General features: G+C 37.1%; 31 protein-coding genes, 1 non-coding gene and 1 pseudogene across 59 annotated transcripts; 11 read left to right on the top strand and 22 right to left on the bottom strand.

The window, feature by feature from the left end:
• Positions 1-11841: 11841 nt before the first annotated feature.
• On the top strand, positions 11842-18629 carry LOC103963697. 6 transcript variants are annotated; one of them, XM_048591370.1, is made up of 14 exons: positions 11843-12046; positions 12211-12333; positions 12463-12541; positions 12630-12733; positions 12980-13106; positions 13186-13280; positions 13515-13638; positions 15572-15652; positions 16352-16450; positions 16544-16726; positions 17120-17260; positions 17366-17422; positions 17711-17848; positions 18284-18629. In XM_048591370.1, exons 2-14 carry the CDS (start codon positions 12293-12295, stop codon positions 18482-18484), a joined length of 1470 nt encoding a protein of 489 aa, XP_048447327.1. In that variant the 5' UTR covers positions 11843-12046; positions 12211-12292; the 3' UTR covers positions 18485-18629. The 6 variants fall into 6 exon arrangements, with proteins under 6 accessions (XP_048447328.1, XP_048447327.1, XP_048447325.1 ...); XM_048591368.1 differs by having other exon boundaries at positions 11844-12046; positions 12251-12333; positions 18281-18629; XM_048591367.1 differs by having other exon boundaries at positions 11845-12046; positions 18281-18629.
• A 1315-nt stretch (positions 18630-19944) lies between these two features.
• Positions 19945-23719, bottom strand: LOC125480341 (myb family transcription factor PHL7-like). 4 transcript variants are annotated; one of them, XM_048591038.1, is made up of 7 exons: positions 23507-23719; positions 22679-22818; positions 21929-22005; positions 21749-21791; positions 21551-21599; positions 21209-21278; positions 19945-20711 (listed from the first exon to the last, which is right to left on the bottom strand). In XM_048591038.1, exons 1-7 carry the CDS (start codon positions 23539-23541, stop codon positions 20166-20168), a joined length of 960 nt encoding a protein of 319 aa, XP_048446995.1. In that variant the 5' UTR covers positions 23542-23719; the 3' UTR covers positions 19945-20165. The 4 variants fall into 4 exon arrangements, with proteins under 4 accessions (XP_048446995.1, XP_048446996.1, XP_048446997.1 ...); XM_048591039.1 differs by having other exon boundaries at positions 21551-21608; positions 22679-22910; positions 23507-23718; XM_048591040.1 differs by having other exon boundaries at positions 21551-21608; positions 22679-22826; positions 23507-23718.
• Positions 23720-28073: 4354 nt separating this feature from the next.
• On the bottom strand, positions 28074-30954 carry LOC103963695 (protein PHR1-LIKE 2). 4 transcript variants are annotated; one of them, XM_009376527.3, is made up of 6 exons: positions 30620-30954; positions 30164-30240; positions 30022-30076; positions 29306-29384; positions 29143-29212; positions 28074-28827 (listed from the first exon to the last, which is right to left on the bottom strand). In XM_009376527.3, the coding sequence occupies exons 1-6, from the start codon at positions 30810-30812 to the stop codon at positions 28357-28359; spliced, it is 945 nt and encodes a 314-aa protein (XP_009374802.1). In that variant the 5' UTR covers positions 30813-30954; the 3' UTR covers positions 28074-28356. The 4 variants fall into 4 exon arrangements, with proteins under 4 accessions (XP_009374802.1, XP_009374804.1, XP_018507010.1 ...); XM_009376529.3 differs by having other exon boundaries at positions 30064-30076; XM_018651494.2 differs by having other exon boundaries at positions 29306-29375; positions 30064-30076.
• A 10980-nt stretch (positions 30955-41934) lies between these two features.
• Positions 41935-45660, bottom strand: LOC103963700 (probable galacturonosyltransferase 4). The gene is made up of 9 exons (XM_009376537.3): positions 45501-45660; positions 45369-45406; positions 45232-45279; positions 44959-45082; positions 44648-44844; positions 44146-44417; positions 43585-43942; positions 42833-43408; positions 41935-42510 (listed from the first exon to the last, which is right to left on the bottom strand). The coding sequence occupies exons 1-9, from the start codon at positions 45625-45627 to the stop codon at positions 42235-42237; spliced, it is 2016 nt and encodes a 671-aa protein (XP_009374812.1). The 5' UTR covers positions 45628-45660; the 3' UTR covers positions 41935-42234.
• Positions 45661-48393: 2733 nt separating this feature from the next.
• LOC103963702 lies at positions 48394-51243 on the bottom strand. 3 transcript variants are annotated; one of them, XM_048591073.1, is made up of 2 exons: positions 48797-51243; positions 48394-48671 (listed from the first exon to the last, which is right to left on the bottom strand). In XM_048591073.1, exon 1 carries the CDS (start codon positions 51185-51187, stop codon positions 50573-50575), a length of 615 nt encoding a protein of 204 aa, XP_048447030.1. In that variant the 5' UTR covers positions 51188-51243; the 3' UTR covers positions 48394-48671; positions 48797-50572. The 3 variants fall into 3 exon arrangements, with proteins under 3 accessions (XP_048447030.1, XP_018507012.2, XP_048447029.1); XM_018651496.2 differs by having other exon boundaries at positions 48394-49255; positions 49593-51243; XM_048591072.1 differs by having other exon boundaries at positions 48394-49741; positions 49837-51243.
• A 1311-nt stretch (positions 51244-52554) lies between these two features.
• On the top strand, positions 52555-55271 carry LOC103963703 (ras-related protein RABB1c). The gene is made up of 6 exons (XM_018651497.2): positions 52555-52905; positions 53047-53186; positions 53355-53437; positions 53898-54102; positions 54218-54286; positions 55025-55271. Exons 1-6 carry the CDS (start codon positions 52860-52862, stop codon positions 55115-55117), a joined length of 636 nt encoding a protein of 211 aa, XP_018507013.1. The 5' UTR covers positions 52555-52859; the 3' UTR covers positions 55118-55271.
• Positions 55272-55900: 629 nt separating this feature from the next.
• On the bottom strand, positions 55901-61911 carry LOC103963704 (probable galactinol--sucrose galactosyltransferase 2). 2 transcript variants are annotated; one of them, XM_009376543.3, is made up of 14 exons: positions 61267-61911; positions 60947-61179; positions 60496-60586; positions 60196-60244; positions 59989-60080; positions 59449-59556; positions 59245-59376; positions 58188-58598; positions 57787-57928; positions 57623-57690; positions 56966-57100; positions 56639-56853; positions 56440-56528; positions 55901-56316 (listed from the first exon to the last, which is right to left on the bottom strand). In XM_009376543.3, the coding sequence occupies exons 1-14, from the start codon at positions 61599-61601 to the stop codon at positions 56032-56034; spliced, it is 2385 nt and encodes a 794-aa protein (XP_009374818.1). In that variant the 5' UTR covers positions 61602-61911; the 3' UTR covers positions 55901-56031. The 2 variants fall into 2 exon arrangements, with proteins under 2 accessions (XP_009374818.1, XP_048446882.1); XM_048590925.1 differs by having other exon boundaries at positions 61272-61436.
• A 2391-nt stretch (positions 61912-64302) lies between these two features.
• Positions 64303-68036, bottom strand: LOC103963769 (subtilisin-like protease SBT5.4). The gene is made up of 11 exons (XM_009376625.2): positions 67832-68036; positions 67628-67737; positions 67409-67506; positions 67108-67272; positions 66858-66963; positions 66091-66628; positions 65843-65937; positions 65505-65750; positions 65299-65413; positions 64958-65171; positions 64303-64859 (listed from the first exon to the last, which is right to left on the bottom strand). Exons 1-11 carry the CDS (start codon positions 67913-67915, stop codon positions 64303-64305), a joined length of 2328 nt encoding a protein of 775 aa, XP_009374900.2. The 5' UTR covers positions 67916-68036.
• A 7729-nt stretch (positions 68037-75765) lies between these two features.
• Positions 75766-78278, top strand: LOC103963705 (glucan endo-1,3-beta-glucosidase 6). Its single transcript, XM_009376546.3, has 2 exons — positions 75766-76361; positions 76963-78278. The coding sequence occupies exons 1-2, from the start codon at positions 76012-76014 to the stop codon at positions 78095-78097; spliced, it is 1485 nt and encodes a 494-aa protein (XP_009374821.1). The 5' UTR covers positions 75766-76011; the 3' UTR covers positions 78098-78278.
• On the bottom strand, positions 78265-79611 carry LOC103963706 (uncharacterized protein At4g26485). Its single transcript, XM_009376547.3, has 3 exons — positions 79260-79611; positions 78963-79161; positions 78265-78818 (listed from the first exon to the last, which is right to left on the bottom strand). Exons 1-3 carry the CDS (start codon positions 79486-79488, stop codon positions 78533-78535), a joined length of 714 nt encoding a protein of 237 aa, XP_009374822.2. The 5' UTR covers positions 79489-79611; the 3' UTR covers positions 78265-78532.
• Positions 79612-80665: 1054 nt separating this feature from the next.
• LOC103963707 (DNA-directed RNA polymerases IV and V subunit 4) lies at positions 80666-83999 on the bottom strand. Its single transcript, XM_009376549.3, has 11 exons — positions 83817-83999; positions 83585-83711; positions 83431-83490; positions 83233-83298; positions 83033-83119; positions 82799-82910; positions 82607-82684; positions 82446-82479; positions 82288-82356; positions 81037-81141; positions 80666-80946 (listed from the first exon to the last, which is right to left on the bottom strand). The coding sequence occupies exons 2-10, from the start codon at positions 83658-83660 to the stop codon at positions 81067-81069; spliced, it is 657 nt and encodes a 218-aa protein (XP_009374824.1). The 5' UTR covers positions 83661-83711; positions 83817-83999; the 3' UTR covers positions 80666-80946; positions 81037-81066.
• Positions 84000-84749: 750 nt separating this feature from the next.
• Positions 84750-91870, bottom strand: LOC103963709 (BTB/POZ domain-containing protein At5g47800-like). 10 transcript variants are annotated; one of them, XM_048590966.1, is made up of 7 exons: positions 91398-91870; positions 88227-88298; positions 87534-87713; positions 87245-87314; positions 86476-86880; positions 85619-86356; positions 84750-85494 (listed from the first exon to the last, which is right to left on the bottom strand). In XM_048590966.1, exons 3-7 carry the CDS (start codon positions 87590-87592, stop codon positions 84895-84897), a joined length of 1872 nt encoding a protein of 623 aa, XP_048446923.1. In that variant the 5' UTR covers positions 87593-87713; positions 88227-88298; positions 91398-91870; the 3' UTR covers positions 84750-84894. The 10 variants fall into 10 exon arrangements, with proteins under 10 accessions (XP_048446923.1, XP_048446922.1, XP_048446926.1 ...); XM_048590965.1 differs by having other exon boundaries at positions 87534-87680; XM_048590969.1 differs by having other exon boundaries at positions 87534-87680; positions 91504-91870.
• A 2613-nt stretch (positions 91871-94483) lies between these two features.
• LOC103963710 (pentatricopeptide repeat-containing protein At5g04780, mitochondrial-like) lies at positions 94484-99178 on the bottom strand. The gene is made up of 2 exons (XM_009376559.3): positions 99043-99178; positions 94484-96843 (listed from the first exon to the last, which is right to left on the bottom strand). The coding sequence occupies exon 2, from the start codon at positions 96755-96757 to the stop codon at positions 94883-94885; it is 1875 nt and encodes a 624-aa protein (XP_009374834.2). The 5' UTR covers positions 96758-96843; positions 99043-99178; the 3' UTR covers positions 94484-94882.
• LOC103963713 (protein phosphatase 1 regulatory inhibitor subunit PPP1R8 homolog) lies at positions 97171-99874 on the bottom strand. Its single transcript, XM_009376562.3, has 2 exons — positions 99043-99874; positions 97171-98558 (listed from the first exon to the last, which is right to left on the bottom strand). The coding sequence occupies exons 1-2, from the start codon at positions 99486-99488 to the stop codon at positions 97736-97738; spliced, it is 1269 nt and encodes a 422-aa protein (XP_009374837.2). The 5' UTR covers positions 99489-99874; the 3' UTR covers positions 97171-97735.
• A 323-nt stretch (positions 99875-100197) lies between these two features.
• Positions 100198-106266, bottom strand: LOC103963712 (C2 and GRAM domain-containing protein At1g03370). The gene is made up of 9 exons (XM_009376561.3): positions 105325-106266; positions 103793-105025; positions 103231-103413; positions 102767-103050; positions 102525-102641; positions 102099-102361; positions 101629-101794; positions 101106-101378; positions 100198-100987 (listed from the first exon to the last, which is right to left on the bottom strand). Exons 1-9 carry the CDS (start codon positions 105671-105673, stop codon positions 100799-100801), a joined length of 3057 nt encoding a protein of 1018 aa, XP_009374836.2. The 5' UTR covers positions 105674-106266; the 3' UTR covers positions 100198-100798.
• A 1914-nt stretch (positions 106267-108180) lies between these two features.
• Positions 108181-111965, bottom strand: LOC103963711 (farnesyl pyrophosphate synthase). Its single transcript, XM_009376560.3, has 12 exons — positions 111595-111965; positions 111228-111252; positions 111004-111119; positions 110776-110862; positions 110545-110661; positions 110372-110460; positions 109633-109684; positions 109172-109267; positions 109028-109072; positions 108850-108939; positions 108683-108754; positions 108181-108591 (listed from the first exon to the last, which is right to left on the bottom strand). The coding sequence occupies exons 1-12, from the start codon at positions 111703-111705 to the stop codon at positions 108463-108465; spliced, it is 1029 nt and encodes a 342-aa protein (XP_009374835.1). The 5' UTR covers positions 111706-111965; the 3' UTR covers positions 108181-108462.
• A 1828-nt stretch (positions 111966-113793) lies between these two features.
• On the top strand, positions 113794-117359 carry LOC103963715 (phosphoglycolate phosphatase 2). Its single transcript, XM_048590948.1, has 11 exons — positions 113794-114025; positions 114205-114272; positions 114431-114523; positions 114614-114685; positions 114759-114830; positions 115860-115919; positions 116003-116055; positions 116202-116299; positions 116401-116500; positions 116789-116892; positions 116992-117359. Exons 1-11 carry the CDS (start codon positions 113932-113934, stop codon positions 117087-117089), a joined length of 912 nt encoding a protein of 303 aa, XP_048446905.1. The 5' UTR covers positions 113794-113931; the 3' UTR covers positions 117090-117359.
• A 5173-nt stretch (positions 117360-122532) lies between these two features.
• LOC103963716 (serine/threonine-protein kinase D6PKL2) lies at positions 122533-127100 on the top strand. Its single transcript, XM_009376567.3, has 3 exons — positions 122533-122994; positions 123693-124757; positions 125770-127100. Exons 2-3 carry the CDS (start codon positions 123826-123828, stop codon positions 126659-126661), a joined length of 1824 nt encoding a protein of 607 aa, XP_009374842.1. The 5' UTR covers positions 122533-122994; positions 123693-123825; the 3' UTR covers positions 126662-127100.
• Positions 127101-134304: 7204 nt separating this feature from the next.
• Positions 134305-137867, top strand: LOC103963717 (phosphatidylinositol/phosphatidylcholine transfer protein SFH1). The gene is made up of 11 exons (XM_009376568.3): positions 134305-134492; positions 134609-134637; positions 135308-135391; positions 135513-135566; positions 135690-135767; positions 135903-135956; positions 136110-136169; positions 136238-136333; positions 136615-136716; positions 136870-136950; positions 137242-137867. The coding sequence occupies exons 1-11, from the start codon at positions 134438-134440 to the stop codon at positions 137527-137529; spliced, it is 981 nt and encodes a 326-aa protein (XP_009374843.1). The 5' UTR covers positions 134305-134437; the 3' UTR covers positions 137530-137867.
• Positions 137868-138287: 420 nt separating this feature from the next.
• LOC103963718 (WEB family protein At1g12150-like) lies at positions 138288-140784 on the bottom strand. The gene is made up of 2 exons (XM_009376569.3): positions 140148-140784; positions 138288-140001 (listed from the first exon to the last, which is right to left on the bottom strand). The coding sequence occupies exons 1-2, from the start codon at positions 140361-140363 to the stop codon at positions 138418-138420; spliced, it is 1800 nt and encodes a 599-aa protein (XP_009374844.2). The 5' UTR covers positions 140364-140784; the 3' UTR covers positions 138288-138417.
• An 8970-nt stretch (positions 140785-149754) lies between these two features.
• LOC103963719 (probable acetyl-CoA acetyltransferase, cytosolic 2) lies at positions 149755-153268 on the bottom strand. Of its 2 annotated transcripts, none has more exons than XM_009376571.3 (14): positions 153125-153268; positions 152900-152998; positions 152615-152788; positions 152417-152522; positions 152078-152216; positions 151702-151779; positions 151548-151613; positions 151052-151137; positions 150847-150946; positions 150655-150765; positions 150526-150567; positions 150322-150408; positions 150135-150238; positions 149755-149953 (listed from the first exon to the last, which is right to left on the bottom strand). In XM_009376571.3, exons 1-13 carry the CDS (start codon positions 153162-153164, stop codon positions 150149-150151), a joined length of 1218 nt encoding a protein of 405 aa, XP_009374846.1. In that variant the 5' UTR covers positions 153165-153268; the 3' UTR covers positions 149755-149953; positions 150135-150148. The 2 variants fall into 2 exon arrangements, with proteins under 2 accessions (XP_009374846.1, XP_009374845.1); XM_009376570.3 differs by having other exon boundaries at positions 150153-150238.
• A 622-nt stretch (positions 153269-153890) lies between these two features.
• LOC103963720 (DNA oxidative demethylase ALKBH2) lies at positions 153891-155674 on the bottom strand. The gene is made up of 5 exons (XM_009376572.3): positions 155407-155674; positions 155017-155133; positions 154747-154939; positions 154342-154522; positions 153891-154253 (listed from the first exon to the last, which is right to left on the bottom strand). The coding sequence occupies exons 1-5, from the start codon at positions 155644-155646 to the stop codon at positions 154214-154216; spliced, it is 771 nt and encodes a 256-aa protein (XP_009374847.1). The 5' UTR covers positions 155647-155674; the 3' UTR covers positions 153891-154213.
• A 381-nt stretch (positions 155675-156055) lies between these two features.
• On the bottom strand, positions 156056-158996 carry LOC103963722 (protein C2-DOMAIN ABA-RELATED 11). Of its 2 annotated transcripts, XM_009376573.3 has the most exons (4): positions 158839-158996; positions 157913-158057; positions 156965-157060; positions 156056-156628 (listed from the first exon to the last, which is right to left on the bottom strand). In XM_009376573.3, exons 2-4 carry the CDS (start codon positions 158021-158023, stop codon positions 156341-156343), a joined length of 495 nt encoding a protein of 164 aa, XP_009374848.1. In that variant the 5' UTR covers positions 158024-158057; positions 158839-158996; the 3' UTR covers positions 156056-156340. The 2 variants fall into 2 exon arrangements, with proteins under 2 accessions (XP_009374848.1, XP_018507015.1); XM_018651499.2 differs by lacking the exon at positions 158839-158996 and having other exon boundaries at positions 157913-158829.
• Positions 158997-159724: 728 nt separating this feature from the next.
• LOC103963723 (sister chromatid cohesion protein PDS5 homolog A) lies at positions 159725-172440 on the bottom strand. Its single transcript, XM_009376574.3, has 34 exons — positions 172113-172440; positions 170566-170769; positions 170281-170462; positions 169646-169772; positions 169329-169547; positions 169008-169224; positions 168773-168918; positions 168540-168685; positions 167763-167912; positions 167592-167640; positions 167320-167511; positions 166624-166806; positions 166133-166287; positions 165919-166045; positions 165666-165815; positions 165511-165570; positions 165150-165286; positions 164910-165027; positions 164622-164756; positions 164331-164530; positions 164002-164158; positions 163768-163914; positions 163277-163357; positions 162743-163171; positions 162519-162665; positions 162318-162425; positions 162111-162190; positions 161847-161898; positions 161659-161745; positions 161498-161535; positions 161280-161342; positions 161042-161190; positions 160367-160788; positions 159725-160266 (listed from the first exon to the last, which is right to left on the bottom strand). Exons 1-34 carry the CDS (start codon positions 172203-172205, stop codon positions 160216-160218), a joined length of 5001 nt encoding a protein of 1666 aa, XP_009374849.2. The 5' UTR covers positions 172206-172440; the 3' UTR covers positions 159725-160215.
• A 1563-nt stretch (positions 172441-174003) lies between these two features.
• On the top strand, positions 174004-175773 carry LOC103963724 (tRNA (guanine(9)-N1)-methyltransferase). Its single transcript, XM_009376575.3, has 3 exons — positions 174004-174496; positions 174936-175295; positions 175427-175773. The coding sequence occupies exons 1-3, from the start codon at positions 174092-174094 to the stop codon at positions 175646-175648; spliced, it is 987 nt and encodes a 328-aa protein (XP_009374850.1). The 5' UTR covers positions 174004-174091; the 3' UTR covers positions 175649-175773.
• A 290-nt stretch (positions 175774-176063) lies between these two features.
• On the top strand, positions 176064-176135 carry TRNAT-CGU. The gene has a single exon. It is a non-coding gene; the product is annotated as a tRNA-Thr (tRNA).
• Positions 176136-176341: 206 nt separating this feature from the next.
• LOC103963725 (nuclear transcription factor Y subunit B-3) lies at positions 176342-179005 on the bottom strand. Its single transcript, XM_009376577.3, has 2 exons — positions 178883-179005; positions 176342-177219 (listed from the first exon to the last, which is right to left on the bottom strand). Exons 1-2 carry the CDS (start codon positions 178950-178952, stop codon positions 176432-176434), a joined length of 858 nt encoding a protein of 285 aa, XP_009374852.1. The 5' UTR covers positions 178953-179005; the 3' UTR covers positions 176342-176431.
• Positions 179006-180488: 1483 nt separating this feature from the next.
• LOC125480478 lies at positions 180489-187658 on the bottom strand (annotated as a pseudogene).
• Positions 187659-188529: 871 nt separating this feature from the next.
• On the bottom strand, positions 188530-189724 carry LOC103963772 (trihelix transcription factor GTL1). The gene is made up of 2 exons (XM_009376627.2): positions 189690-189724; positions 188530-189400 (listed from the first exon to the last, which is right to left on the bottom strand). Exons 1-2 carry the CDS (start codon positions 189722-189724, stop codon positions 188530-188532), a joined length of 906 nt encoding a protein of 301 aa, XP_009374902.2.
• Positions 189725-189747: 23 nt separating this feature from the next.
• LOC103963726 (nudix hydrolase 2) lies at positions 189748-192738 on the top strand. Of its 2 annotated transcripts, XM_048590944.1 has the most exons (9): positions 189748-189988; positions 190254-190319; positions 190433-190570; positions 191042-191119; positions 191221-191271; positions 191367-191401; positions 191943-192051; positions 192210-192412; positions 192524-192738. In XM_048590944.1, exons 1-8 carry the CDS (start codon positions 189821-189823, stop codon positions 192408-192410), a joined length of 846 nt encoding a protein of 281 aa, XP_048446901.1. In that variant the 5' UTR covers positions 189748-189820; the 3' UTR covers positions 192411-192412; positions 192524-192738. The 2 variants fall into 2 exon arrangements, with proteins under 2 accessions (XP_048446901.1, XP_009374854.1); XM_009376579.3 differs by having other exon boundaries at positions 189749-189988; positions 192210-192738.
• A 6035-nt stretch (positions 192739-198773) lies between these two features.
• LOC103963728 lies at positions 198774-201023 on the top strand. Its single transcript, XM_009376582.3, has 2 exons — positions 198774-199163; positions 200359-201023. Exons 1-2 carry the CDS (start codon positions 198785-198787, stop codon positions 200691-200693), a joined length of 714 nt encoding a protein of 237 aa, XP_009374857.2. The 5' UTR covers positions 198774-198784; the 3' UTR covers positions 200694-201023.
• LOC103963727 (acyl carrier protein 3, mitochondrial) lies at positions 200948-202237 on the bottom strand. 2 transcript variants are annotated; one of them, XM_048591155.1, is made up of 4 exons: positions 202082-202166; positions 201723-201850; positions 201406-201614; positions 200948-201304 (listed from the first exon to the last, which is right to left on the bottom strand). In XM_048591155.1, the coding sequence occupies exons 3-4, from the start codon at positions 201601-201603 to the stop codon at positions 201122-201124; spliced, it is 381 nt and encodes a 126-aa protein (XP_048447112.1). In that variant the 5' UTR covers positions 201604-201614; positions 201723-201850; positions 202082-202166; the 3' UTR covers positions 200948-201121. The 2 variants fall into 2 exon arrangements, with proteins under 2 accessions (XP_048447112.1, XP_009374856.1); XM_009376581.2 differs by lacking the exon at positions 201723-201850 and having other exon boundaries at positions 202082-202237.
• A 971-nt stretch (positions 202238-203208) lies between these two features.
• LOC103963729 (SNF1-related protein kinase regulatory subunit beta-2) lies at positions 203209-206862 on the top strand. The gene is given in 5 exon segments (XM_009376583.3): positions 203209-203597; positions 203600-203680; positions 204392-204567; positions 204671-204833; positions 206342-206862. Coding segments are annotated over 5 exon segments (858 nt in total). The 5' UTR covers positions 203209-203486; the 3' UTR covers positions 206669-206862.
• The last annotated feature ends 4220 nt before the right edge of the window (positions 206863-211082 follow it).

Here is a 211082-nt window from a genome sequence, read left to right as displayed (position 1 = left end):
AAGATCGTATTGCTATTTGACGAATTTGTCGTTTTTTAATGTTGATTCTTGATTTGTTCATCTTCGATTGTCGATGTGTTGATTCTTGCAAAGTCGATCATTTTGTCTATTACTCATAATTTCTAGCTGATTTGGCGTGTTCATATAAAAATGGTTATTGTTGCTCAGTTAGCTCTTACACAGTCATCGATCTCTTCATTGATTCCCAGTGTTGGAAACACTGTGACTGTAAAACTTGATGATTCCAACTATATTACATGGAATTTTCAAATGGAACTCTTGCTAGATGGAAATGGAATTCTTGGGTTTGTTACTGGTTCGATACCTTGTCCAAACAAATATGTAGAGTTTGATTCTGCAAATGAGACTGTTGAAAATCCACCAGTGATTGCTGATGCTTTTAAGGTTTGGAAAATTCATGGCAAAGCTTTAATGACTCTTATCACTGCCACATTGTCAACTGCTGCTTTGTCCTGTATTATTGGTTGTCAAACTTCTAGAGAAATGTGGACTAATCTCAAAGAAAGATTCTCTAATATGACAAGATCCAGTATTGTTCAAATGAAAATTGATTTACAGAATATCAAAAAGGGATCAGAATCTATTGATTTGTATCTGCAACGGATCAAAGATTGTAGAGACCAACTGGCTGCTGTGGGTGTGTTGATTTCAAATAAAGATATTGTAATTGTGGCTCTTCGAGGTCTTCGTTCTGAGTATAATACTATCAAAGCTGTAATTAGAGGAAGAGAAAATCTTGTCTGTCTTAAGGAACTTTGATCACAGTTAAGAGCTGAAGAGTCTACATTAGAAGAAATGGTTAAGCAAGCTCCTGTGATGAGTGCCATGTTTGCTAATTCTACTAATCCTAGTTTGGAGATTGGTAGTTGTTCTGGATCCCAGACATATTTTGCAGCTGGTACTCAGAATGGTCCTCCCTTTCAACAGATGCCTCAATTGCCTCAATTTTCTTCATGTCCACCAATGTTACCTTTTCAACCAATGTCATTTCCACAGCCGAATGGACCATTTGCTTATGTGACTCAAATTGGTTTAGGGACATACAATAACTTCCGGGGTAATCAGTTTAAACCAAAAGGCAAAGGAGAAGTTTCATTCTGGTTCTCAACAATATTTCCAGCAACCTTCTGTACATGGCTTTCAGCCATCACAGCAACCTATATAACACCCATGACAAGTGTTTCAGCCTTTCCAATTCTGTCAGATTTGCAACAGGAAAGGTCATACTGCTCTCACTTGTTTTCAACATGGATGCCAGATCTATCATAGAGTTGGTCATACGGTTGCAACCTGTTTTGATAGGAATAACTCTTCAACTCCATCTGTGGCTATGCCACAAACTTTTCCAGTTTATTCTCAGCAATTTCAGTCTCCAGCTTCTGTCATGCCTGTCCATACACAGAATCCTGTCATGCCAGCTTCTAATCTGGCTCCTAATATGAAAAGATTAAATGCATACCACAATGTAGCACACAAATGTCCTATTAATTTTCCTTATTAACAATAATATTTGTCAATTGTAGCATATGAAAATAAGGGTCTTTCCCGCAGAAGATTGTTTTATCTAACTACTTAAAATGTCACAAAAACTGGGCTGCTGTCCCTACTGACCAGCCACCGAAAAATAATTATTAGACTGACTTACACTTATCTAAAGTCTACGAAATTTTATATGCAGATACTAGACACACAGAGCTACACTCACACAAATTTTTGGGATTTTTGGAGTTGATTTACTATTTAAATTAAATCGAACAAAAACAGAACAGAGACAGATTTTTGAGTAGTTCGCAAATTAAGAAAAACGAGTTAGGGGAATTGCTATCCACCACCAAATAATCATGCAAACATGTTATGTTTCATTCAAATTCCTTCTATTTCCGGATGAAGATGCTCAAGTTGGCTCAATGTTAAAACCCAACCTATTACTCTTTCTTATGTAGTATGTTAAGAGAATGGCGTTTTCAACTTAACTTAGTCCCTAACATGCAATCTAGAATGGTGTGTTCATAGATTTAACAAGTAGAAATCATTAAAAACGAAAAGAGTTTGAGTCATCACAAGGCATTGTAAGTACTAGCGTTGTCTTACTTATCCTAGAAATTGATTCACATGTTAATCGCAATTAACAAGTACTACTCTAGAACATATGTAGGTCCTCATTCGACAAGGGCAGGCACACACATATTCATAGCATTAGAATCGTAGATATGCTTACTAAGTATGCATCCGTAGAAAACACAAAAATAATTCATCAATGAGACAAGTAGTGAACCAATTTTCATCCATTCGTAAAAGTAATTCAAACGAAATGTCATAACAAACTTGCAATCATATTCGAGGCTTCAAAACAGCCCCTAACTACTAAAAATTAGCTACACATAATTCTCAAATTAAACCAAAAGAAAGACATGAGTTTGAGAAGATAAAACCGAGAGAAGAGAATGCCAAGATTTCCTCCTTCCTTTCCTTCCTTCCCCAACGCAGCAGCCTTGCCTTTTTTCCTTGCTTTCCTTTTTTTTTTTTCTCTCTCTCTTTTTTCACACTTTTTCTCCCTTTTTGTTGCTGCAACCTGTAGGTATTTTCTTCTTTTCTGCTGCCACAGTTTTGTTTCCATAATTCACCCCACTAACAACCATTTAGTGATGACAATAAGTGGGAGGAAATGCTAAAACAATTGTAACTCTTTGGGCAGCCTTTATGCCCATTACTCTCACTTAATTTTTCATTTCCTCTAATATTTGAATAGGTGTTAGCTGGCTTGTTCTTGGCTGCATCAGTTTTGGCTATTACTTTTATGGGATTTATTGCTTTCAATGCTTTCTTGTCAGTTACAAACTGCTCAGCCTCCTGGGAACCTTTCAGTGTTAGAACGGCCATAACTTTTTCTAGAAAAATGATATTAACAATCCGCAAAATGTTCCAGAAAATAGACATCCGTAGCTTTCCAAGCATATAAGGCTCATTCTCTAGTTCATTCTGAGCTGTCCGCAACTTGCTTCTAAAGTCAGCTGACCTGCACAGGCAGTTTTGACGAATTTATTACTTAAAATTCCACTTGTGTTATTTTTCTTTTCTTTACTTGACAGATCCTACAAAACACAAAAACAAAGTAAATAACTCAAAAATATAAGGAACTAACTAAGAAAAGACAAGTGAATTTGATATAAAATATATATAAATATGAGCTTATCATAATATGATGGCTTCCTCTTCATATAATCTTGCAATGATGATGCCTCAGTCTGTGCCATCAGTTGCAATGACTGCAAGATCCAGTACATCTTCTTCTGCACCTCAAATTGAGTATTGGTTGTTGGACTTGGGTGCTACACATCATATGACCTCTGATTTGTCTTATCTTCAAATGGCTACTCCATATCCATCTTCTGACACTGTAACTAGGGCTATTGGTGAAGGTTTGCATATTGCTCATATTGGCAAATAAAATCTTTCACAATTTTTATTCAGAGTCTCTTTTACATGTTCCAAAGCTGTCTCAACACCTGTTATCCATGCATAAATTATGCAAAGATAATAATTGTAGGTGTATTGTTGATGAATTCTCTGTGTGCACACAAGACAAGGTCACTCAGAAAATTCTTTATCAAGGAATGAGTAACAATGCCACGTATCCACTTCCAGTGCTCAAGACTTCTAAAGCATCTCCATCAGCTTATATAGGTTAGAAAATTAACTCTGCACTTTGGCATTGCAGATTGGGTCATCCTACAAATTGAGTCACTAAGATAGCTTTTAGTAAAGCAGCAATTCCTTTTTCTTGTAATGACACCCCTCACACTTGTACTGCTTGCTTGCAAGGCAAGTTCACTAGGCTACCATTTCCCTTAATGGCTTCAAAATCTGTTATTCCATTTGAAGTCATTCACTTTGATGTCTAGGGACCGGCTTCTAGTGTGTTTATAGAGGATTATAGATATTATGTGTCATATATTGATGAATGTACCAGATATACATGGATATTCCCATTAATGAATAAAGCTGCTGTTTTTGGTACTTTTGTTCAGTTTCAAGCTTTTATTCAGAATTCTTTTTCTACAAATATTAGTGTTCCAAAGTGATGGTGGTGGAGAATATGTGGGTGCTCAGTTTCAAGCTTTTCTTAGGGATAAAGGCATTCAACATCAAAGGTCTTGTCCTTATACTCCTGAACAGAATGGGCTAGCGGAAAGGAAAAATAGCCACATTGTTGAAACGGCTATAACTTTACTTCAACAAGCATCACTACCTTCACAGTTTTGGTATCATGCTTGTGCCACAGCTATATATCTTATAAACAGGATGCCCACCTCAGTTTTGTCTATGAAGTCTCCATTTGAGGTCTTGTATCATTCAGCACCTACACTGGATCATTTGAGGGTGTTTGGTTGTGCTTGTTATCCCTCTTCGAAACCATATAGGACAAATAAACTTGACCCCAAAACCACTACCTGCATTTTTTTTGGGTATGCAGCTCAGTATAATGGCTTCGTTTGTTATTCTCCTCATGATCATAAACTCATTGTGTCTAGATATGTTGTGTTCGATGAACATGTATTTCCTCGATTGCATAAGCTCTCTACCTCTGAGACATCTAGACCTCGGGCATCTATACCCTTGGTGGTACATCCCACTACATTTCATCATCCACCACTGATTCCTATTCCTTTTCCCCTAGTGTTTTCACAAAATGATTCTCCAACACGAGATTCTCAGTCATGTTCTCGGTCAACAAGTGCTCATGTCTCTACTGGTGGCTCTCCACAATTGGTATATGAGTCTGTCTTGACACAAGTGAATCATTCTGAGTTACATCCTGATGTTGCCATGTCTCAAGCGACAATCTTACAACCAGTTTCTTTGGATACAATTAATATTCATCCAATGCAGACTCGATCCAAGTCTGGTATTGTGAAGAAAAAGCAGGTTGCTTATGTTCAAGAAGATTCTGCTGTTATGGAACCTCAGTCCTATTCTGCAGCATCTAAACTTGCTCACTGGAAAACAGATATGCAAGAGGAGATGGATGCTTTGGTTCAACAGGGCACTTGGAGTTTAGTTCCACTTCCTCCAAATAAGAATATGGTAGGGTGTAAATGGATATATAAAGTTAAAAAGCATCCTGATGGTTCTGTTGCACGCTATAAAGCCAGATTAGTGGCTAAGGGATTCTCTCAAGAGGCTGGTCTCAATTACTATGTAACATTTAGCCCTGTAGTTAAACCAACTACAATGAGGCTTATGTTATCTCTAGCTGCTTCAAAAGGGTGGAAACTGAAACAACTGGATGTCAAGAATGCTTTCTTACACATATTTCTTGAAGAGGAAGTTTTTATGGCCCAACCACAGGGATTTGTGGATGTTCATCATCCTGAGCATGTTTGCAAACTCCAAAGGTCTCTCTACTGCTTAAAACAAGCTCTCATAGCTTGGAATGAGAGGTTTACCAGGTTTCTTTTATCTTTGGGGTTTAAATCCTCTTCTGTTGATCCCTCCCTGTTTGTGAAGTCTACTTGCCAGTCTATTGTTGTTCTCCTTTTGTATGTTGATGATATAATTCTGACTGGGAATATTGAGAGTTGTGTACAAGCTGTGATCAGTCAATTAACTAAAGAATTTGATATGAAAGATCTTGGCTTATTGCACTATTTCCTTGGCTTACAAATTGACTATCAAGCTCAAGGTATATTTGTTCACCAGTCCAAGTATATTAGAGATATTCTACATAAAACTAATATGCTTCACTGCAAGCCTTGCATCACTCCATGTCATCCAAATCACAAGTTATTAAATCATGGTAGTCCTTCTGTTTCGGATACTAGTCTCTACAGAAGTATAGTTGGGGCCTTACAGTAGCTCACATTCACAAGGCCATACATTGCATATTATGTTAATCAAGTATGTCAGTTCATGCATTCACCTCTTGAAGATCATTTTGTTGTTTGTGAAACAGATTTTGAGGTATCTTTGAGGCACTATTGGTCTCGGCCTATGTTTTCGACATGGTTCCATGGAGATCAAGGCATACACAGATGCTGATTGGGCTGGTAACCCCAATGATAGGCGTTCAACAACTGGCTTTGTTGTGTTTTTAGGCTCCAATCCAGTATCCTGGAGTTCTAAGAAACAACATACTGTAAGTAGATCCTCTACCGAAGCCGAATATCAAGCAATGGCTACTACCACTGCTGAGGTTGTGTGGATTCAACAATTACTTAAAGATCTGCAAGTTTCTATTTCATCTATTCCCCTACTACACTGTGACAATATTTCTGCAGAACAGTGTGCATATGTTCTTACTAAAGGGTTGTGTTCTCAATTCAATGTGCATTGTTCCAATCTTCTATGCTCGGTTCTCACCTCAATAAGCTTGAGGGGGAATGTTAGACTATAGAGGTTAGCTTAGGATTATGTCAAGGATTATGTATTAGATGTGTGCCATGTGTCATATGTGTATTAGATGAGTTAGTTAAGTGAGGATGAATTTATATATAAACAAATGTTGTAATAATTCTATGACGTATAGTGAAAATATTGACAAGATCAGTTTTCCCTCTCTACCTTCTCTCTCTAAACCTCTGTAAGCTTTGTTATCAAAACCAAGTATCAGTCTATAAATTTTGCGAAGTTTTGAATGCCAGCTACAAGCCCACCATGCTGGCCCCTAAGGGATCTCGAATATTTGATATTTGGTTGGTCTCTTTGTAGCTAATTTTAATTCTTGTCCAATAATCCTACCTTTTTATATCTTTTGTGAAATTTTCATAACTTGGTGTTTGGATGAGGAAAACAAACTAGAAAATTTGGAGAAATGTCAGAATTTTTAAGTTAGCTTACACTAATTCTTTTGTTTAGATTCATAAGTAAAGAAACTTAACAATCCAATTGGAAAATTCTTGGAATTTGGAGGTCATAAATTTAATCGTAGTAATTCCATCATTTTGGAAGAATATTTCCATTCTACTGAATCCAAAAGAATTCTACGTGGTAAAAAATAATTGTAATTCCAGGTTAGCAGTAATAGTTTAACGTAAAGATTCTAATTGACCCTTGCATTTTCCAAGCTGTGCAGGCTTTAGATTGGCGCTAGAAGGAAGTGCTGGCGGTTGCTACATGGAAGACAAAGTTAGATTGGTGCTAGAATTTTTAATTGATTTACTTTATGAAGTTTAGTAGAGATTGCCACCGGTTCTGATATAATACTAAACATTGTAAAGTGATGCTTATGCCACCGGTTCTGATATAATACTAAACATTGTAAAGTGATGCTGATGCAGTCGACGCTCGGTTAGAGGGATGTTGGTTTTGACATCTTTTGTCTGATTGAACACCTAATTCTCCATTAAATTGAGGAGTTCTTTATTCAACGTGATACAAATGCGACTTACATGTCGCGAGCTCCACACTTATCATGTCATCAATTTAATGAAGATTCAAATGATTCGTTAGAAAGAAGAAGAAAAAAAAAAGCATAAATTGATATGCTTTAAAAATCTCAGGGAGCAATGTGAAAATAATTAAAATCTCATGGCTTGCTTTGAAAATAACCCCAAAAATCGAGGGTGTGAACTGTGAAATGTACTTAACATAAATTTTAGTTACAAAGAGTATCAAATTAATCTTTAGGGAAAATTAGAATCCCCATCACTTTTTTAATACTCTTTAGATTAAACATTGGTTCTAATACAAATTTTGATTAGGACGCCTAAACATTAGCCATGTCAGGATTTTTATATTTATTTAGATTACAAGTCATTATTGTGTTTTTTTAATTTAATATATTAATTATTAAATTTCATATATATCCTTTTATGTAGATATATTTCTGTACGTGCCTATTCTTTAGGAAGCCAGTTCTCCCGTGTTTTTTTAATTCGATCCCATCTATGAAAGTCACTTACATGTGAAACAAAAGCTGCCATTGGATGTGCTGCCTCATTACATTCCTGAGGGGCAAAACGAAAATCTATTGACCACGGTTGTGTTAAACATTTGATATCACATACCAGGCCTTCAATCAAAGCCTCATGTTCTTTTCTTTTCTTTTCTTTTTCAAAATCAAAGCCTCCAAACAGAGAACCACATTTCTTAGTTGGCCTACTATATAAATCGATACTAGCCCAATGGCGTCATCCATTTCTAGCTTTTAATCTAATTTCTTTGTATAATCTCATTTTGATAGGAGCTAATGACCAGTGAGCATAACTTTGCCCCCATGCAATTAACGTTACGTACCAAACGCCTTGAATGATCTAATTTAACATTATATCATGAACCAAACGATCATTATGAGTTAGTGTGACATTAAGTAACATACCAAACTCCTGGTACATTACAAGCACACTGTATAACGTTTTTTTTCAGACAAATACGTTTCAAAAATAAAAAACTTTACGTACCAAATGCCTGGAATGATCTAATTTAATATTATATCATGAACCAAAAAATCATTATGAGTTAGTATAACATTAAGTAACGTACCAAGCTCCTGTTACATTACAAACACATTGTACAACGTTTTTCCAGACAAATACGTTTCAAAAATTACTAAAACTTTTGCCTACCAAATGCCTGGAATGATCTAATTTAATATTATATCATGAACCAAATGATCATCATGAGTCAGTGTAACATTAAGTAACGTACCAAACTCTTGGTAAATTACAAACACACACTGTATAACGTTTTTCTAGACAAATAAGTTTCAAAAATAAAAAAAACTTTACGTACCAAACGCCTTGAATGATCTAATTTAACATTCTATCATGAACCAAATGATCAATATGAGTCACTGTAACATTAAGTAACATACCAAACTCCTAGTACATTACAAACACATTGTATAACGTTTTTCCAGACAAATACGTTTCAAAAAAAAAAACTTTATGTACCAAACAATCAATATAAGTCAGCATAACATTAAATGACATACCAAACTCTTGGTACATTACAAAGTTGCAGTCCAATAATGTACCAAATTTAAAATGTTAACTGGTACATTACAAAGTTGTAGTCCAATATGAGTCAGCATAACATTAATAATGTACTAATCATAGCCTTGCTCAAGACCCTCTACTTCTTATACTAACTACGTACGTTGCGGTGTAACTCCTAGCAAGTTGGATGGATCTGAGATCCAATCGAAGCTCCATATGTGATTCTTAATTCGATTAATACTAAAACCCTAATTAACAATTTGGCTAATACACAACATGCATTGACCCTAACGTGTGAATCATGTTTTTTAACTCGATAATAGCTTCAGTTATACCTAGATTAATCAAGTTTTCATCTTCTATTTGTTTTCGTGTAATCAAAACCCTCGACTTCGAAAGACAATCAAAATCAATGCACCCGACTAATGATTGAATAAAAATCAGTAACTAGAACCTGAATACCAACGTCGACCTCGGTACGAAAAGAAGGTTGCTGAAACTTATGGTACATTCATAAGAAGGAAGTGCCACTGGAAAATAAAATTCACTAGAAAAATAACATTATAAATATCCTTAAATTCAAATCCTTCTGATATTCAACAAGTATTCTACTCGAATTAAAACTCTGAGACATAGTTAGCAAGAATCTAGGAAACTTGTGTGCATTTTGGGGTGAAGAAACTGGATACAGCAAAGAGATATGTTAAAGGCTATGGCAAAATATGTAATTTAGGTACGTTACAATGGGTTAATTAAAATACACATGGCACCAAAATTGTAGGAGAATGTTTAATCAAATTGTTAAATTGAACAGATGTTTAATCTAAGAAGCCTAAAAATGAGGGGTCTATATCAAAACGCCCCAAATCTTTATGCTTCTTCTAGAGAAAATAACTCTTCATCCTTGGGGAAAATAACTCTTTATTCATTTTTAGTTTTTTAACCAAAATGATCATTGCGATTGGTATAACTCCTCATATTGGTCTATGAGATTTGAAATCAATATAAGTGGTTCTTGATGATGAACAAATTGAGGGTGGCTTAACCAAACACGTCTTCCTTCCTCTATGTTCTGCTTTGGCAGTTTACTAGTATTAGTTACTTGTGGTTTACAAATCTCACTCCAACACCCTTGATATATGCAGCCAAAAAAGAATTTGCGAAACGGCAAAAGGTTGGATGCTTTCTAAGTCCAATTACATTGCCTTTTGTACATTGCCTTTTGTGATTACTTTTCTAAGTCTGCATGTCTTCTTTCTATTATTTGTTGGTCTGTTTATTCTTCGATCCTATTCTCAGTTCTAGCGAAGAACTTCTCCATCTTCTTCCACACTCATATGGAAAAGTTTTGAATATTTAATTGGTGGAGAACTTCTCTATCTAATATTGGTTGTCCTTCATAAAATTTCAGGGGTAATATATTTTCGTTTGGTGTTTTATTAAATCTTGGCTTGACTCAAATAGCATTCCATGGGCAGTAGTACAAAGTCTCTTTAATTTTGTTTCCCCTGGTGCTCTTCTAATATGATGATGGGTTCTTCGTTCATTTAATTTGTTTCGTTTGGTGTATAAAATCGTCTCTAATTTTGTTTAATAATATTCATTTTATCTTTGTCTTCCATGCACTCAAAAAGAAAGGATCGAAGTTAACGTAGAACTGGTGTATAATCGAATTGATTGTGGGATTGTATATTATTGGTTATAACGAAAGGTTAATATTTCAAATGAAGATAAGGTATGCCGTTCATCTCCTTTTTTTCTAGTTTTAATCCAAAAGTTCTAACTATCATAGTTTATTAATTTTTTTTTTTTTTAGTCAATCTAATTGTTAGAATGAAATCTTGTTTGTTTAAATAGTTTGATTGAGGTTCCTAGCATCATTTGAGGGATTTTACTCATGCACTTATGCATTCAATATCCCACAAATTATGAAATTTAAACATATTCAAATAATATTTTTACAATATAATAATTAATTTAAAATTAATAATATAGTAATATTATTCTTCACATAGTTCTAGCAAAAAAGTAATGTACCCATGAAATTATTAATTTATTTAAAAAATAAATTAGCATGAGTACAAATATTCAGCAAAATAAATATGGGTATTAAAATTTAAATTTATGGGTGCAAACTGAAATTCAAAATATATTGGTAAAAATTTGAAAAAAGGTGCAAATAAAAATTCAAATTTATGGGTACAAATTGACATTAACAAGAATATTGGTACAAATGAAAATTAATAATATATGAAAAATACTAAAAACATATATTTGGAAATGATTAATAAGTTTTTCATTTTTAAATTTGACATATATTTTTTAGTACATCGATATATTTTTACATTACGGGGAGGGGGAGTTCGGCTAAGCCACACAATGGGCAACCTAATTTGGTATCGAATTTGCCATCCACGAGATTTGAACCCAAAATCTCTCACTTTCAAGTGAAGAGGAATATTACCAAACCATAGTACTGAGTGACTAAAATTAACGTATGTTGACATATAAATAATTAATATTCAAATAATAAGTCAAAAGACCTTGATAAAAAATGAAAAATAAATAAAGTTTTAATTAATGAGAAATGAAAATGAATGATGAAAACCTAATTTATCTGTTATTTTATTATTACACTAGTACATGTCCGCACATAAAGTATGTGAAATATTTTACTTTTGTTTTTAAAGTTAAAGGAGAGAGTACGAGAGAATTGGGAGTAGGGAGAGGTTTAAACATAAAAAACAAAATTTTGTTTTATGAAATTATATTATTGTCCTTAATTTTTTTATTGTGATAAAAAAACAAAAATAATTTTTCAATATCTTTCTGTTGATAAATAAAATTTCATTATTTTATATAAATTCACTCAATTCACTTTTATTCTTGCGAGCATATTTTTCTCATGTGCATGTTACTAAAGTAACAGCAAGAGGGTGGGTTTGTTTTGATTTATGATTTGTGGCGTGGTGTCCGGGTTTCTTTGTATACAACTGTAAAGTGGGAAATTGCGGCTTGTTTCTGGAGCTCACGGTGTTTCTGGAGGTTGCTCACGGGGCAATGCTCCTGCCCTAGCCAATAGCCATAGGGTAAAAAGCTCTGCTCTTATTCGCTATTTAGTTGCATTCATAAGATAAAGAGTTGGGTAATGAGATCTGGAATTCTATTTCTGAATTTGATTTCTTTTCCCTCCATATATTTGCTCCTTTCTTTTTGAGGGAATTTTGAAGTGAGGGGGAGTCTCACTTGTCAGGAATCCTCTGCTGTCGTTTTCTTTTTTTGTTATCTGTCAGAGTTATGGGTTGGAGTAGCTTTGAGGGACGCTTGGAAGCAAGATGATCCATCAGTTCATTAATTTTGTCATTCGCCCTCCCAGGTATCCATCTCATCTCATGATGCTTCTTGGTCTCAGTTTCATCGACCAAGATGATACCTTGAACTTCATATTGGTGATTTTTTTGTCTTTACCTTGCTCATTTCTACGCATCTGCAATGTTGTAAACAGGGCAGAGTATAACCCAGATCAATATCTTTGGGAAAGTTTCACGCTTGCAGGCAGAGCATACAAACGACAGGACTTGGAGGCAAGTATGGCCACCAGTTACCGCTTATCAGAACATTCTTGTTTTCGCTTGGCAGCAATGTTAGATTATATGTTTTAAATACTTGCAGCTTACGAATGCTAGGGGCCATACCTTGCGGTGTAGTCATTATCTGCCTTCACCTTTCCCTGATGATGTTTCTCTTCCATGTGTTATATACTGCCATGGAAACAGGTGTGTAATGATTATTTGAGAATTTTTTCTTCCCTTTTTAACAAAGTAAATGTGTATGTGATTATATGCACTTAGGGTGTGTTTTGGGTTCCACCTATACATTATGGTTATAAACAGATTGTTGAAATTATTTTCACTTCTCCAACACAGCTCTCTGGTGTGTTTTAAATAATTGAACATAAGTGTTAAAGGTGCTTTATAGACAAAGAGGTAGAACTGACTCTGTGGTAATGGACAACAATGCAGTGGGTGTCGGGCAGATGCAAATGAAGCTGCTGTAATGCTTCTTCCATCAAATATCACCGTTTTTACTCTTGATTTTTCCGGTTCAGGATTATCTGATGGTAACTATGTAAGCCTTGGTTGGCATGAGGTATGGTGTAACTTTCATTGTTACTTTATGCTTACTTTTCTCACTTTGTGCAGTTTGTAATTTTTTCTTTCCTGCGCAGAGATATGACCTTAAGATTGTGGTTTCATATTTAAGAAGCAAAAAGCAAATCTCGCGTATAGGTCTTTGGGGGCGATCTATGGGTGCAGTCACATGGTACATCGTCTTGTCATTTGTTGGCTCGTCATTAGGTTAACTTGTATCATTGACTCGGATATGGAAAGGTCTTTTGGGATTCTTTAACTTGTTACTGCATTAAAAATTCGTATTGGCTTGATGGTCAAAGATAGTTATATTCTTCTTCGAGCGTAAAGAAACACTTCTACATTTTGCATTCACAAGCATATTTTTGAAACTCCTGAAGTAATTAACCTCATATGTGTAATGCAGCCTACTTTATGGAGCAGAAGACCCTTCCATTTCCGGAATGGTGTTGGATAGTGCCTTTTCAAGCTTGTATGTTCTAATGATGGAACTAGTTGATGTATACAAGATTCGGCTTCCTAAATTTACAGTACAATCTCTCTCTCTCTCTCTTCAACCCCCCCCCCCCCCCCAAAAACCAAAAAACACACATTTCTCTTAGCATCCACATTGTATGATGCATGCAAGACTACGAAGATAAATTCATCATTGCAAAAACTATAAACAAATGCTCCCGCAAAATAATTTTTTCAGCTGGAGCATTAAAGCTTGTAGATTGAAAATGGCATGGCCAGGACTAGCAGTTGACATAATTGGTGAAATATAATTTTGACTCTTGATACCACTAATTAAATTAAGAGCCAGACAAGGTCAACGTTGCCAACCCAAATCTGTATCGGATAATAATTATACAAATGTATCTGCCAACCTACCTACATACAGTAACATACAGCCACACACACTCGACGCCTATTCACACAAATGGGAAAAATGATCTCTTGCCAGGCTGTAGCATATCATGTTAGCTGCACATTCGAACAGAAGCTTACAAAATAACATTCAAGACTTTTGAACGAGAGAAACTACTCTTTTTATATAATTTGGTTATAATATGGAGCTAAAATAAAGAGGCAATGTAAGGATGTAATAGGTACTAATCTCTTTCTTCAATAAGGGGTAATCCATGGGCTGAGATGTTTTAAGACCTTGTGGTAGAGAAAGTGGAAATGGGATCGAAGATATGGAAATGCTGGACTTTAGCTGTATTCTGGGTGGAATAGGTCATGAGATGAACAAGAAGGTTTTTGAAAATTATAGAGGTGAGGGCGTGGAGGCTTTATGTAAAGCAAAGATTTTGCACTTCATTTTAGGCTTCTTCTTCCAAAGGCCTTGAGACGTTGCAATGATGATGCTGTGAGAGTTCTGGCAGAATTTCACAATAATGGGGTGGTTAGCACAATGACCAATGAAGCCTATATTTGCTTAATATCGAAGAAGAGTGACTCTTTGAAGATTGGAGACTACAGATCCATTAGCCTTGGTACTTGCCTTTGCAAGATTATTGCCAAAGTTCCAGCTCTAAGACTTAAGGAAGTGCTCCATGTCATTATCTCTAAAGCTTTGGGAATCTAACCAAATCCATGATGTTTTGGGAAAATTTCCAATCTATTATCTATCCTTATTTAAGATTCCCATGGGAGTGGCTTCAAGGAGGGAGAAGTTGATAAGAGGTTTCGTTTGGACACGTGTGCGACATGGCTTTAAAGAGTAGGATTGGGGGAGGTCTGAGAGTTGGGAATCTGTGGAAATCTAGGGTATGTAGGGTTTGTTGCCCTTGCTAAGGTCAATACTTGTGACATGGTTCAAGAAGAGGACCTTAGTTTAGTTTCTCACCTCAATGGTGCTTCTTGTGTATGTCTGATTTGGAATGTTCTGGTCATTCTTTTCTTCACTGTCTGGTTTCCTTGGGCTTATGGTTGAAGCTGATCAGGAAGATGGTATAACTTGGGTACTTCCAAGGTATTGCTTTTCTCTTAGCCAAACTCATGTTCTGGTTTAGAAGGGTAAGAAAGCTAAGGTTATAAAGGGTTGGTTCACGCAGTGGCAAAGCTATGGGACAGAGTTCAGTTTTTGTCTGCCCTTTGGGCCTCGGTTTCCCCTGAGTTCGGGGGAATTTCTCTCTTTCATTTGTTTAGAATAGATAGGGTCAGCCTTATGGTTTGTATTTGGGTGTTTTAGCTCTTTTGCAGTTAGCTGTGTTTTTTCCTGCTTTCTGTTTGTGGTGGTTTTCTGGACCACTCTTTTTGTTTCTCTTTTCTTCTTAATAATATTGTTTATTTATAGGAATAAATAAAAATTATCCCCTGAAATTCCCAATATCAGTATCATTTTTAAGAAATTATTAGCATTTGCATGGTTGATAAAGCATTAATTGTATTCATTCTGGTTTTATATGTCATCTCTCCAGTCTTAACCCCTCCTTCCTTTTAACCTTAGTTTCTTTATCTCTTCCTTTTAACCAGGTTAAGATGGCAGTACAGTATATGCGTCGGATAATTGAGAAGAAGGCAAAGTTTGATATCATGGATCTTAATTGCTTGCAGGTCTTTCTATATTAATAGTTTTGTTAACATTGGATGAGTTATCATTAGCCCCTTTCCCTGTTATCTCTTACAATAGTTGAAGAGTTACATTGCGGAGTCCACTCTGTTGCCTAGTCCAATTTGAACGTCTATTTTTTATGTTGCCTTTAAAAGACCATCCTTGCAAAAAAAAAAAAAAAAAAAAAAAATACCAATTATAATTAAGTAGATGAACATCGTGTTTCCATTAAACAGACCCAAATGCATTTACTTTTCCATTCCTATGTTGTTAGTAAACTCATGAATGGGAGTCATACCCATTCCTTTCAAATTCTTGATTGTTAGTAAATACAAGAATGGGAATGATACCCATTCCTAACAAATCCATTCCTTGTAATTTTCGAATTGGCTGATCTTTTGCGTAGATTATTCTTAAAAGGAGACTTGATAAATGGATTGACTGGATCATTGAACCACATTACAGGGCCACTAGCAGTGTGTCCCTTATTTTAGCTAAGGGGATCATAAATGTGTCATTTCTCAGGGATGAGTTAGACACATGCTGAACCAATACTTGTTATTTTTAAACTCTCTGCAGCCATTAGATCATTTATATGCATAAGCGTGTGTGTATAATCTACCACTATATATATTATTTTCTGAAAAGAACTTTAATCTACCACTACATATTGAATTCGGTCATTTGTGTAATACTGGCAGGTAGCAATCAAAACATTCATTCCTGCTTTATTTGGACATGCCAAGGATGACAAATTCATCCAAACCCATCATTCTGACATCATTTACAAGTCTTATGCGGTATTGCCCTCATTGAAGGATCTTATCCTTACGTTAAAGTAATATGTTGCACTTGATACAGGGAGAAACAAATACATCTTTGATGCTTTGCAGGGGGACAAAAATATTATACATTTCGATGGTGATCACAACTCTTCTCGACCACAGTTTTATTATGATTCAGTTTCCATTTTCTTCTATAATGTTCTCCATCCCCCGCAAACGTCTTCTCATTCATGTAAGCTTGACAAGTGTTATGGTTTGGGGGATTTGAAGATTGGTGCTGGTTTGGATGAGGTGATTTCTGTTTCATATGATTTATTGTGGAAAACCTTCTTGTGTTACCATTGGTCATCAATTTTGTTATCATGACTGCTAGTATTGTGCAAGCTGACGCTCCAACCAATTTACATATGCTTTTAAGAATCCCGTGTCAATGGACTGTAGCTCTAATCGATACTTCGTAACCAAAGGGCATTTCTCCCAAAATCAAAGTGAGAGGATGGAAGTTAGAGCTTGTGGCAGTCATGCATCATTTTGTTATGGCTCATGTAATTGAGAAAGCCGTTTACTTTGACTATGCCTTATAAGTCATAGCCACTATCTGGGATTGGGAAATAGAGCTCCACTACCATAGAGTGTTACATAATTTCCCGCACTAAAATGAATATGTCCCCACCCCTTTTGTAGGGCTTGTTATATGAGATAATTACTGGAGTTCATTCTGCGGGTACTGACGTGGCAAGTTCATCTTCTGCTCCTCCTGCCATTTCAACCACAAAATGTGTGGGCAAACTTCTTTATGAATTTGCACCAGCGACTACTGCTGTTGTATGTCCTTATTTTCTTTTAGTGTTTTTTTTTTTTACCGTTTGTCTCTCCATATGCTCCATTTTATTGAGTCATTCTGTAACATACTAGTTATTGAGAATGCAGGATTCTGTGAATGATGAAGCTGACACACTTAACAGTCACAAACCATCACATTTAGAGGTGACGTAAACTTTTAGATTTTTTTCCCCATCTTTTCAATTTAGGTCAGTCATCAGAGTAGAAAACCATGGATTGGCAATGGTTTTTAGTTAGCTTGGTAATGCAGATGATAGTTTCTTGTTCCAATGGAGTTTTGTGTGTTCATGTATTGATGAAGTGCTTTTTAAGTCAAGAAGAATTCAGTATACATTGTATTAAAAGACAGATCATACTCGCGGCTCATATGACTTTTCAACTTGTCTGCTTCACAGATTGTAATACTGAAATACTGCAGTTATGGTTTTACAGGAGCAGACTAATGGTGAGAATGTAGAATGTTGTTCATATACAAGCTCAAACAGGGAGAGTTGGGGCAGATGCTCTTCATTAGGAGGCAGTGATGAAGAATCTTCTGCTGATTGCACAGCTGCTGACAGCAGTCATCAGGTCTCTCTTTCTCACACAACGCCCAACACCCAACCTATGACTCTCTTTATAATTCAGATTCCTGTAGAGACTTTTATTTTCTTCACACACCAATTAAAAGTTTTTATTTAATGTTAGCTTCTGTTCAGTGGGACTTGTCAGCATGAATTAAGGTGGTAAATGTAATGTTGTAGACTCATCTAGACCTGGATCCTGGTTCTTATGGTCTATGGGTTTAGTTTACTGGAGAATGGGAAATATTCTATCAGGATGTTTTAGGTACATTGGTCACTTAAAGAATGGGTAATTGTATGTTTCCGGTATATTTATATCTACTGGAAAGTTAATTATACGTAACATACTATTGCGCATTCTTCACGCACTGCGTAGGATTTAAAAAATATATTTCCAAGTTTATGTTTCATGATTGTAAGTTGCCCCTTTTGATTGTAGAAGAACCTTAAGGTGTTTGCGAGGCCTCTTCGATGCATACAACAAAAATCATCAGAGCTAAGAAAAGAGGAAAAGAAAAAGAAGAAAGTTCTCGTTGCTCCAAAGAAGACCAAGAGTGAGAAATTTGAAAAGTTTGAGGCCCTGAGCAAACGACTGCGTCTTTGCATCCTAAAGCGAGTGAAAAATTGCAGACATCCCACTTAGTGACTGCTGTAGTATAAAAAGTGTGTGTAGCTACAATTGTTTTACCTTATGTTGTTGATGTATTCTTCAACCTTGTATGGGTTGTTAAATCTTTTTTTTTTTCTTTTCCTTGTTTAAAATCATTGATTGGTGATGTTCTTATTTCCTTGTCATGGGCCTGTTCTAATTTCTGCGTGCCATTTTCGTGTCACGTAAGGGTTCCAAGAAGATCTATCAGTATCGGGTTCCTATTGCCCTCCGTCTCCCTCACATGTGGCGTTCCAGTGCCATAATGCAATGCAGAGGGAATCTGTTGGGCCATAGGAGGACTAACATGAACAGGTTCGCTGCTGCCACCCCGCGACAGTTTGTCATGTCAGATTCTGAACTCTCGCTACTCCCGCACTCACTACTGATGCCTCCCATCCTACAAAGCGCAACTTCCCATACTACCCACTGATGAGAAATTACTTTTAAACTAACTAATTCAAAATTTGATGACCCCACGCCAAGCTAAGTCGCGCTAGCTTGTAACCCATCAAGGTGGTGGGACATCGGTTCAGCTCGTTTGGCAGGACTTGCTGTTGCAATTTGCTGGCTACAAAAATAAATAAATAAATTTACTAACCCCCTCCCCTGTTTTCACCTGCTTCTCTTTGACTTTTTTTCTTATATTTACTCTGATAAAACATCTGCACGCCATTAAGACCCAGGCTATGGCCAAATTTCGAGAGAGAGGATTCTCGAAGGATCCTCCAATCATATCCGTTCATCGTATATTATGCAGTTAATTTTTGTCAGATACTGTTTATATTAATTTTAAATAAAAAAATACAATGATTTCTAATCACACGATGTACGATAAATAGATGTAATTGGAGGATCCAACAAAAATATCTCAGAGTTTTCCTTTATTAAAGTTGCCTGACACTACATGTGCGTATTTTTCACATACTATATACAAGTCCCGTATTTTACTATGTTGCCTTGATTTGGTTGAAAATTCTCTTGTTTAATTTAAGGAATTTAGGCATACCCAAGCCGTCGCACTACGGATCAGGATCCTCTCCTGAGCAAAGGGTGAGGATTCTCCTGACCAAGTCTATCGGACCGTTAAAATTTTATCCAACGGCTACAAACAATGAGTCTCTAAAAGTTATAATAATTGTAACCGTTTGATAAAATTTTCACGGTCCGATGGACTTAGTTAGAAGGATCCTCACCCTTTGCTCAGGAGAGGATCCTGATCCGTCGCACTACATGTTGAGGCCTACTCTTGAAAGTTCAACACATTTCAGTGCTCGACTTTCTAACAAGAGCACTTCTAGCATAAGTATTTCCTACAGAGGCAATCCCAGCCAAAGCTCTTAGTTCTGGTTGTGATAATTGAATTTAAGTAACTAAGGTCAGCTAAGAATATCCGAAGATGGAATCAGAAAACGCATCTAAAGAATATCTATCTGGCCACAAACAAGAAGCTGTGAAGTAAATAGTAATCGTATTGCAGTAGAGTTACTAATTCCAACCGTTGATCACATCAATGCACTCCATCTAAATAAGGCACAGAGTTCACTGATGTGCTAGAAGCTTGAACCTGATTAATGTGCACACCTGTAATTAGCAACATTCTTTCACTTGATTAGAGTCGAGACATATCTCCCAAGGAAACTCAAAGGCAAATTCAAAACTCAATAATACTAAGCTACATGTCACTGCCTGCATCTTTTTCCAATTGATTTTCATTCCTGAATGAAATCCCGGATGAGGGATGAAACTGCTCCCTAGGCAGGAAAGCTGTATGTCCTTGCTGGTAGGAAGAGTTTAAGCTCGACTCTAGTATCTGGTGTGTAAGCACAGCTTCTGGATCAGTGAATGCTTCACCTATGTTAACCCGTCGCTTCTTTGTCAACCTCTCTACTTTTGGACTCTCAGCTGGAGAACCAACATGACAACCAGAATCTGGAGTTAAGGGTTCACGATGCGATGAGAAAGATTCATCAATGGAAATGCTCTTGGCTGGCACACATTCCTTGGCGGCCTTGTCTTGGAGGGGGCACTCTGAGGTCGGGGCAGGAGTTGCAGGATCAGTCTTGTTGTCAGATTCTGGGCAATTGTCACTTGACAAACGAGCTAAGTGCCCAGAGCCAGGTGCTTCTGAAAGAACTCCACTAAGTCGCTGCTGCTCTTCAATAATTTTCTTCAAGTATTTACCTTGGGCTTCTATCCGTAACTGTAGCTGTCTCTGTACCTGTTGGGCATTTATGAGTTCAGCTTATCAGCCAATACTGGTCTGAATAAACTAGACCTTTCCCCCTTCCCCCTTTATCCTCTATGCATAATATGCAGCAAAATTTGTAGTATGGTAGTTGGGTAGGAGACGGTTTTAACTGATCTCTTTGCTATCCAAGAACTTGGTCATTCAATCTTGCTAAGGATTTCTGACACTATCAACATCATTTTTTAGGGTATACATTGCTTTAAGATAGGTGAATCCGAAATAGCTAATTTGAACTTTGAGTGGCAACAATAACCGTGAAAAGTATATACCTTAAGCGATATAATGCTTTGTAGCAAAGAAAAGATAAAAACCATTTGCAAAATCATTTCTTCTTTTTGATCAAATTGTTCATTGAATAGACATTTTTCTTATCTCAAGTGGATAACATATACATGCTGTTGGTAAATGTAAAACCCAGTGAAAATACATGATTTTATTGGAATCTATATTCGGTCGAGAAAACATGCCTCTAATTGCTCATGTAGTCGTTTCTGCACCTCCATCTGCAGCTTGAGTGCTTCTGTGATTTGCATTCCACTGTGAACAGAAACAGTACATACTTCCTCACATCAATCAGCAAAACTGACAATTTACACAAACTGATAGTTTCACATGCAATAATAATTCAGTAATATTCTATTTTTGTATGCTCCATGTGGCTTAAAAACAGTGAACTAGATATGAATCCTTCAATTTTAAACTTTGACTTCAGATTCCTTTAGAATAGAATACAGGGTTCTGATTGACATGGCCCATATCTTAGCTGATAACAGAAAGAAATGTCGAGTATAAAAGGCAGATCTACTTACGATGAACCATCCAAATTGGAAAGCACATCCCCAGGTTCTTTCTTGTCAGCTTTTTTCCCTTGCATAACATGTGAAGAGAAACACAGTAAGGGTCCAATAATAATTCATCTTTGATAAGCCTTTATCACTATAGAGGACCTGCCTACTATGGAATCCGAATTCACAAATAATTAACACGAAAGAATCAAGTTCACCTACCATCAGATGAGGAGTCTGGTAGGTATTTTGCAAGTCGATATTTCTGAGTGCATCACACAAGCGATATTAGAGGAAACACCATCGAGAAAGAAATGTATCCTCACTCCTTCTCACACCCGCCAAAAATAAGAAGAAAATAAAGGAAAAGTCAAGCATTGGACAGAAGGTATTTTTACATACCTGTAAATGGCTTTTTACATGGTATATGGTTAAACCTTGTACACCCATCACTCTCAACACACCTTTAGGCGTCGCACCTAGAAAAAGATTAAAAGGAAATAACATAAGATTAAATAAACAATATCACTACAGAAAGTGGACAGATGCCTGATGCCTCTATTGGAACTCAGAAATCCCTAGGTCATAATGCATCTATCCTAGATCTTTGGTCATGCAAAATATCATCTTCTGATCTCAACCAAGTTCTCAAACATATTACATACACCACATATGCAAGATCAAGTATGATTTAAAACTGGGACCAATTTTTATCCAAAGAATCATATATGATATATCTGGAAGGCCATTATGGGTCACTGTTGGAATTCACTATGAATTGTGAGCTGAAAAACACTATCAACAAACTAAAAAACTGGTCTTCCCTCAGTTAAATGGAAAATCAACCTGATTTTTTTCTCCACACAATAGGAGAGATTGCTTAGTAGCCCAGGACAAGAAAACCTATTAGATATACATGTCTGGTACAAGAAATAGTTAATTCCATTGTAGTTGATGAAACTATGGAAAATCAATGTAAAGTCAAGTCAAGATTTTGTCTACCTAAGTACAAAACAGGGTCAAAATTTTCCTTCATAAATATCAGCTCCGACTTATATATAGTTTAATTCCCTCGCATCAGCAGATAAATGCAACAACCAACAAAAAAAAAACAAACCCCAGTTGATCAGATTAAAGTTGAGGGTGACTCACGATCTGGGCCACCAAGTTGTGCCACAGCATCAACAAAGCGTTCATGAAGCTCGTGTGTCCAACGCAATCGCTGTTTTGAGGCAAGGTTAGGATTGTTGAGACTGTTTCCTCCACTGACGAGATCCATTGTGTTGATGACACTGTCAAACTGTTAACCATGAACAACAAAGTTGTTGCAGACTAAGCCTGAACTAGGAACATCCTTTAGTGGATACATTTGCCATTTATTTACCTAAAAACAAATGAAAAAGAGAGCCACAAAAATTCATAATGCACAAAAGTAAAGAATAAAAGAAAGAAAATTTAATGACTCATACCGACTAAAACCTTATCTAACACATCAATCAGATGAGAGAAATAATTTCATGCCAAAATTCCAAATAAGTAGCTTAAAATTCTTAAAAGGAATCATCGTCTACCAAAATTCTGTGAATTATACATTCTTTTACAGTAAATAAGAAATAAACAGTCAAACTTGAATATAAGCCTGCAAAAAGGGAAGCATGGCAACTAGACTGTGGTAGAGCTATCTATCCATCTCCCATGACTATTCTACAACACTTGAAAGTATTGATATTGAAAAATTTTAATCTTTCGAAAGGCAGCGAGTTTAGGATTGGTAAGGAGGACCAAGGGCTGCGTCACAATCTCATTCCAAAATGTCACCGAAATTAGGGTTTCATAAACAAGTAAGCTGCTAAATATTATTATGAATTCAGATTTTAGAGAGAAGGAAAAGTATACTTATATTCAATTCATTCATATTTGTTTGTTTGTTTAGGAGAAATGGAGAATTGGCGAAAGAAGAAGAGAAGCGAAGAGACTTACCCAACTCGGACGACGGATCTAGTCTCCTCCATCATATTCCAATTTCCCAACTTTGATCTCTCCTCTCCTCACCTCTCCTCTGCGTGTGTCGCCTCTGTGTGTGGTAGTAGTAATTCAAAAGAATTCAGAACAAGGAAGGAGGTCTAAGTTTTGGAAAAAATGACTCTTTTTCTCAGAGATAGATGGTTTGATCTCTGGTCGTAAGAAAGGGAGAGGGGGGACAGAGAGAGATTCCAGACGGACAAGCGATAGCACCAACCGAAGTATAAAAAGAGCTGAAAAAGATGAGACTTTAGGCCACGACCCTTCCTCGGGGGAAGAACCCAAGTACGAAACTAAGTGGGTAATTGGGCTTAATACCCTTTTACAAACTCACTGACCAAAAGTAAGCATTCTCTGTAAAAAAAAATAATCTAAAAACTCTTCATTATCCACACACTGTTAATATAGACACAAAATTAGTAGATTACTGACACATTTTGGTTTAAAATGACTAGTAAAATTGTATTTTGAAAGCACAGCTAATTTTGATTTGTGTATTTGTAAAAGGGCTAGTAAGCCCAATTTTCCAACGAGTAACAAAATCAACCCCTTCTATCTTTTAAGAACGTCTAATCAAATGTGATTTTATTTTTTCTTTTGTTGTGCATTGAGAAAAATCAATTGTAACGTAAAACAAATACGTATTTGATAAATTATAACTTTAAAAGTATTTAGCGTGTAAAAAATATTCTCACAATTTTTTATGCAAAATTGTTTTAGTTGTGGATAATGACTAAAGTGGACAAGATGTAGGGAATATGGTGATAGTGATCATTGTGGTGCTGGTGCTTGTGATGGTGACGATGGTGAAGCAGTCAGTGATGGTGGAGAAGATGGCGGTGGTAACAGTAAGAAAGTTGTGGCGCCAAAGATGGTGGTGGCAACGGTGATACGGGATGCTAGTGGTGGTGGCATTGACTTGGCAGGTGATGCTAAAGTTGAAAGAAGGTAGATGATGTCATTTATTCAAAATCAATATGTGTATCACATGAATTAAAATATTTATCAAAGTCTATATTATGCTTCTAATGAAAACAACTTGAAAAAAAAAAAAAAAAACTAAATGCTGCTGTCAAATTAGGTCTCTTACTGTCCTTTTATTCAAAAGTGCTCAAGAAAAACAGTAAAATCAAATATCAAAAGAAAATTAAAAACAAGAGACCTAACTCCACCTACCAAGTCTACTGTATTGTTTGCAAATAAGTAAAAAATCAAATATAATAAGACAACTCACATGTGTTAACAAAAGACTGAATTTTTTATGCTGCTTAGTACTAAAGTCTTGTGGTATTCATTTTCACTTGTAAGTAAGAGTTCGATTCTCACCAAAGGGAATTTGAACCATATTTTTGCTAGCCTATTGTGAGGCTTTACCCACTCCTTTACCCCTTTAGTGTAGATAATGTCATTTGCTAAAATAAAAACTATTGAATTTTTTCTTTATGCAAAGGATTCAAAACATGTTTGCTTCTATAAACAAAAAACTCTTGGTCTTATGTCTCGAATCTATTGAAAGATTCATTTTTAAGGCCATCTCCAACTAAAATGGTTAAATATAGCTCTATTAGAATTATAGTCATGTAATAAATTATTTTTAAATGAACAGGGTCAGACCATATTCATATATCATCTCTAAAAGGCTAAACAAAGTCTCTTCAATAATTTATTATTTTTAAGTTCATACTTGAAATAATTAAATTTATTGAATTTAAATTAAATTGCAGCAGATGAAATGTGCCCCAAAAAACAAGTCAAGAGGGGCTACACTTGCCAGCTTGATGCCTCTTTAGTCAAATAATGACATGGTGGGCTCTATTCAATTATAGCCTAGCCATCCGTTAGAGATGAATTTTTGGTCAAATCAAGATAGCATGTTCCATTGGTGATGGTCCAAGAGTATCTCCAAATGAGACGTTAAATTCAAAACTTTAAATTTCAATTTGATGGTTGACTTTAAATATTTTCCTCCCACCCGATATACCAAAATTTATTACTTTATTTCTGTTTTTTTTAACAAAATTTATCAAAGTTGGGTTGTTGTTGGTGTAAAAATAATAAAATAATACTTAAATATGCTAACATTTAAGGTAAGGGAAGTAAAATGTCTTTGGAAGTAGCAAAAACCATATTTGAAGGCAGCGTCAATTTTGCCATCTCTTTGTCCATGCCATCTTAGCCTTATTTTCCATATCAGTTTTGACATCTCAGTTGGAATAAATGGTATGTCATTTGTTACTGTTATATATATATTTGACATTTCCTTTAAAGATAGTCTAATATGCAACCTGCAAACTAGACGGAACTTGAATTCTCAATCCAATAATCCGTAGTCCAGAAACAGTGTTCATGCTACATAACCAGCCTTTGAGTTTCTTGTCTCAACAAGAACAAAAACAACTAACCTCAAGGAATCTGCTTGATAATATTCCGTCCCTTGCCCAAACAACAATTTGTATTTTTTCCGGCAATTTTGTCATCTTCCTTTGCCTCATTTTGGGAGTTGCACCTGTGTTTGGAGTTTACTCTTATCTTATTACAAAACTCATGTGATTCCCACTTGGCCACCTTTGGTTCTCTTCTATATAATTTAATTGTTATAAATACAAGAATTCCACTACTGGCCGGCTTGGAATTTGGAAAAACTAAAATACCATTGTGACATGACAAGCTTGTTTGCCTTGATTATATCAAAGAGACGAAATGGTAATTAGCATTTTGGATGTGTAGTTGCGAGAGAGCAGCACTCTGCTCTATTTCATGAGATCAATTTAATGAAACAATTTCTGTTGTGTTGTTTTTAATTCAATAATGTTGATGTGTTGTTTTTAAGAGTAAAGTTATTCATACCATATTTTTGTATCATATTTTCATAGTATCTTAGGTGACATTTGATATGGATAGTCACATCATTTGAATTAATTAGATTTTTAAATTTAGTTCATTATTTAATAAATTAATAATTAAGAAAAAATATGATGATTGTGGTATACGAGAAGTCTTTCTCCTTCATTTCCTTGGGTTTTGCAAATTTTTCAAATGATGTGGCTGTCCACATTATATGCCACCTAAGGTGGTATAAAAATATGGTATAAAAACATCGTATGAATAACATTACTCTGTTTTTAATTCAAGAAGAGTAATGTTATGCATACCACATTTCTATACCAATTTAGGTGGCATCTGATGTGAACAACCATATCATTTGAAAAATTTGCAAAACCTAACAAAAGGAAGGAAGGAGAAAGACTCCCGTATACTATAATCATAATTTAATTACTAGTTTTTCTTAATTATTAGTTTATTAAATAATGAACTAAATTAAAAAATCTGATTAATTCACATGACGTGATTGTTTAAATCAAATATCATCTAAGATGGTATGAAAATGTGGTACAAAAATATGGTATAAATAACATTACTCATTCAATAATGTCGGTCAATGGAAAATTTTAAAAAGGTATTGATGTATGAAACAAATTTACGCACAACAACATATTAAACAAAGAGAATACGTGACGGTTATTTCATGTAAGTATTCTTTCTTTTAATAATCTTAATAATATAGAAATCACATTCACTTTCTCTTATTCTTATATATTGGAGAGGAAAACAGGTGCTATTTACATTGTAAAAAAATAAGAGTGTATGATTATTTACTTTTTTGTCAGATATAGTAAAAAAAATATTTTAATATTTAAAATCGTATTTAGCCATTCGCCAATTCGTGTCTATGATACAATCGAGGCAACGTAGCTTTTCATCTCATGAAATTTTAGAATCTAGGCCGTCTTGCCTTTTTGTTTTTTCTAATTTTTTTTATTTAGTTAGCTGAGAATTATTGCATTGCTTTTCGAACCGTGATATACTTATAGCTTTCGTCTTTGAGTTGAATTTTTTCCATGCGGTTATGCAGTTTCGGTAGCCTCTGAGGTTATAGCGTTTGCTCCGAGTCAAACATTACGCCAAATCAGAACCACTGACCCCAATGAACGCATTCGTGAGAGTTCGAATTTAAGTTGGAGGATCCAACTCTTTTCTTGCTTTCCAGTAGACCTTTCCATTAGACCAACTCCTTGGAGTTGAATAGTTTATTGAAATTGGTATATAAGACAAATTTAGAGAATGAGTCATTGACGTCAATTCTGAGAGAATTTCATCAAAATTAAGTATGTGAAGTGTCTTGATTTACTTCTTAGAGGTCTCTTTGTGCGTTTCATGTGCTTAGTTTTGACGATAATTCTCACATAGATGGTCTGAAGGACCAGTGCTACACACATATTATCAAATTCAAATACTAATTAATGAATTTTCTAGTTATATTTAATTTGAAGATATTGTATTTAAGAATAATACAAGTGCTATATTAATCTGGTGGTTAAAATCTTCCTTTTCAACCCATGTTGTCACGGATTTCAACCTTCTTTTGTGACTAGATTAGATTAGTAATATCATTTGTAATTAAAAAAAAAAGGCAAGAATTATCCAATATACAAACGCTAGCATTCATTTGTTGGACAACAAAACATGTAAACATTCATTTCTTCATTCAACAGTTCCAATTCAATCCAATCCTGACACTAAACGAAGCCATACACCACAATATTCTCAAGTCTCAACCACTACCGTTCATCATTTAGTTATCGTGTACTTGCACCGCATTATATTTAAGCCACTAGTATGTTGAATTTACAGTTTGAGAGTTGAGACAACTGGCTCACTTTCAATTCCAGCCAACCAAATGGGCAAGAACATATTGTTACGCAAGAGTGAACAAAAGGATCTCGCTGTGGTCATGTTTAAATTCTGCCCTACATGCCATACCTAGCAATCCCACGAGGAGGATCAATTGGGGCTATATTAATCTCTTGGGTTCTCACCTTGGCTTCGCCCCAAACTAAAGATCCATTGCCGGTGTCCAAGCTCAACATTCTTTTTTTCCCACCACCTGGAGATCCTTCCAAGGTCAGTCCTCCAGGGCTCTCATGTGACGTGAGGCAGCTTTCAGTGGAGCAATCAGCTCTCTGGGTATGGATACTAATTGGCAGCTCTTCATCTGGACCATGAACCCCAACTACATCTGTGGATTGCAATGTGTAGAAGCCAAGCATGTCAATGGAGGAACCTTTTGCGTTCTTATTTCCCGACCCATGACATTTATGGCTGTCTGTATCAGTAACTGAACCTCCAATGAATTGATCAGCAAGCATCTTACAAGCTCTCTCAAGCATCGCCATATATCTTCGTTCTGCATCCTGGCGAATCTGCAAGTGCTTCTCAGCCTACAATAACAAGGGTAAAAAGTTCTTACTTCCTGGTAGATGCTAATTTTGGCATTTAAACCATCACAAACACATATCCTGAGCAATACTATGCCAAAAGCAAAGCCACAAGTTAGTCAAACAAAATGCAAAAAGGGCTCAAAATTGCAATTGTGCCTTCCATCTTTAAAGTAAAGCCAAAGGTTATGAACTTATGGTAATCAGGTTCACTTCCAAACACATATGCTTAACTATACCTCCTCACACAAAAAAAAAAAGTCTAGAAAATGGGAAAATAGAAAACACACGCACACAATTCATTTTCACCTACATTACCTCAACTTGCACATGTAATTTACTTTGCACTTCCATCTGTGCTCGCAATGCCTCCTTAACTTCATAACCCCTGAAGATGACATTTTTGGCAAAACCAAACATTTAATGTAAAATGACCTATTAAGCATCAAAAGGTTCTGAGAAAGGAGGAAATCTCTCTTACTCGTTCAAATCAGAAGTTGGCAAATTTGGTGAAGAATTGCCGGTACCAGGGCTTTCTAGAAGGTAGGAAGCTGACAATCCTCACAATGATTGGCAAAACAAGTCAGACACATAATTTAAGATTCCATTCACAAAATACACCTTTTAGAGGGCTTTAAAATAGGCATCAATAAAATATAAAATATGGTTATCCTAGAGGTGGCAAGGGTGGGGAAGAAAGAGCGAGCACTTATTGTTGGAAAGTTGTACTGCATCCTTAAGAGTTTTAAGTTTTTGGGAACACAAGTAAACCAACAAAAATAGGTCCCAGAGTAGAAGATTGTGGGTTCAAGTATTGTTAGTGTAACCTCCCAAATTAATATTTAAACTTAGTTTTCTGTGTTGAGCTCTCTTGTATTACAATGAGGCTGCGTGTAAAGAAAGTGTCGGGGCGAAACAGAATTGTCATCTCACAATACAGAAGAGGAAACTTAGTTGGCTTATCAATGTTCTTGGTTGTAAGGATAAGTTTGCTACAAGTTTTGTCCTTGGTTGTAAGGATAAGTTAGCTACAAGTTTTGAGGGAAGTTCGAGTTTTGTCAAGGGCCTATATGTCAACCTCCCTTCTTTCATACTGTAAAAAACATATTCCATTGGGAGAAAACTCAACAAAACTTTGGGGAACTAAACTAGCACCAAATACGAAAGGGCCACAAAGAAAGTTATACGAAAACATACCATCCTTGGATATATCGGTCATATCCTTCCCTGATTGCTTACCTAGTCTGTATTTCTGAAATGCAGCAAGAAACAATAAGTCGGTACAAGTGTTTGTACTTTGGTAACACCATGATCATTGATTAAGTAAAAAAAAAAAAACCTGCAGGTGACTCTTCAAATGAAAAAGTGTGAGGCCCTTGACATTCATTGTCCGCATAATAGCCTTTGGCGTAGCTTCTGCAAATAATTGAAGCTCTCATCATAATCCTAAACAGGTTGAAGATTCAAGGACTAGCAGCCAACTTAGAATTTAGAAAGCAAAGCAGCTCTGATGAGATCCCTCTGATTCTAATTTGTGACTGAATCACACACGCGCGCGCGCGCGGGCCGCAGGCTAGCAGCCCAAGCCTCAAATTCAATCTTTATTAATTGCTTGTTGAAACAAGCTTCAATTCAATTCAATGTTGTAGTATTATAGGCACAGCCGCAGAGCAGAGGCATAGCACAGACAGAGAAGAAGAGGTGAAAGGGATCTGAGTTCATCTAATCAAAACCCTACCAAATAATAATAAAAAATTAAATAAGTTAAAAGAGAAGGGGGAAAAGGAAGTCTGACTGGAGGAACCGCCGAGCTGAGTGACGGCATCGACAAATCGTTCGTGAAGGTCAGCCGTCCAACGAAGACGGGGTTTGGGATCGGAAGTTAAAACGAGACAAGGATCTCCACCTCCCCTGTGACTGTGACCTTGCATTTGCATATCTTCCCCACCAACCATGCCTCCTCCTTCGTGCATCAGTCCCGGAAACATCTTCCTCCCTCCCTCTCTCTCCCTCCAAATCCTCTCTCAAATCCCAATCTCCACAACCAGAGTTGTTTTTCTCCCCTCTTGCTTGACTGGGACCTGGGCGTTGGTTATGGTAATGGGGAATTTTGTGGATGGTGAAAGATAAAAAGCAGAGGCAAAGGTGAAAAGATGAAGCCGTAATACTTAACTACTAGTTTGGTCCTAAGCTAATTTTATTAAAAATAGGTATAAAAAAATAAAAATAAATAAATAAAAAAAGATGAGCTATAAAAAGTGTTTGATAAAGCAAAGGTGAAAAGATGAAGCCGTAATACTTAACTACTAGTTTGGTCCTAAGCTACTTTTATTAAAAATAGGTATTAAAAAATAAAAATAAAAGATGAGGTATAAAAAGTGTTTGATAAATACTTAAAATCAGTTTATTTTCATAATTTTTGGATGAAAAAAAACTGAAAACATGAAGTACAGCACAGTAGATATAGTTTTTTTTTTCAAAGCTTAGCAATATCAAACCAGCCTGCGTGTTCTCTACGGTCCACTCACAAAAAACACACTGATTTGTCAGGCTCATCTTTCTCAAAGTTTAGTCTCATCCTTCTCCAATGGTAATGAGTTGAGTTTCTTAATACTACCTTACCGAGGTGGGGAAATCGTTAGTGGATAAAACTTTGATCTTTACTATAGGTCTGTTAGTAAAGTGATGATTTGCACACACTGGTTAGCTGTAGTGAGACATTTGAAAAAGAAGTGAAAAGTAGTTTGAAATTAAAACAGTAGTAGCAAGGCCTAAAGGAGATGTAGCAATTGGCTTTGACAAATCTTTGATTTGGAAGTTTAGAGTTTATTGCATTCCTTGGAAGATGATATTGTTCCAATCTTGAAATTGCAGGTATCTAAAATCACTGAAGAAGGTGTGATTATCTCTCAACTCTACTCTTTGAAGACTTTCTGGGGTTTCTCTGCTTTTGAAAATCCAACATTGGCACTAAAGGATCATAGTAGCTGGATGGCTGCACAGCTTCTAAACATGAAACAACCAGCGAGGATCCAAGTTGAAATTTGTTGTGTTTCTGCAGTTGGAGCTATGAACTTGTAACATTGTTTACACCCGGAATATATTTCTTGGCGGCTGGTTGGTTTTTAATAACTTTTTAGAGATAATGCATCATTTTCTTTATTTCTGTATTGCAACATCCAACAAAAATGAACTGATTGTAGTGATATTTAACAGTCATTTGGAATGTGTCAACTATTATAACTGTGAATTGCGTGCAACAATTTGATTTTGCAGCGAATTACGTCGTATTGATACATGTTATGAAGACTAAATATGATTTGTTATGAAAGTTTATGACTAAATATGATTTGTTATGAAAGTTCATGAAATAATACTCTTTAGTGTTTTTTGGATGCCCACTTGTAATATGTTATGAATTAATACCCAAAACCCTAGTGATGACCGAGAAGTTGCCACATGGCAATAAGAAATAAAAAATATATATAATATGAGAAATTCATATAAAATAGGGAAAAATTGAAAAAAATATTCGGAAGTTGCTGTGGTCTTGTTGCAGGGTGCTCACTGTTTTGATGGTAAAAGTTGTATCAAACGAATCACAAAGTGTCACATGGCATATACTGAATAAAAAAAAGTTATCACCGACTCCTTGAATCGTGCTTGTCAATAAATAAGCATAAAACTTCGATTACGAGTTGAAATAGGAGAAGTTCATAAATGTTAGACTGGGTACTTGGTGTTTGTCTTGTTACATGATACACTTGTACAAGTTTTATGATTTGTAGCCTAAGTGCACCTTCTTGGCCAAATACCATGTTCATAACACCAATTTGGCATATTAAATGTAACACATCAAAGGCATCATGTCCTCGGTCGCATACCAATCAATGAAATATTTTTTGGGTTTCTAAATTATTTATTCTGAATTTTATTAATTTCAACCTCCTCCTAAAAACACTGTTCATGGAAGTTGTTAATGCACAAAATCAGATAGATTTTGGAACAACGTAAAATGTTAAGTTTGTGAGCTTCGCACGGTTGCTCCGGTCGCCTAACGAGGATAACATGTAAAGAGATAAATATAGGGAAGCAACCACAAGAGATGTACGTGGTTTACCTTAAATTGGGCTACGTCCACGGGGCTAGAGGAGTTCTGATTAATAGTAAAGAGTTTACACAATGCATAAGTTCAAGTATAATCATCATTAGTGAGTTATAATGACGAGTTTAAGTACAATAATGGAATTAGGGATTAATTCTAGGAGAATGGCCTCATTTTATAGTCGATGAGAGTTTCTAGCTTCTGTCTAGGGTCGATGTGGGACTCTTGGAGCTTTATTACGATGTTAACACATGTCGTATCGTGATTGGCCTCCTAGTTGGAGAGAAATTTTTGTGCTTCGGCATGGGTGTCTCAACACAAATCCTTCAATGGGTCCTTAAAGGTATGAAGTTAATTGGTGCTTTGTAGTTTCGAGATTCGTGAAGTATGGTACAAACAAAAGTTTCTATGATTTAAAAAATCCGATTGATGATGTAATCATTGCCATAGTGTAGAGAATACGATCACGAGCGTTGTTACAATTTTTTTAATATTTTCACACTTGTAAATTAATTATTATGATTTTTTATTTATTTTCAATCTCCTAAAACACTACTCATGAAAGTTTGAAGGGTTTTAAAAATCCAGACGGATCAACGTCAAAGCGTAGAGAATGCGATCACAAGTGTTTGCATTTTTTTTTCTAATTTTTTACACTTGTAAATTAATTATTATGAATTTTTTAACGTGCTTTAGTATTTTGTAGGAAAAATCAAATTAAATTAAAAATTCATAATAATTAGTTTACAGGGTTTGGTCGTGGATGAGAAGATGGCAAAAGAGATAATATAATTGGGTATAAACAATTTTTTTTAACACAAAATAATTAAATTTAACAATGTTAAGTCTTGGTTAAGTTAGAGGACACGTGTCGAAAAAAAATATCAAGGAGACATTAAGGAGACAAATAATTGGGGAGAGCGGATCCATGGCAATAGAAGTAGAGATAGAAAGGAAAGAGAAGGGAGCGGAGAGAGACATTAATGAAAGTGGATGAATAAATGCAGAGAGACGGAGAGACCCAGTTTTACTGTAAGCTTGCTTTGATTGATTTATTTTCAGCCGTTTAAATCATATGTAACGACTTATATTTGTCTGCACTAAGGCCATCTCCAGTCGAGCCGATTATAGGGTCATATGCCAAAAGATAACCTTTTTGACACAAAATCCATCACAATGGAGGTCTGGGCCAAAAAATCTTGGGACCCATCGGGGCAAAATTGTGAAATCCTGTTCTCGGATTTTACAGTTATAATCTACGTATTGATATTATTAAAATTTTGTGTTATTTTTCGGGAATTTATATTAATTTATTTGAATTTAGATTTTAATTAAACTAATTACGAAGTTTGAAGTTTGGAAATTAATTAATTTAAAATATGTAGACCTTTCGAGGTCACAATTAATGTTTTCGAATAAATCTCGAAACCACGAGCGCGTAGGCGAAAACCGTTTGTGAGTCCGGATTATAATAGTATAATTACGGACATTTGAAGCTGTTTTTCTAAACTTTAGATTTTAAGTTATTTAAACTCTCACCTTGTGGGAAAGAGGGTGAATCAGAATAATGATTGTGGACCTATTAGACAAATGGCAGGAGGTCAATTAGGCATGTGTATTTGTGGACCAATCAGAAAATAAGGGGAGGAAGGCAGCAACCAATCAGAGAGGAGGGGGGAGAAAATAAAAATCCCGAACTCTCCTTTAGAGGAACTCTCTGGAACTCTCTTTGTTTTCTACTTCCAGATGATCTCATCAACTCCAAGGGGGAGGAAGGAAAAAGGATTCTCAAAAACTGAAATCCCGAGAATTGTAAAATATTGAGGGGGAAGGCCACACTCTCACTCTTGCTCTGAGGCAAAGCCGCAAAGGGAGAATCTCGTTTCAATTTGCAGCGGTGGTCATTCAATCGCAACAGCAACGACAAAGGGTGCTGGCAAGTGGTGAGATTTTTTTATAAATTTAGAATTCTTTTGATCTGTATGATTGTGGTTGTTGATATTTTTGGGTGCTGAAGAGTGAAACTGTGGGTGCTGGCAAGTGGATATTTTTGGTTGAGTAGATAAATTCATGTATGCTTGCAAGGTGTTTGATTTAATACCCAAGAGAACTTATGCTTAGTTTGTTCTATTAAATTGTTGTAAGTGGATGCTGAAACTTAATTGTTCGTAAACGACCAAATGTTAATGCGGATCTTTATTAAGTTCTATTATTGATAAGGTTATTAAATTGAGTTAAACCAAACCACTGTTTTGTTATATTGATTAACAAGCAAATGGTATTACCTTCTGGATTCAGAGTTCTGTTATATGAAATGCTTCTTTCGTTACCAAGCATTTAGACCTAGAAGAGAATTCTAGTTGAAATAACATCCTTGTTAATTTTGTGCGTATTTGAGTGTGTTTGGTTGGGGTTTAAGAGTTTAGATTTTTTACGAGTATTTATATTCAAATCAATGGTAAACGAACCAATTTCTCTTAATATACATAATTGCTGCTTATACATGTCAAAAAACGGTAGTGGCAAGAGTGAAGAGATAGTGTTTTAAGTTGAAAACCATTAACTTTAGGTTGGTTTATTAAAGGATAGAGAAAGAAGGTTACGAAGCATAGGCATAGAACCTTACGATGTTGATTGCATAGTTGATAAATAATATGTATGTTACTAGTATGAAAATGTGACTTGGTTTTATAATGTGATTTCCATTGAAATGTGATTATATATATATATATATATATATATATATATATATTCAGCCATAGACCTATGTTTATTAAACATGATTTGGCTTGTGTACTGATGATGATCGTGATATGTGCTTTGACTTGCATATTCGAAAGGTGGTTGATTTGCATAGATGGCATGATATGATGAAATGTGAGTGACTTTAATATACGTGACAATGAAATGGTTTCATAATTATGTTTTCTATAAATTGTTAATTTTTATATTTAGCCATTGATAGAGTTATATGAAGTAGGATTTGACGTGCATATTGGAAATATGGTTTGTTTTGTATGATTGACTTGATTTAATGAAAGGTGTGGGCTAGTGGTGGACCGTTAACCCATTGTCATGGGGTTTGTTGCTTCAAAACTTGTTTCACCCCTCGTTTCATTATTTCATTTCTTGTTCCGTTTAGCTTTTATAACTTGAGTAACTTGATTCATGTGTTATTTCATTGATTAATGGTTATGCATTGTGCACCACGATTCCATTGAGTGATGGTCCGGAATCGTGTCTTGGTTCGGATTCCGTTGAGTGATGGTCCAGAATCCTTCCTACTCATTCCACGATTCCGTTAAGTGATGGTCCAGAATCGTATCTTGGTATGGGTTCCGTTGAGTGATGGTCCGGAATCGTATCCTGGGTTGGATTCCGTTGAGTGATGATCCAGAATCCCTCCTACTCTACTCCGCGATTTCGTTGAGTGATCCGGAATCGCATAATTTGACTTGTGGGTTCCTTGGATTCGAGTTCAGCTTCAAAGTTGTAGGCTTCAGCCGAACTGTGTTGCACTATCCTTGCATTTTGGTGTATTGTGTTTTATTGATGATGTGAATGTGGAATTATGTTGATTGTGATTGTGGGCACTATAAGTAGATTTGTTGATCAATGTGGTTAGAGAATATTAGGGGTGGTTCCGTATGGGATACTGAACCGAAAGTAGAATCTCGAATCTCAAACCGAAATCTTTTGGGATGGGAATTTGAAGACCAATCCCAAACCAAATTTTCGGGAATCCCGAAATATTTTCATGATTTCGGGACAAATCGGGAATCCCAAATTAAAATATGAAATTATGAATTATTCTTCAAATATATAATTTAAGAATACATTCATGAACTAGGAATGTCATTTCATTCACATTACCATTTAATCAAATATTGGCATGCTTGATTGTTTTTATCAGAGTCAAAATTCAAATTAATTAAACCCTTTTGGCAATCTGTTGAGAGATAAAAGAATCAAACCTTCTAAAATCATCAGCCATGACAGCAGCAATAATAAAATCCAAATGAATATCAAACAGAACATGAAAGTTATGCAAGGTGTGAGGCATTCCAGGTTGCAGAGCATGAATTAGAAACTACTAGCATCAATTATAAAATAATAATATATAATTTATATGTATAAATACTTATATTTATATATTAATTAATAATATATAATTTCGGTTTGGTATGGGATTCCCGAAATATTGAGAAGCCAATCCCGAATCCCGTACCAAAATTTCAGGAATTTTGGTTTGGGAAATTTTTGGTTTGGGGTCGGGATTTTTTCAGTTCGGTTTGGGATTTTCGGGAATTTTTTCCACCCCTAGAGAATATTATTGTGCTTCATTGTTTGTTCTTTCGAATTATTGCATGATACACATTATAGTATATTGTTGAGATATAGCGATTTGTGTGATGAAAATTTCGAGTGTAGTCAAATAATGAACTACGAATGGCTTGATCCCTATTTAGAGTACGTAGGCGGTCTAACGAGGATGTTAGATGCAGCCATAAAGTCTACGAAGAAATATTGCGTAGTTGGATCTTAAGTTGTGTTTTGCCATTATCCGGTGGCGGGGTATGTTAGAGTTACGGGTATTTGGTGTCATCACGTGTTAATCCTGGACGTATGTCAGGATCGGGGCGTGACAAAAATCTAGCCACATGGCCAACTTTAGCCAACCAGCTCTTTCAGTTGGGCTAGTTGGATTTATTTTTAAGACAAAATTAAAAAAAAGAATTAAATTCTAATTTTTTTTCTATAAATACCTAAGACATTTCTACACCATTTCTCACATCATTTTCATCATTCCATACTATCTTACCTCATTTTATTTCAATTATTCACATTTTATTTACTTCGAACACTCTTTTCATACACACCCCATCTCTTAATTTTTCCAATAATCTTTTTTTTTAATTTTTTTCTATAATTTTCAAATGGCCACATCTTCAAATGGCACTCAAAATATGTTCAGAAGTTTATTCATTAGGGCGACTAATGATATTCAAAATATGTTCAAAAATCTTATTTAATATGGTATTTTAATTCAATTAACTAATAAAATTAAAGAACAAACTTAAATAATAAATTATTGAGGGAGCTAAAAAATAGCCCATGAAGTTGGAAATGATATATAAATATGACCTAATACTGTTCATTAAAAAAAATAATTTATTGCAGGGTTATAATTTGGATTAGGGTTAAACATAGCCCATCTGGTTGGAGCTAGAGATGGCTAAAAGGCCATAGGCCATTTTTAGCCCGTTTTGGTAAAAAAAAAAAAAAAAAACAAAAACAAAAAAACCCAACTCCAATGGAAGATTGGGCCAAAAATGTGTGAAACCCACCAAGCCAAATGATGGCCTTTTTGGCTATCGAGCTAGCTACTTCCAACCACCCTCTCAGCCTGTTTGTTAGGGCCCATCTGTACCCTCTAGCATGCTAACATCACCTAGCAGTTGGATTTTTTTTTTTTTTTTTCAGACAGAATTAGAAAAAAAAAAATTAAAATCTAAATTTTCCATAAAAATACCTTTGGCATTTGTACACCATTTCCCGAATTTTTTTCACGCTTACATACCATCTTACTTCATTTTATTCTAATTTTTCACACTCTATAGTCTATTCCTCTCAAACACTCTTTTCATACACACCCATCTCACCAACATGAAACTTAAACAATATGTAACAATACCAATATGTAAATATACCAGTAAGTAACAAACTTAAAAAGAATAAATTATTTTTATTTTTTAAATAATAAATTATTGAGGGCTATGTTTAACCCATTTCGATTGGAAATAATGTATAAATATAGTCTAACATTGTTCATTTACAATTAATTATTGTAGGATCATAATTCTAGACGGGGTATACTTAGCCCTTTGGGTAAGAGATGAACTAATGAACCGCAAAAGAAGGTCCGCATAGCAGAAAACGCAATGGATAGTAGTCTAAACTTCTTACAAGTTGACTTGAGCTGCTTGGCCAAAAATAGCCCTGCCAAGTTATGAGTCTGAGGGTGGGGCTCTTCGAATGATGCATTTCTTCAAACTAAGAGTTGTTACAAATAGATCATCGGGCATCATTATCTTGGATAAGTTACACAAAACTACCTCAGTTGTAGGTTAAATCACAATCTCATATCTCATATTTTAAATATTGCAATTTATATCGTAACTTATGAATTCATTTTAATGTCAGATCTTCATTAAATTTTTTATCCAATTTAACTGTTAAATTATGACGTGGTTAGAACTGGAGCCTACTCATTCCCCAACTAGAATAAAAATTTATTAATTATTAATAATTTATTAATTTTTTATTTAACAATTAAAATTAATTAAAAAAATTCTCTTCCGTCTTTCTCCCCAAAAAACCTGTCGTCCCCCGTCGTCCTCCACAGTTCCACTTACTCCCTCATCCGTACCCCCGTGCTCCTTATAAACAGCCAAATGGATATGCTCTTGCGGGAATTGTTGCAAATGGAAATGCTCTTGCCCGAAAGAAATGCAGTTCCTCCACACCGACTTCCTCGCCTCAGTCACCGCCGTCACCTCAAGCACTTCAACGTCGGCGAGGACTGCCCAATAATTGACGGCCTCTTCGATTTCTGCCAGGCCTTCACCGACGGCTTAATCGGCACCGTCAATTTCGATGTGATTTCCATTTGGGTCGTTGAATTCTGGGTTTTGACCCGTGTGGAACTCGACGGCGAGCAACGCTGCGACGAAGCGGATGGTGGCGTTGGTGAAGCGGCCAAAGTATTGGCTGGCGAGGTGGAGTTGGAGAGGACGAAGCAGAGGCCGAATCCCGGGCTCGATTTAATTTCCGGGAGGACGGAGAAGACAAAGGAGGTGGTGAAGGCGGCGACGGAAGAAGAGTTGGAGGTGGGTTTCATGGGAATTTTTGTTGGGTAGAAGACACAACCGACGGCGAACGGGTTGGTGTCATTTGTGAGGCGAATGGCTGGGTCGAGTCGGGCGTCGTTGATGAGAGTGAGGTCAATGGCATTAGTGATTTTTTTGAAGGAGTTGAAGAGCGGAGGTAGGGGCGAGGAAGAGGTCGTTGAGGAGAAGAACGATGAGGATGGCTGATGAGGATTGGTGGGTGGACGGTACAGGTCTTTGGGAGGGTAGTTAGCAATGAGGGGAGGAGAAGGGTAGTGGAGGCGATTTGGGGAACTCGAAAATTTTGAGGAAGAGAGGTTTTTTTTTTTTTTTTTTTCTTCTTTTTTAATTCATTTGAATTGTTAAATAAAAAGTTAACAATTAATTAATTTTTTATTTCAGTTGGAATGAGTGGGTCCGTATCCTACCACATCATTATTTAATAGTCAAATTGATACAAATCTAACAGATGTCTAACATTGTAACGAATTTATAAATTAAAATGTAAAATTGCAATGTTTAAAATATGAGTGAAATTGTGATTCAACCGTAAATAAGATAATTTTGTAGAATTTACCTTTTCTTATGTATATATTTCTTCTATCAGTATCAGTATACCCCTATCTTCTACTGATTTTATTTTGGACAGAGACGGTCCAATCCACGGCGTTATTTTGGTTAGAGATAGTAGCCGACTATCCAGGATGGACAGATGAACGTCACTGATTTCTGTCCACTGTCCAGAAGGGACCCGGATGGATCATGGATGCCGTGACCACCCGACCGACAACATCCACTACACGTGATCAATCACGATTTACTTCCATCCAGTTCAGCCTCTTCAAGTTTCAATACAGCCTGTCACTTGCTGGGTCCAAATCCAACACAGCGTTTCAGTTTCATCCCTCGATTATTTTATTAGTTAAATGGATCGCCACAACACCAACCGCTCACCTCTCCCTAAATTAAAAAAGCTACCATATTGATATTGTTACGATTTTAATACGAGTAATATACAATCAAACTAATAAAACAAGTTTCCCTGCTCTCTCTCTCTCTCTCGCTCTCTCTGCACTATGACTATACAGCAGCACTACCACACAGAGAGAAAAAAAAAAAGGGGCTAAATATATATTATATAATATGGCGGTGCTGAAATGATCACTAATTTACAAGTACATGCGATTTCTCCACATATGTATTCGCACTCAACATGAAATACTTAGTCAGGAGCAAATGAAACCGACAAAGGGGAAAAGAAAAATCAAGATGTGTACAGAAAGAATATAGATACAGAGTTGCAGGCAACATTTTAAGGCTTCCAATTCAACACATAAACTGCCTCGCGTAAACTCTCACTCTACGCGAAACCTCTCAACAACCTTGAGATTTTTATTTTCTTTTTCCACCAACACACCTTCAGTTTAGATAAACATCACTGTGAAGGCAACCGGCGAACATCTTCAGTTTGGATAAACAACATTATTGCCGTAGAATCAGCTGACCGCGGAGTACCTTCAATTTGGATAAACAGCACTACGTCGAGCCCGACTGATTACCTATCCAAGTCTTGGTCGACAAGGATTTTCAAGTCTTTGTTGGTAGAGATGATCTCATTAGCCTTCTAGGCAAAGTGAGATGTTACAAGTTATTGGGCTCGGCATATTGAAACGCTGAGTTGTTTATGATTAGATATTCACAAGTTTTTGAGTTTGGCATTCTGACAGTCGAACCACATTTACCATCAGGACGTACATTGCTTTTAAGTACTTGTTTCCGTATAGTTTGTTGCCAGTTTGACATGCTTATACTCTTACGAATATAATCATCGTGACCGAACCCGACGCCGACGATCCATGAACTTCTCAAGACTAGCAACTTTGTCTTCATGCTCTAGAACCCAAAGACTGAGACGTGTTCCTTCCTCGACCGCAGTCGCAAGATCAAGAAGTCAGCAACGCGCTCAACGCGACATCCCCGACCGAGCTCGGCTGACGAGTTAGCATGCCCCGCACACAATTGAATGATGTAATTAACTTATTGATTACACGGCCTGCGTACCACATAAACTTGATAGTTTTAGGGTCAACAACTATACAGCGGCACTACCACACAGGAAAAAAAGGGCTAAATATATATTATATAATCTGGCGGTGCTGAAAAGATCATAAATTTACAAGTACATGCGATTTCTCCAGATATGCATTCGCACTCAACATGAAATACCTAGTCAGGAGCAAATGAAACCGATAAAGGGGAAAAGAAAAATCAAGATGTGTACAGAAAGAATACAACCTTAAAGCTGTTCCTTCAGAACCAAAAATAAATAAATAATCCTCCCAAGAAACAAAGGCAAACCTGTCGCATTTAATAGCAAATTGTCCCAAACAATTCAAAATTACCACGCGAGCCATTCTATGGATTGATGTTGCACTCTCGCATGTACATTTGATCATAGTCAACAAATTTTGCCCAGTAATTTCGGTATTTCGGTATGCCTATCTCAAGCCACGGTTTCATGTTGCCGTTGTAGTGTATAACAGCTGCTCGATCAATTTGCTTCTGGTTAACACTCGGGTTATAACCGAGGCCCAACACATGCCAGGAGCGATCCAGTGGGTATGTGCGTTTCCAAAACGTTATGAGACCAGGTGGTAGCGTTCCCAACTTCCACAGTTGTCTATCATGATTCTGTACACAAAATCTTACGTTCAGACTTGGGAACAATTTAATTCAAGTCACTAAAGTATAGCTTTCATATTAGTGAATGCTGGAGGGGGGCAACAAGCAAGATATCTTAAGAGATATGAAAATATTGGTCTAATAAATGCTAATCCAGTCTCTACAGATCCAAATCTCTGTGTAAGAAGAGAGATGTTATCCTAACACTTTACACGAACATCCGTCGATTCATGTTGCACACACACGTATTAAAATGTCAACGAAATTTAAATAGTCAAGTCAATCATTTTATATTTCCAAGAAAAAAAATATATGAAACCATTTTTCTTACCAGCTTCTGCCATCCGTGGTACACTTCTGTGATGTTTTGCTTCTTCCATTCCTTCAAATCAAATATATTCATTCCATACGCCCATCCGCAAGCATGGGCATCAAAATTCTTTGAGATTAGAGGATTTGAAAAGTTAAGATACCGATCAAAGCGATGGAAGCTTTCTCCACAGGTCTCCACAGCACCATTAACATTTCCCTTCAAGTCAAGGGACCATACCGCAGTAAGATCCTTCTGCACAACTACGTCATCATCCAAGAATAGAACTTTGTTGAGCTTCGGGAAGATCTCTGGAAGGTAAAAGCGGAGATGGTTCAGGATAGACAAGTACTTTGGGTTTCGAAACTTCAAGTTTGAATCAGAATTGGTCCGATGAGTCCTAAAGTAATAATCTATCATGGATGCAGAACCCAACTGCTTCAGAACTGGACTGTAACTCGAATTCAACCATGAAAATTCTTCAATGCTTTGAACCTGAATAGTGGCCTTGCCCGGTGGATTTACCAAAAACCACATTCTCATAGCAGCATAATTGAGCCTGTCAGTGACAATGTGAAAAACATGGTTTGCAGGGTCCTGTCAATGTTCGAAGCAGGGTAGTCAGTTAAAGATGTCAACCAAAAGAAAAGGTCCTAGACATGGACGATAGTTTCTTGATTGGAACTCTAAGGCTCTTTTTACTTAACTTAATATTTTTATTTACTTGCAAGCGGGACAACAGAAAGAACATGAGAATCTCTCTACATGGATACCTTAGCATGGGTGACAGTTGAGTTTACAACCACCGCTGCAGCCAATACATTGTCCGAGAATAATGCATAATGGTACATCCGCGGATCTTCTAATTTCTCTTGATTGGGAAACTTCTGCTGAGAAGAATTTAAGGCATAGTATTCAGTGGTAAGGCGCAACGGAAGACAGTGAAGTCCCTTTGGAAGTGTTTTTGCTGTTAGTTGCGTCAAGAACATAGCCTGCTTCTTGTGCACCCGGAGTTGCTCTTCCATTGAATGGAGCATAGCCCGAAGCTTTTTCACCATAGCAGCGCAGTCGTCTTGAATCTGCTTTCCTTTAGTCAATGTCTGTTCCATTGCCTTCAACTTATCGTAGGCGCTGTATTAGTAGCAATAATTGTTACGGATAAATTAAACAAAACAAGAAAAGGGAGTTTTAGGTGGAAGTAGAAATATAAAAAGATAAAATGTTACATTTTAAACAGGGAACTAATAAGGATATCAACAACATATTCATGTAAACAAAGGAACAAAAGACTTGGGTCAGCTAGCAGTGCTAATTTCTTTAAAAAGAAAACATACTTCCTTGGGAGGTCAGAATCCTTGCTTGCATCCCCAAGAGCTTTTTGAACTTCTTTTATCCGCAGCCGAATCTCCCTTGTGAAATGGGGGTTGTTTCTTGTGGCTGGAAGAGATAGGTAAACCTTTGCCCTGATAAGCTGGTCTCTAAGATGTCGTACCCGGACATCTGGAATAGCCGTTTCATTATTTTGTTTCGCAGTCATAGTTTTTGTGGGTCTTCTTCGATCAACCTTGCTGGAGTTTTGAGTGGATTGTTGTTCTGGTTTTGTTCCCTGAAAGAAGAAGCAGAGACAGAAAGAAGAGAGAAACAGGAAGCATGAATCAATATATTATCTAATTCCAAGTACAAAGGAAATTCAAAAACGAGTTGGGACAAGAAATGGATTCTATTTGTTGCATAAAACATTCACATTTGGCAATTAGAAGTTTGAAAAAGGACAATCATTTCTAAATAGTGAGCCAGGAATAGCATTGGTCTAAAGGGAAATGGAAGAATCGATACCCTTGTCCGAGAGGCATCATCAACATTTTGCTCAAGAACTCCTATTTTGGCATCCAACTCGGACAGAAACTGATTTCCTTGCTCAAGCGTTTGAGTGACCTGTCTGATGGGGTTATCTGTTTGAGACAGATCTGGGTCAGCGGTGGTTGATAACACTCTAGCTGATACATGCTCCGTTGAGTCGACTGACTGCCCATCTAAGAAGAAGTAAATGGAGATCCTCTAATTATAAAGAAGAAATCACAGAAATTAAAAAAGGGGAAGGCAGGCAGGCAGGCACTCGGTTGAGGAGTAAAATAAACGATGATAACCTTGATGTTGAAGAGAGTGATTGGGGTGGGCGGAGGTCCCCTTTGTCTCTGGTAATGAATCAGTGGAGTCGTTGGAATATACGACTCCTACTGGTTCTTTAAGCCTTGTGGTTGTGGATGATTCCTATGCACAAGAAACAAAAAGCATAAATAAAGATCTGAAAGTTGAGTCCTTCATACATGGAAAATTTTCTTTCGCGCGCGCTCACGTCCCAATTGTGTGAATGTGTGTGGTGCTAGAAAAGGAAGAAGGGAAAGTAATTAGAGATAAACCTGAGGAAGCAGATTCAGACGGGCAGTAGTACGAGCAGAATTTGCAGGCTGTGAAGAAATTTAAAAAATTCGAAGACATTAACACAACCAACGAGAAAGAGGTCATTGAGATCGAAAAGAAATAGGGAACAACTTACAAAGGCTGTAACATCTTCAAAGAAGTCGTCGTCTCCAGCTGCAGAGAAAAGAAAAGGAGCAGCACATGGATTTAGGGATTAGGATTAGAAGAAGAAGAAGAAGAAGAAGAAGTTGCTAGATGACAGACTTACAGGAGGAGGAGGAGGACGAGGAGGAAGAGGCCTGGATGGAGATGGAGGCAAGGCGATCAGTGTAAAGAATAATGGGAGCAATCACCGTTACAAACAACATGACCATCACCACATTCCTAACCATCATCTTTTCTAAAAAAAAAGAAAAGAAATGGAAGTCACCGACACGACACCCAGAGGCACTCGCTTTTGGGGAGATTTCTGGGGCAAACAGCCGCCGCAGATCTTCTTAATGCAGAGGTAGTGGTGGTTTCTCCTACTCCTCCGGTGGGTGTTGAATGATCGATTTGGTGATCCTTCCTTCGACTTCGATCTCTCTCTCTCTCCCTCAAAAGGTAAAGTAAGGGTAATGGAATAAAATAAAATAAAATGACTTTTAAGTGGTCGTCGTCTTAAGTTCTAACACAAACAAATAATTGCGTTGCGTGGATTGGTATATTACAAGCAGCGAGTAAAATGATAAACGGACGGGCAGTCGTCTAAGTTCTAGCTACAAGCTACAACAACAACGAAATTGGAAAGATATGAAAAGAGCAGTGCAAACAGAGACAGCAGAGAGACGAACAAAGTCGGCGGGTGCTTGATAAATAAAAATAAAAATAATAATAATAATCTGATGGATGGATGGATGAATATGAGTGATCCACACAAGCACACTTATGACAAATATAAAATAAATACCGCTTCGTTTTGTAATATTACACATTGACCATGAGATTTTGTACGCTTTTGCGTTTTGGGCCAAACTAGCTTTAGCTAATGGAGAACAAAAAGAAAAACAAAGGATAATCCCCGCGCACGAGCAGGCCGCGTCAACAAGTGAGGGATTGCCACGTACGTCAACACCATGACACCCGTGATTGAAGCTGGACGCTGTTTTTCAACTGTTCTAAAAAATCACCGCCTAGCGTCGTCTAGGTCCCGTCTAGGCGTTAAACGGTTGGTTATTGTCCCAATTAATACTTAGATATTTAAAAATTAACAAATGACGCCTAAACCTGCTGAGGCGCCCGTCTAGACCGTCTAGATAAGTGCCAAGCCCGTCCTGACCTGCCTAGGCATTAGCCTAGGTTGCGACTCAATTAAATAGAAAATAGATAACTTTCATTTTACATTTTATTTGTTTTAATAAATTGTAAGAGACTTGTTGAATACTTAAATGAACACACATTATATGCTTGTTACCTATGTTTTCAATATGTTCTAATACTTCATAATATATATATCGTTCCATTTTGTAGATTATGATGAAATTACATATATTTTAAGTATAAAAGACACTTATTTACAAGAAATATAGTAGATTTATTTAAATTCGCCTAGTCTGCCTAGACGCTTGCTTAGACCCCGCCTAACCGTCTAAGCGATAGGCCCCAACCCGCTATCCGATTAGTGTCTAGTATCTTTTAGAACCCTGCTTTTTTCTGCTTGCTTCATTCAATTTGCAAAGGAAATGAGATTATCACAACAAATTCCCAAATTCAAAATCACATCGAAATGGCTCCATTTCAATTCGAAATGCATGCATACATATATATTATTTATTATTTATTAGGGTATACTATCCTCACATCTTTTTTAACTTCATACATACCCTCTTAATTTGCAGTTGTTGGATCGACTGAAATTAAAAAGATCAAATGATAGAAATTAACAAGAGATGTGTGGATAGCACATCCCTATTTATTATTGATATGTATATATAGACTATTAAGCATGTCAACGTAGATACATTTTGTATTAGTGTTATATTCATAGAGAATTGTTATTGGCACTCTACAAATTTCATTTTGCACTCTAAACTTTTTATAATTAGAAAGAAAAGTACATTGTGAGAAGTGCAGAACGAGATTTTTTTAGTACTAATAAACAGTTCCTATTCGTAAACATATATTAACTACCCACATTATGTAAACTATTCTTTACATAATAGATACATTATTAGACTAATAAAATTACAGTATTAATCTCCCCGGCCAAAGACATGAGGACTAGAAGGAATTTTTAACTATGTTTAGGACACGGGACATAACAATAACGACATTATACAATTAGATAAACAAAATTCAATTGTCCTTACAATTATTCAATAATACGTAGCGTCCCTTCTCATATTCCAAACGCACTGAGAAGTCTTGCGAGAACTAGAGTTGTCCTGAGAGAGGATCCTCGCCGGATCCTCTACATTATGCTGCCAATTTTTGTCAAGTACTGTTTATATTCAATTTTAAATAAAAAAATTTATAATAATTTCTGACCGCATGATATACGATAAACGAATGTAATTGAAAGATCCTTAAAATCCTCACAAAGAGAATTCAATCAGGATCCTACTAGAATCGCCCTTGGAGTGTCGGCACAACTAACACTACACTACTCATCAGTAGCTGCTGGTGCTGGGCCATTCCCTCCCTTGCTCCTTCTTAATAAAACTAGTCTAATTACTATTTTGCAAAGGAGATCTCACACAGACCCACGCATCTTGTATAATAATATTATTTTTCTTATCTTCAAACACCCCCAATCACTACAAAAAGTATAGGCAATGCACATAATAAATTATATGTGCATTTTGAGGTAAAAGAGAACCAACATATGTGCCTATAGATCAATAGCAACAATACATCAACTAAAATGGCATATGTGCCCTCTATTGTTGTGTCCTTTGGTCATAGGGCACAATGGTGTTTTGTGCTCCAAGGGGTAAGCACAAATAAAGGCCTTTTTGTACCTATGTTCTGACAAACTTGTCAGATGATCTTCTCCATCCATGTTTGCACAATTTTTGTTATTGTGCCCAATAAGTTCTATTAAAAAAAAAATAGAAATGTAAAATTTTTGAAATAAAACAAAAAATTAAAATCTTTATAAAATCAAAGATGACAGTCTCGGCTATAAAAAACAATCCAATAGTAGAAATGAAATGTCTACAATAAAACTACAGAAATATTCCTCATAAAGAACATATTTACAATCGTTCAAGATACAAGACCAACAAAATAATGAGATTTTCCTATCAATGTATCAATGCATTCCTACATATAGCAGCCCATAACTGATTGTACTCTTTTTCCTAGCTCGGTGGATTATGCAATCACCTTTGGGAAGTCCAAACCAAAGGAAAAATGAAAAAGGGGAAAGGATCACATATTTTCAGTGAAGTTTAACCACCTAAACATTCAATTAACATTGAGAATTCATTAGCTTCATGTATATCTGATAACAATAAGAGTTTCGTTTTCTCCGACAAAAAGAGTAACCATTTTTCTATTAGTACAACTAAATGTCCAATGTACCTTAACAAGACAAGGAAGCAAATCTATATCGACACAGGGAACCATAATCGTAGATGTTCATCCTCTTCTTGGAAAAGAAAGAAATTTAGTAAATATAAGTTTCTTAAAAAAAAAAAAAAATTATTTTATGTATAATAAGAGCAAAACATTAATAGGACCTCTAATAGTGTTGTATATATATATTTCAAGCAAATATAAAACCAAACTTATCAATGGTACATTAACCACTTACAAAGATGAGAAATAGCACGAAGGTAAAGTACACCTCTACAACATAATATTTTCCCATCAATCCTGTAAAAAAATATGTATAATCCCAAACGAAACATTATATATAAATAACAAGTCATAAACAAGTGATAAATTGAAAAACTTGTGTAATAACAGAAGCAAAATTCTCATCAAATGGATAAAGGCAGGGGCCATGTCTTTCTGATCCAATGGATAAACTCGAGCAAACTGGAAAACAACAAATCAAATGTGTGATGTTTGAATCAACAAATGCCTCTACGAAACTGCGATTTACTACTTCTAAATCTACTACAAATTTGTACTTCTAAATCACAGTATCAATTAGTAAGGCACATGAAAATACAGGGCATACAGATAATCAATTTTTGGGGGAATCACGTGAGTCACAAAATTGAAACACAAAGATGGTTTTTGTTTTTTTTATTTTTATTTTTATTTTTATTTAGTGCAGGGAGCCAGTTTTATACCTTTAGAACCTCGTGTTCAACATACAGTCAAAATCTTTGATAAGTACACAATATCAAGAAACGGGTAGGAGTTTTACTTTAGTCTCTCAGGATTCAGGGACTATGAGAGCTTCGCCTTGCTTCAGACCGTCTGATCTGCCTTAGGACGTCTTGTCTCACTTAGATCTGAGAACTGATGGTGTTTCTGTCCATCATCTTTCTCGGATTCGCTATGGATCCATAGAACCTGCACAAAGAGCAAGCATGCTTGAGGTTTTCGCAATTTTGACCTTCAAGACAGCTACTGGACAAGAAAAATGTAGAAGAATGAAGGCCGTTTACCTTTTCATTTCATAAACTACAGGACGATTGTGGTTAGAATCTCTGATTTCTGAGATTCAGTTTGCTTAGACGATGACGGCGGTCCGGTTTGGTGTATGTGACGTCTATGGCTTCGAAGATTCTGGGTTTGATTTCTCAAGCTCGAATTTGGAAGTCTCTGGGTTTTAATTTCCCAGATCCAAGGTGTGGGGGTTGCAGGTTTGGTGTAGGTGGGTTCTGGTTTCGAATCTGAGCTCGCAGAGCGACGGATATGTGGAGAAATAGGTGCATTTTCTTACATTTTGTTTCCTTGGAAGAGTGAAGAAAACAAAAACATTGTCTTTTATTGAACATACATTTATTACATAATATATATAACCCAAGCCAACACAAAGGAATGTTGAAAATAAATCAGAATATGATGATGGTTTCCAAATTTTAAAAAAATGTAGTTTAAAAACTTGAAAGTTTCCATTTTTATTATTCCCAATTGGTCTGGATACGTACTATGAATTGGACAAATAATTACAACCAGGAAAAGGAAAGAAGAAAGGAGATGAAGACTGGAAGAGAATGAACATCAGAAGAGACGGTTACATTGCCGCTGCCATTGCCAGCAGCACTGAATAATAATCAAGCCCCATCAGGGCCTCTGGCGCAACACATGACATGACATCACCCTCCCTGGCTTGTTAGTCGTTGGCCTCTTAGATACTCAACTAGTTTCTGCAGTGACAATTGATCAATTGAAACTTAATTAGTTGGGTTGTTGAAGAGGCTGCTTGAGCAGGGAACTCCAAATGCAATCTTCCCCGGCCTCAGTCTTTGACCCATCATCTTGATTAAGATCTCGAGGTCGCCACAAATCTATCTCAAGCTTGTCCTTTGGAAAGTCCAGGAGTAGGGTATCAGGATGATCAGTCTGATCATGATAGAAGCACTGCTCGGAGAAAGAAGATTGATCATCCAGTACTGCCAGTGGTGATGAAAAATTACCATGTCCAGGAGTAGTACTACTGGTGGTCAAGGTGGATGTGTCGACATCCAGTACTGCCAGTGGTGATGAAAATGCGTCTTCAAAATTCAAGTCCTCTGGTTTGGATATTACACCATCCTTCAGCCACGGAAAATCAAATACTCCTAGTGCCAAGTTGGAATCCGAATCTGATGTCTTATAACTGCTACTATTACCACTAGTGCTGCCGCTGCTGTTGTATTCAAGGTTGTTTTTGAAGTCCAAAATACCACAGTTAGGATCTACTAAATTTGTCTTCGCATGCTTCTCTGAAAAAGAATAACAAGAAGAAGAAGAAGAAGAATCGTTGTGGTCTTCATCTCCTTCTCTTACTCTCTTTTTGCTGTCACGCTCCATGGTTTTTTTCACAAAACCTCACTGCTAACGAAAAATTACCTATATATATATATCAATATCAGAAATATAGAGGATTATTAATACAATGAAACAAACTCATGGCAGAGCAAACAAGTGCAATGCTCCTCTTCTGATCTGATTTTCGGGTATAATTATTACACAATACGTATGAAAGTACTCACCAAAAGATCACGGCTAACAATGTTAGTACTAATGATACAAATGGGAATTTTTTACACACAACTTAAAGCTTAAAGTTGATTCATGAGCAAGGACACATGCTAATTAAAATCATGTGGTGAGCTAGCTAGGCTATACATCAAATTATTAGCTAGATGCTTAATTTAAAAGTGGCAATGGCAACATACGTTTGCATAATGAAATTTTGAGAATAAATAAAACGATGCATGAGTTGAATGGCGGATAAAGATGAACCTTAAAATTGTGACCTTGATTCAAAGATTAAATTGAAGTGGTATTATAAAAAAGAGCGAGAAGGTCTGATTTGATGGTAATGCTGAAACTTTGTATATCAAATCTATCTTACGATTATGAGTGTCATGCAACTGCTAGCGCTATTTAATGAAAATTTTCATCCATTACATACCTGTACTTGTATTGGGCTAGGCTGAGGTTGTATATCTGGAGTTGTTGTTCAATACATATAATTTTTGCTGAAGAAGAATGATGATTACAAACGAGTTTTGCTCACACGCTTACGCGATTTTAAGCTAAACCGTCTCTAACCACACACACTATTCCATTACGCTTTTACCCACCCATATCTCTCTTTCTCTCTCCTTTGCAAGAATGAATGAAACGAAACAGATGGGTTGTGTTAGTTCCTCTTTTTGCGTTTCTTTCTTTTCTTTCTTGCCTCTCTATTTTTTCAGTTTCCAAGTTTCCAAATACCACTGGCAAAGGCATCAGCAAATCCCATTTTTTCTCCTTTGCTTTTTTCTCTTCTTTTTTGTATCCACTAGTTTTGCCACGTCATAAACCCAAAGCAACGTAAGTTTCTTACATTTTCTAGCAATCATGATTTTTTGAACTTAGGATATAATTTGGATCGTTAACAGGGCTCCTCGCAGGTTGTTGCCCTTCACAACTAACTATATGCGAACATCATTAGACTGTAGAACTAAATAAATATACATGAGAGACTTACAGAGTCATATTTGGATTCGAACAAAAGATTGGCGTTAAAAAGTTTTGGTACATTGGAGATGGTATGAAGGAGGAATATTGAGGGTAACCTATGTGACGAGATGGGCTGGAAGAAATGGGCCAGAAAATGGGGGAAGGCCCAAATGGGAAAGAATAATTGGGGTTGGGTAGTGATGTTGGTGGAGGAGGAACTGACAGCAAGGAAGGAGAGCGGTAGCATAGAAGAGAAGACGCTTTGCTTCGCTGTAAACTGTTATTGCTTTTGATTTGGTTTGACCTCTCTCTCGCTCGCTCTCTCTCTCCTGTTTTGTTTCGGTGGTTTTCTTTTCTTCCCCCACCCCCACTCGGGCCACTCCCTTTTCCTTGTGAATTCCTTTCCGTGTACAAATTAATTTACAAGTTTCTATAAAATAAACAACACAGACAGACATTAGTTTTGGAATTAGAATTCAATTTGCGATCAAACTTGTTGTTTGTGTGTGTTTGTTGATAAGACAGGCAGAGAATGTCTTACGCTTATTTGTTCAAGTACATCATCATCGGCGATACTGGTACTCCTCCATAAAAAATAATCTTATTTCTTTGATTTGATTTGATTTGTGCATCAATCCAATTTAATTTAATTGTTCTTCTGTCGGTTTTGATGAATTTCGATTTGGTATTTTCATAAGTGATTTGTTGTTGTGTTGCAGGAGTTGGAAAATCATGCCTTCTTCTTCAGTTCACCGACAAGAGGTTTCAGCCAGTGCACGATTTAACTATTGGCGTTGAGTTTGGAGCCAGGATGATCACCATCGACAACAAACCTATCAAGCTCCAAATCTGGGACACGGTTTCTTTCTTTCTTTCTTTTTCTTACGAATTCATTCATTGTTTCATTTTAATTCATTTTTTTATGGAATTAACGTAATAATTCAGTTCAATTCAATTGCAAGCTTTTCGATTTACGATTTTCCTTGCATGTGAATAAATATGCAATATATTTGTATATATGTTTTAGGCTGGCCAAGAGTCTTTCAGATCCATTACCCGGTCCTACTATAGAGGGGCTGCTGGTGCCTTGCTTGTCTATGACATCACCAGGTATTCTTTCAATTCTAATCTCATTCTCAACATAATAATTTTGTATTCTTTGTTGCACTTTCGCCATGCGGCATCTCTTACTTTGGACGATGGACTATGGACTATGGACACCACTTTGTCATATTCAATTTTGCTTTTTGGTTTTTCGAGGAAGATATAACCCCGTCTGCTTTGATTCACTATGAGTTTCTCAGAGTGTTTTTTTCAAATTAAATTGTTTTTGGAGAAGGTATTTCCATCACTATTCACAAGGAAAATCATATCTCGTGCTTGTTTAATCCAGTTTGGTTAGGCGTAAAAACGCTCTTGCTGTTTTTCCTATTGCATTAGAAAAGTAAAAGCTCAGGCGAGATCCCAGTAATCTACTGGATTCATATGCTAGTGTAGATAATGAGCATTAAGCACTTACTATGCATGTTAAGGCACTGGCAATGACAATAATTCCTTCTTTTACTCTTAGGAGGGAAACTTTTAATCACTTGGCTAGCTGGTTGGAGGACGCGAGGCAACATGCAAATGCAAACATGACAATTATGCTCATTGGTAATAAGTGTGATCTAGCTCACAGACGGGCTGTGAGCACAGAGGAAGGGGAGCAATTTGCAAAGGAGCATGGCTTGATCTTCATGGAGGCCTCTGCTAAGACTGCTCAGAATGTTGAGGAGGTGACAAAAGATTGGCTTTTTGATGGACATTGTTTTTTTAAGGAAACCTTTGATATCTTCATCATGTTTATTTTTTTTCTTGCCTTTATTGGTAACAGTTACGTTTTCCATTCAGGCATTTATAAAAACTGCTGCAACCATATACAAAAAGATTCAAGATGGAGTGTTTGATGTATCAAATGAGGTTAGCTTTGTCTCTTTATGAAATATTCCTTACATGTCCTCCTTATCTTTTACTTGATATTTATTAAGGGTAAATTACAATTTGCAACCTCAAATTTGGGTGCAATTGCAACCCCATACATCATCTTTAGAACATTGCAATGTCATACACAAACTTGTATTTTAGTTGTAATTTCATACATCTGTTAGCCTTTTTTTAAAAAAATGTAGAAGAGGTTTGTGGTATGGGTTTGTAGTTGCACCCAAATTTGGGAGTGCAAAATGTAATTTACCCTTTCTTTTTTAAATATGTAGAAGATTTTTGTGGTTTACTTATGTTCTCATTAGTGCTTTCTGTTTGGGAGGGATGATAAAAGTGTACTTTTGATATGGCAGAGTGCTTTGTGAATGCCAAGTGGAATGATTGACTGTATGGTTTCATGGAGCCATTATATGAATGCCTTTTCTATTGGTTGGTTGCATAATAATTTTCCTCTGATTGCAAATTACGGTTGCTTAGATTTCTAGTTGCCTGAGAATGTGATGGGTAAGCTCACATTTGAAATATATAAAGACGAGGCTGAGTCTCAGCTCATGCTCATTGTATTGACTCTGAAAAAATGATAGCCCGATAGATAGTAACTACCAAATGAACAAAAACCCTTCTTGTGAATGCTGAGAGACAAATTGAACACTTTGTGATATTGAATGAAAGAGAGCTGTGTATGAGCTTATTCCCGATTCCTGGTCTTGTTTGCAGTCTTATGGCATAAAAGTTGGATATGGTGGAATTCCGGGACCATCAGGAGGTAGAGATGGCGCTTCATCTCAAGCTGGAGGCTGTTGTAGTTGAAGTTTGATCTTATTTGCCATGTTGAAAGCAGTTTATCAGGCGTCGTTTACATTCTTGATTTTTATTTTTATTTTGTGTGGTTAAATATGAAGATTATGGATCCTTTCTTTGTATAAACGTCTTAAAATTGAAATACATGTATAATTCCTCGTCATGTTCTAATTTGATTGTAAATTAGTCATTTAAAGTTAGCTTGTTGATTGAAACTGCAAATTGTGAATAGACTGTTACTCGACGTTATTTATTGGTGTTGATCTTGGCGTTTCTATATGTTGCATGCTGAAAACCGATGGTGGCTAATACCTTCGATTTGAATTTTCCCAATCCATGATTGTCTTTCAAAATAACCGAGTCCTGGAGTCGCTACCTAGTACCTAAATACCTAGAGACTATAGAGATGAAATTTGAGCCTTGGGAAAACTTCGAATAACGTCCAATTATCAATGTATGCGGTCGTGATGTTCTCCCATAGTTTCTGTCCCTTCATTCTTCATAAGAGTAGATGTATGTAGACATTACCGCTCACACAAAAGTCCTTTCGTGCAAGTGCTTTTGCATATGGAAGCGTTTCTCGTCTGCCGGGGAAAATCAAAATCTGATAGTTATGAAATCACGCCTATACTATTAGTATTTTTGTTCATACAGTATTTCTTCCAGCCATTCTGTATAGAGCAGCAAAGTATGGGATTTTTTATTGGTATGGAGTACGGACGACTCGGTTGCATGGTTTCCGACCACACACAAAAAACAACCACGCGACATTATAAATTTGAAATGACTATACACACGAATTCAGGTATCGCTTTTTATTTTATTTTTTTCACATACATACGAATTCAAATATATTATTCAAGCTAAGACTGTCTAAGATTATTAAATTTGAATCCGTCTAAACTAAAATACTTAAATCTGAATCAATAAAGTAGAACAATTTTCCAACTAGTTGTGGCAGGAACTGTTACTTTTAAAAGATTGTCGACTTCTTCTCTAAATTCAAATTCCTCTTCGTCTTTGGAGTTCACTGAGCAAGCTTTGGGCTTTAAACTAGAGTAAGCTCCAAAGCTACCTCCTCCTCTTCCCTTAATGTGTATTTCACTGCTAGAGTTATGACTAAAGCACTCAACTGCTTCAACAGCTCCCCCGGAATTGTACATGTTCAATAATCCAATCGCTGCAAATTCAACGTTTTGCTTGTAAACCTGGGGAAGTAGAAATCACGCACAAATTTATAATTGTTTTAACACTAATCAGTGTACTGTTTTACTATACGTACATTACATACTTTTAATCCCAATTCTCAAGAGACACATTCAGAAGCCAACCTTAATAGGAGATACAGTAAAGACATCGCATTGGAGAACTCTTAATGCAACGTCAAATGACTTGTCCTTTGGTAACCGAGACAGACGCCCTGAAATTGTATGAAAAATATGTCAAAATACGTTGAATTTAACATTGGGCGCCGGCGAGATGAATTAACTGGTGTTTTGGTGTGGCAAAAGGCAAGACGTATAATCCTACCTTTTGCGAAGGAATAGACCGCACAATCTCCTGTCCACAGCTTGCCAGAAACCTCGTCGAAATACTCAATATCTGCAGGGGTCACCTTCCCAGACACTTCGGCACTAACTTCTACGGGAACAACTTGTTCTAGACAAGGCCAGTTCCCTGCTCCTTGGCAATTGAAAATGCCTAAAACTCCATTGTATTTGTTCAAATTCCATATCTTTAGAAGGCTACATATAACATCACCAATCAGAGAAGAGAAGATTTGTTACTTGTTAGAAAAATAATATCATATATTATATTGAACAACCTAACAAGGTAATTGGGAGGGACATCACATACCTCTTCCCATCTGTAACGGGGTCAACAAATAAACAATCCCGTGATGGCCTCCCGGGGAATCTAGCTCGCAGAATTGATCCATCAGGAAGTACAAGCCTTTTAAGTATCTCGAAATCATGATGGCCGGGTTTGTCACTGTTGTCAATAGTGGCGTGTTGTGAAGTTAGTCACAGCTACACCATTTTTGAGAAATGATTAAGCATCATGATCCGTCAATCTAAACCCCGGCGGAACTGGTACTTTTAAATACATGCATCTGCATGTGAAGTGCATGCATTCTAACATACAAAGCACAGAGGCCGATAATTCTGAAATGCATTAAATTTTACATTTTCCAGTGAAATCTTACATGTACAAAGTAGAGAAGCTGATAATTGTGGATGACATTCATAATGCCATACAAAAGACACTCCAAATAAAAGAATTGGAATTACTCCAAATAAACTCCTATGCAGTAAATTAGTGAGACCTTCATAATGCCATACAAAAAAAAAAAAAAAAAAAAAAAAAGTTAAAAGACGACATTCTAAGATAATCACTTCATTTGGACACGGTTAAGACTGAGAACAGTAAAAGAAAATGATAAAGATTCAAGCAATGGACTGTCAATTTTATGCCTTCATTAGCTCATGTAATTGTTATTTCACTGTTACTTACCTAACATAGACTCCGCATCCTCCCACAGCTCTAGCAGCAGCATGGAACTCAGCTGCTTCATGACGGCTCTGAAGGTTGTAATTTAATGTATTAAATTCTGCATTTGGAAATACAGCAATAGGCTGAACTTAACAGTACGTAAGGAAGCCACAGCAATGGCATACATAGAACATGTCCCAATCTGGGAGAACAACTTCACCAAGGAATATGCTGTTGAAAGCCACAGCAGCTATGTGCAGTGTCTGTGTTGTTGGGTTTTTCGGGTAGTAATCGTCAGATGCTCGAGTAATAGCACTTCTTTTTGAACTGCAACACAAAATTGGGTGGTTACCTTACCATGGAGAAACCTTAAAGCAAAGAGACTGTTGGTCACAGTTCGCTATGGCTTTCAACAAGAATGATAAACAGGTATGTCTGTAACCTGTACTTAACCCACATAAAAGTAGACATGCCCATCAACTGATGCAATGTAGTTACATGCATCCACTGTATGATTCAAATACTGGAGTTCCTAAGTTTTTCCAAATAAAATTTGATGGGGGCATTGTAAAGCATAAGTACATACTGGTAAATGGAGTCCGTGCTTTGGCCCATGCAGCAGATGATGCTGTTGTCTTGGAAGTGGGTGGCTATGGACTTCTCCAGTGCCTGTTGGAACTGTCTGGTCAGAGATACTCGCCCTCCTAAATCAGCTGATATCGTCTCCAGTATGTTCTGAACATCAACCTTAACCCCATCCACGTTTTGTGAAACAAGATAACCGTGTAGATCATCATAAAACTGATACACCTTTGCAGGATCTATTGTACCAACACCATATTTCTCCATGCAATCCATAGCTAAGTCCCTCATATTTGCCAAATTCCCAGGTGACTGCACTGGGTATCTTAGCTCAGGATTGTACTTTTTAGTTCCAAGAGCATTTGGAAGAAGCCCTCCCCAGTATCCCAACAGGGCATGCCACACATAGACGTACCTGGGAGTTTGGGAAAAAAAAGCAAAGCATTAATGGAACATAAATGCAAAGATTCAAGAGAAAAGATCTAAGAAACATGAGGACATCACAGATTTCACTCTATTTCTCCAAGTGGTAAGTATGTTCGACAATTTCAGACAAACTACACCTCAAACCACGTTATGTCTACTTCTAAATATCAGATACATTGCCGTCACAGCCCCAAAATTGGGTCCGGTATATATCGGTTTTTAAGAAAAAAAGAGAAACTTTGAGGTCTAGAAGAAAACTCATGGTTTTGGGGAAAGATGATAGGAAACAGCTTTCCTTGAAGATTTATGCAGCTGTAAAATGGGTTCCTTGGTGATAAGACTTGACAGATAATTAATGAACAAGTCTATATACCATCAGAGACAGTTTTAAGTAATAAACCAAAGTTCCGAGTTCAATAAATTTTCTTGAAACTTGTACTAAACTCCAATTAATTTGAAAATGTACCATATAAATTAAAGCAGACACATATAACTACAGCTCATAGGGAATTATAGTAGTTGTCCAATATTGTTGCTGAAATTTTCAGGCCGCTGCAGTTTTCTGGTCTGTTTATATTTCACAATATCTGCATAAACTGTGAAGGTAGTTAAAATGTGAATGGTGGAAATCTTACTTAAGACCAAAAGTCCCCTTGATTTCAGATACAAAATCCTTGAGACTACTTGGCGTCTCACTTTCACCCTCTTTATTAGTTGTCCTACGAAACTTGTTATTTTCTTGAATGCTATTTAATCTACCACCAAACCTGCAGTTAGGGGAAAATCAGTAAGCCTGATTGCGCTTTTAATTAATTAGCAAGAAAAGATTGTGGACATACTGTGATCCGTCAACAAATGGCTCCCCTTCTATTTGGAACTCATTTGATGTATCTTGCCATCCATCGTCAATTATCAAAAACTTCGCTGGAGTACCTCCCTCTGATAAACTGTGTAATATATATATATATATGTGCGTGTGTGTTTGTTTGAATGAGATTAGTGCTTAAACAAATGAGTTTTACTGGAGAAAAGATTAAGAGGCAATGTAATTGAGTAAATATGGTGGTAATCATATAAAGAATTCACAGCAACATAACAATTCTGCTGCTTAAACTTGTATGAAGCATCTTCATAATAAACTTCTTTATATGCAAGCTTTACACAGGAAAATAACAAAGTTAAATGAACTTCTAGCTCGACATGATTCTCATCAAAGTTAAATGAACTTCTTTAAATGCAAGCTTTACACAGGATCCTGACCAAATCATTATGGTCTCATAACTAAGATTATTCTAGCTATCAGTGCAATTGGTTTCTGATGACATATCAATTCCAGATCATTTTGAAGGAGACTAAATAAGCGAAGCGCTTAGATTTACCTTTTCAGGCCATCTCTGATTCCTTGAGGATTAACCCCTTGATAAAAGGCATCCCAGGTACACCAGCCAAAGCAATCTAGCATTCCAGGCATCTGAATCAGGAAACAATAACAGGATGTGTTATTGATCAATGATCATAGTTGTTGATGAAATCCAGAGATATTATAGAACTTTGGTCCTCTAGGTCTAAAACATTGGCTGACTTGCCTGTTTGGATTCTCTGAGAGAGAAAGTTCCAAAATGCTTCTCCAAAATCCTGAATATGATAACAAGTTGAAATACTTCAGTCTCACTTCAATAAATTAGTAAAGTAGAAAATGATAAATTGTGAACCCAAGAAGCAAGTTTAAAGGTCTTGTTTCTTATACTACTTACAATACAATGTGGTGATTCACTTCATATCAGAAATTATTTCACTGTAGTATAAAGGTTATGTCATTTTGCTTCTTGATCACTAAGCTAAGTACTTGCTTGAAACTCAAAAATGTGCTCAGAGAGCTAACCTACTTCATAGATTCCTTCATCAGATCGAAAGGATGGTTCCCACAATTCACAAAAACTGCTTTTGGGGATTGGGAGGTAACGATAGCTGGGTCACCTATCAGATTAGATAATAAACTTCATATCATTAGACTATCAAAAGAAGCAATACGGGTGAGAAGGTCAGAGGGAACAAACTCTTCTCTCTGTCTCTTTTCTTTTCTTTCCCCTCCTCCCCCAGTAACAAGCTTGAAAACAAATTCGTGTTGTACATTGTGCTTCATAAGCAAAAGTGCACAAGCACTAAAGCCAAGCTCAATGAAATGTGTGAAAGCAGAGAATCATCCAGTAGGCAGTATCATCATGTTATATCTTTAACAAATATTAAAACCAATTCGTGTAGAAAGAAGGGAAGAAAAAGGAAGACGGTTGATTATAAGCAAAATATTTGAATAGAGATGAATTTATGAATGATTACCACTTTCGACACAAAACTCAAGTTCATTCGATGAATTCCCCTGCAAGCTGCTTCTAAATTCACCATCTAGAACTGGCAAGAATAAGATATAATTAGGAGGAGTAGCTTCTTCGGCTGACTTTGCTTGCAGGAGCAACATCTGAGTTTCAACTGGGATGTCACTTCCTGTATTGCCCACTCTTGGTATCATCCACCAAAGTTTAAATCTAAAAAGACTTAGTAATCTGACATCCCTGCATCACCACAAAAAAGATCAACATACAACTGAAACATGGCGATTGGGGTATGAAATCAACGGTAATGAAGACTAAAATGAATACCGTACGAGTCCAAGCTTAAAAACATGGCGTGAAGAAGCAGTTTCAGAAGTGGCACCGACGAATGCGGATGAGTCGGTCAATGGTGTGACAACCACATTGTCAGGCACGTGTGTCAACACATCGTTACCATTGACACTGAGAATACCATCTTCAAAGACAGGTTTTATGCTCCATTGGGATGCGGATGCGGTGTCACTACTTCCACTAGTGCTGCTGTTAGGACGCACAGACCCCCGTCCCCATCCAAATCCCCGTCCGCGTGAGAAGATGATCCTGTTGTTGATGTTGAGTGGAAGGGCTCTGGAAGACGGAAAAAAGACGGTGGTCTGGAGCATGGCGATCAAAGCAGGTGTGTAGGTGTTTGTGACTTGTATATACTAATAGTTAGCAAGTGAACGTATATAGTATATTACTTCTACAAGCTAGCTAGTGTAACTGTACATTTGGCCGTTATATATAAGAAGCGGGAGACAATGTGGGAGGACCGAGGACTGAGGAGGAGCTTAGAAGGAGTGAGGAGGATATGATATGATATGTGATGGAAGTTGGTTCCGAGATGATTGATTGATTGATTATAATTAAGTGGAGATGGAGCTGAGGGGATGGGGATGGGAATGGGATCAGCCTCCTTAACTTCCACCACTCAGCGCTTGCTGTCCACATTTTACATTCGGGACCTGACCTCACCCCTTTGCCCGTCTGTCTTTCGCTTTCTCTTATTTTTAAATCTTGTATGGGAATTATAATATCCTCTCATCTTCCAAGACAATTCTGCCCTCAGTACTAGGAGAAAGACTTTGTACGGCCACCATGTTAATAATACAATAATATAATATTGTGTAATTTTTTATTCATGTGACATTATTATTGGTATAGAATGTCATGGTGACAATATACTCGTGTCATTGGTAAGGATCGATAGGCATTTATATCCTACCAAATCGGGTTGTTTAGTTTTTTTATGTATTTTTCAACATCAATGGTTAAACTCGTCAGGCCAGATGTTTAACCAAACAAAATGACCTCCATTAATTTATTTTTGGAGAAATTAGGTTCACATCTCTCTTTTTACTACTTCATTGATTAAAACCTAATTCCTTTTCAATTTTTTATTAAGGTCCTTAGGTTTTAATAAACGCTATTAATTATTTCAATAATAATTTTTTTTTATATTTCTAAATACATTCATTTAGTGTTAGAAACGTAACATTTAATATATTTATATTTATGGCTAAATTTTTTATCATATATTTTTATTTTTAGTTTGTACCCGTTTTTAATTTGCAACCTTTTTTTTTTAATTTGTACTAATTTTATTTTCAGCTTTAATTTGTACCCATATATGAATTTCTTTTTGTGCCCATATATTTTTAACTTTTATTTGTATTTGTACCCATACTTTAAATTTATTTGTACCCATTTTTAATTTTGCTAAATGTACCCATGCTAATTATATGTATTTAATATATTAGTAGTTATTTTTTAAAATATGTTAATAATTATGTGGGCATATTATTATTATTATTTTTTTTTGCTATAATTTTGTGAAGAACAATATTACTCTATTATTGATTTTTAAGTATTTATTATATTTTAAAAATATTATTTGAATTTAGTTAAATTTCATAATTTGAGGGACATTAAATGCATAAATACATGAGATAAATATCTTAAATAATGCTAAGGACCTCGATCAAAATATTTAAACAAACAAAGTTTTAATCTAACAATTAAGTTTATAAGGGACCGAAACCAAAATGACCCTTAATTTTTTTTCCTCTCCTTTCAAAAACTTAAGCGCATTAAATAGGTTGAATAAGAGATTTACAAGATATCAATTAATTATAAACTCATTGAAATTTTCATTAGAAATTCAAGCGCTTCACAGAAAGTGTTTCTTCAAGAAACATTTGTGCTTTCCTAAAGTGTTCTATGAGAAATAAGCAATTCTTAGTCTAATATCATATGCAGTCATAAACACTTTTGGCTGTCAAAAAGTGTTTTAAGCCCTTCTAAAGTAAACCCCAACTCAGATTGGATTGTATAAGATAAACTCGCTAAATTTAAGGCATATTAAAACAAGAAATGGAGACCAACTTCCAAATTTTATCGAAATTAATATGGAAGATAAATTAGTCACAAAGAAAACTTATATCATATAGTAAGATATCAAGACTTTATAACTCATCCGTCTAATTCCATCAACTTAAACAAAATGTGAAAGTCGGCTTTATTTTATAGTTTAACATACCTTGAATATAGTGAGTTGCCCAATTTAATCCTAGTTAAGCACCAAAAAATTGCCTAAGATTTGAATCCTAAATTAGGAGCCTCCACCAAATGCAATCGACTCAATATTACCCTTCAAGTACACGTTGTGTGCCAAATGAAATAATAACTCACTATATTCAAGGATTGTGGTAGTAAAAATAAGATTTTTGTATTTAGCTTAAACATAAAATATGAAACTTATTCCTTCTAATTTCAACAAGGGATAAGTTCATTTTATCTCTAATCCTTTTCAATCCTCTAAAAATGAGAACTCATTCACCCCTGATTTCAATTAAATGATCAAATTAATTTTTATAGTTATCCAATCCACTCCAAGCCAATAGATACGTAATGTACTTAGAATCAGCCACTGCTAGTGCTCTCGTGCACAATAATTAATGCTGCATCATTATTTAATTAAATCTTTAATTTATTCCTCGAATTGAAGAAAATCAGATACGTATAATGAAGAAAGAATATTATTCAAGTGAAAAAGAAGGAAGTTAATTTGATAAGATAGGAGGGATGGATCCCCGGGAACAAATAGCATGTGAATTCTTGACCTAGCGGCTAATTAAATGGAATTCAATCATCCCTTGCAGGCTGGGCTGTAATAAATTAGAGCTAGCAAGAAGATAAGGGGGAAGATTATAAAGCTTAAATACAACGATCTTTTAAAAGACTAGATTCCTAGGTAACTAGCTTAATTAATGTGAGAGTTCATGCTGATGATGAGCTGACTACGTACTTAATTATCATGTTAAACTAAACAGCAGCTGCTGAGGCAACTACGAATGGACTCCTGACGTAGTGCTTGCCATCCGACCAGGTAAGCCCTCCAAATACATAATCCCCCTTAGCTACTCCACCTCTCTTAGGCTTCGCCTTCAGTGTCACCCTAAAGCTCTTCTCTTCCCCAACACTTTTAAACCTCAAGACATTAGGCTCAACACTCACTGAAATTCCATTTGCTCGTTTAATACGAACTGCATAGGTACCCGGAGCACCAACATTCTTGAGTCTTCTAGTCACTGTGACTGAACCAGACAATCGAGGGACTGATATCGAAGGGTAATTGAAGTCCAGAAGACTGGCTGACTCGGGGCATTTGTAGTTAGGACCCTCAGAAAAGAGTTGAATCGTTGTCTTGTTATAGCCAATGGCACAAAGAAAGTCCAAGTAATCATTGGCAGTTAGGTCATAGATCAGGCCAGGATCCATGGCACGATTTGGTCGTATATGGCCAGAGCCATAGCTGAATGGCGTTGCCTCAACAAATGATGCATTCATCATTGGATTCACAGTGTTGTCCCTCGTTCTTGCTGTGGAAAAATATAGAAGAACAAGTTCAGACACAATTACAGTCGTGTGCAGAAAAGTTAGAAAACAAAAAAAAATCAAGTGTAATGACGATGATCACCGGTTGTCATGATTGCTGATCTAATTGCAGATGGACTCCAGTGAGGGTAGAGTGTCTTGAGAAGTCCTACGACTCCAGAAACATGAGGGCAAGACATGGAGGTGCCAGATTCCGTGTTAAACGGAACCCTGCGCTTGTCAAAGTCTTGATCTGTAGGGCTGGTTGCTTGGGTGTATGCAGCTATGATATTTACACCAGGAGCGGTGACATCAGGCTGATGAGAATTAATAGACAGTGAAATAAACCAAAGATAATCAGTTTGTCAAAGATTTTTAGCTGCGTACGTACGTGGAAGGAAAACTGTATAAATATCATTTAGTACATAAAGACTCAAGGCAAACCTTGAGGATCTCAGGAGTGATAGTGTTGGGGCCCTGAGAGGAGAATGAAGCCATGAATGGAGCAGGTTTTGTGTTCAGCTTTGCAGTTGGGGGCGTTATAAATCCAAGTGGATCGCTTTAAAATAATGTACAACAATTTAAATGAGAAAATCAACAAATAAAGCAATACATAAATTAAGATCAAGATTCCAAAGAGAGAGAGATACTCTGTAGAATTGATGTAGTTAAAGACAGCAATCCCATCTGTGTAATTGATTTGGGATGCTGGTAGTACGTGAGGATCAGCGATGAGTTCATTGCCACTGGCCTCATCATTGCAAAGAATCATCCCTACTGCTCCAGCTAGTGATGCTTGTTGACCCTTGTCTACTCTTGCACTTAGTCCCCTAAGACAGGCCAAAATCTTACCCTTCACCTTCTTTGGGTCCAATGATCCTCCTAAACAAAGCATGCTGCATGGCGCTGAACGAGTATTACAACTTATTTTAAGGTTGATGTAAATATAGGATAGCTTTTAAAAGAATTAAGGTTGATTCATTCTTACGCATCCTTAGCAGAAGCATTAGCTGCTTTAGCTTGTGCACCGGTTATAAGTGGATAAAATATGTCATCTGGTAAAGGCTTTGAAAGGCTCGTTCCCTGGTACATAATACAAACTAATTAATCATGTGCACATCGACCATGAATAAAAATTTGATATCACTCTTTAGGCGCGTTTCTCGCTGTCTAGAAATATTGAAATTGATCAATAGAGATAAGTGAGTTGATGGATGGTGCATTCTTAGTACGTACCTTGAGACGCATCCCATTTCGGAGTTCAATCATAGTTTCAAACTCTCGATCCAAAGTACTTGCTCCCACGGTTATCATCCAAGGTGCAACATTTGAGACAGTTCCAGCAGCAGGACCAGAGTTTCCTGCAGAGCATACAACAACGATACCATTCTTGACAGCATGGAAGGCACCAATGGAAACGCCATCTCTAAAGTAATCGGAAGGGTCTCCACCAAGCGAGATTGAAAGCACATCAACCCCATCATGTATTGCTGCATCAAAGGCCGCCATGATATCTGCATCAAAGCATTCACTGCCATTGATGGGTGGCCAGCAAACTTTGTAAGCAGCAACACGGGCTTTTGGAGAGCCACCTTTGGCAGTTCCATTCCCCAGACCAAACACATTGGCTCCAGGAACAAAGTTGCCACCTGCAGTGGATAAAGTGTGAGAACCATGACCTTCATGGTCTCGCGCACTGTTTAAGGAGGACTTGACTGGTACCCCTGCATATGCAGCATATCCTTTGTTGAAGTACCTTGTGCCTATAAGCTTCCTGCAGTGGTATCCATGTATATGAAAATATGATCCATAGTGCCGGGACTAATTAATCACCAAATCCAATAATCAAAAAGAAAATTTGCCAAAGACTTAACTATCAGTAGTAAAATTAATCTGTCTGCATTGTGTCATATCATATGAATGGTTGACTGGTTAGCACTTTAGGCTATGAGACCCAGCCAGCCACCAAAGAAAGAAAAGAAAAGCAACTTAAGGAAGGAAACCTGTTGCAAACAAATCCGGTAGTGTGATTCTGGCAGATTCCTTTCCACTTTGATGGAACGGGTCCAATCCCTTTGTCACTAAAGCTCTCTGATTCGGGCCAAACACCTAACACAATCATAACATCATCCTAATACTCAGAATACTAATCGTGAAAATTTAACAAAAATCCAGTAACATTAATAAATCGGAGAATTAAAAACAAAGAAATGAAGGCTGTGCTGCTGAAGAAAGAAGGAAAAAGGTTATTACCAGTGTCAAGATTCCCAATGATTGTATCTTCACCAAATCTGGCCTTTTTCCATAAGGAACTGGGGTGGATTACTCCGTCCTTTTCAAGCAACATAAAGTCCCATGAGTGAGTAGTGTGCAATTTTCTTCCTTGGTTTAAGAAAACCGACACAACTTTTGGATGCTCTACATTTCGTTAGCACATCATATATCAGTATGTATGAACTATATAGCATGCATCACTAATTGATTGACATAAAACTAGTACCAAAAAAAGAAAAATAATTGATACAAGTGTTTAGAGATTGATTGATGTTCATACTTGCGATTTGAGCCGCCTGTTCCTCTTCAAGGGTGGTAGCAAAACCATTGATATGTCTTTTGTACGAGTAAATAATTGCTTCTTTCGCTTTCTCGGTACTGCACATGCACGTAAGTATAAACGATATAATTACAATAATTAACAAGAAACCATGGACGGACGGGACATGCATTGCAGAAATGCTTGTATATATGTGTGTGTGTGTGTGTGTGTATACACCTTCCGAGGAATGATCCGAGGAACTCATGATGAGAATGAGTGACGCGATGAAGATCAGCTTCTGAGACTTGTGGAGCATGTGCATGCGATCCCAGGTACACTATATACGACTACGTACAAATATATACCATCATAAAGAAAACATGATTAATTTTCCAACTTTCAGGAGAAAATCAACATGCATATATACAAGTATGGTTTTACCTTTTTTATTGCGAAGGCGGGAACTTGAAACAGAGAAGATATAACGAAGAACTGGAGCAAAATCGAAAGCTTTCCAAACCACATTTTTGCTTTGTCAACGGTTGGGTTGCTGTTCACTCTCACTTTCTCTCGCTCTCTGATGTCAATATGTTGTCAAATATTCTGACGGAAATTTATTAAGGGCAAAAGCAAAGCAAAACAAGAGGAAGAGGTGTGTTTCTGAGTGATTAGGATATATATACACATAAATAGCAGATATACCATGTTCTGTTAGAATTAAGATTACGACAGCGGAAGGAAATTAATTAAAAGACCTACATCAAAACAATCCCTTCATTGCCAAAACTCTTCTTTTTCGTATTTCTTTTTCGGTTACAATGCCAAACTCTTCCGCTAGTAAAGAGTTTCATTGCATTTTTCAAATAACGAATATCTTGTAACAAATTTTAACCCATCTTTTGAACTTTTTAACTGGATATGTAGCATGATTACAACAGAAAATAACAACCAATCGTAGACTAGGACTACTTGTAGAGGTCCTCAAGTCCCTTGAATCATATATTCATCAACATCGAAATTTGCTCCTTTTTTCTTGTGGTTTAGTACGTTCGAAATTCTAAACGGGTACATTGATTTCTTAGGTTGATTTTCTATTTTTTTTTTTTTGTTTTTTTTGTTTTTGTTTTTCATATCATAATATCATGTAAAATGTTATGTTTTCCAAATTTGCAACAAAATTGAGATGTGACTCGACAAAATATTTGAAGTTGAAAAATTGAATTGTTATTGAGATGTGACTCGACAAGTAAGCCACTCGATGTTGCTTATCTGGAGTCAAGTGAATTCATAGGGCCATTAGATCTTGGATATTGCTTAATATTCAAATGAAAAATTGAAAAATTAAATTGTTATTGAGCGTTACTAAGCCCAATTCATTATACTATTTTCTCACCCACATTATAATCTTCCACATCATAAAAAGTTAAAATTTATATACTATTTCTTCACCTACTATTATTTTTAAAATACCCTCTTATAATTAAAATTATAAACTTGTCTCCTAGAAAAGAGAATATAAACAAATAAATAAATAAAACTAAAATTAAGGACATGATCTTGCTAAACGAACTTATGAGTGCAGATATAATCCTTAAGTAATTGCCGTAGTGCCACCCACCAATTTATATTTGTGTCCTTCAGCAATCTGATATTATGATTTGAGGAACTTGGATTTGCTTAGGAAAGATAATGGTACTAATTGGTTTTAATTGATTCGATGTATAGTTTTTTTATTCTTAGTTCAAAGGCTTATTATATTAGAACCCCACATACTTAATACATCTCACATTTACTTTTTCAATTAAAAGTTATCTTTATACACCCCACGTACTTTCCCTTAATACCCTCACACCCCGCACTCTCAACATACACCCCATATTTTTTTTACCTACACTCCACTTCACCTTTTTTCTTTTTTTTACACAATGAAACCGGAAGAAGAATGTGAGGTTGATAGAACGCATCCATGACTCATTGGATTGAAGAATTTCATTGTATGTACAAAACAACCAATCATATGTGCATCTGTGAGAGCTTTTGGTATCACAACCAAAGAGGCGAGTAGCTTGACTTGGACGCTCCTCTCCTTCCCTTCCTATTTGGGTGTAATTTGAGTCATCATAACGAGAATCCGCAAGTTCTAAGTCCCGTGAAAATCGTCATAACAAGGCAGATTTGTTGATTTCATACATAGATGAAGCTGTAGTGGTACGGTGAATGAAAATCAGGAGCCTATTGATCAATATCCCTAGGCTTTAAAGTTGTGATCAACGTGTTTGTAGTTTCATTGATTTATGTTTGGTACTTAGAGGATGAGATTGGTTTTGAGAGTTGAAGAAAAATAATTGTAAGATATACATGTTAAAGTTGTGATTTGGGGTGTATTTAGATTTTTTATTTAACTTTATGAGGTTAAAATTGTCATTGCATATTAGATATATAAGTGATTTAATATTGAATTTTAATATGGAGTGTATTCAACATTATGTGGGGAGTTAATAAAAAAAACCTAGTTCAAATCACAATTTCATTTTGGGAGGGAGGTTTTGTCTTCAGTTTTTCTGGGTACTGGGTAGTACAGAGAAGAAGAGTGGTGGTGGTGGTGGAGAGGCAACGTAGAAAGGGGGAGGGCCTGGTTGGGATGAAAAGCATTCAGTTTTTTCTATTTTTTCAATTGGAGGATATTATTGAAATTTAAAGTACAAAAAATACCAATGGGTGAACTTAGAAATTTGGTGGTCACATCTAGAAAAGCTCAACAAAAACACTTTATTTATATATTGCTTTATGTCCTTCTATCTAATTTTACAATAGAGAAATCTGACATTAAAATTTTGATTAAAAAGTGAGTAAGATAATAAGACATTAAAATGGACATCGCACTCTTGTTATTTTCCTACTTACTATTATTCCTAAAATAACCTCGAATATTATATTTCCCCATCCACTATTATTCCTAAAAATTAAAATGTTATTTCCCCAATAATGAAGTCTCTTCCGACGATAATCTACCAACAAATAGATGACCCTCCAAATGTTATGTTGCTGTGTGATTCTGCATTCTAATAACTACCATAAATGTGATGACCCGTCCCTAATTTTCTATGTAATTTCTTCCCGACTATGTAAATTGTCTATTATGCCCTTGTAGGCAAGTGACGTCGACGTGTTTATATCGCTTTTATTTTATACCTTGCTATCGCTTTTAAATTGTACACGTTGTTGCGAGAGTACGAGAATTTTTATTAGTGTGAAAACACTATTTCGGATAGATTTTCGATTCTCTTTTCTGTACAAAATCTAAACCTTATCCTTGGTCTTCTTTAAAGCCAACCCGTGCACTCCCCATTATTTCACTCCCTCACCAATCAACTCCTTCAAATCTCTCACCAATCCCATCCATTCCCTCCTCACGACACTGTAACATTCCACATTGCCCAGGGGAGTGGATCATGTGATCCTTATATGTATATTCCCATCCCTACCTAGCACGAGGCCTTTTGGGAGCTCATTGGCTTCGGGTTCTGTAGGAACTCCGAAGTTAAGCGAGAAAGGGGCCAGAGCATTCCCAAGATGGGTGACCCACTGGGAAGTTGCTCGTGAGTTCCCAGAAACAAAACCGTGAATGCGTGGTCGGGGCCCAAAGCGGACAATATGGTGCTACGGTGGAGTCGAGCCCGGGATGTGGTGGGGGCTCGGGCTGAGATGTAACAATTTGGTATCAGAGCCTAACCCTGGCCGTGGTGTGTCGACGAGGACGTTGGGGCCTTAAGGGGGATGGATTGTAACATCCTACATCATCCAGGGGAGTGGATCATGTGATCTTTATATGTATGTATATTCTCATCCCTACCTAGCACGAGGCCTTTTGGGAGCTCACTGGCTTCGAGTTCCGTAGGAACTTCGAAGTTAAGCGAGAAAGGGGCCAAAGCATTCCCAGGATGGGTGACCCATTATGAAGTCGCTCGTGAGTTCCCAGAAACAAAACCAAGAGGGCGTGGTCGGGGCGCAAAGCAGACAATATCATGCTACGGTGGAGTCGAGCCTAGGATGTTGTGGGGGCTCGGGCTAGGATGTGACAGGCACCCAATCAGAAAAGCAAAAGAAAAAGCTCTCTTTCTCTCTCTTCCTTCTCTCTTTCCCTCCCGAAGCTCTCTTTCTCTGCAACTGCAATGAACGAGCACCAAAGCTTGTAGATTGAGCTTAAAAACCTCACCATTATGTTCATCTCATCTTCACAAACTCAACCATACCAACCAACCTTAGTTTGACCAAGTTTTGGGCGTTGAACTCAGAAGGTCCGAACTTAGTGAGTTTGAGTTCATCAAATTTCAGGCCGAGTTAAGGAGTTTTGAAGCTCAAGGAAGCTTTCCCACAACTTCCCGAGACCTCTAGGACAATTTTGAAGAAGCTTTGATGTCGAAACAACCGAGTTTCGAGGAGTTCCCTTTTGGTCAGAACTTTCGAGGTGATTTCCGACCACCTCCGTCCACTTTTTGAACTCCAAAAAGGTATAACGCGATTCTACTCTTTATAAGTTTCAAATCCATATAAAGTAGGTCGAAAATGGTTGAGAAATGAAAAGGTTATGCAAGTTTGAAATTTTTCTAGAAACCGACGAGATTTGAGTTGCAGACGGCAACGCCGGCGGCAGAGGATGACAGAGCTCGCCGAAGAAGACAAGGAACATTTCATCAAAGTTGACAGAATATTCTAACGGCGTCAGGTAACGTCGTTAATCTCTATTAAGGTTTTAAAAGAATATTCCCAACGGAGTCAGTCACACTGACTGCACGTGCCTACGAGTGGGGTCACGTTTGGCCATGCCTTGGCCGGCGCATGAGGGCTCGAGCGAGGTCCAAAAATTTATCTGAAAAATTGTGTAGGTTCATGACGTCAAGTAGATCGATTTCATGTATTTAAACCCTAGGTTTACGCAAACTATGAGGGTTTTATTTAAGTTTCTGTATATGTGCTTTAATTAATTCTATTATAGTTATTTCACATATAAGGGAAACGTTTCCCGAAGATGCATGGGGCCATGCTAGACTCGGGGGCTACGACCCTGCGACGTACTTGTGAGTGGGCAGTTTTATTTTGTACCTATACATATTTATAGTTTCCCTAAATGCGTAGTTCACTTTTACGCTTATATTGCCAAGTATTCGTTATTGTGATATTAAATGTGATAAATGCTGCTATATGGTTAGGATGTTACTGTCATGACATTCATACATATTTGTACATGCTCATATTGCTGCACCGGTGTTAGTACTCACCCCAGGGCTAGGACTAGTCCTTCACGTGTATATTCACATCGCACCATTTGCTTACCTTGGATCCAAGTTAGGTGTCAGTTCTGTTGGGCATATTGCATTGGGCAATCCAACTTGTATGTGACCGTGCTTCTGCACTAGCCTTGACGTGATTGTAGTACTAGAGCGTATTGATTACACCCGGTCCTGTTCATATCAGAGATCATCTGTTCGAACTCGTGTGTCAGCTTATACATGATACAGGGGGTCCCCGCAAATGTAACATATAACTTGTACTGCACATTGGTGGCGCATGCAATCAGCATTCCACGAAATCATGGCAGAGTATATACTGGATTTGTGTCTGGCCCCATCAACGGAAACTATGCTTACATTCAACTAGAAGTGGTTGCCAAGGCTAAAAATGAAGTTGACAAGAAAAACGGCCACAAACGGGCCTAGGTTAGGCCATCTCTAATGGAGATGAATATAGGGGCCATATGTCAAGTTTTAGCCCGAAATGCCATAAAACCCAACTCTAATGAAAGGTTGGGCCAAAAACAATTAGGACCCACCAGGCCAAGGATAGCCAAAAGGCTATCGAGTTGGGCACATTGAGCCCTCCCAGCAGCCTGTTTGGGAGCCCCTAGCCAACAATTAGCTGACGCCAACTGACATCAGTAACAACGGCTAGCTAACATCATCTAGCCGTTATAATTTTTTTCTTTTTTTAAGGACAAAATAAAAAATAAAAAAATTCTAATTTTTTTTCTTATAAATACCCAAGTCATTTCTACACCATTTCTCACATGCTTTTCACCCTTTCATACTATCTTATATCACTCGAAAATCCTATCCGAAAAATTATTAAGATTACAAAAAAATAAGAAATATAGAGAGTTGCTCATTTAGCGACACATGTCACTCGAAATCCTATCCGAAAAAATATTGAAATTACATAAAGATAAGAAATTCGCAGGCTTATTCATTGAGCGACAAGTGACACTCAAAATATGTCTTCATAACCCTATTTTAATATGGTAATAATTCAATTAACCAATAAGTTAAAGAACAAACTTAAAAATAATAAATTATTGAGGGGCTAAAACATAACCCTTTTCAGTTGGAGTTGATATATAAATATAGTTTGGTATTGTTCATTTAAAAATAATTTTTTGCAGCGCTATAATTTTGGACGGGCTATGTTTAGCCATTTTGGTTGGAAATGACCTTAAATGGTCACCAACTAGCCTGATTTTCATATATTGCAACAACGACTAAAATCAACCGTGCATGCTTGCACCATAAAACAAAAATCATACTTGTCTTCTTCCTCTGAGAAATTTTTCAGTGTGCTTAGAACAAGGAATGAACACAGGTTGATACACTATATGTAATCATATAAGTGGGAAATTTTTTTATTTTTCAAATGTCTCTCTACATGTATAATGACCGTACTACCCTGTATTTCGTCCACATTAAAAAATCTCTCATCCAGATCGATCAGGTTTTGATAGTGATCTACACTTTGATGTTTCCAACAGTAACTAATTAATTATTTATCTCTACTGATACTGTTTTTTTATAGCTGTGTCGTTTTTGTGATGGATCAGCTTTCCCTCAAGGGATTTTTACTTGAAACTTTCATTAATTTGAGGTTGTTAATTTGGTGTTCCGGCCGGGTTCTCTTCTTCTTCTTTCAAAAAAAAACAAAAAAAAAAAAACTCTTAATATGTTTGAAGGAATGATATATATATATATATATATATATATGATAATATTACTTCTCTCTCTTTAATATATAAAGAAAAAACAAATCACCAATTGCTTTTGAGCCTTTCTCTATCAGCCAATCACCGTAACTGGTGGCCGGGGAATGAAATCCTAGTTCTCGTTTAGCATTTGCAACTTTACGGGGCCTAATTTGTCTCCAGAACATATAAAGTAGCTCAAGAGATAAAAAGAGAGAAATATTCTAGACCGAAATAATTAACCTCCACTAGCTGCCACCTTTTAAATTAGGATGGTAACTGAGACCCGTATTTTAAAATTTGTAATTCCACTATCAATTTCGAGCTATGCAAGTATTTTTCTTTTATTTATGTTTTTGTTTTGCATAAAACTTTCTTAATAAATACATTAGGGACTCAAAATATGATAACACTGTGTCTAAAGATTTTATAACATTTTCTTTAGTAGTCATGAAAGATTTCTTGCGAAAACTCAAAGGTCACATTTTTTTTTTTTTTTATAACAATCAATTTTGGGAATTTCTACAAAAAAATTATTTTCATGCAAGTTTTGCCACATTTCAAGCTTCGTAATAGTCTTGTGGAACATTTTGGAGATTTTTGGACCCCTAACTATCACTTCTAAGCTGCATTATGAAAATAGTTTTCCATTTTCTAATTTATAAATTCATAAAAGATGCTCCGAGGACTAAAAAAAAATTGTAATACTTTGAGTGGGACATCCTACTAACCTAAGTAATTTAAGCATGCTTAAGGTGGCCTCACAACACCCGCAGATAATAAATTTCAAATGTACTACTTAATTGAAAGTCTACACTACTAGGGTTTTTATTTTTATTTTTTATTTTATTTATATATATATATATATATATATTTAAGGGGGACAATTGATGATAAATCACGGTTATCCACTTACAGAGACATTTCAGCATCCCCCTGACCACAAGTCTGTTTTTCACACCAACCGCGGGTATCGAATTCGAGACCTCCAATTTTTAATTTTAAAGAAACCTCGTAATCTATCATTTACCACTAGACCATAAACTCGTAGTTTTTACACTACCAGGCTCGTTACTACACAAATTGTTAAATGCTCGCTACATCGTTTTCTTCACATGGCACATTAGGCATCTGCGTTAGGTAGTTGGTTTTACTTGTCATTTTGAATATTTTCATTTACAAATATAACACCACCGAAAGTTGAAGGTTGTGGACACGGTGGCATCCAGAGAGCGTTTGCCACTTTGCAGTCGGCGGTGGCACACTGGCTGCCGACCAGTGGAGGAGGGTATCTAGGTAATTTCAAAAAGTGCAACATCAACATCAGCACTGCTATTTATATCTATCTAGTATCATGGCAGCTTCAACTTTACTCTCTTGTCTGTGATCTGTTGCATTCTCCCACTCTCTATCTTAATATATATCTAGAAGTACCAGCTAATAACAACGTAGAGCGAAAAATAAACTCACAACCACCTACAATACAACACACTCTCAGACTCTCAGTCTCTGCCTAGCAGATATTGAGTTAATGAACCCAGGTGGGGAATGAATGAATGAATAATCTGGTTCATAATTGTTGGGGTTTGATCAGATTGTTTATTAATCTGACAAAATGTTAGAAGCCAGGAGGAAATGGAGTTGGGCATTTGCAGCAGCTCTGCTTTCTCTAGTGGTGGTTTGGAGGGCGGAGTCAGCCATAGGAGTGAACTGGGGCAGTGTGTCCTTCCACAAGCTCAAGCCTTCCGCGGTGGTGGATTTCATGAAAGACAACAAGATATCAAAGGTGAAGCTTTTCGATGCCGACCCAGATTCTCTTCGGGCTCTCATGGGCAGCGGCATCCAGGTCATGGTTGGCATCCCCAATGAGATGTTGGCCGCCTTGAGCTCTTCCACCGACTCCTCTGATTTGTGGGTTCGCCAGAATGTGTCCAGATATATGGTTAAAAATGGTGCCGATATCAGGTGAGGCCGAGGCCCCTCCTCCTCCTCTTCTTCTTCTTCTTCTTTTTCCGTATGCTTTTTTCATTGTGTGTTTATTGCAATTGTTACTGAGAAACGGTTGGAGAATAAAAGGAAACAACTTTTTACATGTGTGGCTTTCACTGGTTAATAAAGGGCAGATGGTATGTTTTTGCCACCCACCATCCCTTGATATTAATGGATATTCTTTTTCAGCATATTTTGTTAAGTTATAATCATGATCTTATATCATATTACATTCTTCTTCTTGTCAAGTGATGAGCTGAATCTGTGCTATGCTGCCTGTGAGATATGAGCCAAAAGAGAATGTATTTATTTATGTTTAATTTCCTACAAGATACTGGCCTGTTAGGTTATTTATTTATTTATTTATGTTTTTCAAAATTTTCAACAAGATATTATCTAAGATTAGAGAGAAACCAGTTCGATATAACAACCAGTTTGTTGCCAAAACTTTGCTTCTTTCACTTGATCACAATGCTAGTCCATGAATCAAATCCTTCTTCTGCGTCTGTTTATATGTTAAGTTGTTGCTTTTGCATCCACACCACATCTAGACTTATTTCCTTATGACCAATGACAGGTATATTGCAGTAGGAAATGAGCCCTTCCTTACAAGTTACTCAGGCCAGTTTCAGTCTTATGTCATGCCTACACTGCTCAATCTACAACAGTCCTTGGCAAAAGTGAATCTTGCAGGCTACGTCAAGTTAGTCGTCCCTTGCAATGCCGATGCTTATGAGTCCTCCCTTCCTTCTCAAGGGGCATTTCGACCTGAACTCACTCAAATTATGACTCAAGTTGTTTCCTTTCTCAATTCAAATGGTTCTCCTTTTGTAGTCAATATCTACCCATTTCTAAGTCTCTATGGAAGCTCAGATTTTCCTCAAGACTATGCATTCTTTGAGGGGACTAGCCATCCTGTTACAGATGGGTCCAATGTTTACTCCAATGCATTTGACGGAAACTTCGACACGCTAGTCGCCGCCCTCAGCAAGCTTGGATATGGTCAGATGCCCATAATCATTGGGGAGGTGGGTTGGCCCACAGACGGAGCCATCAATGCAAATCTCACTGCTGCCAGGGTATTCAACCAAGGTCTCATAAATCATGTGCTGAGTAACAGAGGAACCCCTCTAAGACCAGGAGCCCCTCCCGTGGATATATATATTTTCAGTCTGCTTGATGAAGGGGCAAAGAGCACACTTCCAGGAAACTTTGAAAGGCACTGGGGGATCTTTTCCTTTGATGGCCAGGCTAAATATCCGTTGAACCTCGGTTTGGGCAGCACAGGATTGAAAAATGCAAGGAATATTGAGTATCTCCCGTCTAGGTGGTGTGTGGCAAAGCCGTCTGGAGATTTGTCTGATGTGGCGAACCACATGAAACTCGCGTGTAGTGTTGCAGATTGCACCACACTCGCCTATGGGGGGTCATGCAACGGAATTGGAGCAAGGGGAAACATCTCATATGCGTTCAACAGTTACTATCAGCTGCAAATGCAGAATGAACGGAGCTGTGATTTTGACGGGCTTGGTATGGTCACTTTCCAAGACCCTTCGGTTGGTGAATGCAGGTTTCTTGTTGGCGTTACTGACACTACGTCCAGACCTAGATCTAGATATAGTACTAGTTCTAGTTCTTGTTATCAACTAAACCGGAGGTGGATCATTGTGTGGATGTTGATTTCATGGGGGGCTTGGGGTTTTGTAATGTGAAAAGAGGTTTCTCAAGTGGGTTTTTCAGGGTCCCCTCTTCTGAAGCAGCTTGTAATATTTAAGACTAAGCGTAGGTGATTAAATACTAGTGTAGTGTAGATTACTCCCTCATTTAGTGGGGGGGTGGGTGTGTAATTCAGGTATTATCATCATGTAAGACATTTGTATTGAGGTACCGTAACTTTACTTATATATAATTTAATTTATAGTAAAGAAAATAGAGTTGACTTGATACGGACATCAGAAAGAATGTCACTCTTTCCTTCGACATTACATGCATCCTGCTCAATCAGTCCTAGTGACAGACAGGGAGTAGACAGACAGACACGGACACAGGCATCAGAAGCAATATTATGTTAACAGCGGGGCAGGGCAGCCAACACCATTGAAAATTTGAGACATTACAATGGAGATATGATGATGAAGGCTGATTAATCAAGGCAGCCTGATTTTGAACATGTAAGTAGTGCAATCGCCAAGGTGGAAGGGGGCGTCGGAATCGATGCCGTGGCCTCTCTTGTTGTGGTAGCCGGGATAGTCGTCCATGCAGAAGGGCACAGATCGATCGATTTGCAGGCCAATCTTGTGTGCCTTCCTGACCAAATCCCATTCGTTGTAAGGATGACCCTCTTTGTGGGTTATGTGAATCTCTCCTCCACCCTCTTTTCTCAGGAGTAATTTGGCATTTTTGAAGAAACCCTTCACCAATCTCTTGTTCAACCTCATAATCATAATCATAATCATAATCACAATCACAATCAAAATCAAAGATCAAATCAAACACGATCATCATCAAATCAAATCAAATCAAATAATGATGAGATGATAATAAAAAAAACAAGGCAATAAGTAAAGAGATACATACTGGATCTGACAGAAGCTATCCTCGCGGAAGAGAAAGCCAACATGAGGGAAGTTGTAGACGATGCGGTCAAACCTCTGAGTGGCGAGGAAGAAGTGTTGGCTCATAAGCTGGGCGTCCACTCCGTAAATCACGATGCATCCCCTTTCTTCAAGCTTCCTTACATTCTCTATGGCGTTACTGTACTTGCCAGCAATCTTCTCTGCAAAAACAAGTAGTCAACAAAAATGGTAAACACTTGAATTGAATTGAATGGTGGTAAAAGTAAAACAAGAGTAGGAAGAGGACGGAGGTAGTAACCCTGGGAATCGAGAGAAGTGGCAACCATGTTGCGGGCAGATCCAAAGCGAGTGGCCAAAGAAAGAGAGAAGGAGAAGTCTCCTTCGCCCACCAGCAATATCCTCTGCCCAGACGAATAGTGCTTTCTCCATTTCTCTTCTGAATCCGATTCTTCTTCTTCTTCTTCTTCTTCTTCTGTTTCTACGTCTGCTTCCCTCTGTTCCTTGTAATCTTCTTCCTTTTTTCCCATTCTCTCTGAGGAATCAATTACCACACAGATGATGTTCGTTTGTTTGCCCAGAAAAAAGAAGATAGAGAATATGGACTTTCTCACTACCCAACTCCACTGCACTTTCCGTGTTTTTCGTTCTTTTTTTCGTTGGGAAGTATTATTAGAACTCCAAAAATCTTTTTTTTTTTTCTAAATAAAAAAAATTTGGAATAGAAAATGAGATTTTTGAAGTATCAATAACAATTCCCTTTTTTTTTTCCTTTGTTTCTTTTTCTTTGGCATATTGTTCACTTTCTTCCATCTCGTCAAAAGTTCAAATACCCACCCCAAATCCTAGCAAAAGAGAAAGTCTACAGCCGCGAATTATCTCTTAGTGTTGATTTTTTTTTTCAAAATTAAAAGGAGAACAAATGATAACAAACCACAAAGCCTTACAATCTGCCATTTACAATTGCACTACTAGCTCGTGGTTATCACTAAGTGTTGATTAATGTTTTTATTTTATATTAGTAACACATCACATAATCTACAAATTTGATTTAAAAAGTTGGTCTACATAATAAAAAATGATTGGGCCTAATTAAGAAAAACAACTTACATAAAACGTATTCACCGTTATTGTAACATTAAACCAAGATGCCAAACAGCGATAAAATCCTTTTAAACAAGTTCTCTTGATGAAGAAATTAAGTTGGGCATTGCATTTAACCAAACAACAAAATTGGGTCAAGGAATTGACCGTATGGTATTTCCGTACGACCAAGTTTGTTTTGAGTTTGATGCTATGATACAACACAAGGAGAAAAAGGTGTAAAAATCACTGTTCAACCAAGTCTAGTAATAGTAGACCCTTGTTTAGTTTGACCGTTGATTCTATTTAATTTATTTAACCCAATGATTGAAAATAAAAACAAATGTTTGCGAAGCTAGAGAAAATGTAAGAAACACTTCCATGTATTATAAAGCCTCAAGGCAACAAAATCCAAGCAGTTTGAGTGACTTTCATCATACTTTCCATTGGGAGATGCACCAAAGGAAGCCTCTTTTATTCATAAAAATTCATTATTTTCTTCAAAACTAAGTCACAAACACCATCGCCCTTGCGCAAATTGAGTAAATTTAAGTACGATGCATCAATTGCTTCCTTCTTTTTTTTTGTGTTTCCAAATCCTTTTTTTCCTTCATTCCGTCAAGAAACCAGCCAACGATCTCTCTCTACTTGTATTAATGTCAAACTCATTCAATCATCCAGTAAACTTCATATTCATCAAAGCACAAAATAGAAGAAAACTACTGCTGATAACCAAGCCTAAGGAGAGGCTATGGAAAGGATTTCCGCAGCATCTCAAATTCCATAAAGGTCATATACAAAACCCAACGACCATTAACAAATACATTAACAAGGATGATTGTTAGTGCCGTGAAAAGTCCGTAACGCAAAATCCCTCCATTATAGTGTCATTTGCACCTAGCAGCCTGTACCAGTTTACATAATACCCAACTAATCATTCCGCATACAAGACAGGAAGACAAGGCCATTTAAGGTTGAGTTGAAAATTAATATACCTTACGAAGGATTCTCATGTAACGAGGTTCTTATGTTGCCTTTTTAAACCTCGTCAGCTCACTTAAAACATCTTTGAGTGGTTGGCTGAGCGTGCTTCTTTTAGCCTGGAGGAAAAACATATATGTTGAAGTGATTGGAAAAGCAAAGATAGTGTATAGACTTAGGTCAAGGGAAAATTGGCAACCCCAAATAGCTTCGGGCAAGGATGCTTGAAACACAAACGCAGATAAAAACTCAGGTAGGCAGAAAACTAAGAAGTCAATTCAGTAGCTTAACAGTTCCATTGGCAACCTAATAGTTCCGCACTATAATAGGCAGCCAGAAAGAAGAGGGAATTTGGGGAAATGAAAATATCAAAGAGATCAACAAAAAGGGAGTTACGAGTCCTAGCCCTCAAGGATCAAGAAATAATATCCATTCCCATAAGAGAAATTGGAGCATTGGTCCCCAAATTTTAGACAAATGGCAGCTTTGGTTCGTGAATTAAAAATTCAAGAGTGTTGGTCCCTGAACTTGTCACAATGTGGAGCAACGGTCCTTTTGAGTAATCCTGTTAGACCTTCCATCCCTTATTTTCCCCTTTAAACCTTTTATGTTGGATGAAAGTTCTAACGGAGTTCCCCAAAAGGACTATTGCTACACACTGTGACAAGTTCAAGGACCAATACTCACAGATTTTTAGTTTAGGGACCAAAACTCCAGTTGGGCAAACGTCCAAGGATAAATGCTCCAAATTTCTCTGCCTACAATGGCATGTTTACTTCCCCCTAAAACATGGGTTTTGGAATTATTCCAATTCTGGAATCCCCATGTGTTAGTAACATACATGGAATAGAAAATAGTATGGGTTCCACACTAAAATCTATAACCCAATGCCTGAAAAATCAGAATCAGATTGACTCGGAGGAAAGGGAGGGGGTGCAGTTGATCCCACACCATCCCTTCTTTCCTTTCCCCGATTCATGACTTTCCCCATTCGAAGTGAGTAACACAGCAACAGATTGGAAGATATCAATTTTGGAATAGAAATTAATCCAAGGAGTGAATACCACATATATCTTTTTCAGCTTTTACATCAAACACAAGCAAACCTCTGACAAAATTAGAAACAGAATTGAGTTATTCCTGACTAGAACTAAAATTGAAATAGAAAAGAACATCAGGATGCTTAAATTACAATTTCTATCTAGATTATTCAATTTGGCCCAAAACAGAAAAATGCATACATTTTATTAGGAACAATATCATACCTTCAAGGATGGTACTAAAGCAAAAACTTCATCTGTGGTTTCTGGACAAACATTGGCAATCACACATATCTGTGGCAAAAATAAAAAATAAAAAATAAAAAAAATCAGGGACCAGTCCTCAAATTTTAAGAACTAATACAGAAGTTTGAGATTATAACCTCGCCATCTTTGACACCATATTTTTTTAGTGTCCTGATATTCAAGTTAAGGGTTCAAAGCAGAGAAAATACTTGTATACACACACGTATAAACATCAAGAAACAAATCAAGAATACTAAAACATGCACACACACACACGCGCTGAGCAAATCAAGGATACTCAAGAATGTGTCTCGCAGACTGGGGATGAATATAACGGCTGGAGCTGTTTGCGTACTGCAGTCCCTTGTCGAATGATCTGAAAACAAAACCATTTAGGACACTTCATATACAGAAAATTAACATCAACTGTTAAATAAACTATTTTCTCAATCACCATTCTTTCATTGAGATGATAAAACTTGATTCTTACACAGGGATTTTAATAGTAGGATCTTTTGACAACATGACCATCTGCTCCTGGATGCCTTGTAATATATCGGCAGCCTCACAATCCATCATACATTTGGCACTCTTTGGAAGTTCTGCATGTATCAACAAAACTGACAACATTATAGTACTTAACAACAAAGATTATTTTCAACGTCTGAGACTGAGCTGTACTCTTATCTTAAGTATTTGATATACAAAATATCAAAGTGCTCACCCTGCTCAATTTTGAGCTCCAGTGGCTGTGGTTCTTTCTTTCTACCATTTCCGATGGTGTCTCCTTTCCCCCCTTTGCCCCAATCAGCTTAAAAATCACAGTTTGCAAAAGAAAGAGAGAAATATAATAAAATCGAGGTCTTTGACTTCAAATATGCAAGTGATGAACATGGAAATTCAGAATTTCAAATAATATTAAACCTTTCCCTGAAGCAGCAGATCGGCTATCAAATTTTGACGAAAAGTGTGATTTGGGTTCCCGGGAACCTATAAATACAAGAACAAACATTTCAGATGTTGAAAATCGAAGACGATAAGCACATGCATGACACACAAGATCCGCTGACTAAAATGTGAGACTAATTTAATAGGAACAGATAGAGTTTAGAGAAACCGTACCTTCAGAATCGAACTGAACTCGTCTTCCCTTCTTGGACTTTGTTGAGCTATCATCCTTACCTACACAAACCGATGGAATGCGATTACCTCATTTCTTTTACAAACAAAAAACACCCGATAAAAAAATGTCCAAGAAAGTTATGAAAGAGCAGACCATCCTTTGTGGTAGGAGGGGTAGATTTCAGCGAAGATTTAGGCAAAGAAAACCCCTTTCCTCCTTTCTCCGACATCACCACCACTGAATGTAGCTAATTAACACCCTTTACAAACTATTATATTCACTGTGTAAAATTAAAACCTCACAAGGTTAAAAATTAAAAATTAAATGAAGAGCGAGAGAGAGAAAAAAGAACCCTAATCCAATCCCACGAAAAAAGAAAACCCACATTTTAAACAGAATCCGTGGAAGTGTACCACCGGGGAGGGAGGGAGGGAGGGAGGGAGGGAGCGAGCGAGCGAGCGAGCGAGCAAAGGAAGTCAGCGGCGGAAAGGGGAGGACCGCAAGTGGCTTCAGAAGTGCTAAAACTCTTAATTCGGGGTTCTGATTTGTTGATCTTCTTCGCTGGCTTTATGTTTCCTGCTTGGTTTTCACCCTGCCTGTCCTGAATGCCCTCTTCAAAAGCCAGACGTCGTCTTTAAATGAGGACAACTCTGTCATTTCACTCCTATTTATTTTATTTTTAGCACCTCTTGTAATTCATATGGCGCTGATGCTCTCAGTAAATTTTTTTCAAGAAAAAGTTAAAAGAAAAATCAATTTTTACATTAAATGGTCAATTCTGGTACTATTTATTTTACATTTTATTTTGTCTTTATCGTCAAAACTTAAAGTTTTTAAACTATTTTTATTAAATTTTTTTTTTTTCAATTGAGTTAAAGACACATTTACTTACAAGTACACTGAGAGCACCTTTCCGGCTGACAAAGACTTTCACCTGTTGTGTATAAATCAAAGAAATCAAAATGCCTCAATAAAATTAACGAGTTTTTGACTCCCAAATTCAAACGATTAATTAATTTTTTGTAACATATTCTATAGAATGAGAATTTGAATCATTCAATATTATCTATATTAAGGGGCGAGGGAAGTGGGCTAAACTTTGCAATAGACTAACCTAAATTTAGTTCAAATTCGCCGTTCAGGAGAATCAAACAAGATTTCTCACTTACAAGTGAAAATAAATATCACCAAGCCGTAATACTAAATAGCATCTTTGCATGGTTTTAGAGTCTTCTTCTTATGGTTGGTAAAACCATACTGACATTGGCGCCATGGCAAGAAGCTCCCACCCTTTATGTTTAGAGTATGGCACAAACGGTGGAGAGGACTCATCATAAGATAACATAGTTCAGAACTGAAACATTTTCTCCAATTCCAGAGGAATAAGGAACAAACAAAAAGAAAAACTTAATTACATGAAGTGCAAAGGAAACGAGGATGATTGATGTTCATGTACGTTTTTGCTATCTATCTTTGCCTTTGTCGTGGCCATGGTCCGGCCTACTTCCCCTTTGGATCATCTTCTTAGCGTCCAACTTGCTCCCTGCACCTGCACATCCAGATGCTCCTCCTCTTACGATTTCCCTTCCCATATTATGTCCTTGATGATCTACTTGTTGCGTTTCTAATCTGACACCCTTTCTTTCGTTTTTCAATGCCAACTTTCCGCCTGATCTTTTGTTTTGCATTTGCAGCAGTGGATTATCTTTCTTTCCAGTGGTACTACTACTGAATTTATCATGAACATTTGCTGCTCCCAATTTTAGCTTGTGACTATGACTATCCGATTCTCTGCTACTTGGCGTTGTTTGTTTTCCTGGCTCATGGGACTGGGAGGGTGTTATTGGCAGTGGCTTATGTTTATGACGATCATGAGTTGCTGCTGCTGCCTTGGAGTTGGAACCTCTGTCTCTCTCTTGTTCAAAGAAGAGGACTTGCACAACAGTCCTCAGTGGTAGCCGCTCATTTTTCACAGCATGAGTGCGTACCTCAGGCGACAACTTCTGGCAGTCTAAAATGCGGCACAAGCGTTTCTTGTCTGCCTTGCTTATATCACCATGCTCCTACTTATTAATACATATGTTTCATCAAATGGATTAGTCAACCAGCATTTAGTAATTAATTATACTCATGAATTCTAAATGGCAATGGCATTCACTTCGATTAATATACTACATACTTACATACCTTTAGATAAATGTTAATAGCCTTGTAGATGCCGTCATGGTCTTCCCTTGCAATATCTGGCAAAGCTTCAGCCAGAGATACCACTTTTGAAACTGGCATGTTGACATCCCTGGCAACAACTTGAAGGTACGAATCAATGAGTTTCCCAACCTTTCTCATTGTTCCTAAAACCTGAGCACTTCTGTCCAATTCAGAAGCAGCTGCAGGGGATTGTCTTCTCCATAGCACCAAGAAACTTTCTAACACTTCCAAAACCAAGTCAATATCGTAAAATTCCGGGTCAGCAGGCGAGTTTGAAGGAAAAATCAGGTCATCCACCGTTGCCTCTTCGAGTTGTAGACCAGACCTCCTTAACAGGTCAGTCTTTGTCACTGGGGACACTCTCAAGTAATTGGCAATTACAGTAAGCCTTAGCAAGAAACCAACAGAAACTGCTCCCTTATCTCCGGGAATCATACTCACAATGCTATCAACAATTCTTCGATTGTTTTCCATGAGTTCCTCATCTATTTGTGGAGGTGTTCTTGTGGTATCTGGCAGCCAACGACAAGCATAGACGTGCAAAGCTTCCCCAATGAGCTGTGGTGGCAGCACATGCGTGGCTCTAACAGCAGTAATTATACATCGAAACAGGTCTACATCAAGATCTGATATATCCTCAGTCCACCAATCCTTTGGGACAGAATGATGTTGCTTTTTGGTGTAGCCAGGTCTGGTATAAGTGTAGGACCACGCAACCTGAAAATTAAAATTGACTAACATTACTTAGTTTGAGCAAATCAGTAAGGAAGAATAAAAAAAAAACGATTGCTGACAGAAGAAGCATAATAATAAAATATTCATGAACATTATATGACCTTTGCTGGAGGAGTAAGGATTTTCTCAACAATTGAATCAATGCACTTTCTGATGATCCCAAGATTCTCAGACCACTCAGGCAACTTCACTGTAGTTTGTAGTGCAGTAATGGAGTCTTTCCAACCTTCAAGAACGCATGAATTGAAGAAAGCCTCGAGTTTTGGAACAAAATTTCCCTTCTCTACTGACTCGGTCATTCGGAGGAACTTAGCAGCACAAAATGCAGGTACAAAATTATAGGCGCTGAGATTAATCGTTATTCCGTAACAGAACTTAGCACACATTTCAAACGCATCTTCACCTCCTGGAATATCGTGAAGCTTTATGCTGACCTTTTCCAAATCACCAGAGTCAGAGCAAAGCCGTTGTAAGAGGCCACATTTTGGAAGAAGTGGAAACTGCAGCTAACAAAAGTACAATTATCCCTTAACCAAGAGCAAGCACTTGTGTATGTATAGTTGTATACATGCAGAAGAAGTGCTAGCTGTATTAGTTTGCTGTATGATTTTATAAAATTCGGAAAAATAGTGAAATGTTCATTCTTATTGAATGTTTTTCCTTTCCTTCCTTTCTCCAGTACTACAATCATGCACTGAAGATTTTTTTTTTTTTTTTTTTTTTTTAGCTTCAAAAACACTGAAGAATTCTAAACAGGAATGCACAGGAAGTACTGATCAGCAGAAAAATTGCACATCCGTGACTACATGAGAAAATGAAATTGGTGCATTTCGACAAAACATTATTCCTTGTAAATGATGTGATCATTACCTTATGGAGAAGATAATGGATGTTGTTAATTTGTATGACAAAGTCGCTGGGTACATCCGAAATCACGGTCCTGCACACATAGTGAATGCAAAATCAGCTGAAATAATACTGTTGCGAGGACAGTACATAAATCAAGAAATTCAATATATAAAACCAAAGCACAAAGTAGCAATTTCATTATGAACGTGAGCTGTGAGGACGTACGTGTGAGGAAATTGATTCTATGCATACCCATTCAATGTCATCTATGGAACAGCGGTGGGAAAACAAGTCATAGCTAAGCTAGTACCTGGTAGCTTCTTCGGTGTAGAAGGTGTCCGGCTTGGTTCCAATTTTCATAAACTTCATTGTCAGATTGGTACTTTCTTTTAACAAGAGATGATAACAGGTTCTCCCTTCAAAATACTTGTGCAGCAATATACCCTTTTCATGATTTCTGAAAGAGATCAGCTAAAATCCCAAGGGTATGCTGTATATGTTTGAAAATAAGAAATATATATGGACAGTGCATTTTGGGAAAAGTATCTATTCATGCGTGATATGATTGAATCATAAACATTTCAGTAAATGATTTATAGATATTTTTCCAAATTCAGGGAACCAAAACTGTAAATTGCAAGGATATCTGGAAGGGAGATTTTAATTAACTAGCCAGCTAATTCACCAGACAGACCAAAGCAATTTATGTGGTCAAATCCAAATATACACATATTTTTTACCAAAAAATAACATAAATATCTAGTTAATGAAGCTGAAATATCAACTAATTAGTAATAATTAGCAGTTAAATGGTTGCAAATTATGAACAAGTGCTGAGGTAGGACGCTGATTTTGATTGTTTCAGAAGCCGAACCAACATACAAGTTTGAATCGTCAAAATCCACAAATTAAGATAAAAATCATGGAAATTCCATCTATCTATATAAGAAATTTAAGAATATGATTAAGTTGGGAATTAGTAGGGTTTATGGCCCTTAGTTACCTGATGATCAGCTTTCGTCCGGCCAACAAGGTGTCAAGGATCCACCAACATCAGCATACATTGTTAATCCACCTGCAACTCCTCCAATTTATACATACATAAGATATAAATATACACACACGGGGCAAATAACTAGTACAGAGAGTTTTCCTAAATTGCACTAATAATAATATAATAACAACAAATTAAAACCAAGAGGAGTTAATTTTGCTCTGAGAGTAGTCAGACTCGATCAGCAGTGCATCTGTGAACTCTCAAACTACTCTCATTCAACTCTTTTGTGTTGAAATTTGACACAAGGAAGTAAGGATGCCATGCAAATTATTTTTAATATTTTATATGTATATATTTGTTTAATTTGGAACTTACACCGTTTGTGGATGTATTTGTATTAGTGGACGAATTGGATTAATGAGTGGCTGAAACTCATTTAATTATAAGGAGGTGAAACGCGGCCACTTGGACTCTACACTGGTGACTGACGACTGCTAGGAATCAGTTGCATGCAGTGCAGTGAGCGAGCGAGCATTATATATATAGGATATCCAGATCCTCTCCTGAGCTTCTCTATGCCGATCCAGCGGACCACATAATTGTGACCGTTGATCCAAATCGTGCGGTCATGAATCCAAGTTTTTTCCCCAAATCAATTTTTTTTTTTTTTTTTTAACTTCTTTCTTCGGTATTTCATTCCTTCTCATCAGTCATCACTTTCCTTCTCTCTGTCATGTTCTGCTTCTCTCCCCCAGATGGAATGCTCCTCCGCCTCCAACTTCAGCACCATGTTCCAGCCGCCCAATTGGTCCATTAGCCCCAAAACCCCCTCAAATTCCTGTTGAACGCGACTGCCGCATCGGCTCCGACGACTAGCGGCGCCAAGTCACTGACCCATGCTTTCTAATTCGCCATCTAGCTCGACCGGGGTTTTTTTTACCAGAAAAGAAGAATAATTGCGTTGTTGAATTTGGATCAAATTTCAAATTGGGTCATCAATTATTTGTCTTAATTTTGTTTGGAATTGAAATCTTCTGTCAAGAGCAATTCGACGCCTCCATGTTAGGAGCATTCTGATACATAGGAAATGTTGTTGTTGAATGCGGACAGCCACATCAGAATTGAAATCTTCTGTTCGGCACTTCCCAGGGAAAGAGGAAGAAAATAGGCCATTTTGCATAGAGAAGCTTTGGATTCATGACCGCACGATTTGGATCAACGGCCACGATTATGTTGTCCGCTGGATTCGCATAGAGAAGCTCAGGAGAGGATCTATATTCATATATATATATATATATATATATATATAAAGAATTGTTATTAGCATTCAAAAAATCACATTCTACACTCATCGTAAATGTATTTTTCTTTCTAATTATAGAAAGTTTAGAATGTCAAATGAGATTTTTGAAGTACTAATAACAATTCCCTATATATATAGGGTTGTTTCTCTTGTATATATAATTATACAGGCTCTTTATGCAAATGAATTCTCATTTTTTTTTTTAAATAGAAATCATGTGTGAGAATTATTTCACATCGAACTTTAACGATATAAACTGTTTGAATAAGACTAGTTTGGATCATTAAAGTTCGGTAAAGTATAAATCCCACAACTAATGCTTATTTTTATAAAAAAAAATGCAACCCCTTCACTTACAAGCTTCCTATTTGTGTATATATAAAATATTATATACCGAGCGTGTTCCAATTCCTAGTCCAACCCAACTCAACCTCTAGACTCATGACTCGCATCGCATGACCTAGTTTATACTGTTAAACCACTTTTGGCCTGGATATATAGATATCCTTGAAAGAGGAACCATATATTTAGCGCTAATGTGGCACTACAAGCAGTACTACTATCCTTGAAAGAGGAACCATATATTTAGTGCTAATGTGGCACTACAAGCAGTACTACTACATTTTTCTTATTCAGATAGGAAAAAACCCTACATTTTTTTTTTCCAATTAGCAAGTCAGAAAGAATAATACAAACATTTTTGTATAAAAAATAGAATATTAATTAGTTCATATGTATATATAGTCTATCTATCAGAAAAGAGAAGCATCGGTCGCAAGAAACGTTAGCTGATTAAAGGTAGCATGGCTAGAACACCATAAACAATCTACTCTCTACTCATATGACTTATGACGCCAACTTTGTTGAATACATATAAAATTATAATATATGAGTGAGCATGGCCTCTCAAGTTGTATGTGTATATATGTACAGTACAGACGAATATATATATATAGAAGTTTTAACGAAAAGTCTACGGTATTGTGTATTTTAACAAAAATTACATTTTTACGCTAAAAAGTTAATCATGGTACTATTCATTTTACCCTTTATTTTGTCCTTATCGCTAAAACTTAAAATTTTCAAATATTTTTTATTAGTTTTCCTTAGATTATAAATAGATACGGGAGGGCGGAGACCATTTAGCTATTTAGGGACGGACTCACTTTTGACATTGATAAAGAGCCCCTCCACAAGCTCCATATATAAGATGGTTTTGTTCATTTCTTTTGTCCATATATTCAATTGGAATTTCAATTTTTTTCCTCATCTTTTTAGCTGACTTGTAAATAATTGTTAAAGCTCGATCTCCTGCCTTACAGTATCCTTTGGACATTATGTATTTATCCCTTAGCAAAGTAAGGCATAATCTTTCCTTCATCTCTGAATAACAGAACGGAAATGCACTAAAGTTATATATAAAAGGTGACCCAAGGCAACAAGGTTATCCGTTTTTACGAGGGATAAAGGGAATGTTTATCGTATGCAGCTTTATCTTTACTTTGCAAAGAAGATGTTCCACGACTCGAATCTGTGACATTCCAGTCATAAAAGAGCAACTTTTCGTTGCACCAAGGATTGCCCTAACTCAAGTTATTTATCTTAATAGACACACAAACACATAAGAACTTTTCAAGTTCATTATATCAGGATAGGGTTAACTTGCAAGCTAGTTTGATGATTAAATTCTATGTATATATGTCACATAATCACACTCCAGTTTCCCTATGTTTATACTAAATAGCATATATCATTAACAATATCGAGTATAGTAAATGGGATTGGGACGACTCAGCTACTCTATACATACACGGCCAAAACTATTCCAATGAATGGTAACTAAGAATTATAATGATCAAAAGGAAGGTACGTACCGCAAGTAAACAATTGAGCTGAAGGAACATTGTTGGCTTCCAAGGCAGCAACAGCAGCTAGCACTAATATATACAATCGATCGGAAAAGCAAATTAATTTAACTACCTTCAAATGATTCCAAGCGATCGAGTGGACTGATCGATGGATTGTAGAGAGCAACTGTATAGCTGCGCAACCAAAATAGCAAATCCGATGTTTAATAATTTCTGATGAGAAGCCATTCAAGTGCGTACTAGCCAACAACAAAGAGCGAGCGGCCGGGGCTTTAACGTGATGAGATGCAGCAACGTGAAAATATATACAATAGGGTATACATCTCATGCATATAATCCCCAGAGACAGAGAGAGGGAGAGAGTATGAGAGACGACTAATAACTTTCTATTAGCTAGCTAAGCTTGGTAGCTAGAATCAAGTACTACTGTGACTGCTGTGAGTGTGAGACGGACACCAACGAGAGACAGAGAGAGAGAGTCTGTCTGCAGTGTGTGTGGAATTGGTTGGGATTAATCAACATGGTAATGTATGAAAAGAGCATTATTCATAACATGCATGATTTAGGATTTGATAATGCTATAGAGACTAAATTTGTAGACAAAATTTACAAACTAAATGATGTGTCACTAATAGGATTGAGCAAATTTATCAACGTTTAAGTAATAATTCAATTATCAACTTTCATATCATTTAGTTTGTAAATTTTTTTATACAATTTTAGTTTCCTTAGTATTACTTTTTATGAAATATGATAAACCGCTTAAATTAATAAATAATGATAGAAAAGGGAGGATCGACAGGTCTCTTCTGGCGATGGGGACCTAGTGCTCTATCTCTGGTTGAATTATTAAAACTAGATTAGAATTGAACTAATTAATTACGAAAAAGCAAAGCAATATAATATATGTGTAAGAAGATTGAAAGTGGGAAGTGAGAATGCCTTAAAGAAACAAGGAAAGTAAAGAAAAGCTCAAAAGAGTGCTCCTACTAGTAGTCCATTACTGAAACATCGTGCTCATCGCGTGGGACCAGATCATCACATCTTGCTGATTACTCTAACTGATTAAGCCTCCTCTGCCTAGCTTAGATACTAACATTATATTCATCTCTCCGTTGAAATTGAAATGAAAGGAAATAATGGAAGATCCCATTAATTAATTGATTCCCAGTTCCCATGTCCTCATCAATCATGATGATTTCCTCCACTTTCTAAGGTGAAGGTACATTCTCCTCCTCCTTCTAGTCTAGGCTAGGCTAGCAATTGCAAAGCTACTTGATTATCTGTATGTCATCCACGTGTCTCATCCTTTACCGTTTGTTACATCTCTCGCACTTGCAGTTATGAAAATTTTCAATGTTTCGAAACACAAGATGATACATGTATTATTATATAATTAAAAGAAAATTTTATTTTTCAAATATCTTTGTATGTATATGATAACATGTAATGTACTAACTGAATTTCAAACACACTGAATAATTCTCTGCAGTCGCGCTGATCGGATTGTCATGCCTTCCCATTGTCGGTTGCTTTCAGGGCCAGACACAGACAAGTATTCTCTTCTCCCCCACTTTCTAGTCCCGAGTCTCAACCAACCATGCATCCTCCTCTTAAAAGGGAGGAGCGCGAAAAATATAAAACTTGTTTATTTACCAAAGTATCTTATCGAACGTTTAGTAGATTTGTTGTCGCTAATTAAATCATGTGCCTACATGTTAACAGATATCAATATATATCGAAAGAATATGTCAAGTGTTGTCGATCCAACTTGTCGAGATATGTCTGGCAAACATTACATTAAACACTTAGTATACACAAAAATGACTCGTACCAAACATTTAGAGAGTTCTAAGAAGATTTTCATATGTATATTTTTCAAACTCCGCCCCTCTCTATATTGTACCAGTACGAGAAATTTTTTCTAGTGTCAAGTATTCAAACAGTATTTCATGTTATAATAATATATTCTTTTATGTCCCTCCACTTGTATTTGAATTCTGAATACGTGACAAATTTCTCCACCAACGCAATTGGGATATTCTGCGTATATATTATTTTGGTTGGTGCTATCCACACACATTTTTACCTCTTACGCACTCTTCACTCACTTTTTGACCGTTAAATCAAATGAATTGAAAAAAAAAAATCAAAAAACAAAAGTTAATAAAAGACGTGTAGGAAGTAAAAAAAAAAAGTGTAAATAGCACCATCCATTATTTTATACTCACTCGTACGTGTGCAATGTAATCGCTCTTTGGCTAACTTTTACTCCATAGCAAATAAATTGCATGAGATACATAATGAAGGTCTAGACATAGCCCTTAACTGTGTTTTAGTCCTCCAAAGATTAATATTTTAAAGACTATTTAGGGTTAAAATTTTCATCTCCAATTTTGTTGGGCTATATTTTACTACTCTTTATATTTTATTACTTTTGGCCTGGGTCCAAACTTTGGCCTGATTGTTTTAGCCGAATCCCCTTTAACCAAAGAATTGAAGAACGGTTTTGTCAATTTTAAATCTAAATATAACCTATAACATTTGGCTGGAGATAATCTTACATACAATAATTCTAAAGGCTCCAGGGCCGGCCCCGCATGATGATACATATAATATCATGTAAATTGTAATCAGATTAGAGAGCGCAGGGCCCCATCCATATGTCCCTTCAATCTCTTTATTTGAAATTAAGATGGATGAGCCAACTGCTAATTATTCGTCAAAGAACCATATATTATACATGTGTGTGTGTGTGTGTGTGTTAATTGTTCAATATATATATGTTAGTTGTTCAACATTCAATTATATTATGACAAAGACGGAATGGTCGTGATATCAGCACTAAAGTTAAAGCTAGGAGGATTAAGGTACTTGTTTTGATTAATTAGATATTGTTATATCATTGCCCATGTTATCCAAAACTAATATTTTTCTTGTTTAATTAATTGCTAATGCAGCATGGCCCCTCAGTCCTCACAAATTAATATTAATCACTTCATATTGTTCACAACTAATTACTTATTACTCTAACAGAGAATATTGGAGACCAACTTGATGGATCGTCAAAGTGCACGTGCATGCGCAATTAGTGTGGTGATGTAAAAAAAAGGCACTGGTGGTATTAGTCAATCTCTACTCTCAGCATAAATTTATTCCAAAAAGAAAAAGGAAGGACCTCCTTACATGTTTACTATTTAGCCAACACCTTCAGTTGGATACACCGCACCGCCTACGCTTGTTTGCACTCGCATATGTTCATGTATAATCACAAAACAACTGGCCTTAGGCACTACTTCAGACCATCACCATTTGCATGTGTATTAATCATCAGCCACAACAACAATCTTCATCGGACGGATCAGATTAACCTCTGCAAGCGGAGAGCACATCCCCAATCAGCAGCCATTGGATTAATCTCTTGCGCTCCCATCCCATTGCTGGTAAACTGGACTGGACCCTCGAAACGCAACCGAACACAAAAAAGTATTTCACCAGAATTCCCCACAAGAGCAATAACCATTCTTGAAATGGTGAAACCTGTTTGTATCCCTAACGATGATTTCCCTTCCCCTACAACTTGAACTAATCTTCATAAAAGCATGGCAATCACCACAAATCCTAAGATTCTTCATGATCCTGATAGGAGCATTGGAAGGTAAGCACATCAACCCAAAAGTAAGAGCAAGTTTCTCACTGTGGTGCCTCAAAAGTTCATGCTTTCTGCTTTCACCCACGCAATGAAGGTCATGTTCAGTCTCAGCCTTGTACCCCATTATCTTCAATTCTGTCACCAAATCGTCCAATTTTGAATATATCTCATCAATTCTAGCATGTTTCCTCTCTCCAACCATAAATGAGTGAACTTTGTCCTTTATTTCAATCCAACTCTTCCCTCTCTCTTTCTTCAACTCGCTTTCTTTAAGAATCTTCCTTGTTCTCGCAACTTCCTCCCACTTCTTATTTGCTGCATAAACATTTGACAGCAAAATATGGTTTCCTGCATTATTAGGTTCTATCTCAGACAAATGCTGTGCTGCGACCTCGGCCAAGTCAAGATTTCCATGGATCCTACAAGAAGCCAACAAAGAACCCCACATAGAAGCAGTAACACCAAACGGAATTTTCTGTATCAGGTCATAGGCTTCAATAATCAACCCTGACCGACCTAAAATATCAACCATGCATGAATAGTGAACAACATTTGGTGACACATTGTGCTCTGCTATCATGAGGTTGAAATATTTCTTTCCACTTTCAACTAGTCCCATATGACTACAGGCAGTTAATACCGAAACATAGGTTACTTCGCTCGGGAACACACCCATCTGCTGCATTTTCTCAAATAAGATCATCACCTCTAGGGAGCAAGCATGTCTAGCGAACCCTGAAATCATGGCATTCCATAAAACAATGTTCCCCTCGCTCATACCTTGAAACACACTGTATGCTTCTCTAATGCTACCACATTTTGCATACATGTCTATAAGAGAGGAAACAATAAATATATTCAAACCAAAGCCAATTTTAGATAAAAGAGCATGCACCTGCTTTCCTTCAATGAGAGCTGCCAGACCTGCACAAGCACAAATAGCAGAAGAAACTGTAAACTGGTTCTGTTCTAACCCTATCCTTTTAGCTCTATGGAACAACACCAAAGCCTCTTCAAAAAGCTCATTTTGCACATACCCGGCAACCATCGAACTCCATGTAACATCACTCCTCTCTGGCAAAGACTCAAAAACAGAGCTTGCATCCTTTATCAAACCAGACTTTGCATAAACATCAAGCAACGCGGTTCCCACATAGACATTTATATTCATTGCTAACTTAACAGCAAGAGCATGCAGTTGTTTACTCTCAAACACAGCGCATTTCGCAGCACAAGCACAAAGAACACTTGAAACGGTGAATGCACTGAAAGTGTTTCCTTGTCTTTGCATCTGCAAGAAAAGACCAAGAGCTTCTTGTTCTTCCCCATTCCGAGCAAGTGACCCAATCATTGTATTCCATGAAACTAAGCTCCTTTCAGGCATTTCATCGAATGCCTTGCCGGCACAATCAAGTAAACCACATTTGGAGTACATGTTGATGAGCATATTAGAGGTTAATGTGTCTGCTGTTAATCCGAAACGTATGATGTGTGCATGGCAGGCCTTCCCTTCCGCGGGTGCACCTGTTCCTGCACAAATTTGCAGGATTTCATGAACAAGTGGAGGGTACGCGTCCCTCGCCGCCTCCGACCCAACAGTTACAGGGGACTGTTGGGGTCCATTGGCGATGGCTGACAAATATCTGTAATAGTTTCGAACAGGGCAATAGATTCCCTCCAAGTTTCTCCTCCTCAAGGTTCTCATCGATATCATAACAACGCTTCCAACAAGGTCATGGTCACGGTCGGTCAAAAGCTTTCGAAACGCTCATGGAATTCGGATCCTATGCTTCGGGGCTCCTAAACCCAGATGAGATTTTGTTAATTCAAAATTTCAAAAATAAACACAAGTGCGCAATGCATGGAGAACAAAAAGGTCAAAGGTCCATTCTAATTTCCTTCAATTGAGATCCTCTCCACTTGAAAACTTCCAATATTTTTTTTCTAATGCGCATACATCACATTATTTACTCACATGAAACATTGCTACTCTATTAAGGAGGGAAATTATAGACACGCATTTTTCTCCTCCCATCCGCCACTATTTAATCTCGTCTGTTGTTTTCATTTGATTTATTCAATTGATGACCAAAAAATAAAGAGAAATGTGAGAGAGGGTAAAAAGAATGTGTGAAAATCAGCTCCATTAATCATAACGCAAATGATTCATTGGTAGTTCAATTACAAGAATACACAATTCGTGAATAAAAAAACAGAATTCACATGCAAATTATAAGCTGGCTGGTTTCACGCTACAGCCTAATGCATTAAAATGTGCAGCAATCCTCAACAAGTTTCGAGTCTTTAGCAGGGCTACATTGCGAGGAGATACCAACAGATCATCTTACTACAAAACCAGGCGACTCCCTCCACCCGCCAACCCGCATCAGCATCTCACAAAAGACTTCCTGTCAGGTTAATAATAATATACCAGCATAAACCACTTCACATCAGATTGAGAGGGATCAAATAAATGACCTACCTAGCACTAGCACTAGCACTAGCGGCTCCCCTAACATTAACTGACATGGAGATTATGGATCAGGCCATACCAATACTAAGAAATTTGTTGATTAAATGTAACTCTTTTCCCATTCACAAGGAAGCAAGACCATATAATCTTTTCGAATCTTCAAAATATTGTCAGACCCCAAATAAGAACAAAAATCCATCCACCGAGTGCTTGCCTCAATCAATCACCAAACAAATCATCTTCGTCATCGTCAATGTGACTTGAGTTAGTTCCATGGTTTACGCTTAATGCCTTCCCATCAGTATCTCTACTTGGAGAGGGTCTTCTACCACTCGAGTCCACAGAAGAAGGATATGCCCATGACGAACCCACTTTGCCAGAAAAAGATTCTCCATAAAGGTCATCATAAATCCTACCCTTTGGAGCAGTCTTGACTCTATTTAAGACCTCCTGTAATTTTTCAGTCATGCCTTTTTGGGAAGAATTGCCTTCCTTGACATATAATTGTTCCTTCCCTTTGGGGATTACTGTAACCTGCACAAGGGATTCATATTTCCCAACAAGACTTCCTTCTTTTACACCTAGTGGACCCGGTTCAGTTTCTACGTCCACACCGTCTGAAATCCCAACTACTTCAACCAGCTCTCCTCCAACTTGATCCCTGAATGATACTCTTGCCTTCCTAATTCTCTTAGAGGGTCTCTCTGGCCGCTGGTTGTCTTGTTTTGCGCCTGCTGAGTCACTAGACTCGCGGGACTTAGCCACTACGTCGGGGTTGGTCAGACCATGACGATTTAGAAGCGTATTATAGGCCACAACAGCATCTTCATCAGATGGATCAGGAGGTGGTGGCAGATTAACCTCTGAAGGCGGTGGAGGACGAGGAAAAAGAGCTGCATCATTCTTTCTCAAGACATAAGTTCTAGTTGATGCAGCAAATCTCAAAGACTGGCCCACTTCAAGTTCAACAGGGGTATCTTTAGTCACTCTTTCATTTGCAACAAAAGTACCATGTGCAGACCCCAAATCAATTACATATATGCTGCAGAAGGGATAAAGCTTGTAAATGGCTTCGGATCACAGAAACCAACATCATACAACTACTTAACGCATGGGAAATAAAAAAACAATCGCCTGCACACTGTCATGAGTATGAACGGACACGGACACGGACATGGCCATGGCCATGGCCAAGCAGTATAGTGAAATAGGTGAATCCATGAAGCTCCTAGATGATTAATTGAATCATGTGTTTGACGGATCAGGTCGTAGGGCTACTCTGGCATTGCCTAAAAAACCACCCTCTTTCTTAAATATAAAACCATAGAAATATTAAACAAATCCAGCTCTATGATCTGGATGTAAAGATTAAGTTAGTAGATTATTGTTCTGTTACCCTTTTCTTTACAAGTTTTGAAGAGAGGCTAACCCAAACTAGAACAAACTTTCACTTGGTCAACAAAACCAACAGCACGCAATTGAATTAAATAGAAAGAAAAGGAAAAGTGAGAGAAAGTGTGGCTGACCTTCCATTCTTGTGAGGAACAACAACAGCATGCTGGCGGGAAACGGACTGATGATCAAGCACAAAGTCACAAGTCTGAGATTGGCGGCCAAAGATGTTGCGACGCCTATCAAGGGCAATGCGATCAAGAACCTGACCATCCTTGAGAACCTCGAGAGAATAGACACCAGGGCGGGGGTCGATTGCCCAGTCAGGGGGCCTCCAAGTGGACTGACCGGCACCAAGCTGAGGGAGATGGTGCTGGTGGGTCTGACCCAGCTCCACGAGGGGGGCGGCCTCGGGCGGTGCAAGAGGGAGAGGGAGGGGGGGTTGATGTTGATGGGAGTGTGAAAGAGAGGGCTTGGGATTGGATTTGGAAGGGGAATTGGGATTGGGATTGGAATTGACGGAGAAGGGTTCCAAGGACTGAGCTTTCTTAAATCGATCAAGGCCCGCTCTACCGTACATGATGTCAGTATTCTCGGGATTCGGAGTGAAATTTGCAAAAATACGAGAAGCTTGGGACCTATTATCCTATTATCCTATCCTATAGTATAGGCTATAATCTAATTCTTATTAACCCGAAAGGAAGATGATCATCTAATCTTAGCAATCAAAGTTATAATATGAGAACGAATGCCGCCGACCGAATGGTTAGCGAAAGCAAAAGCAAAATTTAGGATTTTTAAGAGACTTACGTAACGTCGCAGTCTCAAACTCTCAGCTGCGAGGCGGAGGCGGAGAGACTTTCGTTTGGGGTAGAAAGGAAGTGCAGAGCGGAAACCTACATTGGAAGGGGCAGAAGACTGGACACTTGCGATTGGAGAGGGCGAACTCAACCCAAAAGCAAAGGCGCCGCCCTCCTTTTATTTATTTTTATTTTTATTATTTTCATTTTTTCAAATATATTGCAATGTTTGGGGGAACAAAAAAAAATAAATATATATATATATATATTGCAATATTACTTGATGATGTATTTGGTTGGTTTTGTGATTGATCCAATTTTGTTTAGGCATTTTACTCTAGAAGGGAAAACACAAGCGTTTAATCCCCGCTTGGCATTTGGGTTTAGGGTAATAATCTTTTTTATAGCGCTAATAATAGTTTAGTTTTAAATAACCAAGGAGCTATAAATTACAATTCCTCATCTCAAGTTAACAATTGACACCGGAAGGAAGCAATGAAGGTTCAAGTTATACAAAATGGTTCCTCTACAAGCTTCAAACCGTCATGTACATATAGCCACATCTCTTCAACAATTTCGTATTGCTATTCATAATTCAAACAAATACAAATGAAATCGGTACAAGTTTGAGCTATTCTAAAGGAATAAGCACCGCCAGGGCCACCACCACCAACAGCGAGGTGCGCCTGCTGTTCGGCTAGAAACGGCAAGACCACAAAAACCTAGACCTGCCACTTCCATATACACTAGAAGGTTATTGCATAACCTGCACCTGTTATTCACAACCAGCAACTACCAAAAACCCCTCCTCCTCCTCCTAAACTAGTCCAGGATTCTGTCCCAGAAACACTAAGCACTGTCTCGTCCAGGACCACGGTACTCCCTGGAGCATCAACATACACACTTACACCTTCACATCCACCACATCCATCATACATATGTTACCGCCGCACCTCTGCAAGCCAAAGCTTATAGACTTTTTCATTGTCTCCTAGCTGGCATATCACCCAGTCAAGCTCAATCCAAGCTGTCATATCAGCACTCTTCGTGTCAAATGTCTACAATCCCAGAAATGCACCCAATCCACCCACTATATCGTGAATTCCTTCTCAACTACACTGAAGGTGTCCTTCAGGCGATCTTGCAGATTCTTAAGCACGTTTTTTGTAATTCTTTTCTGATGCCGAGTGCTTTTGAGCCACTCAACCCCAAAGTATACTTTTACCTGGCATCCCTTTGGTGTTGAGGGCAAATCCTCGATTTGGTATCGAACGTGAAGCTGCAAATTGTGAAAAGGGACTAGTCAATCATGTAGTGAAACTAGTGACTCAAGGGGGACACATTTACAAATAAGGATTATTAAACAGAATTCTGCATAAGTTCAATGTCATCCATACATTGAAATAGTCGCCAAGCGGTACTGCATGGAGGGTCGAGACCTCTTGTACAAGCCAACCATTTCTATCAGGGAGTCGGGATTTTTGCTGAGTACTAGTCACCTCTCCTCTATATTGGGACACACGTTTATCAAATCTGTAATATATTTGCCTCACACAGACATCGCCCTTCTCTGATTCCCATGGGGTATAAGAGTAGTTAAGACAACCAGCTTTCTCCATAACTCTACGGTCCAATTCACCTCCGCCAAATAGCTCTATGAAGAAATTTGTCTATTGTCGCCAACAAGACAAATATAATGGTCAGTCGAGAAGAAACTAAAATAATTAGAACTCAGATGTGCATATAGTCATGAGTACCACACACAGCAAATAATCTAGATGAAAGCTATGCTATTCTGATTCCATGAGACAGGTTCAGCAGAAGGGGACAAGCGAGTTGCAGGTGTATTCTTAGTTCTAATAGAGATGCACTGAGAGAGAGAGAGAGAGAGAGAGAGAGAGAGAGAGAGAGAGAGCTCACAGGAACGGAATGAGCTGCAGAATAAACCTCAGACATGCTGACATCATCAAGGCCCAAGAAAGACCCACTCTCTTCAGCTTGGATCTTGACATCGGATTCTTCTTCAACTATTTTCACCTTCTGCTCAGGACTCAAAGACCTAGCCTTCCAAAGAGCCATGATTGTCCTATTCAGAAACATCAGATGTTGTGAGTCAAATCTTTATGTCCAAGCAAACATCAATTGTTCAGAAAATGGTGTAAAGTCAGTGTTGAGATGGGTTACTCGTGCAAAACCACCACCAAGCAAAAGAAACGAGCAAGGAATGGCAGAGATCTAGTCTAAGTCAGAAGAAGGCAAGGGCAGACCCAACATATGCCAAACAAATGATATCTAATAATTAAAGAGAGAACAAGATCACAAAAATTAACAAAAAAGTTTCTACTTTGTTGAAGTGAATGCCATGGTATTCTAGGAAGTCCTTCGGGTACCTGTTAGCTACATTGAAAGATACAAAGGACTGGAAATGGAACTTGAGCCTGCCTTCCTCATCTTGTGTCTTTGCACCATGTCTTGCATCCATACCTCTACCCTGCCGCAGAGTCATGACTATAATTGGACTGCCCATAGATGACAGAGTTGGAGGTACAACTTGAATATCCTCTATATCCTCCCACAGGAAGAAGAACTTTGTCTTGTGACCAAATAAATTTGCATGGAAACCAATTATTCTTGCAGAAAGAAATAGGCGGCCCTGTATGGGAAGAACTGTAAGATAAGAAATATAACTAACATATAACAGATAATGAGGAGCAAGAAAAGGTTGCATGCTCTACAAGTATGGCTTCAAGAAACAAATAGAAAGTTTAATGTCAATAGGAAAATTTCAACAGGGTGTATAACCATGTTAACAGCACCTGCAGGGGCATTTTTCGTTTCAAGTGACAGGTAAAGTCGTTGATGAGAAATTCCTCTGGTGGAAGCCCAAACAGTTTTTGGAATGCTGAATTTGTTTGAGGAGACCGCACAGTTATCTAGAATAGTTTTCACTAACAATCATGAGTAATAACATATGAAAGGTATGTAGAACACTACTGAAAAGGGAATAGAAGATAAAGAACACAGGTAATGTGAATTTCAAAATAATGGACCGCTATACCTTCTTTCCCACCTCCTTCTCCATCTTAGTTAAAAATTGATTTACGACGTTGCCACCTCTTGTATTGTTTAAGAAAATTCTCAGGTGGAGTTTTGACTGGCATGCCTGAGCTAACTTTCCTTGAAGAGGAACCCACAAGTCAGCTAAATCTGATATATTAGTTTTTACAAAATTGATTTCAGCATGGCCCAGAGAGATAGCTTCATCAAAAGGTCCATCAAAATCATAAACTTCCACATCCAACACAGAAGGAGGTTCATCCATTGCATCAAACTCAAATATTTCTGCAGAGACCAACAAGAAATAAATCAGACCAAGATTTAGTTTATATAAGTTGCATAATCTAGACATATTCTAAATTTTTGATTTACATTATTGTTAAAATATGCACCGACATATGTATTTGGAAGAAGTATAGATTTAAAACCAAACAAACAACACAACTCAGGTCAAAGGAAAATCACCATTCCATGTAGGATCGCATTTCTGGAACTTGATTGAGCTGGTTCTAGTTTTCCCATTGCAAGTGAACACCACGTATGGATCAGAAAACCCACTCGAATCAACAGCTGCTATGTTACTTCCTTCAATCAATGCAACAGTTAGCAACCAACCATCTCCTTGGGCTTTGACTCCATGATCACTGCCTATAAGACACACAAAGATGATACTGATAAATCATATTCAAAACAAAAGAAATAACAAGATAAACATATGGACATCAAGAAAATTTGGATTTTGAACAGATTAGAAACAGTTTGAAAAATGCACGTCATTGTGTTCTCCCCGTAGAAGAGAAAAATAATTGCTGAGCAAGAAGCAGCGGTAAAAAAATGTAGTTCTCTAAAACATTGGAATTTGTGGAGTAGATAAAAAACCTGGCATGTATATTGATAGTGATAATGACAAGAATGAAACTAATTGTTTGATGTAAAAGGACACACTGTCAACTAGAGAAAGGCAGAAGCTAAGTGTATGTTACTATTTAAAAGCAAAAGCAAAAGCAACCACTAAAAGTGATGTTACCGTTTTGTGCTCTGGCCTGCATGAAGCGTGAGATCAACCCCAGCACCCTTTCTCCTTGAAGAACCAGGACACCACAGACGATGAATTCACCAATTGAATCCGGCAAGTCAAGCCCAACAAATTCCAGCCCTTGAATGGTGCTGGGTTGGGCAAGCCAGATGTGTACAAACATATACAATCCAATAAATAATGTGGAGATCACAGTGAAATTGGCAAAATACTGGACTGCCAGCTTCCAATCAGACTGGGGTTCAGCTTGCAGTGATGCCAAAACCTGATCCTTATTGGATCCAAGATCCTTTGAATCGACTGGCTTAACATTCTGAGACAATATAGTAGCATAGTGGTCAAAACTTTCCTTTAAACCTTGTCGAGCTCCATTTTCTATCATTCCTTTCATCATGGTGCTCTGCAGAAAATTCATCCGCCAGGATATTACCAGACGTGAAGATTGCTCTCCTGATGGCAGCTCGGGGCCAGGTGTTATGCAGTAGAGCAACTCCGTCTTAAAAGTTCGCCCATAGGGAACATCAGGAGTGCTTACGCTTGCTAAAACTGCAAAAACCTTCCCGTCGGCTTTGAGATACGTTTGGTCCTCAGTTCCTTTGACAGCCTTTATCAACTTAGTTGCAGCCTTAACGTATGTCACCACTCTTTTGACGCTCTCGGTGCTGGTATCTAATTTCCATTGCCCCGGATCCAATTCTGTAGTTCCCTGCGCATCTGCCACCTCTTTTTGAAAACCTGAATCTGTTGAAAATAGTAATGTGTTTAGGTCTTGGGGTGGAGTGACGTACAGTTGATCCACAAGCACTCCTCCTGGTAAGTTGGTTGGGGTTTCACTCTCTTGATCTCGTGACTGTATTGTTTTCATCAATTCTTCAAATGTAGCGGAAGAGGACTGATCCTCAGGGCTGCTCTCACAAACTTCGGATTTAGCAGTTTCAGACAGCTCGGACAAGTCCACTCTGCTAGAGGAGGCTGAAAGCAAATCTGGATTTTTATTGAATATCTGAGCTATGCGACCAGCAAAGGTCTTCTGAGAACAAATCTTTTCTTCCTTAAAGTCCTTAAAAGATGCTGTTTCTTCTGGTCTCACTCTCACAGGAGAAGCTGATTCTGAAACACCACTGAAAGACCTTGAAGGTGATTCACTTCCTATGTCACCACCCTCAGAAGCCGAGTCCACGAATGAATTGTTTGAAGAAAAATGTATTGCAAGAAGAATCTCGCCTGTCAGGAAGAAAATCATACGAAGGAATATTTTAAATTAACTAACTTGGGGACAAATCCAACCACAATATGACAAGTAGCTAGAATTCACAAAAAATGGGGTATTGGTATTGCCTGTCAGTAAGCAACGCTATCATTCCAAATTTGGGACAAGAATCCCAAGTTTTGTACTTGAAAAGCATGAAATGTATGCATTTGGATTTGGAGACTAGTGCATCGGGAAGTATGAGCAATTTTAACAAGAAAAAGAAAAGGCAAGTAGGCACATTTAATTTAGCAGAAGAATGTAAGAGTAGTACCGCAATCCTTGTTCTTGGATTTTTTACTCTTGGGGTGGAGAGGGTGCCAAGCAGTTTCAAGGGACTTGTTGCGGGCATCGAAGACTTCGGAAACAGGGATGCGGACGTAGCCAACGAAGTCGTCGTTGAAGTACTTGTCCTCGTCGAGGACAGAGATGACGAGCTCGTCGTTGAGGTCGTCGACCCTGAAGGTGAACTCTTCCCCCCAATAGGGGTTTAAGGTCTTCTTGACCACTTTGGTCCTGAGCTTGTGCTTCCCCAGCTGCACCTTCACGTACGGATCGCTAAGGCCGTTGAGATCCATCGCTGGTAGATCCCGAGCCCCCAATACTTGAACCACCAGCTTCATCTTTTCTTTTGTTTCTTGTGATGTTCTAATTCTATCTAATCTATCTAACCACCACAATTCAATTCATGCAGCAAACCACAACCCACCTACGGATAAGAAAAGCACCACAATCCTTCCTGCCCGCCTGCCTTCCTTTCGTATTGTATTGGATTGTACGATGTATGGCAATTTACAAATTGTGAACAAAACAAAGCCGTCAGTCAAAATTGATTCTTGTAACCAAAAGGGAATTGTAAATTATACGAACAAGATAAAAGGAAAGACATCAAAATTTGAGGACGAAAAGCTCCGACGACGACGACGACTTCTTGTCACGTAATGGTAATGCGGGAAGAAGCAATCGCCTGATCTGATCTGGATTTCTTTCTGAATAATACGCAAAATGAAAGCTCACAGGTCATACAAAAGAAGAAAACAGATTGAAGGATTGAATGACTGAAGGAGGAGATCGGGACGAGACGCTACAGGAACCCAACGGTTTCACAGCAAGGAACAAAGAGACGACGTTTTTTTGTTTTTGGGATAAAAGAAAGGGATGATAAAAAATGGAAAGGGAAGGGAAAGATGGGGAGAATTTTCAATTAAAAGTTGAAATCTTAAAAGCTGAGAGACTTTTGGTTCAATTTCATACTGCACCTAGGATATTTGACTTTCTATTATTTTCTTAATTAAATCGTTTTTTAATTTCTCTAATTTCCTTTTAAAGAGTGGTTTGTAATAAAATAGATTAGGAGATAGTTGCCTTCTTCTTCTATTGTATCGTGAAATGATTAATACTGTTTTTTAGTTTACTTCCTTCTTAGTTTCCGCCGATTTTATTTGTTTAATTGCACCAATTTTTGGAGGATTTTGTCTCTCCTTGTTCTGAAATTTGTACTGCTACTCGAGTTCACGTTGCCACACAGTATTACGATGATATTCTTCATCACTTGTAAGTAAAATGTCTTAGATTTGAATTTCATAGATAACAAATTCGATACCAAATTAGATTGTCCATTATGTAATTTAGCCGAACTTCTCATATCTTTAATGTAAAATACATCGTTATACTAAAAAAAAAAAAATCGCATTTTAGTACTTCAGAAACATCACCATGCATAGCAGCATAACAGAAGCATTGCAAGCTTGATCCTACATTTTCGTAATTTTCTAGCTAAGCTAACGCATTGGAATGAAGTCGACCCGGTCACGCGTGATCAATGTCCCAAAAGGCTTTATGCGCATGGAAGGCAGAGGCCTAGTAAGCATTTAGGCGGGCGCTCGGCGGTTTTTTAATTTTAGTTAACTTCTTAAACCAACTCCAATGGTGGGCTAAAAGCCAAATTATTCCTCAAAATTTTCCCCCAAACCCACTCCAACCTAAGGGGAAAATTGGGGCTAAATGCTAAATGCTAAACGAAGGCCAAATTCCCCCCAAAATTTAGCTCAGAAATCAGAGTGGACTCCACCCAATATTTATCGGAATTTAAATTTTTTTAGATTAAAATGTTTATAAAATTAATTTACGATAGTCTACATATTTATTTATTTTTTAAATTTAATTTAACAAAAAAAAATAGCCTAAGTTCATTCTTTAATAATCCCGGGCTAAAATTTTAGGCTAGAACGGTTGGAGCAGAAAAGTTGTTTCTGGGCTAAAAGCTAAATTTTCCGGGCTAAAATATTTGGCTTTTAGCCCAACCATTGGAGATGGTCTTATATAACATATAAATAAAAATGTTTATCTATATTTAAAAAAAATACATAATTGTATTTAGATACAAAACTTACAAAATAAAATGACATAAAACTTGTCAAGTACTATAACGTATTGAAAGTTTAAAAGCATGGGGAATAATGAGTGTTGATCAAGTACCTAATGAAAAAATAAAATAAAAAATAAAAGTTATTTATTTTTGTTTTAGCTGAGAGTCACGACCTAGGTGGGGGTCTAACTTATCTAAACACTATTTCTTTTTCTTTTCTTCTTTTCTTTTTTTTTTTTGAACAAATGATATTATCTGGCTAAGACTCACAATGGGATGAGCTTGCAATAATGTTGTTCAAATTCATTTTTGACGATAATTGAACATAACACCTCTCACTTACAAATAAAGAGAAATACCATTAGAAATAAATCATAGTTGCGGCCAACCGCAATCATCACCTAGTAAATCAACAAAATCTCTCTTTCGCCCTCAAGTTTATATACTACGGTACCAACATACGTAATGTTGTAGCTAGTACTCGAAAATGTATACCATGATTCTTCAGGCTATCGATAACTGCATGCGTTGCACGATGGATGTGAAGAAGTAGACCATGATCTCGGCAATAATGAGTGCGCTTAGGGAAGGGCGTTTTAGAACACTGCGTGTGGTACATCAATCACATATTAATTACAAACTTACCATGATCTCATGTTTCTTGTTATATTATATAATATTTGGATCGTAGATCAATCTGAATCTTAGCAGGAGGCCGGAGGTTGTTTAATATTCTCAACTGGAAACTGAGAAACTTTGAGATGAGAATGATAATATTAATTGACGATGCTTAGTCTCTGTATTCAACAATTAATCAACAACACTTGTGATAAATTAACTAATAATTGACCCTTAACTGACTCAACTGCATGTCTGCAACTCCATGTTTTATTACAAATACAACAATATTCATTCTTCGATAGTGGGATAAGCTATTCCTTTTTCTTTTCTTTTCTTTTTTTCAGAAAAAATAAATGGAAAGCATAAATCATCAGCAGCCAAAAACAAAGATGAGGGGCTGAACTGAATCCATATCTGAGATTTCTATTTCTGCCTCTTGTAAATCTTGCCCAAGAAGGACTTCAACACAGCTTGCACCGCTTTGCTTGGGTGCCCTTCAATCCAACTCGTCAGTTTCTTGTAGCTTTTGCTCTCATAATCCGCAAATACACCCTAGCACAATCACGATCACAATCTCAATTCAGCATCTACCAGTCATCTTATACTATAACAATTCATCATACACAATCAATTAAGTTCAAACCTCAATATCGACTTCTTTGTAGAGGGCCTTTACTTTTGCCACATTTTCTGGGTCTGGTTTCCCATAATTCTCCTGCGTGCACAAATACGCACACAAATCATATTCATTTGTGACTTAGTGAGTGAGAAAATTTAACGCTGATTAGAAAATATATATAAGATTCTTACATGTAGTACTTTCTTTTGTTCCTCATTGCAGAGTTCCAAAGCTTTCACCACCAACCAAGAGCACTTGAAATCTTCAATATCTGTTCCTATCTGATATCACAAACTACTTATTACAACTCAACTCCCATCAAATAAGAAACACGAGAGAAATATTTAAGGCCGTCTCCCTGAATCTCACCTTACCAATCGTTTCCGGATCACCAAAGCAATCCAAATAATCATCCTATTTAAAACAAAGGAAAAAAAGAGAGTTAACAAAAGCAATTGAAGAGTTCCATTGTGCGGAGGGATTCTGTTTTTGTGTATTCAACAAAACATTTACCTGTACTTGAAAGTAGATCCCCATCTCAACAAGAATGTTTTTTACGTCAATATGTTTTTCCAGTTCCTCACCTGACATAAGCAATGCACATGCAACCTGAGTAGATAGCAAACGGTTAGGGTTAGCCAAATCTTTCATTATAAAACATCTGAACAAAATAAGAGGACATGTGACAGGATGTGGCATGTACATATCTTATGATATCAATCCAGAAAAAGGAACCAAAACGGCTCGTATCTTTCTCAAATTAGACTTCTTATTGATTTAAACAAAGACCAAAGGAGTTTATGTACTGGGAACAAGGATGTACTAAGTTACATCAAATTTCACAGACTAGGTATAGATTATAAGTAAACATGCTGGTTTACAATAGCGTTCCCGCACAAAAACTGAAACAGCATTGAGGAATACTAACAGTTCAAGTATTGATTGCTTTAAGTGCTAAAGAAGTATCTACTTACGGAAAGGTAAAATGAGTAATAGGCAGTCTTGTACTGAACAATACGGCGGTGACTGCAAAAGATCCAAACCATTTGTTTATAAATTGAAATATCATACTACAACTAGACATAAATAGAGAATAATATGTTAATTATTTGAATAACTAGTCACATTGTGAAACTTGTCTCCGGTTACCCTGCTCACCATACCATAGCCTACTAAAAGGTCTGAAGAGGTTCCAACTTTTAACATACCCGACACCCCAAATGAATATTTCTTATCCAAAGTAGTGAGAACATTGGCCATGGATGTCAGAATAATATCAGAGAAACATTCAATCAGACGGTGAGATTTAACTCCACTGGCATACCTTGGCTAAACTTCATAGCCTATCTAAAGGAATTCAATAAGTGGTCATCAACTCAAGCTGTTTAGACTGTTTGGACCTTTATAACCCATAGATTACCGAATGTATAAGGAATTAAGCATTACAAATTAAGATGGCAAATTGGTCCAATAGTGAAGGCTTATGAATATACCATACAAAAGAAGGCAAAGGATTAGTCTCTGTAACAAATTCATTTCTCAACGTGCATTTGTGAATTTCATGCAAATTCTTGCATTCTTTTCTGCAGCATCGTGCATTAACTTCATAATAGGAAACAGCATATGGGCTGGTTACTTGTATTAAAATCTTAGCATGTCTACAAGCATTTTGTTAGTGGCAAATGGCAATGATCTTGTACGATTTTCACTTACATTGACAATGAGTATTTGGATAGATCTTTTTCTCCTTCGATAGTAGTGATCAAATCTATCATCTGACCTGAGGCAGTTTGAAATTCCACCTGCGTAAACATGACATAAGCTAGCGTTTAGCTCTCCATTAAAGCGGAAAAATGATCTGGCAAACAATCTGCAAGTCCACCTACCTCATTGAACAAATCAAGAAGATCCACGTAATATGGCTTTTCTCTGAAGTACTTTCTGAGAATCCTTGGGATATGGTTTCGAAGCACAACACCATCATTTACCGCAATCATCCCAACCTACATGATACAGTTTCTCAAGTTAATTGATTTACCAACAAGGCAACAATGACAACGCAAAAATAAATAAATGAATAAATTTTAAATGTACATATATTTGCTCTTCCTACAAACCTTGGGCAATCTAAACCAGCAAGGTTGACCACGCCGTGTGTGAGAGCCATCCATGATGTCATCAAGAACCAGAAAAAATGCTTGAAGCTGCAAGTAGTGTGACCATAACAAAAAAGTAAGCTTGTCATGCAATGCGCTAGTGTAATGCGCAAGAAGCAAAACAAAACAAAAAACGTAGAAAATAACTGTGAGGTTCAAAAGAGAATGGAAGTGGTTTAATTTCCTTACCCATTCGATGCACCAACCGAGAGCGCTGGCCAGGAAGATTTCATCTTCAGTTAATTCCCTTCCTTGTTGCAACAACTGATAGCTGTCAATAACAGACAATCCCCGATTGAGCTTTCCTGAAGGACAGGATAAGAGTCAGAATCCTTTGACAGCATAAGTTGAAGGACAAGCTGACGAATTGAATTTTGCTTAATTGAAAAGTTGAGATGAAATTGAAGTCTGACCTCCAGGCACATTGTAGTCCAGCATCTGTAACAGAGAAAAGTAAATTGGGCGGGCAGGCAGGCAGGCAGGCAGGCAGTCAGTCAGTCAGTCAGTCAGTAGTAATGATGTGTGTAAATCAAATGTAAATGTAAATGTAAAATTCCGACGACCATAGACTACTGAAATTGAATCAGATGTTTTGACTTATGAGGTGTTGTTTTGATATCATAAACAAAACAAGGAAACAGTTGATGGATTATGGTTATGGAGCTGAAACGTTACTAATAACAACTAAGAGAAAATAGACAGCGATACCAAATATATTCATTAATCATTGAATTGAATTGAATTGGTGATGGTAAAAGTGAAAAATGATGACATCAATACCCGCTCGACCCATTGGCGAGAGTCCTTGGTGAAGTCGAAAGCAGGGTCTTCCAACAGCTCCGATTTCAGAACGGAGTACACCTTCAGAAACTTTGACTTGAGATCCGCCATTGTCAGTTTTGCCAATCTAATCCGCCACCACACAGACACTGCTAGTCTCAGAGCCCTCCCAAGATACTCACAGACTCACAGAGAGGGAGAGAGATGTGCCTTGTATAGACGACACGACTTAATAGTACAGAGGGAAATAAATAAACAGGTCGCTCACTTTCAGCTTTTAAACTCGATCTTCTGCCGCATTTGGGTACCAATTCTCTCACAATTTGCACTTGTTGCCATTCTTCATTTTCTCACTTCAGGTCACATTATTGGTTTTTTTTTCTTTTGTTTTCTGACAAGTTGTGTTTGTGTATATTTAAGGGTAACCCACCGCAACTTTTATTAAAACAAAGTAGAAAATGATTTACATGAAACAGGTAGTGTATCAATTTAAAAAATGCATTGTCATATGTAAGTTGTGTTTCGTGCTTATTATTTCGAGATCAAGAAATCATGTGGGACCTATTGTGTCAAATAATATTTTAGTGGTTTGGTTTGAGTCAATTTCGTCCAACCAGTGCCAACTACCAACTACCAACTACCAAGCAGGAGAGGGACAATGGCAGAATCGTAGTTAGCAGAGAGGGTGAGGGTCATAAGATAGAAAGACAAAATCCAATTCCCATTACATGGAAGGAATCGAGGGCCAGCACCCCATTGGCGACCGGTGGGATAGCATAATGGATGATTCTCCTATTTGTTTGTTTGCTTGTTTCTTTATTAGCGCCTTCCACCCCAGCAAGACAGCACAGCAGTATTCACACCAGCCAGCCAGGGTGTCATTGTCGATTGTCCCCTACGCACGGAGTGAGAAACCCAGCCACCAATATTGAACAACAGAAGAAGAAGAAGAGAGGGGCCCTCCCTCATTATTTCTTTTCATACAAATCAACGACTTTAGTTAATTAACTAGAGCCTACAGCCGCCGTATTGGAATTCAGCTTTTCGTTCTCTCTCTCCCTCTCTCAATTATTTCTTTCTTTGTTCATGTTGCATTTCCATTATTAGGTAAAGTCGAAATTGACGCATTGAGTGTGACAAATTTTTGTACATACTGCGTCAACAAAATTGTATTATAAAAGGCTTCGATGCAAGTAATTACTAGCCTTGGTAATCATAATCAACGTTCATATTGTTCACATGCACATTTTAATAAGTGTAGAATTTTATCACAAAAAACTTTATTATAAATTAGTGGTGAACTTGGCTACTCAATATAAGTTGCTAAATAATTTAAACTACATATCAATATAATTCTGCTTGTTAATAAAAAAAACTAATAAAATTATTATTATACCTTTTGTATATAACTGAAAGAGAGAATGACTCATATTGGAGGATCATTGCTCCAATTGAGTTAAAGTTGTGAGACCATTTCTCCAATTGAGTTAAAATTGAGGGATCATTGCTACAATTTTTTTCATTTGGTTTTTCATATTTACCTTTTGATTCAGCCTCATATGCGTGGCATGTGACTTATTTTAATGGAAATTCTAACGGGGTTGATGCAAATGACCATAGCTGCACGTTTTGATGAGTTAAGGGACCAATGATTATGGATTTTTAGTTGAAAGACTATTACTCCAATTGAGTTAAAGTTGAGGGATCATTGCTATAATTTCCTCTAACTAAAAATAAAAAATATGGGCACTAAAAGAATTTCGCACAAACAATTTTTGCTTTTTTTTTTATTTACGCTAAAGGGGTGGGGGGTAGGCTAAGTCTTACAATGGATTTGTCAAAATAATGTGGTTCAACTATCTTCGGTGAGAATCGAATCTAGGACCTCTCACTTACAATTGAGGAGGAATACCATTAGATCGTAGTACTACGATTTAGTGGTATTTCTCTTCACTTGTAAGTGAGAGGTTTTAGGTTCGGTTTTAGCTGAAGGTGAATTTGAATCACATTATTGGTAACCTATTGTGAGACTTAATCCACTCATTCACTCCCTTAGTGTAGATTATATCATTTGTTTAATAAAAATTAAAAAAAAAAATCATTCGCCGAGCAAGCCCTGCAACCGATATGTGGGTTTGGGTGACGAGGCCCAGGAGATATTGGCTTATTATTGCTTTGCTGATTGGCCCTTTAGTAACAGTGACATGGCTTGTCCTGTTTCCCTCCACTTCCCTCCCCTCCCCTCCAGGTTCAGTGGATTGACTGAATGACTGGGTCTGTGACGTCTGTCTAAGAGTAATAGTAGTGTATTTGCAGTCCCAAACCCTAACCCTGACGATGAACTCCTCCCTGTCCGAGTCTCAGCTGCTTTCGCGTCAGAACGCGAACCAGCTCCTGGATTCTATCGAAGCTTTTCTCTTCGACTGCGATGGTCCTTTATCTACCTTTCTTCTTTCTTATACCCTTTATTTGTTGTCATTTTCAATACAATTGTTATACTTTGATATTCCACCAATATTCAATTGAAAAATGCAGATCCTCCATTTGAATTTATTTATTTTTATAATTTTTGTTTCAGCATTTCTTATTTATGATAATTGCACTGAGCAGGTGTCATTTGGAAGGGCGATAAGCTCATCGATGGCGTCCCTCAGACACTCCACTTCCTACGATCAAAGGCACACACACACACTCTCTCTCTCTCTCTCTCTCTCTCTCTCTCCATTTCCGGTTTCCGTTTCAATTTTTTATTTTTGAAAAAAAAAAAGCTACTGTCATTCTGATTTATTCAATAATCACAGTAAATTAACCAACTAATGATTTAGTGATAAATTAGGGGAAGAAGCTGGTGTTCGTTACCAACAATTCCACAAAATCAAGAAAGCAATACGCGGACAAGTTCCTTTCCCTCGGCATTTCGGTTTCTGAGGTGACCTCTCCTCTCTCAATTCTTTTTCTGTCACTCTTCGAAATCTTTAATATACTTGATTTTGTTGAATCAAATCCGTTGTATTTGTAGGATGAGATATTCTCTTCATCCTTTGCCGCTGCTATGTACTTGCAACTCATTAACTTCCCCAAACACAAGAAGGTTTGCTGCTTATTCTTCTTTTTGTAAGTTTTTCATTGTCTTTCTGTTCTTACATTGCTTGCTTTCTTTGCAGGTTTATGTGATAGGGGAGCAAGGCATATTGGAAGAGCTGCAGCTTGCTGGATTTACAGCTCTCGGTGGCCCCGTAAGCTCATCTTGTCTCTTCTCTTTTTCCTTTTTGTTTGTTTTTTTGTTTTCTTCAGTTGATCTTTTGGGCTTGAAGACCTAGTTTGGATAACCCTCTATGATGGGATTGGAATGGATAACCGTCTAAATTCAAGGTATAGTAAAGGGAAAGGGAATGATTTTTCATATGAGGGGATTAGAAGGGGATTAAGCATGAAGGAAACTCCTCCATTCTAATCATTCCTTGGTTAGGTGGATGGAATAGATAAGTTTTGCTTAACAAGTAATAGATCTCCTACCTCCAAGTTGGTCACAATGTTTTCATTTCTTCCTTCAACAAACCTTGTCTATAGTTGCTTATCCATTCAAATCCTATCTTCTATACCAAATGAGCCCGAGAGGAAAATTGGACTGATAGACTGTAGAGCTTTTTCCCCTTACTCTCATGAACGGAGATAGTTAAGAAAACCATGTAGTTATCTCTGTATCTCTGCTGCTGGCCTGCCCTGGCTTTAGAAATTAGAGACCTCCCTATTTTGAACTTTTCAGAATCGTTTCTTCTTTTGGGAACTTATAACTTGTTATATTTACATCCCAACTTAATTTTGTTTGCTTCATTCACTAGTTTCACTTTCATCTTCAAGAACCATGATTATGAAGATGGGTGAATCCCGTTTCTCATCCTGCGCATTAGGGTGTTGCTTGCATCTGGTGTTTTGTAAATGCTTGATATAAGCTTAGTAGTTGAGGACAGCTTGAATTGCCTTAAGAAACTTACTGCACTGAACAAGTAACCACTGTTTGATATTTTAGCAAGACAGCTCAACTGAAACAGATACAAGCATTTTGACAAGTATAGGCTATAGTGTATTTGAACCCCCAATGTTTTTGTACCACAGAGATACTTGCTAAACCGTGTTCATTCTCGTGTGTGTTATGGAAATGATTCATGCTAGCATTAGGCTTATAACATATTTGAATGTGGTTTCTTTTCTTATTATCATGGAAATCTTGCATTAGAAGAAACTGATGAAACATTACAATGCAGGAAGATGGGAGAAAAACTGCGCAGCTGAAATCAAATTGTCTCTTTGAACATGATAAGAGTGTAATGTAACCTCTTGCCCGTAATTGTTTTGACCCGTGACTTCTTTCTGCAGAGTCTAAAAATTTTGCAACTCCTATTCGCAGGTTGGAGCAGTTGTGGTTGGACTAGACCAGTATATTAACTATTACAAGCTTCAGTAAGAACGTTAAAATCCTTGCTCCATTCTCTCCAGTTTCCAGTCTAGGGCAGAATATTCAGTTTTGCTCATACGAACCACACAGATGATGCCGAGTACTAAAACATTTGTCTTCACTACTTGACTATAGATCTTTTACCTGTCAGATATGGAACCCTCTGCATACGTGAAAATCCAGGATGTCTTTTCATTGCAACCAATAGAGATGCAGTTGGACACATGACTGATTTACAAGAATGGCCTGGTTCTTTTTTCTTTCCCTTCCACTTCTTGATGAAAATCAACGTAACATCAAATATAAGGTTTAAAACTTTGCTTTATAGTACTTCCCTTGTTGGGTTTCAGGTGCGGGGTGTATGGTAGCTGCAATCTGTGGATCCACCCAGAAGGAGCCTATTGTAGTTGGAAAGCCATCTAATTTCCTGATGGAATTTTTGTTAAAGAAGTAAGAATTGTTTACCTTTGTACATAATTTTTGAAAGAACAAAATTCCTAAAGAATAGATCATTGTCTGAAATTTCAAGTGAGTGAACTCCACATTATGCAACTGCCAAAAAAGACAATGGTATCCCATATAGAATATGAACACTTGAATTGCATGACGGCATATGATTGTTCGTAGAGAATAGAGGTCAACGTTGGTTTTCAAACTTCATGTCATATACATGCCTTTATTGTGTATTTTTGCAATCATGAAGAGAACGTTTCCGACTCATTGCCTTTTCGTTTGCAGATTCAATATTAGTTGCTCCAAAATGTGTATGGTGGGTGACAGATTAGATACTGATATATTGTTTGGCCAGAATGCTGGCTGCAGAACTCTACTCGTTCTTTCGGGTAAGAGAGTTTCTATTCATATTGCAATGCTAAAGTAATTGATGTAATTGTTGATTAACATGCTGATACTCGTAATGGTGGTCGCAAATTTTGCAACAGGTGTGACGACTCAATCTGCTCTGGAGGACCCTTCAAATAAGACTCAACCAGAGTACTATACAAGCACGTTGTCCGACATTTTGGACTTGATGACTTGAACCCTTCCCATGTGTTTGACACTCTTTGAGGCCAGTTCGTGGTCATTCCGACCCTCAAATCAAATGTGTTAGTTAATTGTGTAATAACATGCTGATTCCTGAATCAAAATATCTAGCATGCCGTAAAAAGTGGCTGAGCGGAACAACTCAAAGACTCATAAAGGGTGATACACACTTTACAATCAAACCGTCTATCCGCATCGACTCCACTGTGTCCATGACCATGTGTGCTTACAACAATCATTTTCAACTAGACAATTCTTTGCTCGACATCCATCTAATCTTTATAACGAATCCCATAATATTATCTTGTAAATGTTCCACTTCTTGCCAAACTGAGAATCATCGTCCCGTATGGTAATAACAATTCCATAAATCTTCTTTATTTCAACTTGTCACAAGTAACGAGTACGAAATGATGAACCATGTTTATTTTTATTCTATAAATGTTTATAGTCTAGCAACATAAGTATACTTGTGAGACGATAGAATATGAACTAAACTAAGTTTACAAGCCCTTGTCAATGCCATGATATTATTCACATAGACTTTTTCACTAAAATGGTTATTGAAATTTGTGTAACTCTTCATTTTGGTCCTTGAAATCATAGTTTATCCGCCATCAATCATTTTGGTCATTCCATTAAAAATTATGTTAAACAAGGACCAAATGGACAAAATACCCTTGACTTAATAAACCATGAGCCAAAATGATTTGACAAAAGTTGAGGGTACTTTTGCTATTTTATCCTTATTTAACAGAGATTTTTTACATAATTATTAAAATAATTGATGGTGGACAAACTCAATGACCACTTCTATTGACTTCAAATTTCAAGGACCAAAATGAGGAGCTATGCCAATTTCAGGAACTATTTTTACATTCATATATAAATGGCTTATTGGATTAATAGTCCCCGTGCAAGGGCGGATCCACATAGGGACCTGGGAGGTCCCTAGTCCCGTCGGCGATCCTAAATCGCTGCTATAAATTTTCCAGGGACCCCTCGTACTTGAGCATGAGGTCTGTGCAGGTTGTAGGTTGCAGGTTGCAGTGGCTATCTTCTTCTCGGAGAAGATGACCGCGCACGGAGAAAAAAGAAAATAGGGACTCTTCCTACTCTCTCCTCCTTACTTCTGCCATGGTCTAATCCATCGGTGCCACCCACTTCTCCTCCAACCTTTCTCTATCGTCTGGCGGGGCAGTACATAAGTCCAAATTTCCCAAAATTATTTCAACCATCTTAGTAATTTTTCTTATGGCTGAAATTTCCTTCATAATGTTAGTAAGATGCATATGAACTGTCAATGGTTGGTGAAATTTAGGGGTGGAGCTGCCATGGCTTCGGGAGAATGGGGAGGGAGGCGGTTGGTGGAGGTATGGCAACTTTGTTCTTAGTAAGAGTGAAGGTGGATGTTTGGAAACTAGTAAAAGAGAAAAATGGTGTGTTTGGTTAGAAAAATAGTGGGAGTTTGGGAAGAGTTTTATTTGACCGGTGTTTTAAATTTAGTGGTTCATATTAGATAATCAATAACTTAGGTACTCCCTAGTAACTTATGAAACCTCGTAATGGACGCTTGAATTATGATTTTATAATTTGTAATATGGTTTTGCATATGATTTTAAATGAAATGTATTATATTTAAATTTTCAATGTTATTTTTGTTTATAAATTTTTTGACTTTTATAATTGGGACCTTCTGAGTTTAAAATCCTGGATCCGCAATGTCCCTGTAGTGACATGGTAGTTGAAAGATAACCCCTATGGTAAAAAAAATTAGGATTTAAGCTTATGTTGTAAAGTTTGTTAGGATTTGTATCCAAAATTAAAATATCTGTAAACTTTCGGTTAATTATTAGCACGTGGGCCAGCCCCACGTGCTAACAATTAACAAAGAGTTTCATTTTAGCCTAATATTTATGGCTCACATGCTAATAATTAACACAAAGTTAACGGAATTTTCAATTTTGGGCATAAATCCTAATAAACTTCACCACATAAGCTTAAATTCTAGTTTTTTTTTATTTTTATTACATGATTATCTTCCAACTATTCTGTTACCACGGAAACTTATAATCCAATTAGGCCATAAATAAATTATCTCCTCGCCAGCTTGATTACCGGATTCCCAGGCCAGACCAGACGGCGCCTTTTGAGATGCAGAGTATATCGAAGTGTAGGCATCGAAAGCATGCTGCATAACTAAAGACCATAAAAAGAGAATATATTCCATTGCCATTTATTTTTACTTAAATAAGATGCTGATTCAACAGTCCTTCAATCAAAACAATTTGTTAGCGTCAGAGAATAAACAAATTCAACACAATATTTATTCAACAACTGTGTATATGTACATGTAATTATATATGAACAGAAGTAATGCAAAATTGGAAATTGCCTCTGTAACTGGATGGGGTCCGTATACCACGTGTACGCAACGTGTCATGTTCCGTTAACTCTCTCTGAACCAGTAAACAATAGTCTCCAATGAGTGTTGAATTCAAATTCAGTTAGTCGTACAAAAAAGAAATGCTAAGAAGATTTTTTAAAAGTTGGATTTTTTATAGATTTTTTGTTACCATATTTTTTATCATAATTTTTATGCCAACATTATAATGTACTGTGTCAAAAAAATAAAATGATAGAGAATCTATTAAAAGTCTCACTTAAAAAAAAAAAAAATCCTAACGTTTCTTTACGTATAATAGTGAAACCAAGTGAGGACGAGCAGTGAATAGAAATTCAGAAACTGCACTTTTCCCTTTTTGAATAAGATTCAGATAAGTGAAGATGCATGTGGTATGGTGCCAAGACTTGCAACTAGCTCCAACTAATACATATATACATATATATATTTATATATATATGTGTGTGTATGCATGGGGCTGTGTGCTTTTGCTTTTTTATTCTTTTAAAGAAAACAAAGTGTTTATTATAGAAAATTATAGAGAAATCATATCTTTTAATTATATTTTGTAAATTACGTGATGTGCGGTGATGATTGAATATTTTATTTAATAATATATATTATATATTTTAATTGATTGTAAAGTGAAGAGGGGTGCATGTTAATATAAGTCTAATTAGGCCAGTTATATTGCTTTTTGCATGTATTTTAAGTGTTTTTTTAATAATTTACTCGTATTTTTACGAAAACTTGATTATAAAAGTACTTTCATCGTGTTTGTGTATATGGTTGTGAGAGACAACCTGAATTGTAATTTGTGAAATATATAAAACTGCAAAGTTGTCCGTGACAAAAGAGAGCAAAAAAAAAAAAAAACATAGGTAAAAAAGAAAGCAGTCCATCGCATGCCAAAATAGATTCGTTGTCGTTTTTTGTGAATTAGGTATTTAAGATTCCCAATTGGCTTGCCCTCTACTTTTGAATTTCATATACTGAAAGAAAAACAAAAAAATACGATCATCAAGGCAAATCATATGACTAATGTTAGAAGTTGAATATAACCAATTAATTACTTCATTAACAACTACAATTTTTATTTCTTGTTTCTACCAGAAAATAAACCGAGAAGAAAGAAGGAGTTTGCATGTGTTGGTATGTACTGGTTGGTTTAGAGTCACTTTAAGAGGGATCCATTTTTTGGTCTAAACGATTTAGGGGATAAATATGGAATTGTCGCAAGCATCCCTTGCTAACTATACATACATACATACATACATATATATCTCATGGACAACTAAACCAACCACAGCAATGATATATCAACTATGACAGGAGTATATATAATCAAATTAATATGCATGTACGTGTGTGTGTGTGTGTGTGTGTGACACATACAACTCCTTCATACATGCCGATCGAGCGTGCACGCTGCCCAGAAAAATAAATGAAACACGACGATTACTACTAGTGCCCCCCTATTATCATTCTTGTCAATAAAAAAATGGAAGACGGATTATTGTGGATAAGAATTTGCCAGAGAGGGGAAAAGACTTGGAAATCCCTTCTTCAAGATATATATGGAAGGACGTATTATATGGACTGTAAAAATATCTGAGACTCAAAGTTGTTTGAATATTGTATTAGTTTTTGTTCATTGTTAATATGGACTCTTTTCATATAACTAGCCTTCACACACTCTTTTTTATTGTTCAAATATTTCAATTAATTTTTTATCGTTGAATCGAATAAATTAAAGTAGATTATAAGATAAAAATGAACCAAAAAAATACATGAGAGATAACAAAAAAACATGTGTTGACAGTACCATCCTTGTTAAAAACTAATTGATAAGATTTCGTAGTCATATGGGACCAAATATAGTTGTGAAAACCATCTTTTGCTTTCCTAATTAATAAGCAAACACAAGGGATAACTTATCCAAGCCACTACTTTTTTAATATAACTACATATTTACATTAAAAATTTTCAAATTTCAAACTTAACTACTGGTATATCACAATAATGTGACATTAAACTCGTTTCCACCATGAGTCAAACCTAAAACATTTTACATGCAAATAAAAACACTAAACAGTAGTGCAATATACAATAAAAGAATATGTGTTACAGTAAAGAGATTGAGAGTTTGATGAGATGCCTTGTCCCATCAGAAAAATAGCATTTAGGTTTTGGGGCCTTGCTTGTTGCCTTGTATATGCGGCAACAACAAGTGCACGTAACACACACACACACACACATATATCGTAACAAAGAAGATAATTTCCAGAGCTAATAATAAATATGGATGTGGAGGAAAAAGATGGGAGTGCCGATCTAATCAGTCGTAGTTGACAACCTTAAATGACCAAACCCTACACGTACGTTGCCATCAAACCCTTGAATTGATGCATATTTCCAATCTCTTAAAACAATATATATATATATATATATATGTATGTATGTATGTATGTATATGGACCTTATCCTACACGTACTAATTAACATCTTTTCTTATCAAATATTGCTCTTATCCTCTCGATCATATAATAGTTTTAGTATACACAACACATACATACGTTCTCAAACATTCCCATAGGCCGAGTCATCGACCAACCAATAAATTTATTGACCATATTTATATGATACGGCAAAACATGTACCAAATTAGGCAGATATCAATCTAGCTGTATACCTTCCCATATTACCAAATTATTCTGCATGGAGTGAGATCCAGATGTTTGATCTATATTACATTTATTTGTTTTACTCTAGTGTAGTAAATGCATTTGATTCGGAAAATGTATTAAGTTCGATTCACATAATTTGATCAACATATTCATCATGTTGTATGCACTCTTAGTTGAATTTGAAATCAAATAATTCATATATATTACCTCGCTAACGTCTATTGTCTTCATATTATGTCCAAAATTTGACAATCTGAATCTAACTGTTCAAATACTCCTACAGCTCATACAATGATTATTGTAGATAGTCTCCGCAGCAAGAAGGAGTTTATTGATAGTACGAAATTAGAAACTAGAAAATGGGAAAGAAAAAGGAAAGAAAATCACGGAGGTGTGTGGGGGCTTGGCTTTCAAGCAGTCCACGAAAGCAGTTGGGCAGGAGGAGCCTCAAAGGGAGGCAAGCATGAATCGCGACTCTTACAAGTTTGGCGATCGGACCCTTCCCCTTACTTTTGGGACCAAAAAAAAAAATAATAATAATAATAATATATTAAGCTCTCTCTCTCTCTCCGCCTAAATCTAATAGTCCACCACCAGCAGAAGCGGAGGAGGCCCAGTCTGTCTGTTTTATTACTCTCTCTCTCTCTCTAAAAGAATCAAGCAAGCTTCCCTTTTGCTCCCTCAGTTGCTCTCCCCACAAGCATCAACTAATAAGCTGTGAGCTGCGCGCTTTCTACAGCGCCTCTCCTTTTCCGCTGCCAAACCAAAGCCGCCTCCTTCTCCTCCTCTACTCTGATCCTTCAATTCAGGTAATCCTTTTTGCCCCTCTCTCTCTCTCACAGACACACTTTTCCTTTTCCGTTGATAGGCTATGCGTTGTGGACTAGACTTGCTTTCTGCATCCGGGTGTGTCTGTGCTTTTGGATCTGTCTTGGTTTTGGCTGAAGGCTTCGGTTTTGTGAGATTATAGATCTGGGCTCTATGTAATTGTCCCCTCACGATTCATCAACTTAATTTACTTGCTGCTTATGCTAATATTATTCCATTTCTAACGAAACGCCTACTACTATTTCTCTATAAAACTAGAAACTAGAAACTGCATTATCTGGTTACCTGCATTTACTTGCTGCTTATGCTAATATCATTCAATTCTTCAGTTTCTTTTTCAATTTCCTTAACTAATTTTTGTTCTGCCTCTTCCTTGTATATGTATTGGAGGGTGGGTAAAGCGTAAAAGGGTAAAAGGGGTGGCTAATGCACTCTATCTGATCATTAATATCTGTGTGAATCAACATCATCTGATCCTCCATTGTCAGGGGTGCCTCTGCAATCTGCATGTCTTTCTCTGCTTGATTATATGCTTTACCAATTGTGTGATCTACTTCCTGAGGTCATTTGAATGAGCTGGTTGTCTAATGATTGCAGTCAATGTCTTTCTTTTCAATTCCGATTTGAAAGGATACACAAGGTATACATGTATCGCATCTGAATGTTTTATAATATATAGATTGACTGTTGCTGCTGGAAGAGTTGACAAGGGACTATGTGGGCTGCTAATGGAGGTTACAATGTTGCCCAGAGTGGGGGAGGGCAATGAAATTTTCAATTTGCTTGATAACCCCCATTACCTCTGAAATCTGATGGCCTCAAAATCTGGTACCAGAGCTTCCTCAAGAATGCAACAGAAAGCAGCTGGTGGGCAGACGGTAGAAACTAATGATCTCAGGCAATTGCTCCCGGAGCAATTACCAAAATCTGTACAAAACTCATCAAAGCAGGTTGCAGTAAACGCTTCTGATAATAAAAGGTCAACAAATTCTAAAGACAAAGGATCTGCGGATTCCTTGATTAGTAAATTGAATTCGATTTCATTGTCAATGTCATCCAACCTTGAAAAGGCAACAAGGGAAATAGATTCTACTGCAAATGAGACTAGAGGCTCACTTGAAAGTTCTGTTGATCAAGAAAAGAAGACATCAGAGTATGGAAGTGTGAAGGACAGTTCAGTTTCAGCCAAAGTGAGCGATGGAACAAGCAGCCTTGCCAAGACCAGTGGAAGTGCTAAGATTAGTGATCGAGTTGATTTTGTTGAGAGTGGCAAGAGCAGTATGTGTAGAGGAAGCACTGGCAGTGATGTGAGTGATGAGAGCACCTGTAGCAGCTTTAGTAGCAGCATCAGCAAACCTCACAAAGCAAATGACCTGAGATGGGAAGCTATTCAAGCTGTCCGAACTAGAGATGGGGCTCTGGGTCTGGGTCATTTCAGACTGCTGAAGAGGTTAGGCTGTGGGGATATTGGAAGTGTCTATCTGTCAGAGCTGAGTGGAACAAAATGTTATTTTGCAATGAAAGTTATGGACAAAGGGTCTCTAGCAAGTCGTAAAAAGCTTCTTCGGGCTCAGACAGAAAGAGAGATACTGCAATCTCTGGATCACCCCTTCCTTCCAACATTATATACCCACTTTGAGACAGACAAGTTTTCATGCTTGGTAATGGAGTTCTGTCCTGGAGGAGACTTGCACACTCTCAGGCAGAGGCAGCCAGGGAAGCATTTTTCTGAGCAGGCAGTAAAGTATGTTCATTTAAATTGCACACATTTATCTGGTTCTCTTCATTTTACTTCACAAGAATCTTTTGTTTCATCTTCATATCATCCCAGATTATTTTGGTAAACTAGATTGTGTGGTTTTGTTTTGAAAATTGAAATGAAAGTTTTCAGATAATGTCCTATATTTAAGCTTTGTGTCAGGCCTATGTAGATTATATGGGGTCTGTCTGCAGCAAGTCAATCCTCAATGAGGATGTGGTTTTACCTTTTAGCCATAGGTGGTTAACCAAACATTGTATTCTGAAAATGCTCCAAGTTAAACACTTTTAGAAAATGCTCCAAGTTAAACACTTTTAGAAAATGCTCTTGGTTATCATGTAAAAGCATTAAATGAAGCAAGACTATAATTGATATTGAGCTACTGATAGGCTATGGCCTTTGCCATTTGCTTTTCTATCTTAAAAGATATTTCTTTGTACATTCGTGTGGCATTATTATTTGCACCAACTTTTTCCTGTTGGTGCGATTAATTCCCATCATGTTCAGCAAAGTTTAAATACTGGAGCCATCCTTAACTGATGAAATCAAAACCTTAGGTGCATATCATCTAAAAACAATGTAGATGCTATTACATTGTCTAAGTGCTTTGATAAGTGCCCTAGTCATTTTATGTAGAACATCTATGTGGTTCAATTATATGTCATCGGCAATCTTCCACCAGTCATTATGTAACAGTCGTCTATTCCTCCAAAATTCTAGGGACTTGCAGAAAGTCCTCAAAACTTTGAAACGATTAAAGTTCTAGTTAGTAAGATTGGGGGGGATGACGGATATTATGTTAAAAAATTAAGGGTTTCAGTGCTGATGTGTTTTGATGTAATCAGTCTAAATGTATGTATTTTGTGGGCTTTATCTTGGTTTCTGCAAACAATTGCTTCAATCAATTTGAGCAATGGTCTTGTGGTCGCCAGGACTAAAATAGTACATGTCCATAGCTTTTGATTGTAACAAGTTGATTTTCATTTGGAGCTTGCAGATTCTATGTTGCTGAGGTCCTGCTATCTCTGGAATACCTCCACATGCTTGGGATTGTCTACCGTGACCTTAAGCCAGAAAATGTGCTGGTGAGGGAAGATGGTCATATAATGCTGTCTGACTTTGATCTTTCCCTCCGTTGTGCTGTTAGTCCAACTCTTGTCAAAACATCATCAATGGAGTTTGAACCCTTGCGCAAGAACCCTGTGTATTGTGTCCAGCCAGCTTGCATTGAGCCACCTTCCTGTATCCAACCATCCTGTGTAGCTCCTACAACATGCTTTGGACCACGTCTGTTTTCTAGCAAGTCCAAGAAGGACAAAAAATCTAAAAACGAAATAGGAAACCAAGTTAGACCATTACCTGAGCTGATTGCTGAGCCAACTGATGCCCGGTCCATGTCATTTGTTGGAACCCATGAATATTTGGCACCTGAGATCATCAAGGGGGAAGGTCATGGAAGTGCTGTTGATTGGTGGACTTTTGGAATCTTTTTATATGAGCTGTTGTTTGGTAAAACTCCATTTAAGGGTTCCGGGAATCGCGCGACATTGTTCAATGTTGTGGGTCAGCCTCTCCGGTTTCCAGAATCACCAGTTGTCAGTTTTGCAGCAAGGGATCTCATAAGGGGATTGCTTGTTAAGGAACCACAGCACAGATTGGCATATAAACGAGGGGCAACTGAGATTAAGCAACATCCCTTCTTTGAAGGTGTAAATTGGGCATTGATACGTTGTGCTACCCCACCGGATATCCCAAGGCCTGTTGAGATTGAGCGGATACCAGCCCCAACAGCATCATCAAGCGAGAAGGAGAAGGCTCCTCCTACCCCCACAATCGCAGCTCCCGATCAAAAGGGTTCTGATAATTATCTGGAGTTTGATTTCTTTTAGCAATAGTTGTTTATTGACTGCAAAGGGTTTCTGTTAGCGAGTTGCAACATTTATCACCAATTCAATGAGTTTTGTTACAGCTTTCGTTATGATAATTAGCTGTAGGGCTCGTTGGAAAATGCTTTTAAAATGGTCGAAAAAGCTTTTGGTGAAATTGATTTTGGGTTTCAATAGCATTTGAAGTGTTTTTTGAAAGAAGCATCAGATACGTGATTTTTTGCAGAAAGCACTTAAGTACTTTTCTAGATCCACTTGGATTTTTACAAAGAATTGGTTTTCATAACGTTTTTACCGAAAGCGTTTTCAGTTATTTTATAAAGTACCTCCAAATGAGCCTGTAATTTACTCTGTAATTAGTATAGGGCTGTTACCTTTGTAATCCCTGTATAAATATTGTTCTACTGTACATTTTCATAATTAAGGAAAATCCTTTTCTACATGGTATTAGACTTCTTCAGCCTCGGTTGGATCTTAATTAACTAGAATGCTAGGTAAACTAACTTTTTAGACCAAATTTGTAAATTATGTGACGTGTTACCAATAAAAATTAAGGAAAATTAACGAAAAATTTAAAAAAACTTTAGTTTTAATGAAAAATGACAAATAAAGGTGTAGTGAATAGTACCAGGGAAAGGTAAAAATGTGATTTTTCGTTAAAAGTGAACGGTACCGAGAGTGTTTTGTTAAAACTTCCTAAAAAATAAACACATTGATCAACACTTATATAATAATTCAATCATCCACAATTAAGTCATGTTTTACAAAATTCGGTCTGAATAATAGGTCTTACACTTCTTCTCATCATCGATATCATCACCTTCCTCTTCCTCAATCTCGGCTATGCTACTGCTTGCTGTGTTGCACTTCATGTAGTCCTTTCTGTACTCATCATCGTCGTCATCTTCATCATGCTGCGGCTGCAGATCATCGCGGTATCCGCTACTAGTGCTTCCGGCGCCACCATACTGGTAGTACATTCACGATCGGCTTTGGACGCCTACGACATTTTGATATCACTGCTTTTCAGCCAACTAGGTGTTGCTAATCTTTCAATATTATTTGGTTAAACTTTATAAGCTGCACAACGACTGGTTAAATGTACTTTGATATGCGCAGGGCTCCATTTGTAATTCTACCTGCTTTCGTTTGATAGTTCTCTCCCCTTAGTCCTTACATATATAATATATGTATATAATTACATTGCATATGTAACTGTTCATATCCATCATTTTGTAGTACATATGTAAGAAGCGTTTCCGATACATTAAGAAATCTTTCTAACATAGTAAAAGCCTAAAGCTATTTATGGAATAGTCGGACTTTAAATCTTACATATATATATATATATATACCTATTTTGAACATCTCCCAAAACTAAGAGAAGACCTTGCTAATTAATAATGATACATATTAGTTTCCCCCACGGTATTAGGCTACTATTTATGATGTCACTCCATGAACAAGTAGAGGTACTTAATACTTTGAACTGAAAGCCTACCGGTTTACCTCAAAATTTAAATTTTACAACTTTGTTGAAATTTGTTTTTTCATTCTTGAAATTTACACATCGTTGCATGTTAGAATTGTAGTTTATAGCTTTTGAATTGCAAAATACGCACTTCATGATGACTTATATTTGTTGTTATGTACATGAAAAGTTGTACGGTTGTTAATTCCAATATATATTTTCTTTCCTTTTCTTATTTTTACGTGTAGTTATGTGCATGAAAGCTAGCTTGGTAATTGAATCTTTTAACCTCAACACTCTCCATTTTGAATTCTTATTTTATTTTATTTTTTTTTTTAAAGAAAACGATATCATTAACTTAGAAACATTACATAATAAAACGTAATCGAATATACTGCTTGTGTACTACATCATCTGATATTCCTATGGTGATTGGTCAACAATTTGTAGTAATTTTGATTACAATCCACACAAGGGGAGGATTCTTTCCTCTTCTATTTTCATCACTTTTCCTCCACTCCTCTAATATATTGTTTTTTGTCTTATTGTCTCTATAAAAAAATCAATATAAGATATTGATGTGATTAAATCGTAACCGTTGTTCAAATAGGAAGGAAGAGAATGAAAGAGAGATTAGGAGGGAAGAGAATCCTTCTCCTCCACACACCCCAAAAATTTATTATTCAATTTCATCTTATCTTCCGTCATTAACACCAACTAACCTGTTGGAATTGAAGTCAATTCGTATTTAAAAAGGATAACCCTTATTCCCTAACAAAAATATACCAAGGTTAAGACCCTCTAACTCCGGACTCACCCTATAATAATTACTGTTCTTAAACTTTGCTTTTGTATACAAATTACTATTTTTAAAAGAAAAAAAAATTTAACAAAAAAAATGTAATTTATACTAATAGAAGGAGTGAACTTCGCAGACAGCAAAAAGAAAAATGGAATTAAACACATGAAAAAACGCTGCCGGATTTTGGGGTGTGGACTGAGAGTCTGGGACTGAGGGTGGACGAGGAGGAGGGAGGAGGGAGGAGGGAGGAGGGTTCCAAACTTGCAATCCTATTGGTCGATCGGTTTGGGAGGAATCTTTCAGCTGGGATATCTATGCTTGTGCTGGTGCTGTGCTGTCTGTTAGGCACAAGTATTAATTTGGCGCACATTGCTCTGCCTCCCCCCCTTTTTTTTTTTTTCCTTCTCTTTTAAGTTGATTTTTGATACCAAAGTAAAGTAGTGCTAGTGCTAGTGCATCGGGATCCTGCATCTCCATGAAATTGACAACGAGTCATATCCGACGGCTCCAAAGAGATCTAGGAATGTGCAATGCCATGGGACGGGACCCAATATTTTATGGCCTTGACTTCTCTGCTCTTTAACTTTTCATACACTCTTATCCCCTTTTATTTATACGATCATGATTAAATCGCGTCAATATTTTATATTACTATTTTTTTTTGTCTTATTATCTCTATAAAAAAAATCAATATAAAATGTTAACGTGGCTTAACCGTGACCGCACAAAATAAGAGGAAATGAAAGTGTATGAGAAGTGAGAGGGCAGAGAAGCCGGATCCATATTTTATTGCATGGATTGGAATCATAATCATATGTCATATATGGATGGTTGAATGACTGACTGATAACAGACTGACGATGATATGAATATATCTCCATTAATTAATGAAATCATCTTTGTCAATTAAAAGTAAATGAAAAAACTACTTAGTCTTCTATCACACAAAAAAAATTATGGGCAATAATATAATTTCACAAGTTCAAATTTTACTGTTTTTTATTGAAGTCTCACCTACCGGTGATGTTGAAATACCTCCAATATTAAAAAAAAAAAAACAAAAAAAAAAATAAAGACCTCTCATTCCTTCCGCGTTCTCTCTCTCTCTCATTTTCTAAAAAAATGTATTTATACACACAAAGTGTGTAGGCAAATGCTAGTTCTAAACTAAACCAACTCACAAGAAATCTTAACAAAAATAACTATTATATTATTAAGAAAAATAGTAATTTTTTTAACAAACGATATTATCTAGGGAACTTTCATGAAAATAACTTGAGCAAAGTTTATTTTAATAAAAAAATCATGCTATAACTTTATTTAATTAAAGGGAAGTATTATTGGCACTCCAAAAATCTCATTCTACACTCCTCACAAATGTATTTTTCTTTCCAAATATAGAAAGTTTGGAGTGTAGAATGAGATTTTTAGAGTGCCAATAACAATTCCCTAATTAAAAAGACTTAAAATTTAATGAAAAACCTTTAAATTTTAATAAAAAAAGACAAAAGAACTTAATTTTAATGAAAAAGACATAATTTTAATATTAAAAAAAATATATGACACGCGCACAAACTGTTTATGAAACTTACGACACTGTTTATGAAACTTACTGCATTGTTTATGAAAACTTACGACACTGTTTATGAAACTTACTACACTGTTTATGAAAATACAGTCAAAGTTAGCAACCATCTAGAACCTATCATTCCAATCAGAATTTGCAATTTTCTCAAACAATTCGCTTTGTATTGAAAAAGGCAATTAATGGACTTGATTTGATCTGATATTGTTCCCTTCTATTATTGGCAAACCTTCCCTTATGCAACCTTGTTCCATCAAGCCATGGCTTTCCATAAAATGAGGCATGGAGGAAACTGGGCTTGATTTGAAGGTTAGGCAATTAGGGTATAGGTTTGCTAGGCTTTGTCGTGGAAGGAGGCGCGGAGACAGAGAGGATTGTGCATTTGTGGATGGAGTTAACGATGAAGTATTGGGCGGATGGGTAGTAGGCGAAGCTTTCTGTAAAGGTTGGGGGATCGAAAATTGATGATGGTGAGGAGTAACGAGCGACGGGAGTAGAAGGTGTAGGTGATCTCACAGCGGAATTAGTGGTGTTAGTAAAGGAGGGATAGACTATAGGTATTGTGGGAGAGGGGATTGGGATGGGGTTTATAGAGGAGGGCGAGTTGGAGTTACAAAGTTTTTTTTAGGGGGGGTGGGGAAGGGATGTGCACTCAGCGCACTTGGATTTTTTTTAATTTTTTGTCCTTATCATTAAATAAAATTTAGTGTATGGTTTTTTATTAAAATGTAAAGATTTGAAGCTATTTTCATTATTTTTCTTTATTCTCTATACTAAATATGAGAAGGATAAGCTTAATCTTACAATGAAATAGTATAATGTGGTTCAAATTCTGTAACATCCCACATCGCCCAGGGGAGTGGATCCTGTAAGCCTTATATGTATATTCTCATCCTTAACTAGCACGAGGTCTTTTGGGAGCTCACTGGCTTCAGGTTCCATCGAAACTCCGAAGTTAAGCTAGTAGTGCGAGAGCAATCTCATGATGGGTGACCCACAGGGAAGTTATCGTGTGAGTTCCCATAAACAAAACCGTGAGAGCGTGGTCGGAGCCAAAAGCGGACAATATCGTGTTACAGTGGAGTTGAGCTCGGGATGTGGTGGGGGCCCGGGTGGGAATGTGACAATTTGGTATCTGAACCAATCCCTGGCCGGACGTGTGCCGATGATGACGTCGGGCCCCTAAGGGGAGTGGATTGTAACATCTCACATCGCCCAGGAGAGTGGATCCTGTAAGCCTTATAGGTATATTCCCATCTATACCTAGCACGAGGCCTTTTGGGAGCTCACTGGTTTCATGTTCCATCGGAACTCCGAAGTTAAGCGAGTAGCACGCGAGAGCAATCCCATGATGGGTGACCTACTGGGAAGTTCTCGTGTGAGTTCCTAGAAACAAAACCATTAGGGCGTGGTGGGGGCCCAAAGCGGACAATATCGTGCTACGGTGGAGTCGAGCTCAGGATGTAGTGGCAGCCCGGGCTGGGATGTGACAATTTGGTATCAGAGCCTAACCCTGTTGTGGTGTGCCGGGATGTAGTAGCAGCTCGGGCTGGGATGTGACAATTTGGTATCAGAGCCTAACCCTGGCCGTGGTGTGCCGACGAGGACGTCGGACCCCTAAGAAGGGTGGATTGATAACATCTCACATCGTCCAAGAGAGCGGATCCTGTAAGCCTTATATGTATATTCTCATCCCTACCTAGCACAAGGCTTTTTGGGAGCTCACGCTTCGGGTTCCATGGGAACTCCGAAGTTAAACGAGTAACGCAAGAGTGCTCTCATGATGGGTGACCCACTGGGAAGTTCTTGTATCAGTTCCCAGAAACAAAACCGTAAGGGCGTGGTCGAGGCCTAAATCTGATAATATCGTGCTACAGTGATGGAGCGGGCCCAGAATGTGGTGGGGCCCGGGTTGGGATGTGACAATTTTGCTTTTGCTAATAATTGAACCTAAAATATCTCATTTACAATTAAGGAGGAATACCACTAGATTGTAATACTAAATTGCAGAAAAATAGTAATTAAAAGAGAAGAAATCAACACTTTTTTTTATCTTGTTAATTTAACCCATTAATTTTAGCAATTAAAAGAGAAGAAATCAACACTCATTTTTATTTTGTTAACATTAATCCATTAATTTTATTTTAATTATTTAATCTAACTACTACAAGCCTATTTAAGTCCCAACACGATTCTCTTCAGATTTTTTTGCTGAGAATGTTAGAAATCCGTGAATCGTGTCCGCTCATTGTACATCATGCGGTTAGTTTTTATTAGGTACTGTTTGTGTTTCATTTTAAATAAAAATATTTAAAATGATTTTTGATCGCACGATGTATGATGAACGAATACGATTCACAGATCCCCAAAATCCTCACAAAAAGGATCCGGTGATGATTCGGATTCATTTAAGTCTACTTAGGATATGTGTTGTACACTCACTCCATTCCCAATTTTCCAGAGAGAGAGAGAGAGAGAGAGAGAGAGAGAGAGAGAGAGAAACTTGAAGTGAATAGATTGATTGGGTAGGATAAACGTAACGTTTTTGAATTTGTGAGGAAAGTGTTGCCGAACGGAGAAATAAGGAAAGGAAGAATGATGCATGAATGACTCGATTGTCTCGGCCTTTGTTGGAGAGATTTTTCAATATGATCAAAACATGAAATAGTATATCACGTATTATTATACAAATAGTAAAATATATATGTTAAAAAATTAATAACTTAAATATTAAAATTTCTCACTATTTATATAATAATATATGATGTACCATTTATATTTCAATCACAATAAAAAAAATTCATCCTTTGTTGAATCTCTCTCTCCTCCCTCATCTCTTTCACGACTTATGACTCATGACATTGTTGACCAAAAATGAATGACATGAGGAGGAGTTAGTATTTGTTCTCTTCCTAATAAAATAAAATCTATCTAGTTATCTAACAAAATCAATGGCTTCCCTTTTTCCTTCCCACTCCCACTAAAATAAGACTAAAAAATACATCAGTTTAACTAAATTTATTTGAAAGTTGTTGTTGACGATTTCAAAAAATTATTTTTGCACTTTAAATATATATAAGATTAGATCAAAATTTTCAAACAAATTTTCAAATTAAATGAAGTTAGTTAAAAATTTAGTGTTCCTAACATTATATATATATAAGAAAATTGTATTTATTTTCACTTGTAAGTGATAAGTCGTACATTCAATTATCGTCAAAGATGAATTTAAATCACATTATTGCTAGTCTATTGTAAAACTAGACTCACCCTTCTTCTTAACGTAAATAATATCGTTTGTTAAAAAAATTATATTAAAATAAAATGACGTTATAGGGATCACATTTAGCAAACTACATCTCAATCATTTTTTAATAAAGTAAAAGGTCAATATAGCAAACTACAGTCAGATTGTTTTTTTAATAAAGTTAAAGTGCACAATATAAGTAGGTAGACTAATAAATAATAATAAATACCCTTTTGGTTTCCTTTTCTTTTTGTTTTATCCTTGCCTTTGGTAATAGTATGGGAGCAATACATGATTTCTCAAAAATGAGTAAGAGTTTTTACTCAAAATTCTTTAATGTCGATTTGTAGAATTTAATGTTTATAATTAGAATCGTTTATATTATAAATTACACTATAAAAATTATTTTTGCAAAAAAATTACATAATAAATTGATTAAACAATTTTAATTATAAGTACAAACTTCTATAATTCGAACATAAAAAATTTAAATATGGGTTTCTAACTTTCTACTCATCTTTATGGGGCCAACATTATTCATAGTAAGCGGGGAGGTGAGGGCTCCCTTGTTAGCAGCAACAGAAGAAAACAAAGACTCACCGTCCTCGGAGAGTTAGAGACACACAAAGGACACAGGACACGGGCACGGCAGCAGCAGCAGCACAAGAAGAGAAATGGGGATCGTTTCTCAGGAAGCGATCAAACAGTTCCAAGCTCTGATGGATCAAGGTCTGCTTCCTCTCTCTCTCCTCTTTCTTCCCTTTTGGTGTTTAATTTTTTTTTTCTTCACTGTTTCTGATATTTCTAGTGTTTTTTTTATTGGGTGGAATTTGGGGAAATGGCAGTTGATGAGCCTCTCAAGAGAACGTTTCAGGTTGGCATTTTCCCCTCTCCGATCTTTCTTCTGTTCACTTGTCACTTGTCAGCTTAAACTCAGCTCAACTCACAACTCTTCTTCTGCTGCTGCTGCTGCCGACTTTCTACTTTTCTTTCGTTTTACTTAATTTATTTGTTTTTAATTGACCTTCTTTTTGAACTTTTTGGGTTTGGAGATGCTGCTAATGCTAATCCCATTAGTAGTATACACTACCATCTTGTGAATCATGTGATGGTTAATCTACCCAATACCACTAGAATCAATCTCATCATCCCATTGCTTAACGTGATCTTTCATCTTGTTTTTTGTTCTTCTGGATAATTTCTAATTGCCAATTGCCCTTTGGCATTTTTTCCAATTCAAATCATGTTACTGGCGTTTAATAAGCATCCCCACAAAAAAAAAAAAAAAAAAAGAAAAATCTAATTCTTTGATTTTAACATGAACATCAAGTAGGGGACAAGTCAAAGACACTTGAGTACATAAATTTCTTGTCTTGCTATTTCGTGAATCATGCCACTTGATGTAGGTCGTCTTTCCCAACAAATGCTTCATTTGAATTTTGACCTTTACTGGATAATAATGACTCATGTTTTCCTTGTCTATCTTTTATTTATTTATTTTTGACTTGTATGGATGATCATTGTAATTGTTTCTTGGTTTATAGAATGTTCATCAAGGCTATCTAGTTGAGACTTTCGGTCGTTTTCTCAAAGCAAGGGATTCCAACGTTGCCAAAGCCCATAAAATGGTAACACTGCATCTCGTCTCTTTCGTCCAAATGATTCAAATGAATCATATCCTTTGTCGGCTCTCTTCTTTTGTTTTTGTTGCTATTGATGAAATCCAATGGTATGTTCGTGATGTTCCAGTTGGTCGATTGTTTAAACTGGAGGGTACAAAATGATATTGACAAAATATTGGCCGTAAGTTTATCCTATTCTCCTACTTGTCTAGCGTTTTCCATTGATTGCCAAATTACCAATCTAATGTATAACCATGGTGGCCCACCCGTGCTGACATTTCCTGAATCTTATTCCTCTGTGCAGAAGCCCATAGTTCCAACTGAACTATACAGAGGAGTGCGAGATTCACAGCTCATAGGTGTTTCGGGTTACTCAAGAGAGGTGCTCCTTCTTTCTTAAAACTTGTCTCTTTTGTGGCGTTTACACTGTCATGTCTCTTCTACGAATGGTTTTTCTCTTGAAATTTGTGTGTGCTTCAGCCTCTAACATGTTTATTCATTCTCCTTTGCTCGTCAGGGCTTGCCCATCTTTGCCATTGGTGTTGGAATAAGTACATTTGACAAAGCATCAGTAAGTATTAGATGAAAATGAAAGACCATATTGTCTTTTACAATTGACAACAATTCTTGAATTTGAATTACCTACATCTGCCACTTTATCTTGGTGCTGGGGGTCCTTGAGTCTTGATAGTCTTTGAGAAATATTTTTTCTTCTTGATTGCAGGTTCACTACTATGTGCAGTCACACATTCAAATTAATGAATATCGAGATCGTGTAATTTTGGTGAGCATCAGATCTTGAATCTCTAAGGTCTCTTGAGTCTTTCTTCTGACCTGTGTTTTTGGCTGTAGCCTTCTGCATCGAAGAAGTATGGTAAGCCTATTACCACCTGCATCAAGGTTTTAGATATGACTGGTTTGAAGCTCTCAGCACTAAGCCAAATAAAGGTACATAAAACTTGATAACGTAGATTCTTTTTGTTTGTTTGTTTGTTTTTATTACAGTTTAAACGTATCTTGTTCTTTCCTATGACAAGTACAAATCACAATTTTATTTAGGTTTATCCAATTTGCCTTAGTGAGGAATTATTTTTATAAATTTTTGAACAAAAAATATAAACTAGGATGATTATATATCTCATGAAATGCATAAGTGTGACAATTCTACTTTTGTATGTATGTACATGAGTTCTACAATTCAGTACCTTATACGTTTCACGTCCGTGCAGTTAATGACAATTATATCAACCATTGATGATTTGAACTACCCGGAGAGGACAAATACATACTACATTGTAAATGCCCCATATATATTCTCAGCTTGTTGGAAGGTTAGTCTTCACATTGTTGATCTTTGTGATATAATGTGATCTTAAATCTTTTGTTTTCTACATAAGTATGATTGAGTTTGTTGCATGAGCACATTCATATATTTTAGATGCCCTTTTGGAATTGGAGTCGTATAATTTTTGGACTGTTAGCAGGTTGTCAAGCCACTTTTGCAGGAGAGGACAAGGAAAAAAGTGCAAGTGTTGTCTGGCTGTGGTAGGGATGAACTGTTGAAGGTAACGTGTTCCCCATTATGCTTCATGTGTTGCGAATTTGAATGCTTATGAGTTCTTCTCATATACTCGAAAGCATCTTTCTTTTTTCGGTCACATTAAAATAACTTTCTAACGGTTGAGTTTTGGTATCCTTAGTATTTTCAATGGACACGAACATGTTTCCTCTTTCCAAAGTCAATGTACTTGTTGAAACTGGATGCGAAGGCAAACCCATGTGATGGACACATAGCCCAGTTTTGCTTCTTGTATTCAAATGGACTGATCTTGTAGTTGGATTTGATGTTTGTGTAGATAATGGATTATGCATCTCTTCCACATTTCTGTAAAAGTGAAGGTTCGGGATCATCTCAAAATTCTCAGAATGGAGCTGACAACTGCTTCTCCCTGGACCACCACTTTCATCAACAGCTCTACAACCACATCAAGCAGCAATCGATGATGAAGGAATCCGTTCAACCATTCAGACACGGTTCTTTTCATGTGGATGTACCTGAGGCGGCTGCAGAAAGAACACAGATTGCTAAAACGATAGAATCTGAGTTTAACAAATTTGGTAATGGGAATGGGCTATCTGAATAGATGGCCTCAAAATCAATGGTGACTGAAGCCAGAGTTTGGTGCCTTTCCAACTTGCGATGAATCTTATGGCTTTGTACTCACTTCTAAAGCTGCTGGACAAGGAGTCTTTGCATTACTGATCCTAGAGTTGCAATCATCCGATATGATTGGTTGTAATGGTAGTTGCTGACATTATCTACGTGAATTTAACGGTCGCAAAGCTACTAGTGTATGTAATTTGACGTGTCGGGCTGGATTATCAATTCAGACCTCTGAGTAGCCTAATATGCGTTGTAGTAATGCAGCAGGAAAATTGTCGTCTTTAGTTGCACAGTTCTATATCATATGGTAATTGCACATATTAACCCGTTTTCACCTAGAGAGATTATATTCACATCCTAAATTATTTCTCCCACACTTTTTTAATTTTGTAATATTTTTTACACCACTAATACTTGATAGAAAAATATTAAAAAGTTAAAAGGGTGTAGGGAAAGTAATTTGAGGTGTGTCAATATAATCTCCCTTCATGGATGGGGATTTTTTTTTATATTTTAAATATGTCAGTTTCTGGTTCTGGTGCTATTTCTGTAGTGACGACCCGCCTAGCGATCGGTTGATTAAAGTCTGCATACTTAACTTCTTAAATTTTGCTAGGAAGAGCCAACAAAAGCAGAAATTGTTGTTTTTGAGTATTGAGATAATAAAAATATAGATTTACATGTTTCCCTGTTTTTGGACCACTGAGACTTACAAATAAGTTATCCTGAATACAATCAATACACCAAAAATGTGACCTGTTGAAATGGAACTTCGTCTCTCTCTCTCTCTCTCTCTCTCTCTCAAAGACTAAGAGAGATCCCATTCCCGTCCGACTTGTCTGGCATTGTGATCTTATCTCGAATCCTGCTACAACTGAACGGGGGATGACGCTGATGATTTGCCTACCTCCGTTTGTTCTTCTTGGCGCCGCTTACGAAGTTCTCCCTCAACTGCTGATTTTGCCGAATCTGCCATCTCTGCTTTGTTCAATGCCATGTCTGTTGCAGTCTTGATTTCCTCTATGGCTTTTAAATTGGCCTCCAACTTTTTATCTACTTCAGTTTTTCTTACATTGATTGCTACCACTTGGTTCATGCTTTCTGCCTCTTTCATCTCAGCCAATTTTTCACATTCCTCAACTTTCCTTCTCAAAGATTCAAACCCCTCCTCCGATAGTCTGATCTTGGCACCACCGTTCTCTGAGTTTGAAGACGCACCTTCTTCCTGTCTTCCCCCAGATAAGAGCTTCAGCTCCTCAAGGACTCTTTGTTCTGCTTCTCTTGCATCTTTAGCTTCTTCGAGGGCAATCTTCAGTTTCTTCTCTGTTCCCTCTGCTGCAACTCGGCTATCTTCAGCTTCTTGCTTATGTCGATTAGCATTTTCCTTCATCTTTTCCACTTCCAGCCTTGCACTTTCAGTTTCGGATGACAGTTTCTGGGCAGTTGAACTGTGATGTGCATCATATTCATGAGGACTAGGAGGTGCGTTATGCTGTGCCTCTGCCTCTTCCTTGATTTTCTGTATTTGATCAGTTAGTTTAGTAGCGAGAGCTTTCATTTCCATTTCTTTGTCCTTCAGTTCACCCCGTTCCCTCTTCACGTCTTCCAATTCCAGCCTGAGGGAACTCACACAGCTTCGGAGAGAGCTCTCTTTGTCCGCAACTTCCTGCAGCGTCTTTGTGGCTTCATTGAGCTCCATAGTTACCCCTCTCACGGAGTCCATTTCGCATGCGTGTGCTTTCTTCATCTCTTCTTGTATAACTTCAATCTCCGACATTGTTTCTTCAAGCTTTGCCTCTAGTTCTTTGGCCAGTTCCGGATCAATTTCATTCTTCAAAGATAGCAATTTGTCTTCTGCTTCTTGCTTCGCACTTCTGTAGGATCGAAGGTGGGCCTCTTTTTCAGACATGGCGTTTACCTGCTCCTGTTGGGCTTGCAGGGCGGCAAGTTTGAGCTGTTCAATGGATCCCTGCATGGCTGAAACTTCCTTTGACAGCTCGTTAACCCTGTCTGAGTTAACGTTTGCTGAACGCTGAGCTTCCGCTGCCTGTTGGAATGCAGCAAGTTTTGCTTCCAAGGCAGCATCAAAGTCCTGTCGGATTTTGGTGAGCTCTTGCTTTGCTGCATCGAGTTCGGTCACTGTGGCTGTGTACTCATTTCTTGCGTGATCCAGTTCCCGTTTCCAAGCATTACCTTCAATGGTTTCTCTGGATTTGACCTCTTCTAGTTTCTTAGCCCGATTCTTGACATCTTCGGCGTCTTTAATTGCTGATCGCTTGGAGTCTGTTAGAGTTTTGAGCTTGGTGTTCAGATCCTGCAGTGTTCTCTTGGCCTTATCGAGCTCAGAGAGTGCTCTAGCTTTGGTAGTTTCCGCACTCTGTAATTGTTGCTTAATCTTGTTTAGTTCCTTCTGTGCTAATAGAAGTTGGGTCTCCTTGTCCAGTGCATTAGTCTGACAAACAAGAAATCGCCGGCTAAATATCAAATCATTCAGAAGAGATGATATATACAATACAAAATAGAAGGGGTATCATCTGTGCAAGACGTGCGTCCATAAGTTAGCATGGCATGAAGGGATATATTGATTGAATATTGTACCTCTGGCGAAAGCTTTTTCTTGACAGCGACGGCATTGGCGTTGGCGTTGGCTCTGGGGCTGGCATTGGAAGATGGTCCTCCTCTAGAAACGACTTTGCCAAACAAACTAACAGCAGCTTTGACAGATTGGAAGGGTGCTCGGGTGTCAACCTCTCCCACCTCCGCCCTCGGGGAACCCGAAGCCTTCTGCTGATCCTTTATACGGACATTTGCCATATTTGGTTACTTCTGCTCGCAACATGCATGTATGTATGAATGTATCAAATATTTGAACCAAATCATTGCGTCTGGATAGTGCTATAATATTGGAAACGTGAAAGCACGTACCTGCAAGGGAAAAAGATGATTAAGATGGAAGACTTGGAGTCAGAGGTGGTGCAGGAGGTCAAAAGTAAAAAGAGGAAATGGCAGACGGTGGATGGGACTAGATTTGTTGGCGGAATGGAAGCTCTCCGGGTCCGTTGGAAACAAGAACAAACGAGCGCAGAGATGAAGAGAGCCCAAAGAGTAGGGAGGAACGGAAGAGGTTGATTGCCCTTTGTACAAAATTACTTATTCTACTATTTTAGCGGGAACCAAACCGAACTACGCGGAGCGTAACGGACAATGCCAACCGCTACATTTGGGGAATTACAGAATTGGCCTTGCCTGCCACCTCACCTCACCTTTGTCAATGACTCAATGGCCACACAGATGACGTACTTGGCCATCGACCAGAGCGTGCGTTGCTTTACCTTCTTTTGATTACAAAAATGATCATAAAAACATGTCTGGATCTCCACATCAGTCTCGAGCTATGCCAGTATTCTTTTATTACTCATCTGTTTATCAACTCTAAAATGTATATAAACATATTTATTGAGATTTAAAAACAGTAATACCACTTTCAAAAGTTTTATTACATTTTCCTTATTACCCTTGAATAATACTTTCAATGTATTTTTGTTTGATCTATTCTTATACTTGATATAAATCATACATGCTTCAAGACTCAACTAATGGTAACACGGATTCCAGAGGTCTTATTTACATCTCATTTTACATTATGGACAAATGCAAATGCATGTTCTACTCCAATAAAAATGATGCAAATTTGAGATCTAATTTAATATTCTCTCTTCGACTAGCTACATCCCTCGCCAAAAGATATTAAAGAATGTAAAAAGAGTGAGACCCATCAACTTTTGCATTTGTATTACAACCATTATAAAACTTATTTTAGTGCTTGTTCCTTTGCTATGTATGCTCTGTAATAATAATGTAGGACATTATAGAGATTTTGGATCACAGACTGTCCTAGTAATTTACTTATATTGATCCATTCCTTTTGATTAAAATAGAAATAGCGCTTTCAAAAATCTTATAATAACTCCCTTGTTGGCCGCGAAAATTTTATGCGGAAACTCAATAGTCGCATTTTAGGAAGACTTTTGTACAAATTTGTAAAATGGCCTAGAAACTCTGATGGTTAGTCCACATTTTTTTTAAAAGAAAAATGCAATTTTTTATTTTTGTGAAATATTTTCATTCAAGAATACTAGCAAAAGGTGTTGTATCATTTATACACTCATAAATGTATTTTTAATTGAATCTTTATGCCGTGAACTTAAAAATAAATTGACAAAAATTGAAGTGGTGCACAAGACATTCCGAAAGGGAACTCAATTTACAAGAATAAAAGCAAAGGCTCTTACATGAATTTCAAAACCTCACAGTGCAATAAAGGTGAAAGCAAAAACATTTTAGGACAATTTTTTTTATAAATTTGCAGAATGGCTTGGAAACGTGATGGTTAGCCCACGTTTTTTTGGAAAAAAAATGCAAATTTTTTAGTTATGCAGAATATTTCACGTCATGAATCAGAGTAACTTTATAAGGCAATTGAAAGTTGTTTTACCGTTTATTGAGCAATAAATGAATTTTTAATAGAATATTTAAGGCGAAAACTTAAAAGTATATAGACAAATATTAAAGTGGGGTCCAAAACATTACCGAAACGGGACTCCATCTACAACAACATCCACAAAAAGTTGTACATGAATTTCAAAACCTCACATTGCGCTGAAAGCAAAAAATATTTTAGGATTATTTTTCTACAAATTTGCCAAATAGCCTAGAAACCGTGATGGTTAGCCTATGTTTTTTTTTTTTTGGAAAAAATGAAAATTTTTATTTTTGCGAAATATTTTTCGCCATGATTAAGAATAACTTTATAAGGCAATTGAAAACAGTTTTACCATTTACTGTGCCACAAATGTATTTTTAATTGACTCTTTATGCCGTAAACTTGAAATAAGTTGACAAAAATTAAAGTGGTGCACAAGACAATATGAAAAGGGACTCCAACTACAAGAATATTAGCAACAACTTTTACATGAATTTCAAAACCTTACAATCTGGTGAAGGTGAAAACAAAAAGATTATATGACCATTTTTGTATAAATTTACAAAATGGCCTGGAAATGTGACGGTTAGCCCACCTTTTTTTTTTGCCAAAAAAATGAAATTTTTTTAGCTATGTGGGACTATTTTCCGTCATGATTAAGGTAACTTTATAAGGCAATTGGAAACTATTTTACCATTTATTGAGCTACAAATGTATTTTTAATAGAATATTTAAGCCAAAAACTTAAAGGTATATAGACAAATATTGAAGTGGGATCCAAAACATTATCGAAACAGGACTCCATCTACAACAACATCCACAAAAAGTCGTACATGAATTTTAGAGCCTCAAATTGCGGTGAAAGAAAAAAGATTTTAAGATTATTTTTCTACAAATTCGCAAAATAGCCCAGAAACCATGGTAGTTAGCCTACGTTTTTTTTTTTTTGGAAAAAATGCAAATTTTAATTTTTGCGAAATATTTTTCGCCATGATTAAGAATAACTTAAAAAGACATGCCGCAAATGTATTTTTAATTGACTCTTTATGCCATAAACATTAAATAAATTGACAAAAGTTGAAGTGGTGCACAAGACATTCCGAAAAGGAACTCCATCTACAAGAATACAAGCAAAGGCTCTTACATGAATTTCAAAACCTAACAATGTAGTAAAGGTGAAAGCAAAAGATTTTAGGATGATTTTTTTATAAACTTGCAAAATGGCCTGGAAACGTGATGGTTAGCCCACTTTTTTTTGAAAAAAAATGCAAATATTTTAGTTGTGCAGAATATTTTCCGTCATGAATAAGAGTAACTTTATAAGGCAATTGAAAGCTGTTTTACCATTTATTGAGTCACATATGTATTTTTAATAGAATATTTAAGCCAAAAACTTAAAAGTATATAGCCAAATATTAAAGTGGGATCCTATGTAAAACAACATCCACAAAAAGTTGTACATGAATTTCAAAACCTCACGTTGCAGTAAAAGTAAAAAGATTTTAGGATAATTTTTCTAAAAATTTGCAAAATAGCCTAGAAACCGTGACAGTTAGCCTACGTTCTTTTTTTTTTTTTTTGGAAAATGCAAATTTTTATTTTTCCGAAATATTTTTTTCCATGATTAAGAATAACTTTATAAGGCAATTGAAAATGGTTTTAACATTTATTGAGCCACAAATTTATTTTTGATAGACTCTTTATGCCGTAAACTTAAAATAAATTGACAAAAATTAAAGTGGTGCACAAGACATTTTGAAAAGGAACTCCATTTTCAAGAATACTCGCAACAACTTTTACATGAATTTCAAAACCTTAAAATGCGGTGAAGGAGAAAGCAAAAAGATTATATGACCACTTTTGTATAAATTTGCAAAATGGTCTGGAAATGTGATGGTTAGCCCATGTATTTTTAAAAACATGCAATTTTTTTAGCTATGAGGAATATTTTTCGTCATGATTAAGAGTAACTTTATAAGGCAATTGGAAGTTGTTTTACCATTTATTGAGCTACAAATGTATTTTTAATAGAATATTTAAGCCGAAAATTTAAAAGTATATAGACAAATACTTAAGTGTGGTCCAAAACATTTCTGAAAGGGGACTTCATCTACAACAACATCCACAAAAAGTTGTACACGAATTTCAAAACCTCACGTTGTGGTGAAAGCAAAAAGATTTTATGATTATTTTTCTACAAATTTGCAAAATAGCCTAGAAATCATGACCTATGTTTTTTTTTTTTTTTGGAAAAAAATGCAAATTTTTATTTTTGCGAAATATTTTTCACCATGATTAAGAATAAGTTTATAAGACAATTGAAAATGGTTTTACCATTTATTGTGCAACAAATGTATTTTTAATTGACTCTTTATGCCATAAACTTAAAGTCAATTGACAAAAATTGAAGTGGTGCACAAGACATTCCGAAAAGGAACTCCATCTACAAGAATACAAGCAAAGGCTATTACATGAATTTCAAAACCTCACAGTGTAGCAAAGGTGAAAGCAAAAAGATTTGAGGACAATGTTTTTTTATAAATTTGTAAAATGGCCTGAAAACGTGATGGTTAGCCCATATTTTTTTGGAAAAAAATTCAAATTTTTTAGTTATGCAGAATATTTTCCGTCATGAATAAGAGTAATTTTATAAGGCAATTGGAAGCTGTCACATCCCGGCCCGGGGCGGATCACTTCCCGGGCCCGTTCCACCACCGTAGCACGATATTGTCCGCTTTGGGCTTACCATTCCCTCACGGTTTTGTTTTTGGGAACTCACGAGCAACTTCCCAGTGGGTCACCCATCATGGGATTGCTCAAGCCCTCTTCTCGCTTAACTTCGGAGTTCCTACGGAACCCGAAGCCAGTGAGCTCCCAAAAGGCCTCGCGTTAGGTAGGGATGAGAATATACATATAAGGATCACTCCCCTGGGCGATGTGAGATGTCACAATCCACCCCCCTTAGGGGCCCGACGTCCTCGTCGGCACACACGCAACCAGGGTTAGGCTCTGATACCAAATTGTCACATCCCGGCCCGGCGGGACCACTTCCCGGGCCCGATCCACCACCGTAGCACGATATTGTCCGCTTTGGGCCCCGACCACGCCCTCACGGTTTTGTTTTTGGGAACTCACATGAGAACTTCCCGATGGGTCACCCATCCTGGGATTGCTCTCGCGCGCTACTCGCTTAACTTCGGAGTTCCTACGGAACCCGAAGCCAGTGAGCTCCCAAAAGGCCTCGTGCTAGGTAAGGATGGGAATATACATTTAAGGATCACTCCCCTGGGTGATGTGGCTTCTCACTTAACTTCGGAGTTCCTACGGAACCCGAAGCCAGTGAGCTCCCAAAAGGCCTCGTGCTAAGTAGAGATGTAAATATACATTTAAGGATCACTCCCCTGGGTGATGTGGGATGTCACAGAAGCTGTTTTACCATTTATTGAGTTACAAATGTACTTTTTAACATAATATTTAAGCTAAAAACTTAAAAGTATATAGACAAATATTGAAGTGGGGTCCAAAACATTACCGAAATGGGACTCCATCTACAACAACATCCACAAAATGTCATACATGAATTCAAAATCTCACATTGCAGTGAAAGCAAAAAGATTTTAGTATTATTGTTCTACATATTCACAAAATAGCCTAGAAACCGTGATTAACGCCTACGTTATTTTTTTTTTTTTGGAAAAAATGCAAATTTTTATTTTTGCGAAATATTTTTTTGCCATGATTAAGAATAACTTTATAAGACAATTGAAAATGGTTTCACCATTTATTGTGCCACAAATGTATTTTTAATTGACTCTTTATGCTGTAAACTTAAAATAAATTGACAAAAATTGAAGTGGTGCACAAGACATTCTGAAAAAGGACTCTATCTACAAGAATATTAGCAACAACTCTTACATGAATTTCAAAACCTTACAATGCGGTGAAGGTCAAAGAAAAAAGATTATATGACCATTTTTGTATAAATTTGCAAAATGGCCTGGAAACGTGATGGTTAGCCCACGTTTTGTTGGAAAAAAAATGCAAATTTTTTAGCTATGCGGAATATTTTCTATCATGATTAAGAGTAACTTTATAAGGCAATTGGAAGTTGTTTTACCATTTATTGAGCTACAAATATATTTTAATAGAATCTTTAAGTTGAAAACTTAAAAGTATATAGACAAATATTGAAGTGGAGTTCAAAACATTACTGAAACAGGACTCCATCTACAACATCCACAAAAAGTTGTACATGAATTTCAACACCTCACATTGCGGTGAAAGCAAAAAGATTTTAGGATTATTTTTCTACAAATTCGCAAAAAAAATGTAAATTTTTTTAATTATGCAGAATATTTTCCATCATGAATAACAGTAACTTGATATGGCAATTGGAAGCTGTTTTACCATTTATTGAGCTACAAATGTATTTTTAATAGAATATTTAAGCCGAAAACTTAGAAGTATATAGACAAATATTGAAGTGGGGTCCAAAACATTACCAAAACCGGACTCCATCTACAACAACCTCCACAAAAAGTTGTACATGAATTTCAAAACCTCAAGTTGCGGTGAAAGCAAAAAGATTTTAGGATTATTTTTCTACAAATTTGCAAAATAGCCTAGAAACTGTGATGGTTAGCCTATGTTTTTTTTTTTTTTGGAAAAATGAAAATTTTTATTTTTGCGAAATATTTTTCGCCATGATTAAGAATAACTTTATAAGACAATTGAAAATTGTTTTACCATATATTGTGCCACAAATGTACTTTTAATTGACTCATTATGCAGTAAACTTAAAATAAATTGACAAAAATTGAAGTGGTGCACAAGAAAGGAAATCTCTCTACAAGAATACAAGCAAAAGCTCTTAAATGAATTTAAAAACCTCACAATGTAGTAAAGGTTAAAGCAAAAAGATTTTGGGGCGATTATTTTATAAATTTGCAAAATGGCTGGGAAAAGTGATGGTTAGCCTATGTTTTTTTTTGAAAAAAAATGCAAATTTTTTAGTTATGCAAAATATTTTCTGTCATGAATAAGAGTAACTTTACAAGGAAATTGAAAGTTGTTTTACAATTTATTGAGTCATATATGTATTTTTAATAGAATATTTTAGTCCAAAACTTAGAAGTATATAGACAAATATTAAAGTGGGGTCCTATCTAAAACAACATCCACAAAAAGTTGTACAAGAATTTCAAAACCTCACGTTGCGGTGAAAGAAAAAAGATTTTAGGATTATTTTTCTACAAGTTTGCAAAACAGCCTAGAAACCGTGACGGTTAGCCTACATTTTTATTTTTTTTGGAAAAATGCAAATTTTTATTTTTGCTAAATATTTTTTTTCCATGATTAAGAATAACTTCATAAGATAATGGAAAATAGTTTTACCATTTATTGTGCCACAAATGTATTTTTAATTGACTCATTATACCATAAACTTAAAATAAATTGGCATAAATTGAAGTGGTGCACATGACATTCCGAAAAGGAAATCCCTCTACAAGATTACAAGCAAAGGTTCTTACATGAATTTCAAAACCTCACAGTGCAGTAAAGGTCAAAGCAAAAAGATTTTAGGGCAATTTTTTTTTTATAAATTTGCAAAATGGCCGGGAAACGTGATGGTTAGCCTACATTTTTTTTTTAAAAAAAATGCAAATTTTTTAGTTATGCAAAATATTTTCCGTCACGAATAAGAGTAATTTTATAAGGAAATTGAAAGCTATTTTACCATTTATTAAGTTAGATGTATTTTTAATAGAATATTTTTGCCCAAAACTGAAAAGTATATAGACAAATATTAAAGTTGGGTCCTATCTAAAACAACATCCACAAAAAGCTATACATAATTTTCAAAACCTCACGTTGCGGTGAAAGCAAAAAGATTTTAGGATTATTTTTGTACAATTTTGCAAAATAGCCTAGAAACCGTGTCGGTTTGCCTACGTTTTTTTTTTTTTTTTGGAAAAATGAAAATTTTTATTTTTGTGAAATATTTTTCGTCATGATTAAGAATAATTTTATAAGGCAATTGAAAACGGTTTTACCATTTATTGAGCCACAAATGTATTTTTAATTGATTCTTTATGTCATAAACTTAAAATAAATTGACAAAAATTGAAGTGGCGTACAAGACATTCCGTAAAGGAACTCCATCTACAAGAATATTAGCAATAGCTCATACATGAATTATAAAACCTTACAATGCGGTGAAGGTGAATGCAAAAAAATTACATGATCATTTTTGTATAAATTTGCAAAATGGCCTAGAAACATGATGTGCCCACACTTTTTTTTTTTTGTGAAAAAAACATGCAAATTTTTTAGCTAAGCGGAATATTTTTCGTCATGATTAAGAGTAACTTTATAAGGCAATTGGAAGCTATTTTACCTTTTATTTAGCTACAAATGTATTTTTCATAGAATATATTTAAGCCGAAAACTTAAAAGTATATAGGCAAATATTGAAGTAAGGTCAAAAACATTACCGAAACAGGACTCCATCTACAACAACATCCACAAAAAGTTGTACATGAATTTCAAAACCTCACGTTGCGGTGAAAGAAAAAAGGTTTTAGGATTATTTTTCTACAAATTTCCAAAATCTCCTATAAACCGTGATGCCCACGTTTTTTTTTTAGAAAAATGAAAATTTTTATTTTTGATAAATATTTTCTATCATGGTTAAGAGTAACTTTATAAGGTAATTAAAAGTGGTTTTACCATTTATTGAGCAATAAATGTAATTTTAATTGAATCTTTAAGTCGAAATCTTAAAAAAAAAACAAAAAAAAAGACAAAAATTGCAATGGGGCCCAAGACATTCTGAAAAGGGACTTCATCTACAAGAATATTAACAAAACTCTTACATAAATTTCAGAACCTCACAGTGCGGTAAAGGTGAAAGCAAAAAGATTTTAGGATGATTTTGTATAAATTTGCAAAATAGCCTAGAAAACAGTGATGGTTACCCCACCTTTTTTTTTTTTTTTTAGAAAACTACAAATTTTTTATCTAGCGAAATATTTTCCGTCATGAATAAGAGAAACTTTATAAGGCAATTGAAATTGGTTTTACCACTTATTGAGCCACAAATGTATTTTTAATAAAATATTTTAGCCGAAAACTTTCATATAAATAGACAAAATAAAACATTGTATTTTTCAAAATATAACGATAGTTAACTCTTTTTTCCTGTTACTAATGCGAGTAGAGTAATAAGTGAATTAATTCTAGGTTGCTCACGGTCTTTAGTCACTTTTGAATGTAAATGTAAAACTTTCCATTGATATTTTTGAGGGTGAAAACTGTTTTGAAAATATTTTAGGCCTTGTAACTATACTTTTCACTTATATTTTACTTTTGGGCTTAAATATTCTATTAAAATACATTTGTGGCTCAATAAAAACAAAAACCTCTCCATATGTCTTATAATGTATTTCTTGATGCACATGCAAAATATTTCGTGAAAATAAAAAATCTGTATTAAAAAAATGCGGGGTTAAAACTTAAAATCTATGATTTTTTTTTTTTTTAAACAATTTTGTGATTTTCTAAAAAACACAATTCTAAACCCTATTTGGTGCTTGTTTCGCTGCACAGCAGACTTGGTAATAATAACGTAGTATAAGAGTTGGACAAAAGGTTTTGATTCTCTGTAGTTTCATATACCATACTCCATACGTAGAATGCAAGGATAGAACAAAAAGAACCGAGTGAGGAATAGGGCATATCCCTATTTTCTTTCTTCAAGCATCAATTACTGACATACAAATTACAATTACAAACCTCTGTTACTTGCTGCGAAACAAAGTTAAAACACCTTATACAACATTCTGATGATGATGATGATGATGATGATGATGATGACGGCGTCAGTCATAACAAAGACGGTCCCACCTGCCAAGTTATTGGCCTGCAGGTGCAACATCAAAACTACTACCTTAGTGATTTGATTCCTCTACTCGTTAAGGTTGTAGAAAATTCAGAGGTACACATCAAGAGGGGACAAACATCGGCAATTGTTATAGCACTAGCAGCCGGTGGAATTGGAAAGAACAAGACACTATTCAATTTGAATCGAGCATACGCCTTACCAAATGTAAAAGTCTTACATGAGCTCAAGAACAAGTGCAGATGCCCCCCCTCCCCCGTTGCATATGCCACCAACCCCATACCTCCCATTCTTATGTCTCAGTACCTGCAACAACGTTACTCTTTAATTAAGGGACACTCCCGAAAATTAACAATCACATGAGAGAAACAAGCAAATCCTTGATTTACCCCTAACAATGTGACCAAGATACGAGCTCCACTGCATCCTAACGGGTGTCCCAAAGATACAGCTCCACCGTGGGCATTAACTCTATCCTGAATTCATAAGAAAGACGAATTGTGAAAATAAATAAATAAATAAATGACCTGTTTTAAGAGTTCAGAGTGCACCATATCAATTTTGATTTCAATAACTTTGCATGAAAGACTCACGGGATTAAGGCCCAACAGCTTTTGATTGGCAAGAGCAACTACCTGCAGAGTTAAAAAGTATTTGTTTTCAGAAAAGGCGAAATAAATCAAAGAAAAGATGTATCAAAGTAGAAAAGCATGTTTTCTTACTGAAAATGCTTCATTGATTTCATAGTAATCAATTTGAGAAGCCTCCAAACCAGCATTTGAAATAGCTTTTGGTAGTGCAAGGGCTGGAGCAGTTGTAAATAATTCAGGCGCCTGTCCAGACAATCTTGTTTTAGCATCAAAACAAGTTGGACTCCACCAAACCAAGATAAATGAGAAATGGCATGTCACTACCTGAGCTGCATCAGCATATCCCTTAATCTTAGCAATTACTTGTAACCCAAGTTGAAGTGCCTTCTCCCCACTCACTAGCACTAGTGCAGCTGCACCATCGCTGCCCAAGAAAAACAGAACCCATTATGCTTCGTTAAAAATGAGATAAGCACCAGAGAGAGAGAGAGAGAGAGAGAGAGAGAGAGAGAGAGAGAGAGAGAGAGACCTTATGCTAGAAGCATTGCCAGCAGTAACAGAACCCCCATTCTCCTTAAAACTTGGTCGAAGCTTCTTTAATTTTGCAGCATCAAACTAGCAAAAGGCAGATAAAACATATGACAATGGAAGTGCATTTGATATTTTGATGCTGGAAAATGAAATCATAATACAGGAATGAAATTTTTATAGACCTCCAAAATCGTGAAATTAAAGTTCAAAAGTTATGTTAATTGTCAAATGAGGGGGAGAACAAAGTGGTTGGAAGAGGTAGAATTTTGACTCACTACAACCAAAGACTGAAGTTCAACCAATTTAAAATCCCCACTTTCCTTGTCAAGAAAATCTACAACATTTAGTCGAAATCAAGATATAGGTAATATACTTTGATCACTAAAACTTGAAAAGTTTTGCAATTCTGATCTGCAAAGTAAACTATGGTAGTTATCACTTTAAAAGAAACGTAGTCCATGTAAGTTTATCCCATGCCCACCTATTGTGCTTACCTTTTGTAAACCATCATCCTTGTCAACAGTTGAGGAAGGCTTTCCTCTTCCCCCAGAAACTTCAACCTGCAGCAGAAGATTGAGAGTTAAAATTGGCATTTTCTGCAGCATAAGCTGAAAAGTTTCTGCTGTTTAGTACAGTACGAAATCACACCGGAACCATTTCCCATTTAAATAGACCAGCATCTTGCGCAGAAAGTCCACGCTCAAAACTTTGAATAGCATAAGAGTCCTGCAAGGAAACATTAATATAGCCCAATCTTAGAGATAGTGACAAGAGTAAGTTAAACTTAGTATGACAAGGGAATTATATGTCAAAATACATACACTGAACTGTAAGATTTTACAGTTCCAATGTTGATGGATTAAGCAGTCTGTTTTCTAAGCCCACTAAGCACAGAAATTTATGAATCTGATGTGGCCACAAGTACAAGAAAAGCCATCTCTCAGATAAATTTATTTGATTGCAGAACACCTAAAGATGAAATGCATCAATATAATTTAGCAGGTCAATCTCTAGAGAGACCCACCTGCTCTTCCCTTGATATGGAAAGTTGATCAGCACATATTTCTGCACAAACTCCCATTCCAAAGTCATTATAGACATCCCAAAGACCATCTTTAAGCATGCCATCGACAATGGTATCATGTCCTAATCGAGACCCCTGCCTGTTTGCAAATTAGAGCCACGAACACAAATTAGGTACATTTAGGAGCACACTGAACCGCACCAACATGATTGTAAGCCCTTCAAGTGGAAGATGGATTGCAAGATTTTACTTAAAGTCCCCTAATCATGAGACTTACAAATATCTTAATTTTTCAGTAGCTGGTAGACACAACAATAAGGAAATGAGAAAAAGGCTAACCTGGCAGCTGGTAGATATTTAGGGGCATTGGACATGCTTTCCATGCCACCAGCGACAACGACATCGTTGAGACCCAGCTGGATGGTTTGTGCTGCAAGCATTGTGGCTGAACAAAGAAATACCCCGCCAGGGATCAGTGACAGTGACGAAGATCACAAGTGACAGAAATAAACAAATTAAGGGAGAGGGGGAGCTAACATTTCATCCCAGAAGCACAAACTTTGTTAATGGTGGTGCAAATGACAGAGTTGGGGATGCCGGCAGCGAGAGCAGCCTGTCTGGCAGGAGCTTGGCCAAGATTGGCGCTTAGAACATTCCCAAAGAAGACCTCTTGCACAAGGGAAGGATCCACATTTGCTCTCTTAAGAGCACCTAACCATGTATTTTATTACAGTTGATCGAAACAATCATAAATCTAATAGCAGAAAAAGTAGAGAGAGAGAGAGAGAGAGAGAGAGAGAGAGAGAGAGAAGTTAGACAGACATTGAATAGCAAGAGAACCGAGGTGGGTAGCAGAGAAAGAGGAGAGGGAGCCAAGGAATCCACCCATGGGCGTGCGGGCGACTCCCACTATACACACATCTGAACAAACAAGCAAACACCGTCCCCCCAAATCAGAAGGGAAAAAAAAAAGAGACAAGAAGAAATGGAAAATTGAAGCAGCGCAGTTAGAGAGGGAGGGAAGGAAAGAGGGGGGTTTTACTTTACCTCGAGGATGAATAGGATCAGAAGAAGATGGAGGAGCCATGAGCGATGGAGGATCGCCGTTGCAATTGCAAACGAACAGAGAGAGAGAGAGTACGTGCCTCGTAAGGTTGGGTCGCAGAAGAAGAAGAAGAAGATTATCCCATGAGCATGATTGATGATTGATGATTGTTCGTGTTTATCGTTTCAAAGTAATTAATTGATTTAATTAATGACGTGAGTCGTGACCGACCTTCCTTTGTCTTTTTCTTCTGACTTGCGCCACCCATGCTCATGGTATCATCACTGTCGTTGCCTGTTTTGCTGGATGTTTATCATCAGTTTTTCAGCCCAGAATTTTATCACTCTACGCCGGGAACCGTAAACATCACCCACTCCTGACCCCACTCCCAAGATAGGCAGCCTTCATTTTTTTTACACTTTTTTTTCTGTGTTTGGTTATTGGATTTTTTTATCTTTCACTTTTCTATCAATAATCATTAGATTATATTAAGATTGGATTAGAAATTTACACTCGAGCGAAAGAAAAAAACCAGAAATTTACAGACAAATTATTGCAGTCGAGATCATGCAGTGATGTTAGGCATCCCACAACTAAAACTAATAGCATTGCACTGCTTCATCTCTGAAATACTCGGAAACGCATCAATCAAACATGAATATGTCAATCCTTCCTCTATTTATTTGGTCACGCTAATTTTGACATTTTCATTTGCACTTAAATTAGAAGAGAGGTCAAATAGGAACTCCAGAGTCAAAACGTCTGACATATAGAACCCAATGGTACCTGCTTCAAGATATATCAGCACTCTCACACTACAACAAGACTCATAACAAGCTTTATCTACCGCACTCTTTCACTCACAAGGGCAAAGGACCTTACCAGCCAAGCAATTAACAGAGAATTGTAAATCCGGTTTTACCCCAAAGAAATATAACATACATACATACGAGCACATACCAACTGAACTGGTACAGACAAGACATCCACAATCTTCATAACTAACCAACATACAAGGCCCCAAAAGAACAAAAAGACCAAGAAATCAGCTCTGCATTATTCCTTTAGGACAAAGCACCGATGTGGTGAAGTTACATAGCCGCAGTTGCACCAGGTTCTTCAACAACATTTCTGCATCAAATGCATAAAAGAAAGAGCAAGATGTACAAATACTCTCCTTTTAATCCTATAATAGCCTATAATCTATCTGACAACACACCTGAAGGTGAGGTTAATACGAGTTGCCTCTACTTTTGACCGCTTAGGCACCGAGTGCATCCAATCCCTTTGAGTGTAACCTCTCATCACCAAAAGTGATCCATGCTTAAGCATGAAAGAGTGCTGATCAGCATGATTCCTCTTTATGCGCTTACTAGCAGGTTCTTGCTCATCTCTTCTCTCTGGCATTTACACCACAAGTTTTATGTTATTTCATAAAAATTACGGTGACAGTTATTCAAATGGGTCCTAAGCTTCTAGTTGTGCATATGGAAAGCTGCTGCGGATAATACTTTTGTGGCTATATGTGTAGTTAACTGTCAACAGTCCCCACGAAATGAACAAACCATAACAAAAACAATGAAAACTAGGTTAAGTAACAAATTGAGAAAACAGTTGATCATACCTTGGACTGTTTTACTGGGTTTCTTCTTCTTCAAGAAGAATTCACGGTCACATCCAAGGGTTAAGGATGCAATTTCAGGAGTAGAACCATAAAGCTTCTCATCATCAGAATGCCAGCCAACATAGTCATTACCACCTTTATACCTATTCAAGAGCAAGCTATTAAAACTGCTTCCAGGAAGAGCTTTATGGACCTAAGCAAGGTAAACGAACACATGATGAGCCACGGTACCATAATGGTAGGATTTATTATGATAATGAATCGTGTTACCGCTTCCAAGATTTGTTTAAGCGGAGGATGATCATCCCATGAATAGGCACGAGGCTGGTACCCGCTGTAAACCAATTGGGGAAGTCCTGGGCTTGCTACATAACATGTATCTCTAGGCTGCAAACCAAATTACCAACAAACTAATTGGGTCCAAATTTCAAATTTCGATCAACCCTTCCTCAATTAAGGCATGTAGAATCATAAACAGTATTTAACCCAACTTCTAAACAGCTTTCCCACCACATTGCAAACCATCATAAATTCCCACATTAATCATCTTGCAACAAGAATTGAACAATCCACAATACCAAGATAACATAATTGATAGACGAAAGAAGGCATATTTATACGCAAAACACACGAGAGAGAGAGAGAGCGAGAGAGAGAAACCTGGAGGCAGGAGCGGCCGAAGACACGAATGGTGGGTCGGGTCCAAGCGATTTGGGTGTCGAGGTAATCGAACCATTTCCAAGCCTGATCGAAGCTTATCAGTCTTGGTATGAACACAACTTCGCTTCCATTGCCCAGACCCACCGTCTGCCTTTTGGCCTTGATGGTATCGTCACCGTCGATGTTAGGGCTTGGGCTCGCCGGTTCACCCACCGTCACTTTCAGCCTCCTCAAACTCATCGACTACGATTTACGCGCCAATCCCAAACACGACATCCCTTATTAATATAATAGTGGGCCATATGGAATGGGCCAAACCTTTTGGAGTTACTTAACGGGCCGAACGTGTTTCTTCAACTTATTGGGATTAGGTCTTCAAAACTATTCTACTTTTTTTCATTTTTACTCCGTCACAAAACAACAATATTTTCACTACAAAGAATAATAATAATAATAATAATAATAATAATACTAATAATAATAATAAATTCTGAACTCTTCTATGTTATCTTCTTCACAAAACTTTACTCTATACTACTCTATATTAGAGGAGTGGATTCGAACCCGAACGAAGAGACGAGTATACTATCTTGAGCAACTGGCCTGATCTCACATTTGCATTTGCAATAGTTTTTTCAGATCAGTCGAGTAAACCCTGAAAAATTGAGTTTCTACATAATTAAAGAAGAATTGGATGACACCATTATCCATAAAACCTACAATACATTCATACATGCACAGGATTCCAAATTAAAGAGTCTTCAGAAGTTGAAACAACCCACTCCCCCTTGAGCTAGTACAAATTCATCCCACTACATTGTCAATCTCCTTGGCATTCCTAGAGGAGTTGCAACAGAAAATGACCATGCTATGAAGATTCAATTCTTCTCCCTTTTGTTAGAGGTCTGCACCTAAGCCAACCCTAACTTCCGCACTACGCAACCGGCGCATTAGGTAACTTGATTTTCAGCTCGATTTCCCCTGACTCAACATCACAAAGCCTCAACCAAACACTCTGCACCACCTCACCGTCTACACTTGTGATGGAGCTTTCCCTAACTAGGCAGTTTTCACCGTCTGGGACAACCTTCCTTAATGTTGTCTCACCAGAAGAAACACGCAAAATCTGTCTCAATCTAGCAGCGGAGACTATAGGCTGAAGGCTGAGGTGAGCATATCCCATCTTATCATCCGTCTTCAGAAAGTCTTTGTCGAACACTTCCTATGGAAAAATCACTTCAGTCATATGTCGTACAAGCTTAAAAGAGTAGTAATGGCAATAATATTTCCAAAGTTATTTTCACCAATTATATAATCAATCACTAGCAAATTACTCGGGAATGTTGATTTTAAAACAACAGTGAACATTATAAAACCTGAAAAATAGAAAACAAATGAACTGGACTCAAACCAAAACTGAAACAATGAAATACATACAAATTAAGGAAAATTAATGGTCTAATTTTGGTAAAACACAGGCTTCTACCAAACAACATAACATAATCTATTAAGCTCATCAGAAGAACTGGCTACCATCAAATTCAAATGCCTAACTTACCAAACTTAGATCTCCAATAGGCTCCTTAAGGAAGAAGCTTAGCTCTTCATTCCAAACTGGATTGAGGCAACTGTTGATAACCTTGGTTTTTGCCACCTGGTGCAGATAATATTAATCAGCCGCTTCCAGGTTCAAACTTTTATTGTAAAACAACTTTATTCACATCCAAAGTAATTAATATGTAAGATACTATAAGCCTGTTTACAAACAGGCCCCTCAAAGAAACGCTGAAATGATATTCTAATCTAGACTTATGCCTGAACTATGAAAACCCAATACATGAAATTTGAAGCATAGACAATAGGATACTCCAATTCTGCAGATCACTCAAGTGTGAGTGATTGAAAAACAAGTATAATATTAGCATGTGTTTATTTCTGAAGAACAAAGCACAATCTCCTCAATACCATCAATTTCAGTAATTTGATCTCTTGAAAAACTATAAGAAGGAATCATGCATCGAGTTTCAAATATTATTCTGGCTACAGTAAAGACTGGGTGAAATATCAAAGTTTCTCAGTCAGTTTGTAAAACTAACATCTTTCCAGTTGAAGGGCTGAACAATAAAGAAGCGAGGTAGCCCTTTCGTTATCGTAATCATATCAACAGAATCTTTTGATCTAGTTCATTATGCATTGAAGATAACTTTGCCTTCATTCAACATCCTTTGTACGAAATTTGATTCAATGTGAGTTAAAAGGGAAACTGACACTCATCCTCCCTGGAATATAAAGACAGGTCTTTATCAAGGAAGCCTATGAGGACAGCTACACAAACTCCCCTGAAGACAATCCAATGCACTTCAGCTCAGAGTGAAGTTCCTGAAAATCCCGTGTGTCTGTGAACAAGGATCTGTGTCTCCGCGCGTGCGGGGTTGCATAGTATTAAAGCATAACTACGATCCTCATAAAAACAGTTGAGAAAGAACAAGGACAGCAAATTCGTTACCTGATTGCCCAACTTGACAACAACATAAGGGTCGCTGCTCGTGAAATCCCGGACGACCAGTCTTTTCCCTTGCACGACTGTAACTTTTATCAAACCCAATGAATCTGCCATACTTCCTTTCCACTTTCCAGAAATTTGCCAACTTCTGCACATGACTCAGACATATTTAACCCTTTCAAGTTTGAAAAGAAAATGCACGAGAACACCACCACGCAATGAATATTACTTAATTATACTCTTTTGCACTTCCCAAGTACCCAACCCAACCTTAAAAGAAACCCAGCATTCATCCATCCAGAGGGCATTCAACCAAAACATTTACAAAATGCAAACAATTTCCATGGAACCTCACAGAATATTGTGAAAGAAGAAGGACAAAAACTCATTGAACGAAAAGGCGCAGTTACTAACAATTCCACATAACATTGGCTTGACAATTTATTTAATTTAAGGTAATGCAAAAGGGTTTGGACTAGAGATGTGATTATTCGAGAATATCTTAGATCGATCACATAAAATAAAACCCATAAATAATATACGTATAAATCACTTGACTTGTGTGTGAAAATAAAAGACGGAGACGATGCAGAAAATTAAAAACAGAAGAGGAAAAAAGAAGCTAGATTTAGCAACCAATAACCAGATTAACCAGATAATCTATCTCATATTTTATATCGATATTATTACCAAGAAACTCAAAGGCAGCAAAACCAAAAAATTGCAAGAAAAGAATAGCCATTAGCCACCACTCACTCACTCAACAAACTAAACTAACAAAAGAAAAAGAAAAGAAAAATAATTAATATGTAGGATCATATCTGGGAACAGGTGCAGTAGCTTAGAAGCACATCATGAAAAGCAAAAACCAAAGACAGAGAGACAGAAAGAAAGAAAGAAGGAGAGTCACGTAACATCACTTGACTTACCAGGCACTCAGGCAGGAGAGATTTATTTTTCAAGGATTTATCAAGGAGTACTAATATCGAATTCTCCCAATTATTTCTTGGAATTGGACTTTATGGCCCTCCCCCACTTTCCCTCTGGCTGGCTTTATTCACCGCCAAACTTAGGCACTCGGACGCCCACTGGATTAACGCAGGCACGTGCCTTTCAAGCAACACCTGCTCTAATCCGATTGACGAGTGGAGACCGTCCGATGAGCTGACTCTTGACTCAGTATTTATCTTTCGAAATTTCTATGTCTCGTATTTTCCCCCATTTTTCTCTGCTTAAGTTTAAATCTTTATTATCGTAGTTGAGATGAATTTAATATAATTATTTTTTTACATTAATAAATACAAGAAAATAAATTATCGTGTTTTTGGGAAAAGAAAATAACATTTGGTTGGGAGTGGCGGTGACGGCAGTAATAAACTGGTATAGGAAACCAAAAATCAAGTCAACAGGTGTGAATGGGCGAGTAGAGTTGGTCAAGAATTTACATGATTCAACAGAGAATTTGCATGCCCATGTGCATGTGAAGTTGTGAACCCTCCTCTCCGATCCACAATTGCACGTGCATCACAAGAAACAAAGATATTAAGATTAGATTAGTTTAATCAAGGCTTAGTCTATTATTACTGCAATGCTCTTTAGTCTTTGACTCTTTCTTTGGCCACTACAAAAATACGTTACTTTGACCAAAAATCTCAACTGCAAATATTTTCCCAGCTGAATTGCCCGAGGCTCTGCGCTGTCTCACCAATCTCCAACTCTGCAACCAAACCTCATCAGAAAAAATGAATCCACCTACGCCCACGTGAAACCCATCAACAACGACAACGGGTAATTAACCGCTCGAGAAGCAGCAAATGCACAAAATAAAACCCTCCAATTATCACTTCCACGGGTGTTATTAGGATTCAAGCAAGAATAACACAAACAGAACCAACAATTATCCCACGTATAAAACCCTACTGTACATGTCAGGGACATTAAAACACAAATCGTGGCGGTAAACTAGCGTCGACTCGACTCGACTCGACTAGACTAGACTAGAGTCCATGAATCCCATGTCAAAATCTATCAGCTAACCACTACCAGGTCTAGTACGTACAGTCCGTCCGTGCTGTCACTTGCTAAATGATGCCCAAAATGTTACAAGCTTTTTAACACTTCTTCACCTACAGTCAGTGGGATGGATATTACATGCCTACGCTGTCATTTTTACATTCTACATGAATGTTGCCGGCCACCCTTCTTCATTCTTCTTCTTTCACCGCCCACGCCTAATGGAAACAGCGCAGATTACACACAGCCCTGCAGCCAAGCCAAGGTAAAGCCGTACAAAGTGGCTCAACCACTTATCCCGCTGGCTTTGAACCTTTTTTCACTACTCGTTGCGTCCACTTGCTCTGCATCCATGGCACACAAGAAAAACAAAATTAAAACCTAGAATTTAACTTTAAATCCACTAAATTCTTCATGTTAAAAAGCAAGGCTGGAGGCGAGTACAAGAGGCTCATCATCAGAAAGTTCGTCATCCCCAGCATCAGAAAGACTTGAAGGCTCTACATGGGATTTCCCCTGTTTCAAGGAACTGCCAGAAATATCATCTTTTTCTTGAATCCCTTCAGAATCTGACGGATCTTCCTCGTTAACCTCTCTTGACCCTCCACTTAGTTCATCTGCTTCTTTCTCTTCTGAGTGTTGCATCTCCTCATTTCCATTTTCTGCATCTTGTGGGATAGTGTCCATGTCTTCAGCAGGGCTCCCTTTGGAACCAGGTTTCTCTTCAGCAGATTCCTCGGTATGATGTGGACTTTCTTCTGCATCTTTTAACCGTTTTCCTTCAGAAACAGATTTCACTTCCACGTCAGATTCCCCCTCATCTGTCACGTTCTCATCCACATTTTCAGCATTCTCTTCTGAACTACCTGCAAAAGAAATTGTTTTCAGACAAGCCAAGAAAAATATCTTCCTAGTGGCCGCCTGGCTGGGAAGTTCACATGCATCAGCCATACAAAATAGATACGCAAACAAAACGTGGACTCGTTACATTTGATTACATGTCAGAATTCTTACAGGTTTACCCACACCATCGCATCGAATGTCATTGTCATAACAAATTGATATATCATATGCCAAAAGCACTATGGCATCAAGATGAAAAATGATGAGAAATCTTACCTGAGTCCATTTCTTCAACTTTAGATGTAAGGGTGGGCTCATCATTCGAAACTTCAGAACTATCTTTGTCCCTACTTCCCCAATGATTTCTTTTTGATACGCCCTTCTTCCCGCCCGAGTTTTTCTTTGGTGTTCTTTTCCTTTTAACTCTAGAAAATCAGAGACCAATCACGTTTACAATTTTCATTATTAAGAAAAAGAATCAGACAAATAAGCAAGGGATGCAAACTTCACTCACGTTTTAATTGGTTTTTTGTTCTCACGCGAACCACCTGCGCGCTTATTCTTTTGACCAGGGGACCTGTAATGATAAAATTGAAGAAAATGAAAATGGCATACCATAGACATCAACACCACTATCCCATTCAATGCTAACAAAGATTCCCCAGAAACATTTTGCAAATCACTTTGAAGAACAAATAACCTACAAGCTTGCATCAGAAAGACCATACTTACACTTCTTTTGAGGGAGATTTCTTTGACGAATTTAACTTCTGCAAATGAGGAAACGTGTCATGTGTCATAATTATGTCAGGATTTGTTGCTTTACTGGAAATGTAAAGTAGAAGTGCAGAACGCTATCAGCTAGAGAGAGAATTTTGATAAAAACTTCACACCTTTGTGGGCTTGCGACCTTTGTCAATGAGCTCCCACCGTTCCTTTTCTAACCGAAGCACTTCTACATCTCCATCCTCATATAGTATCTTCCATATGACATAAACAAGTGAAAATTATTTGAAATGCACATTTACAACAGGTAATCCATACATCCAAAAGATGATAGGGGAAGGAAAGAGCAGCTTACCACATGCTTCCTCTTTAACGTATCAAATGACTTCACTGTGCCTTCATAAAATCTGTAGATTTTAAATTGAGCCAAATAAGTATTCTAGTGCTTACTTATGTACTAGTTCTTACTTATAAACTAGTTCATAATCATATAGTTGCAGTTGCTTAATGTAAGACGGAAATTAGAAATGAAAGGAAAAGTTTTAGGGTATAATAAACAGCAAAAAGGAAAGCTTCAATCTACACGTTGTGTCTGTATATTATCTTTTAGAGCACTCACCGCTTATCCATTGGCCACCAAACTTTTATTCTGCAACCAATCAAGTCTTCGACATCTTTTCCACTTTCCTTGAATTTGCACTAAGGATGAAAATAGAAAACTGCATCAGTTCAGAAACGACATACTAATGATACAATAAAGGGAGATGTGCCAGTTTTAATGACGTCACCACTGTGATGTAGGATTGGAAGTTGTAAATCAACTTACCTTTGCCAAACCAGCAATACTCTTTCTTTTCCGCTTCTTGATGGATCCTGCAGGAGAGTTGAGATCATTATTTGGGTCATCCTTGTCAGCCTTCAGTACATTAGGCTCCTGCAATAAAGGTAGAACATAAGTTTAATGTTGAACAGCTAACAGAACCATGACATTATGCATTTTTAATAAAAAAAGTTGAAGCCAACTCACTTCACGGTCACTGGCTTCTCCAACTTCATTTGCCTCATCATTATGACCACGGTCAGAGGCTCTGCCTTTACGTTGTGACGAAGAGGTAGCATTCTTCCGGAAGCATGAAACCAACAAATCTGACTCGGTGCCTTGAAACTGTTTTCTCTGCATAGACATTTTATTTTCAGAGCTGGGCTGAATCTTAGCATTCATGTAGATGGATTGAATGATAGAATTCTTACATTGTCTACATCGTCTAGTGAAGCACTTAGAGGAGACTTGGAAGTGCTTCTAGGTGATCTGAAGGCACTGTGAGTGGATGATGACCTCCTACGTTTAGGAACGGGGACAGATGTTGCCTCAGTACATTTTCTTTTGTTTTCCTTTTCGTGCTTTAGATCCATTCTTGATTTCTTGCTTGGAAGATTTTCATGACCATTGCTTGACTCAAACTTAGAAGGTTTTTCCAAATTATCCAAATTTATATCCCTGACCATTTTCAATATATCAACACTATTTTCAGCATTCTGTGCATCAGCTGATGTCTTTTTCGCCTTTTTAGCCTTGGAATTTTGAGATCTTAAGCGCTTTATAATTTTTCCCAAAGGCACTTCACCTCCATCTCTTTCACCATCTTTCAGAAGCTCATCTTCAGCAATCTCTGAAACTCCCTGTTGTGATGAAAGAAACAGTGCACCAGTTACTAAAAGGTCAATGTACCAAATATCACAGCATATTTCAATAAAGTGCAAGTGTTCTTCGGTATCATAACATACCGTTTCACTAGACTCTAACTTAAGAGATTCAAAGTGAGTCAACACACTGTCATCGGCCAACCACGTTTGCCCTTCGCTGGCCTATCAAAAACAAGCATTAAATTGATATAATAAAAATTGAGCATATGACCAAAAATAGCCAAATATTTCAAGAAAAACTTAATGTTGGTTTAACTCAAGTAGTTTAGCACAAAGCATTAGACTATCTTAATCAGGCTGGGTCATTCACATATCATGGAAAGTGACTCATTCTGTAAAATGATTACGTTTTTTTTTTTTTTCCTTCTTTTTAAGTCATTTTGTTTTGAGTTCTCAACCCTTGTACATAAGCAAGAAATAGTCCACTTTCAAGTCTAAAATGTGGGTTTAATCTCTCATTCCTGAAACTAAAGTCTATCACCTGCACGCCCAACACATAGGCAAGGCACCTGCTCTTGATCATTACCTGCCTTATCCAGCAAAAGACTTAAAAAGGAAAAGAGAACCCTTACCACAGAGTCATCTCCTTCTTTCTTCTCATATGGTTTGTACAACATTGAAGGTAGAGGAATTGATGCAGGCAATCCTTGTAAATCATTCTCCTTTGGGGATAAGAGCTTGGTAACTGACAGCCCAAGGTCACAAATACCATGTGAATTCTGCATATTTCAAAGTATCCCATAAGTAAGCTTGAAACAGGGGAAGGGGTCGATGATTGAATATCAACAATAAGTTTAACACTCAACCTTTGACTTTGTTGCATCATATATATCTTCAGAGCACTTGATACTTTGAAAGATAGAGATTATGGCAGAAATGTCCTCCTTTTCAACGTTGCTACTAGATTCTGACTTGACATCATCATCTCTATGCACCAACATAGACAGAAATAAGTGCAATTGCCTGTAAAATACAGAAAATGACAACTTGGTGAGAATGAGAATTAACAATAAAATAATGGCAAGAGATTATTTAACTACAGATATAGAATAATTCCACCTCATTTTCTCAATCATTTCAGCTCTGGTTTCATATAGAAAGTATCTATAAATTCATCTAAGTCAGGATAAAGTACCGGTATATCGGCTCAAATGCTTTCACATCCTTGCATTCATCAATATTAGGACAAGAATGATGTGCAAGGGCATGAACTAAGTATGGGAGGATGTACTCCGGATAAGCAGTCAATGAATTAGCATCAGATTGCTGCACAGAGAGATGCCGTGCCTTTGTTTGGTGATACATTTGAATAATGTCTGCGAGATTCTGTTTCTCCTGCCATTACAAACAAAGTACAAAACTTCAGCCAATAAACACGCTAAAACAAGGATAATTAATCTGAATGAATCAACCCTAGTATCGATACCTCTTGAAACTCCATTGACTTTGATCCAGATGTGTTAAAAAAGATTGCACAAGCATATTTTCCATCTAAAAGCCGGTCCTTTATGTATTGATGAACTTTGTTCAGGAAAATTTTCTTAGCTTGAGGGAAACTAATCTACAAGACCAAAAATAATAAACAAATTAATAAAGACAAACAAAAGACATCTAGTTGTATGAATATGACAATCAAGTACTTGTACTACGAAAAACAGAACAAAAACAAAAATACAGCAAGTAATACAGAAAATATTATGAGGAAAAACTCCACCTCCGAAGTCTTCAAGGTTAAGTAGAAGATATCAACAGGTATCTTATGATTCCAGTGCTTGGACAGACGAAGAACTGCCTTTGCAGAAGCAAGCCTCAAATGCGCCTTGTCAACTGAACTGTAAATCACAAAAACTTTACATGAAATTTGATGCCTTATATAATATTACAAACAATGAACTGAAGTAGATTGATCAAACTGATTCAACCAGAACCAGGAAATGTACAATTTTGAACTTACCTTGTTTCTATGTCTTTTGATATTTCTCCACAAGAAAGTATGTTTCTTAAGATTTCCAGCAGACCATCAATGCCAGAGCGAACATGAGCATCTTTGACAGGCAAATAACTTTTCACTAATGTCTTTATCCCGTATATCTACAATTCAAAAAAAAGAAAAAAAGAAAAATATGAAAGAGCAACCCCATGTATAAGGAGCATGCAAAAAGGTATTGCATCAAAGGGGTCACTGTTTACACTATTATATCCTGGACAAGTTACCTAATTCCTTCTGGAGGATAAAATATGAACGATGAAATTAAACCCACACAGTTCTATACGGTAACAAAAATTAAAAAAAAAATCTCTCAAAATTGACCAACCTTTAGCAAACAAAGCTCACTTTTGTCATCCCAAGATGCATTTTTATTGTCGCCTGATTTCTGAAAAGTAAAGCATCCATATGCCAGAAAACAATTTACCAACATGTCATTAAATTCAAGATATATCACAAGTGCAGTGAATTAGAGAGGCATACATTATTGCACTTTAGGATCTTTTCAACTATAAACTCTTCAATTTCCTTCTCTCTAGTTTCAAAAACTGGCATTGCAGTCTGAGCTATACACCCCAAAGATTGTAGTACAGTAGGCAAATGTGTCTTCTCCTCCAGCATATCCACAAGGCTCTGCAAATTGAGAAATATCAACTTCCCAACTGCTCACATTATCTTACTATTATACAACTTAAGAGGATATAATTGTGCACATAAAGTAACCCTAATCTTAAACCTTGTATAAAACAGAGAGTGATTTAAGTCCATCGTCCTTTGTTATTGCTGCAAGGGCATGTACAGCATACTTTGCCTGTCTTCGACTGCCCTCCAAACACAACCTTTCCAATACAAGGTCGATGGAACTGCAAGATAAATACAAGATAAATATAGGACAACAATGAGCAATACAAGGGGAATAGCCTAATAGTTTAAAATTCCAACAGGTGAACCTTGATGACACTGCAAGATGCTCCCGGATGGTACCACCAGCCTTAGCTAAAATATTCAGAACCCCTTCTTTTATTGTTTCATCATCGTCGTTAAGCAAATTTGCTAGTTCTTCTCCTGTCCCACTGAGTAATAATGGACTAAAGCGTGCAAGAATCTGAAAATACATTACAGAAGAAATCGAAATTTAGACTTGAAAACGCTCAAATAACATTAAATTTTGGGAGAATGAAACTGGAAACTCTTGCTAACTATCATATACAAGGCCAAAGATAATACCATTGTAAGAACCTCCAATCTCAATGATAAAGAATTTTGACCCTGACAGACAACATAAACATACTAGAAAGCAAAAGTACACACAAGTATGGGACATAGTTGTCAATCCACAGGTCTGGGGAAAAGTGTGGTTTACTAACTTGAGCAGATAGTAATCAGAGCAAACATTTTACATATTTATCTACAAAAGAGATAGTAAGAATTGTATCCTTACTGCCAAAATATTCATGCAAGATTGCACATATTTCATATCTGCAGTAGATTTGTGTACAAGAATCTCCAGAAGAATTTCCTTCACATGCTCTTTGTTGAAAAGTAGATAAGAACACTTCACTGAGAGAGTGCTAAGAAATTCATACAGTCGGTGTTTTTCACCCAGAATCCTAAGCAAATCATCCTGCAAATAAGGAACGTTTGGATGAATATCAATTTAAATACAATATCGACGTGCAGTTTCCATGTCCTACTACAAAATAAGAAAACTGAGAGAACATTAGGGTCAGAAATCATATCTTATACTAGGCTACTCAGGTTTAGTATTCCAAACTCAACTAATCATAGAATTGTAAAGTTACGAGTTGAGGATAGACATGCGCTGATGAAGGTAGGATATGATAGGAAGTTTAATACATATAGGTAGCAATCAGAAAATCAGTTGTCTTTGTGTGTGTGTGTTTTGGCCCTGCTGGAGGTGGGGGTATTGACTAGCTACAGTTGTTGGTGTAACAATTATAGATGTCAAATGTAGTGAGACTGACACCCTTTATGTTGATGCAATGGCAGCATGAGAGTAAAGCATGAGGCCTTTGATTTCAGATATGGGTTGCCTTACTAGTGGAAACCATATTTGCTGGTTTTTATCATTAAAGAACATACTACAATACAATTATATTCGTGAGTTACTCCTTACCCGTAAAGTGCAAGCTTGCTGGGAGCCAGTGTTTGGATCAATAAGATTTGTTAAAATCTTCCAGATGTTTACGTCTTTCAGTTGATCAAGAAATTGAAAACCCTCTTCAGCCTTAACAGGGTCAGCAAACAACCGTGACATTACACGAAAACAGTAGAGAATTTTTTTTTGGACCTCAGGAGCATCACCATCCTGCATTTGAATCACAACCAGTCACTTTGCTTGGGACATCATATGACATTTCACAGTTCAAACTCGGAGCATTTGCTAACCTGATGCATCTGCCTAAGTGCCAGATACTTCTGCATCTCTTGTTGTAACCTGCAATCCAAGAAGAAATTCCCTGAAAATCAGTTCACAAATCATCAAATACCAGGATCAAAAAGTTGAGAGGACTTTTGAAAGTCGTCACTCGGTATCGAATCCAAGCGTTGACAACATACCTTTGTTTCTGCTCTAGAATCTTCTCAAGAGCCTTCACCTCAACTTTATCAAATCCTGATAAGACTCTGACCCAATGTTTAACTTTATCTTTGACGGAAAAATTTGGAGGGAACAGGGACTCACAGAGAACATTTTCAATTGTATCTGATCTGCAAAATTGAAGTGCTCAAAAATTAATGCTCAACGTTCAGACTCAAAAAGAGGGTAGCAGGTGGAAAAATCTCAAAATATAAAATATTTTGAATGCTACCAATAGACAACAAATCTAATGTGTTGCTCATCAATATAATCATGACCATTCACTGTAAACAATTTGAGTTTCTGCACTTGCAGTCGACAAAACCTGAATCTCAACAACAAAAGTGATAGACAACCCATGCATAGTATCAGTAGATTACAACCAGAGTCAATTTCAATCTAGGAACTTTGGTTAAAAAAAGCAAAATCATCACATAGAAAAGTAGTTAATAGATCTCCAAATCAACCATTTGACAAGAACAAGGTCAGAGGGTGAGCCAGAATTTTCTTAAAAAATATATAAACAAATAAATAAATAAAAAATCTCACAACAGGGATGAACTAAATATACATCAAGATCTTGAACAACCTATCATTACTTGGTTCCTCCTAACATTTTCCAAATAGCACAAACTGCTAATGCTGTACAATAGAAACAGAAAAATATATATAACAGAGGTGCGTGTGCGCGCGTGTGTGTATGATATATTGGACCACGCAAACTTTCCTATAAAAAACCAAAACCCTGAAGGGCTTACCTGAAATCTTTGTCATAAAAACATCTCAGAATCTTCCCAGGAATCCAATCAAAATCACTGGATAGGAGTGGACCATCAGAGCACTTTGCGCAATAAACCCTGAATATCTCAGCTAGCCTCTCCATGGTATACGTTTTAACAAGTAGCTAAGAAAGGGAAAATGGAGCATTACAGAAAATGGAGAAATAAACTAAATGGGCACAAATGAAGATAAAAGGGACAAGTGTATATACAGATTTATCTCGAAGGCGCTCTGCAACCAATTTTATAGTTTCTAGAGGAATTGAATTCAGGGCATGACATGCCACATCATAAACTACAGCAACAACTTGCTTCCGAACTTTTTCTTCGAAGTCCAATAGCCGGTCACAGAGGGCAGCTAGAAAACGTTAACCCAGCTCAAAATCAGCAGGTGTAAGATATGAAAGGATTTGACAGCATGCAGCTAAAATGCTCCAAAGAACTTACAAATTATTTCGGGAGCTTCAGCTCTGAAAGGATTTGACAGCATACAGCTCTTGACATGTTGGAGGACCAACATGCGAACCTCCACAACTCTATCAGTCAACCTCTTCAAGAACTCTGAAAAGATTGGCTGAAAGGCTTTGAAGATGGTAGAGCCTGGCAGAGAAAATAGGTCTCCAACTAAACTAACCGCTTTTAAACGAGTTTCTAGCTGATCAGTCTGCACATGTTCAAAATTTTACTTTAAATTTATTCATCAAACTAAAAATATTCATGTCAGGTAGTATGAAGAGACGAAATGCCGGACATTGGATTAGTATATACCAGTAACTCTCCTGTTAGGTATGGGACAATTCCTGATAAGATTTGGGGAGCACACCGATATACATCATAGATGACTTCATGGTAATTAATCTGATGATTCTCAGACTTGTTGTCTCCTGACATTGATGATATAAGAAACTGTTTAATGCCAGACTCAAGCTTTCCTGCACACTGTTCTATAACATTCATGGCAAGCCTCCTAGCAGCCACAGTGATATCCTAGTATTTGAATTTCACAAGGTCAGCACACAATGTAACTTGACCCAGAAAAACTACAAAATTAATTCAATAGACCAGAAAATAGAGTAGATTCTTACACTTCTATTACGACCTAATATAGACAATACAATAAACAAAAGATCATCTCGCAATTCCTCGCTCTCTTCTAAGAGCACAATCATAATCGTTTGCATTGATGACAAAACAGTTTCTTGGTGATCATCTCTGCATATGACAAACTTCGAAACGTTAATTATCAAATTGAAGCGGAAAATATACCTTCGGTAATAAACATTTAGAAAGAAGAAAGAAATTCAGTCAACCAATGAACAGCAACAATCACCCCCCTCCCTGGGCATTTTTAGCAGATAACATATCTTGCTACTAGCTGTATCCCATGTTAACTTTCTATTAGAGGGTTCACATTTTATGCGATAAGGTTCTCTTGTTTCAAGTATTGTATCTGTGTTGCATCTTTTATAGGAAAGCTATTTTTAAAAATAACCAACCAATTGATGCCCATTATCAGACTGATCTATAGACATTATCTTGGAAATGTATTGCAACATAGATTAGAGTTCAAGTAACTTAATCAAAGTAAATTAACTCATCAAATATAGCGGAAAAGAAGTGAGCACCTTAGAGAGATGATCATATGCTATAGAGGATATGATAACAAGATATTCCTCAAACTCATGTACAAATATTTTAAAGAAACAAAAAAAAAACGAACCTGGCAACCGCAAAAAATGTACTGAACATTTCATTCACCAGATCATCACATTCAAGATCTAACATTACAACACATGACCTATATTTGGCAAGAGTCTCCAAAATGAGTACTCTTCTACCAAATGATGGACCACTCGTATCTTTCAATCCACTAAAAGTTCCCACGATCAAGTGAAATATGTCCTGCAAAGAAATCCGGAACAATCAGTTGAGACTGAGAGTACACATTGACAAAATGAAAACAAAGTATATCCTTTAACCAGTTGACTTAATAAAATAAATGCACCTTTAGCACTTCATCACTATAAGGAGCTTCAGGTGCAGTAATTCGAGTTATCTCACAAATACAGGTTGCAACTAGAAGCTTGACGTCTCTATCTTGATGCTTCAACAGCTCTGGCTTGACAATTGCATTAAGTAAAGGCTGCATTGACTCCAACGTAGATGCTGGAGGTGATTGATCCAAGTCCGAAAGACATGATGCAGCTTGCTGCAAGTTGGGAGGAAATAATCATTAATAGTAGCATAAATTAAACCTAACTTTTCATGTGAAGTACACAAGTCATGCAACTATACGCATCCATATACTGATTATTAGAAGAGTGTTTAGAGTATCGTTTAAAACTCAAAAATTCCAACACATTAATTAGCAAAACAATGGCTTAACATAAAAAATAAAATCATAAAGATCTATTCTTACCATCATGAGAAAATACAAAACAACATAGAAATTTCAATGAGTCTTATAATCATTTTGCAATTCAGAATAAAGAACCTATATTTCTGTTCCACTACTAGCTATATACAAAGTCAAATTTTTAGTAAACTAAAAGAACCGTACACAAACACAGGATAAAATTTCCAATGAGACATAAAAGAACGCTTAGTCAAAAGTCATTGTAATTGCATCACTAGCTTAACCAAGCACCAGTGCGCCACTGCAACTATAATTTTGAGAGCAAACCTTATTGACAAAGCTATCAAGATCCTCTTAAGTGCAACGCCATTCTCCAGTTTCCAATATTACCAAGTTCAAACTTCTAACTACATTAGATCACTGAAATATTTATCACATAGATCGAGTACAATTTGCTTTCACGTTTGGACTGAAAGTTGGCACATTGCAAAACAATTAGCAAAACTGTTTATTTATCAGAAGTGCTTAAATTTAACAAATCATGAGAATAATTTAACTTCATTGCCAGTCCTGTACTTTTTCCCAGTTCATCGAGAAACTCTGGAATCTCCCACTAGTAAATCTAGAGCATTCTCACAAGTGAATATAATACTTGGAATCCCAATTTTGTTTCTTCCACTCACTTCTTTCGCATCTAAACATGTGCCGCTTCCAGACATAACTGGCCACCACTAAAGCCACACAGCACGAAGGCATGAATATTAACCCTAAATCAGGGAAATTGTCCCGAACTTGTTCAAATTTAAGAAAATTAAAACTTCTAAACAGAGAAATTTCACTCTGAACAGTCGGTTGAATCCCTAAAATCCGAAAAAGAAGTATAATTTCAAATCTTAAGGCTAACTATGTTTAATCTCCTCATTGGTGATTAAACCCTAATTGAACTAGTTAATTTATATCAAGTAGCCGAGAATTTCAGTGTCAAGGAAGAAATTAGCAAAGAGAAATAGTAAACGGAACTCAAAATTTCTAATACTTGCTTTCGCTTTCTTTTCACCGGTTTCCTAGCAACCAAACAGAAAATAACTAAACTTTACAGAGCGTCAATTTCTCGAAACAGGAGAAATTTTTGAGAAATAACTTGGAAGAGAAGCGAAATTGGGTACACAAAATAAGGAATTAGAGAAATGCAAAACCTTTAAGAGCTTGACGAGAGCGTCTTTGGAAGAATGATGGGTCTCGAGCTTCGATCCCACCTCCCTGAGCTGCTGCTCGAGCTTTTGGGCCATCTTTTCGTGGGAGAGAGCAGGCGCTATCGTTTTAGGGCAACGACACCTCCCTCATGGAGTCGATAAGAGTGAGATTCAAGGTTGAGATGGAAGAGGAGCTTCTTGTTTGTCTGTTTTTATTGTTTCTGGGCTCTGACTCACTGAGTGTGCCCGAGTTTGTTTCTCTTCTCTCTCTTTCTCTCTCGAGCCTCGGGGGGGGTGGTGGTTTGGGATTTTTCGAACAACGATGCGAAATGAGCTGCAAATGCAAGTGAAATTTGCTGACTTCATAAATCGCACATTTCCTTTATTACCCCTATATTTTAGTCATTTCCCATTCATGTCTCCCCTTTTATTTTATTTTTTTGGTTAACACATTTTTTTTCTCTTTCCTTTTTAAAATCAAGGCATGTCATTAGTTGAACTTGTTTCATTATGGAACATTTGATTAATTGAAATTTTATTTAGGAAAAAAAAAATGGTTTCAAAATTCAAAAGTTTCTCAATTTTCTAATACAATGATATATTAATAAGAAATGGAAATATAATTTGGTATCTTGATTACCATTTATGAGATTATAACTTAAAATTTTTACAAGTAAACTTGTTTCTTCTCTTTCCTAATGATAACATATGATGATCTTCGTTGTTACAAAAAATTGCGGTCGTGCTTGTATAATAAGAAATATAAGATCTTTTGTGTTTTAGATAGGGTAAAGTTGTAAAATACCAAAAGAAAAGTAATACGAAAATAGGGAAAAAAAATTCCAAATCGAAAGACAACAGATGGGGGGAAGGGGGAACCAATGCTTTTGAGTTTTAGCATGGTACTTGGAAGTTGAAAGTTTGATACCTCGGTTGGTTGAAGAAGAAACATGGACAACTGCCACTGCCACTGCCACATGAAGGATAAAGCAACTGCTACTAGGTTAGTAGCATGAATACCATACCAGCTGATTGTTTATTTATGGTTCACTTTGCATCTTCTTTTTACCCACAAGTGAAGGAAGACTATTGATGTTTAAATCTGAACTTGGGGTTTTCTTATAGTAACCCCTAACCAATCTCCTAAATAGTTACTCTGCATTTGTCCATTACAACCCCTGTTAATGTTCTAATCCTCTTATTGTTCAATTTAGTCTTCAACACGCAACCTCTAACTCCTCTACAACTTAAAACAAATGTAATCAAAATGATTTAAGAAACTGATAAACCAATCAATCAACTTGCAATTGTTGAACCTAGGTGACCGAAACCTCAAGATCTACAACCTCTTGCTTGGCCACAGTCGTTATCCTTCTTATTATTGATGTTGTTACAAGTTCAAACAAATGAAATTGAGATTAGGGCAATCTGAATTGTTAAAATCCATTAACTAACCTCTTGTTGTTGAACCTAAGTGTTCATCTTTAAGTTGGGAAATTGATAAATGAAGAGGTTGATTCAGTAATCAATTTATGCATAATGTTTGGTTAACTGAATTGTGCTCAACCTTAAATCAAATATGAATCAAACATACATATGTGTGAATAAATCAGTTGGCTAAGTTGGTGTGTCGATCATTCATTGCACTCAAGTTCCAATTTTTTAAAAATGATTTATTACTTAGAAGGCAAGGAATAGAGTGAATTGACCTACTAGATAGAACATTTTTTTTTTATTCAACTTATTACATTTCAACTTTCGAGTACACTCTTGTATAAATAAATAAAAATAAAAACAAAAAAGGTTTTGTAACAAGCTACGTCGTTTCTCTTTGCGCAAACCGTCGTTATCGTTCCCCCAAAAAAAAAAAAAAAAAAAAAAACCAAAAACCCTAACAAAACATCCAGAGAAGTGAGAGAAAGAAGCCTCCATCTGAAATTACACAAAGCAGGAGCATTGTAGCCAGCAATAGCAATCGAAATATGGAGGGCAAAGAAAATCAGGAAAAAGGTCCTCAAGAGGAGGAATGCACGAATGGCGGCGGATCACTGTCGAAGAGCGCACAGAAGAAGCTGTTGAAGCAGCAGAAATGGGAAGCGAAGAAGGCAGAGAAGAAAGCTCAGGAAAAAGAGCAAAAGAAGAGAGAGGTAGAGAGGAAGCGGAGGGAGTGGGAGGAGAAGTTGGCGAGCTTGGGCGAGGAGGAGAGGGAGAAGCTGATAGAGGAGAGGAAGAGTCTGAGGAAGGAGAGGATGGAGCACAAGTCAGAGGAGCGAGCGGTGCAGACACAGAGACTGAGTAAAGCCAAAGAGTGCGGACAGAAGATCGTGATTGACCTCGAATTCTCTCACCTCATGACCCCCGCCGAGATCAACAGCCTCGTTCAACAGGTTGGCATTGCTTTGCTTGACTTCTTAGTCTTTGAGTCCGCGTTTCGTGTCTAGGATTGGATTGAATTGAATTGAATTGGATAGTTTATGACATTTAGGGCTTGTCAATGTATGTTGAACGAAGAAAATGATGTTAACTTGTAAACTTTTATTCTAGATTTTGTCCAAATTGAATGTGGAAGATGGATCAGTCTCGAAAGAAACTTATCAATCCCAATCCGACTGTTTTTGTAGGGATTGTACAGGCATGAATATTCCGTCTTTGACTCTAACTTGGATAAAATTTGAAAGATGACATTCGCTGCTTCTTCGTTCAACATACACTGAAGAGTTATTTAGTCCAACTTTAGACACCAGACGAGGCTGTAGTTTCTGAAATCTTGATACTTGATTACAGCTTGTTTATGTGTTTGTTTGGATACTGTAATTGTGAATGCAGATTATGTATTGTTACGCGGTGAACAAAAGGTGCAGCGAGCCAGGCCATCTGTGGTTGACAGGGTGCAAGGGAGACATGGGGAATGCATTAAAGAAGCTGCCGGGGTTTGATAATTGGATCATAGAGAAGGAAGATCGATCCTACATTGAAGCTCTGGAAAACAAGAAGCAAAATCTGGTGTATCTGACTGCTGATTCGGAAAATGTGGTTAATGAGCTGGATGCAAGCAAGATATACATTGTTGGGGGATTGGTGGATCGGAATCGTTGGAAAGGGATCACCATGAAGAAAGCAGAGGAGCAGGGTATCCAAACGGCCAAACTCCCCATAGGCAACTACTTGAATATGTCCTCTTCCCAGGTATCATCTGTCTCTCTGTCTTTTATAAAGAACAGAAATATGTCACCGATAATGTGCATATCATCTTTTGCCATTTTCGATCCAATTGGTTGATAGAGGTTTGAGTTAACCAATTTTTGTTTTGGGAGCAGGTGCTAACTGTGAACCAAGTGATAGAGATACTGCTAAAGTATTTGGAAACAAAGGATTGGAAGGAGGCTTTCTTCCAAGTGATTCCTCAAAGAAAAAGGGGATGCCCGGCTGATTCAGATCAGCAATCTAAACAAGTGAATGGTGAAGAAAATGAAGAGAAAGATGATCAATTTGGAAGCAAAAAGCAGTGTGCTCAAGTCAAGGGCCTTCCAATTCCATGATTTGTTAAGAGAATGTGCCTTTCTATCTGTGTTTATGTTGGAGTTTAACATTCACACCACCTATTCACGGTGTCTTTTTGTAACAGAAGACGATCAATATAACAATGATAAGTGAAATTTCATTACATTTTGTTGTTGAAAGTTGAAGGAAGCCTGCTATTTGGCATGCAATGCAAATATATTTTCTGCATTCAGCAAGCTGATCTTCCACCATCCCATAGCTACTACCTTTGATGGCCACCCAACCCAAATCCATGGGGTTTAGTTTTTCATGAGTGTAAATTGCATCAATTAATACATACTATTGACTTGACTTTATATATTTTTAATTATACAAAAAACAAGTAGAAGAAAGAAAAGCTGTAAAGGTTGGCATTAATTTTAAAAATATAAAGTTTTCAAAAATGACCAATTGGCTTCCATAGCATAGTGGTAGTGCGTTCGCTTCGTAAGCGAAAGGTCGCGAGTTCGATCCTCGCTGGGAGCTATTTTCAGTGTTTTTTTGTGTGTTTTATGTTGTGTCCCGACTAATCTTGATGTGAAAGGTTTAAACGTGGAGTCTAGAGACAATGCCGGATGGCGTTCGGTCAAGTCATCGACTAAGATTTAAGAAAAAACACCACCAATTAAAGCAGACAACAAAGACTACAGCGTCTTTAATTTTATTACAGTACTTGGCCCAAATTAAAACACTACAACTCGAAGGACGGCGCGACGTAACATTACATTATTCAGTTCACCAGTCAGCACTCTGGTGATTCCATTCCAGTGCATTTCATGCATTCACGCTCCACCGTTTGCACCATTTGCATGTGGCAGCTGATGGTGATCACCATTTAGCATTGCGGCAGAACCACCACCCTGGAGCTGTGTGGACAATCCAGACGCTGCGGCAGCAGAAGCAGCATTCACATTATTGTTGGAGACCCACGCATCGGAGGGGTTCATGTACCCGAAAAATCCATGACCATGCTGATGATGAAAAGCAGCAGCAGCCGCCGCCATAGAGCTGCCATAGTACTGGTGGTGATCAATTGCCCTGCTGCTGGTACCACTACTAGTACCCGCCCCCTTGGCCAAGGACTCGCTTCTCATTAAGGAGGTCGTGGAGGACCCGCGCTCGCCCTCCATCTCGCGGTAGCGGTGCAGGTAGAGGGTGAGTGGCTCGATGTAGTCATCAAAGCCGAGCTTGCTCATGGCCCACAGCACGTCTTCAGCAGTGATGGTCTTGCGCTGCTCGCGCTGGCAGCGCTCGTTGGCCTCCCCGGTGATGAAGCTGATGTACTCGGAGACGCACTCTTGGATGGTTTCCTTGGCGTCGTCGGAGATCTTGGCATGTGGGGGTAGGATCTTGCGCATGATTCTTATCACATTGGCTATCGGCATGAAACGGTCTTGCTCTCGCACCATGCACTCGTTATCATCGGCAGTGCCATTAGTGGTATTGGCATTGGAGGAGGAGTTGTTAAAAACATTGTTAACGTTGGTGGTGGTGGTAGTTTGTCTCCCCATCCCCATGCTGTATTGGTTCATCTCAGCCGGCCGAACGTTGATATCTGATAGCTTCAGCCCTGCATGGACTCTCAAATAATATATATTAGTATGTACACAAATAATCGTGAAAATAGAGTAATACTTGCAGTACATTTATGTTTGTTTTTTTTTTTTTTTTTTTTTTCATTTATACAAAAGGCATGAATACATAGACAAGGATCGAATGTTAACAATAAACAAAAATACTACTCATATTTGCTATTTGTATCATCTGATTCATCTTTTTAATAGAGATATAAATCATGTGATGTAGATTCTACCTCTAATAAAAAGAAGGTATAAATAATATTATAATATATGGTAAGTATACAACCTCTGTTAAAAAGATGGTATAAATAATGTTAAAACATGTGGTAAGTGTCATGTAGAGCTGGGGGCCTGGGGCCACGGGAGTAAGTACGTACGTCACCTTTTAGAAGCCAAATTAAGTGGAAGGAATCACATGTAGTATAAATTAATTATTAGGGTTTTGCCTTTCGTGCATCGATTAGAAGTTAAGTCATTGCAAAACTAGAATATCAATGTGCAATTAAAATTACCATTCTTAACATTTTTCATATAACATTTATACTATTTTTCTTATAGAAATGAGATTCATGAGATTCAATATGTTGATGAGCCATACTTCTATTACAAATATGATATAAAGTAGCATAATGTAGTAAGTGCAACAGCATAATGCAGTAAGTGCAACAGCATAATGCATGAAAAGAGAAGAAGACGAAAGAAAGCAGACAGATGGGGAGTGAGTGGAGTGGGACCGGGGATGCGTGAAAGGATATGCATGCATGGAGGCCACTTGTTTAACATGGAGTCATAGATTGCATGTAAGATGGTTGCCACTTGTAAACTATCGTCTCTTCTCTGGCTACGAGATCAGCGGTTACATGTTTTTCAATTTTCATCACCCATATATTTTCTAATTCTTCTGCACATTGACATTGCTAAGCCTACCTGCTGCCTATATACGCCTATTTATGCATCCTCTAATTAAGTTTCAGGCATATCTTTATATAAATATCTTCTTGGCCCGGCCAGTCAGCTCCTCAGACTCAGATATATATTTACCAAAGTTAACAAATGATGAGTGTCAGTGATATCGATCAAATGGACATGTTTGCCAATATATAATAATTCCAAGACTTAAGAATGATATATAATAGAGGAATCTGAACAGATCTATATATAGATCGAGAGTGGAAGAGGGGTAGGAGGTAGAATGTCTGTGCGTATGCGACCACTGATCTATTACTATTGAAAAAAATATATGAAATGAAATGATTAGTAAGGATTAAACGGAGCTTCGATATGTCCAAGGATGAGTACCAAAGAGCTGAAACCTCGCAACTGTATGAAGATAGAATTAGAACTAATTAAAAATTACTTTGTGAAATAAATGATCATCAAATTGGTGCAAATGCATGCGTTTCCTTCTAAGAGTATACAACTATAGATAGATCTCAAAGACGGACAGTCAGGCTCTGAATTAACCAAGATACATAATTCTAATACATGCAATAGATATAAACATATATATATATATGGTACCCCACACACACACACACACACACACATATATATCAAGAAGATCGTGTGTGTTTATATATATTTATTGTAAGAAATGTGAAATTATACGGAGGGAAGTCAATTATTAAGAAAATCAAGGAAGAATAGTTTTACCAGAAGCAGAGGTTGTGTTTGGGGTAGTCATGGTCTTTTGATAGCCATGGAAACCTCCTGATCGTTCCATTATATTTTCCTGCCCTGATCTGCCTCTCTCTCTCTCTCTCTCTCTCTCTCTCTCTCTCTATCTCTCTCTCTCAACAGTTTCTGAAAGAGGAGAAGACTCGAGTCAAGTTTGAACAAGCTATTACTTGGCAAGGGTCCACCTTTATACTGCTCTAAACTACGGAAAGGGATCCTCTCTGGATCCCTTCCTCCTAATCCATCAAGTTCGAGAATCTTGATCGTTGAAATTTGATTAAACGATTAAAGTTATTATAATTTTAAAATGAGTTTTTATTTGTAGCCGTTTGATCAAATTTCAACGATCTGGATTTTCGAATTTGATGAATTAGGAGGAAAGGATTCGGATAGGAGCCATTTCCCTAAACCACAACCGACGTGGCAATCCCTAGTTACACGTGGCGCCGCGTATTCATTTTATTTTTATTTGTTTATTTTAGTGTTCGGTAGTATATGGTCCAGCACTTGAGACGAATCGCTCTGTTATAACCGGATCACGTAATACTTAGTTGGGCCTTTTTTTTTTTTTTTTTTTTTTTTTTTTTGACTCAAATGTAAAAAGGTACTGGGCTTGCGATCATGAGTCCAAGACGTGTTCTTCAAATATATAATGCGATTTTTTCATCAGAAAATCGATTATTATCATTTACAGAAGCGAATTTATTAATTTAATTTCGTGAAAGAATACGTCTTTAACCGGACCGCCGGCAAGGCAACGATTTCCCTTACACTCTGATCAGGCAGGGACTAAGGGGTTTCATTTGCATGGCATCGTTTCCCAATCGTTGTAGCCCTGCACAGACAGACACCATGCGCATTATATATACACCCCACCACCACTACCACCACCAGCCCGACCACCACCACTCTTCCTCAACATTCATCGCCATTCAACTGTTGGTATTATAATTTGAAGAAAATATGGATCAAGTGAGTTTCTCCATTCTGGTATTCCTTTTGGTGGCGGCCATTGTGTTGTTGGGGCCTCTGCTGATGGGTCCGCTGCACCCTCCTGCTCTTGCTCTGATCCTGGTCATCCCCATCATTTTGGGAGTGGTTTGGTTCTTTATGAACCAGGCTTGAATCATGCCAATGGCGCGGCAATCATGTCCTATATCTATATGCATAATAACATGCAATCTATTGTATGATTGTTTACCCTTAAATAAATGACATGATTAATTAATGGATGTCTACTACTTGCTTGGTTTACTTTTTATTTTATCCGTCTTCGTTTTTCTTTCATGCATTGTATTATGGCCCAGTCACGTTAAGCACATGTTAATCTGCAATTAAAATTAATGATCGCAAATTCATTTCTTCTTCTGTTTCTGAATGTTGTTTGAATGTTAACTTCGTCTGAATAACGAATAACCCGGCGGCAGTGAAATATAACTAACAAAATCCCTGATCGAAGCGACAGGATCATTTAATTTGTTTATTTGCAATTCCATCGTCTATTTCTTTCTAACAAACCCTCTTTCGATTAGCAAAGCAAACACCACGCCTCTGCTAATTGCAATAAAAGGTTCAATCGAGATACAAAGTTAAACGTCAATATAATATAAAAAGTAATCGAGATACAACTTCTTCACCAGATCACCAGAGATATAAGATAACAATACGACCCACAAAACTAAACATCAATTAGCCATCATCAAAGATCAGAGCAGCATTCATCTCTCTCTCTCTCTCTCTCTCTCTCTCCCCGTTATCAAAATCACAAGTTAGAAGATGTTTTGGATACCGTCATCACTTCTTCACTCTTTTGCTACTGTTTTTCAATATTGCCCTCGTTCTGGTTGCTTGTGCGGTTAAAGCCATTCCCGAAACTTGCAAGTGCGCTTTTATGGAGCAACTCCAATTCATGAAAATATGGACAAAGCTTGGCATTTTCAGGGCGCTTATTGTCCGATCCCATGCAGCTTCTGAAATACTTGTTGATGTTTTCCCATTTCTCCCTGCACTTCCTTCCTGACCGGACGTAGCCCATTTCATGCATCTTAACAGATATCTCCTCCCATATGCGTCCCTTTGGAGTACCTGCAACGGGAAACTTGTGTTCGAAAGCAGCCCGCTGCGTTATGAGGGCCTGTACTTCAGCTTCTGGCCATCTTCTATCCGTTGCATCACTATGGCTCACCAACTTCAGGTCTCTCTGCATGCCATTGTCTGCCTTCCCATTTCCTTCCGCGCGTTGGTGATCATATTTAGGTACTACCGATATTGGTATTGGTGCTGCTGTTGGTGCTGGTGCTCGTTCGGGTGCTGTTGCTGCAGATGGTTGGGGGACTTGAATTTCATAGCCCAAATAATTCTGGATAAAGGAAATGAGCGCAAGGTCGCGAGATGTCTCTTGGGCTCTTATCTCCTTATCCCTTTTCAGTCTGTCTAACTCCTGCTGCTTCCAATGAAAAGCAGCAGCAGCCGACGCCATAGAGGTGCCATAGTAGTATAGTACTGGTGGTGATCAATTACCCTGCTGCTGGTACCACTACTAGTACCGGCCCCCTTGGCCAAGGACTCGCTTCTCATTAAGGAGGTCGTGGAGGACCCGCGCTCGCCCTCCATCTCGCGGTAGCGGTGCAGGTAGAGGGTGAGTGGCTCGATGTAGTCATCAAAGCCGAGCTTGCTCATGGCCCACAGCACGTCTTCAGCAGCGATGGTCTTGCGCTGCTCGCGCTGGCAGCGCTCGTTGGCCTCCCCGGTGATGAAGCTGATGTACTCGGAGACGCACTCTTGGATGGTTTCCTTGGCGTCGTCGGAGATCTTAGCATGTGGGGGTAGGATCAGTTGGAAGTCAACCAGTCTCCAGCAACACAAACTAGAAGCTAACGGCTAGTTTTGTGTAAATAGGCTAACGGCTAGTTTTCTCAAGCTAAAGTCCAAGAGACAAATGAAGGGCTGAGATTGAAACTGTGCTGTAAGGCTTAAATTAGAGTAGTACAATGTTAGGTTGTGTTCCTTGTCTTATTCCTAAAGTGAGATAAGAATGTTGACTGTAAAACCCTACTACTCTGATGACATATATATATGAAATGAATGATGTTGCAATGATAAGTAGCTGTCACTCTTATTCTCATTCCCTCTTACTCTGAGTACCTCATAGAAATACTCACTGAAATTCCTTACAAAACAATCAGAATACAAAACATTAATATGGCCTCAGAGCTCAAGTTGGATTAAAAAAACCAGTTAGGCATTGTGAAGCTGTTTTTTAGGGGAGATTTCAAGTATTTGAACCCCCAGAAAGTGATTCAAGAACCAAGAAATGTCTGGGCCAAGTAGCAGCTGTGGTGAGCTTAAAACTCCCATTTTTAATGGAGAGAACTATGATTTTTGGAGGATAAGGATGACCACCATTTTCATGTCTCAAGACCTGTGGAAAATGGTTCAAGAAGGGTATGAAGTACTATATTCAGATGATGAGTCAGAGGATGATGAAGAACTCATTGCAACTCAAAGAGCATCTCTGGGAGAAAATGGGATGAAAGATGCTAAGGCGCTGGGGATAATACAAGGAGCAGCCTCAAATGCTATTTTTCCTTGGATATTAAATGAAAAGACATCCAAAGCTACTTGGGAAGTTCTTCAAAGAGAATACAGATGTGACAAGAAGGTAACCAAAGTAAAGCTTCAATCTTTAAGACGTGATTTTGAACATACTCACATGAAAGAAGATGAACCGTTTAATGATTACTTTACTAGTTTGTTTGATGTTGTGAATCAAATGAAAACTCTTAGTGAAGAACTACCTAGGGAAAGACTTGTACAGAAATTGTTAATCAGTTTGACAAAACCCTATGACTTTATAGTAAATGTTATAGAGGAAACTAAGGACATTGATACACTTGATGCACAAAAGGTTACAGCCTCATTGAGAGCTTTTGAGCAAAGGCTAGAAAGACATGCTGATGCAGCCACATAAAGGGCTTTTCAGTCACTTAGTATCAATCCTAGAGAGGGCAGTTCAACTGGGCAATACAACAGTTTCAAGCAACAAAAGAAGCCATGGAAAAGGGAATCTAAGAAATGGGAAGAAAGACCAAGTGAGTCTACCAAAAAGAATGGTGTTGGTGGGACAAAACCACAATGTACAATTTGTGATAAGGCATATTTTGGTGTTTGTTGGTTCAAGGGGAAACCTAAATGCAGTAAATGTAACAAGTTTGTCCAAAGATTGTGGTTCTAAAAGAAACCAACTAGTGAACTATGCACAAAAGACTGAAGGACAAATGTGTTATATGCTTGCAATGTCACAACTGTTGAGAAAAACAAAGATATATGGTATATTGATAGTGGGTGTATCAATCATATAACTGCACATGAGTCTCTTCTTATCAATATTAACAGAGAATTCACTGGGAAGGTTAAGATGGGCAATGGTCAACTTGTAAGTGCCATTGGTAGAGGCACCTTGGTGATTGACACAAAGCAAGGAAGGAGACACATCAAAGAAGTTATATTGGTACCTAGACTTCATGAAAACTTATTGAGTGTAGGCCAAATGATCATACATGGTTATTTCTTACTCTTTGGAGATTCAGTGGTTAAAATCTTTGATGATAGAAGTTTGCAGAACATGGTCACAAAAGTAGTAATGACAAAAAACAAGAGTTTCCCATTGTTACTCAACTATAATCAAGCTATCTCATTGAGAGCTAGTGTCACAGAGAGTACTTGGTTGTGGCATAAGAGATATGGTCACTTGAACTTTCAAAGCTTGAAAAACCTGCAGAGAATGGAGATGGTTCAAGGACTACCAAAACTGCATGGAGAAAATGAAATATGTGAAAGGTGTGTTTTAGGCAAGCACCATAAAGAGAGTTTTGAAGCAGGAAAGTCTTGGAGGGCTACATAACCATTGGAAATCATCCACACAGATGTATGTGGTCCAATGCAAATTGCAACAATGAGTGGTAACAAATACTTCCTAACCTTCATAGATGACTATTCTAGAATGTGTTGGGTATACTTCATGAGACAAAAATCAGATGTATTCAGTATATTCAAGAAGTTCAAAATGATGGTTGAATTGCAATGTGGTTACAAGATCAAGAAAGTAAAAAGTGATAGAGGAGGTGAGAACACCTCAATCGAATTCAACTCTTTCTATGAAAGCATGGGATTATAAAGACAGTTGGCAATGGCTTATACCACTCAACAAAATGGGGTTACTGAGAGGAAGAACAAAACCATAATTGAAATAGTGAAGTCCATGCTCTATGAAAAATGGATTCCTTATCAATTCTAGGGAGAAGTTGTGAATATAACTGTCTATTTGTTAAATAAATGCCCAATAAGTTCATTGGAGAAGAAGACTTTATTTCAAGCCTTTAACGGAAGGAAACCAGGTGTGAAACACTTAAAAGTGTTTGGCTCAATATGCTATACACTAATACCATCATAGTTGAGACACAAGCTGCAGGAAACCAGCAACAAGTGCATTTTTGTAGGTTATGATAACTGTGAAAAAAGGTATAGATTGTTTAACTTGAAAACACAGAAAATCAAGATCTTAAAGATGTGGTCTTCAATGAAGATACAAGGTGGAATTAGGAAGATGGTGTAAAAGCTGACATATCAGTACCAATGACAATTGTTGGAACTGACAATGTAATTGAGTCACAAACTCAAATCTCTGCTCACTCACCAAATCAGTCTCAACAATCTCAGTTGCAGCAATCACCTCAACATACTTCACCTCAATCTCATAGTGAAAGTTCTCAAAATACACATAATTCTATCTCCCAAAACTCCACTCCTAATTCTACTCCTGTGAAATTGAAGAGCTTGAGTGAGATATATGCAACCTACAATTTCTGCATAGTGAAGCCTGAGAACTTTGAAGAAGCTGAGAGTGATATAGCTTGGAAGAAAGCCATGGAAGATGAAATGGCAATGATTGAGAAGAATTCCACTTGGGAATTAGTTAATAGGCCTAGCGACAAGCCTATGATAGGTGTCAAATGGGTGTATAAAACTAAACTTAACCTGGATGGCACAATGCAGAAAAACGAAGCAAGATTGGTGGCAAAAGGTTACTCTCAACAACCAGGAGTTGATTTCAATGAGACATTTGCTCTAATAGCTAGATTGGACACCATTAGAACTTTGATTTTTCTTGCTACACAAAAGGGTTGAATTTATTTCAACTTGATGTTAAATCTATATTTTTGAATGGTATACTTAAGGAGGAAGTTTATGTTGATCAACCTCAAGGATTTGAAGTCAAAAATGAAGAGAACAAAGTCTATAGGTTAAGAAAAGCATTATATAGGCTCAAGCAAGCTCCAAAAGCATGGTACAGTGAGATTGACACTTACTTTTCGCAAAGAGGGTTCAAGAAAAATCCTAGTGAAGCCACTGTGTATGTGAAATGAGGAAATGGAACTGATGTGCTCATAGTTGCAATTTATGTTGATGATGTGATATTCACTGGCAACAATGAGAAAATGATGATATATTTCAAAAAAGATATGATGTAGAAGTATAAAATGTCAGACTTGGGGTTATTGCATTATTTCCTTGGAATTGGAATTATTCAAGGAATTGAAGGGATATTTATCCACCAAAAGAAATATGCTCAAACCTTGTTAGAGAAGTTTGGTCTTAAAGGTTGTAAATCAGTAGCTACACCACTGATCTCAAATGAGAAACTCATCAAAGATGATGGAACAGAACCTGCTAACTCCTATCTTTACAGGAAAATTGTTGGAAGTCTTCTCTACTTAACTGCCACTAGACCTGGTGTGATGTTTACAGCAAGTCTGCTTTCCAGGTTCATGCATAATCTAACTAAAATTCACATAGGAATAGCTAAGAAGGTACTCAGATACATTGCAGGAACCATTGATTATGGTATCAAATATGACAAAGGTGAGGCTACCATTTTAGTTGGATTTTGCGATAATGATTGGGGTGGTAGTGATGATGATATGAGAAACACCTCAGGGTATGCCTTCACTCTTGGTTCAGGGATTTTCTCTTGGGCTTCAGTGAAGCAGCAAAGTGTTTCTTTGTCCACTGCAGAAACTGAATATGTATCAGCTGCAGAAGCCACTTCACAAGCTATTTGGCTTAGGTTTGTTCTAAAAGACTTTGGAGAGTTGCAAGTAGATGCCACACCTCTAATGTGTGACAATACATCTGCCATAGCCATGACAAGGAACCTGTCTTCCATCAGAAGATAAAGCACATCAAAAGGAAATACCATTTCATAAGGGAAGCTTTGCAAGAAAATGTGATAGAACTGTTCTACTACAAATCAGAAGAGCAAATTGCAGATATCTTTACCAAGGCATTGCCTAAGGAAAGATTCGTGTATCTCAAGGAGTTACTTGGAGTGCAAGCAGGAAACAATTTGAAGGGAAGTGTTGGAGGTCAATCAGTCTCCAACAACACAAACAAGAAGCTAACGGCGTGTAAATAGGTTAATGGCTAAGTTTCTCAAGCTAAAGTCCAAGAGACAAATGAAGGGCTAAGATTGAAACTGTGCTGTAAGGCTTAGATTAGAGTAGTACAATGTTAGGTTGTGTTCCTTGTCTTATTCCTAAATTGAGATAAGAATGTTAACTGTAAAACCCTACTCTGATGATATATATATATATATATATATGAAATGAATGCTGCTGCAATGATAAGCAGTTGTCACTCTTATTCTCATTCCCTTTTGCTCTGAATACTTCATAGAAATACTCACTGAAATTCCTTACAAAACACTCAGAATACAAAACATTAACAGGATCTTGCGCATGATTCTTATCACATTGGTTATCGGCATGAAACGGTCTTGATCTCGCACCGTGCACTCGTTATCATTGGTAGTGCCATTAGTGGTATTGGCATTGGAGGAGTGGTTAACGTTGTTGGTGGTGGTAGTTTGTCTCCCCATCCCCATGCTATATTGGTTCATCTCAGCCGGCCTCACGTTGATATCTGATAGTTTCAGCCCTGCATGGTCCCTCAAAATATTTTAGTACACAAATGATCGTGAAAATAAAGTAATACTTGCAGTACATTTATTTTTGTTTTTTTTTTCATTAACTTTATTTTCATTTATACAAAGGGCACGAATACATGGACAGAGTTCGAATGTTAAAAATAAACAAAAATACTACTAATATTAACTATTTGTATCATCTCATTCATCCTTTTAACAGAGATATAAACCGCGTGTTGTAGATTCTACCTCTAATAGAAAGAAGGTATAAATAATATTATGATATGTGATACGTATATAAATAATGTTAAAACACGTGGTAAGTGTCATGTGGAGCTGGGGCCACGGGAGTACGTAGGTACGTCACTTTTTGGAAGCCAGATTAAGGGGAAGGAATCACATATTGTAGTATAAATTAATTATTAGGGTTTTGCCTTTCGTGCTTAGATTTAAAGTTAAGTCATTGCAAAACTAGAGTATCAATGTATAATGCGATTTTTTCATCAGAAAATCGATTATTATGATTTACAGAAGCGAATTTATTAATTTAATTTCGTGAAAGAATACGTCTTTAACCGGACCGCCGGCAAGGCAACGATTCCCCTTACACTATGATCAGGCGGGGACTGAGGGGTTTCATTTGCATCGCATCGTTCCCAATCGTTGTAGCCCTGCACAGACAGACACCATGCACATTATACATACACCCCACCACCACTACCACCACCAGCCCGACCACCACCACTCTTCCTCAACATTCATCGCCATTCAACTGTTGGTATTATAATTTGAAGAAAATATGGATCAAGTGAGTGTCTCCATTCTGGTATTCCTTTTAGTGGCGGCCATTGTGTTGTTGGGGCCTCTGCTGATGGGTCCGCTGCACCCTCCTGCTCTTGCTCTGATCCTGGTCATCCCCATCATTTTGGGAGTGGTTTGGTTCTTTATGAACCAGGCTTGAATCATGCCAATGACGCGGCAATCATGTCCTATATCTATATGCATAATAACATGCAATCTATTGTATGATTGTTTACCCTTAAATAAATGACATGATTAATTAATGGATGTCTACTACTTGCTTGGTTTACTTTTTATTTTATCCGTCTTCGTTTTTCTTTCATGCATTGTATTATGGCCCAGTCACGTTAAGCACATGTTAATCTGCAATTAAAATTAATGATCGCAAATTCATTTCTTCTTCTGTTTCTGAATGTTGTTTGAATGTTAACTTCGTCTGAATAATGAATAACCCGGCGGCAGTGAAATATAAATAACAAAATCCCTGATCGAAGCGACAGGATCATTTAATTTGTTTATTTGCAATTCCATCGTCTATTTCTTTCTAACAAACCCTCTTTCGATTAGCAAAGCAAACACCACGCCTCTGCTAATTGCAATAAAAGGTTCAATCGAGATACAAAGTTAAACGTCAATATAATATAAAAATTAATCGAGATACAACTTCTTCACCAGATCACCAGAGATATAAGATAACAATACGACCCACAAAACTAAACATCAATTAGCCATCATCAAAGATCAGAGCAGCATTCATCTCTCTCTCTCTCTCTCCCCGTTATCAAAATCACAAGTTAGAAGATGTTTTGGATACCGTCATCACTTCTTCACTCTTTTGCTACTGTTTTTCAATATTGGCCTCGTTCTGGTTGCTTGTGCGGTTAAAGCCATTCCCGAAACTTGCAAGTGCGCTTTTATGGAGCAACTCCAATTCATGAAAATATGGACAAAGCTTGGCATTTGCAGGGCGCTTATTGTCTGATCCCATGCACCTTCTGAAATACTTGTTGATGTTTTCCCATTTCTCCCTGCACTTCCTTCCTGACCGGACGTAGCCCGTTTCATGCATCTTAACAGATATCTCCTCCCATATGCGTCCCCTTGGAGTACCTGCAACGCAAAACTTGTGTTCGAAAGCAGCACGCTGCGTTATGAGGGCCTGTACTTCAGCTTCTGGCCATCTTCTATCCGTTGCATCACAAGAGCTCACCAACATCAGGTCTCTCTGCATGCCATTGTCTGCCTTCCCATTTCCTTCCACGCGTTGGTGATCATATTTAGGTACCACCGATATTAGTATTGGTGCTGCTGTTGGTGCTGGTGCTTGTTCGGGTGCTGTTGCTGCTGATGGTTGGGGGACTTGAATTTCATAGCCCAAATAATTCTGGATAAAGGAAATGAGCGCAAGGTTGCGAGATGTCTCTTGGGCTCTTATCTCCTTATCCCTTTTCAGTCTGTCTAACTCCTGCTGCTTCCAGGCTTCTTCTCTTGCTAATCTCTCTTCCTTCTTTTCTACCATCTCCATTAACTGCTTATGCATCTGCTCTTGCTGCTCCATCACTTTCTTCACCAGACTTCCCAGAAATAGCTCGACCCTTTCAATTTCAAGCCCGTTTCCGCTCCTCGGACTCGTCTTTCTCTTCCGGTTCACGGGTTCTTCACCTTGCGCTTTTAAACACTTGTCACGATCATCATCATGTGGTGATGAACTGAACGAAAATAGACAACACTCTGATTAAAACATAAACCTGACGCCCCCGGGGGACGACCACGGTAAAAATGAGAAATTTAATTTATTTTACATATTTATTTAAAAATAAAAGGAAAATAAAAAAGGAGGTAAAGCCGGGGAAAGGTAACAGCGGCTCGAGCGAGGGCTTTTGGGTTGAGAAGTTGAGAGTAGGTGGGTGAAAACGGAAAGTAAAATAGAGGTAAAAGGCCCTTTAAAACTTGAATTTACGGAGGTCACCAATTTTGTCGGTGGAGTCACGTGCCTACTGCGTGATCATCTCGCATGCCACGTCTGTGGCCATCCCTCTTTTCCTTTTTTGTATTTTGGTCAACAACGGCCACCGACTTCTCTCCTAACTAACATTGGTCAGCTCCGTGCTCCTCGTCGATAATCATGAATGGCTGCCAAAACTGAAAGTGGTGGTGGTGGTGGAAGGGAGGTGAAGAAGGTGCTTAATGCAGTGAATGACCATTACGGAGGTGTGATCGTCCACGTCACTGAGCCCATGGAGCCTGCTACCTTCGTATCCTCTCTTACCTCTTCAATTGCGCATTGGAAGCTGCAGGTATTTACTTCAACCCATCATAATGTCATCGCCAATCTTCATAGGATCGATAGGAGAGAGTGTTTTCGCTATAAGTAAACACTAAATACTTATCTTTTTCTGCTAAAAGCCTAAAAGTAGTCATAAGCGTTTTTAGTTGTTAGAAAAAGGCTTGCATAAGCGGTTCCAAACAGACCCTTAGGTCGGCATAGCCTAGCCCAGCCCAGGTTCATTGGGATTCTTATCGTATATTCTAAGTTTTAACAAAGCATTAATATTTGTGCAGGGAAAGAAGGGTATTTGGATCAAATTGCCAATAGAGCGAGTCAATCTTGTTGAAGCTGCGGTCAAGGTCAAGCTCCTATTCTGTTCATGCTTTTCTTCTTCTTGTTAATGTTAATAATTCAAATGTGTTCTGTATATGTATAGATTACTTATGATATATTGGGCAGGAGTGAATTGCAGGAAGGATTCTGGTACCACCATGCAGAGCCTGATTATTTGATGCTTGTGTATTGGATTCCTCAGTCCCCTCATACTCTTCCCACAAATGCAACACACCGTGTCGGAATTGGTGCCTTTCTTATCAATCAAAACAGAGAGGTATATGCATTTTCTAACACCCCAGCCACCATTATCACTTTTATCTCAAATGTCCATACAGTGCATCTTTCTTTCAATTTGATTTAATTTACTCAAAGTAAGGGAACTCCTCTATCTTTATGTAGTTATAAATCTACAGTTTCCACATCTTGCACGCTTCATTTGTGTGCGTGTGTGTGTTTATGTTCTTTCCATTGAACAGTCATCTGAGTAAGTGGCCAATAATCTTTTAAGATTATGCCTAAAGAGGGAATTTTTCATGTCTATATTAATTTTCTGGACTTGCATAGTCCTACAACTGGCTTATCATGTCTGAAGAGTTACGTGAGATCCATTTATTAATTTTCAGTTAACCATTTTCAGAAGAATGCGCGTTACTTACAATGCTTGATACCTGTCACCACATTTATTGTTTTTCATGATCCTGCTGTCATGGCTAAAACTTTTGGGTTTGTGAAATTTGAACGATAGGTGCTAGTAGTCCAAGAAAAGGGTGGACAATATCGTGGGACAGGTGTGTGGAAGCTCCCTACTGGAGCCGTTGATGAGGTGTGTCATGTGTGCATTCTAACAAGCATTGTTTTCCATTCTCAGATCTTTTGACTTTGGTCTAGTCTAAACCGTATATTGAAAAAATTATCATCTCCCAGGGAGAAGATATCTTTGCAGCTGCTGTCCGAGAAGTGAAGGAAGAAACAGGAGTAAGTAGTTTTCCGACTTACCATGTAGTGAGTGTATATATTAGATTATTAATGTGATTTATCATTTCATGTTTTTTGTTATCCTGTTGTCTCAGATTGACTCAGAGTTTGTGGAAGTTCTTGCATTCAGGTATGAATTTTATGAAGTCCTTGTCTACGAAATTATCAATTCGATGGAGCCATGTGTAAGCTTATAAACTTAAATCCGACTACCTTGTACAATGATTTGCAATTTTTACCTGCGACCATGAACCTACATTCCAACTTAAGTATTTAGGGGGAAGCATGTCATTCACTTAACAAAATTTTATGTGTCTCAGTTCAATATATAGATGAGTTATATCTTCATTGTATTTGAATGTTTAATCCAACTTTTGTAGGTATTTGTGGATTAACAAGAATTCTTAATTTGCTCCAATAAGAGCTATTTTAGGCCATGATATCTTGACTATTACAGGGATTAAAGACTTCTGAACATTCCTTGGACTGCATTATTTTATCAGACCGCAAAAAATGACTGCATTGTGTTAGAAATTTGAGAGACACACCTCATTGCCTTTCTCTAAGTATATAGTACGATTCGCGTTAAGTATTTCTGATGTTGAGTTGTTGGTTCCTTTCCTCTTTTATAATGAAAATTATGTCCTTCTTACCATTCATGTAATTTGCAGACAGAGTCACAAGTCATTCTTTGAGAAGTCAGATTTATTCTTTTTGTGCATGCTACGGCCCCTCTCTTTTGACATCCAGAAGCAGGAACAAGAGATAGAAGCAGCCAAGGTACGAACCCTTTTGTTGAGCTAACAAACTAGAATGGATATAGCTCATCAAGTCATCACCAATTGGTCCAATTTCCTTCCTATTTCACCGTCTGATGTAATCTTTCTGCATTGAACTCCGTTCATACATATTAAGCTTGACCGTAATGCATTTTGCAGTGGATGCCATATGAGGAATATGCAGCACAACCATTTGTGCAAAAGTACGAGCTTCTAAAGTACATGCATGACATATGCAAAGCGAAGATAGATGGCAAGTATTCGGGATTCTCTCCTCTACCCAGTAGAAGTTATTCTCTTCACAAGAGCTACTTGTACTTGAATGGCAGTAAGGCACCCAAGAGGAGGAGTAAACTGTGATCATCGAGGCCCTTGAAATTCCACTAAATTAAAGCTTTTGTATTTTGTACTTTCCCAAATATATCTTGTGTCTTCCATCATCTGTAAAACATACTGATAAAGTCAATGAGAACATTGGAAGAGAGAAAATGGAAAGATGTAGCTCTTGAAGTATATTCATAATGTATTGTAAACTTTGTACTTTCCCAAATATATCTTATTGTGCATTGAAACATTTCTACGTTCGTGACTCTGCTCAAGTCTGTCTGTATTGTAAACTTAATTGCTGTGCGGTATAAATCTTGACTGAGAATAAGAGAAAATGGAAAGATGTAGCTCTTGAAGTATATTCATACAGTTGTTTGTAATGGCTTAAATGCTTACTTTGCAGTGGATGCCATATGAGGAGTACGCAGCCCAACCATTTGTCCCGAAAAACGAGTTTCTGAAATACATCAATGATATATGCAAAACAAAGATGGATGGGCAGTGTTCAGGATTTTCTCCAGTACGTGCATCAAGTTTTTTCTGATTAAAAGGCGAGCTACTTGCTCTTGGCTAAGGCACCCAGGAGAGACGGTGGAGTTTGATCATTGGCGGGTGCTGGAAATTATCGAGCAAGGGAGTTTACTTTGTAATCCAGAAGAAAAAAAAAAATGATTTTCGCCTTTTGTCTTTCTGAAGTGTACGGAAGCAGTGTAACAACCGCCATGTAATCAGAACCATGGTTTAATAACAATTTTAAACAAATTATCTCCGACTCCGAGTCTTTGTCAAGGTTATACTGATAAGGAAACTGGTTCGGTTAAATCTTATTTAAGTTTGGATTGTATTTGAAATTTAAATTTCTGTTTGGTACTCTACTTGAATCCAACATTTTAAATTTAAAAACAATTTTCAAGTTTTAAGTCTTAAAAACTTGTTTGGTAGGATTATTTTCAAAAACTAAATTCATGACTAGATTCATGACTAACTCAAAAATATAGTTTATTCTCTTCCCCCTCCCCTCTCACTCTAAATCTATATCTCTCTTTTCTTCTTTCTATCTCCTCTTTTTTTTTTTTTTATTTTTTATTTTTTATTAATTTTATCTTTTTCGTCTCTTCTTCAATCCGCTCTCTTCATTCTTTCGGTTCTTTCTCTCACTCTTTTTCCTCTCTATCTCGTCTGATCCTCTCTCTTCTTTCTCTTTTCTTCAATTATCTCTTATTTTCTTTCCTCTTCTCTCATCTTTCTCCTTCTTCTACGACCTCATTTTTTTAGATCTCTTTGTCTAGTTTAAGTCGTAAAATTTAAAATTTTAAATCGCAAACCAATCAAGTTTTTGAGTCTTAAAGAAAATTGTTTTCAAAAAATTTTCTTAAAAAATGTTTTGAGAAATGATAAAAAATTTCAAATAGAATACCAAACAAGTCTTAAGAAACTTGTGAAGTTTCAATTGTGTTAGCCATTGTCCATGGAGGATAAACAAAATCAAACCTACCTTGGTCTCCCATGCCCGGTGGGGGGTCTGTAACCGGATCCGTACAAATGACCTTGATGTTGTTGATGACCCATCATCATCATGGTTCTGGACTGCGCCATCCCACCATGCATCCCATTAATATTATCTGCTGCAGCACCATGACCATGCACATGCAACTGCTCTCTCTGATGATCATGATGACATTCATCAAAGTGCCTTCCGTGGCCTGCAGACATTGGAGGCAGATTGTCTGCCCTCCTAATATGGTGCCATTTTCAGTGCCTTCCTATTTTGTGCTGTCACGGTTAAGCCATATCAACATTTTATATTGATTTTTTTATAGAGATAATAAGACAAAAAAAATAGGAATATAAAATATTGACGTCGGTTAATCGTGATCGCACAAATAGGAGGACATGGAGAGGGCACCATAACAGGAGGGCAGACAACCTGCCTCCGCAGACATTCCTGGTCCAGTAACAGTTCTAGCAGCACCAGTACTAGTACTACTAGTCATCTTTTCACCCTCCATCTCTCTAAACTTGTGAAGGTAAACCAAAAGGGTGCGTTTGTTGCACCGGACTATCTGGGATTGGACTAGCCTTAAGAACTAAACTGAATTGCCTTAAACTAGATTAAGCTGGATTAACTTAGTGAAGTGTTTGGTGTAATGTAGGACTAGGAGCAAAATAATGACGAAAAAGAAAAAAAAAACATGATCTGAAACAAAATATTCTCATCTAATGAAAGTGAACACCAACATGAAAGTTTCTGCATAATTAACCAAATTCTTTAATTTGCTATCCCAGAAAAGCATAACTACTGAAATCATTCAATTTGCTCAACCACTCCAAATTGCTCAAAAGCTCTAATATCCCAGAAAAATCAAATCCTTCAATTTGAAATTTCACAGACAACTCACAAATCCAACCCAATTCACAGAATCATTTTCCTAATATATGAGAGTTCATCTCCTTCGTAAGTCCTCTGTTTATTTTCTGCTCAAGTAGTTACTTGAAGATTTGTAGCCGAATAGCTCTTCAATAACAACAACAAATTCCTTCTTAACCTTCCATCAAATACTTTGAAATCCTCTGTAGTTGTAATCCTTCGAGACAAAACCCAGAGTGCCCAACCCAGAACCGTTTATCTTGTTCAAAATTTAGAAACCTAATTAGGGATTCCACTTGGAAGGAAAACCAAATCCAAAAAAAAAACGAATTGAAAACCTAGAAAAATCCAATCCTAGAAAAATCGATTTAAAAACCCAGAAAAATCAATTCAAAAACCCAGAAAAAAGGGAAAATACTTGCAAATCAAGTCTTGCAGACTTGGAGATCTTTTGGACAGACGAGAGGGAGGTGGGGAGAGAGGCAGTGGGAGGGCAAGTTCTCAGGCTTGGGGCGAGGCGAAGCGGGGAAACGGGACTAGCAATCCCCTCCTTCCCGGGGGCTCTCGCTAAGCCCAACTAACTGAGGATTTGGTCGGCACAAGTTCGGCTTAATCTCATTAAACTCAATCCCGACTTGCACCAAACACAGAATAATAATCCTACCCAAATAGTCCAGTCTAGTGAAACTTAAGGTAGCCAAACAAACATATCCTGAGAGGCTCCACGTAGTCCTCGAACCCTCGGCGTGGTCATGGCCCGCAGCAGATCGTCGCCGTTGATGGTCTTCTCTTCTCTCTCTGGCACTTGTCGGAGGCTTATCCGGTGATGAAGCTGATGAACTCCGATATGCACTCCTTCACCGTCTCTTTGGCGTCCTTTGAAATCTTGGCGTTGGCCGGCGAACCGTTCTTCATGATCCTGCTCACGTTTATCGGCAAAAACCTGTCCTGCTTTCTCGCTCCTCCTCCCGAGTCGTTATCCGAGTCAGCCATAAATATATGATGTTAACTTTCTTTACGTGACAGTATACTAGCTAGCAATGAGCCTAGCTATACGAGAGGGCAGAGCTACAAGTGCTCGATCTTTATTCTTTAACTGGCTATTAGGCTATTGGCCATCAAAAGAGGATGGTATTATGGTAAGAACAGGACTTTGGCTGCTGCTAAATTCTTTAGCAGCGAAGTTAAATCCTTATGGTAATACTAATATAATTTGCTAAATTTGCTAGTTGATGCTCTTCGAGAGGGTGGCCTATACTTAAATAGTGGAGTAGTAATGGCTAGCTATAGCTACCTCGGATCTTAGGATGGTATTGTGCTGTGGGAAAAAATTTTAGTTGTGACGGAAACACGGATGGTACTACACAGTTTTTGTATGTGCTAGGAGTGTGACAGTGTCTAGAAGTAAAACTATCTTTTTTTGTATTATCTATTAGGTCCAGTTTTGTATTGGATTTAGAGGGAAGAGGTGTCTTTTGAGAGAAAGAAAAAGACACGAGCTATGTAGCAGATCTATTCGTGTGCAAAAAATTGAAATTGGAGCGTTCTCATTCATCTTTCTAGCTTATTCTTCTTCACACCATCGTTTGATTAATATTGAGCTAGTATATTGTATTACGCTATGACTGATTTTTACAAGAAGAACCTATCCTACACTCTTGATGCGACTGTAATAATCTAAGCCAATAATACAATGTTGACTTGGCTATAATTATTAACTTAGGAAGTTACATAACAATCCGAGGTGTAGGAAAGTTTCACTCCTATAAGAGTTTATAGGTCTTGTGGAAGGGTACTTAAACCCCATCCAACTTGACGAGTTTAATTACAAGTAAATCAAAATCAAAACAATGTAGGGCATTGTACATAAATTTTAGGCTGAGACTTTTTTGCGTCAGCCTTACGTTTTAAGGACATTCCAATTCATCATGCAGTTGCAAGTAGCAGGACAAGGACCCCCACTCCCCCGTGCAATATGCACATACGATGACCGATGATCATGGATCCACTGTTTACATCCATTCAATCATCAAGATTATTTATTTATCTCAAGTCTTTTTCATATTTTTGCTACAATAATCACGATCTATATCAGTATTAAAGGTATAATTTATTTTGTTGAGGAGCCAGTATTCAATTTAAAGGTATGATTAAATGATGCTTTATTTTTTGGAGAAGACAGTATTAAATTTAAAGGTATGATTAAATAGTAAAACAAATTGGAGCATCATGTCCTAATCACACTTCTTAATTTGGTTAACAATCATAACCATCGCAGCTTAAATTGCACATTAATTTGGTTAACCATCAACAAAATAATGAGATGACCTGTCAGTTCGCAATTTATATGTAGGACTCAACTTACACAATATGATTTTTGTGGCACTATTTGCACATTTAAATATCAAATTATTAAGTAAAATATGTATATCACATATATATATATGTGTGTGTGTGTGTATATATATATAGCTGTAATCTATATAATAATTTGAAGCGCAAGACCTTGTATTTGTTTAAAACCGGCAGAGGAAAACAAATGATCTAAAGTCACAATAAGGACGGAAGTGATGCAACAAAATGCAATTCATGACAAAGACATTTTTATTCATAAATTTCGTGTAACTTACAACCACTAAGGAGTAACTTTCAAGAGTCATTTAAATCCCATAATATTTATTTTGAAAGAAAAAGAAAATAAAATTATTGTGGCTGTCAAAATTTTAGGAATATATCTTTTGAGTTAGAAACAAATTAAAAGGTTTCTAAAACGCATCTAAATATTTTAGAATTTACGCAATCTTGATGTTGATTACATCAACATCAGCATCATCAGAGGCAACACAAGAATTACAAATAAATTCTTTGCATTCTCAGTCTTTGCTTCATTCTCTAATCTCCAGGTTAATTACTTTCTTTCACTGAAATAAGAAATCACTTTTCATTTTTGGAAATTTGATGTACGAGAAATGCTAAGAGGAATATCTCAAAGTGAGACTCTTTATCAACTTTCTGTCACCTCATATTTTTTGCACAATATTTTATAAAATTGACATTAAACTGTAGGATGGCAGAGAGTATGAAGAGTTCCATGTTTTAAAGAGTCCCCTTAGCATTTCTCTTATGTGTTTACATGCTTGGGAAGGTTGTTCAACGATAACAAACAACTGACAATTTCAGTTAACAGTCTCCCAACAATGTGAGAATATTAATGTTATTTTGAGGCAAATAGAAGTTTATTCCTATCAACGTGCATGGCTCTACCTGTGAACGTGAGACTAATTCAGCTATAGCCTATACATATATATACTCATATCATAGCGCAGATTTGTTGGGTTGCAAAGTAAGTATAATGATCACCCACCCAAACAGAAAATTTGTTTTCATTTATTTAATTTTCTTAGTTTGCTAAAACGAATACAAGTTTATGTATTGGATCTAAGATTTCTCCGATCGATTAAACTTAGGTTAAAGTTCCCCAACCTTTTGATCATTTTCAGGAGTTTGCCTTACTTCCAAGTTGATGACTGCTGAGACGTACGTGTGTGTTGCTTAATTAATTAAATTAATCTTAGTAAATGGATTTTGTTTTGTGCTTAAAATCTGATTAACAAAAGAATACGTAGAAGATAAGGGTAGGCTACCAACCAACAAATTAACTTCCCGTCCACCTCTCCTACTTCTTCTGCCCTTCTACACCTTAACCTTTCATGTATTATGTATGTAAGGTCGTTAAGACAGATATACCCTCCATTTCGTCTTGCTTTGAATAACCTTTTGTTCTGTTTGGGTGGCAGTAACTTCATTACTCAAATGACCAAAAACCACAACCTTTTTGGGTGTTGGTATGCTATCCACGAGGTTGATGCAATATGCATGCATAGAGATCTGCCTATTTAGAGGGCAAAAGGGTAACTCTATCAGGATGTAGGTAGGAGACAAGGACTGCGAAGGTACGTAATATAAACCAGTTATTGAGGGCATTATGTGGGCGAGGGCATTAGCTATCTATAAAACCAAAACCAAGGGAGGAGGGCTGATGATCAACTCACGTAAAGGAAACACAAAGAAGATGAGCCACTACAATATTTGCGGCTGCAACAAGCTTGTCAAGATGAGCTACATCATTTTATTCAACTTGTTGATCATCGGCAGCAGCCTCATAACGCGATCAATTTCAACCGCGATGGAGGATATTAGTGATGAAATGAATAACGACCTGTTAGAGCAGCTCATGTCCAGCCAAGAAGATATGATGCAGGTTGCTGGATATGGAGAAGAAAAGCTTTCCACCGTCCTTATTACAGGCTCAGTCCATTGCGAGCAGGCTTGTATTAATCGTAATAATTTGAATAGTTTGCATTCTGATCAAACTGATCGTGATCATCAGCTTCATCGTCATGCATGGCCTCTATCAGGTTTGTATCTTAATTATATACTTGAATCATGCTTAACAATCCTGATAGGTCTATATATCTACATACGAATCTAAATATAAATGTTTCCAGCATATATAGATTAATTTCCTACGTCATGCAGCTAATTGCGTACGTGCTCACGTGCTGTTGTTTTTGTCTCTTCCATTGTGTGACAAATATTAACTGTTTATTGTTAAACTTCATACACTCATTATATATCACCAGCTATATACATGGCAACAATTTAGACTAGCGAGTACAGCTCCCTTTTCGTCCTTTAATTTTCTCTTAGATATATCCTTATTAGTTCATAATCTTAGATTAATCACATAAGCCGAGGAATCCAAGTTCAGCGTGTCAATAATTTGTATGTTTGTGAGTTTAAACTTTAGGATTATGAATTAAGAATGAGTTACAGGAAAAAGTTTATGGTAAAATCTGGCGGGTTTGAACTGAAATCGATCTGAGTTCAACTTGATATAGGATAGGATTATGAAACTAAAATTTGAATTAAGAGGTCTCCCAAGAGTTCTTCCCATCAAACACGATATTATATATGTAGCCACCACCTTCGTTATGTTTTGATGAAGACTTTCTCAATATACACACACACTGTGTCTCTCTCTCTCTCTTTCTCTGTCTCTCTCCCCTGCGAATAACTGCTCTTTAAAGCAATCACCTGACATTTTGATGTTCACGTTGGGCTAGTGAAAATCCTCTCCTTCTCCTAATTGATTTGGACATATAACATAGTTAATGGATTTCTCTAGGGACAAATATTCATTCGAGCTTTCCGAAAATACCCTATAATATATACACACACACACACACACACACACTTATACAAATTATGCCAGTACAATATACTGTCATCCAACAACTATATATGGACCTTACAGAAAGAAATTCACGATTAACTTTATAACGCTAATTAATCTAAACTTTATTTGACTTAGATGAAAAGCAAAAACGTTGCTTTACACATTTTATGGTATTTTTTTAATTCGGGGATATAATTGTATCGAAAACAACCATTCAGCTCAAAAAAAAAAAAAAAAAAGTGAAAGCGCTATCCTTGGCTCAATGAGATAGAATGATGTAATTAAGTCATGTTATGATAATTTAATTTACAATTTCAATTAATTCTAATATTCCTTTTCCTATTAACTGCAAAATCATTGGTCAAAATCTACAGGTGCTTTGGTGTCTGTCAATTGCCGTGTTAGTGGGAGAAGAAGAAAATCCAGTTTGGCACAAAGCGTCACAGATGAATTCGGGGAGTTCATGATTGATCTTCCTTCCAATCTACATGCAATTCCCAACTTGGACAAAACATGTTGTGTTAGAGTACTTGGGATACCAAAGAACGCACAATGCCGACCAGCTTCTGTCAGGAGGCACAAGGGACTCAAACTATCGTCGGTTGGTAATGGCATCCGAACCTACACCGCCGGAAGGATAAGGTTCCAGCATTTGACCTCTAAACCTTCACAAGCATGCGTTGAGGAAGCAAGCAACAATCAGATATGATCATACAGATCCATTGCATATTAGACTGGGATCCTGGATGGCGCTGCAGTCACGGCATTGAGATGGAAGGGTTTGAACTCATCATACTGATATGTATATACGTTTATAGGAAAAGTGCGAAGACAGATTCATCCACTTAAAAATAACAAAAAGAGGAAGTATAGCAACACTGAGATGCAGGGGTTTGAACCAATTCTACTCATCGGATGTGCAGTATTAGCATAATGACATATATCATGTATGTAAATGCTTCGGGAGATGAATATCATATGATATAAGATATGCGAATTGAGAGGTGTGATCTTAATCAGTCTCAAGGTTTTACCTACATTTTTATAGCTTTAAAATAAGGCTAATTAATGTCATGTGAAAATCCCAAAAGACATTTTGAATACAGAAATCATGTCCTAAATGGGAATTAGGCAGGACTAAACACACTTCTGCTCAGCTCCAGAAGTAATGTATCTTGCAACATCAGCACAGCAGGTCAACTTATCGGCTTTCTCTTCAGGGATTTCAATGGAGAATTCTTCCTCAAACGCCATTACGAGCTCCACCCTGTCTAAACTATCCAGGCTTAAGTCCTTTTGGAAATCAGCTGTTTCAGTAACCTGTAGAGAGGGATCAAATCTAATAACCACTTAACATGATGTCCTCTAATGACAGAGAAACCAATTGAACATAAACAGTAGGAATGAAATAAGATGACTACCTTAGATGCATCAATTTTGTCAAATTTCTTCACCAATTTAATAACTCGGTCCTTTATTTGATCAGCGCCGGCACCTGCTGCTGCACACATGTGGCGGCTCAGAGATTTGATCAAATGTCCTCTCTCGGTGGGCAAACATTTGTCGGCTGAACTCCCTACCCTCACATGCCACAAGATGGAATTCCTAATGCTTTGCATGTTGGAAAGATCTGAAATTGAAATGCAGAAAGCATCAAGATTGTGACAATTTGAGACATCAACATGTAAGGATTAAGGAATGTAGAATTAGGGGTGGGAGAATCGAACTCGGGACCTACGAGCAGAACAAATACTCTTAAGCTACAAGCTTCTAGCTTTAGATTTCTTTCTCTGAGAAAGTACATCTGGGCTATGAAACTTTAATTGCAGGATTTTGAACAATAACTCAAATCCGCCTGATGTTTTTCTACAAATCCAAACGCTACTTTGCATTATTAATCCTTCCTAGAACTTGATTAGTTAAAAGTAGACTGCTTTTATCAAAGAAAACGGAAGAGTATGGGGACGACAAAGCCCAACAGCATTTCAATTTTAAACCCAGCAAATGATTTGAACCATAACCAGCAATCAAAATCCAGAGAATAAAACAAGAAAAAGCATAAACAGTGAATTGAAGTGGAGAAGGGACAGAACATACGATGAAACAAAGCAGACTCGCGAGGCTGCCGCTCTAGTTCGCTATCGGTTTGTTCGGAGATCGCACGCCACTTTTCCCGATTTTCAGGTTGCTTTACGAGGTGGAGGCCTCTTGTCTAGAAATTAGGGGACGACGAGATAGGCCCACCGGCGGCGATTGGACCTATCCTATGTGACCCTTTGGAGCCTGGTTAATCTATGTCAAAAAGCCCAACCTAACCCAGCCCAACACGCTCTCTCTCGCTTCTATTTTTTTTCTACTAAGACACGAACTCTACATTCGTTCTTTAACTTTCAAGAGGTAATATTCAAAATTATTCTGATCAACGATATTCAAACTCAAAGTGAAAGTGAATGATTATGTTATCCTAATCAAGTGATTTTATTCACATTTGCGTCCTTTTTGTTTTTACTTCTGAGCAACAATTTTATTTCTACATATATGCATTGGTAATTTTAATCTAATGGAAGAGAAAAGTCCATTCCCCAAACTCAAAGGAAAGAAACCCACTTTACCCCAAAAAAAAAAAAAAAAAACCCAAAATGAAAACCAAAACAAAATTATTTGTTGATTTTATAAAACGGTTTGATGATTAAAGAGTGTCGTCAACTCAAAGTGTTGTGGGAAGTGAGTTTTGGGAGGGAGAGAAAGACTTAGATTAAAGGTAAAAGAATGTAAAAGTGATAAAGGAACTCATTAAGTTGTTAATGTATAACCGTTAAAATCTATTTAATTTGATATAAGCATAATACAAAGAGGAGAATGACCATGATAATATGGCATAAGGGAAAAAATCAACTAAATAAATCTTAATGAGCATTAACAATCTAATAAATTGATTTGTTCCTTATTAAAAGGAGTTTGTAAAAATATATATGATGACGTGAAAAACATTTCCCTCATTAAACCAACAACATGATTGGAGTAGCATTCCATCTTCCAAACTCATCGGAGATTATTACTGCTTCTTTCATTATACCAATTTACCTTTACCATTACCATTACTCATCAATCAATTAATTTCCATTCCCTTCGTTTTTTCACTTTTCTTCTTTTCCATCTGCCCGCCCTGCCCCACCCTTCCCTTTGTGTTTGTTGCTGATAATCTAATAATTTAATAATCTCTCTCTCTCTCTCTCTCCCCCCTCTTTCTCCTCTCTTCCCTTCCCCTTCCTTCTCTCTCGTTCTCTCCCTATATTATATATAAAAACGGGGTTGTCTTTGTGGGGCTCTTTTTTAGAGTTTTGACGCCCAATCAATCAAATTTGTGAGCTTTGTGGGATTTAAGGTTTCATCATATGAGATTGGATTCCAATTCTGCAAAGTGGGTATTATTATGCATCAGTAATTTCGTTCTCGTCGGTTGGTGCTTGTTGCTAGCGGAGGTCATATCCAAGCAATCGGGATGGGGAATGTGAATGGGAGAGAAGATGAGGATGGAAGCCCCTCAGCGGCCGAGGAAGATAGCGGTGCCGCCGCAGCTTGCAGGAGGGCCCTGCCCACGGCGCCCGTCTTGTTGATGGGTCCGCTGAGTTGATGGGTCAATCGCCTCCTCATAGCCCTAGGGCCACTCACTCCCCTTTGATGTTCACTCCCCAAGTCAGTTCCTTTTTTCTCTCCTCATCTGTTTCCTCATGTCACTTGTTTTCAAGGTTTTTTGCTTTTCTTAATTTTTCCACGGAGATTCAGATTTTACCCAACTGCCATCGAATTGCTTTTTTCGTAGAATTGGGGGCCTTTATGATTCAGCTTAGAATTGCTTGTGTGAATTATGCTGTGCAATTGTTCTTTCCTTTTTATTGATATCTTGCTGAGAGGCGGCCAAATCGTACAATTTCTAGTCTGTATTTTGGATCATTGTATTACCAAAAACAGAGATTTGACTTGTGGTTCTCCTTGAGGGTCTGAATTTCGGAGCGTTGTAGGGGCAGAAACTGAAAAATGAGTGGTCAATCGTTGGGAGACATTGAGCGAAACCAAGTAGTAAACTTTGATTCCGACATCCTTCCTCCTCCTCCTCCAATTCTGAAATTGGGATATCAGGTTTACATGAATCTGTCTCTTGGTGCAATACAAACACTTAAAGTTTTAATGCTAAGATCCTTTAGAAATACCATTGTGCACCAACCCATTGGTAATCTGCCTTCTGCTCAAGTATATATGATAAGCTCGGTCAACTCCCTGAAAACGTTTTCCTTGCTTGTAGCCTTGCCAGTTACCCAAGCTGATGTATTTTCTTATTTGTTGATCTACGGCGATCCATAAGTTTCTTCCTCTTGTTCAATTATTATTATCATCTTCTTTTTCCAGGTCCCTGTCGTCCCCTTACAAAGACCAGATGAGATACAAATTCCAAACAGCTCGTGGATGCAAACGTCAGGGTTTGAAGACATGTGCTGTGAGCAAGGAATTCCAACTATGATTACATGGAGCTATGGTGGGAAGGATGTAGCTGTGGAGGGATCATGGGATAATTGGAAGACAAGGTTCCTGAAAATAAAAGAAAGAATAATAAGTATTCTAGATTATGAATATAGTTTGCACTATGTGAACTCTTGCCTAAGTTCTTTATTCTATCCTGTTTTTCAGATTGGCCTTGCAGAGATCAGGGAAGGACTTCACTATTATGAAGGTACTGCCATCCGGTGTTTACCAATATAGGTTTATTGTTGATGGGAAGTGGAGATGTTCTCCTGACTTGCCCTTGACCCAAGATGATGCTGGCAATTCTTACAACCTTTTGGACTTGCAGGTAATGATTGTCATCTCTTCTTAGGTTGATACATGTTTTGAATGAGTGTGACAATCCCATTACAGCAGCTCATAACTGTTTATAATCCCAACCTGAAAGTAGTATAACCTTCTTTTAGGATTGAACAAGGGATTGTTTGGTGTTTATTATAATATCATCATTCAGGAACTGTATTCATCTGAATTTGTTAAAGCATTTGGATATCCTTTTTTAGCTTAATACTGTTTATGCTTTTTGTTCCAGTCTGAACTTAATTCTGTTTATGTAAGTCCTACTTTTTCATGATTTTGATTTCCATTAACTATTCAATGATGATAGTCGATTGTGTGGACTAGGGAATAACAGTTATATTGTGTTGATGATATTTCTCGTATTCATGCAACCGATATTTCATATTCAATAGTCCATAGTGCATACATATAAGCTTTCCTTTTATACGTACCATTCAAGTTGTCCTGTCATTAGAGTCTAATTTCTTCAGTAACAATATTGTGTTGTTATATATGTGTTTTGAAAGCGTCTGTATTTAATACCTTCACCATGCTTAGCTGTTAAATTCATGTTTACATTTTAGGTAGACTGCTTTTTCACCTCCATTGCATATCTAATTTCTGTTCATAAAGCTCTCTATCTAAATTTCTGTTTTTAAGCCCGTGCAAAGCTGTCTGCAAAAGAGAAATTTGCATTGAGCCCAATTAAGTAGATCAGGTTGGACTTAAGGTCAGCCTCTAACTTGAAACACGTTGATACAAGACAAAAACCAGGGATTCCCTATATCTAGTATGACTCCTACCAAATTGTGAAAGCCTCCTGAAACCTATATTCAACCCTAATCGAGATGGGGAAGACTAGGTCTCTGTTGAAAGACTAAATGATATTTCATAAGGTCCTGTTCAGGTAGCCTTTGTCTTTTCCAGTGAGCTGTAACGATCCCCTTCTTTCATGTGTTGGTTTGGATATTACATAGAGAGTGGGCAATTAAAGTTATTGTATATAGTACTAATAAGAGAAGGATCAAATTACAGCTGATTAAAACTTCTTTCTGTGCACCTCTCTACTTTGAGTTAAACTTGGGGACGATTAGAAATTTATATGCCGCGATTAAAAACGAAGTGCTCTAAATGATAATTTTGTTATTGTTTTAATGTTGGAAAAGAGCGTGAGTTTATGGATCAGACTAAAATGACATTTCAGTTGATGTAAATTTAGCACTTTTTTTCGTATGTGTGTGTATGAGAGATTATTGAAATTGCACATTTGTATGAGGATTTTTAATCAATAGGTTGTGTTAAACTTTTCTTATATATTTTTCTAAATTAGTGCCGTCAGTTGTAATTCTCTATAGTGGCATAATGGATACATGTAACATGCAACAGAATGCGTCGTATTTTCTGGGTTGCCTGGGTCTTGACCTTTGGTTTTAAGTACGAGCGTATAGAATTGTTTGAAAACTGGGCTTGGATGTGTGAGTCCTATAAGCTGATTGATATTGTTGGATTCTTCTGCAGGATTACGTCCCAGAAGACATCGGAAGCATTTCTGGTTTTGAACCTCCCCAGTCGCCAGACTCAAGTTATAACAACCTGCAGCTTGGATCTGAAGATTTCGCGAAGGAGCCCCCATTGGTTCCTCCACACCTACAAATGACACTGCTGAATGCACCTTCATCTTACATGGAGATGCCGCCTCCTTTGTCGAGACCTCAACATGTGGTACTCAATCATCTGTACATGCAGAGAGGGAAGAGTGGTCCATCTGTGGTGGCACTCGGGACAACAGAGAGGTTTATAGCGAAGTATGTTACAGTGGTTCTCTACAAGTCTTTGCAGAGATAAGAAAACACACACACAAAGTGTCTGTCTGGACTCCACGGTTCCCATTATGTAGTTAGTTTTATATCAATTTCAAAGTCAAATGCCATTTCCATGGCGTCGGTTTATGTTCAGGAAGGATTTGTCAGGTGAAACTTAAAGATTGTATTTTCACACCATTCCATTGCTTAATGACCATTGATCCATCCGCTTTTGCATTCTTGCACTTGCACTTATTGGCTGTTTGTTTCTCTTCAGTTGTTGTACAAGAAAAAAAGGTGAAAGAATGAACTTTGTTGACAACTGTTGTCGCCCTATCTGCATTTTCTCTAATTTGTCTGATCCCCATTTCCCAAACCTGCCAAGGTCGAAGGGATAAATTTTCTGTGTCTAATTCATTTGCTGCCAATATAACAAACTTTTGCTCACAACATGTGGAAAGATCAATGTATTTGTAAACACAAATTTATGCAACAAATAAAAAAAGAATACGTGACAAAATAAATTTTGTATTACTGAAAGTTTAGGTTTGCAATATGCGATACAATTTTTCAATACTCTAATTTGATCTGGGGTTGTATGGGTAGAGATGTTGATCCAATGGTCGCAGTGACTTGATCTCGAACCTACGAATGATGCAAGGATTTAGCTTGTTGTGATGGATGACCCGGCACATGTAGTGGTGTTTGATGGTTTTTCATGGGTATGGCGAGGAATGCAGAGAGCTTTATGAGTGTTCTGAACCAATGAAAGCCGCAAGAGTTTGGCTTGTAGCGATAGAGGAACCGGCATGTGTAGTGGTGCTTGATGGTTCTTCGCAAGTATGGTGACAAATGCAGAGAGCTTTCTGAGTCTCTTGAGCGTTTGGGAGTTTGAGCGTCTGAGTGTGAGGATGTATGTGTGTGGACTTGCTTCCTTTCCCCTCCTTCACTTATGAATGAGTGCCTAGTATTTATACGCAAAAAATTGGATTTGGTTTATTCTTTGCCTAGAATTAATTTGATCAAATTAGGGTTATTTTGTCCCGTTTGTACTTAATTATGATTTGTTTGCCAGATATCAACATGTGTCATTCTTGATAACTCGTCAGACTTTGAGAGTCGCACACTATGTGTGCAATTTAATAGGAACGTGCAATTTAATAGGAACCGTGATGTATGCAACGTAAGCCCCTTGTGAATAAAAAATTTAATTTGTTTGCGAAGCTCGAAAATTTGATGTCTGCAGTATCATGATTACTTTTGCCTTATGTCAATGTTGTCTGACAAAAATTTCATCGCGAATGAAAATAATTAATTTGAAGGCAAAGCAAGGTTTTCTGTGGAAAAAGATCCCTGCCGGATTGTTTTCTTAGGAATTTTAAGGATCTCGTGATTGTGACCGTTTATCGTGCATCGTACGGTTAGAAATCATTTTAAAATTCAAATTCAAAATTAAATATAAATAATACCTAACGAAAACTAACCGTATGATGAATGGTCACGATCATGGGATCCCTAGAATCTCTAGGAAAAGGATCCAGCGAGGATCCTTTTCCGTTTCCTATAAGACTACTTTCAATTGCATGCATGCTCATACCAAAACTAAAAACACATACGCAAGGATAAATTTTGAAAAAAGAGAGTCAAGTTCGAAGTTAAAAGTCTCAAAAATGCTACTCTTATCAACTTTTTGTACAATTTTGTTAGCAGATATAGGATCCACATGCGTTGACAGACCATACCTCTATTAGACAGATTGTCTAAATGAAAGTACAAATAAATGGTAAGTATATCATTACTCTGAAAGTCATTAGTGAAATAAAGAAGTCTTAATAAGTACTCAGATCCCTGCGCTAAAAGATGACATTCACCGTAAACACACACTTGGATGGGGAATCATGCATGGAATGAATAAGCATATATAGATGAAGTTTGATGCATGAGGACGGAGACCGTGATCAGCATGTGTGGGGAATATTGTATTGCTGGTCTAATTCCAAAAGCCAAGCTAAACGTTATTTAGTTGATCAATAAACAAACTTAGACTTAGTTGGTCAATAAACCTTATTGTCCATCATTTAAACTTTTTCCCAAGCCCATCAAGGATTGACTATATTGATTTTTGTTGACCTCTAAATTTTAAACGCTAACACCAATCAATTGGAAAAGAAAGGCTGATGTGAAGTGGGGTTATACGAATTGCCGAATTGGTTTCCAATAGCAACTACAAAAGGCTATTTTGATGACTGATTTGGAGTTGTAGATGGTTTTGGTTTATCCGGCGGGGGCATCGAGCGGACCCTTATTTGGGGCAAGCACCGACAAAGTATGGTGGCTTTTATTCTTCTCAAGGGTATAATAGTTGTCAACAATCTCAAGGAAATATTTACTGGCGTCTCAATTAAGTTCGAGATTGGACGTGAAGGTATAACACAAATCTTAATTTATTTATTTTTCATCTTGTTTAACATTTTGATGGATAATATTATTTAGTTGGACGTAGAGATAAAATAAATGATAGCATTCACACGCTACTTTATTTTTAAATATTATTCTCAATTTTAACAAATCGAATAATTTGAAAATAACCAATGACAAAAAGTTAATGAAAAATGTGTGAAAATTATGGGCTTGGTGTGGAAAGGGTAAAATGGGAACAAGAAGATTTTGGGAGTTTGTGGAACTTTGAAAGACACGTGGAGGGGAGGCTGATGACGTGCATCAATCTATCGTTCAAATTCCTTATTGAGCGCTTAAACGTGTCGCGTTCCAATTGGATGCAAGGCAGGAGATTCAATCCGTATTCCCAATTTGACGGGAGAGCTCCGGATCTCTCCCAACAAAGTCACATAATCAATTAATCTGAATCTTTAAAATTTAATTCAATGACTCTGAATCTCTTTAAAATTATGATATTTTTAACTGTTAAATTAAATTTCAAAAGTTCGAATTAATTGATTATGTGGCTTTTGTAGGAGAGATCGGAGGAGATCTCTCCCCCAATTTGACCTCGGAACAGACGGTATAGATGAAGGAGTGGTTGGGTTTAACGTGTAATTTGGTGATGTGCTGTCTTCCACCAAGGCTAAATGATATTTGTATTTTTATTAATTAATAAAACATTCATTGTCAACAAAAACGCTATGAAATTATTAGTTTAATCCTCGAATTAAAACAAAACATGAAAAAGAAATATGAAGTAGAAATGTAATTTTACAAAACCAAATTTTACTTTTTTTTCAAAATCTCACCTACGTGTAATCCTAACATATATTTAATTTAAAAATAAAAATAAAAAACAATTTCCTAGCCCCACATTTTCTATCATTCTCTTCCCCTCTCATTCTATTTCAAAAATAAAAATAAAAAATTTTCTCACACACTTTATGTGTGCCCATATGCTAGTATAAATTATAAGAAAGACTAATGAAAATGACTTGAAAACTTTGAGTGTTAACGATAAGGACAAAATAAAGGGTAAAGTGAATAGTATCAAGATTGACTTTTTAGTGTAAAAATATGATTTTTCGTTAAAATGAACAATATCTGGAATTTTTTGTTAAAATTTCATAAATTATAAAGAGGGGCTAGGGTGTGTGTGGGTAGGGTAGATTGCGTTCAGAAACAGCCACGCCTCAAAATTCTCTTTATTGATTCCATTCTCTTTCTTAGGGTAAGTTCATCCCTAAAAAATACGCTGGCATTTGGCCTATTTAATTCATTTAGTAAACAATGATAGACTCTATGAACAATAAATTGGCCAAATACATCTCCACTTTTAAAAAATGCGCTAGCACAAACGATCTCCATCCCTACAAAATACGCTAGCATCCAGCCCATTTAAAATATTATTAATTTTTTTATAAAATAATAATAATAAAAAATTAGTTTTAATTTCAAATATGATTTTTAACTAATATTGTCAGGTCACGTATCATTATCCGAAAATATTATTTCGTGGATGGATTTTCGATAAAATTTTCAACCAATTCCAATGCGCCATGTGTTAGTATCTGTTTACAATAATTTAGCCAAGATTTCGATCAGATTTTCAACCAATCTTATCATGCCACATGTTATTATCCGAACATACTCTTTTGTGGGTAGATTTCCGATTTGATTTTCAACCAATCTCGACGCATCATCTGTTACTATCTGTTTATAATAGTTTAGCCAATAATTCGATAAGATTTTCAACCATTCACGTTGTGTCACATGACATTATCCAGAACCTCATTCTTTCTTTTTTTGTCCATATAAACCATACATCTATTCTCATTCATACATCAAACTCAATCATTCTTTTTTAACTCACAATCATAAAACTCAATCTCTCTCTCAAATTTTTTTTCTTTCCTTCCTATGGTCTAAAATTTTTCATCTATCAAATCGCCTGATGTATGGTTCAGTTCAGATCTCAACCCCATATCCATCATTCAATTAAATCCAAAATTATG

The sequence above is a fragment of a genome, unplaced genomic scaffold (genome assembly GCF_019419815.1).
Source record: "Pyrus x bretschneideri cultivar Hongxiangsu unplaced genomic scaffold, Pyrus_bretschneideri_v1 Contig33, whole genome shotgun sequence".
NCBI lineage: Eukaryota > Viridiplantae > Streptophyta > Magnoliopsida > Rosales > Rosaceae > Pyrus > Pyrus x bretschneideri.
The sequence above is the reverse complement of the archived record's forward strand: the minus strand, read 5'-3'. Positions and strand labels throughout refer to the sequence as shown.

What these genes read in the sequence shown, in the direction of transcription:
- LOC103963697 (XM_048591368.1), top strand. Translation starts at nt 12,293, where the DNA reads ATGATCCATCAGTTCATTAATTTTGTCATTCGCCCTCCCAG. An exon ending in TGGATCTTAATTGCTTGCAG is followed by an intron (nt 15,653 to 16,351) that starts GTCTTTCTATAT and finishes TAATACTGGCAG; the next exon opens with GTAGCAATCAAAACATTCAT. An exon ending in CTGCTGACAGCAGTCATCAG is followed by an intron (nt 17,849 to 18,280) that starts GTCTCTCTTTCT and finishes TTTTGATTGTAG; the next exon opens with AAGAACCTTAAGGTGTTTGC.
- LOC125480341 (XM_048591037.1), bottom strand. Translation starts at nt 23,541, where the DNA reads ATGATGGAGGAGACTAGATCCGTCGTCCGAGTTGG. An exon ending in TCCAATTTGGATGGTTCATC is followed by an intron (nt 21,279 to 21,550) that starts GTAAGTAGATCT and finishes TTCTGTTCACAG; the next exon opens with TGGAATGCAAATCACAGAAG. An exon ending in GACTACATGAGCAATTAGAG is followed by an intron (nt 20,712 to 21,208) that starts GCATGTTTTCTC and finishes AATGCCCAACAG; the next exon opens with GTACAGAGACAGCTACAGTT.
- LOC103963695 (XM_009376527.3), bottom strand. Translation starts at nt 30,812, where the DNA reads ATGTTTCCGGGACTGATGCACGAAGGAGGAGGCATGGTTGGTGGGGAA. An exon ending in GACCGATATATCCAAGGATG is followed by an intron (nt 29,385 to 30,021) that starts GTATGTTTTCGT and finishes AATCATTGTGAG; the next exon opens with GATTGTCAGCTTCCTACCTT. An exon ending in CCAACTTCTGATTTGAACGA is followed by an intron (nt 29,213 to 29,305) that starts GTAAGAGAGATT and finishes TGTCATCTTCAG; the next exon opens with GGGTTATGAAGTTAAGGAGG.
- LOC103963700 (XM_009376537.3), bottom strand. Translation starts at nt 45,627, where the DNA reads ATGATGGTTAGGAATGTGGTGATGGTCATGTTGTTTGTAACGGTGATT. An exon ending in CTCGTCCTCCTCCTCCTCCT is followed by an intron (nt 45,407 to 45,500) that starts GTAAGTCTGTCA and finishes TTTTCTCTGCAG; the next exon opens with CTGGAGACGACGACTTCTTT. An exon ending in TTGAAGATGTTACAGCCTTT is followed by an intron (nt 45,280 to 45,368) that starts GTAAGTTGTTCC and finishes ATTTCTTCACAG; the next exon opens with CCTGCAAATTCTGCTCGTAC.
- LOC103963702 (XM_048591073.1), bottom strand. Translation starts at nt 51,187, where the DNA reads ATGGAGCGTGACAGCAAAAAGAGAGTAAGAGAAGGAGATGAAGACCAC.
- LOC103963703 (XM_018651497.2), top strand. Translation starts at nt 52,860, where the DNA reads ATGTCTTACGCTTATTTGTTCAAGTACATCATCATCGGCGATACTG. An exon ending in AGCTCCAAATCTGGGACACG is followed by an intron (nt 53,187 to 53,354) that starts GTTTCTTTCTTT and finishes TATATGTTTTAG; the next exon opens with GCTGGCCAAGAGTCTTTCAG. An exon ending in CTTGTCTATGACATCACCAG is followed by an intron (nt 53,438 to 53,897) that starts GTATTCTTTCAA and finishes TTTTACTCTTAG; the next exon opens with GAGGGAAACTTTTAATCACT.
- LOC103963704 (XM_009376543.3), bottom strand. Translation starts at nt 61,601, where the DNA reads ATGCTCCAGACCACCGTCTTTTTTCCGTCTTCCAGAGCCCTTCCACTC. An exon ending in CTGATGAAGGAATCTATGAA is followed by an intron (nt 60,245 to 60,495) that starts GTAGGTTAGCTC and finishes TATCATATTCAG; the next exon opens with GATTTTGGAGAAGCATTTTG. An exon ending in CCCGTTACAGATGGGAAGAG is followed by an intron (nt 56,854 to 56,965) that starts GTATGTGATGTC and finishes TGTTATATGTAG; the next exon opens with CCTTCTAAAGATATGGAATT.
- LOC103963769 (XM_009376625.2), bottom strand. Translation starts at nt 67,915, where the DNA reads ATGTGGTTTGGAAAGCTTTCGATTTTGCTCCAGTTCTTCGTTATATCT. An exon ending in CCGCCTTCGCAATAAAAAAG is followed by an intron (nt 67,738 to 67,831) that starts GTAAAACCATAC and finishes ATTTGTACGTAG; the next exon opens with TCGTATATAGTGTACCTGGG. An exon ending in AATGCTTCTGCTAAGGATGC is followed by an intron (nt 65,751 to 65,842) that starts GTAAGAATGAAT and finishes AGCGCCATGCAG; the next exon opens with CATGCTTTGTTTAGGAGGAT.
- LOC103963705 (XM_009376546.3), top strand. Translation starts at nt 76,012, where the DNA reads ATGTTAGAAGCCAGGAGGAAATGGAGTTGGGCATTTGCAGCAGCTCTG. An exon ending in AAAAATGGTGCCGATATCAG is followed by an intron (nt 76,362 to 76,962) that starts GTGAGGCCGAGG and finishes GACCAATGACAG; the next exon opens with GTATATTGCAGTAGGAAATG.
- LOC103963706 (XM_009376547.3), bottom strand. Translation starts at nt 79,488, where the DNA reads ATGGGAAAAAAGGAAGAAGATTACAAGGAACAGAGGGAAGCAGACGTA. An exon ending in CACTTCTCTCGATTCCCAGG is followed by an intron (nt 79,162 to 79,259) that starts GTTACTACCTCC and finishes TTGTTTTTGCAG; the next exon opens with AGAAGATTGCTGGCAAGTAC. An exon ending in GATAGCTTCTGTCAGATCCA is followed by an intron (nt 78,819 to 78,962) that starts GTATGTATCTCT and finishes TATGATTATGAG; the next exon opens with GTTGAACAAGAGATTGGTGA.
- LOC103963707 (XM_009376549.3), bottom strand. Translation starts at nt 83,660, where the DNA reads ATGTCGGAGAAAGGAGGAAAGGGGTTTTCTTTGCCTAAATCTTCGCTG. An exon ending in TCTGCGAGACACATTCTTGA is followed by an intron (nt 82,480 to 82,606) that starts GTATCCTTGATT and finishes CTTGAATATCAG; the next exon opens with GACACTAAAAAAATATGGTG. An exon ending in ATGGTGTCAAAGATGGCGAG is followed by an intron (nt 82,357 to 82,445) that starts GTTATAATCTCA and finishes TTTTTGCCACAG; the next exon opens with ATATGTGTGATTGCCAATGT.
- LOC103963709 (XM_048590966.1), bottom strand. Translation starts at nt 87,592, where the DNA reads ATGAAGTTTATGAAAATTGGAACCAAGCCGGACACCTTCTACACCGAA. An exon ending in TCCTTACTCCTCCAGCAAAG is followed by an intron (nt 86,357 to 86,475) that starts GTCATATAATGT and finishes TTTAATTTTCAG; the next exon opens with GTTGCGTGGTCCTACACTTA. An exon ending in CTATTAACATTTATCTAAAG is followed by an intron (nt 85,495 to 85,618) that starts GTATGTAAGTAT and finishes ATTAATAAGTAG; the next exon opens with GAGCATGGTGATATAAGCAA.
- LOC103963710 (XM_009376559.3), bottom strand. Translation starts at nt 96,757, where the DNA reads ATGATATCGATGAGAACCTTGAGGAGGAGAAACTTGGAGGGAATCTAT.
- LOC103963713 (XM_009376562.3), bottom strand. Translation starts at nt 99,488, where the DNA reads ATGTACGGTAGAGCGGGCCTTGATCGATTTAAGAAAGCTCAGTCCTTG. An exon ending in GTTCCTCACAAGAATGGAAG is followed by an intron (nt 98,559 to 99,042) that starts GTCAGCCACACT and finishes TCCCTTCTGCAG; the next exon opens with CATATATGTAATTGATTTGG.
- LOC103963712 (XM_009376561.3), bottom strand. Translation starts at nt 105,673, where the DNA reads ATGAAGCTGGTGGTTCAAGTATTGGGGGCTCGGGATCTACCAGCGATG. An exon ending in ATCCAAGAACAAGGATTGCG is followed by an intron (nt 105,026 to 105,324) that starts GTACTACTCTTA and finishes TCTTCCTGACAG; the next exon opens with GCGAGATTCTTCTTGCAATA. An exon ending in AACGAAAAATGCCCCTGCAG is followed by an intron (nt 102,362 to 102,524) that starts GTGCTGTTAACA and finishes CTTCCCATACAG; the next exon opens with GGCCGCCTATTTCTTTCTGC.
- LOC103963711 (XM_009376560.3), bottom strand. Translation starts at nt 111,705, where the DNA reads ATGGCGGATCTCAAGTCAAAGTTTCTGAAGGTGTACTCCGTTCTGAAA. An exon ending in TCCAAATACTCATTGTCAAT is followed by an intron (nt 109,685 to 110,371) that starts GTAAGTGAAAAT and finishes GATCTTTTGCAG; the next exon opens with TCACCGCCGTATTGTTCAGT. An exon ending in ATTACTCATTTTACCTTTCC is followed by an intron (nt 109,268 to 109,632) that starts GTAAGTAGATAC and finishes CTATCTACTCAG; the next exon opens with GTTGCATGTGCATTGCTTAT.
- LOC103963715 (XM_048590948.1), top strand. Translation starts at nt 113,932, where the DNA reads ATGAACTCCTCCCTGTCCGAGTCTCAGCTGCTTTCGCGTCAGAACGCG. An exon ending in TCTTTGAACATGATAAGAGT is followed by an intron (nt 115,920 to 116,002) that starts GTAATGTAACCT and finishes TCCTATTCGCAG; the next exon opens with GTTGGAGCAGTTGTGGTTGG. An exon ending in ATTAACTATTACAAGCTTCA is followed by an intron (nt 116,056 to 116,201) that starts GTAAGAACGTTA and finishes TTTACCTGTCAG; the next exon opens with ATATGGAACCCTCTGCATAC.
- LOC103963716 (XM_009376567.3), top strand. Translation starts at nt 123,826, where the DNA reads ATGGCCTCAAAATCTGGTACCAGAGCTTCCTCAAGAATGCAACAGAAA. An exon ending in TTTTCTGAGCAGGCAGTAAA is followed by an intron (nt 124,758 to 125,769) that starts GTATGTTCATTT and finishes TGGAGCTTGCAG; the next exon opens with ATTCTATGTTGCTGAGGTCC.
- LOC103963717 (XM_009376568.3), top strand. Translation starts at nt 134,438, where the DNA reads ATGGGGATCGTTTCTCAGGAAGCGATCAAACAGTTCCAAGCTCTGATG. An exon ending in TTGCCAAAGCCCATAAAATG is followed by an intron (nt 135,392 to 135,512) that starts GTAACACTGCAT and finishes GTGATGTTCCAG; the next exon opens with TTGGTCGATTGTTTAAACTG. An exon ending in GTAGGGATGAACTGTTGAAG is followed by an intron (nt 136,951 to 137,241) that starts GTAACGTGTTCC and finishes ATGTTTGTGTAG; the next exon opens with ATAATGGATTATGCATCTCT.
- LOC103963718 (XM_009376569.3), bottom strand. Translation starts at nt 140,363, where the DNA reads ATGGCAAATGTCCGTATAAAGGATCAGCAGAAGGCTTCGGGTTCCCCG. An exon ending in AGAAAAAGCTTTCGCCAGAG is followed by an intron (nt 140,002 to 140,147) that starts GTACAATATTCA and finishes CTTGTTTGTCAG; the next exon opens with ACTAATGCACTGGACAAGGA.
- LOC103963719 (XM_009376570.3), bottom strand. Translation starts at nt 153,164, where the DNA reads ATGGCTCCTCCATCTTCTTCTGATCCTATTCATCCTCGAG. An exon ending in CGGTTCTCTTGCTATTCAAT is followed by an intron (nt 152,789 to 152,899) that starts GTCTGTCTAACT and finishes ATACATGGTTAG; the next exon opens with GTGCTCTTAAGAGAGCAAAT. An exon ending in TTGTGCTTCTGGGATGAAAT is followed by an intron (nt 152,523 to 152,614) that starts GTTAGCTCCCCC and finishes TTCTTTGTTCAG; the next exon opens with CCACAATGCTTGCAGCACAA.
- LOC103963720 (XM_009376572.3), bottom strand. Translation starts at nt 155,646, where the DNA reads ATGAGTTTGAGGAGGCTGAAAGTGACGGTGGGTGAACCGGCGAGCCCA. An exon ending in TTAAACAAATCTTGGAAGCG is followed by an intron (nt 154,940 to 155,016) that starts GTAACACGATTC and finishes TACCTTGCTTAG; the next exon opens with GTCCATAAAGCTCTTCCTGG. An exon ending in CGTATTAACCTCACCTTCAG is followed by an intron (nt 154,254 to 154,341) that starts GTGTGTTGTCAG and finishes CATTTGATGCAG; the next exon opens with AAATGTTGTTGAAGAACCTG.
- LOC103963722 (XM_018651499.2), bottom strand. Translation starts at nt 158,065, where the DNA reads ATGTGCAGAAGTTGGCAAATTTCTGGAAAGTGGAAAGGAAGTATGGCA. An exon ending in TTGTCAAGTTGGGCAATCAG is followed by an intron (nt 157,061 to 157,912) that starts GTAACGAATTTG and finishes TATCTGCACCAG; the next exon opens with GTGGCAAAAACCAAGGTTAT. An exon ending in CTATTGGAGATCTAAGTTTG is followed by an intron (nt 156,629 to 156,964) that starts GTAAGTTAGGCA and finishes ATTTTTCCATAG; the next exon opens with GAAGTGTTCGACAAAGACTT.
- LOC103963723 (XM_009376574.3), bottom strand. Translation starts at nt 172,205, where the DNA reads ATGGCCCAAAAGCTCGAGCAGCAGCTCAGGGAGGTGGGATCGAAGCTC. An exon ending in CACTTAGGCAGATGCATCAG is followed by an intron (nt 167,512 to 167,591) that starts GTTAGCAAATGC and finishes ATTCAAATGCAG; the next exon opens with GATGGTGATGCTCCTGAGGT. An exon ending in CACTAGACGATGTAGACAAT is followed by an intron (nt 162,666 to 162,742) that starts GTAAGAATTCTA and finishes ATGTCTATGCAG; the next exon opens with AGAAAACAGTTTCAAGGCAC.
- LOC103963724 (XM_009376575.3), top strand. Translation starts at nt 174,092, where the DNA reads ATGGAGGGCAAAGAAAATCAGGAAAAAGGTCCTCAAGAGGAGGAATGC. An exon ending in TCAACAGCCTCGTTCAACAG is followed by an intron (nt 174,497 to 174,935) that starts GTTGGCATTGCT and finishes TTGTGAATGCAG; the next exon opens with ATTATGTATTGTTACGCGGT. An exon ending in TGAATATGTCCTCTTCCCAG is followed by an intron (nt 175,296 to 175,426) that starts GTATCATCTGTC and finishes TTTTGGGAGCAG; the next exon opens with GTGCTAACTGTGAACCAAGT.
- LOC103963725 (XM_009376577.3), bottom strand. Translation starts at nt 178,952, where the DNA reads ATGGAACGATCAGGAGGTTTCCATGGCTATCAAAAGACCATGACTACC. An exon ending in AAACACAACCTCTGCTTCTG is followed by an intron (nt 177,220 to 178,882) that starts GTAAAACTATTC and finishes GAGTCCATGCAG; the next exon opens with GGCTGAAGCTATCAGATATC.
- LOC103963772 (XM_009376627.2), bottom strand. Translation starts at nt 189,724, where the DNA reads ATGGCCACAGACGTGGCATGCGAGATGATCACGCA. An exon ending in GCATGCGAGATGATCACGCA is followed by an intron (nt 189,401 to 189,689) that starts GTAGGCACGTGA and finishes ATTTTCGTTCAG; the next exon opens with TTCATCACCACATGATGATG.
- LOC103963726 (XM_048590944.1), top strand. Translation starts at nt 189,821, where the DNA reads ATGGCTGCCAAAACTGAAAGTGGTGGTGGTGGTGGAAGGGAGGTGAAG. An exon ending in TTATCAATCAAAACAGAGAG is followed by an intron (nt 190,571 to 191,041) that starts GTATATGCATTT and finishes TTTGAACGATAG; the next exon opens with GTGCTAGTAGTCCAAGAAAA. An exon ending in CTACTGGAGCCGTTGATGAG is followed by an intron (nt 191,120 to 191,220) that starts GTGTGTCATGTG and finishes ATCATCTCCCAG; the next exon opens with GGAGAAGATATCTTTGCAGC.
- LOC103963728 (XM_009376582.3), top strand. Translation starts at nt 198,785, where the DNA reads ATGATCAACTCACGTAAAGGAAACACAAAGAAGATGAGCCACTACAAT. An exon ending in TCATGCATGGCCTCTATCAG is followed by an intron (nt 199,164 to 200,358) that starts GTTTGTATCTTA and finishes CAAAATCTACAG; the next exon opens with GTGCTTTGGTGTCTGTCAAT.
- LOC103963727 (XM_009376581.2), bottom strand. Translation starts at nt 201,603, where the DNA reads ATGCAAAGCATTAGGAATTCCATCTTGTGGCATGTGAGGGTAGGGAGT. An exon ending in ACAAAATTGATGCATCTAAG is followed by an intron (nt 201,305 to 201,405) that starts GTAGTCATCTTA and finishes CCCTCTCTACAG; the next exon opens with GTTACTGAAACAGCTGATTT.